The sequence below is a fragment of the Haliotis rufescens genome, unplaced genomic scaffold (genome assembly GCF_023055435.1).
Source record: "Haliotis rufescens isolate VD_foot unplaced genomic scaffold, xgHalRufe1.0.p SCAF_17, whole genome shotgun sequence".
Classification (NCBI taxonomy): Eukaryota; Metazoa; Mollusca; class Gastropoda; order Lepetellida; family Haliotidae; genus Haliotis; species Haliotis rufescens.
The window spans coordinates 29,637,279-29,925,636 of NW_025963857.1; the positions used below are offsets into that span (position 1 = coordinate 29,637,279).

At 39.8% G+C, this 288,358-nt stretch overlaps 11 protein-coding genes across 18 annotated transcripts in view; 9 read left to right on the forward strand and 2 right to left on the reverse strand.

Annotated features, from left to right (window-relative positions):
* Positions 1-23,877: 23,877 nt before the first annotated feature.
* Positions 23,878-39,537, reverse strand: LOC124119438 (aurora kinase A-B-like). The gene is made up of 2 exons (XM_046481930.2): positions 38,842-39,537; positions 23,878-28,010 (listed from the first exon to the last, which is right to left on the reverse strand). The coding sequence occupies exons 1-2, from the start codon at positions 38,897-38,899 to the stop codon at positions 25,918-25,920; spliced, it is 2,151 nt and encodes a 716-aa protein (XP_046337886.2). The 5' UTR covers positions 38,900-39,537; the 3' UTR covers positions 23,878-25,917.
* Positions 28,960-106,379, forward strand: LOC124126589. Of its 4 annotated transcripts, XM_048397854.1 has the most exons (14): positions 28,960-29,145; positions 56,754-58,592; positions 73,121-73,202; positions 73,772-73,933; positions 78,667-78,843; positions 84,865-85,035; positions 85,633-85,836; positions 88,076-88,249; positions 93,809-93,955; positions 94,191-94,418; positions 95,728-95,964; positions 98,908-99,135; positions 101,887-102,087; positions 102,684-106,379. In XM_048397854.1, exons 3-14 carry the CDS (start codon positions 73,133-73,135, stop codon positions 103,475-103,477), a joined length of 2,793 nt encoding a protein of 930 aa, XP_048253811.1. In that variant the 5' UTR covers positions 28,960-29,145; positions 56,754-58,592; positions 73,121-73,132; the 3' UTR covers positions 103,478-106,379. The 4 variants fall into 4 exon arrangements, 2 of the variants coding, with proteins under 2 accessions (XP_048253811.1, XP_048253812.1); XM_048397855.1 differs by lacking the exons at positions 28,960-29,145; positions 56,754-58,592 and adding an exon at positions 71,713-71,834; XR_006858647.2 differs by lacking the exons at positions 56,754-58,592; positions 73,121-73,202; positions 73,772-73,933; ... (8 more) ...; positions 101,887-102,087; positions 102,684-106,379 and adding exons at positions 40,327-40,399; positions 40,928-41,015; positions 41,161-41,329 and having other exon boundaries at positions 29,018-29,145.
* Positions 106,380-107,191: 812 nt separating this feature from the next.
* LOC124126598 lies at positions 107,192-113,810 on the forward strand. Its single transcript, XM_048397856.1, has 3 exons — positions 107,192-107,242; positions 107,690-107,981; positions 111,155-113,810. Exons 2-3 carry the CDS (start codon positions 107,690-107,692, stop codon positions 112,801-112,803), a joined length of 1,941 nt encoding a protein of 646 aa, XP_048253813.1. The 5' UTR covers positions 107,192-107,242; the 3' UTR covers positions 112,804-113,810.
* A 4,448-nt stretch (positions 113,811-118,258) lies between these two features.
* Positions 118,259-136,089, forward strand: LOC124119430 (tripartite motif-containing protein 2-like). Its single transcript, XM_048397861.1, has 3 exons — positions 118,259-118,296; positions 119,751-120,042; positions 134,406-136,089. The coding sequence occupies exons 2-3, from the start codon at positions 119,751-119,753 to the stop codon at positions 136,049-136,051; spliced, it is 1,938 nt and encodes a 645-aa protein (XP_048253818.1). The 5' UTR covers positions 118,259-118,296; the 3' UTR covers positions 136,052-136,089.
* On the forward strand, positions 121,398-122,954 carry LOC125381211. Its single transcript, XM_048397862.1, has one exon. The coding sequence runs from the start codon at positions 121,536-121,538 to the stop codon at positions 122,724-122,726; it is 1,191 nt and encodes a 396-aa protein (XP_048253819.1). The 5' UTR covers positions 121,398-121,535; the 3' UTR covers positions 122,727-122,954.
* Positions 126,438-153,406, forward strand: LOC124126590. 2 transcript variants are annotated; one of them, XM_048397858.1, is made up of 5 exons: positions 126,438-126,564; positions 143,142-143,438; positions 143,679-145,262; positions 151,058-151,354; positions 151,579-153,406. In XM_048397858.1, exons 2-5 carry the CDS (start codon positions 143,147-143,149, stop codon positions 153,222-153,224), a joined length of 3,819 nt encoding a protein of 1,272 aa, XP_048253815.1. In that variant the 5' UTR covers positions 126,438-126,564; positions 143,142-143,146; the 3' UTR covers positions 153,225-153,406. The 2 variants fall into 2 exon arrangements, with proteins under 2 accessions (XP_048253815.1, XP_048253814.1); XM_048397857.1 differs by lacking the exon at positions 126,438-126,564 and adding an exon at positions 139,450-139,625.
* A 4,152-nt stretch (positions 153,407-157,558) lies between these two features.
* Positions 157,559-163,202, forward strand: LOC124119431 (protein wech-like). Its single transcript, XM_048397859.1, has 3 exons — positions 157,559-157,673; positions 160,841-161,137; positions 161,378-163,202. The coding sequence occupies exons 1-3, from the start codon at positions 157,574-157,576 to the stop codon at positions 163,021-163,023; spliced, it is 2,043 nt and encodes a 680-aa protein (XP_048253816.1). The 5' UTR covers positions 157,559-157,573; the 3' UTR covers positions 163,024-163,202.
* Positions 163,203-167,405: 4,203 nt separating this feature from the next.
* LOC124119441 (protein wech-like) lies at positions 167,406-173,103 on the forward strand. Its single transcript, XM_048397860.1, has 3 exons — positions 167,406-167,463; positions 170,632-170,928; positions 171,169-173,103. Exons 2-3 carry the CDS (start codon positions 170,637-170,639, stop codon positions 172,815-172,817), a joined length of 1,941 nt encoding a protein of 646 aa, XP_048253817.1. The 5' UTR covers positions 167,406-167,463; positions 170,632-170,636; the 3' UTR covers positions 172,818-173,103.
* A 17,501-nt stretch (positions 173,104-190,604) lies between these two features.
* Positions 190,605-211,598, forward strand: LOC124126594 (probable methyltransferase-like protein 24). Its single transcript, XM_046490081.2, has 6 exons — positions 190,605-190,791; positions 206,697-206,802; positions 208,255-208,371; positions 209,038-209,109; positions 210,009-210,174; positions 210,882-211,598. Exons 1-6 carry the CDS (start codon positions 190,668-190,670, stop codon positions 211,173-211,175), a joined length of 879 nt encoding a protein of 292 aa, XP_046346037.2. The 5' UTR covers positions 190,605-190,667; the 3' UTR covers positions 211,176-211,598.
* A 7,787-nt stretch (positions 211,599-219,385) lies between these two features.
* Positions 219,386-248,221, forward strand: LOC124126596 (probable methyltransferase-like protein 24). Its single transcript, XM_046490082.2, has 5 exons — positions 219,386-219,568; positions 242,550-242,666; positions 243,100-243,171; positions 246,484-246,655; positions 247,768-248,221. The coding sequence occupies exons 1-5, from the start codon at positions 219,477-219,479 to the stop codon at positions 247,858-247,860; spliced, it is 546 nt and encodes a 181-aa protein (XP_046346038.1). The 5' UTR covers positions 219,386-219,476; the 3' UTR covers positions 247,861-248,221.
* A 38,270-nt stretch (positions 248,222-286,491) lies between these two features.
* Positions 286,492-288,358, reverse strand: part of LOC125381212 — a 4,964-nt gene continuing 3,097 nt past the window's right edge. For 3 of the 4 annotated variants that reach the window (XM_048397865.1, XM_048397863.1, XM_048397864.1), the window contains one exon: positions 286,492-287,275. In XM_048397865.1, the coding sequence (XP_048253822.1) occupies positions 286,736-287,275 (540 nt within the window). In that variant the 3' untranslated portion in view covers positions 286,492-286,735. Of the gene's footprint in view, positions 287,281-288,125 lie in introns of all 4 variants that reach the window. The other variant, XR_007221765.1, reaches the window with a different exon arrangement.

The following is a 288,358-nucleotide window of genomic DNA, read 5'->3' on the forward strand; positions in this document are numbered from 1 at the left end:
GTCATCCGACACTGTGTAACATACTCAATCATCGGGTATTGTGTGACATATTCCATCATCGGGTATTGTGTGACATATCCAGTCATCCGACACTGTGTGACATACTCAGTTATCGGGTATTGTGAAACATCCAATCATCCGGTACTGTGTGACATATCCAATCATCCGGTTCTGTGTGACATATCCAATAATCCGGTTCTGTGTGACATATCCAATCATCCGGTTCTGTGTGACATATCCAATCATCCGGTACTGTGTGACATATCCAATCATCCGGTTCTGTCTGACATATCCAATCATCCGGTACTGTGTGAAATATCCAATCATCCGGTACTGCGTGACATATCCAATCATCCGGTTCTGTGTGACATATCCAATCATCCGGTACTGCGTGACATATCCAATCATCCGGTTCTGTGTGACATATCCAATCATCCGGTTCTCTGTGACATATCCATTCATCCGGTTCTATGTGACATATCAAATCATCCGGTCCTGTGTGACATATCCAATCCTCCGGTTAATCTGTGAGATATCCAATCCTCCGGTTCTGTGTGACATATCCAATCATCCGGTACTGTGTGACATATCCAATCATCCGGTGTTGTGTGACATATCCAATCATCCGGTACTGTGTGACATATCCAATCATCCGGTACTGTGTGAAATATCCAATCATCCGGTACTGTGTGATATATCCAATCATCCGGTACTGTGTGAGATATCCAATCATCCGGTATTGTGTAAAATATTCCGTCATCCGGTACTGCGTGACATATCCAATCCTCCGGTTCTGTGTGACATATCCAACCATCCGGTTTTGTGTAAAATGTTCAGTCATCCGGTACTGCGTGACATATCCAATCATCCGGTTCTGTGTGACATATCCAATCATCCGGTGATGTGTGACATATCCAATCATCCGGTACTGAGTGACATATCCAATCATCCGGTACTGTGTGACATATCCAATCATCCGGTTCTGTGTGACATATCCAATCATCCGGTTCTGTGTGAGATATCCAATCATCCGGTACTGTGTGACATATCCATTCATTTTGTATTGTGTGACATATTTAATCATCCGGTTCTGTGTGACATATCCAATCATCCGGTTCTGTGTGAGATATCCAATCATCCGGTACTGTGTGACATATCCATTCATTTTGTATTGTGTGACATATTTAATCATCCAATACTGTGTAACATATTCAATCACCCGGTGTTGTGTGACATATTCAACCATCTGACACTGTGTGACATATTCAATCATCCGACACTGTGTAGCATATTCAATCATGGGGTGATATGTAACATATTCATTCATCGGTTAATGTGTGACATCTTCGATCATCGGGTGCTGTGTCACATATTCAATGATCCGGTATTGTGTGACACATCCAGTCATCCGACACTGTGTGACATATTCAATCATCCAATAGTATGTGACATTCAATAATCAAGTACTGTGTGACATATTAAATCATCCGGTATTGTGTGACATATCCAGTCATCCGACAATGTGTGACATAGTCAATCATCCGGTACTGTGTGATATTCAATCATTATGTTACATATTCAATCATCGGGTACTGTATGATATATTCAACCATCGGGTACTGTGTAATATATTCAATCATCGGGTTCTGTGTAATATATTCAATCATCGGGTACTGTGTAATATATTCAATCATCGAGTACTGTGTAATATATTCAATCAGCGGGTACTGTGTAATATATTCAATCATCGGGTATTGTGTAATATATTCAATCATCGGGTATTGTGTAATATATTCAATCATCGGGTACTGTGTAATATATTCAATCATCGGGTACTGTGTAATATATTCAATCATCGGGTACTGTGTAATATATTCAATCATCGGGTACTGTGTAATATATTCAATCATCGAGTACTGTGTACTATATTCAATCAGCGGGTACTGTGTAATATATTCAATCATCGGGTATTGTGTAATATATTCAATCATCGGGTACTGTGTAATATATTCAATCATCGGGTACTGTGTAATATATTCAATCATCGGGTGATGTGTAATACATTCAATCATCGGGTACTGTGTAATATATTCAATCATCGGGTGATGTGTAATATATTCAATCATCGGGTACTGTGTAATATATTCAATCATCGGGTACTGTGTAATATATTCAATCATCGGGTATTGTGTAATATATTCAATCATCGGGTATTGTGTAATATATTCAATCATCGGGTACTGTGTAATATATTCAATCATCGGGTACTGTGTAATATATTCAATCATCGGGTGATGTGTAATACATTCAATCATCGGGTACTGTGTAATATATTCAATCATCGGGTGATGTGTAATATATTCAATCATCGGGTACTGTGTAATATATTCAATCATCGGGTACTGTGTAATATATTTAATCATCGGGTACTGTGTAACATATTCCCCTTCACCATCAGCTTTCGGTTGTTGGCACACGGCAAGGCGGCGCCGTGGAACCTGTGTTGGCAGAGTACAACACACGCTTGTCCAAGCCGTCTAATTTAACCACAGGCATTCCATACCAGGGATCGCCTTTACAAATGAAACTTACTATAACAGACTACACCACGCTACATCCTCCATAAAACGTCATTATCCTGGCAGGATAACTGCATGGGGTGGGTCTTGTGGAACCACTTAGTGCTATGAATCTGAAAAATGGAATATGTTCACAACAGGACGCTTGATCTATAGTCAGTCGTCTGTGATTCTCTGTCTCTGATGAGTGCGTGGAATGCTTGATTTGTCTTAAATATTTTTACTTTTATGTGTCTCAAACTTGTCATCTCACTGTTAGCGTGAGCCATGTCCAGTAAATATAATACGCTTTCCTGCATCTTCATCTCAGATTCATCATCCGTTGTTATTCCGTGTCAGAAGTATTTCCTCTTTCCAATACGTCAGTGGGTTTTATGCCGCTTTTAGCATTATTCCAGCAATATCAAGACAGAGGACACCAGAAACGGGCTTCACACAATGTCCCAACATGGAAAAACGAACCCGGTCTTCGGCGTGACGAGCGAACGCTTTAACCACTAGACTATCCCCGCCTTTCCAGTAAGAGCCGACTAACGAGGATCGGGTGGCAACAATGCCGGTGCCAAGAACGTTGCTCCTGCTGTCAATCATCGGCTCTGATGATCAGCGTGATAAAGCTGGAATATTGCTGTCTGCGGATACAAATCCACACTCTCATTCGTCTGTATATAGTGAAGGAAATATCTGTGAAAGGTGAGTTATTCCATGACGACATGGCATTAGATAACGGTGCTCCCTACTTGTATGACAAGTGATGACAAGATGAGTGCCAGGCGACTTGTTTCAGCTGATATGCATCGCAGGCCGCTCTGTCACGGATACAGTTACAATCCGTTACTATGGCAACATAAAGTGATACACATTATCAAATCTGTGACAAGTCGTGTGTAATGTGTGAAGAGGAGGTAGCCTAGTGGTTGTAGGGTACGCTTGCCATTCCCCAAACCACGTTCGATTCTTAACCCAATCAGGACCATGGGTCTGTAAGGAACTTCTTATCCTGCTGACGATGTGCATCACGACCCGTGTATCCGTAGCCCGATGTCATGAATTCAGCGTGTCAGCTTAATGTGTGACCTGTTTGATGTAATGTGTGACCTGGGTGATGTAATGTGTGACCTGGGTGATGAAATGTTTGACCGGGGTGATGTAATGTGTGACCAGGGTGATGTGATGTGTGACCTGGGTGATGCAATGTGTGACCTGGGTGATGCAATGTGTGACCTTGGTGATGCAATGTGTGACCTGGATGATGCAATGTGTGACCTGGGTGATGCAATGTGTGACCTTGGTGATGCAATGTGTGACCTGGGTGATGCAATGTGTGACCTTGGTGATGCAATGTGTGACCTGGGTGATGTGATGTGTGACCTTGGTGATGCAATGTGTGCCCTTGGTGATGCAATGTGTGACCTTGGTGATGCAATGTGTGACCTGGATGATGCAATGTGTGACCTGGGTGATGCAATGTGTGACCTTGGTGATGCAATGTGTGACCTGGGTGATGCAATGTGTGACCTTGGTGATGCAATGTGTGACCTGGGTGATGCAATGTGTGACCTTGGTGATGCAATGTGTGCCCTTGGTGATGCAATGTGTGACCTTGGTGATGCAATGTGTGACCTGGGTGATGCAATGTGTGACCTAGGTGATGCAATGTGTGACCTGGGTGATGTACTGTGTGACCTGGGTGATGTAATGTGTGACCTGGATGATGTACTGTGTGACCTGGGTGATGTACTGTGTGACCTGGGTGATGTACTGTGTGACCTGGATGATGTACTGTGTGACCTGGGTGATGCAATGTGTGACCTTGGTGATGTACTGTGTGACCTGGGTGATGTAATGTGTGACCTGGGTGATGTACTGTGTGACCTGGGTGATGTAATGTGTGACCTGGGTGATGTACTGTGTGACCTGGGTGATGTACTGTGTGACCTGGGTGATGTACTGTGTGACCTGGGTGATGCAATGTGTGACCTGGGTGATGTAATGTGTGACCTTGGTGATGTACTGTGTGACCTGGGTGATGTACTGTGTGACCCGGGTGATGTACTGTGTGACCTGTGTGATGTACTGTGTGACCTGGGTGATGTAATGTGTGACATGGGTGATGTTCAGTGTGACCTGGTTGATATAAAGTATCTTCCCCCTCCTCTGCTGGATCGATACTACTACAGTCGGTCACCAGGCTTCCAGGTTCCCGTCCGCAGGGCACTGTGCTTTTGTCTGGCCAGGGCGTTAAGCAAATCTAATTATAATCTTACATTAGATATTTACTTTGCATGAATGAATTAGCAGCGTAACAAGTTCACGAATGCATCCATTGATCTAAACAATATCTGACATCACATACATGATATTGCATAGTTTGAAATGTTGCATCACCAGTTTCAAAAATAACGGTAAATGTAATTAGGTAACGGTAAATAATACATACATGGTTATCAATTCAATTTCTTTTTTTAACTCAAACCACCGGCCGGTGGTTTATGAGCAACATAATAACATACATATATACAAAAATACAAATTATGTGATCAAATGGCAACAGTGGTTTACTTTAGTGCAGAAAGTAATATTTTTACAAATTTCGACAGTTTTTTAAGATTGTAAGTTCTCATATTTGACATCAAATGCTTAAAGGAAATAATGTTTGACCAGTTTAGATATCGATATATTATCAATTAATGTTTTTTCTTTGCTGGTCAAAATATTCACATCTAAAGAGGATCATTCTCAGGCCGTTAACGTATTTCCCGCTTGCAAAAACACAGATTTGAGGGCACAGACGTTAGGATCAACTCGTTGAAGCTGAGGAGTCAGGGTGATTTCAGGGAAGCCTTGATCACCAGGTGATAACATCGGTCTGTGGCCAGGGTGACTTCCTGAACACCGGGAGATCAACAAAACGATCTAAGTGCTCGTAACAATCTATGTTAAAGTATGTGAAATACGATCGTCTCAGCGGCAGCATATCTCCATGGAACTGGGGCCAGGTGAACTAGACGCGAAAGGCTCCTTAATCCGAACTATGTTGTTTTTCGAATAGATTATTATCAAACGGGAGAAGCCATTACGTCTGACATTACATCCTGAGACTTTATTGTACGAATTATACACATGTAATCATCGGACACTTCTTACACTCAGAAAAATAAAACACTTCAACCCGAGGTGACCCGAATCAAGTGAGGTAGATGATGATTCTTCGCCCACAGTTAGATCTCCTCCACGAAGTTCAAACCATACAATCGCGGTGCAGATTTGCGTCCCTTGGGCACGCCAGAAACCTATGATTGTGAGTTCGAATCCCGGTTCGCCCCGATTATGTTTCTAGGTTTGTCAGCTCCACACCCGTGCTCGTGGGTTTCACCGAAGTGGTAAACGTCTGAGACCTGCATCACTTCGGGATTTCTTCCCACATTAAGCTGACACGCCGCAATAACTGTAATACTGTTAAAAGCGGCGTTAAACCCAACTCACTCACTCAAACTATACAATTTAATTCGCCCAGAAGCCAATAGAGTAACGCTTTGTCTCTGAAAATATATAATTTTGATAGAATCAAATTACTCTAAATTGACAAGGAGCCTCAGTGAGATGGGAGATTAAGTACCTGAGGAAAATCTAGACTTGCTTCATTTAGGGCTTCTGCATTACGGAAAGAGATTGGCGGACTGTGAGACAGGGACTGTGAAACAGACTAATAAACTAATTGTTAACAAACTTCGAGTCGAGTAAACCATGCGTCCACTCTGCAGTTAAGGTTATCCCAGCTGTCGTGGTCATTGTTACTTTCCGGAACATTTACATAGCTCACTACTGCCGACATCAAAAACATACGATCGAAGGATTCTGGTACACCTAAGGGAGGCAACTCTGTACAGAAGTGCAGCGCCTTAGATACTGGGCCACCTGTGCTTCCCAAAAGGTATTGAGAGGTGCTGATATGTCACAGGTGTATTCAACTGACTGCCAGCGACCAATTTACTTCTCAACATTATCAATACAGATTTTTTAAGCATAATCTAGTAATTTGTAACGGACACGTGACCGGCGATACATATCTTAAAACAGGTTTCATGTTGATAAGGTGCAGCCAAAATCAATTACTATAATTTGGGTACAGATGAGTCAGTGATGCTAGAGATGAACATGAGATAATACAGATGGAGCTGTCCATATAGAAATATTAATCACTTTCATAATAGTTTCTTTGACATTAATTTGCAGGTCATATCTTCCAATCTGTTTTCTTATTAATTTACTGCCGAAATATCTGCCTATGACATTAAACCGTCTGACTTGTTCTACAGCAGGTGCGCTCATCGCGGTATAGCAAGATGTACTTGAAGGTGTCGGTTAAATCACGTGTGCTGCATTAAATTATTACCCCGGTTGATTTTAGCAATAGACATGTTCTGTAAACATGCCAGGTTAACTCCAACTGGTTGCCGCGCATCGTGTAGCTCGTACACACGATGCATACAGGTAAAACTACAATCAGTTTATCTTATCACACAAAAAATCCAGAACAAGAATTTCCGGTTAATTTAGTGCAATACGGAAAGGGTGTAAACAAGCTGATTAACTGACAGCTCATGGAGGGAACGGCGCGCGCAGAAACCGGAAGTAAAAACAGCCTTTGAACAGAGGTAACAATCTTTACGCGTACGCATACGGCCGTGGTTCTACTGAGGCGTAGAAGAGACGAATCCGACGATTAAGATGTTGTAAGTTGAGGTCTGTCTGATGGCAGCAACAAATGGCGGGTCTTGGTTATGTACTTGAGTGCACTTGAAGGGAATGTCCCGAGTACAAAGTGTGCAATTACTTGGGCTTACGTTTTGAAATGAATTGGATTCGACTCTAACTGGGAGAATGCGCGTGTATTTTCAGACTCGTCTGTTAAGCATATTGAAATAATTAGCCGTGGTTACCTCTGTACGAGAACCGCTAGCCACAAGCGGCTTCCTGCTGGGAACGTAAATAGTCGGGCCCAGGCGTGGGGAGGGGGAAGCACACAGACGCCGGAACACTGGGGGTGAGGGATGGAGGAAGGAGGGTGGGAAACTAGGACATCGGGTGCACCCGTTTAAGAGGAACTTTATTCAAGATTCAGCGTTGATAAACCCATTCAGTAGGTGTTCGCTGGTACGTTGTTTTGGCACTCGTTTGAAAGGCAACAAAGGAGACTTTGGCATGGTCTTGGCATGACGTTGTTCTGGGTCGTCTCCTACTCCACACGTTGCACGAGGTGTGTATTTGATCACATCCTGTTAATATTGTCTCGAGTTACTTTATGTCAGACTGGGGAGAATACCAAGGGACACCGTGCTATGACACTCCGTTGAGGTGATCTGGCTTGGATGTTAACGTGATCCAATTGTTGGAATGAATAACATAACAAATAAATACGTACAGGAAATAGAATTAAAGGAGGCACAAGATATTTGTAAGCGGAGTCAGGATGTATTCAGGGCGAATTGATCTTGTGGTTGAAGCTTTTTGTCGTCATGTCAACCTACCAACTTGATTCTCTACACTGATACAATGTATGAAGTCAGTTTGTAACGCGCACAGCTAATAGATCCACAACCAAAACTTCAATCGCCTCGCGCTATCCAAAGTTCTCTATCATGAGCATCACAGAAATCGTAAATATCACCAACCTATTCTACAGTCGGTTATCAGCTCTTTTCATTTGTGTCATAAAGGTGATTAAATACTTTGTTCCGCATATATATCTTTTCCTCTCTAACCCCTTACAGTTTATAATTATATACATTTGTAGGAGTATTGGAATGAAAAGTCTAGGTTTAAATGTTTTCGAAGCTTTGTACCTAATGCAATACTTGTCACGTGGTTTTCGGACCCGCGGACTCAAATTTCACAAATATGGAAAGAATCCAAACTTGAGAACAGCCTTTTCGCTTTCAGTCGAGTTTGTTTATTAATATAAGTTTGTTTCCTGTTTAACTCTGCATGCAGCAATATTCCAGCTATTTGACGGCGGTCTGTAAATAATCGAGTCCGGACCAGACAATCCAGTGGTTGACATCATAAACATCGATCCACGCAATTGGGATACGATGACATGCATCAACCAAGTCAGCGAGCCTGACCTTCCGATCCCGTTAGTCGCCTCTTACGGCAAGTCTTCTACCACGGATCTTCACGGGTCAACTAATAAACTTTAAATAACTGATAGTCATAAACATCTTCAAAGTATACAGGTATAGGAAGCAAAAGCTTCTTTGTTTTGCAAAACATTTTCTTATCTTTGTATCGCCCGATCGACAAATTAATTTGATAAATCACTCAAAATTTGTTTTTTTAAAATATCATATTTTTATTTCAACCGACGAATATTCGGGTTATGGCAAGAACAGGAAACCAAGTCATTAGAATCTTTCTGTAACGAGTGATCGAACTATCGATATGTATGTCGATTTGCTATAGTTGAAATAAAGACATTGATACCATGCGGACGGGTTAGGCTTACCATTATGTTAAGTGGTTATTGCAATACAAGTGTTAAGCGTGGTGGGGGCGGTCGGGTAGCATAGTGGTTAAAGCGTTTGCTCGTCACACCGAAGACCCGGGTTCGATTCCCGACATGGGTATAATGTGTGAAGCCCATTTCTGGTGCCCCCCGCCGTGATATTGCTGGAATATTGCTAAAAGCGGCGTAAAACCATACTCACTCACTCACTCACTCACATAGCGTGGTGAAACTACTACCGTGGTAGTAAGAGGGTCTTTTGCGAACACCTGGTGCCATTACTCGTTTTCACTGATCCTTTCAAAAACATTTCACCAGTAAATTGTCCGATGGAATCTGTTTCGGCGGATAAGGTTTAATATTTACACATCGCATTATCATTGCATTATTAACTGCACTCGCCAGGAGTAGCTGTATAATTTCTGATGCGGAGTTACACAATATCGCTTGCTTCCTTGATTTATTGAGTGATTGATTAATTTTAGATAGGTCACTGCACCCACTACTTTTTCATCTTCATGAAACCAAATTTACACTTTCCGGGTTATTCCGACAGGAATAGCAGACTCTTCTCAGCGCCCATAGATCACTCTAGAACAAGGCAACTTGACGTATTGTTTTTTTGGCAGGCTTCCCGCGAGTCTTGGTCCGCCGGGAATACTGACAGGAAACCCAAAGCTCTTTGGCGTATATTCATTGTCACGCCTCAAAGACTGCCAATTGAGGATTGAGGTCCTTCGTAATGCTATACTTGGGTGGTGGCGATTTAGTTGTTTTGTCTAGATGACATGGAGAGGAATATATTCATCTGAAAGATGTAGACAGTAATGCCTCCTTGAATGGTTGGATGGATGCTGGGCGAATTTTTTTCGCGTTTGTGGCGAGTAATTTGCGCGTGTTAACTGCTGGATAGTTTGATGGTATTGTGGTAATATTAACAATATGGGGTCAGCTATATCGTAATACAGAATACGTGTACGTTTCCTAGTTTCGCGCTTCTTATGATAATAGTATCATTATTTTAATCTATCGCGCAGTTGCAGATTTCAAATTTCTTATGAATTGGGTTAAAATTGGTCATCAGCAATCCATACTGGCCGTAAGACCCGCGAAGATCTGGTTTAAAATTGGTTATCAGCAACCCATGCTTGTCGTAAGACCCGTGAAGATCCGGGTTAAAATTAGTTATCAGCAACCCATGCTTGTCGTAAGACCCGTGAAGATCCGGGTTAAAATTGGTCATCAGCAACCCATGCTTGTCGTAAGACCCGTGAAGATCCGGGTTAAAATTGGTTATCAGCAACTAATGCGTGTAACGGGATCGGGTGATGAGGCTCGCTGACTTTGTTGATGCATGTCAAAGTATACCTACAAACAAACAGACAAACATGAATTCATTTGGGAATAATAAATCACTCGTTAACCAATGTCCCGGGCATTCCCAAAGACAAACACACACATTATGAATGTCATTGCCTTGAGGGACATTTCAAAAATTTTGTGATGGCCGCTTGCACACTGGTTGCAACGATAATACCCGGAGAGTAACGAAGGTGTCACGCCCTGGGATGGAGCTTGGCAAGGTGGTTGATGAGCTTGTGCCTCTCACATACATGTACCACTGATGTATTCAGCAACGGTTAACGGCCAATTACAGTAAACAAGAAGTTTAATCGGATCTACTTTTTTTAATGACATGTTGAAATGCCTCGTACTGATGATTGTACCAGCCACAAAGTCACTATGCACACCCCACTTCACGTCCTGGGTGCCATGCCATGCGGATAAACATGCGGGATTCAGCATTGCCGCACTTACATGGAACCCACAAGAACCGCTACCGTACCATACTGTCCGACGCAATCCTATTTTCAAAATCGTACGTCGTATTAAACTATATGCGGAAGGATCTTGCGGTGCACCTCTACCGTGAAATCAAGGAATATCACTACTCTGCTCGAGGAATGTAGGTAGCGGAATACGCCGAGACGACCGGAGTGTATATCGTACAACACATAAATTGAACGGAAAAAACATTGAAGCTGACATGCCCGCCAGGGGGTCGAGTCTGGCCTGTAGAACCACACAGAGGCATATTCACACGACATTTAAAGCCCATTTGACACAGAGAAGGAAAAACGCGACTGATAGCATTCAAGCTGTTATAACGCCATAACCTTTGCGTCAGATTTCGGTAGCTGTAATTGCGTAGGTTCATCATAACGCTTTCGTCTGTGTTAACGCATTCCGATATAAGGTACAGATACTTGAATTCTTCAAACGCTTGCTATGGGTTTTATGGTAATGGCAGACATGAACATGCATGAGAGAGTCATTTTAATATTCATAATTATAGGAAAACATGTATATTACTTTCTCTGCTTTCATTGAAGTATTTTTTAAAAAAACTAAAATGATTTGAACATCAGCATCAGTGTCATTTTCGGAATTTTTCTCAAATATCCAGGTCCCGTTTGCGTAACATTCTGGCAAGACTAGTTCCAAGTAACCCGTGAATTCTCTCCCAGTGGAATGTCTGGGCAGAATAGGTCCCCAATACAACCCCGCTTGTGTCCCAGTAGGGTTTCCGGGATGGTACTCAATACCTCAGGTTTGTCCCCTTGTGGGATTTCGGAACAATAGGTACCCAATATCCCACGTGTGTCTCCCAGTGTTTTTTTGGGGGGAAGAATAGGTACCGAAAACCTCAGGTTTGTCCCCTTGTGGGATTTCGGAAGAATAGGTACCCAATATCCCACGTGTGTCTCCCAGTGGGGTTTTCGGGAAGAATATGTACCCAATACCACAGGTTTGTCTCCCAGTTGGGTTTTCGGGAAGAATAAGTACCCATGGACAATACCTCAGGTTTGTCTCATAGTGAGTTTCCGGGAATAATAGGTACCCAGTATCCCACGCTTGTCTCCTCATTGAGATCCCGGACACACCAGGTCCCCAGTGCACCGCGCTTGTTTCCCCCAAGGACTTCTGGGATAGAGTAGGGCCAATGAACCCCAAGTAAGTATAAACCCTCAATACCCAATGCTTATCTCCATCTGGGAACTCTGGGAAGAATAGGTCCCTAGTGCATCGTGCTTGTCTCACGTGTCAGTAGGAATCCCAGCTAAGTTGGCCCCTAGTACTCCTTGCTTGCCTACCCTAAGGGATTCGGGACTAGATCAGGACCACAGTACCCATGTCTATCTAAGAAATGACAGAACTGTTCATTGGGTAACAGACAACTAGCATGGCGACACTGTCACCGAGGAGGCGTTGAGCAGTTGTAAGTTCAAAGCGCTTCTTGTCAACTATTGTCAACACATTTGGAAAAGTTAAGAGTGGGAAACAGAATAAATTGGATACTGGTAGATCGTCCCACGTGTATGATAAATAGGGCTGTCTCGCGTATCCCCCAGTTTACTCGCCATGGATGAGCTGTTACTCTAACGATGTCTTAACAAGCAGTAGCTAGCTACATGGTTGAAATGTTGCAGATGCGACGTTACATATTAACTCACTGACACACTGCAACAAGCTGAGATTTCCAGCGTTTCTAACAACCTGAGTATTGTTACACGCTGACTGGTACACTGCCTCAACAACAGAACATTTGTCTTTTACGTCCTTTTTAATGGGACTTTGTTCTCCGTTTTTCTTTGAACATTTATGAGTTTGGGGCATGGGCGTATAGCAATCATACGGCCCTGTTTTGTGAGAGGTTTTTGTCAGGCAGCTCGCCCTTCCCTACAGGCGGAGGAGTGCGAAGGACATTTTCCGTGAGAATAATGGATTGCACTGATACATAGCGGCGAGTGCATTGGTGAGTGAGTGAGTGTGTCAGTGAGTGAGTGAGTGAGTGAATTGGTGAGTGAATTGGTGTGTTTATGTGAGAGAGTGAGTGAAGATGAGTGAGTGAATTAATGTGTTTGTGTGAGACAGTGATTGAAAATGAGTGAATGTGTTGATGTGAGTGAATGAGATGGATTTGGTGAGTTTCATGTGTGTGAGTTGTTAGTTGTGAGTGGAACGTTGTTTAGAGTGGTTGAGTGGGTGAGTGTATGAGCTGGTGAATGTGTGTGTAGATGTGGGTGAGTGATTGAGTGAGTGAGCGTGTGGGTAAGTTGTCTAGATTTGGCAAGTGGATGAGTTTGTGAGTGGGTGAATTAACTGTGAGTGGATGAGTTTGTGAGCAGATGAACGGTTGAGTGGGAGAGTGAATGAGCGGGTGAATGTTGAGTTTTTAAGTTAGTAAGTAGACGAGAGGGTGAGTGGGAGATTTGGCGAGTGGGTAGTGGATAAGTGGGATATTGGGTGGTGGATAAGTGGAAGAATGGGCGAGTGGATAAGTGGGTTATTGGGCGAGTAGGTAGTGGATAAGTGGGAGATTGGGCGAGTGGATAAGTGGGTGAGTGGGTGAGTTGGTTAATGAACGAGGATTCAAAGATCCCCACCTTCTCATGTTATGGTCCTTTCTCCCAAAACGCTGCACAGACTGACATGAAACCAATAAAACGTAAAAAAAACCCACAACGATTCGCCATTAAAGTCATTTTGTTTTTTCGTCTTGTATCCCTAACGCTAAACAGCCCGACGTGAATTCGCCAAAGACGAATAAACCGCAACTCAGCAACACACGCCTTCTGTTGTGTTAAGTTTTTACACCAAACGCTAAACAACCCAATATGGAATCAATTATACCAATAAAGCAGAATCCAGTGATAAACCCACTCCAGCCAAAAAGGTAGAGCTGGAAGAGTACACCCTCCGAACACAGTAATCAAATTGTTAGCGTCAGCACGGAATGTATTTCTGTAGAAACGGATCGAGCCTTTTAAATAATGTACAGTGCAAGCGACAGACAATGCTGTAATGCTGACATATATTTTCACACCACGGGATAACTCCATTACAAACAAAAATAACCCAATAGATGATGAAAAATCAGTTTTTTCCCTGCTTTGTCTTCAGCGCACCGACTCCTAAATGCTATGTCGGTGTGTCCTGTACGTGTAGAATGCACCTCTCGCTGAGATGTGTCTCGGGTATACGGCATTTCAGCATAAATCATACATTGACCGCAGACTATGTCGCGATGATCTCGCACTCGAGATGTTTAGAAAGACCTACAAAGCTCACATGTTGGTGTAAAACGCGTCTATGTTTTCTTTACAAGAGAACTTTCTGGCAAGAAGATATTTTGTTTGATGTCCTAACATTTTGCTTGGAACCGTATTCACTGTAGACGCCCATGGTTTCACGTCTTCCGCTTCTACCGTAATCAAGTACAGATTTTCAAACATTACAGTAATAGGTTCAACCTCGACGTGTGCACTTCATACACAAACCATTGCCTTCAGAAAGTTCTCTGTTGGGCAACGTTGGGAAGAGCTGAAACTGCCTTAATGGGTGTTTTGTAATCGTGTACGGAGCTTAATCACCTATAGTTTGTTGTTTAACGCCGCATTCCGTACGATTCCACCGATATGGATATGGTCTTCAAATAATCGCGTCTGGACCAGACAATCCAGTGTTTGATATCATGAGTATCGGTCGTATGGGACACGAGGACATGCATCAACCAAGTCAGCAAGCCTGACCACCCAATCCACTTATTCGCCTCTTACGACAAGCATGGGTTGCTGGGGACAAATTCTTACCCGGAATCCCCATACGTTTATCATTACAATGTGTTCTTTATGATGCTGATTTATCTTACAATCGGTGTTCGATTCCCAGATTATGTTTCATCGCCCGTTACTAATATCTTTTTGAATATGACAAAATCCTTCTCAGTTAGCTCAAAATTGTCTCTGGCAATGTCAGTTCTTGTTTCCTTAGGATAAGAATTTAGAAACTTTGGCACCCAACGAGCAGATATGTTATTCATCTGTAAATTTCACGAATAATAGTTTCAGTGGATCCATGGCTTAGACCTGTGTCTTCCTCAACTCAAGTTGAGCAATGGTAATACGTCTATCTGACAGAATAATCTCCTTGACTGAATCTTGAAAGTTGAGGGACGTCCAGACCTAAAACATAGCTGCCCAACGTTTAACAGTGTAATAGCTAGGACACTTATCCCCATACATGCAGACATGCGGTCATGATTTTGTTGTGGAGTTCAAAGCTCAATTACGGCTCGGTACTCGTTGCTTTCCATTTCTCTGTCCATTTGGACCCCTATCACGTTCAACTGACTGTAACTATTATACAAACGGCCTCAACAGATCAAACACACTTGCAATGAACTACTCAAACAATGTACTACATTGACTAGCTCACTTCGTTATGGCCCATAGGTGAACGTTAGTCAGGCTTTGAACTTTTTGACCAACCCTCGTACATTCTCTTGGTGGATTTGTATCGTGCTTTCTGCGCAAACTATGTTGCCAGACATACTTTGAATATTGAATATCAGAAACGCGGAATTTCCAGATTCATAAGGCAAACGCTAACCGTTCCCTTATCTATGTCATTCAGTATATTCATAAAACATTAGAATGCGTAAAAACAAAGTCAACCCTTACAAAAATGATTGTTAAGTGCCAAAGAATAGCCGAACTACACAATCTGATATATAGCCAATGCTTGTCAGGATAAGAAGAGCGTGATGTTATCTTGACAAGCGCGATCTACTGCACACAGCGTCACTAGAGATGCACTTCTGAGAAATGTAATGAACGTACTGTTATAACATTTATAACTGTTATAAAGTAGAACCACAGTTATAACTAGGTATTCCAGAGACCAGGTGAGATATCAGCCCAAACACGTTATGTAGGACTCATTAGTTGATATTGAGAAGAAACAGAATGGTTTCAGATGCTGATCTATATCTACATCCCGCTCCGGACCGCATATCTTTAATTCCCACATTTCTTGTATGCGAGTAGCCTTGCTCCAAGGCTCTGCTGAATGAATGAATGCTGAAAGTCCATGGATGTATAACAATTTTATCCTTATGATCGGAAAGACTAGATAAGCGGACAGTATTGTGTTCTAAGGACGTCGGTCTTTTATATGGACAACTTGTTCTTATTATTCATATAACTAGAAATTATGATTTGAACTAATAATTACTGGCCTGGAGACTTGTGCAAGTCTAGTACGCGAGTTATGGCATCAGCTGTCTCGGCAGACAAATCTTTTGATTCCGACTATTTGGTTGTATCATAATCAAGGAGTACATGCGACAGACGGGTGGCGTCACTCGTAGATGTCTTATAGATATACGGACAGTTTGTATCATCAATTGCAGGCTAGCTATCAACATACGTTTGTGAACCAGAGCGAAAAATAGGTTAATCAAGGAAAAGATCATTCCAAAATACAAAGAAAGTCACTATAATATCACCATCTGCTTGGCAGTGTGTCAATGTGAATGAAAGAGTTCGTGAATGAATGCATTGATGGGGGATGAGTAAATGAAGTATAGATTGAAAGAACGGACGAACGAACAAACGAGTGAATGTTGTTTTAACCCCGAAAGTAGCTGCACATAATACCAACATCTTGGTAACATTTACACTTACACAAGTCTCTTTGGCAATTATTATGAGTTTAAATAATAATTTATCGATTATATACATTTAGAACAAGTTGTCGAGATAAAAGACAAACGTCCTTAGATGTACTGTCCGCTCATCTCGAATTAGCATTATAGGATAAAGTTACTATACATCCATGGACTTATCATTCAGTACAGACTTGGAGCAAGGCTAGGTAACATTCTGCATTACGAATACAAGCCTACATTTCGCTAATAAATCACACAAATGTACTCTCAATTAGGAAGAAAATCCGCAGAACAAATACTTTTGAGTAAAGGACAAATTTGGGAATAAAGTGAGTGAGTTAGTCAATGAGTTTTACTCCTCTTGACAACATTCCAGTTATATCATGGCGGGGGACACCAGAAATGGTCTTCACATATTGTACCCATGTGGGGAATCGAAACTGGACTTTGGCGTGACGAGCGATCGAACGCTTTCACCTCAAGGCTACAAACACCGTCCTTTTAACACGAATGACACAGAAAACGAGACTACGGTGTATTTGTATACAATATGGTAATCAACGCTATTAGATACTAATCACTCGCTATCCTGACCATACTCGAAGTACTTGTGGGTGTGAGGGAACTATATCGAAGACATACACCGAGACAAACATCTAGTCTCTGAACTGAACATATTCTACAGAAAAAAAACAGTTGCTAAATCATAGTTATAACATATAATAAAAAGGAGTCCAGAGACTTTCTGCAGTAATCTAAACTTGCCAAACATTATAGACTTGCATGGGCTGTATTGGATATATTTGTTTCAGGGTCTGTATGACAGACTAACATACTCCCAGTGCTATCTAGCTTAGGCAGGACTATATGCACCAGGCAGTCCAGTCTGTGACGGCTCCTAGACGCACCGCTTAGTCCCGGGTCCTGAAACTCTCGCCTTCCACTCGAACAGCAGGTGTAGGAGACATGCACCTCTTCGTCTCCTCTCAAGGCGCACCCCCACCCCCCTCCCCCAGTCCCCGGGCCCCGATACTCAGACGCCCCACGGTCCTGGGTCCTGAAACTCTCGCCTTCCACGGGAACAGCAGGTGAAGGAGACATGCACCGGACAAGACAGTAGTCTGTCTTGGGTCTCGGGCGCACCCATCCGTCCTCAGGCCCCGAAATTCTCGCCTACCACGGGAACAGCAGGTGAAGGAGACATGCACCGGACAAGACAGTAGTCTGTCTTGGGTCTCGGGCGCACCCATCCGCCCTCAGGCCCCGAGACTCTCGCCTACCACGGGAGCAGCAGATCTCGCCGACATGAACCTCAGTTGTCTCTCTGTCTTCAGCGAGGGAAATGACTCTTTCCTGTAGCATTTCTCTACACAATTTCCCTTCCTATTGTTTGCTTAGTGAATGCTTCCCTGTGTTACCAACGGGACCTATTGTACATGATGAGAAATGTAATCTGCTGGAGGCCCTATGTTTCCCTGAAGCAACTGTTGACTTTACACGATCCAGTTCGGTCGACAGGCGTTCCCTCCCTCACAAAAAGCGCAACTATCCGCGTTGAAAGAGTCGGCGTGGCGTGATGACTTTTCCAGCTCCCCTACGCTACAAATTGGTCAGTTTTCAGCACATACAGGATAGGATGCATCTATTTCAAAACCAAAACCCTTTGAGAAGTTTCCACAAGCGCAAAGGGTCTCGCGTGGTGATTAGGGAAGCATGTGTTCCTTAGTGGTTTATGTTGAACTGGTGCTGCATGTGAGAAACGAGCGCGCGTGTCGCGCATGGTCTTGTCATTCCTTGGACTGGTCACCTGTCTGCGTAGACGGACGGCGATGCCAGATGGATGGTCAGAAACAGGCTTGCGGACGGAGGTATGGACAAATGAAGGTTGCGACCGGGCACGTTGAAGTAAACTGGCCAATTTGTAGCGTGGCGGGCCTGGAAAAGTCATGAGGCGATGGCGTCACTGTCAGCGTAGTAATAGCAGCAGCAGCAGCAGCAACAGCAACAGCAACAACAACAGCAGCAGCAGCAGCAGCAGCAGCAGCAGTAGTAGTAGTAGTAGTAGTAGTAGTAGTAGTAGTAGTAGCGACCCGTGAAGATCCGGGGTAGCAACCCATGCTTGTCGTAAAGGCGACTATGCTTGTCGTAAAAGGCGACTAAAGGGATCGGGTGTTCAGGCTTGCTGACTTGGTTGATGCATGTCATCATAGTCCAATTGCATGGATCGATGTTCATGATGTCTATCACTGAATTGTCTGGTCCAGACTCGATTATTTACGGATCACCCTCATATAGCTGGAATACTGCTGAGTGCGGCGTAAAACAACAGGCAAAACAAATAAACAAACAAAAGTAGTAGTAGGAGAAGTGATGACAGTATACGTAGTAGTTGTAGTAACGGCGGTAGTAGGAGTAGAAGTAGCAGCATTAGTAGTAGTAGCCGTATTAGTTATTAATAATACTTATATAATCAACAGCAGAAGCATCACATTTGGCATTATCGGCGGTTTTAGCTCTATTAGTAGGTGTAGCAGTTTTATCTGAGTAGCATTAGTAGCAGTTTTAGCTGTATTAGTAGGTTTAGCAGTTTTATCTGAGTAGCAGTAGTAGCAGTTTTAGCTGTATTAGTAGGTTTAGCAGTTTTATCTGAGTAGCAGTAGTAGCAGTTTTATCTGAGTAGCAGTAGTAGCAGTTTTATCTGAGTAGCAGTAGTAGCGGTTTTACCTGTGTAGCAGTAGTAGCAGTTTATCTGAGTAGCAGTAGTAGCAATTTTTATCTGAGTAGCAGTTTTATCTAAGTAGCAGTGGTAGCAGTTTTATCTGAGTAGCAATAGAAGCAGTTCTATCTGACTAGCAGTAGTAGCAGTTTTATCTGAGTAGCAGTAGTAGCAGTTTTATCTGAGTAGCAGTAGTAGCAGTTTTTTTTGAGTAGCAGTAGTAGCAGTTTTATCTGTGTAGCAGTAGTAGCAGTTTATCTGAGTAGCAGTAGAAGCAGTTTTATCTGAGTAGCAGTAGTAGCAGTTTTATCTGTGTAGTAGTAGAAGCAGTTTTATCTGAGTAGCAGTAGAAGCAGTTTTATCTTAGTAGCAGTAGTAGCAGTTTTATCTGTGTAGCAGTAGTAGCGGTTTTATCGGAGTAGCAGTATTAGCAGTTTTATCTGAGTAGCAGTAGTGGCAGTTTTGTATATCGTAATAGTAGTAACAGTTTTATCTATGGTAGCAATTGTATGGGTTTTAGCTTTTGCAGCATTTATGAGTGTTTTATCAACAATAGTTGCATCGAAGTAGCTTTATCATCAAATGCAGCATACATGCTAGTTGTTGTAGCGTCAATAGTAGCGGTGGAGCGCAGGTGCGCCGGCAGTAACATGTATGGTTGCATATAGGATCCAGTTGTCTACGATGCAATTACACCACGGAAACCACCTGGGACACAAGGCCAGGCTACAGATAATCATTTCTGATGACACCTCCAAGATACGAAGCGCTTGCCCCAGCACTCCAACCAACAGATCATATTCCTCATGAGCATTTAAAAATAACAATATGTCCGACTAACATCAACAAAGTTATTTTCAGCATGCTCCTCTGTCATCAAAATAACGCTCAGTGGCCCTATTTACTCCTCGGGACTAGGCTGTGAGTAGTTTCAACAAGACAAATGCATTACCCTGTGTTTAAGGGTGTACACTGAGGTGTGAGGCCAGAACTCCCTATGGGGTAGGACAATCTCGCGGCCGTCACACCCCCTTGTCCCAGGACAATTATAAGTAATTTAATGGGTTTGATGAAACCAGGTCGTGATAGTCACGTGCGCCTAATACTACAACTGAAACGTTACTTTGATGACTAATTTTTGAAAGCTCATGAATTGTTGAATCTGGTCACTGGCTGGCTGTTCTGGATTGTCATCGCACCCGATGTACTGCTGATAGTGTATTTTGGGATAACTCTCTTAGTTTCGGCTCGAGTTTCACGAAGTCTTAGACGCCTGAGTGAGTGAGTGAGTGAGTGAGTGAGTGAGTGAGTGAGTGAGTGAGTGAGGTTTCACAGTATTCCAGACCCGTGAAGACCCGTGAAGATCAGCACTTGCCGTAAAAGGCGACTATGCTTGTCGTAAGAGTCGACTAACGGGATCGGGTGGTCAGGCTCGCTGATTGGGTTGGGGCATGTCATCGTATCCCATTTGTGTAGATCGATGTTCAGGATGTCAATCACTGGATTGTCTGGTCCAGACTCTATTATTTACAGACCGCCGTCATACAGCGGGAATATTGTTGAATGCAGCGTTAAACAACAAACAAACAAACAAACACTCACGTTAATCACAAGAAGTTTTTTTTCTCTGAAATGTCAGGGCATGATCACAAAACACATGATGCGCCCATAAAATCTACATAATTGGGATACGACGACGTGCATCAACCAAGTCAGCGAGCATGACCACCCGATCCCGTTAGTTCTGCACAGAGAATTGTGGCACCTTAATCATCTCGGCCATCCTTACCCTGATGGCGATGGCGCGAAGAAGATTTCTTTGAGAAGGAATTGCAGCATTTACCAACTTTACCAACTCTGTATATGGAATGCATTAAGAGGTTTCGGTCTTACGTGTGGTACTTTTAGCAATCGCCAACCACACATATAAACAGAGGGGCTAAGGAAACTATACCTCTCAGTTACTTTTATCATATGTTTGATTTTAAGTTGAAAGTTAGAAATTTATTATTAAATACATGAAGTATACTGGCGCCTAGTCAATACTACATGTAAAAGAGTACTTCATCATGGTATATTTTACAACATATGTAATGTAGTTTGATTTAAAAAATTAAAAAATTTAAAAAATAAATCCGAACAACTGCTAATGGGTATCTTAGACATCTTATCTTTGAAAAATCAATAAATTTGTTTTTCGGCACAAATTTCAAACATATGGTTGCAATTTCATTTCTTAACCAAGTCTTCATTGAACCAGTTTTACACAAAATTACCCAGCCACAGATTAATTTTTACCAACTATTGTAGGGATGTGTGATGGTTAAATAGACATATTCAAAGATAACAACAGTTCTTTCAAAATTTATAAAACAAACAGACATCGACATCAACTTCTGCATACTTTCTTTTGCCCCTCTGTTTACTTCACACATTGTGGGAGAGCGGAAGGTCCGTGGTTCGATTCCCGGAAGATGGTACTTGTTGTTACCCTGTCTGGCGCTCGGCATTAAGGGGCTAAAACAAGGACTGGTCGGCTCGGAGTCAGTATACTGTGTCTGAGTGGGGTATTCATGTTAAACTGCGGCATGGTATCTCAGTGAGCTAGCACTATAAATCGGCATCAGTCCGGACTAGTACAAGCAGCCACACACACACGTGCATGCACGTCGCTATATAAGTGCAATAATCTTGGGTGAGACGTTAAACCCAATTTCACCTCACCTCACACATTGTGCCCTTCACGGAGAGTCCAACGCACCAACGTTCCAACAACTATACTGCCTGTCTCGGTCTCACTCGCTCGCTCAATGGCTCCGATCCTAGTGCATTAATGAATCCATTATATAACATAATGCACGACAATAAATGAGTCAATATATAACTGTTCTCTAAATATTTATTCACATTTTCTTACATTTCATTAATTTTATTACACGTATTTTATAACTGAAAACGGAGAGATATATAAGCAACATATATATAAGGTTGCGAGTTACATCAGTAGTATATATGAAAAAGCTAAGACATATATATATAATTTTTTTAGTTACATATATAAAGCAGAATAGTGTATTGGTTACACGTGTATAAATGACTAAATAAAAATATTTTGGTATATTTTTATATATTGTTTATCGTATTTTTCTTTTCTTTTTTTTTAGTAGAGTTTTCACAAAACACCGTACAAACCATATATATGTTTTTACCCTAAAGGGTTGATATTAAAAGAAAATGTTTTTCCCCATTTTGATTGTTTGTTTTTTGCATTAGTTGTGAATTTGACAATGTAAACAATAGAAGCAAAACATACTAAATCTTTTTGGGGGAACATTGTTGCCCAGGTTTTTTTTCTTATTTTTCAGTTTTAATAGTTATTTAACTGTTTTTGTTGTTCATTTTTTACAACATAAACAAAATAACAAATTTGTATTCTTTTTTAACGCCGCATATTCTTTTTTAATATTTTGCTGGCGAGGTTTCCAACAAACACACAGCCATATCAAGCCATGACAAAAGTAAAAAAAATAATGAAGACAAACAACAAAAATCAGACAAAAAACGTCAAATCACAATTACTGACAGTGAGCCCTCATCACATTGAGGTACAGGCAATTCAAGTCAGTTGTGACCCTTCATCACATTGAGGTACAGGCAATTCAAGTCAGTTGTGACCCTTCATCACATTGAGGTACAGGCAATTCAAGACAGTTGTGACCCTTCATCACATTGAGGTACAGGCAATATAAGACAGTTGTGACCCTTCATCACATTGAGGTACAGGCAACACATGCCAGTTGTGATCCTTCATCACATTGAGGTACAGGCAACACAAGGCAGTTGTGATCCTTCATCACATTGAGGTACAGGCAACACAAGGCAGTTGTGACCCTTCATTACATTGAGGTACAGGCAACACAAGGCAGTTGTGATCCTTCATCACATTGAGGTACAGGCAACACAAGGCAGTTGTGATCCTTCATCACATTGAGGTATAGGCAGCACAAGGCAGTTGTGATCCTTCATCACATTGAGGTGCAGGCAATTCAAGACAGCTGTGACCCTTCATCACATTGAGGTACAGGCAACACAAGGCAGTTGTGATCCTTCATCACATTGAGGTATAGGCAGCACATTGGAGCAGTGACACTTTATCACATTGAGGTATTGGCAGCACATAGGAGCAGTGACACTTCATCACATTGAGGTACAGGCAACACAAGGCAGTTGTGATCCTTCATCACATTGAGGTACAGGCAACACAAGGCAGTTGTGACCCTTCATCACATTGAGGTGCAGGCAACACAAGTCAGTTGTGACCCTTCATCACATTGAGGTATAGGCAACACAAGTCAGTTGTGATCCTTCATCACATTGGGGTACAGGCAACACAAGGCAGTTGTGATCCTTCATCACATTGAGGTACAGGCAACACAAGGCAGTTGTGATCCTTCATCACATTGAGGTACAGGCAACACAAGGCAGTTGTGATCCTTCATCACATTGAGGTACAGGCAACACAAGGCAGTTGTGATCCTTCATCACATTAAAGTACAGGCAATATAAGACAGTTGTGACCCTTCATCAAATTGAGGAACAGGCAGCACAAGACAATTGTGATCCTTCATCACATTGAGGTACAGGCAGCACATAGGAGCAGTGACACTTCATCACATTGAGGTACAGGCAGCACAAGACAGTTGTGATCCTTCATCACATTGAGGTACAGGCCACACAAGGCAGTTGTGACCCTTCATCAAATTGAGGTATAGGCAGCACAAGGCAGTTGTGACCCTTCATCACATTGAGGTACAGGCAACACAAGTCAGTTGTGATCCTTCATCACATTGAGGTACAGGCAACACAAGGCAGTTGTGATCCTTCATCACATTGAGGTACAGGCAACACAAGGCAGTTGTGATCCTTCATCACATTGAGGTACAGGCAACACAAGGCAGTTGTGATCCTTCATCACATTGGGGTACAGGCAACACAAGGCAGTTGTGATCCTTCATCACATTGAGGTACAGGCAACACAAGACAGTTGTGATCCTTCATCACATTGAGGTATAGGCAACAGAAGGCAGTTGTGATCCTTCATCACATTGAGGTACAGGCAGCACAAGGCAGTTGTGATCCTTCATCACATTGAGGTGCAGGCAATTCAAGACAGTTGTGACACTTCATCACATTGAGGTACAGGCAATTCAAGACAGCTGTGACCCTTCATCACATTGAGGTACAGGCAACACAAGTCAGTTATGATCCTTCATCACATTGAAGAACAGGCAATCTAAGACAGTTGTGATCCTTCATCACATTGAGGTACAGGCAATTCAAGTCAGTTGTGACCCTTCATCACATTGAGGTACAGGCAACACAGTAATTATCATCACATATAGGGAGATTCAACAGGTGACAATAATGTTCTTTACCAACGTAAATATTGGGGGCAAATACATATTATTATTATCCAACAACACATTCAATAATAGCAGCAGCTGCAATATAGCCGCCTTTCAATGCTCATTGTTACCATTTGGCAATGCAATATACAATCCTGGCCACAATATTTTTTTGTATTTTGTATTTTGTATTTTTTTGTATTATTTCTTGACTCACTAAACCGGAAGCAAAATCTACAATAAAAACTTAAATAACATATGTCTGTAATATTGGCGTCCATTCATCCCAATAAGGATTTCATGTGACAGCACTGTTCTTTGATGACTAGAGATACATAATTCATATGATAGGCTGTTCTTTGATCACATAAATATACATATTTCTTATGAAAGCGCTGTTCCCTGATCACACAGAGGTACAGGCAACACATGGTAGTTACTTCATCACATGCCACAGTGCACATTGGTCACTGATCAGCGACCGTGCTATAACGTTGGTCTTTCACATAATCCTGGTGCTTGGTGTAAGCTAACCTGGCCAGACGAAGACAAATGCTACTCACATTTTATATCATCAGTTCATCATGCCTTTTCTGGTCACACTGTGGGAGCCTTTGACAAGCTGATCCCCAGCGGCCGCTGATGCAGATGTGTGTGTATACTACAGGCGCTTACACATACATTGTAAGGAGGGCCAATAATCACATAACAGACAAAAAATACTGACAATCAGGTGAATGGGACAATCAATGCAAATACAATGACAAAAACAATAAAGCAAGCTGGAATACTGTCGATGGTGCTGAACAACAAGACTAACATATGATTTTCTTTTCGAGATTAGAATGATAGTTTACAAGAATGTTAATCAAGTGAAGAATACAGCTTTACGCCACTGTCAGAACTTTCCCAACTACATGACGGCGGTCTGGGGCGTAATCGAGTCTGGACCAGACAATCCAGGGTCGGTAGTGCGTGCAACGATCCATTTCGTCGAGGTACGATGACACACATCGATTACGTCACAGCTGAGCGGATATTCGTCCTCGGTTGTCACCAAGCCGAGGGCATGTGATCCCTGCTCAGCGGCCATTGTGACACCTGATACCCGTTTTAATCGTCTTACACGACAAGCATGGGCACAGGGGTAGTCCAGCACCCGTGTCGACAGGAAGGAGTTGCTTCTATCATAGTTTTCAAAAGACGCCCCAAAAATACTTTGACTGCAGAGCGCGTCTTGCTGTAATACGCCCTGATGGATTGAGATCTAAGCATCGTTTGACAAGATTCACGACGTTGCTGTCTATGTTTTTCAAAGCTGCGAAATCCGGTCCCTTGTAGAAAAATGACATTCTACTTATAAGATCATGTTTGATAGGGAATGGGAATTTTCCCGTTAGGGCTTCGTAGATGGTCACACCGGTACTCCATACATCAAACGATCTTGCCCAGGTGTCTCGTGTGGCACGCATGTCCTCAGTATGTACTTCCGGTGGGGCGTAGACGGGCGTATAGAAGGTAGGCAGCCTGTATTCTGGTTTCTGCACTTCTGTCAGCTTAAGTGCCCCACCGAAGTCAATTATTTTTACCGTATGCTTTGGGCCTATGAGGATGTTATCCGGCTTGATGTCTCTGTGGACTATATTTTGACGGTGGAGATATCTGAGGGCTGAAAAGACCTGTTTTGCAATGGTTTTGAGATACTTCTGCCTCCATCTGACAGAATGATTTGAAATGAAATAATCCATGTCATATCCTTTGACCAACTCCATGATCATAATCATCCTACCTGCATGTCGGAACAGTTCGTAGGCTTTGATGATATTATGATGGTTCAAAGATGTTAAGATGTTAAATTCATTCTCCCACGTTTCTTTAACGAAGCCATCACGGTGGCACTTCATCATAGAAACCTTTGCTGCGTACAACACCCCGTCCTTCTTCACCCGATATACTACTGCAGCACCACCTGAACTGATGAGTGATTCGAAGTGATACCCGTTGATGAGCTGGCCAGTGAAGTTCGGTTCTGGAATGTCATCAGGAGGGCGGGGCGTCTTGACTGCGAAGGTCTTCCCCGTGTCAGGCTTCCCGTGAGCTGATGGAGTCTTCCCTTGGCCTGGAACAGGCACGTGAACTGATGGTGTCTTCCCTCGGCCTGGATCAGGAACGTGAACTGATGGAATTTTCCGTCGGGCTGGAGCAGGCACGTGAGCTGATGGAGTATTCCCTCGGGCTGGAGCAGGCACGTGAGCTGATGGAGTCTTCCCTCGGGTTGGAGCAGGCACGTGAGCTAATGGAGTCTTCCCTCGGGCTGGAGAAGGCACGTGGACAGATGGAGTCTTCCCTCGGGCTAGATCAGGCATGTGAGCTAATGGAGTCTTCCCTCGGACTGGAGAAGGCATGTGAACAGATGGAGTCTTCCCTCGGGCTGGAGAAGGCATGTGAACAGATGGAGTCTTCCCTCGGGCTGGAGCAGGCACGTGAACAGATGGAGTCTTCCCTCGGGCTAGATCAGGCATGTGAGCTAATGGAGTCTTCCCTCGGGCTGGAGAAGGCACGTGAACAGATGGAGTCTTCCCTCGGGCTGGAGCAGGCACGTGAACAGATGGAGTCTTCCCTCGGGCTCGAGCAAGTTCGTGAACAGGACTCTTCCATCGGGTTGGTGTGGATCCGTGAACGGATGGACGCTTTTCACGTGTTGGAGTAGACTCTTGAATTGATGGACTCTTCACACTTGTGGGAGTGTGTCCATGAACTGATGGACTCTTTTCACGTGATGGACTGGACACGTGAATGGATGGACTTCTCTCTCTTGTGGGAGTGTGTCCATGAACTGATGGACTCTTTTCACGTGATGGAGTTGGTCCGTGAATGGATGGACTCTTCTCTCTTGTTGGAGTGCGTCGGTGAATTGATGGAGTCTTCTCACTTGTTGGAGTGGGCCCGTGAACCGATGAACTCTCATCAGGTGTTGGAGATGGACTCTTCCATGGAGCTAGAGAGTGCTCGTCAGATGATGAGTTTTCCACCGATGGTTCAAGCTGATGGTCAGATGGTGCTTCCCCTTGTGGCTCATCAGGCTTTTGAGCAGGTGATCCCAGCTCTTGAGGAGGGGCCCTCTTCTTAACGTCATCAACAGATTTGTCACCACTCGGGGCTGATGAATGAACAGATGGGCTTAGGATATTATCCACCTGTTCCCCAGAAGAATTGAAATAGGATCCCCAAGTTTCAGCCGCAACATTGTGGGGACCGGGTGTCTTGGACAGGAACCTCGTACGTGAACCTGGAAAGGAAGTATATGCAAGCTACAGGGTAAGCATGATTGCGGTGTTGGGGACATTCTTATAAACATTTAACTGAGGCCGAAACCAAAAATAAAACATGCCTCGTTTGCCTCATGCCCTACTCAATGAAAAGGATGGGTAACTCTGCGAAGTATATTACATTTGGGCTCAAATACATCTATCTTTGGTCCACGTTCACCCACCCTTCCACTACAATTTAATCACATGTCCACATGGATTACTTTTTGACTATCATTTAATATGTTTCTATGAAAAAGTTTCTCAATGTGTTTCTATGACTTATATGATCAGGGGTTGATATTCAAGGGCATCATGATTCGGGGAACAACAAATATGTCGCAGAAATTTGAAATCTGGTTGTACTGAGTGAGTGAATGTTGATTAACGTCGCAGTCGATTCTATATAACTGCGGCCTGTAAACAATCGCGAATGGACAAACCATAGGTTGATACAAGTCACAGAGAAACAGCATTTCTGTATCTCCGGTTTCATGTTTCAATTTGACTCGTGCAAATATTATATAAAAGATGTTGATAATAACATCACTAATTCTTTTCAAACTATTGCATATTTCAATATATTCGTCTGTGAAAAACATTATTAATCTGACAAATATAAAATTGATATTTCACTGGAGTATACTAATGTTTTTTTCAAATAAGATAATTGATATCGTTAAGAAAATACAACATTAATAGAACATTTATATTTCCTCGTCAAATACCATGCTTATCACAACGATTTACCTGAAAACGCTGATATTATTTTCATGTAGAAATACTAAATGTATGTTATTAAAACGGCGTGGAAAATATTATTACAATTTTCCCATGACTTCTTGTTGCAAAACCCCAGTGAAGAAATGGACACAATAGCATCTCTATATTACAAGCTCCTGATAATAAAACAAATGGACCAACTGGGGGTCGAACTGTATGTACATCCCACACAATAAAGGACTGATGAATCTCCACATCAAGTTTATGATGCGAATGGAGTGGTCTCCCCTTGAGAGAGTGAACAAAAATGGCTGCCACTACCGTAACGTTTGAAATCTTCAGTGGAGGATAATTCCTAGATCTACAGTATACAGCTTTAGACATGCCGATTAAGTAAGCGATTGTGACCTGTTGTTGAAAGGCGAGTGAAGCCTAAAGTTCATGTTTGTTTTGTTGAGGTCGAAACTATCTGCTTGACACTTTGCAGAGGCTGTGGGAAGACGTTGACCATGTTGACGTTTCACATAACCGCCTAAACCGTCGTTTACGCTGTTGTTCTCGATCTTGTTTTGTTGTTACCATTGCTTTGTACCCTGGGTACATTTCGACAAGTTTACTTTAACCCAGTTTGTTATCCCGTCTAATGAAATGTAGAGTTACTGCAATTTAACATGTTGCTCGTTGTAGGCTAGAGTTTTCTGTTTGTGCGTAGTACTTTTATAATATATTGTGTAGGCTTATCTCTTTGGTTTGCAGTTACAAAGGTGCACAATAGACCTATATCCTGACGATACGATTTGCACTTGGTGCATGACTTTCAAACATGGAGATAGATCTCTATATCGAAATATAAGTATAACTAATAATGATTGTGTAGTTTGGTATTTCACTGATAACAGGACCAATTGCATACAAACAGAGTTTAATACTCAGTTTGGGGTAATGTTTCATCACGTGAATGTGAAGTCCTGATTGAAATATCTATTGATAGACATTTTGCTAGTGTCTAACATCAAAATATAATTATATTATGTGTATCAGTCTCGCAGGTAATCATGACTACCCTAATTACCCACAGACACTGTCTCATTGTCACACATTAAAAATAAAATATAACTGTGTGATGTGTAGTTTATTAATGCTGATCTTAATATACAGTGTCACAGTGTCTTAAGTGTATGAAGTGTGAATATATCAGTATATACCTTAAAGAGTAGGGACCGACCATTTGATATTCTGGGGTGGTGGTGGTGGAATTTTGTTTGAAGACTTTTCAGACTTTTTTTGAGAATTTTCTTGGGCCATTATTATTTAAATTAAACCACAGTGCCACCACTAAAACCACTAAACCATATACTGGTATATTCCTTGATACAACTCTGTGTAATCTTTCGCACTATATATTATCAATAATATCATTATTGCAGGTCAATGTATGTTTTTATATATGTATTTATGTATGTACATTGTATATTGTACATATTCAATATATCATGATATATACTTATATGTATAATTTAACAGTGAGAGACAATGTTCTCAATCATATTGACAATACAATTTGTTGAAACAAAACCTACAAAACAGACATTGTATTATTTTCAAACAAGTGACAAGCATTTTATAGTGTGTAAAACTAGGGTTTTATGTGGTATTCAAATCCAGCAGTTAGAGATTACCCTAATTGCACACAGACAATATCTCAGCATTACATATGAAACTAACAGTCCAAACAGATACATGATTATTGAGGTGAGGTGACAGATGCCAATTTTATAGTGCCCACTGAGATACCATGCCGCAGTTCAACATGAATACCCCACTCAGACACAGTATACTCACTCCGAGCTGACCAGTCCTTGTTTTAGCCCCGAGGTGGGGTAACAACATGTACCATCCTTTAACGTCTTCTTGTATGATGCGGCCAGGGATTGAACCAGAAGTGACCACAGAGGTGGCCACATGATTATTACCCTAATTACACAAAGATGTGTCTCCACAGAGGACTTAAACTAAAGTTTTATTATTTATAGTTTATCAAACAAGCAGTTAATTAATTAAACAGAGACACTGTCTCTGACTCTCAGCATAGCACATTAAACTATATTTTATGTGGTGTGGTATATCATACAAGCAGTTAATTATCACCCTTATTACACAGACACATTATATCAGCATAGAACATTAAACTATAGTTTTGTATTGCATAGTATATGAAATAAGTAGTTAATCTTTCCTTTAATAACAAAGACAGTGTCTCAGCATAGCACATTAGGCTGTAGTTTTATGATGAATAGCATATCTAACTAGCTGTTTGTCATTATTATCACTGCACAGAAACAATGTCTCAGCATAGCACATTAGGCTGTAGTTTTATGATGAATAGCATATCTAACCAGCAGTTGGTCATTACTATCACTGCACAGAAACAATGTCTCAGCATAACACATTAGACTGTAGTTTTATGATGAATAGCATATCTAACTAGCAGTTTGCCATTACTATCACTGCACAGAAACAATGTCTCAGCATAACACATTAGACTGTAGTTTTATGATGAATAGCATATCTAACTAGCTGTTAGTTATACCTATCACTGCACAGAAACAATGTCTCAGCGTAGCACATAAGACTGTAGTTTTATGATGAATAGCATATCTAACTAGCTGTTAGTCATAACTATTACTGCACAGAAACAATGTCTCAGCATAGCACATTAGGCTGTAGTTTTATGATGAATAGCATATCTAACTAGCTGTTAGTCATAACTATCACTGCACAGAAACAATGTCTCAGCATAGCACATTAGGCTGTAGTTTTATGATGAATAGCATATCTAACTAGCAGTTTGTCATTACTATCACTGCACAGAAACAATGTCTCAGCATAGCACATAAGACTGTAGTTTTATGATGAATAGCATATCTAACTAGCAGTTTGTCATTACTATCACTGCACAGAAACAATGTCTCAGCATAGCACATTAGACTGTAGTTTTATAATGAATAGCATGTCTAACTAGCAGTTTGCCATTTCTATCACTGCACAGAAACAATATGTCAGCAAAGCACATTAGACTGTAGTTTTATGATGAATAGCATAGCATATCTAACTGGCAGTTTGTCATTACTATCACTGCACAGAAACAATGTCTCAGCATAGCACATTAGACGGTAGTTTTATGATGAATAGAATAGCATATCTAACTAGCAGTTTGTCATTAATATCACTGCACAGAAACAATGTCTCAGCATAGCATATTAGACTGTAGTTTTATGATGAATAGCATATCTAACTAGCAGTTTGTCATAGCTATCACTGCACAGAAACAATGTCTCAGCATAGCACATCAGACTGTAGTTTTATGATGAATAGCATATCTAACTAGCAGTTTGTCATTACTATCACTGCACAGAAACAATGTCTCAGCATAGCACATTAGACTGTAGTTTTATGATGAATAGCATATCTAACTAGCAGTTTGTCATTACTATCACTGCACAGAAACAATGTCTCAGCATAGCACATTAGACTGTATTTTTATGATGAATAGCATATCTAACCAGCAGTTTGTCATTACTATCACTGCACAGAAACAATGTCTCAGCATAGCACATTAGACTGTATTTTTTTATGATGAATACCATAGCATATCTAACTAGCAGTTTGTCAGTACTATCACTGCACAGAAACAATGTCTCAGCATAGCACATTAGACTGTAGTTTTATGATGAATAGCATATCTAACTAGCTGTTAGTTATACCTATCACTGCACAGAAACAATGTCTCAGCATAGCACATAAGACTGTTGTTTTATGATGAATAGCATATCTAACTAGCTGTTAGTCATAACTATTACTGCACAGAAACAATGTCTCAGCATAGCACATTAGACTGTAGTTTTATGATGAATAGCATATCTAACTAGCAGTTTGCCATTACTATCACTGCACAGAAACAATGTCTCAGCATAGCACATTAGACTGTAGTTTTATGATGAATAGCATATCTAACTAGCTGTTAGTCATAACTATCACTGCACAGAAACAATGTCTCAGCATAGCACATTAGGCTGTAGTTTTATGATGAATAGCATATCTAACTAGCAGTTTGTCATTACTATCACTGCACAGAAACAATGTCTCAGCATAGCACATAAGACTGTAGTTTTATGATGAATAGCATATCTAACTAGCAGTTTGTCATTACTATCACTGCACAGAAACAATGTCTCAGCATAGCACATTAGACTGTAGTTTTATAATGAATAGCATATCTAACTAGCAGTTTGCCATTTCTATCACTGCACAGAAACAATATGTCAGCAAAGCACATTAGACTGTAGTTTTATGATGAATAGCATAGCATATCTAACTGGCAGTTTGTCATTACTATCACTGCACAGAAACAATGTCACAGCATAGCACATTAGACGGTAGTTTTATGATGAATAGAATAGCATATCTAACTAGCAGTTTGTCATTAATATCACTGCACAGAAACAATGTCTCAGCATAGCATATTAGACTGTAGTTTTATGATGAATAGCATATCTAACTAGCAGTTTGTCATAGCTATCACTGCACAGAAACAATGTCTCAGCATAGCACATTAGACTGTATTTTTTTATGATGAATAGCATATCTAACTAGCAGTTTGCCATTACTATCACTGCACAGAAACAATGTCTCAGCATAGCACATTAGACTGTAGTTTTATGATGAATAGCATAGCATATCTAACTAGCAGTTTGTCAGTACTATCACTGCACAGAAACAATGTCTCAGCATAGCACATTAGACTGTAGTTTTATGATGAATAGCATATCTAACTAGCAGTTTGTCATTACTATCACTGCACAGAAACAATGTCTCAGAATAGCACATAAGACTGTAGTTTTATGATGAATAGCATAGCATATCTAACTAGCAGTTTGTCATTACTACCACTGCACAGAAACAATGTCTCAGCATAGCACATTAGACTGTAGTTTTATTATAAATAGCATATCTAACTGGCAGTTTGCCATTACTTTCACTGCACAGAAACAATGTCTCAGCATAGCACATAAGACTGTAGTTTTATTATAAATAGCATATCTAACCAGCAGTTTGTCATTACTACCACTGCACAGAATCAATGTCTTAGCATAGCACATAAGACTGTAGTTTTATGATGAATAGCATATCTAACCAGCAGTTTGTCATTACTATCACTGCACAGAAACAATGTCTCAGCATAGCATATTAGACTGTAGTTTTATGATGAATAGCATGTCTAACTAGCAGTTTCCCATTACTATCACTGCACAGAAACAATGTCTCAGCGTAGCACATAAGACTGTAGTTTTATTATAAATAGCATAGCATATCTAACTAGCAGTTTGTCATTTCTACCACTGCACAGACACAATGTCTCAGCAAACCACATTAGACTGTAGTTTTATGATGAATAGCATATCTAACTAGCAGTTTATCATTACTATCACTGCACAGAAACAATGTCTTAGCATAGCACATCAGACTGTAGTTTTATTATAAATAGCATATCTAACTAGCAGTTTGCCATTACTATCACTGCACAGAAACAATGTCTCAGCGTAGCACATAAGACTGTAGTTTTATTATAAATAGCATAGCATATCTAACTAGCAGTTTGTCATTTCTACCACTGCACAGACACAATGTCTCAGCAAAGCACATAAAAATGTAGTTTTATGATGAATAGCATATCTAACTAGCAGTTTGTCATTACTATCACTGCACAGAAACAATGTCTTAGCATAGCACATTAGACTGAAGTTTTATGATGAATAGCATATCTAACCAGCAGTTTATCATTACTATCACTGCACAGAAACAATGTCTCAGCGTAGCACATAAGACTGTAGTTTTATTATAAATAGCATAGCATATCTAACTAGCAGTTTGTCATTTCTACCACTGCACAGACACAATGTCTCAGCAAAGCACATAAAAATGTAGTTTTATGATGAATAGCATATCTAACTAGCAGTTTGTCATTACTATTACTGCACAGAAACAATGTCTCAGCAAAGCACATTAGACTGTAGTTTTATGATGAATAGCATATCTAACTAGCAGTTTGCCATTACTATCACTGCACAGAAACAATGTCTCAGCATAGCACATTAGACTGTAGTTTTATGATGAATAGCATATCTAACTAGCAGTTTGCCATTACTATCACTGCACAGAAACAATGTCTCAGCATAGCACATTAGACTGTAGTTTTATGATGAATAGCATATCTAACTAGCTGTTTGTCATTACTATCACTGCACAGAAACAATGTCTCAGCATAACATATTAGACTATAGTTTTGTGATGTAATCATGTATGGGATATCAAACAAATAGTTAATTATTACTATAATTACACAGACACACTATCCCAGCATAGCACACTAAACTATAGTTTTAAAATGCATAGTATATCAAACTAGCAGTTAATCGTTACTATAATTACACAGACACACTATCCCAGCATAGCACACTAAGCTTTAGTTTTATAATGCATAGTATATCAAACTAGCAGTTAATCGTTACTATAATTACACAGACACACTATCCCAGCATAGCACACTAAACTATAGTTTTACAATGCATAGTATATCAAACAAGCAGTTGATAGGTACTATAATTACACAGAAACACTGTCTCTGACTCTCAGCATAGGACATTAAACTATAGATTGATGTTGTATACTATATCATACAGGCAGTTATCTCACCCCAATTACACAGACACATCATCTCACATTAGCACATTAACACAATTGTTTTATGTACAGCATATCAACAAGCAGTTAATTGTTACTTTAATAACAGAGACACTGTCCCAGCATAGCACATTAGACTATAGTTTTTTGATGTAATCATGTATAGCATATCAAACAATTAGTTAATTATTACTATCATTACACAGACACCCTTTTCCAGCATAGCACACTAAGCTTTAGTTTTATAATGCATAGTATATCAAACTAGCAGTTAATCGTTACTATAATTACACAGACACACTATCCCAGCATAGCACACTAAACTATATTTTTTTAATGCATAGTATATCAAACAAGCAGTTAATAGTTACTATAATTACACAGAGACACTGTCCCAGCATAGCACACTAAACTATAGTTTTATAATGCATAGTATATCAAACTAGCAGTTTATCGTTACTATAATTACACAGACACACTGTCCCAGCATAGCACACTAAACTATAGTTTTATAATGCATAGTATATCAAACAAGCAGTTAATAGTTACTATAATTACACAGAGACACTGTCCCAGCATAGCACACTAAACTATAGTTTTATAATGCATAGTATATCAAACTAGCAGTTTATCGTTACTATAATTACACAGAGACACTGTCCCAGCATAGCACACTAAACTATAGTTTTATAATGCATAGTATATCAAACTAGCAGTTAATAGTTGCTATAATTACACAGACACACTGTCCCAGCATAGCACACTAAACTATAGTTTTATAATGCATAGTATATCAAACTAGCAGTTAATCGTTACTATAATTACACAGACACACTATCCCAGCATAGCACACTAAACTACAGTTTTATAATGCATAGTATATCAAACAAGCAGTTAATAGTTACTATAATTACACACAGACACTGTCCCAGCATAGCACACTAAACTATAGTTTTATAATGCATAGTATATCAAACTAGCAGTTAATCGTTACTATAATTACACAGACACACTGTCCCAGCATAGCGCACTAAACTATAGTTTTATAATGCATAGTATATCAAACTAGCAGTTAATCGTTACTATAATTACACAGACACACTGTCCCAGCATAGCACACTAAACTATAGTTTTATAATGCATAGTATATCAAACAAGCAGTTAATAGTTGCTATAATTACACAGACACACTATCCCAGCATAGCACACTAAGCTTTAGTTTTATAATGCATAGTATATCAAACTAGCAGTTAATCGTTACTATTATTACACAGACACACTATCCAAGCATAGCACACTAAACTATAGTTTTATAATGCATAGTATATCAAACAAGCAGTTAATAGTTGCTATAATTACACAGAGACACTGTCTCTGACTCTCAACATAGGACATTAAACTATAGATTTATGTTGTATACTATATCATACAGCCAGTTATCTCACCCCAATTACACAGACAAATCATCTCACATTAGCAATTAAACTACAATTGTTTCATGTACAGCATATCAACAAGCAGTTAATTATTACTGTAATTACAGAGACACTGTCTTTGACTCTCGGCATAGCACATTAAATGTTAAATTATTTTATGTGGTGTGGTATATCATACAAGCAGTTAATATTTACCCTAATTTACAATGGTGCATTGTTCGGTTTATATTTTATAGTAGGAAAAATCACACATCACATGTCAAAATATACCTATCAGATTGGCAGTTAATGTCCTAATCAGACTGAGACAATGTCTCAGTGTTACATATTAAACTACAGTTGTGGTGTAAAGTATATCAAGCAAGTTTTAATCGTAAACCTTCTTTACTCAAAAACAACAGATTTGTGATGTATATAAATGTAACAGTTTATGGGTACCATACACTACATACACAACTGTTTTCTCGGTGTCATTAATAATGCGTTTGTGTTATGATGTATATCAATGAAGCTGTTGATGATTAATGTAATCAATATGTTTCAGTGTCACACATAATACTGTTAATAATAGTTTGGAGGATGTACATCAGTCTAGCAGTAAATGTTACACAAACACATTTTCAGAGTCACATTAAACTACAGCTCTATATTGTTTATGAAGCATGTAGTTAATAATAACCCCATTTTAACAGAAAAGATGTCACTGTCACTAATAAACTATTATTTCATCCTGTGTATTATTGCAATCTTGCCGTGAATGATTAGTCAAAAAAGCTCAGACAAGTCTCAATGTCACACATGCAACTATATTTTTATAATGTGTATCAATTTAGCAGTTAAAGGGGAACTTGGTCTGCTATCCATTGTTAGTCTTGGCCTGTACATTGTAATTAGTGTCATGTGTGAGATTATGACATTGTCCCTTTGTAAATAATACTCGTTTAATGTTAGATTGAAATACATACCAAACAAACTTCGAGTGGTCAGACAAAGCGGTATTTCAGTTACTCGAATCGTACACTTTACATAAGCCTAGCTCCCGTTTAATGATTACCAAGATTGGAGAGAGAATTGTCTCTGGCGACTCTACTCCCTAATAATGATCTAGACTTTTGTAGTAAAGCAGTCAGCTGGTCACGCCAATTGCAACATTGAACATGAACGCAATAAAATATATTAACCCAACAATATATACAGCAATATGTATTAGTATGATATTATGAAGATAAGTAAAAATGACGTATATTTAATCTCAAGAAGTCTAATGTTAGCAATATGAGATTACTAGTTTCCTTCGCCTCAATTAAAGCAATAGTTAACATAACAATGAATGTTGCTGCAGTTTGATGAGTTTCACAACGATGTATGAGATTCCATGTTAGTGGCTTTGCTTTTCTCCGTTCAGAAATATTAATATGCCAACATTAAAATATCATAGTCTCCAGTTACACTTCTGAAATGGAGATCGGTGCATAATATGTAACAACGAGCGGCCTTGTGATTACATACTGAAAAGAACATATTTTTTTCAGTCAAGATTTGATTTACTGTAGTTGGTCCTGTTATAGCCTGCACAACTTGACACAACGTTCACTCACTCACCCCAGGCTATCTGCCTTAACCTATCACTGTAAACCGGAAGACCGCTTAGACGTTTCACTACGCCTCACGCCAAATTTTATAATTTTATGGGCATTAACACCCCTTGGGACGCCTTTAAAACTTCAATAATGCACTGTAAACACCAAACATTACAAAACTAACTGATCATTTACGAAAGAAAATGTTATTACCACAGTATATAAGTATAGGGACTCGTAAAGTATATTTTATGAAATGACGCCCATCTACAATTGATTTATCAGGCTATTTTATCATGAAAATTGAGAAACTTTGTTTGTCAGATACTTACCATAATTCACGACGATTGAAGGATTCGAGATACTCTTCAACTTGAGTATTGTCGCCATTTCTAAGAAGAAAACGTCTGCGAGATAGTGGGCACAGCCGCATGTGGTCCGATGTCTCGGGATACTAACTATCTGTGACGTCACACTTCTATGACGTCACAAATGTAGTGCGGCTTTTCAGCCTTTGAGAACACAATTTTCAAAGAGAATTTCATCATGGTGATGGCACTGAGTAAACTTTTGTGTTTTGTTCCATTTTAAATTACAGTCCATAATAAAATCTACACGTATTATTTTTTTAAAAACAAAATCGACTTAATCCGCGTAGTCGCGCAAATATTTTGAGGATTCTGATTGGCTATTACATAGCAATGACCTGAGGTCAAGTGGTCATTGTTTTCTTGCAAATTTTCATTGCACTTTTTTTGTTACGGTATTAAATCTTACATATCGATGAAAAGATACACTTTAACTTGTTATAACTAAAATTAGACAATATCAAAATTCTTATTTCATGTAATGTTTGTGAAATTTTGGTAGAAAGTAGTTTTAAAGATTGTTCGAAAGGAAACTACTTCAGTGGACAATGTCAGTTGACTACGCCAGCTTACCCTTCACAAAAAAAACACTGTTCTACACGAACAAAAAACGATCAAAATGCCATAAAAGGCGACTATGCTTGTCGTAAGAGGCGACTAATGGGATCGGGTGGTCAGGCTCGCTGACTTGGTTGATGCATGTCATCGATCCCAATTGCGTGGATCGGTGTTCATGATGTCAATCATTGGATTATCTGGTTCAGACTCCATTATTTACAGACCGCCGTCATATAGCTGGAATATTGCTGAGTGCGGCGTTAAACAACAAACAAACAAATGTAAATAGGGCCGAAAATTTGGGGATAGGATAATAAGGCAAGAAGTAGGCATCCCAATGTTTTCCCATCCTACAAACTGCTGATCTGTTTCTTCATGCAAATAATCGCCAGAACACTGGGAGAATTTAGCAGATTTGTGGAGGTGTTCTTAATGTTCCCAAAGTGTCACACAGAATATGCACACGCCATGTGTGAATAATACGCACTCCTTATAGTGTGTACGAAGTGTGTAGATTTTGAACACTGATTGTTCAAATTCTGTGCATTAGTGTTCCAACCTAAACACCGCTTTTCATATTTTGAACATCAATATAATTTGAACATGTAGAATGTTAAGATTTTGGACAGAAATACATGTTATGAGCAAAAGTTTTGGTGTGCAACAGATGCTCTGAGAAAATTAACGCTTGAATTTACAGTGAAGCATTCCCGTTATCGGAAGTGTCAATTCTACATATGACGTATCTGAGATTAGTAACTGTTGCTGACAATCGAACCAATATGCACGCACGGCATCAATGTAATCTGCTGACAGTGATTGACATATGTCCCAGATACCATCACCATAATAATAAGATAACAATCAGCTGACATGTTCACTCTGTATAAGAACAGGAGACGCAGCCTTCTCGCCATCACACAACAGCAGCACAGAGGAAACATCATCTCGCCCCTGTTTGTCCGTAAGTCAAAGTTATAGCTGGTTACAGACCTCTTTCACGTCATGTTAATCGTTAAGCTTGTAAAATAATTATGTTTCTAATGACCCGGCCGCCGCTTAAATTGCCTCCGAAGTAAAAATTGTTTATTTTTAAGCAAAGCTAAAAAGCGCCCTTTTCAATTCAAATTTTATTTTGAAAGTTTGGCACGCGCCATGTCCGATTTGCAAGGGAACGTATAGCCAGAGATTTGCTGGGCCCTTTTCAATTCAAATTTTATTTTGAAAGTTTGGCACGCGCCATGTCCGATTTGCAAGGGAACGTATAGCCAAAGATTTGCTGGGTCCGTGGCCAAAAACGATCACGTGGTACTTCAGAGTCTTGTTTGCTTTTATAGATGTTTACCTACAAAAAATATAAATTTAAATGATAAACATCAGTTTTGAAAAAAGTCAGAAGAATTCTTTTAAAGAAATGGCCTTATATCATCATCTTTGAATATAGATCGACTTTTCGTCACAATCTTAACCTGTGGTACATGCTCATTGTCAGATATCTGCATTCTACGATGACTGGGAAACTTTACGTTGTGATGATGCTGGTTCTACTAGTTGCTGGCGCAAACGCTCAATGGGGCACGGTATGTAACCACTGGTATATTTGTATAGTAGTTATATAACTTGATATATTCCTTACATCAAATATGATTCCCGAAAACAGCAAGGAAAAACTGGATATGAACTATTCTGTTATTTCAAACTCACGTTGCATGCTACTCTCCACAGTGCACCCAGGCCGGAGGGCGATGCAGCAATGTCCCCGGGGGTAACCCACAGATCGGATGCTGTCGGGGCCTCATGTGCAAGATGGTCTCCATCAACTACAGCACGTGTCAGTACGTTACAGGGCGACGTTGATAACACTACATCCACTGTAATAAACTACTAAACACTTTGATATTGTTTGTTTTAAGTCAGCATCGTTACAAATTGACACTTGTCCTATAAGTCCTTGCCAAAGTACCCAACTAGTAGACGATAACAGTTTCTGTCGCTGAGTCTGTGAAAAAGAATGCTTTGTACTTCATGTGGTAAGCCCGTAATTCAATGCATTGTAGGTGCATATCGTATCACGATTCTCTCATGCATTACCGTGCGATGGCTGGCTTAAGAAACTGCGGGTAAAGGTATACGCTTTAAAATTGGATTTGACAAAAAAAAATTGAAAACGTTATCAAAACGTTACGAGGCTGAAAACAATCGCCTAAACACTACAAACTTAAGGTCCAGAACACAACTATGATATCCGTGTCAAATACATTACCATCGAATAATCAGTTCTTGTTTGTGTCATATAAAGCCACCATGCATCAAACATGGGTGTATACTTGCCCGGCAGGTTTTAGATTACCTCAATTCGCTGTGAAAAACACAAACCCCAGAAACATATTATTGTGAGGTTGAATCCCGTTTCGCATCGATTATGTTTTTAGGTTTGTCAGCACCATACCATAGGATGGCCCAGTCGTCTGAGGCGCCACAATTCGCTGTGCAAAGTTGCGTCAATTTGACACCCCAGAATCCTATGATTGTGGGTTCGAATACCGGTTCGCCCCAATTATGTTTCTAGGTTTGTCAGCACCATGTCCGTGCCAGTGTGTTTCACCGAAGTGGTAAACGTCTGAGACCTGCATCACTTCGGGCTTTCCTCCCACATTAAACTGACATGCCGTGATATAACTGGAATACTGTTAAAAGCGGCGTTAAACCCAACTCACTCACTCATGTACGTGTACACAAAGGATGATAGAGTTAGATCATGAAGTCTTTTTTTATTTCTTTGTTTTGTTTACTGAAGTCGGGATCCCATGTCTATATATTATATAAACTGGCGGGCAAAAGAAAATATACACTTGAAAATTGGATTTGACCCAAAAATTACAAACGTTATCAAAACGTTACAAAAACCTCATGGTTTATTCCCCAAGATTTTTTTTTTATTGTACGATAAACAACGACCACTGGGTTTTTTTCTTGAGGCGATGGGGCAGCCTAGTGGTTAAAGTGTTCACTCGTCACGCCGAAGACCCGGGTTCATTTCCCCACATGGGTACAATGTGTGAAACCCATTTCTGGTGTCCCCCGCCGTGAAATTGCTGGAATATTGCTGAAAGCGACGTAAAACCATACTCGCTCGCTCATTTTAGTCAGCAGAACTATTGACTCGTATAAATCCACATACTTATAAAGGGGGCGGTCGGGTAGCCTAGTGGTTAAAGCGTTCGCTCGTCACGCCGAAGACACGGGTTCGATTACCGACATGAGTACAATGTGTGAAGCCCATTTCTGGTGTCCCCCGCCGTGCTATTGCTGGAATGTTGCTAACAGCTGCGTAAAACCATACTCGCTCACTCACATACTTGTATAATGATTGATTGATTAGTAAAATGTTTTATAGGTGTTCGGGCAACTAGGCCCATTTACACCCTGCCCATAATAAAGGTTTGCTAAGTACCTGGATATTTTATAAGTATCAAAACTGCCACACGCTTTAATATAAGCGAGAATGACATTCTGAACATCATGGTGAACAATATTCCTAGAACGGAAAATACCAGACAATGAGAAGTCAATATTGAGAACTGTTAGTGCCTCCACCATTGCCTTACGCTGATTAACATACTTTTGGCAATGCAATAGACTGCACTTTCTAATCTTTGCAAATAGATCGACCCATTCCTCTCCACCCTCAACACAATGACGTCACACAAAGTGTCACTGACGTCATAGATTTATGTGTATTCTGGGGTGCGTTGCAAAGCGCCAATCGCTTGTAAGCGATGTACAGCGATTCGCCTCACAACAGTGCGCTAACTTTCAGCCGCTTGCAAGCGAAACAATCGCTGGCTGAGGTCGCTTCGTTGTCAAACCAAAATGGCTGCTGACTTTGACAGCGGAAGAATTCTTGACTGGATCAACGAGGAAATGAGCAAAGGCAGCTGACACCCCATCATCCTCAGTCTGCTCCACATTTTCAAAGTAGTCATAAATTTCATCAGCTCGTCATCGAGCCTCTTCTATTATGATCTTCAAAAAGGTCAAGGCAATCAAGCGGTAGTTGCGCCGCCATTTTGGAAGAGTGCGCAAGCGCTTCCAACTGTTGCAGACCCCGGGATGAGCGATTGATTTGCTTTCTCTTAGCGATTCGTGGCTTGTTCTCAAAGCTGTCGGTGATCACGTTAACCCTCTTGGTGCCACTGTTTACTGTCTACACCTCCTTGGCAACTAGTCCACCCCGTTGTAGACCTCACACTTACTTATTTTAAAAAATCAGACACAAATCCGTTAGTCTTTCAGCCAGAATATATCCAGTTGAGATCAAAGTACGATTCTCACCGCTCCATTTTCACTGATGGATCCAAGGATGGTGGCAAAGTTGCCAGTGCTACCATCGTTGGATCAAAAACTATTTCTTCCAGATTACCAAACAATTGTTCTATCTTTACTGCTGAGGCCAAGGCTATTCAAACGGCTTTGGAAGATATTCAGACACAAAATATCTGCAAAAACTTCATCATCCTCTCTGATTCTTTGTCATGCCTACAGGCATTACAAAATGTCCGCTCAAATCATTCACTCACTCTTGATATTTTAGAATTACACAATACTCTTGCCACTGGCCAATACGACATCGTCTATTGCTGGTTACCCAGTCATGCTGGAATCACGGGTAACACTATGCGGCTGATGCTGCAGCAAAAGCAGCTCGATCTCAACAAATCTGTGACCCCACTTCTTATACCATACAGCGACTACAAACCTTTAATTAGATGCCATATCAAAGTCCTTATGCAAAAGAAGTGGGACACCCAAGTAGGTACAAATAAAGTACATGCAATAAAACCAAATATCGGTTACACCTACTTAGGTTGTCAGTCCAGATTTGAGGTCATTTTACGACGATGTCGTATTGGCCATAGTAGATATACTAATGAATATTTATTAAAAGGTGAGGATCCTCCGTTTTGTATCCCTTGTGATGAGATAATCACAGTCAAGCATGTCCTGCTTGACTGTATTGATTTTTCCATCACAAGGCATAAATATTTTACTGTCAAAACAGTGAAGGACCTTTTTAGCAATGTTAATTCACATTTAATCATTACCTTTTTAAAAGATATAGATCTCATTCACAAATTTTGATGTAAAAAGTTGTGTATTTTATAAATCGGTAGTGTATAATTAGTAACTAAGACTGTTCGACTGTATACCCTCGACGGGGGTTGAAGTAGCGTAAAATTATTGTCCCCCTGAGAGGGTATGTAGGACCACCTCTTTCAAAGTATATTTATATCTACCTCTAATTTAACTGCAGAATATTTGTTAACTTTTAATATCTGACTAAACTCGCAATAATCACCAGTAACTCGGGGAAGTGTAAATCCTGCTGGGGAACCATGGAGGTAGCAGAGGTACCGTAAGTCCCCTTGGTCCCCAGTATGGTGATCTTACCCTTGTTGCTGGCGATCTATAGCCCCATTTTTATATTGTGTCGTACCTTAATAATCAGAAATTTTTAGTGTTCTACAACTAGTTTTAAGTCAATCTGTGATATATTGCTAGTTATTATACTGTACCTCGTCGACAGTTTTTATACCTATTGTATAACTTGTTCAAGTCACATTATGGCTGAAATATTGACGACGTGACTTTCATTAAACTCACTCACACTCACACACTCACCTCTTGGTGCCACGGGACGATATATGGTCCCTCACTTTTCACACCCGCATAGTGCCAGGGGACCATATATGGTCCCGAGAAAATGCCCTTTTTAAACTGTGAATTTTGATATTTAACACTGAGTGCGCAAAGTCAAAACTATAACCATCATCACCCAAATCATCTTAGCTTTAACATCGTGTAACTCATACTTTATACAATGCTACGGATTGCGAAATATGGCGAGATTAGTAAAGTGGCTACCGCTCTTCTCGGCTTTTTTCTGCCATGTTTGAACACCAAGCGAATGACGGCGAATTTTGATTATGCACCCATGTCACATACACGTAAATAATTTCAGACAAAATCCTTGTTCATAAGAAAAAATATGACCTGAGTGGTCAGAAAGTCATATTTTTCCCAACTGTATACTTATTCACGTAAATACAATTCTGTTCACTCCTTTATGATGTTTATTTACACATTTTGTATATTTTTATCGACTATCGGTAATGGCGGAATGGTCGGTACACATGAGAAAACGACAGTGTATATTTTCCATTACATTTATGACGTTCATTGAATGAATTTATAACCATCATCACCCTAATCATCTCAACGTTAATATCGTGTAACTCATATTTTATGCAGTGCTACGGATTGCGAAATATGGCGAGATTAGTAATGTGGTTACCGCTCTTCTCGGCCTTTTTCTGCCATGTTGAACTTCATGCGAATGAAGGCATTTTTTTTATTAGGCACCCATGTCACATACACGTAACTATTATTATATCAGACAGCCAATTTGAAAAAGAAATCTGATCGAACTGGTCAGAAAGATTTACTAGTCCCCACTGTACAGTTATTGGCGTAAGAGTACTAACGTAGAGTCGGACACAGAAGTTTTTTGTTTAAGTATTGCATATATTTATCGACTGTGTGTCATGGCGATTTAGCACGGCGCTACATACCAACCGACAGTGCAGATTGTATTTTTGTTTATGATGCTGATTTTCAGAAAATATTCAAATCAAAGATATGGAAAGATAGCTATAATCGTTAATATTAAGTTGGTATAGTGTATATTTATGGGCAGAAGGTTAATGATCAAAACCTAAACATTAAAGGGGCACTGATCTAACGCAATTCCCCGGACTGGTTGCTGCCTTTGTTATTGTTTTTTCCTCCGTGAGTACCCGGATGATACGCAACGCAACTGAGCGTGACCAGAGACTGGGCTACCGTCTGCAAGGACAGTTAAATAAGATGGAGGCTGGAGGCAATATTTGTTTTACGCATTTTTGCATAAACACTGATTGGTTAACTGTGATCTATACAGATTTCGACAAAGGGCGCATGTTAATTAATTTCTTCAGCCTAAACAAACAGATAAAATGAACGGCGGAGCTCATCGGATGTCGTCATTTGGAAATACCCCAGATGGTTATAGTTTAAAAAGTATCCATGCAGTGAAAGCATTTTCGGATTTCGGATTGCGTCGATAATACGATTACTACTCCCTTGTTGTCATCCACGTTTTCTCGTATAACCCTACACTTGTGTATTTGTCGTCATTCACTTGGTGCTCAGTTAATGAATTTATTACAGGTACAATTAGTGGTAGCACCACTTAGATTACCTGACAAAGGTTCCCATTTGGCATTTATTGTGTCTGGGGTAATTATTCAATCTAAATCCAAGTTTGAAGTGAGGTGAAATGTGTGTTATGTAATATGCACGTGGCAGCCCAGCAAGAGATGAATGATCAGTTGATTTACTTTTTTTTTGTAAATCAACGGATCGTTCCTAGTCATCAAAGGATTAACAGAAAATACGTTGATTGATTAATCACTGTTATCTTGCACAGTGGATATGTCAAAAGTGAGTGTTTACATGTCTAGGTTTACTAAAACAAAGGGAATACACTCATATTATGGCGTGAAGTGCCGATGTAAAAACAACATACTTTGTTCAAAGGGTTAACTGATAATACGTTGATTGATTAATCACTGTTATCTTGCACAGTTGATATGTCAAAAGTGAGTGTTTACATGTCTAGGTTTACTAAAACAAAGGGAATACACTCATATTATGGCGTGAAGTGCCGATGTAAAAACAACATACTTTGTTCAAAGGGTTAACTGATAATACGTTGATTGATTGATCATTGTTATCTATCACTCAATGGATTTTTTAGGAACCATGGACGTTATAAAAATAGTTGTCACGTGGGCTTTCTCAGCCGACCATTGAGACTTGACACCTATGTGAAACACCTGAAACAATCCAAGTGATCAGTTGAGAAACGAACACGGGTTATAATATCCCGAAACGATATATATCATTTAAAATATTTGATTGTTACAGAGACACGTGACATCGAATAAGTTTCTTTGTACAGCTGCAGACGAGTGGGATATTGTTCCTTTGTGTGGATATTCACGGATACATTGCTCCTACAAGGAAGCTGCCTAAAATTTATACACATAAATTTGGTAGGTTGTAATTATGGTATTTGCATTTTGTTTTCCTTCATTTGAACCGATAGTTCGTTCTTGTTTCTCTACGTCTTGGTTGGGAAATTCTTCAATGCGCGAAAGACGTTGTTGTCACAGGTCTTTTCGTTTGTAAACGTGTATATATTACCGTCAATTTGTAAAATGTGATTCTCTCGGGCAATTTATAAAATGTGTAAATATTTCAGTCATTTTGACTAAAAAATCTGTCCAGATTGATTAAGACTATCAAAAGGGCCTACAAACATCACAACAGATTATTATGTAGGATTAGAAGCCAAACAACATAGACATGTACTTTTCAACGTAACATTTTCAGTCTCTTGGTGATGACATTAAACATCAAAATGTTTGGAATTCGTTATCATAATAATAGAGATGGAACTGATTTTCAGTCAATTTGTAAAATAACTGAATATTTAGACGTTTAATAAATATGTTACACATTATGACAGTAAAATAATATACACACTATAAAAAAGCAATGCTCAGGTGAAATATTTACTTTGTGTTGCAAGTCAAAATAGTGAAAACGAAAATCGCAAAGTTACCAAGCAAGTGACTTATCAAAATTTCGTCACCATTACCGATGCTACCCACAAAGATACCTACATTTCCTTATTATCTCGAAAACTGCATTTCATTTTGTTGATCAATGTGACCATACGCCCTTATTACTACCGGTATCCATAAAAGTGACTAATGCGCTTACGAATGGCGCAGCAGAGGTCGCGAACTAGTCTAGATTTCTGCTATACATCAGGGTACTCACTGGGAAAAAACAATAACAAAGGCAACAACCAGTCCCGGGGAATTGCGTTAGATCAGTGCCCCTTTAAGTGGCCAAGCCCGAAGTGATCGACAGGGCACGTTCGCATCATATCTGTGCCGCGATTTCTTGTTTACCGGTTGTCCTACATACTCGCCCGTTCAGACAAATAACTGCTACTTTTTTCATATGAAATGACTAAGAGTCATATGTGATTGCTCAAACTACCTGACCGTGTGAGTGACTTGCCCTAACTGTTTCACATTTTGTCGCAAATGGAGATTTCAAAAGTGTGGCCACGACATCTAACGTGAGTCGACGCCATATTGTAAACAAATTGTGTCAAGGTCGGTTCCACATGTGGTAGCTCGGCCCCCGTTTCTGTCGATGGTACACGCGATACAAACATAATGCAACTACTGAAAACATCAACATAACTTCTACAATGATGACATCGATACCTTTTTGTATTTGGATTAACCGCTTATGGATACGCTGTGCTGTTAAGTTCGATTTGTTTTTCCTTTCATTGAAACTGTGATAATGGCGCTGTGATTGGTTTGCTGAAATAGTATTTTCCATGAGTCTAATGTACATGGTACATGCTGTGATTGTAGAAGATAATTGATAACCAATTGTGTATGCATATATATCATCAAATACACATTACTAATCTCTTCAGAAAATGGAATATATTATAGCTCGTTTTCAAACATTCTGCCATGGATATTAGATCCAAAATTAATATTAGATTTACAAATTATTGATGTACACTGTACTCTCGATTAACGTATGATAATCTATTGCAAGTCTTCAACTCTTATTTGATATGTCATCTGAAATGTCAGCAATGAAAATTAATTTTATTTCGTTACAATCTGCAATTTTATTCAAATAGGCTAATAGACGGTCGGTGATTTCCCGCCGCTGTGAATTTGTCGTTTGGACAGGTGCGCGTGATTTGACCTCGCGTGTTGTGACGTGGATGACGTCACATGAAACAGCTGATCTAATGTTGTGGTAGTATAATGGATACACGTGGTTTCATTTTCCAAATAACAATATTCTCTTTGACTGAACTAGAAAGCATATCTAGTACATCACGATTGGAAAATGTCTACGGCGACCGACGAGTGAATGAGACCGCTTATCATTGCACTAACAGTGTTAGAATATTTGGCGCAGTTTTCTAATTTTGGTATGTTGACATGTGCTTTTCATATCTGTTTGAAGGCTTGATATTCCAAAAAAATAATGTGAATTTAGTTGAGTACAGTGAGAAAGCTGTCAAAATGGATCCAATATTAAACAACCTAGATTTTTTATATTTTAGCTTCATCTATTGGAATCTCGAATGGTTCAATTTATAACATAAACAGTAAAAGTAATTAGATCTACTCACAGTATATAGATAATCAATTTCTAAAAGACAAAAAGTTTTCAGTGTAAATGTGATTTCGTTTTGATGTTTTATATAGTTATATTTATGTCTTTTTTCACTCTGCATTATCTAGGTTACCAAATACTTCGACCAGTGACATAGTAGTAAGTAGATTCTACTTTGTTTTGTATCCTAAGTATGAAATAGATTTTTTTTAAAAATAAATATTTGTCTAAGAGCAAAATCAATGCATTCTTGTAGGGTTTTTTTCACCGTTTTAAGTTGTATATCTTCCCTCCAAGCTGTAGTTTAGCTAGGCCAAAATTAAGAAAAAAAGGAAAGACATAATAAACCATTTTTATTAAAGACTTTGCTGGTTAAATTTTCGAAGTTCAATACCAAGAAACAAACTATAACGTATGTCCTTAAATGTACATGTACATACCTAGCTGGGTGTAAATACACTTCTAAAGTCGTATTTATAAATCAAATGAATAAATGAAAGAAAAAGTGGTATTTCATGGACTGGCCATACAAGTATATTTTAAGCAAAGGTCTAAGTTAGGCAGCCAAGTGCGAAATACGAGCTAATACAAGGATGTATGTTTTCTGGTGGTCAAAGTGACACAATGACATATGGCGCCCGAGTTGCGAGTCATCGAAAATAGGTTTGTTGAATAGATTTGCTGCCCATGAAAACGTTTCAACAATTTTGATTGAATCTACATGTACCTACTCTTGGGTGGTATAACGTTAGTATAATCTTGTTAATTATTAAGAAATAATGATGATGCCCGATATTGAGCGATGTCAATTTGAGTATTGTTAGGGCTGTTTAGCGATCTTTCACATTTTGTCCTTTGGAAATGTACGATGTCAATTACCCCGAAGTTGTTTTTATCACTAATAAAAGAGCACGGTCATTGAAACATACATTGACGTAACCGGGATTTCTTCACGATATACATTCCAAACTGTCATTCGTTTTGTGACATAATCTTTGAAACAGTCTGCGTATGAATTAATCACGACCACTTCCGTCAATTTTGTTTTGACGTCAAAAACACGCACAATTTCATCGGGATTTTTTATCGGTAAATATAACTCACGGAAAATTCTCAGTGAATTAGTACTTCATCATAAATATCATATGTCTATCACTGTTAGGACATGTACTTGCAAATGATATGAATTATTGGTCATTTAGATTTCAAACAAGGGCGCTTACTTGAGTTTGCTTGCCATATTCGGGTGCGTCCATATTACGATTAATGTGGAAAAGTAGGAAACTTATAAACCAGCACTTTTATCGATGGCTGGACAGTGCAAAGATCTTTTGGATTTGGTGACTTTAGATACTGTTGGAAAGACAATCAACTTGAGTTGCATGTTATACAATTTGGTTACACTGTGTAAAGAAATAAAGACGTTGCAACACTTTTGATACAATGTATACGTTTTTGTAACCGCGACGTCAGCACAGTGCGGCACTGAGCGGTTTGTAGGCTGACTGACGTCCAGGCACCATGAGGGTTAACGACCTATATTGAGGCTTAATTCATTGCGTTTCCAATAACCAAGGTAGGTTAAGCCGGACAAAGACTTCACGTTGTAGTGTCCAAACTGCAATGGTAACGTAAGAACTTAAATTTGTAAGAGCACATCATATCTGTGAAGATAACGTAACCTTCTCCACTCGTGTGAATGTCAGTTTCGACGTTTGGCACAGAACCTGACAGCAAAGTACATTGGCACCACCCTTCTTGTCTATCAGCTTTAAACCATATAAGTATGTGTGTGTGAGGATAATCTACTTGCCGTAAATGCAAGTGCTTTAGGTGGTTCAGTAATTATATGAACCAAATAATGGTAGACTGCCATTCCCTACATTTAGGCCTCTATTTATGCGCAGTGTATTACTATTAGGCCTAGGCCTGTTTCTTTGTCAATAGGCCTAATATAGGTACGCACGAAGGATGGAGTCGAAGCGCTATTTTCCTACACCCTTTTCGTCATGATTTTGGACACCAAGAGCCGTAGTTAACAAAGAGCAGATCCGTCAAAGTACAGATCTGTCAGACTGACTTGGGCTTGGTGCCATTGAAAATTAAAGAACCCAAACACCTTTCGATGGATCTATCAAAATGCACACTGGACAGTAGGCTGTGTGTTTACAAATTAGGCTACGTCCCTGTGTACCGCCGTTTCATCCCCATGTACCAAGAAGTTCACACTTTTTGTCAATCACTGGACCTAATTTGCGTCAACAGGGCCTATTAGATTACTGGTTTTATCATTTCCGACCAATTTCTACCAGTTGGGCTAGTAGGAACTGTGAATTTGGATATCAAGGCTAGTCCTAGCCAAGCGGGATCAGTCGCCATATCTGTGCTTGTAGACCTCTGCGGCTTGGAACCTTTCCACAAAAGTTGGATTTGGCCGAAATATGTTTGAATTGTTACCTTTTTTTCTTTTTACGCTGTGTGAACATATCACTGCACTTTTTAACGTTATGACAAGTCAGACGTTGTTACAGTACAGACTGTCAACAACGTCTGACCGTGGCCGTTCCGTCTCTGGACTGACCGATGACCGATGGATTGCCACGGAATGCAAGTAAAAACAATTCGTGTTGGCAATTGTTGTTTTGCGTATATGTTGTTTCGCCAATGTACAACAAACATGTTTCAGTTGGAACTATATTGGCTACTGTCGCTGTCCGACTGACACATCACTTACCCTGAGACGTAATATATATTAATGTGCACATTCCAGGAAAACTTGCAATGTTTCGGTAATATTTGTGAGAGAAGGAAAGCGATTTTAAAGCACAGAATTGAAGAATGACATTATATAGTAAAGAGGTTATCACGCTTGTGTGTTTGGGGATGGTAAATATCCTGTATTAGGAATAAACATTATGTATTTAGCTCGCCAAGGCTCGCTAAACACAATGTTTATTCCTAATACAGGATATTGACCATCCCCAAACACACACAACCCCTATATATCCATGCAGTCAGGCCACTTACCTGTGCAGAGAGACTAGATATCATAGATATATCCATGCAGTCAAGGTACTTACCTGTGCAGACAGACTAGACACCCTAGATATAACCACTTACCTGTGCAGATAGACTAGATAGACTAGATATATCCAAGCAGTCAAGGTACTTACCTGTGCAGATAGACTAGATATCATAGATATATCCATGCAGTCAGGCCACTTACCTGTGCAGACAGACTAGACACCCTAGATATAACCACTTACCTGTGCAGATAGACTAGATATCATAGATATATCCATGCAGTCAAGGTACTTACCTGTGCAGATAGACTAGATATCTTAGATATATCCATGCAGTGAGGACACTTACCTGTGCAGACAGACTAGACACCCTAGATATAGCCACTTACCTGTACAACGTTAGAAATTGGTACCAGTCCTATAGTCCTTGCCAAACTGCCCAATAGTTTAGGTGTCATAAGGACTAATAGAAACTTGCCAGACTAAATATTCTAGCTATGCACTCAGTCAGGACGCTCATCTGTGAAGATAAACTAGATACTCCAGGTAAATATGGAGATAAACTAGGGCTAGACATCCTAACATTACATTCAGTCAAGACACTCATCAATGCAGACAGACTAAATATTCTAGCTATGCACTCAAACGAGACACTCATCGGTGAAGATGAACTAGATACGCCATGTATTCCTGCAGGTTGAGACACTCACATATGGAGATAAACTAGGCCTTGACATCCTAACTATACATTCAGTCAAGACACCCATCAGTGCAGACAGACTAAATATTCTAGCTGGGCACTCAGTCAAGACACTTTTCTGTGAAGATAAACTAGATACTCCAAGTATACCTGCAGTTGAGACACTCATATATATGGAGATATCCTCAATATCCTACACACATGCAGATGGAAATGGAAACATTCACACGTGCAGCTACTGGGAAGTTTTTGGTGATGAGGACACACAGGCCAAACAAAAATAATAAGGATGATGATGGTGACATTTTTTTTCAGTCTGATAATAAACAGAATAAAAGTTAATTACAGTAACTACAAGCATTGGGAGAAATCTAAGGCCTTTTTATTTCCACTAGCCCTTTAACTAGAGGGCAAGGGGTCTTTAGGTCCTTGGTGTCAACACCTAATACTTTTGCTGTCACATGGACAGTGTCTAAAATAACGAAATGCTTTTTGAAAATGATTAATGCAGCTTGATCTGTACTGCTCTGATTTAACATTAGTGCATTTCTTAAGCAGTAGATATTGGCTCTTGTCCTAAGTGAAATTCTGATGTTGCTGTGATCAGTGTCCTGATGGTGTTGGACATAGCTCGGGGAGAGTACTGAACAGTGGCCTAAACAACGAAAAAGAGTATTTTTCTCTACACATCATCAAATGTGGAGTGAGGTGAAATGGGGTTCAACGTTGCAGTCAAGATTATTGAGTGTGTGTGTGTGTGTGTGTGTGTGTGTGTGTGTGTGTGTGTGTGTGTGTCTGCTTGTACTTATCCTTAATTAATGCTGATTTTATAGTGCTAGCCCACTGCGATACCATGCGGCAGTTAAACATGAACACCCCACTCAGACACAGTATACTGACAGTACTTGTTTTAGGCCTTTAATGTCGAGCTCTAGACAGGGTAACAGGAAGTATCATCGTTGAACGGGTTTTGGTATGACACGGCCGGGGTCGAACCCCCGACCTTCCGCTTTCAGGGCAGACGGAGGCGGTCACATAATCTTCGCGAGGACTAGTGATATGGGTAAGGGGCATAGCTGCAGAAGAAACATGTTGAATGTCCTGATACAGTCCTGGTCCAAATGAAATAACATTACTGAATAAACAAGGGCACATCTTATTAGGACCTGGTGACCTAGGTATATGTACATAAGGCAAGTTAATACCATAGTTCCTTTCCTTTGCCTTTTTTCTCCTTAAGTTCTACTTATTAGGTTAAAATCAATCAGGTAAACCCGTTTCTAATGTACAAAAGGACATATTTTGTCCATGTCTCTTGTGATTCCAAGCATGAAGAAAAGAAAAAAAAGAAAAATCATTATTCTTCACCCTATTAAATATGTTTATAAAACAACAAAATAAAGTATATATATAATTTACCAATTAAAACTATTGCAATCACTGACAACGTGACAGACGCGACAGACCAAACTCAGTTCAGAGCTCAGAGTTTTATTTGATGGAAAATTGAAAGAAAGTAAGTGAGGGTGTGAGGTTTAACGTTACTTTTAGCAATATTCCATCAAAATCACAACAGGGGACGCCAGGTATGGGCCTCAAACCTTGTACCATGACGGGCAGCAAACCCGGGCCTCCAGCGTGACGAGCGATAGCTTTAACCACAAGGCTACTCGAAAATTAAAAGAAATGTTAAATTTGATTGTGTCGATTTTTATTATCACTCATTCCTGCAACAGTTTGTAAAAAGTAATCAGTGGCTGGGTTATTTTCTGTAAAGATATATTGGTTAAATGGAGACTGGGGTAATTATTTGCAACCATACATGAGCGATGCCTCCCACCGTGTTTCAATGTCGTAAATATGTGTCGAAAAAGGAAATTTTCTTATTTTCAAAGATCAGATTCTGAGATAACCATTAACATTGTTTATTATGTGAAAACAATGTTTTAAATTTTGTAAAGTTATAAATCAAATTATATTATAAAAAAAAGAAACGATGTGGGAATATTCTTTGAGTACTGGCTAAGGGAAAGTACATTTCATTGTTTGGGTATAATATTGCTAACTTAATACCTTTTCAACTTAAAATCAAACATATGATAAAATCAAATGAGAGGTAAAGTTTCTTTTTTTAAAAGCTGATATATACACTTTATATCAGAAGGATCAGCTATCAGCAAATCTGCAGGATTATAGCAATTTCTTAACGGGAGTGATCTCCCTTTTATCATGTATGTGGCACAGGGTGCATGTGACTGACTGACTGAGTGAGTATGGTTTTACACCGCTTTTAGCAATATCAAAAGTGATGAAAAGAGACAGTCTTAAATGTGTAGATCTATATTAGGGGAGAATCCAATAGGCCAGTGCCTTGGCAAAATTGTTTCGCAATATATGTCTCCAAAGTTGCCCAGACTTGCAAAATTCCTTAGCTACGACACAGTTAGACACGGATTTTCAGTATATTAGACTGTTCTTTTGATAATGATAGCAATTATCCCAGTAGTTTCTCCAGATTGCCCCCGATGGTTAATTCTGACTCGATCGCCGAATGACAAGGGCGACGCCATGTTTGTTTGTAACAGTGAAAGTAGTCCCTACTTGACCTTTGATACTTGCATCTCTATCCGCATATGACCCTAACGGATGTCGTTTTTATCCGTTGGCTTTATCCTACAGAGAAACCTACCCGTTATATGATAAATCTATGATATCTAGTCTATCTGCAGAGGTAAGTGCCTTGACTGCATGGATATATCCAGGATATCTCGTCTCTCTGCACAGGTAAGTGGCCTGACTGCATGGATGTATTCAGGATATCTCGTCTCTCTGCACAGGTAAGTGCCTTGACTGCATGGATATATTCAGGGTATCTAGTCTATCTGCACAGATAAGTGCCTTGACTGCATGGATATATTCATGATATCTAGTCTATCTGCACAGATAAGTGCCTTGACTGCATGGATATATTCAGGATATCTCGTCTCTCTGCACAGGTAAGTGCCTTGACTGCAGCTCCAATTATATATTCTGTCTGACAGACAAGACATACATTGTCATGATGTGATAGCTCATTTTCATATGATAGCTCAGTTCTTCGGCCTATTTCACTTACACTTCATTAGAAAACTCTTTGGAATGCTATTTTGACTCACTTGGTATCATAATTTAAACTATTGCATTGAGCATTTCAAAAGATTTTTCATTTAGCACTGTCTAAGTTTAGGTTATAACACTTAAACAACTTGTTCTTATCGTTACAGCCTACAAATAAAGTTAAGAGATCAACATCTCTCTCATCAGATCCATTTGGGGAGGATGATGATACAGATACAGTGTATGCTGCTGATTCCGTGAAGAGCGCCACGTCTGAGGCGATTCAAACATAGATGAAAGTTCAGACTCACCTTTTACGGGTAGTTCATCTGACTCTGAAGACAGTGCCCAATCATATGGCAAGGACACATCTGTCTCATCAGATTTAATGGATTATGACGATGATGATGAAGATAATTCACTAGATGCTGCCGATTCTGCTGATTCTGTGAAGAGCGCCACGTCAGAGGTTATCGCATCTGATCCAAACATTGATGAAAGTTCAGACTCACCTTTTACGGGTGGTTCATCTGACTCTGAAGACAGTGCCCAATCATATGGCAAGGACACATCTGTCTCATCAGATTTAATGGATTATGACGATGATGATGAAGATAATTCACTAGATGCTGCCGATTCTGCTGATTCTGTGAAGAGCGCCCCGTCTGAGGTTATCGCATCTGATCCAAACATAGATGAAAGTTCAGACTCACCTTTTACGGGTGGTTTATCTGACTCTGAAGACGGTGCCCAATCATATGGCAAGGACACATCTGTCTCATCAGATTCAATGGATTATGACGATGATGATGAATATAATTCACTAGATGCTGCTGATTCTGATGATTATGTGAAGAGTACCAAGACTGATGTTTATATCATCTGATCCAGTCATAGATGAACGTTTCAGCCCACCGCTTACTGCTGGTTCATTTGACTCAAAGGTTGGAATGGACAAAAAGCCAAAGAAGTCTTTCAAACAAGCCGCCAAAGAAGCTGAAATAACTTCGAAGATTGTCAAAACATTGACAGTTGTTAAACTTCATTGATAAAAAGGCACACCAAAGTGATTAAGATATAATCTACAGTACACAGGTAATGGCACAAGAAGCGGCTGTCTAATCAAAGCAAAAGAAGTACGTGGCTGTGGACTAACATTGTTTGTCAACATGTCTTTTAAAAGTTTACATTGTACCTTTCATATAGCTATATCTTCACATCGTATTTTGCATTCAGGATTTTCACTAAACATGCATTTACTTTTATTTTTTTATGATCTAATTGAAAGGGGTAAAAAGTTAAATCTTGTTTGGTGAACAGCATTATTGATCATAAACAGCCATCGTTTTGTAGCCATAAAATTTGTTTGAACAAACTAGAGTGAGTGAGTGAGTGAGTGAGTATGGTTTTACGCCGCTTTTAGCAATATCCCAGCAATATCACGGCGGGTGAACAAACTAGAAGGAAAACACTATTAACATGGCATAAAAATATATTGATAGAAGCCTTGTTCTTCTGATCTTTGTCTCAGCACAAGCAATGTGCGATAATGTACTGCAGTCCAAGGCCGCCAGGTAAGTCTGACTTTTGTGATGCACTCATGCAGTTACCTGACATCGTGTCGACAGAAACGATTTTATACTAAGAATTTTGTTTGGGCCGAGTCTTATTTGTCTAAACATCTAATTATACAGTTCCTGAAAAGGTTCTTGATTACCTGAACATTTGCTGCGATACTAATTGAAACCAATCTGACATTATTGATAAGATAAATTGAGGTACGGAATTAATGGCCAATTAGACAACGTATGTAACTGCGTCATGTAGTGAGGGAATCAATGAACTTGTAGTAATGAAGGATTTACTCGACCAAGCATTACATATATGAGTGATAGCGACAGAGAAATGCTTAATCGAATCGCTTCATTAAGCTGGCTATAGGTGGTCTACCACACTGGTCTTGAAGTTTCATCTTCTTCCCCACACGACCAGGTTCACCTGAGAAGGTAAGACCACTACATACTGTACTTATTCGAGATCTGTTTCATTTAAAGATAGTTTAAAGGGATGTATACATGTTCTGGAACAATTGTTCTACAAAAATTATCTCTCAACCCTTCCCCCAAACCGTTTGTCCATGATAACAAATTTATTCAATATTCTCTTTAATGATTTGAGGCACTTTCGAAATCAAACTTTGTATGTTAAAAAGTACATTCTTTTAAATGTTTTTTTCGAACATTACCAAAAACCAAGTGAAAAAGATTAGTTAGATTGTTGTATGTTCGGTTCAATGCACTTGTGGGTGGTCGGGTAGCCTAGTGGTTAAAGCGTTCGCTCGTCACGCTGAAGACCCGGGCTCGATTCCCGACATGGGAGCAATGTGTGACCCCATTTCTGGTGTCCCCCGCCATGATATTGCTGGAATGTTGCTAAAAGCGGCGTAAAACCATACTCACTCACTCAAGCACTTATTCACCCTGCAGTGTTTTATTGTACGCTGACATCTCCAACTCATCTTTTATTTCTTTAAAAATAAAAGCTTAAAAAAAAGTATTTTCCAGATTCACAGAACATAGCTTCTCTGCTCCGTTCAATATATTGATTGTCTCTCACACGTTGAAATGCATAATTTATTCCAACGAGTTATGAAATAAGTTATTATCAATAAACATGTTAACTTATTCCGATAAGTCATAGAACCACGTCAAATCATATTATCAACCCACGCATGATTTGAAGTAATTAAACCAGTGATGTTTACCTCTTTGTTTCCATGCATCAATTGTAGGCAATAATGCATAAGTGCTAATAGCCTGTCGTCAATATCGTTCTGTTCATGTGTGATCAATTATATTTTTTCTAAAACTAAAAGTGAGAAATGTGTCTTCTTACGATTTGGTCCATAAAATAAATGTTCTCAATGAAATAGCAACAGTTTTGTAATAAAACGACGGAAAAAATACATTGGAAAAGAAGTACAGGTTAATATGTTCAGATATTTATTCATGATCGTTTGTTGTCTCTGGTATTACAGGGGGCACGGGTGGCCCAGTCGTCTAAGGCGCCGCTATTCGCTGTGCAGAGTTGCGACCTTGGGCACGCCAGAAACCTATGATTGTGGGTTCGAATCCCGGTTCGCCAGCACCATTGGTTTGTCAGCACCATACCCGTGCTCGTGGGTTTCACCAAAGTGGTAAACGTCTGACACCTGAATCACTTCGGGCTTTCCTCCCACATTAAGCTGACACGCCGTGATATAACTGGAATAATGTTAAAAGCGGCGTTAAACCAAACTCACTCACTCACTCACTCACTGGTATTACAGAGGTTCATGTCTTGTTGGCAGTTTTGTACTTATTAAGCATGTTCTAATTCTGTCTGCTGTGTACAGTGAAAGTGTTTGTTAGTTACATGAACTTCGTTAACTTAACGTTATTTCTGATGCTTTCATATGGCAAATGCTAATTTATCATTGTGCTGATGTGTTTTTGGGGGGCTTATCTGACTGAAAGGACTTTGTATGCAGATTAGATATTGTTACAGTTACAGCTTCAAAATTCTTAATCAATACTGTGAGCCTGAAAAAATCACCTTGCGACAATGTAATTTTTGAGGCGGACAATTTCTTTTTTCCAGCAGTCTGAGGCATATTTTTCGAGAAGTTTCAAGGACTATTTCATTATACCCCCGTTTACGAAGTAAATCGGGGATATAGCGTTCCATCCGTCCGTCCTTCCGTCCGAGCTTTTGTACGGCCCATAACTTTTTAACCATGCACCCCAGCTTCACCAAACTTGCTACACACATTTACCACAATGTGTACTTGTGCCTTTTTCTAGTTTGAAGATTCTGAACTTTTTAATTTTTGCCGTTTCCATGGAAACATTAAAAAACTTAAACTTTTAGGGCGGGTGTCTTGTACGGCCCATATCTTTTTAACCATGCATCCTAGCTTCATCAAGCTTTCTACACACATTCATTTCATTTTTGCCGTTTCCATGGAATCATGGTGAAACATAAATTTTGGGTAGAGTTTTTGTACGATCCATGTTTACAATATTATGTATCTTAGCTTCAGCAAACTTGCTACATTAACCACTATGATTGTTTTTTTTATCTTTTATAAGATTCTGAAAGTTTTCTCTTTTGCTGTTTTCATGGAAACATGATGGAATTTAGAAATTTTGATGACTGGTTTTGTATAGCTAATATATTTTCCAAAATTGTTTCCACACATGTAGATCATCATAAGTATTTGTGCTTTGTGTTAGTTTGAATTTATGAATTCTTTACCATATCTGTTAAGGCTAGATGGAAATTATTAATTTATTGATTTTCTTATATGATATTGTTCCATTTGTATGTGTTTGTCACTGGAACTCAATCTTAGTTCTTAAAACACTGAAGTTAAAATCAGTTAGAAATATGTAATATTTCATTAATTAACAAACTATTTACTATTTGTTGTTGACCAGCGGGGATAACGGGGGTACTTCTTTCTTGTTTTCGGTCTCTTATGTCCTGATCTGATTGTCATCGTCTCGTCAGCGTAGACTGTAAGCATCTTCTTCTGAAAACTCTGGATCAATGAATCCCACAAATGATGATATTTTAATTTGAATTGAAGTTTCAATTGAAGAATTGGAAGTTCGAATCCGATTGTCTATAAGGCTTAATACTAAAAGCATTACTTAACCAATTCCGTTCAACATGTATGTAAATTTGATATATGTGTAACTGGTAATGGTGCATATTTTAAGTTTTGACCTTGATATCACCTTGGCACTTCGGCAACACCCTTAAATTCTCCCAAACTGCAGTTTCAGCTCTGTGGTCCTTAACACAAAGCGCCCTTAACGTTGTTGACGACCGTATCTCTCATGATTTTACATAACTTACGACAATCGTAGCGCTAAGATCACTTTGTAGAACGGGCCAAGATGTATAGAATTTAACATTATTTTGTAGTCTTCAGTATATATGAAGAGGACTGTATTAGCATCAGTGCTGACATCGACATTTTGTTTAATTGCAGTCGACGCCATTGTTAACATGTTACTACTGTTGACTACAATACTGTGACACAACCTGTCTTTGCTTTGAGGGAATAACTTAATTTGTAAGTCTTTCTATAACACTTCTACTTTCTTGGTGATTTCCATGTACATGTATATATAGTGGCCCCGTTGACATACAGTACATGTATATATTATCATATGCATTATGTAACAAAATAAATAACCTGTGTGCTGTGCTTGGAAAGTTTTCTCTCTGACATTTTATGAGCCCCTTGTCATATATGTCATCTACTAACTCTTGTTATATCTTGTTATAAAACAAAAGGAAGGTCATCCTTTATCATAGCTAAATGGTAGCCTGCAAGATTGACTGAAAGAAAAAAACACATGGGATTTTTTTTTACCAGCGATAGAAACTGATAATGGTTTGTCTACTGGTCCTTATAATGAAAACATACGTCAAACCCCTTAAAAATGGTTTATTTCTACTTTTCCCTATGACACCTTAACTATTGGGCAGGGTCAACAGGACTAGTCCCATTTTCTATGGCTGGTTACAATAATCACAACCTATTGGTTGTCGTAAGAGGAGACCAAAATGGATCGAGTAGTCAGGTTCCGTGACCTGCGTGTCATCTTACCCATGAGACGATGTGTCTTCTCCATCACCTGCCTGGTCCAGAGTCAAATAGACCCGTGGCGATCCGGATAAGAATTGGTCTTCAGCAATCCATGCTTGTCGGCCACTTACGGAGTCAGAATCGATGGCTTGCATGTCATCGTATCCCAATTGAGAAGATCGATGCTCATGGCAATCACTGGATTGTCCGGTCCAGATTTACAAACCACCGTCACATAGCTGGAATATTGCGGAGTGCGGCGTTAAAAAACAAACAGGGTAATTTAGTCACAGTTCTCCGTGATATTCCTGGAATATTGTTGACTGCGGCGCTAAAGAAACAATTAAAGAGACCCAACAAATTGATATATTTTTTCACGTGAATTTAACGCTGTGAGTGTTGAAGTTTTTGTCCAATTTCTGTTTCCTTCCTTAATACGACGAATGTCTCAACTCCTCCCGGTGACATCGAAATATATCGAGATTTCAGTAGTTCGATACAAGCGCTAAGCCGATAATAAGACCATGATAATATTGATTGTTTCTTTCTTTCTTTGTTGTTTAACGCTGCCCTCAGCAATATTCCAACTATATGTCGGCGGTCTGTAAAGATTCGAGTCTGGACCAGACAATCCAGTGATTGAGACCATGAGCATCGATCCACGCAATTGGGATCGATGACATACATCAACCAAGTCAGCGAGCCTGACCACCCGATCCCGTTAGTCGCCTCTTACGACAAGCATAGTCACCTTTTATGGCAAGCATGGGTTGCTGAAGACCTATTCCCACCCCGGATCTTCACGGGTGATTCTGATAGGAAACGATATATCGGGTTAAAAGAGTTCGAGGTCATGAGGTGTCAGTGCATTTCGTTCGACACAAATTATTCTCTGAGGACTACATTAGTTTACATGTAGTTGAATGCTAATCCATAGCATTAAAATTTATTGTGATGAACTCAACACAACATAAATACATTAAACGCATTTTAAAGAATATTTGTTTTATGTATATTTAGATTGATGTGAACGTTCCTATATTCGGTTCATCTGAGGCGCAACCTCAGGCAAATATTCGCCCTTTTAGATCATCAGAATGGCGATTTTTATCAATTGGTTTACGGATCCGCCGACAGAATACAGAATCTTATTTCATAAACTTCTTTCTATCACCACCGAGTCTGAAAACTCCATTTTGCCTTAACAGGGTTTTTTTATAAATTGTTTTCATGTCTTTGATAAAAGATCAACCCACCACGACCCAGAAAACGTGCACATACGGTGGACATATAGAAAGTATTGAGAATTTTTCATCCCATTTTGGCATTCAACATTCAACATGTGAAAGGTGTACGTGGAAACTTATTCCAACTTTGATTCAAGGGAGACGAGTGCACATGTCATATTTGTAAAGTATGACCAGAGTTGTTTTCCTTGGTAAACAAGCCAGCAAGCTCCCCACAGCGATATCCCGTTCGCGGAGCTCTCTTTACTATCGCTGCCACCGGTCAAAACTCCCCACAGTGATAGATGACCACAACCATGCTTGGACTTGAACTCGCAGCCGATTGACCGTTACGTTTACAAACAAGTAACGTCGACTGTCGTGACGCCGAATACACTTACCCCTGCTGTCTTTGTTTGTCAATTTGAATTTCTATTTCATGTAATTGATAGAGTAAGAATGTAAGGGAGAAGTTGGTTGATTTTCCGTAGTAGTTCAGATTCCCTGAGTCGAGGAATTCACATTACAACAAGTCCTAATAAGTATCTTGTTATTATACAAGGGTGGGTTAGAATAATCTTGTGGAGGGGGGAATGGTGGTTGACCAATGATACATGGAAAAATGAGTAGAACTGTGACGTAGGTACCAGTTTAAAAAGGGGCAAAAGCCCCCAGATGAGAGAGCAGCTGGGGAGACTATATCATCTGGACTGGTGCTCCGCTCTCGGCTGGTTGTCACGATCTTTCGAACGAGAAACCAAACTTAGGCACCAGCATTTCGACTGAGACTGACTCTTTGCGGGCGAAGTCTCGTATTTAAGTGACAGATAGAGTGGGTTGACCGGCAACACAAAGTGGGAATAAAAGCTGTTAAACGAAGATCACTCTTTGTGCTTGTTGGAGTAATAGGACCAAGGCCCTCGGGTACTGACATTGTACCTCTCGCCCATCCCAGACTGTCAGCACCAAGAACGAGGGGATTGCCGTAGTTCAGGTGAAGAGGTACACGAATTGCTTCCTTCCGATTACGCAACGCAACAATTACCGTCGATAACGTCGTTAAAATTACCTTGGACATTTATCCAGTCAGTGCCGAGGAGAAGCAGAGCCGTTATTGCCGCCCGGGGCGGTCACACGAGATACTGAGTTCAGCGCAACCTTGTGGCCTTATGTGTCCTGACAATGAACAGTTTTCAATGCCTTTGCACAACGACAATATGTGACTTTCGAGCTCCAAAATTTCATATTTGTATCTATGATATTAAATTAAATATATCGACTTTATTAGGTACAATGTAATTACTAAAAAATCTACCTGTGCGTTTCGATTTTTTGAAGAGTGTATATACATGACATATATTTATATTTATGGTGCATTTTTTAAAGATATTTAATGTATTTCTAATGCGACAGTAGGTAATAAAATGGTAGACATGGCTGTGACAGTTATATGGAATGCAACTGTTTTACATCAAACATCAAAGTCATAACGAATACCAAAACTGATAGAAAAAAACCTAAGACTTTTTGTACTGAAACAAGCATATATTAAACGTGCAAATCACACGTAAAACAAGATACAATATGGAATTTAAAAGTAGCTAGTGACAGAAAATTCGTGTTACATTAAGATAAATTTAAAATCTCCATTATACATTAATGGACATATTTCAAAAATGAATTTTGTTCTACGGATAGATTTTTGTCACTACTTAGAATTGTTTCTAAATTGGGCTAAGCTCTTATCTTCATAATGTTGATAAACAAGGAATGTCTTATGAAAGTATATTTTATACATTCAAGAAAATAGTGAAAAGCATTTTCGCATGGGGAAACGCAAGAGCAAGAAATAAAGTCCCACAAATTGACCCTAAATAAATCACTATTTAGATTTGTACATCAATCTCTCAGTCTTGAGGGTATAATGTTAATATCACGCTTTCCAAAGCTGAAATAATGTGGAGATTTAATAACATTTGGATACATTTTTGTTTTAAATTCAGCTACAGAAATACTATTTTTAACGTTTTCATTTTGTGAATTCCACTGTATTAATGAGTCTATAATAATTAATTTTTGAAGCGTACTTGTTCTGGCAAAAGGTACAGTCTTATTCTGTTTGTTACGTAGGTTATAATTTGAAGCAGCTGATCTATTGTGGCGTGTGAAATCATGTAGATATGAGGGATATTCGTTCATTATTATTTTGTGCACTGTCGTAATTTTTTAAAGGAATTCGCCTCTCTTTCAGTCGTAACCAGTCCGTTTCTAAATGTAAACTCTTTCTAGAGGCAAATGTGATCAAACCTGTAACGATTCTGACAGCATTAAGCTGTATTTATTCAAGTTTATTTTCGTTATAGGCAGAACCTCTGACCCATACCTCAGATGAGTATTCCAGAATGTCCACTTATTTTTGACAGATTGTATCTATTTAATTAAAATCTATATTTTAGTCTATGCATAGGTGAGACCAGTTTTGTCGTTGACCTAACAATAATTGAAACCTGCGGTCCACTAAATATCTTGAGATAAAGTGACACCCAGGTGTTTGTGAGTTTCTACACGTCCCGTGACACTGCTAGCATAACAAATAGTTGGATAACCCTGTACCTGTTTGTGACTAACAAGCATGTATTTTGTCTTAGTTCGATTAAAATTTACAAACCATGTACCTTCCCACTGATGAAGGGTGAGAAGGTCTTGATTTAGTCTTTCATAATTTCAAACCATATCAGTAGATGAAGTTCTTACCTATTTCTTACACACCTGTGGGTGAGAAACCCATTTGAGATAACTGGTAGCAAACATATGTGTGAGATCGAATTCCAGGCCCGTGATTGGCTACGCCATGGTGATGACCTGAGGTCAGATGATGACGGACTACTTTTCTGATTGTAAGTCATTGATAAGTTGCTCGTGCTTCAGTCGAATGTTCACCTACGCCTGTGTTGAACCACAGGACCGTGTAATAATTGATAATAATAATAACAATAAACAAACTCGTCCTCGTCTGCGAGTTTGTTTGTTATTATTATCAGTTACATTATCTGCTGTTATGTCAACGTTATCATTTTTTAGAGTGTAATGCACCCCCTGGAAGCCACAGCGACACATATGTCCCTCCTCTTCAACCCTCACTTCGAAGTCGAATAAAATTCAAAATATATCACGCAAACTAATACACTTCGCAGTTTTGAATTCACCCTTCTGTTTATCATTTCATCTTAGGCAAAGCAAAATTACTGAAAGTGACTTCTGAAATTTAGGTACATTGTAAATCTAGCCAAATCACAATTTACGGCGTTATTTAGTGTGTGTTTAGAAATCTAATTATTGGATATTTACTCGAAATAATTTAAGTAGAAAAATAGCATATTAATGACCACGGGTATGATAATGCTGAAACGTCGCTGATAAGCCTAGAATCGTTTAGAATGTTTTGGAAAATACGCATACACGAACGCCCAAGTGTACGTTCCGCCATATTGGATTGTGTTTAAAATGCCGGTTATGAGACGCCTATTCGATCAGGTATATTTCAAACTCAGATGCTATACATGCATCCCTGAATTCCTTATATATTTTAGAAACAAATGACAAATTTGTCACCAGTGCAAATTATCTAGATGAAATCATGAGAAATAAATTAGGTGTGGAAACGAACAGTGTGCTCGGAAAACTGTACTGTAAAATATTCAGATTTTACAGTGTGTCGCATGTTTAGAGTTACTTTCGTCTAATTGTTGCACACACTGGCTCGATCACGCGTTATAGAATATTCATGGGAAGAGTATCGTTGCACTAATAATGGAATTCCAAATATAAACATAACAATGATGTGGTAAATTCAATGGAAACCGTACAAGTGTGATGCCATGACTGACGCTAAATCACGCACAACGACGACGGTAGTTATCTGCATTTCTGACTAATTCTCTTTGTTACATTCGAAAAAATGGTAAACAAATAACAGTACGCAGATTGTCAGAATGTTTCTGATTACTAACGTGACACATTTATGTATATACGATCCCTCAATCAACGATAATCCTCCTCGGGAAATCCCGCGTACTGTTGTCAGTATACACGCCATTTTGCAAAAGTCGGTCACCGGTAGTGATGTCATACGGAAGTAAACATTGTTGTACATATTTGGTAATTTCTTTGAGGTGTAAACTTTTAACTCGGCATCCAGAATGTTCTTTGTTTTTTAGTCTATTTGTCTTGTTTGCATTATCATCATCGCCTTGATAATTAATCCACAGACATGGCGGAAACCTTTTTGTGTAGGGTCACATTATTTATGAGTAGTAAGCAGTACATGGAACGACGTCACTTATGACAATGGTGTTATGTATTAATGCGCCACTGCGATCATGAGAATATACAAAATGCATCGATCCGATGCTAAAAAGGTGCGATTTTAGGGTGTGTAAGAAACAGATTACTGCACTCGTGCCTGTCAGATACCATTGATCTTACAACTCGTTGTTACAAAGCGTATCTATAACTCGCTTTCGCTCGGTAGATACGTTTTGAAACAACTCGTTGTAAGATCAATGGTATCTGATAGACACCCGTGTAGTAATCTCTATGTATCATCGGCGAATAACCTAGTAATATTTTGAAGCTGGTCAGTAATATCATTTATGAAAAATAGAAATAGGTACGGCCCCAGTACAGAGCCATGTGGGACCCCTGCTTTTGTGAATGTTTTACGTGATAAACGACCATTGATACATATTCTTTAACAACGAGCTTACGGATCACAACGACCCCAAGCTAATAGTTTACCAGTTATACCATATTGTTGAAGTTTATGCAATATACGTTTTTGCCCTACCCTGTCGAATGCCTTAGGATTATCACGAAATGTCATACAAAAATACTTATGATCGTCAAGCGAATTGCAAATGTGCTGACTGATTTCAATTATTTGATATGTAGTACAGTTGTTTGGCATGAATCCCGATTGATATTTTGAAAGTAGTTTACTCCCCGGACAGTAATTTTACATTCTTTTAAAAGTAAGTCTTTCAAATAATTTACCAAGACATTGGGACAGTGTTATGTTCTCAGTTGAAAGTTCAGTGGGGCTGTATCCAAACTGGGTAAAAATATGGACTAAAGGTAAAGAGAATATGGTTTAACAGCGTCCAAAGTATAGTCCATAATTTCATGTTTGGGTGGGGTGTCTGTGTTGGGTGCCATATAATCGCGGTATGACTATTTTGTGGTGTGATAAGTGTAGATAATGTGGTAAACATCACTTCCTGTTTTGGAATATACATAATCAGTATACATACGACCTAGGTTGGGTCAAGGGACAACGTCAGAAAATATAGGTTCTTTCCAAACCAATTTCTGAATGGAGGTACGGGTAATTCCATTTCAGAATCATTCCAGAAACTATCAAAAGAAAGTTAACGTGTATATACTAACGAGTAGCCCTGACATACCACAATAAGTCCTGTATTCGATCACGCGATCAAATATCGTGCTTATATTGGCATAAGTAAACAGTCGACAGGGTTTTTTATTACGCGATTAACCAATACCGCGATAATATAGAATCATACTATATATCTCGCCCGACTGAAACATGCATTATGAAAATAGCTCTGACGGAATATTGAATGGTTAGTTAAGCAGTGTTTGTTGAACAAACTTATCTCTTGGTCTATGACTTAATAAATTCTCAATAAATTCTGGTCAAACTGTGCCGATGCCAGTTCTATTTAAAGTTGCACTGTCATACAATCTCAACCGCGTGGGTGTTTCCAAGAACGTATAAGCAACGCTGTGAGGAGTGTGCAGGGTAGCCTGTCTCAAAGTCCCCGAACTATTATATTTTCCTTTACTCTACAGCCCTGCGTGAAGATTCCGTGTGAAGTTCGATCCACAATCGATGCTGATACGAGGCAAGTCGGGAGTTCCTCCCTCTGTGATGTCGCTCATTATTATCATTATTCATTATTCACAGGCCCTAGTATTGCTAACTGTGGCGTAAAGCAGTAAACAAGGAAACGCTATCGAACGTAATTTTCAATCAGTAGTGTAACAATGATTGTTAAATAAATTATGTTTTAAAAAAACAACGTAAGACGTTTAATCAGTCAGCGTTTGTGACATCGATCTTTCTACCCGTGTGTCAATATGATGTGTGAGATATACCAGGTTGTTCCTCGTGATTAACCATATAACCATGGTAGCTGTTGCTTTTTCGTACAGTAGTACTCTTAGGAAATCAATGTATACAGTATAAATAAAACATATTGTGACGCATCACAGGTTGTCATTAGTTTGTCATTAGTTTAGTTCACCGACATTGATTCTTGACAGAACAGATGACTATCAATTAATTCTTACTTTCGTGAGCTGTTGCCCCATACATTATAACGTAAGACCAGCTAGTCACGGGGAGATCTTTGTCGGGGAATAATCAAGTATGAAGAAAATAATAATAATGAAAAACAGTTGATTGAAAGGAGAAATTGGATTATCCCCAGTCAGGCTCCAATAGTCACACTCGATGACAGGTCCTATGCAGAAAATAAAATAATTATAATTCTCTATTGTATGGTTCACAAGTAGTTTCGAGGTTGGTCGAAATAAGTAGAAGAATCTCGTGACCTAACAGAATTGTGTTTTTTTATTAATAAAGTCGCGAAAACACGAATAGCAAGTTAAGTACTGAACCAATATTGAGATAAGGTATCAAAATAAGGGGCTGAACATAAGCTACCCGAAGGTGCTATTAAGCATTGAAAGCAAGATATGAACAATTAGTAATTATAATCTGGCAAAAATGACTTTAAATACATGAGAAATATCTATGTAGAACTAGATAATCTCGCTCCTGCGTGAAAATCAAAGTTACTAAAACACCTTCCACATGAATATGCTTGTACACACATTGGAGACAGCATTTATCAAATTGACACATGACAAGAGCATTAGATTAAAATGCTTGAGAATTATACAGATAACAAATTCTCGAGCGATGGCTTGTAGCGATCAATCATTAACACAAAGACCTGAAGCCGAGAGGCCTACCGCTTGACAGAGATGAGTAGGGGGCGCTACGGTCACTGGACCGTTACGAGCTGGGGTTTACGACGCGTTGACACCGAGAAATGGGAGGTATTGTCCAAGAGATCCAACAAGATCCTTAACTCAATAAAGTATAAGCTGGATGCTGGGTTTTGAATTTGATATAAATATGTACACCTTGATGATGTATGCACAATGTCATCCCTGTTTGCACAGTGGTTTCCGAGAAAACATGGCCTCATTGGAGGTTCTGTACACCATGTACAAATGATCAAACAAGACTATAACATACATGTACATGTTCGATGCCGGTTTTCGAACTCGCATCAATATATTGTAGTATTTTTGTGTTCCTTATAATGCTAAATTGTTTATTATTGTAGGGATCAGAAGAGGTCAGCGAAAACGTCTTCATTGAAGTCGGACACCCCTTTCGGGTCAGAGGATAAACATATAACAATAAAGTAGGGATCCAAGTTCGTTTTGGAATAGAGTGTCGTTGGGAATGTAATATATTTATGTAAAATTAATTATTATGACAATATTCTCCTATTCTTTGCATTCAAAGGCTACTTTTGCTTTTATATGATAATTGGTATAATACTGAGATTGTTTGAAAACATGAGTGTATTTCAACAATTTTGGCGACACGTATGGGGTGCTTGAGACCTATACAGATCCGGGATTCCTGAGGGATGTATCAAGGCAATTGCCTGTTCAGAGTTGCGTCCCTGGTCACGCCAGAATCTTATGATCTTGGGTTCGAATCCCGGTTCTGCCCGATATCTTTTATCTAGGTTTGCCACACCATGCCTGTTCTCAAGGGTTTTACCAAAGTAGTAAATGTCTGAGACCTGCATCACTTCGGGCTTCCCTCCCATATTAAGCTGTCACGCCGTGATATAACTGGACTACTGAGGTCTTGGTAGGAGTAGTGAGACATGAAGGAAGATATGTCAACACGAGGGCCTATTCGACCTTTCTCACAAAGACCGAATTCGAGGTCGTGAACCCATTTGTAAACCAACACCTTCTTAGATTGATACTCGCATAATACAAGTATGTTGTATTTATTTGAAACCTATATAGTATGGGCTCGACGAAAGCTCATTAATATGTTAGCACTTGAACAGACGGCGGGCGACGCACGTTGTCACAAAACCAAACGCCATATAGAGTATTACAAAAGCGTTATTGCATAACAAGCAGGTGAACTTTCACGCTACAGGTTGAGTTTCAAGAGGCCGAAATCACTATATGTATTACCTGATGTCGATCGAACCTATGTGTTAGCGTGACTTGAATTTCGAACTGATGTTAATGAGGTCAGTATAATTTGAATATTAATTCCTATGCATTTAATTAATCATAATCGCTTTGTGTAAAATGATGAATGTACGTTGTGATGGTGAGCTGCGAGGGATGATTGAACATTTCAGAACTCAACTATGATGGTCGGTGTTGATGGTGTTTGTTGCATAGTATTTGTCCACATAATCATCTCCGAGGTCCACACACTTCTGCTAACGGTGCTAGGGTGCCTGGATTCGACTGGTTTTGAAGGCTTCCTCCTGGTGATGTAGAGAGTCCTCCACAGAAGAAATTACTTCATTATTTTTTGCATAATGCTTGCCAGACAGTATTTTCTTCAAGTTTGGGAAGAGTTGGAAATCTGCGGGTGCCTAATTTGGGGAATACGGAAGATGTTCAAGGTGTTCCAAGCCACATTTATGCATTGCAGCAATTGGTGCACATGTGCTTTGTCTTGATCGAACATTCCACCTTTAATGTGTTTTCGTGATATTTTCGTGAAATTACTGTCCTTTCGAGGGGTAGTCCGCCAGAAGGAATCCCAGAGAACCGATGCCACCTTGCCAGCTTATGGATCAGACTTTGCCTTCTTCTTCGGAGGAGACTTTCCACTGCTTTGACTATTGTTTGTTCTCTGGCTGGTAGTTATGAACCCAAGACTAATTATAATCCATGGTTACAAATAACACAACAAAATAGCTTGGTCTGCTTCATAAAGGGATATGAATGAACCGGGAGCGTCTCCGATCATAAGCAATGGAATCCAGCATGCTGAAACCTTTGTCATTCCCTATTCATTCCTTAAAATGTTCCCAACTCTCTACTGTGGAGTGCCCACTGTATCGGCTATGTGACGTGTGGTGAGTGGTTAATCACATGTATTCATTTCATGAATGTTATCAATATTCTACTTAGTGGTGGCAGTTGAATGTCTTCCTGATCTCCTTCCTGACCTCTTCACATTTGCAAAGGAAGGGTCACCATCCTCTCAAATTTACACCATGTCCGCATGGATGGCTATCGGAGTTAAAGATACTCGTAGACAGTACTTTTGGCACGTTCGTTCATTTCATCAACAAAGAATACCTAGTCACTCTGATGCCGCAGAAATATGCTGCCTGGTTGTGTATTTGGTTCAAATGCAGCCTCTGGCCATGGGCAGGTTTATACTTATACTTATACGTATACATGCAGACTGTTAAGCGTGTACTTTACCTCCTTCATCGTTAGGCTCAGAACTTTTCAGCCACTCGTCTGTATAGTACCAGCTGTTTATTAAAATAAAGCATTTTTGTTTCAGGTTTATGGAATCATGGAAGTCTGGCTATTGTTTTGCATTAGCTTAAGTATTATCGATTGTGTAATGAGGCCATCGACATTAGGTATGTATGTATGATTGCAAATAAATTAAATACCAGTCATATGTTTTATTTCACTATTATACCCCTTTCATATTATGTCAAGATATAATTGACAGTGCTTATATAATTATTGCTTACTTATCCCGGGGTATTTTCCAGGATAGAATTGTTCCCAGAAACCTGTGCTGGTACCCTGAGACGACTTCATTGCTTGGGTGACTTGGTTGAAGCATGTAACTCGACAGCGAGGGATGTTGCTCATAATATCGACCACTTATTTGTGTGACCCAGTCTCGATTATGTACTAGCCGCTGTCATGTAGCTTGAACATGGCGTTAAACAAAACCACGCTAACAATCGTACATACTTCAACTTAATTTTAATGGCGTTAGTACGGAGTCCAACAGGAACAGGCTAAATAACAGGCTTTCATGTCGTGGGTTCGGATAGTGATCTGTGGTGTTTGCAATGGTTTTGTTGTAAGCGTCCACGACCTACGTCATGTTGGCCCCATTAAATGGAAACACTGCAAGATAGATAAATACTGTTTAAACATGTTAAAACCTATCTATCTTCCTCGAATTGTTTAGCTGCAGCCGAATGTCAAGAACCGGATCCAGTCTCTCACGCCTACAGGAACTTGGAGGCCGAAAAAGTGACCTATGAGTGTATGGACAGATTCCGACAGGTCGGGAGTGGCAAGCGCAAGTGTTCCTCTGATATATGGAAAAATGGAACTGCCAGCTGTACAAGTGAGATTTTATACGCTTCACTTATCTATATTTTTTATACTGCTAACCACAAAATCCCTAATCCCCAGATCTGAGGGTGCCCTGTGTACATCTAGCATACATATATCTCAGTTTACACTGTGTACGTCTAGCATGCATATATCTTAGTTTACACTGTGTACACCTAGCATGCATATATCTCAGTTTACACTGTGTACGTCTAGCATGCATATATCTTAGCTTACACTGTGTACATCTAGTATGCATATATCTTAGATTACAATGTGGACACTTGGCATACATATATCTCTTAGATTACACTGTGTACACCTGGCATACATATATCTCAGTTTACACTTGTACATCTAGTATGCATATATCTCAGTTTACACTTTGTACGTCTAGCATGCATAAATCTTAGTTTACACTGTGTACATCTAGCATGCATATATCTTAGTTTACACTGTGTACGTCTAGCATATATATATCTTAATTTACACTGTGTACATCTAGTATGCATATATCTCTTAGATTACAATGTGGACACCTGGCATACATATATCTCAGATTACAATGTGTACATCTAGTATGCATATATCTTAGTTTACACTGTGTACATCTAGCATGCATATATCTCAGTTTACACTGTGTACGTCTAGCATGCATATATCTTAGTTTACACTGTGTACATCTAGTATGCATATATCTTAGATTACAATGTGGACACCTGGCATACATATATCTTAGATAACACTGTGTACATCTAGTATGCATATATCTCAGTTTACACTTTGTACATCTAGCATGCATATATCTCAGTTTACACTTGAACATCTAGCATGCATATATCTTATTTTACGATGTGTACATCTAGCATGCATATATCTTAGTTTACACTGTGTACATCTAGTATGAATATATCTTAGTTTACACTGTGTACATCCATCATGCATATATCTTAGTTTGCACTGTGTACACCTACCATGCATATATCTCAGTTTGCACTGTGTACATCTAGCATACATATATCTTAGTTTACACTGTGTACACCTAGCATGCATATATATCAGTTTACACTGTGTACACCTTGCATGCATATATCTTAGATTACACTGTGTACATCTAGTATGCATATATCTTAGTTTACACTGTGTACATCTAGTATGCATATATCTTAGATTACACTGTGTACATCTAGTATGCATATATCTTATTTTACACTGTGTACATCTAGTATGCATATATCTCTTAGATTACAATGTGGACACCTGGCATACATATATCTTAGATTACACTGTGTACATCTAGTATGCATATATCTTAGTTTACACTGTGTACATCTAGCATGCATATATCTTAGTTTGCACTGTGTACACCTACCATGCATATATCTCAGTTTCCACTGTGTACATCTAGCATACATATATCTTAGTTTACACTGTGTACACCTAGCATGTATATATCTCAGTTTACACTGTGTTCACCTAGCATGCATATATCTTAGATTACACTGTGTACATCTAGTATGCATATATCTTAGTTTACACTGTGTACATCTAGTATGCATATATCTTAGATTACACTGTGTACATCTTGTATGCATATATCTTAGATTACACTGTGTACATCTAGTATGCATATATCTTAGATTACAATGTGGACACCTGGCATACATACATCTGAGATTACACTGTCTACATCTAGTATGCATATCTCTTAGCTTACACTGTGTACACTTAGCATGTATATATCTTAGATTACACTGTGAACATCTAGCATGCATATATCTTAGATTACAACGTGTACTTCTAGTATGCATATCTCTTAGTTTACACTGTGTACACCTAGCATGTGTATATCTTAGATTACACTGTGAACATCTAGCACCCATATATCTTAGATTACACTGTGTACATCTAGTATGCATACATCTGAGATTACACTGTGTACACCTGGCATACATATATCTTAGATTACAATGTGGACACCTGGCATACATATATCTTAGATTACACTGTGTACATCTAGTATGCATATATCTCGGTTTACTCTTTGTACACCTAGCATGCATATATCTCAGTTTACACTGTGTACACCTAGCATGCATATATCTTAGATTACACTGTGTACATCTAGTATGCATATATCTTTGTTTACACTGTGTACATCTAGTATGCATATCTCTTAGTTTACACTTGAACATCTAGTATGCATATATCTTAGATTACAATGTGGACACCTGGCATACATACATCTTAGATTACAATGTGAACACCTTACATACATATACCTCAGATTACAATGTGGACACCTTGCATACATATATCTCAGATTACAATGTGGACACCTGGCATACATATATCTTAGATTACAATGTGGACACCTTGCATACATATATCTTAGATAACAATGTGGACACCTTGCATACATATATCTCAGATTACAATGTGGACACCTGGCATACATACATCTTAGATTACACTGTGGACACCTGGCATACATATATCTTAGATTACAATGTGAACACCTGGCATACATATATCTTAGATTACAATGTGGACACCTTGCATACATATATCTTAGATAACAATGTGGACACCTTGCATACATATATCTCAGATTACAATGTGGACACCTGGCATACATACATCTTAGATTACAATGTGAACACCTTACATACATATATCTCAGATTACAATGTGGACACCTGGCATACATATATCTCAGATTACAATGTGGACACCTGGCATACATATATCTTAGATTACAATTTGGACACCTTGCATACATATATCTTAGATAACAATGTGGACACCTTGCATACATATATCTTAGTTTACAATGTGGACACCTGGCATACATACATCTTAGATTACAATGTGAACACCTTGCATACATATATCTCAGATTACAATGTGGACACCTGGCATACATATATCTTAGATTACAATGTGGACACCTGGCATACATATATCTCAGATTACAATGTGGACACCTGGCATACATACATCTTAGATTACAATGTGAACACCTTGCATACATATATCTCAGATTACAATGTGGACACCTGGCATACATATATCTTAGATAACAATGTGGACACCTGGCATACATATATCTTAGATAACAATGTGGACACCTGGCATACATATATCTTAGATTACAATGTGGACACCTGGCATACATATATCTTAGATTACAATGTGGACACCTGGCATACATATATCTCAGATTACAATGTGGACACCTGGCATACATACATCTTAGATAACAATGTGGACACCTGGCATACATATATCTTAGATAACAATGTGGACACCTTGCATACATATATCTTAGATTACAATGTGGACACCTGGCATACATATATCTTAGATAACAATGTGGACACCTGGCATACATATATCTTAGATTACAATGTGGACACCTGGCATACATATATCTTAGATTACAATGTGGACACCTTGCATACATATATCTTAGATAACAATGTGGACACCTTGCATACATATATCTCAGATTACAATGTGGACACCTGGCATACATATATCTTTGATTACAATGTGGACACCTGGCATACATATATCTTAGATTACAATGTGGACACCTTGCATACATATATCTTAGATGGTACTGTCGACACCTGGCATACATATATCTTAGATTACAATGTGGACACCTGGCATACATATATCTCAGATTACAATGTGGACACCTGGCATACATATATCTTAGTTTACACTGTGTACATCTAGTATGCATACATCTTAGATTACAATGTGGACACCTGACAATCATATATCTTAGATTACACTGTGGACACCTGACAATCATATATCTTAGATTACACTGTGGACACCTGACAATCATATATCTTAAATTACATTGTGGACACCTGACAATCATATATCTTAGATTACACTGTGGACACCTGACAATCATATATCTTAGATTACACTGTGGACACCTGGCAATCATATATCTTAGATTACATCGTGGACACCTGACAATCATATATCTTAGATAACACTGTGGACACCTGACAATCATATATCTTAGTTTTCTCTATGTACACCTGTCATCCACATATAATCGTTAGCACTTTGTACACTTAGGATTCATGTATTGTTTGCACTGTATACAGATAACACCCATCTATCTTAGTTTTCGATGTGGAAATTTAGCCTTCATATATGTCTTCGTTTTCTCTGTGGACATCAGGGCCCACTTGCACAAAGCGATCTTAGCACTAAGACTATTGTAAGCCTATGCTAAAGTATTGGAGTTACGATCATCTTAGCGCTAAGATCGCTTTGTCCAAGTGGGCCCTGGACTTCATAATATATATATTTTAATTTTCGCTATGGACATCTAGACTTCATATATATCTTACATGTAGTTTCTACTGTCTACGCAGGACATCCATAAAAAACTATACACTATATGCCCACACATATGGCATACATTTTCCATGTACTATTAATGATGTAATGTAACACATGCTTTTGTATCATTACACTATTTTAATAGCATGAGCTTTTATTTTGCATTGCCTCTGTGGGGAGACACAACTGAGATCGAGTGCTCTCGCTCAGTGATTTTGCTGATTGCATGCCATTGTATCCCCATAGCGAACTCACTGGTTTGTCTGGTCCAGACTAATGTACAGCGCGCCGTGATATCGCTGAAATATTGCTGAATGCGGCGTTAAACAACAGTCACTTACTATTGACTCTCATGTAATTGTCGCACAGTCGACTGTGGAGTCCCGAGTGAGGGGGTCGGGGCCACCGTGACGTACAACGACACCCTGGAAGGATCTGACGCCACGTACGCCTGCAAAACAAACTTTACCACCAGAAACTCAGAGAATATCACTCGTACCTGCATGAGGACGGGGCTGTGGTCGGGGACTCCATTGAAGTGCACAGGTATGTAATCAATGTGTTCAGGTACGTATGTTAGTCAAGGTGCATCGGGATGATCAGGGACTTGACAGGTATGTAAGGTGGTGATGGCGTGTACAGGTATGTAAGATGATGATAATGATGTACAGGTATGTAAGATTTGATGATGTACAGATATGTAAGATGATGATGATGTACAGGTATGTAAGATGATGATAATGATGTACAGGTATGTAAGATGATGATGATGTACAGGTATGTAAGATGATGATAATGATGTACAGGTATGTAAGATTTGATGATGTACAGATATGTAAGATGATGATGATGTACAGGTATGTAAGATGAAGATGATGTACAGGTATGTAAGATGATGATGATGTACAGGTATGTAAGATGATGATAATGATGTACAGGTATGTAAGATGATGATGATGTACAGGTATGTAAGATGATGATGATGATGTACAGGTATGTAAGGTGGGAATGACGGTTACAGGTATTTAAGGTGGTGATAACGTATACAGGTATGTAAGATGACACTGATGTACAGGTATGTGAGATGAAGATGATGTACAGGTATGTAAGATGATGATGATGATGTACAGGTATGTAAGGTGGGGATGATGTACAGGTATGTAAGATGATGATAATGATGTACAGGTATGTAAGATGATGATAATGATGTACAGGTATGTAAGATGATGATGATGATGTACAGGTATGTAAGGTGGGAATGATGGTTACAGGTATTTAAGGTGGTGATAACGTATACAGGTATGTAAGATGACACTGATGTACAGGTATGTGAGATGAAGATGATGTACAGGTATGTAAGATGATGATGATGTACAGGAATGTAAGGTGGGGATGGTGATGTACAGGAATGTAAGGTGGGGATGGTGATGTACAGGAATGTAAGATGATGATGATGATGTACAGGTATGTAAGGTGGGAATGATGGTTACAGGTATTTAAGGTGGTGATAATGTATACAGGTATGTAAGATGATACTGATGTACAGGTATGTAAGATGATGATGATGTACAGGTATGTAAGATGATGATGATGTACAGGTATGTAAGATGATGATGATGTACAGGTATGTAAGATGATGATGATGTACAGGTATGTAAGGTGGGGATGATGCACAGGTATGTAAGATGATGATGATGATGATGATGATGATGATGATGATGATGATGATGATGATGATGATGATGTACAGGTATGTAAGATTATGATGATGTACAGGTATGTAAGATGATGATGTGTGCAGGTTTGTAAGATGATGATGATGATGTACAGGTATGTAAGGTGGGAATGATGGTTACAGGTATTTAAGGTGGTGATAACGTATACAGGTATGTAAGATGATACTGATGTACAGGTATGTGAGATGAAGATGATGTACAGGTATGTAAGATTATGATGATGTACAGGTATGTAAGATGATGATGTGTGCAGGTTTGTAAGATGACGATGATGATGATGTACAGGTATGTAAGATGATGATGATGATGTACAGGTATGTAAGATGATGATGATGATGATGTACAGGTATGTAAGATGATGATGATGATGTACAGGTATGTAAGATGATGATGATGATGATGTACAGGTATGTAAGATGATGATGATGATGTACAGGTATGTAAGATGATGATGATGATGTACAGGTATGTAAGATGATGATGATGATGTACAGGTATGTAAGATGATGATGATGATGTACAGGTATGTAAGATGATGATGATGATGTACAGGTATGTAAGGTGGGAATGATGGTTACAGGTATTTAAGGTGGTGATAATGTATACAGGTATGTAAGATGATACTGATGTACAGGTATGTAAGATGATGATGATGTACAGGTATGTAAGATGATGATGATGTACAGGTATGTAAGATGATGATGATGTACAGGTATGTAAGATGATGATGATGTACAGGTATGTAAGGTGGGGATGATGCACAGGTATGTAAGATGATGATGATGATGATGATGATGATGATGATGATGATGATGATGATGATGTACAGGTATGTAAGATTATGATGATGTACAGGTATGTAAGATGATGATGTGTGCAGGTTTGTAAGATGATGATGATGATGTACAGGTATGTAAGGTGGGAATGATGGTTACAGGTATTTAAGGTGGTGATAACGTATACAGGTATGTAAGATGATACTGATGTACAGGTATGTGAGATGAAGATGATGTACAGGTATGTAAGATTATGATGATGTACAGGTATGTAAGATGATGATGTGTGCAGGTTTGTAAGATGACGATGATGATGATGTACAGGTATGTAAGATGATGATGATGATGTACAGGTATGTAAGATGATGATGATGATGATGTACAGGTATGTAAGATGATGATGATGATGTACAGGTATGTAAGATGATGATGATGATGATGTACAGGTATGTAAGATGATGATGATGATGTACAGGTATGTAAGATGATGATGATGATGTACAGGTATGTAAGATGATGATGATGATGTACAGGTATGTAAGATGATGATGATGATGTACAGGTATGTAAGATGATGATGATGATGTACAGGTATGTAAGATGATGATGATGATGCAGACGCTCGATCAACTAGACCACAGATGCGGTTCAGTAAACGTTTGTAGGTAGTCTCGATGTGTACAGGTATGTGAGTGGTCTTGATGTGTAGAGGTATGCGAAGTGGTCTTGAGATGTACAGGTACATGAGGTTGTCATGGTGTGCACAGGTATGTTTGTAGTTGGTCACGGTGTGTATAGGTATGTGAAGTGGTCAAGGTATGTGAAGTGGTCAAGGTGTGCACAGGTATGTGAAGTGGTCAAGGTGTGCACAGGTATGTGAAGTGGTCAAGGTGTGCACAGGTATGTGAAGTGGTCAAGGTGTGCACAGGTAAGTAAAGTGGTCAAGGTATGTGAAGTGGTCAAGGTGTGCACAGGTATGTGAGGTGGTCATGGTGGGTACAGGTTCAGGAGGTTGTCACGTTGTCCACAGGTATGTGAGGTTGTCACAGTGTATTCAGGTATATGAAGTGGTCACGGTGTGTACAGGTTGACGGGGTGACAGTGTGCACAGGTATCTGAGGTGGTGACAGTGTGCACAGGTATATGAGGTGGTAACGTTGTGTACAGGTATGTGAGGTGGTAAGTGTGTGTACAGGTGTATGAGGTGGTCACGGCGTGCACAGGTATGTGAGGTGGTGACAGTGTGCACAGGTGTATGAGGTGGTCAAGATGCGTACCGGTATGTGAGATGGTTAAGGTGTGGGCAGGTACATGTATCTGAGGTTGTCACGATGTGCACAGGTATGTGAGATGGTTACATTGTGGGCAGGTGCATGAGGTGGCCATGATGTGTACAGGTATGTGAGATGGTTACATTGTGGGCAGGTGCATGAGGTGGCCATGATGTGTACAGGTATGTGAGATGGTTACATTGTGGGCAGGTGCATGAGGTGGCCATGATGTGTACAGGTATGTGAGATGGTTACGGTGTCGGCAGGTACATGAGGTGGCCATAATGTGTACAGGTATGTGAGATGGTTACGTTGTGGGCAGGTACATGAGGTGGTCATGATGTGTACAGGTATGTTAGATGGTTACGGTGTCGGCAGGTACATGAGGTGGTCATGATGTGTACAGGTATGTTAGATGGTTACGGTGTCGGCAGGTACATGAGGTGGCCATGGTGTGTACAGGTATGTGAGATGGTTACGTTGTGGGCAGGTACATGAGGTGGTCATGATGTGTACAGGTATGTTAGATGGTTACGGTGTGGGCAGGTACATGAGGTGGCCATGATGTGTACAGGTATGTGAGATGGTTACGGTGTGGGCAGGTACATGAGGTGGTCACGATGTGTACAGGTATATGAGATGGTTAAGGTGTGGGCAGGTACATGAGGTGGTCACGATGTGTACAGGTATGTGAGATGGTTACGGTGTGAGCAGGTGCATGAGGTGGTCACGATGTGGACAGGTATGTGAGATGGTTACGGTGTGGGCAGGTACATGAGGTGGTCACGATGTGTACAGGTATGTGAGGTGGTTACGGTGTGGGCAGGTACATGAGGTGGTCATGATGTGTACAGGTATGTGAGATGGTTACGGTTTTGGGCAGGTACATGAGGTGGTCACGATGTGTACAGGTATGTGAGATGGTTAAGGTGTGGGCAGGTACATGAGGTGGTCATGATGTGTACAGGTATGTTAGATGGTTACGGTGTGAGCAGGTACATGAGGTGGTCATGATGTGTACAGGTATGTTAGATGGTTACGGTGTGGGCAGGTACATGAGGTGGTCACGATGTGTACAGGTATGTGAGATGGTTAAGGTGTGGGCAGGTACATGAGGTGGTCATGATGTGTACAGGTATGTTAGATGGTTACGGTGTGAGCAGGTACATGAGGTGGTCATGATGTGTACAGGTATGTGAGGTGGTTACGGTGTGGGCAGGTACATGAGGTGGTCATGATGTGTACAGGTATGTGAGATGGTTACGGTTTTGGGCAGGTACATGAGGTGGTCATGATGTGTACAGGTATGTTAGATGGTTACGGTGTGGGCAGGTACATGAGGTGGTCATGATGTGTACAGGTATGTGAGGTGGTTACGGTGTGAGCAGGTACATGAGGTGGTCATGATGTGTACAGGCATGTGAGGTGGTTACGGTGTGGGCAGGTACATGAGGTGGTCATGATGTGTACAGGTATGTGAGATGGTTACGATATGGGCAGGTACATGAGGTGATGATGATGTGTACAGGTATATGAGATGGTTACGGTGTGGGCAGGTACATGAGGTGGTCATGATGTGTACAGGTATGTGAGGTGGTTACGGTGTGGGCAGGTACATGAGGTGATGATGATGTGTACAGGTACATGAGGTGGTCACGATGTGTACAGGTATGTGAGATGGTTACGGTGTGGGCAGGTACATGAGGTGGTCATGATGTGTACAGGTATGTGAGGTGGTTACGGTGTGAGCAGGTACATGAGGTGGTCATGATGTGTACAGGTATGTGAGGTGGTTACGGTGTGGGCAGGTACATGAGGTGGTCATGATGTTTACAGGTATGTGAGATGGTTAAGGTGTGGGCAGGTACATGAGGTGGTCACGATGTGTACAGGTTTGTGAGATGGTTAAGGTGTGGGCAGGTACATGAGGTGGCTAGAATGTGTACAGGTATGTGAGGTGGTCACGGTCTGCATATGTACAGTTTTATTTAGTCGTGCGGTAGTGATTGTGAACACAGGTAACTGATGCTATTGATGCGTGTACAGGAATAAAGAACATGTATAGACAGGTCGTATATATGCAATTTAGGTATATGGTATAAACAATATCCCCACATTGATACATTTTGGACAACTATATTCGAGGGATGTTTATCTCACATTAGTAGACGTTCTTTTCTTGTTGTTCAAAAAGTTTTCTACAGCTTTTATGACGTCATCGCTTGAGTTGAAATAGGTTCGTCATATTTGGGAACAGATAGAAGGCTGACGGAGCCAGATCAGGAGAAAAAGGTTTGTGCTGACGGAGTTCAAAGCCACACTCGTGGATTGCATCTATGGCAGTGGCCGATTTATGCAATGGCGCATTGTCCTGGTGGACACCTTTTCACCTCTGCCCAAGTCTCATGGTCTTAATTTCGTCCCGTAATTGTCTCAAACTTGCAGCATGATGTCTTCTGCACATTGTCGGACCTTTCCACCCTCGGTGTCCCAGCCACAACCTCGACCACAACCTTTCTAGCTGATTGGAGAAACTTTGCCTTTTGCCTGCTACTGTTTACTGTTTTGATTGCTGTTTGGACTCAACAAGCCTGGAAGTTGTGAAAATCAGGTTTCATCCTTAGTCACAAATCTTCAAACAGAGCTAGACATGTTGTGCCTTTTTATATACTTCTATCTAATGTTTACGACAACAGAGTTTACTGTTGCGAAATTCCTTCCATTTGAGGCTCTATGTAGATCAGACAGACATTCTAAACTTGACATGTATCTGTTCTCGCTCAGGCGCAGAGGATCTAGCAAGGGGGAAGTCAACGATGTATCCGGCCATCACGGACGGTAATGGGAAGACGTGTGCTTCGTTCCGTACCACCACCTTAACAGTCGCCCTTTCTAGCGACAGCAACATCTACTTCAGCGTGCACGAATTGGAGCTTGACTTGACCATCTACTCTCGTAAGGACATGTCCTATTTTCATAATGGGACGACAATAATATCAAGACAATTTTCAGAACAATAAAACTGATACAGAATGAAAGAAGTTCCTCTCTCAGGTGGTTTTCTTGCCAGTTCATTATATTACTGCCTGTCAGCTTACGGGGGGAACGGCAGACATATAGAACTTTAGATGAACCAGCAATACGGTTGCGAAGTGAATTGCGGTGCCTCAAACCACTTGCCCACCCCTGCTCATGAATAACGAGGATGAGGCCCGTGAAGATCCAGGATAGAAGAGGTCCTCAGCAACCCATGCTTGTCTCTCCCCACGAAGATCCGGGGTAGAATAGGTCTTTAGCGACTATGCTTTATCGTAATAGGCGACTAACGGGTCGGGTGGTCATGCTCGCTGACTTGGTTGATGCATGTCATCGTATCCCAATTGCGTAGATAGATGCTCATGATGTCAATCACTAGATTGTCTGGTCCAAACTCGATTATTTACAAACCGCCATCATACAGCTTGAATATTGCTGAGTGGGGCGTTAAACAACAAACAAACAAACACAGAGGATGAACTGTTGATTTCATTTTTAGTTTCTTCTATGTTCCAGAGACAGAGCTGAGGGTCACTGTGAAAACGCCTTCTTCCTGGCAGTTGTGCAAGCGTTTGGGTATCTACGACTCTGGCGTGTACAAGTTTACATGTACGACTCAACTGACAGGGACAGATATGAAAATAAATGTAACTAGTTCGAACACAAACCTAGCAAGGCCAAAGTTATGTGAAGTCAAGGTGTACGGTAAACAATACACAGGTGAGAACGACGAGCAGTTTTTGGTCTACACAAGTATCAGTATCAATATCAATAAGTATCAGACTTTGACTGTTGACTGATTATGTAGCGGTATTGTTTATGGAGTACCATTACATATGTCCTGATGCATACCTTGAAAAAACATATGCACCCACTATCTGCTTTCGTGTATCCGGAATCTCCAAATAGTTTTTAGATATACACTCTGACTTTGGTATACCGAACCTAGCAGGACCGTGTTGTAACTTTGAGTTAGGGAGGGCATGGACAGACACACAGATCAAGTAAAAGTAGCGTTCTGGGGGTTAGGTATTGTTGGTGTCAAGCTTTTGATCGCGAATGGTAGATCACTCCCAATACCACCAACCACACAGTTTTAATTATTTAAATTACCAGGAATAAATTTCACAACATAAAATCTCACCAAAGTGTCTTTGATATCAAATATATCAACGTGTCCAACATCATTCTTCAATTTGGGACAGAAATAAGCAGTGTCTTAAGTGTAAAAAGTACTGCTCACAGCTTCAGTAGCGGAGCCATTAGTGATGTCATTTGATTGTGACGTCATTGTTACCATGACGTGACAATGGTCTGCACCCTAGCGATATCTCCTGTGGGAGCCAGTTTTGGATGATAGGTGACAGGTGACAGACAAATATATATATATATATATATACAATTAGTAGACACAGTTTTCAAGAGGTCACAGTCAAAGATTTTAGGTAGGCTTCCATCTATTTCGATAATAATTAATTTAACTGAGGACAACGTATTATTCTAACGTGCATGATCAACATCTTTCAACAATGTTATTATTTTTCTGGCTGACAATTCCTTTCGTTTTCAACGGTCCGAAGCATCATCCTTTTTTTTCAAGCACTCTCTGCATGGATGCAGCAGAAAGAAGCCCATAGATTAGGTCGACCGTGTTGTATGTTGTCTTGATGTGTTTTCCAGCTGCAACTGCAAAACAAGACATTTTTAAATGTAAACAATCTTTCTAAATAATTTAAAAAATAATTCATCTTGCAACAACGTATCTTTTGTGGCTGAAAATTTGGTGTTTTTTTAACAGTCCGATGCACAATTATATTTTGCAAGCATTTTCTGGGACAATTCGGTCCCTGATGTACGTCAGTATCAACTGTAGATAAATTGAGAGGTGTCCCCTTAACTTGTCTATCACCATGCCAAGGTAAATCGAGGGCAGGTGTGATGTTCCAAGATGTTGGTCTAGCATGCCTGCTGAATTCTGTATTGGTATAGACAAGCAGTAAGGGCCTTCTCTCAATTTATCCACAGTTCCCTTTAAAATTCAACTTGAATCGTTTTTGACGTCACACTTCATTGTCAATTATTTGCGAACGTGATGTCACATGACCTTACATTGATATTGTCATCCACAAAAAACATTGAACGATGCAGTATCGTTGGAAAGTACTAGGCAATAAAAACTGAACAAAAATGTTCATCTAGAATTTGAGTTATACCATTACAGTTCATTGTTACTTGTACGACAAAGTATGTTGTATTGACCAAGGGGTCGGGACGCTAATCAGGATATCCTTGGGTTTGGAATTCGTGATTTAGACCGGGACGTTTATACAGTCTCTTGCGATTTGAATATAATGTTAGTTGTATTAAATAATTATATATTCTCAACATGAAAAAAAAGAGTAACCATGTTATATTACTGTGAAGAAGTTAATGACCTTCCGATTCTTTCATATTACTATAGATACTCTGACTTTTAATTTGGGGTGTAGAATATACTTCTCAAAAGAACCAAATTAAGAACCACCCGATTCTTCTAATGATATTAACAAAAGTAATGTGAAAGAATCCAGTGACCCTTAGTTCTTTTGAGTAGTTTATCTGGATACCCTAAATTAAAAACCCACGAAGATATCACCGTTAGAATTGGATGCCAGCGCTTTATTACTTGTGGTAAGAGACAACTATATTGGATCCGGTTCTCGAACTTTTGTATCGTCGTACCTAAAAAGCTTGCGACGTTTGTTGTATCATCAAACACTGGTTTGTCTGTCCCAGACTCGATCACTTACCATCCACTCACTAACCTTAAGGTGAAAGGAGCTATGAGTTCTTCAAAGCACCTACAGTTTAAAGATGGCAGGGTGACCAGAAGTTGATATAAATCCCACCGTCTTTCAAGTCCGCGTGTCTCCAGTTAGTAAGGTCACTTCATTAATCTACATTTTGTACCTCCTTGCAGGCGAGTGTGAGAACCCCCCTATTATCGTGGGAGCTCGGGCGAATTTGACAAGCACCTACTGGAATTCCACGGCAGTGTACAGCTGTGTGCCCCCCTACCGCTATGCTGGGGGGAGCAATGTTATAACATGTGGCTTCGATGGATACTGGACTAACCCTGGCATCCAGTGTAAAGGTAGGATGTTTGTGACCTTAGACTTCATAGTGAAGTTACACACCATCCCCTAATGCCCTGTCACACACCAACCCATAGTGTCCTGTCACACTACATCCCAGAGTGTCCTGTCACACACATTCCCATAGTGTCCAGTCACATACCATCCCATAGTGTCCTATCACACACCATCCCATAGTATCCTGTCACACACCTTTCAATAGTGTCCAGTCACACACCATCCCATAGTGTCCTGTCACACACCATCCCCATATTGGTTGTTACACACCATCCCATAGTGTCCAGTCACACACCATCCCATAGTGTCCAGTCACACACCATTCCATAGTGTCCAGTCACACACCATTCCATAGTGTCCAGTCACACACCATTCCATAATGCCCTGTCCCACGCCTTCATACTACGTCCCAGAGTGTTCTGTCACACACATTCCCATAGTGTCCAGTCACACACTATCCCATAGTGTCCTGTCACATACCATCCCATAGTGTCCTATCACACACCATCCCATAGTATCCTGTCACACACCTTCCAATAGTGTCCAGTCACACACCATCCCATAGTTTCCAGTCACACACCATCCCATAGTTTCCAGTCACACACCATCCCATAGTTTCCAGTCACACACCATCCCATAGTTTCCAGTCACACACCATCCCATAGTGTCCTGTCACACACCATCCCATAGTATCCTGTCACACACCTTCCAATAGTGTCCAGTCACACACCATCCCATAGTGTCCTATCACACACCATCCTATAGTATCCTGTCACACACCATCCCATAGTGTCCAGTCACACACCATCCCATAGTGTCCAGTCACACACCATTCCATAGTGTCCAGTCACACACCATTCCATAGTGTCCAGTCACACACCATTCCTTAATGCCCTGTCCCACGCCTTCACACTACATCCCAGAGTGTCCTGTCACACACCATCCCATTGTGTCCAGTCACACACCATTCCATAATGCCCTGTCACACACCTTCCCATAGTGTTCTATCATACCATCCCATAGTGTCCTGTCACACACCATTCCATAGTGTCCTGTCACACACCATTCCATAATGCCCTGGCCCACGCCTTCACACTACATCCCAGAGTGTCCTGTCACACACATTCCCATAGTGTCCTATCACCTACCATCCCATAGTGTCGTCTTACACACCATCCCATTGTGTCCAGTCACACACCATTCCATAATGCCCTGTCACACAACATGACATAGTGTCCTATCACACACCTTCCCATAGTGTCCTATCATACCTTCCTATAGTGTCCTATCATACCATCTCATAGTGTCCTGTCACACACCATCCCAAAGTGTCCTGTCACACACCATCCCATAGTGTCCTATCTCACACCTTCCCATTATGTCCTATCACATACCTTCCATTGGTATTCTGTCTCACACCATCCCACAGTGTCCTGTCACACACCATCCATTGGTATTCTGTCACACACCATCCCACAGTGTCCAGTCACACACATTCCCATTGTGTCCTATCACAAACCATCCCATAGTGTCCAGTCACACACCGTTCCATAATGCCCTGTCACACAACATCCCATAGTGTCCTGTCACACCCCACCCCATAGTGTCCTGTCACACACCATCCCATAGTGTCCAGTCACACACCATTCCATAATGCCCTGTGACAAGCCTTCCTATAGTGTCCTGTCACACTACATCCCATAGTGTCGTATCACACCATCCCATAGTTTCCAGTCACACACCATCCCATAGTTTCCAGTCACACACCATCCCATAGTTTCCAGTCACACACCATCCCATAGTTTCCAGTCACACACCATCCCATAGTTTCCAGTCACACACCATCCCATAGTTTCCAGTCACACACCATCCCATAGTTTCCAGTCACACACCATCCCATAGTTTCCAGTCACACACCATCCCATAGTTTCCAGTCACACACCATCCCATAGTTTCCAGTCACACACCATCCCATAGTTTCCAGTCACACACCTTCCCATAGTTTCCAGTCACACACCATCCCATAGTGTCTTGTCACACACCATTCCTTAATGCCCTGTCACACGCCTTCCTATAGTGTCATGTCACACTACATCCCATAGTGTCGTATCATACCATTCCATAGTGTCCAGTCACACACCTTCCCAAAGTGTCCTGCCACACACCATCCCATAGTGTGCAGTCACACACCTTCCCATAGTTTCCAGTCACACACCATCGCATAGTGTCCTATCACACACCATCCCATTGTGTCCTATCACACACTTTCCCATAGTGTCCTATGACGCACATTCCCATAGTGTGCAGTCACACACTTTACCATAGTGTCCAGTCACATACCTTCCCATAGTGTCCAGTCAAACACCTTCCCACAGTATCCTCTTACACATGTTCCCATAGTATCCTGTCACACACTATCCTGTAATGCCCTGATACACACCAACCCATAGTGTCCGGTACATACCATCCCATAGTGTCCTATCACACACCTTCCCATAGTGTCCTGTCGCACACCTTCCCATAGTGTCCTATCACACACCATACCATAGTGTCCTGCCACACACCATCCCATAGTGTCCTGCCACACACCATCCCATAGTGTCCTATCACACACCTTCCCATAGTTTCCAGTCACACACCATCCCATTGTGTCCTATCACACACTTTCCCATAGTGTCCTATGACGCACATTCCCATAGTGTTTAGTCACACACCTTCCCATAGTGTTCTGTCACACAACATCCCATAGAGTCGTATCATACCATCCCACAGTGTCCTGTCGCACACCATTCCAAAGTGTCCTGTCACACACCATCCCATAGTGTCCTGTCGCACACCTTCCCATAGTGTCCTATCACACACCATCCCATAGTGTCCTGCCACACACCTTCCCACTGTGTCCTATCACAATCATCCATTGGCATCCTGTCACACACCATTCCACAGTGTCCAGTCACACACCTTTCAATAGTGTCCTCTCACGCACCTTCCCATAGTGTGCAGTCACACACTTTACCATAGTGTCCAGTCACATACCTTCCCATAGTGTCCAGTCAAACACCTTCCCACAGTATCCTCTTACACATGTTCCCATAGTATCCTGTCACACACCATCCTGTAATGCCCTGATACACACCAACCCATAGTGTCCGGTACATACCATCCCATAGTGTCCTATCACACACCTTCCAATAGTGACCTGTCACACACCTTCCCAGAGTGTCCTGTCACACACATTCCGATAGTGTCCTATCACACACCTTCCCATAGTGCCCTGTCACACACAATCGCATAGTGTCCTATCACACACCATCCCATAGTGTCCTGTCACAGACCATTCCATAGTGCCCAGTCACACGCCTTCCTTTAGTGTCCTGTCACACTACATCCCATAGTGTCGTATCATACCATTCCATAGTGTCCAGTCACACACCTTCCCATAGTGTCCTATGACGCACATTCCCACAGTGTTAAGTCACACACTTTACCATAGTGTCCAGTCACATACCTTCCCATAGTGTCCTATCACACACCTTCCCATAGTATCCAATATCACACCGTCCCATAGTGTTCTGTCACACAACATCCCATAGTGTCGTATCATACCATCCCATAGTGTCCTGTCACACACCATTCCAAAGTGTCCTGTCACACACCATTCCAAAGTGTCCTGTCACACACCATCCCATAGTGCCCTGTCGCACACCTTCCCATAGTGTCCTGCCACACACCATCCCATAGTGTCCTGCCACACACCATCCCATAGTGTCCTGCCAAACAACTTCCCATAGTGTCCTGTCGCACACCTTCCCATAGTGTCCTATCACACACCTTCCCATAGTGTCCCGCCACACACCATCCCATAGTGTCCTGCCACACACCATCCCATAGTGTCCTGCCACACACCATCCCATAGTGTCCTGTCGCACAACTTCCCATAGTGTCCTGCCACACACCATCCTACATTGTCCTGCCACACACCATCCCATATTGTTCTGCCACACACCTTTTCCACTGTGTCCTATCACACATCATCCATTGGTATCCTGTCACACACCATCCCACAGTGTCCAGTCACACACCTTTCAATAGTGTCCTCTCACGCACCTTCCCATAGTGTGCAGTCACACACTTTACCATAGTGTCATATCACACACCTTCCCATAGTATCCAATCACACACCGTCCCATAGTGTTCTGTCACACAACATCCCATAGTGTCGTATCATACCATCCCATAGTGTCCTGTCACACACCATTCCAAAGTGTCCTGTCACACACCATCCCACAGTGTCCTGTCGCACACCTTCCCACAGTGTCCTGCCACACACCTTTCAATAGTGTCCTCTCACACACCTTCCCATAGTGTGCAGTCACACACTTTACCATAGTGTCCAGTCACACCCGTTCCCATAGTGTCCTGCCACATATCATCCCATAGTGTCCAGTCAAACACCTTCCCACAGTATCCTCTTACACATGTTCCCATAGTGTCCTGTCACACACCATCCTGTAGTGCCCTGTTACACACCAACCCATGGCCATAGTGTCCTGTTACATACCATCCCATAGTATCCTATCACACACCTTCCCATAGTGACCTGTCACACACCATTCCAAAGTGTCCTGTCACACACCATCCCATAGTGTCCTGTCGCACACCTTCCCATAGTGTCCTGTCACACTACATCCCAGAGTGCCCTGTCACACACCTTCCTATAGTGTCCAGTCACACTACATCCCAGAGTTTCCTGTCACACAACATCCCATAGTGTCTTGTTACACACCATCCCATAGATTCCAGTCACACACCATCCGATAGTGTCCTGTTACATACCATCCCATAGTGTCCTATCACACACCTTCCCATAGTGACCTGTCACACACCATCCCATAGTGTCCTATCACACTACATCCCAGATTATCCTGTCACACACCATCCCATAGTGTCCAGTCACACGCTTTCCATAGTGCCATGTCACACACCATCCCATAGTGTCCTGTCACACTACATCCCAGAGTGTCCTGTCACACACCTTCCTATAGTGTTCAGTCACACACCATCCCATAGTGTCCTGAAACACACCAACCCATAGTGTCCTGTCACACTACATCCCAGAGTGTCCTGTCACACACCATCCTATAGTGTCCAGTCACACAGCATCCTATAGTGTCTAGTCACACTCGTTCCTATATTGTCCTATCACACACCATCCCATAGTGTCCTATCACACACCATCCCATAGTGTCCAGTCACACACCATTCCATAATGCCCAGTCACACGCCTTCCCATAGTGTCCTGTCACACACCATCCCCTAAAGGGTTGTCACACCCCAACCCATAGTGTCCTGTCACACTACATCCCAGAGTGTCCTGTCACACACATTCCCATAGTGTCCTGTCAACCACCATCCCATAGTTTACTGTTAAATAAATAAATAAATAAATAAATAAATAAATGTGGGTACAGCTCAGGCTTTGTTTATTTCCCCTTCCAAATATTAAATATATATATACCAGGAAACACAAAACAAAAAAGTCTTCAACAATCTTATTTAAGAAATGGACAATGTTGCCCGAGAAGCTGCTGACGTCAACCAAGATTTGATCGACGACCTCAGCAGCACGTGTGTTGATACTAACGTGGTTGAACTGAAACTGAAGACGCGTTATGAAGTTCATTGGATCGTCGTATCTACGCTGAGAAGTAAGCAGTTGTGGTCAAGTAAACGTTTGCTCAATTTCCATTTAACTAATAACTAATTACTGGGTGGGGTGCGAGGGTGCGGGATGTGTGTGGTGTGTGTGCATGAGATAGATGTAATGTGCAAACGCGGGAGCACATAGACGCCAGATGCTGATAACTTCAGGACGTGTGAATGTTGAAAATTGTCTTGTGTCCAATAGTACAAATGATGTTTCTGTGGATGTATCTTCATTAGACACATCAATAGAATGGGGAGACGCCATGTCTGTGAGTCTGATGGTAGATGACAACGAACCGACCAAGGTCTGCCAGCAGACGTCCCCTGCAGCATCAATGGAGGGATACGATATGACAGCTTTTGTGTGTCGGGGATACCCATTTGCAGACATGGTGACCGTCGAGGCGAAACATTCCTTAACAATCTGTGAGATCGAAGTGTATGGCCGAAATGCATCACAAGGTGGTATGTGTATCACACTCATTCTTCATTTCAATAACATTGCATCTCTGCTGTCTCTTGCTGACTGTTTCTTGATGTCAAATGTGTAAGTAAAAATCAACAGATTTGTCTCTTTCGAATTTTATTTCAAATTCAACAGCAAATCGCTTTCCCCAGAGTGATATTTTATAACTTGTATTGGCAGGATCGAAGCCAAGAAACTGCCAGGGTGAATCTTGCATGCCGAGACCAAACACCCATTCACATTGGTTAAAAGTGATTTTCATTGTCAGGAGTTATGTCGTTATATAGAGAATCTTACCCAAGTGTCTTTTGATATCAAATATATCAACAAGTATACATGTATATCAAGACAAGATTTTATTTATCATCCAACATTATTTTTCTAACCTTTTCAGTTTGTAGACAGTAATAAGCAGTGTCTGAAGTGTAAAAAGTACTGCTAACAGCTTCAGTAGCAGAGCCATAAGGGGGGACATTTGATTGTGACATCATGGTTACAAATGACGTCACAATGATCTGCAAAGCATTGTGATGCCATTTCATTGCAGCGATATCTACAATGTAGATATCGCTTGATCTCACCTAAGCGATTTCCCCTGTGGGACCCCGTTTTGGATGATAAAAATTATTCTGATCTTTCATCAAATTTCAATATTTCCTTTAGTTACTTTTTTATGAACATTTTTGTATTTGAGTAGTTGGGAAAGATAATCAATAGAAGGGTGTGTGGGTGGCAACACTGTTAAATATATAGCGACGCAATAAATAAGATCTTAGCATCTTATATGCCCCAAACAAGGTCCATTCAATTTTCTACCTCATTCTACAGGGTACCCTTTAATTGGTAGGTGAACAAATTTCGATTTTCACTTTCTTATAACCCGTATTTGTATAGCATGTGTATTAGATCATTGCATGACTGAAGCGCTCGCTCGATACGAGGGTTGATTGATAAGTTCATAGCCTTACGTAGCAGACAAATGGAAAGACTTGAGGAACGTGCAGGACTTGATCAATGCAAATTCCTCAAGTTTGACAATTTTAAAATTTCACAGACCCCTGCTTATTTTACTGACTTGGATATACCTCACGACATCATGTAATGTCCACAAGAAACATTTCACAAAAAAGCAGTTCCTTCTATGTGAACTTATCAATCAACCCTCGCTAAAGAAGCCCGATCATACCTCCATGCCAAAATGATGAGAACTGATTGGTTCACGTGATCCTGATAAAATACTATGTACTCTGCAGGGAGGGAAATACATTTCTGTTATATAACGCACTCAGTAATAACAACTATATCTAGTTCTTCAGTGCATGCAAACAAGCCAAGGACATGACTACAAAGGCGACATGAACTACACCGTCACGGGCACCCCTTGCATCGACTGGAATGAAACAAAGTACACCATCGACCAATTTGCAGATTACTCCTTCAAAGACATCGGCAGAAGATGCAGGGCACCAACAACAACCAACGACCAACCCCCGTTCTGTTTCATAACACCTAGTAAAAGGGAATACTGCCCCATTCCACACTGCGGTAATAAACAGATTTTCAGCTACCTACGTTCGGAGTTCATCAGTTCGAATTCCGGTTTGTGCTGATTATATTTTTCTCGGTTTGTCAGCACCATACCCTGTTCGTAGGTTTGACCAAAGTGAAGACGTAAGACCTGCATCACTTTGGTCTCTCCTCCCACATGAAGCTGACACGCCGTGATACAACTGAAATACTTTCAAAGCGGCGTTTATCGGAGTTAATAAGTATTTATCACCGAACTCATTCATTCATGCTTCGTTCTTGATATTGTTTAAGATACGAAATTACAATGGTTTCAATATAATATTTTGCGTCATATTTTACCAACAAATAAGTTATTATTTAAAATGGGAAACATCTACGTGGATTACAACTTACGGAGGACACTGTAATGACACAATTGAAACTGTTGAACATATGCTTTGGTATTGTAATTGTGTCAACTCCCTCTGGACACCGTTCGAACAATGGTTATAACATATATCACGGGCTACAAATCAACTAAATAAAAGGAGTGTATTCATAGGATCCACAGTACACATTCCTGAACATGTTAACCTGTTAATAAATTTGTGCAAAGTGTAATATTCAGACACAAAACGTTTAAAAAGGTAGGTAGCCAAATAAGCTGAGGAATATATATAGTACGTCTCATTTAATTTTATCATATGTTTGGTTTTTAATTGAAAATGTCTCAAATTATATATTCAAAAGGAATGAAGTGTACTGGTTCTATGTAGCACTCAAAGAATACTGCGGCATGGTTTTGTTTTTAAAAAATAATTTGATTTAAACTTTTACCCCTGCCCAAATTAAACATACGCAACTGCCGATTGGTTTCTTAGAGTCTTATATTTGAAAATAAACAAAATGTGCTTTTTTCGGCACAAATGTATAACATTTCCAACAGGATATGGGTCATGTGGTTGCAAATTCATTTCTTACCTCAGTCTTTATTGAAACGGGCGGTGGGGTAGCCTAGTGGTTAAAGCATTCGCTCGTCACGCCGAACCATACTCACTCCCTCACTCTTTATTGAAGCAATTTATTTTTACAAAAAAATACCCAGTCACAGATTACGTTGCTCAAACTTGGTATACTTTCTTTTGTCCCTAAGTTTATGTATTGGTATAAAAATCACTTCGCTGGTCAAGTTGTCATCATCTCTTTGTACAGCAGTGAACAGTGAACAGTGCAAATATACTGAACCAAATTAAAAACTTCACAATCCTAAAATTTAACATTTTGACAAGTTATCATTGTCGGCCCTTATTGTGTATTTAAACAGTAATGGCCACGTATTGTCTTCAGATAACACCCGTTTTTGTGCAGGTGAATCGATCAAAATCATGTGCACAGCACTATAGTGGCAAAAGTGTTTTTTCACGTGCAACTGGTCACGTGGCCATGATACCGCACGTGTTTTCAGCCATACTTGTTAGCAGTCATTAACAAAAAAAGAAAAACACAAGAAAACAAAAGTCTTTACGGCCTTTTGTCATGCCACGCCTTTCAAATGTGCAACGTGAACGTGCCATCGGCATGTTGCAAACGGAAACGTCCGTAGCTGAAGTCGCAAGGACGATAGGTTGCGACGGACTGTTTATGATTTACAGACGCGTCTACAGCAAACGGGTACCACCGCTGATCGCCCTCGGCCAGGTCGACCACGTGTGACGTCACATGCAGAGGATCGTCAGATTGTATTACGTCACCTCCGTAACCGATTTTTAACGGCTACATCAACCAGAAATGAACTGTTTAGGGGTAGACTGAGTGCGCAAACTGTTCGAAACCGTCTGAGAACTGCTCACCTTCAAGTACAACGGCCATACTGCGGGCCGATTCTGACTCAATTACACAGACGTCAGCGTCAGTTATGGGCACAGCGACACTTACGATGGACATAGAGGAATTGGAATCAAGTCGTCTTCAGTGATGAATCCCGATTTAATCTTCGATTTGCTTATGGTAGGGCGAGGGTGTGGAGGCGCCGTCCTGAACGTTACGTCCAGTGTTGTGTACAGGAAGTTGACAGATTTCGAGGCGAAAGTGTCATGGTGTGGGGTGCTTTCTGTGGCAATGTACGTGCCAGGCTTCTTGTCAACCGTGGCAACCTCAACGCTGCTGCTTACCGCGACCAGGTACTGGCACCAGAACTTCTGCCTTTTATGGCAGCACATGGACCCGGTTTGATCTTCCAACACGACAATGCCAGACCCCACACAGCAATTTTGACAAGGATTTCCTTCAGAATGCGGGAGTCAACGTCATGCATTGACTGGCCGTCAAGGTCTCCCGACCTCAATCCCATCGAACAAGTCTGGGATGCTCTTGGCAGAAGTCTGCTCACTCTCCAGAACCAACCACAGAATTTGCAAGATCTTGGCACCATTTTGCAGCAACAATGGCGTCGTCTTCCCAATCATGTGTTCATAAGCATCACAAGGTCCATGCGGAGGCGTTGTGTGGCAGTTGTCAACGCACATGGTGGCCATACACGCTACTGAACTTGTGTGCCATCAGATTCTCGTGCTTGGGACTTATGGTTTAAACTGTTGATGTTATTACCGAATACCGTAGGTGCTTGCAACAAATTATGGTTACCACCGTTAATTTAAATCCTTCTTTGGACATTTATGATTAAAACTTACCTTCCCTGATACATTTGTCCGTTGAATATCATATATGGGATTACTTTTTAAAATGTGAAGTTTTTAATTTGACTCAGTATAGAATAAAATACAACAGAATGTTCTGTTATACAAAGGCCTTATGTTATGATAATATCATAAATTACATTCTGGTAAAAAGAACCTGAAGAATAAAGAATGGGTTTATTGGGGCTTTGTTTTTCGTCTTCAAAATCAATGGTAATGTATGTTTTGAAATAGGAGACTATTACTGACCTTTGGTGCATAACGGTACATGTTCCTCTCACAGACAGGGTATGTCGTCAAGGAGATGGCAGAACTTACTCTGGGTATGTGCGTGAAGCCAATGGTGCGCCTTGTCGTAGTTGGAATTTGGTTGCACCTCTTGAATTCGACCTCAATGGCCTCATCTCTGACAGAGACACGCCTAACTGCAGGAACCCACTTGGTTCTATGTCAAGACCATGGTGCTTCGTCGCAAGAGGAAACGCGTCCTTGTGCTCCATCCCCATTTGTCGTGAGTTTTCAGTTATCAGCAACTTTTGTGAAGCTATTTTGTTGTTTCACGCTGTTGTCAGCAGCACTCCAACTATAGATGAGATGAAATTGGGTTTAACATGGCGTCCAAGATTATTGTACTTATATAGCGACGTGCATGCATGTGTGTGTGTGTGTTCGTGTGTGTGTGTGTGTGTGTGTTCGTGTGTGTGTGTGTGTGTTCGTGTGTGTGTGTTCGTTCGTGTGTGTGTGTTCGTTCGTGTGTGTGTGTGTGTGTGTGTGTGTGTGTGTGTGTGTGTGTGTGTGTGTGTGTGTGTGTGTGTGTGTGTGTGTGACTGATGCCAATTTATGGTGCTTGTTCACTGAGACACCATGCCGCAGTTTACACATGAATACCCCACCCAGTCACAGTATACTGACTCCAAGCCGACCAGTCCTTGTTTTAGCCCCATTACGCCTAGCGCCAGAATCTGATGCAAGATGTGATACAGTGGAATCTGATGTAAGATGCGATACGGTAGAATTGTATTTAAGATGGTGCAGTGGAATCTGATGTAAGATGCGATATGGTTTTAATCTGATGTAAGATGTGATAAGTGGAATCTGATGTAAGATGTGATAAGTGGAATCTGATGTAAGATGTGATACGGTAGAATTTGACGTTAGATGTGATAAGTGGAATCTGATGCAAGATGTGATACAGTGGAATCTGATGTAAGATGCGATACGGTAGAATTGTATTTAAGATGGTGCAGTGGAATCTGATGTAAGATGCGATATGGTTTTAATCTGGTGTAAGATGTGATAAGTGGAATCAGATGTATGATGTGATACGGTAGAATTTGACGTTATATGTGATACAGATGAATCTGATGTAAGATGTGATACAGTGGAATCTGATGTAAGATGTGATACAGTGGAATCTGATGTAAGATGTGATACGGTAGAATTTGACGTTAGATGTGATACAGTGGAATCTGATGTAAGATGTGATACAGATGAATCTGATGTAAGATGTGATAAGTGGAATCTGATATAAGATGTGATAAGTGGAATCTGATGTAAGATGTGATACGGTAGAATTTGACGTTAGATGTGATAAGTGGAATCTGATGCAAGATGTGATACAGTGGAATCTGATGTAAGATGCGATACGGTAGAATTGTATTTAAGATGGTGCAGTGGAATCTGATGTAAGATGCGATATGGTTTTGATCTGGTGTAAGATGTGATAAGTGGAATCAGATGTATGATGTGATACGGTAGAATTTGACGTTATATGTGATACAGATGAATCTGATGTAAGATGTGATACAGTGGAATCTGATGTAAGATGTGATACAGTGGAATTTGATGTAAGATGTGATACGGTAGAATTTGACGTTAGATGTGATACAGTGGAATCTGATGTAAGATGTGATACAGATGAATCTGATGTAAGATGTGATAAGTGGAATCTGATGTAAGATGTGATAAGTGGAATCTGATGTAAGATGTGATACGGTAGAATTTGACGTTAGATGTGATAAGTGGAATCTGATGCAAGATGTGATACAGTGGAATCTGATGTAAGATGCGATACGGTAGAATTGTATTTAAGATGGTGCAGTGGAATCTGATGTAAGATGCGATATGGTTTTAATCTGATGTAAGATGTGATAAGTGGAATCTGATGTAAGATGTGATAAGTGGAATCTGATGTAAGATGTGATACGGTAGAATTTGACGTTAGATGTGATAAGTGGAATCTGATGCAAGATGTGATACAGTGGAATCTGATGTAAGATGCGATACGGTAGAATTGTATTTAAGATGGTGCAGTGGAATCTGATGTAAGATGCGATATGGTTTTAATCTGGTGTAAGATGTGATAAGTGGAATCAGATGTATGATGTAATACGGTAGAATTTGACGTTAGATGTGATACAGTGGAATCTGATGTAAGATGTGATACAGTGGAATCTGATGTAAGATGTGATAAGTGGAATCTGATGTAAGATGTGATACAGTGAAATCTGGTGTAAGATGTGATACGGTAGAATTTGACGTTAGATGTGATACAGTGGAATCTGATGTAAGATGTGATACAGTGGAATCTGATGTAAGATGTGATAAGTGGAATCTGATGTAAGATGTGATACAGTGGAATCTGATGTAAGATGTGATACGGTAGAATTGTATTTAAGATGGTGCAGTGGAATCTGATGTAAGATGCGATATGGTTTTAATCTGGTGTAAGATGTGATAAGTGGAATCAGATGTATGATGTGATACGGTAGAATATGACGTTAGATGTGATACAGTGGAATCTGATGTAAAATTTGTATTTCTGTCAACAGAGACCAACTGTTTTGCTACTTTAATGCATACACAAATATCAATAGCTGATGTTATTAACCTGCAAAACTTACTAATTGAATGTTGGATACATATGCTCACGCCATCTGAGTGTCGACCATACTCAGATGTAAGATGTGATACTGTGGTATCTGATGAAAGATGAGATACTGTGGAATCTGATGTAGATATAATACAAGATAGCAACCAAATATATGTCCTGGGATGTGACTTAATGTGGCTGACCTGATATATGTATGACCTGACGCATGGTTTGATCAGTTATTTGAAATATTACCTGACGAAAGACCTGATATCTATGATCTGAGGTATGACCTGTTGTATTACCCATTGTATCAGTTATTGTAAGTCGATTTTAGATCTCATGTATGACCTGAAGCATTAACTAATATTTGTATACTATTATTTACAGCAACCAATGTAGCTGTGAAAACATCCCTTCCTGATGTATCTTCTACCACAGAGGATGCAAAGGCAACATGTTTTTGCTGGAAGGGAACCTATACATTCTTTGAAGTTGCCTTGAGCCATTCTTATGAACACTGTACTCATGAGGATCAAACGCTAATGATGTGTTACACAGGGGATACGGAATGGACGTATTATTCCATAGGTATATATTATGTAAATTTATTTGAGAAAGGACAAATTGCGATTTTGGTGATAATGCTTCGTCTGTTTCATACCCTTCGAAACGTCGTTTTCCAATTGAGTGAGTGAGTGAGTGAGTAGTTGAGTGTAGCGATGATTTGAACATTAATCCAGTTAGATCACAGCTGTCAGCTTCATGAGGGAGGAAAGCCCGAAGTGATGTTGATCTCAGTCTTTTTCAAGCTTGGTGAAACCAACGAGCAGGGGTATGGTGCTGACACACCTAGAATCATAATCGGGCAGAACCAGGATTTGAACCCATGAATCGAGGTTTCAGACGTGCCTAAGAGACGCAACTCTGCACAGCAAATTGTGGCGGCTCAGATTCCTGGGACCAGCCTTGCCCCATGCCAAATGAGACAGATTAATACGTCTTCTGACTAAAACATAATTGGTGTGGAATATTATCTGTTTGTATTAATGTAGACGTTAAAGCAAGTATTTTTCGAGGATACAGGATTTCTTGGAACTCGTAGGATTTCAGTGTAGATTTCAAAATGATAAAACATAAGTATGCTTATTAATATGCAAACCTAATGAAAGTTATTTTAATGACAGGGCCTCGCGTGAGCAGCAGCAGTCTTTATGAGACGTCTAGTACCCTACAAGTTGCATTGACCTCCAGCAGTACCCCTGAGATGACCTTGACCAGCAGTACCCTTGAGATGACCTTGACCAGCAGTACCCCTGAGGTGACCTTGACCAGCAGTACCCCTGAGGCGAGCTCGACCATCCGTACCCCCTACCAAAGCTTCACAAATGTATCACCTGTCAGCACCAGCTTCGTCCAGTCATCATCTGTGTCAACAGACCATTCTCAAAGCAGTGAAACTTATAACCTATCAGCCTCCTCTTCAATATCCCTTTCAAGCAGTGACCAATCCTCAGTTGCCCCTTCAAATGAATCTTCTTCAAGCAGTATTCTTTCTATTTCACCATCGCTTACCGTTGCTGAACAAAATATATCCTCTTCCTTTGAACCATCAACGGAGTCGTCCCTTGATCTCTCGTCAGTAGTCACCGTGGGTGCCACAGAGGCTCTGACCACCACGGCCACACCAATCACGACGACTGCACCAAAACAAAACTGCCAGTGTCGCTGCAAGCGGAATCTAAGTACTTCGGCGTTATCTGAAGTCATGGATGAAAGGAAGGCAAACTTAACCGTAGATCGTCGAACAACCTCTGCCTTTATCCGGCAAAAGACGAGCGCCACAGACCAACGTCAAACTGCAACTGTGTCTGGGACAGTTTGCATGGCAATCGTTTCCGTCATGTTCTCATGCATCTTCATCCCTGACATCATCAGCGTGGCATCTTTCTTCATCAAATGCATCAAGAAATGGGGGTGATTTCTGATGTGAAGTGTTTGAGATAACTGTCGCTGATGCATTTGTAGATATTAGCATGTGTCTTCGTGTGTCCATGTTCTTGCGGTTGTAACATCTCTTCAGAGGGTAGTTTATCATTAGTCTAAGTGTATAATGTTTACTGTTGTTTAGAATTTAGCTGTAACGCCAACACGGTCATTACTCCTGTGAAGAATAGGCCTCGCTCGTACCAGTATTTTTGTTTTAAAAACCAATCAAATTGTAGTTTGTGAACCGACTGATGTTGTGTTATCGTACCCCCACAACATGAAAAGCCAGGTTTTTCTACTCCGGAACCTACACCTTCCTTCAGTTTTCTTGGTAATTTTCAAATATCTTTTTTGGTGTTTCAACCTTAAATGAAGAAAATGCACAACCTACTATCTATATTTCTAGAGAAAGGTTTTCGGAACATTTCCCGGTCGGAAACATTATGGTCTTAAAATCGGAAGGTATTTGGAAGGATTCTGGAAGGAAAATGTGCCCGTTGCCATTGATATGTTACTCTTGTTCCCACCCCCTCGTCTGGTTTGTTTGGTCTAGACTGGATAATGTACCGTTTTGCGATGGCGGTTTAACGCCGCTCTCAGCAATAGTCCAGCTATATGACGGCGGTCTGTAAATAATCGACGCCAGACAATACAGTGATTGATATCATGAGCATTGATCCTCACAATTGGAATACGATAACATGCATCAGCTTAGTCGGTGAGCCTGACCACCCTATCCCGTTATTCGCCTCTGACGACAAGCATGACACGATATGTAAAGTGTAAAATCACATCTGAGGATTGATCGTCCCTAGTCAGTTATTAGTACTCTGCAGTCAATTTTCCCACCCGATCCTCATAATAGTAGACAGGCCCCATGCAGCTGTCAAGGAACCAGTAAGAATTGTAATGTTAATCTGATGCACGTTGATGTTGTAACATGATTCCACAGTGACATATTTCCGACGATCTGTGGATTGTCTTTTCAAATACATGTACACTTAGTGAATACAGAGTTGATTGCCACCAAGTGACGTTGTTCAGAAAGCTACTTAGGTGTATGTTTCGTTTGTGTTACATGAAAGTTTTTAATTGTATGATATTGAAAACATAATGATGACAACCAAAATAATAGAATATATAATTCCACAGAAGACGTCTAAGGGCACATGTTTTTATCCCAGTGATAAGCGTCCATTCAAAAGCATTCTCAGCTCCCTGGGGATCATACACCAATCAATCATGCGTCCTGGTACATACTGCTTGTCTGATGGCGTGAAAATATTATAGGGACGATATGTGTTGAGCTCATTTTTGTTGTCCAGCGCCCTGACTCAGGTGGAATAGTGTCGAAGGTACCGTAAAAATGTCCTTATAACCCGACCTAAAAGGGCGGGTCCGTCGATCCGTCCGTCCGTCCGTCCGTCAATCTGTCAGTCCTTGCGTAGGTCCGTCCTACGTCTACATCATAGATTCTTTTCAAACTTGGGGAACACTTTTTATACCTATAGGAGAAGAGCAGTGCGAAGTATGATTTCAATATTTTGATTTTCTGAAAGAAATACAGCTTTTTACTTAGAATTTTTTTCACCTAAACATTTGTGTGACCTGTAACTAGAACACTATTTCATGGATTCTTTTCAAATGTAGGGAACAGTTTCCTCACTTGTAGAAGAGGTGCAGTGCAAAGTGTAATTTGATATGTGTATGTTCTGAAAAATATGATGTTTTATGATGTTGTGTACTTAGAATAGTTTCTTACTTCAATATTTATAACTTAAAAACTACTTCATGAATTCTTTTCAAATTTAGGGAACTGTTTCCTCACTAATAGAAGAGGTGCAGTGCAAAGTGTAATTTGATATGTGTATGTTCTGAAAAATATGATGTTTTATGTTGTTGTGTACTTAGAATAGTTTCTTACTTCAATATTTATAACTTAAAAACTACTTCATGAATTCTTTTCAAATTTAGGGAACTGTTTCCTCACTAATAGAAGAGGTGCAGTGCAAAGTGTAATTTGATATGTGTATGTTCTGAAAAATATGATGTTTTATGATGTTGTGTACTTAGAATAGTTTTTTACTTCAATATTTATAACTTAAAAACTACTTCATGGATTCTTTTTCCAATTGGGGATAAAGATTCTATTCTAATAGGAGAGGCGCAGTGCGAAGTATGTTTTCAATATGTGTATTTTCTGCAAAATAAAGTTATTTTTTTAAAAAGGAATTTCTTTTTTGACTGAAACATTTATGAGTTATGAGACCTGTATACTTGAAAAGTACCGCATGGATTTTTTTCAAATTTAGGGAACAGTAGCTTCCATACTAATAAAAGCGGCGCAATGTAAAGTTTGATTTTAAAAGGTGTATTTTCTGAAAGAGTGAGTATGGTTTTACGCCGCTTTTAGCAATATTCCAGCAATATCACGGCGGGGGACACCGGAAATGGGCTTCACACATTGTACCCATATCGGGAATCGAACCCGGGTCTTCTGCGTGACGAGCGAACGCTTTAAACACTAGGCTACTCGACCGCCCCTTTTCTGAAAGAAATATGATGGGGTTTTTTATGTTGTGAACTTAGAATATTGTTTTTACTTCAAATTTGGGTGACCTGTAACCTGAAAACTACTTCATGGGGTCTTTTCCAATTGGGGGTACAGTTTCTGTACCAATAGGAAATGTGAAAATCTAAGTTTGATTTTAATATGTGTATTTTCTGAAAAGAATATTGGTATTTTCATGTTTCAAACTTAGAAATATGTTGGAGTCGAAGTCAATGCGCCATGCTCACTTTTTGTCTTGTTGACTGTTATTTCCTCCGATCACTGTTAGATTTAGAAGTGCATCTTTCCGTGTCGTTTACATGTTACTTTACTTCAATAAAATTTCAAAGCTATATGTGGTGAGTTGTTACTTTGATCTAATATCATTCATTTACTTTCACGCACGACCCCTGCAGATTCGGTGCAGAATAGGTCTTTAGCAAACCATGCTTGCCGTAAAAGAGGCGACTTACTGGATTGGGTGGTCAGGTTGCTGACTTGGTTGATGCATGTCATTGTATCCCAATTGCGTTGATTGTTGCTCATGATGTCAATCACTGGATTGTCTGGTCCAGACTCGATTATTTACAGATCGCCGTCATATAGCTGGAATATTGCTGAGTGCGGCAACAACTTTCACACACTGACATATTTCGTCATTTTGTTATATAGAATATGGCGGCGTGGATCAGATGCTGTGTTTTTTTCTGCCACTGCTTGAAAACACGCAATTATCTTCAGTAAAAGTAGGAAGTATAGGGCAAGTGTAGGACATTTAGGACATGTGTATGACATATGGGACACGTGTATCAGATATAGGACATATGCAGGAAGTATAGGGCATGTGTTGGACATTTAGGACATATGTAGGACATAGTCAAACTGACGGTACCTGAATGTGGCGTAAAATAAAAGCATATGTAACCAGGAGCTTGTTTTAAGCCTTTTATTCTCCAATGACTTCTTTTAAAATCCGCCCGATGTAAAGGAATACTGAAAATATCTAATACAACTTAATCCCCATGCTATGTTAATAGTGAATGAAGGCTGCGTCTCTGACACATCCACGACGTCCAGTAACCTATTTACTGCATATGTTGTATGCAACACTATCAGTGTGAGAAAATCCCCAGTTCACAATCGGTACAGGTCAGATTAGATGTGATTAACTTCACTCGACAGCAGTTCTCAAGTGGGCGGTCTCAGGTAAGTCTCTTCTTCTATTGCTATCATGTGTGCGTGGTTGGAATCACTGTAGGTTTACTTCTTTAAAATAAATTATAGACAAATGATAAGCAATTTGATAAATACATAATGTATACATGTTTTTATGTCAAACATCTTGCTTGTTATGTTCCTGTATTCACACCACGTGAGTCTTAGATTACATATTTGTCAATAGTGTGCTTATGTGAAATTATTGAAATACACCCTTTCCATAAGCATAAGAAATATCTGCTACATGCAGAGTCCATTTTACGAGTATGAGTTCATGAATCACCATCAAATAGTGATGATGAAAGTTTGTACTGTGGGACATTTCCAAGGGTTCAGTTGTCTTTACGTCGAACAATGGCTATTATATTTACATGAATACTGAACACAGAGTGAGATATGCACATATAAAGGTCTCGTAATCTTCTTCCTAACCAGATGGCGACCTCCCAAAAGTTAACAGAGCACTTTCTGAGTTGTACAATATGTACAGAGGTGTTTGACAACCCTTCCACGCTTGTGTGTAATCACACCTTCTGTCGGAAATGTGTTATCAACTACACCAAAACCAGGCCAGAAGCTATCAGCGCAAGATCTCTTCTATGTCCTTTCTGTAAGAAGATGACGAAAGTGTCTGACCCTGAGAGGCCAGTGGAGGAGTGGGCGGATGACGTCAAGCCTAGCTTTGTCATCCAGGGACTTTTGGACTCTTTTGGCCCAGAATCTACAAGTAAGCCCGAAAAAAATATATCGCTACACTCGACATTATTTCCATAAATATAAATACATAATTCTGTATGTAACTGTCAATAGGTCTTTATTGGGAGATATCAATGGCCAGTAGTCGGAGAAATTGGGTCAACGATTCAACGCTAATCTTACAAGGTGATTTAAAATTTAAATTCTACCAACGCTCGTCGGTATTCAATATCGGTTGTAGCTGCCCCTTACAGCAAAAACGTGCACGTATATTAATCACTCAAGGTGTATGTGAAAATATTTAGTAAAAACTAAGGAAGGAACCACGAGTGAAAATATCACCTTTTCGCCCGTCACGAGATGAGGGACTTTTTGTGCAGATGTCTCCCGGAAAATTTAACCAGTTCACCGCCCCTTGTATTTGCGTCTTAAAAAGTAGTTTCGTGTTTGCAAAATCTAAAAAAAATTTAAACAATGATATCCAAAAATATTTCGAAGCATATAACCACGAGTGAAAATATCACCTTTTCGCCCGTCACGAGATGAGGGACTTTTTGTGCAGATGTCTACCGGAAAATTTAACCAGTTCACCACCCCTTGTATTTGCGTCTTAAAAAGTAGTTTCGTGTTTGCAAAATCTAAAAAAAAATTAAACAATGATATCCAAAAATATTTCGAAGCATATAACCACGAGTGAAAATATCACCTTTTCGCCCGTCACGAGATGAGGGACTTTTTGTGCAGTTGTCTACCGGAAAATTAAACCAGTTCACCACCCCTTGTATTTGCGTCTTAAAAAGTAGTTTCGTGTTTGCAAAATCTAAAAAAAATTTAAACAATGGTATCCAAAAATATTTCGAAGCATATAACCACGAGTAAAAATATCACCTTTTGGCCCGTCACGAGATGAGGGACTTTTTGTGCAGTTGTCTACCGGAAAATTAAACCAGTTCACCACCCCTTGTATTTGCGTCTTAAAAAGTAGTTTCGTGTTTGCAAAATCTAAAAAAAATTTAAACAATGGTATCCAAAAATATTTCGAAGCATATAACCACGAGTGAAAATATCACCTTTTCGCCCGTCACGAGATGAGGGACTTTTTGTGCAGTTGTCTACCGTAAATTAAACCAGTTCACCACCCCTTGTATTTGCGTCTTAAAAAGTAGTTTCGTGTTTGCAAAATCTTAAAAAATATATAAACAATGGTATCCAAAAATATTCTTGAGTACTAGGAGACCCCTGAGAGACGCGAAAGACTACACGCTGGTCAAGTAACAAAAATGGCGAAACGAACATTCTCAATTGACGAGTTAAATGAGAGATTGACAGTTTATAATGAAACATTTTCGAGAGAAGAATAAACGGCTAGAAGTGATATTAAATCCATAAATGACAATCCGTCATCATTTTGCCTCGGCAATGTGGAACTAACGTAAAAAGAACGTCAACAATTGTGTGTGGGCTAGTCACATGAGACAATTAAAGGGGAAGTAATTCTTGTATGACAATAGTTCCGTCAAAGTATTATGTTCACTGCAGTGAAATATCAAGTGCTATGTTCACTGCAGTAAAATATCAAGGGTTATGTTCACTGCAGTGAAATATCAAGGGTTATGTTCACTGCAGTGAAATATCAAGGGTTATGTTAACTCCAATGAAAATATCACTTTTCTCAACTTCAGAAAAGTCAGTCTTTCACGCTGAAGTATATAATTAATATAAACTATTCTCAAAGGCGGCCGAGGGAGTTCTGAGGCAAGTTCAGACTGTAAAAAGCGATTGTATCCACCTTGCGCATTGATGCCGGTCTGGCACCTTCTCCTCAATGATGCCACTAAATGCTGAACCCGAACTGTAGCCAATGCTTGCCTCCCCAGTAAAGATCCGGGTTAGAAGTGGTCTTCATGCTTGTCGTAAGAGGCGACTTACGGGACCGGGTGGTCAGGGTAGCTGACTTGGTTCATGCATGTCAACGAATCCCAATTGCTTAGATCGATGTTCATGATGTCAATCAGTGGATTGTCTGGTCCAGATGTTCGATGCTAATGATGTCAATTACTCGATTGTCTGGTCCAGACTCGATTAATTACAGACCGCCGTCATATAGCTGGAATACTGCTGAGTGTGGCGTTAAACAACAAACAAAGAGACAAACAAACACTACACGTTGAAGAAATGTAAGACCTGGGGAAAGGCATTTCATATCTGAAGAAGGCAAACCCAGAGTTCCTGCAACGTTGATACTCCAGCAACACGTGATTCTCCTTAAATATCTGCACAACTGGAGACGGTGTCCTTCTATCGTCAGGGATGTCCGTGTGGATGGCGCCTGGCACGGATGCTGACGAGTCGTACACGTCGTCTCTGACGGTACGGGCTGTGAGACTTCCTCTCTGGAACCTGTGTCAATGATGAGTGGTTCTAACCCATATGTCTTGGCGAGAGTTGTCACGGGTAGGCGGCCTCTACAAGGGACGGCCTCTAACCTGGTTTTTCTGTTGATAACTACGACATAAGCGCCATATGGTGTTTCTGCGACGTCACGGTGAATACCGGATTTAAGCATTCCTTTGGCTCGCCATCTGCCATTTTCCCTTAGACGGACATGGTGAAATCTCATCACAACCATAAAAACTGGTGTTTTTGTGAACGAAACCACATGTAAAGTCAGGTCAAGTACCTGCACTAACACGGGAACATATGGTAGATTTGAATTGAACATACATTTAGTCACCGACACGTCAAATTTGTAAATGTTCTCTGCCTGTCTCCTATAAAGCTTTTCGAAAGATTTACTAAGGAGTTGGATGTTGTAACCCTGCTCAAACAACGTTTGAGTAAGAGTATTAGTATAATACTCTTTGAAATTATTGTGAAAAGAACATGCTCGATGGTACCTGAAATGTTGACACCTAAGGCTATAGCTGCTGTAATATCGCTTGACATAAGGAGAATATTTGATTTTTGAATTTTGAAATCACCACTCTTTTCATGCAGTATTGGGGATACATTTTTGTCATTTTGGATCTTTATGCATAGATCTCAATATGAAACAAATGAGGTTGTCTTTTATTTCTAGTTCAGGTGGGTAAATCAGTGGAAAGGAATTGGCTGTTTGACCATTATTTAAAAGGTATCAGATAATGTACCTGAAGCCTAAGTTAAACTTGGTTAATAAGACTATATGATGTCTATTGGTTGCAGATACAACCTACTGCCGTTATTGCAAGGAGGAAGGGGAGACAACTCCTGCTACCTCTTGGTGCTCTGTTTGTGACGACGCCCTCTGTGAACGATGTGTACGGATGCACAATAGAAACCCATCCTCCCGTCACCATGACGTAGTTGACATGTCTAGAGAGGTCAAGATCAAGAGCATGGAAAAGGTTGTGTGTAAAGAACACAAAGATGAACATATAAAACTCATTTGCAGAGACTGTAAGAAAGCAATTTGTCAAACATGTTGCATTACCTATCACAAAATGTGTGAAAGTGTTGTTGAAATGGAATCAGAAATGCCGGCAATTAAATCAGAGCTGACAAGGAAAAGGGATAATTTGTTGAAGAAATGTGATAAGATACAAATTCTCGTTGACAAACAGAAAACAATAGCCAATGAAGAATCAACGTCTTATTTGCAAATAGAATCAGACATCAAGTCTACCACTAAGAAAGCAATGGACACGATTAAAAGCAAGGAAATGAAGCTTCTCAATGAGCTGAAAGAGAAGTCTGAGAAACACATAGAGCAGCTAAAAGCAAACATAAAGTCAAGAGAGATGTCAGTACAGATGTTCCAAGAAGAAGCGGAGCTGATAGACCAGACTCTACGCTCTGAGTGTGACATGGGTGTGTATGAGATGTATCAGGGATGTGAGGTCGGTGATGTGGAGGCTGTCGGGGACGCAGGGCTGAAGGTGAAGGGGAGAATAGCCAGGATCATGTTCAGACAGGACACGGATCAGCTGAGCATAACACTGGACGATCTACAGCTGGGTGACATAGACGTCCTGTACGAGAGTGTGCTGGACCTGATGGCGACTCCTGTATTACAGGACACTATCAACGTCAGAGTAGGAGACGGGGTAGAAGCAGATCCTATTGATGTCACAGTGCTTGCTGTGAATGGTACAGATACAGTCGTTGTCACAGATTACGAAAACAAAAGTGTGAAGTCCTTCTACACCAAAAATAACCATACATATCACAGCAGGCTCTTTCTGGGTCCGGTGGGCAGACCATGGTGTATGGCAAAGTTAAAACAGAACCAACTGGCTGTAACTGTTTTGGGTATCAGTCAGATTGTAACAGTTGAAGTCAACCCTGACCTGGTGCTGCTGTCAACCATCACAACAAACAAACAGTACTATGGTATAACGTCTCTGACACCATCAACACTAGCAGCAGGTTCCCATTCTCCCCCCTGTATTGATATCCTGGATGTAACGGGACACGTGCTGAGTTCACTCAGTCCACTTGTAAATGGTTACACCATCTTTAAATTTCCCAATTTTCTCTTCACGACAAGGACTGGGAACATCCTTGTGTCCGACAGTGGATCAAGGTACGTCGTGTGTCTGACCAAGAAGGGGGATGTGGTGTTCACCTACAGCCCTTCAGGAAACACATCACTAAAATATCCACGTGGCATAACACGTACCAGCACAGGTGACATTCTGGTTTCAGATTCTTTCCTACACAGAGTCATCCATCTGACTGAGTCGGGGGAGTTTGTTAGAAACATACTGACTTTACAGGATGGTATTCAGTATCCCTGGGGTGTGTGTCTAGATGGGCAAGGGTGTATGTATGTGTGCTTGTCAAGTGACGTTAAGGTTTTCACAATGCACTAAAATGAGTGGGAATTATGTCTGAATCCTTTTTAGGAACTACATGTGTGTTTTTTTTATATTGCACAGGGTTGTATTTGCAATTGAAGGATTGCGACACAAGCTTATCTTAAAGTTCTTTATCTACATTGGGTGTTGGGTCCATCCTTTCTTACATGATAGAACACTAGTTTGTTATTGCTGAGTAAGTTTGTTAGTTGACAAAATAATGGACTATTTGCAGATTTATACAAATGATACTATCCTCAAGACTGTATGACAAGAGCGAAGACTTTCCAATGTTTCCCTTTGGGTCGAGCAATGTTTCAGCAGCTCCAGACTCTGGTGTCACAACTTTTTAGGTACAATCGAACATAATCTTTCTATCAATATTTCAATACGATTCTTGCTCAAATGGGTCTGCATTTAAGTCAAGACTTGAACCATATGTAAAGCTTTCAAAAAGTTATTAGTTCGACATGTGCAGGACATGTCAAAATCAGTGACCAAAATATGTCGAATTCAATTCCTTATTTTGACCATATGTTCCCATGATTGTTCAGTTGAACACTTGACTTGCCTGTGCATGTCTTTATGACAAGTATCACCGGTGGGGCAGGATACCCTACCTTTTTGCGAACACCTGGTATCCATGTTATTTGATATGGGTCCATGAATACACGTGTATGATATAGTCGGAATCGTACAATATGACCTCTGCTTTAGCATATCTATTTGAAAACGGAAACCATGCTGACATCTGTATTCTTTATGTCTTGTTTACTCGCTAAATACAATTCTAAAATAACTTTGCGTCTGCCATCATTTTTATCTAACCTGATGTCGCCTGTTGAACTCAAGAAACAATAAACAACACTCGCAGTAGCAGTGTATCTGGTTGTTTTCCATTCACATTTATGTGAAAATATCGTCAATATTAATATTAGATCAATGCAGTGTGCCTCTTGATCTATCGATGTGTAGTAAAACCCCATCTGTGTTACAGATTCCTGACAGTGCTTTTGAGCAGTTCTCTTAACTGGATACCAGCGCTTAAGAAATGCTTAGTTATTATTATTATTATTATTATTATTATTATTATTATTATTATTATTATTATTTACAGATTAAAATAAAAATGCAGCAAAGAGGGTTTGGGTGATTCTGGCACAGTCAGCTTGGTTAGGCTCATCATCAGGGCCCTTGCCCCCTCTGCACGCAGCCCAAACAGCGAATGGGACTTCTCCCAGGAAGCGCTGCCTAGTCAAACCCACCCAGAAAGACTTCCCAACACTGTAGCCTTCTGCATTACCCAGATTGTCAGAAGGGCTGCATTCCTGGTAGCAGAGGGGGCAATGGGGAATCGGACAACTTGGTACTTGGGATTTAAGCGTGACATTTCGAAAGCATGTTTTTCCTAATCTTTTCAATGACATTGGAGTCAAAAGGGACAGAAAATTCAATAATATAAAGATTTCATTTGATTTATCAAAAAGGACAAGATCAGGTGTGTTGGCCTGGATGCGTCTGAGGCTGTATACGGGCCTCTTCCAAAGATTTTTGTATTTATCATTTTCCATAACGCCCTCTACATATTTTGGGTCTTACCATGGATGGACCTCTGCGTCAAAACCACAAACATTGCGAAGACAGTTTTAAAATGATCGAGCCACTCCTTAAGATAATTGTTTGTGCAAAAACTGGGCATCCACTGACAATGTGGTCATTAAATTCATTACATAATCTACATTTCATATTTACATTTTGATGCGAAATCACATATTGTCGGTTTCGAGTGGGAAGTGACTGGTCCTGAGTAGCAAACAGAAAGCCTTCTGCGTCACTTCTCAGGCCAGCCGACTTCATCCAAGCGAAGGACTCTGCAGGGTTGCTGACTTTCTCAACACACTGCACATGAACTCGATGCAGTGGTCGTTCAGATAGCCTCTCCTTGAAAACTGGGCCGATCTGATATGGCACTTCGCTTGGTTGACACTCATTTCTGTACCGTCCAGCAGTGGAGAACCATCAACAAAATCAACATTGACATTAAGATTATGTCCAACATCCTCGGCTTGTTTTCATCATGACTCTTGACATGCTTCACAAGAGGATCATCAGACAAATAGATGTGTGCAAAAGTGGACAAAACAATTTTATCACGAAGAGCCCCAACGTTATTCACACAACGCCTTCCCATTACGATTGGTAAATATAAGCGATTGAGGGAAGAGCTATAATTATAATTATTATCAGTAGTAGTAGTAGTAGTAGTAGTAGTAGTAGTAGTAGTAGTATATAGTGATGGAAACGAATGATGGAACAAAGAAATATATAGACTGAGATAAAAGCTTTACTGTCAGTACATTCGAAATAGCGCGCATACAAATTCAACACTTCAGAATCAAATGTTTAGATGTGCTTGTGTGCATTGTTGATTGAATAGGTGAGGTGAAATAAGGTGCGTGCGTGCGTGCGTGCGTGCGTTCGTGCGTGCGTTCGTGCGTGCGTGCGTGCGTGCGTGTATGTGACTGCTGGTACTAGTCCGGGCATTATAGTGCCAGACCACTGAAATACCATGCTGCCGTTTTAACATGGATACCCCAATCAGACACAGTACACTGTATCAGAGCCGACCGGCCCTGGTTTTATCCCCTTAATGTCGAGCGCAAGGCAGGGAAACAACAAATACCATCTTTTAACGTTTAGTGTTATGAAGCGACCGCGGGTCGAAACCCGACCTTACGACCTTTCCACGGGACTGGTTAATACAAACACTATGAGCATAATTAGAATGAAATTGCAAGAAAACACATTGAGAAATAATGTGATTTCTACAAATAAATATATTCCATATACCTCACTGTATCTTTTTTTAGTTGTTATTATGATGCCTGCCACGAAGTGGAAGGGGGTTATAGGAATGAATGTTGTCCGTCCGTCCATCATCCGGAGCAGAACTGATACACCATGAAAGATATCGTGGCACATAGATAGGTCTAGTGGTGAACTGGTCCCCTTTGATGAATTTTTTTCGAGTTTCCAAGGCAACGAGTTTGACTTAGACTGAAAATTGCAGTAGTGCTCGTTTCTGGGGGCCTAATGTCTTCCACATAACCGAACATGTCATATTAGGAGGGGTGGGAGTATTTCATGCTTGTTATTAATTGTGATGTTAACACTGTACGTACTGAACAGACTAAAGGAGTTGATGTGATGATACGATACAGACAACGCATGTATCATTGGTCAATGTGTTATAATCCGTATGTCCGATAGTTTGTGCATAAGCAAACATAGAATTACATGTTTGTCTTAGCCATGTTGTTTTGGACAGTGAATACAGTCGGGAAAGGTTTATACCTCCCGAAATGGAATGCTGAATGTTGGACTATGCCAACACGTATCTGGTTTGTTCTGAGCGTGTAAACGACCACTGTTGTCAGTGTTACTGATTAATGGGATTGTCACAAAATATGCTCTTTGACCAAAATAATTTTCCAACCTTTTTTTGCATTCCAAGTCATGTCATATATGTCATAAGTGGATGCCTCGAAAGATGAAAGAGATCCTGCAGTCGGACCTAATTAAGTAGAGCATTGTTCTCAACTTCCTTGATAGGCATTTAGGAATTGGAGTGCTAAGTAAGGATAAGATATATGGATGAACAACCTTTTTTTATTAGAAATAGGCATGATTGATTGATTGTTTGTTGTTTAACGCCGCACTCAACAATATTCCAGCTATATGACGGTGGTCTGTAAATAATCGAGTCTGGACCAGACAATCCAGTGATTGATATCATCAACCAGGTCAGCGAGCCTGACCAACCGATCCTGTTGGTCGCCTCTTACGACAAGCATAGTCGCCTTTTACGGCAAGCATGGGTTGCTGAAGAGCTATTCTACCCTGGATCTTGACGGGTATCAGATACGCATGACGTTTCATTTGCTTGATAACTGTGTTAGAACCTTCACCGAAAGGTCACTTCTGTTTGTAATAAAGAAGGTTTCATCGATGTATCTTATCCTTACTTAGATTGTTCCCCAGACCATCACTGTGAAACTCCATTCCACTGTCTTTGGCGAATTAAACATTGCATTCATAAATTAAAATTTCGGATATTCCAAATTGAATAACCAATCACGTGCTCCATTACGACACGGTACACCTATAAATATAAACATTATTGCTCTTCGTTGAAATAAACCAGGGTTTTTTCACCTCCCGTCAGTTGAAAATTGACTGGTCTTAGAGCGGGAAATAGTTTTTTATTTGTTTGCTTATTTTTTGTTTGTTTGTTTGTTGTTGAACGCCGCACTCAGCAACACTCCAGCTATATGACGGCGGTCTGTAAATAATCGAGTCTGGACCAGACAATCCAGTGATTGACATCATGAGCAACAATCAACGCAATTGGGATACAATGACATGCATCAACCAAGTCAGCAACCTGACCACCCAATCCCTTTTACGGCAAGCATGGTTTGCTGAAGACCTATTCTACACCGAATCTGCACGGTAAATAAATGTTATAAGATCAAAGTAACAACTCACCACATATAGCTTTGAAATTTTATTGAAGTAAAGTAACATGTAAACGACACGGAAAGATGCACTTCTAAATCTAACAGTGATCGGAGGAAATAACAGTCAACAAGACAAAAAGTGAGCATGGCGCATTGACCTCGACTCCAACATATTTCTAAGTTTGAAAATACCAATATTCTTTTCAGAAAATACACATATTAAAATCAAACTGGACCAGACAATCCGGTGATTGACATCATCAGCATCGATCCACGCAATTGGGATACGATGACATGCATCAACTTAGTCAGCGAACCTGACCACCCGATCCCGTTGGTCGCCGTATACGAGAAGCAAAGTCGCCTTTTACGGCAAGCATGGGTTTCTGAAGGCTTATTACGGGTCCGGTGAATAGAAAAACAAATAAACTGTATTAGCTTGAAAGTTTTACATACACCGGTATATTTATTTTATTCACAGAAGAATGTAACAGTGTTCACATAAGAACCTTGTTTGGAGATGGAAATCAGCTATTAATTGCAAGTTGTGTCCCTCGGGGTTCCACTGTGTGTGGGTTCACATAGATTCATAGACTGACATCTAGTCTCCGAAAGGAACATAGAAAAACAGTTGTTAAATTAATGTTATCAAATATAATAAAAGGAGATACTGCAGTATTCTATACTTACTAAATATCATGGGCTGTATTGGATATATTTGTTTCAGGGTCTGTATTACAGACTAATAGATTTATATTTCAATGCATTATAGTTTAACATAATACAACAGCCAATTTTGAAAACAGCTTATAGTAACTGAAATTAAGCGTACGTTTTCATTTTGGAAACAAGGACACCAGACACACTTTCAATATCGACTTAATGGGGATGACATCCGTCAGATTGTGTTGCGTCACAGCTCACACGGATAAATCTGACCCGGTGCTCAACTTCCCTCGACACCGGTTACTCAAGCTGACTCGCCGAGGTGAGTGTGTGTTGTCACAAGGTGGGCGTCAAACTTGAATTATAACGTTACACAATTGTCACGTTATGTGCTGGACTGAAGCATGAGGGTTCATTTAACTGTATCTGAGGCTGTCAAACAACTAACTGAATTGAACAGTTAACTTAATGAATTTATTTTTACCGTTCTACTTTTTATATACGCGGTCACGCGACAGCCATATGTCTGAGTGAAGTACACTTTGTACCTGTATGTGATTTGTCGGTATACATATTAGGGTGGACATGGAGATTTCACTTTAAACTTCACATCAATTATTAAACACATCTACCTACATGAAAACATATATAACCATCGATCAGTCATTGCGAATTCCAGAACGCATGATTATTGATGTGGTGTGACAGTATATTACCAGATCACGTTATCAATACCACTGGAAAACCATGTGCAGTCACTTGTTATCTATTATCAGTGGACACAATGAGTCTGTTATATCGGTTAGTTGAGAAGCATTGAGAAGTTTTGGCATCATTGATGTACTGATTTAAACAATGTGGCAGATTCATATAACTAAATAAGCGTCTTGGAGTTATGGCTCACCTAACAGAAAGTCAAATGAGAATATGTGAGAACCTGGTCAAATTAGAAATAAAATTAGATATCGTGTGATCATTAAATTATATGAGAGAGAGAGACTTATATATATATATATATATATATATAGATATATAGATATATAGATATAGATATAGATATATATATATATATATATATATATATATAGAGAGAGAGAGAGAGAGAGAGAGAGACACACACAGAGACAGAGACACACACAGAGACAGAGAGACAGAGACAGAGAGAGAGAGACAGAGACAGAGACAGGGAGAGAGAGACAGAGACAGAGACAGAGAGAGAGAGAGAGGGAGAGGGAGCGAGGTAAAATGTTAAGCTTATTAAGCTCAAGGTGTATAATATGCATACGTTTTTCAGAATGAAATAAGGTTCATTTCACTTCTTTTATGAATGAGTGAGTTGGGTTTAACACAACTTTGAAAAGTATTCCAGTTATATCATGGCGTGTCAGCTTAATGTGGAAGGAAAGCCCGAATTGATGCATTCGCAGACGTTTACCACTTCGGTGAAACCTACGAGCACGGGTATGATGCTGACAAACCTAGAAACATTTTTGGGGCGAAAGGGGATTCGAACCCACAATCAAAGGTTTCTGGCTGCCCAAGAGGCGCAACTCTGCACAGCGAATCGCGGCGTCTTAGACGACTGGGCTGCCCATGCACCCCTTCTGTGAAGGAAGCACAGAGGGTGATTTAGTTTAGTTTTGTATATTCGTTCGTTTTGGCTAGGACACTGCCAATTACCTCCGGTGTTTTCATTGAAATTTTGTTTTCTACATGAATACTTTTGTGTCATATGTGTGCAAGACATGAAGACGTCGTGTTTCTATTTTAATCTAGATGGCGACCTCCGAGAAATTAACAGAACACTTTCTGACATGTACAATATGTACAGAGGTGTTTGACAAGCCATGCACACTTGTGTGTAATCACACCTTCTGTCGGAAATGTGTCGTCAGCTTCACCAAAACCAGACCAGGAGCCATCAGTGCCAAGTCTCTCCTGTGTCCATTCTGCAGCAAGATGACGACAGTGTCTGACCCTGAGAAGCCAGTGGAGGAGTGGGCGGATGACATCAAGCCTATGTTTGTCATCCAGGGACTCCTGGACTCATTCGGCCCTGGATCTAAAGGTGAGCGTGAATACGGTCAATGGAACATATTCTAAATGTGTAATGTTCCATGGATGTGTAAGGAAGTCTTGGGCAGCACAACATATGATGAGTTGCCTAAAACGACTTTAATCCCAAGGTTATGTTTCTAGATTTGCCAGCATCATACCAGTACTCGTTGGTTCCCCCAAATGGTAAACCTCTTGGACCTGCACAAGCTGGCAAGCAGGCCGTGATATACCGGAAACAAAATTGTTCGAAGCCGCGACAACTCACTCATATGGAATACTAGAAGGGACATTTTCGCGTTGTCGCAAGGTCGCACAGTCGCCCTTTCAAAAACAAGCAAAATGTGTCAAAAATAACCAAAGCGCGACAATGCGACAATGCGACAATGCGACAATACCCCTTCTAGTATTCCATACACTCCGAACCAGAGAATAGAACCATACAATCATGAATATACACAGTACACAATCTGTTTATAAAATTGATAGACACTATAAAAATGTATTTTGACTGTAAACACGTTTATAAAATTGATAAACACTCTAAAAATGTATTTTGACTGTAAACACCATTAAATTGATAAACACTATGAAAATGTATTTGGCTGTGAACACATTTAAGATATGTTTAGGTTTAAACATGTTATCATTATCATCATTTGCATAAAATCCGAGATTCTTTCAGTTATTTGTTTTTTACCTGACACAACACACTAAATCACATTGTCTTCAAGCTTCATGGTTTTATCCATAACTTGATTTTCCGTATCTCTGATAACAACTATAGCTATTTTCTCTTATAAAAAGCATGTACATGTAAATACGTCCACGTAATACCATTGAGAAGAATCTTACACACGAATACATATTGAACTATCAAAGTGTGGAGGTGATGTAACCAATTGAATCTTTGTCACTTTGCATTAACCTTAAATTAATGATGCAGACAACACACTGCTATTGCTTGTAAATATCATGCTATATATATGATTAACCAGATCAACTGTCGTTATTGTTTAAGAGGAAGGGCAGTCAACTCCTCCAACCATTTGGTTGTCAGTTGCTGTATACGCTTTACGATATCGTTTACTCATTAGTAGAATTGTTGCAAAATTCCTTGTCAGGCACATTAATTTTTACCATTTTTCAACATAATGGTATTATAAATGATTTCTTATTGTTTCAGATACGACCTACTGCCGTTATTGTAAGGAGGAAGGGGAGACAACTCCTGCTACCTCTTGGTGCCCTGTTTGTGACGACGCACTCTGTGAACGATGTGTACGGATGCACAATCGACACCCATCTTCACGCCACCATGACGTAGTTGGCATGGCTGAAGAGGTCAAGGTCAGAAGAAGGCGAAGGTTTATGTGTAAGGACCACAAAGATGAAGACATTAAACTGATGTGCAAAGACTGCAAGAAAGCAGTTTGTCAAACATGTTGTATTATTTATCACAGAAATTGTAAGTGAGTTGTTGAAATTGAAAAGGAAATACCTTCAATGAAATCAGAGCTGACCAGGAATAAAAACAACTTGATGAAGAAATATGATGAGATAGAAGCTCTCGTTGACAAACAGAAAACAAGATCCAAAGAAGAATCAACGCGTTATTTGCAAATGGAATCCGACATCAAGTCTACCACTAAGAAAGCAATTGATATGATCAAACGCAAGGAAAGAAAACTTCTTGATGAACTGAAAGAAATGTCAGACGAATACATAAGGCAATTGAAAGCAGACATAAAGTCAGGAGAGTTGTCAATAAAGATGTACCAACTTCAGGCGGAGCTGATAGACCATACTCTACAATCTGAGTGTGACATGGATGTGTATGAGATGTATCAGGGATGCGAGGACGGTGATGTGGATGCTGTCGGGAATGCAGACCTGAAAGAGAAGGGAAGAATAGCCAGCATCATGTTCAGACAGGACATGGACAAGCTGAGTAGAGCAGTGGACGATCTACAGCTGGGTGAGATAGACGTCCTGTATGAGAGTGTACTGAACCTGAAAGCGACTCCTGTGTTACAAGGCACCCTGGACGTCAGAGTAGCAGGAGATGGAAAAGCAGCACACGCCATTGATATCACAGTACTTGTTGTGAATGGTACAGATACAGTTGTAGTCACAGACTTCAACAACACAAATATGAAGTCCTTCTACACCAGGAATAACAAGGTTTCCCACAGTAAGCTCAGTCTGAGCAGCGAACCTTACTGTGTGACAAAAGTGAAACACAACCAGGTAGCTGTCACTGTGCCAGATACCAGACAGATTGTAACAGTTGAAGTCAACCCTGACCTGGTGCTGCTGTCAACCATCTCAACAAACAAACAGTACATCGGTATAACGTCTCTGACGTCATCAACACTAGCAGCAGGGTCCCAGTCTCCTCCCTGTGTTGATATCCTGGATATGTCGGGACACGTGCTGAGGTCAATCAGCCCACTCCACAGTGGTAACAACATATTACAGAGCCCCTCCTACCTCTGTACTACGAGGAAAGGAGACATCCTTGTGTCTGACTGGGGATCCAGGTGTATTGTTTGTCTGACCCCCGGGGGAGATGTGGTGTTCACCTACAGCCCTACAGGAGACACAGCACTGAAGTGGCCACGTGGTATCACAAGTACCAGCACAGGTGACATCCTGGTGACACAAGTACCAGCACAGAGTCATTTATCTGACTGAGTCGGGGGAGTTTGTGAGAAACATACTGACATCACAGGATGGTATTCAGGATCCCTGGGGTGTTTGTCTAGATGGGCGTGGTTGTATGTATGTGTGCTTGTCCCGTGTAGTTAAAGCGTTTTCACTGCACTAATTATAGGCCGACTGGACTGAAAAGTATTGCTTTACATATGTTTGCTACTTTGTACATTTGAATTTAAGATTTGAAATTAAAGTATTGCGCCACAATCATTGTTTGTATGTTTACAGTTAAAGAACATAAATTATATCAGTGAATCCTATGGACAAATCAACAAAGTTTTGTATGTGATTGTTGGACATGATAGATTTAGCGGGGATCTCTCTATAATGTATCCCTTTTTTACATGTCTGTCCTGAAATAAAATGTTGTACATGCCAATGAAATTTGTAACAATTTGTTAAATATATTGTACAGGTCTGTGTATTCCAGTTTCAGTGTCTAGTTTCAATAAATGTATAGGGGATAATGGGATTTTGATATATGATTTACAGTGCCAACAAACCCACTGGGATTCCGGTAAAGTATGTAGGCACCCATCAACCAATGCTTGTTGTAACTAAATGGATCGGGTTGTCAGGCTCGGTGAGTCGTTGATTGCATGTCATCGTATGCCTCTATTGTGTGGGTCGATGCTGATGATAACTGTCTGGTCAAGATTCGATTCGCAGTTTGAAGCTCACGGAAGCCATCGGAACTAAATAAAATAATGAAACTGTAGAATCTTTGTTTTGAAAGCTGTACGACATGTTGATGTAACTGACAATTAACTTTTTTTTTCATCCGCACTTGAAAGATTGAAAATGTCATTACGTTTGTTTGTTTGAAAGCATGCACGCATGTGCAGAAACGGAGCGGTCTAAGGGAGATAAATGTAGCAGTGTATTAAGTGAAGCGCAATGAAATACATGTTATCTTCAATGAAAAATGAATAATAAAACACCAGTGGTTGTAACAGGTGGCTGTGTCGCTTCTTTATTGGGTATTAAGCACATTTACTAAGTATCTCTACTGAACTATAAGAAAGTCTGTTAAATATACAGGTACCTATCTCATCTGTCACACTATAGACTTCTTAGCCTCAAATTCAGTGATGCGCTGACATCAAACTCAAGCATACCATTCCTGACATCAGTCTTCATCGAGTGACGTCAGACCGGTGTTGGAGTCTGGTGTTGTTCTTGTTGAAGTTTTCTTCAACATAAAGTGTATGTCTTTACCCATGTCTGTACATACAGCAGGAGGTAACCGCCTGTATACAGTGTCCACATTAAATCCTCCATGTAAGTCTCCTGCTGATGCACGGTCCAGGCACCTCCCCTCTACACGCCCGGTTATGTATGCATCAGTTGTGTTCTCTCATTGATAGAAAGAAGGACGATGGCAGAACGAGGGTGTGCACTACTACCTAACTCTGTACATCGCAATATAAACACACATTTAACATGCACTAAAGAAGCAGGTGTAAGATCAAGCTGTAGTATGCATTGTATTTTTTGCACGTCATCAAAAACATGTGGTAAAGAGATAACAGAGAGTAGTAAATGAGATGTACCAGGGATGTGAGGTCGGTGATGCAGAGGCTGTCGGAGACGTGAAGGTCATAGTGTAATCCTTTATCATTTAGTTGACGCAATACTTGAAGGGTGATGATACACAAGTAGCCAAAACAAACAATCAACACCTGAAATGACACAATGTTTCTATTTTCTCCACATACTAATGCTGAAATAGTTTCCAGAATTTGAAGATACCTTTGAAATATACCGAACATATAGGAACGTTAACGTAACCACAAGTTTATTACTTTTAATGCACCTGAATAACTTTTGTTTAATATGTACTTTTCCTACTATCGCGGGCAACCAGTCCATGTAATATGTCCCTGAAGCAAATTGCTCTCAGTCTGTCTGAAGCGGTGATAGAATTTGGTATAATTGTAAGGGATGTGCTGCGCCATATTTGTTTCTGTAGCAGAGTCACGTTTTTAATTCACGATTATATTTCGTGACGCAGCTGTAAGAGTAAAGCCCTTCACAAAATTTAGATTTGGCATTTTCACTGTTCAAGATTTATAAATCCAATCCTATATGTGTATTAATGTATCCTTAACATCAAATTGACCTGGTACAGCTTTACATCATATATCGACGACCGCCAAACCATTGCAAAAAATCACTACGGCAGGAAAACAACAATTTTTTCATGCACCCTGTTCACGTAAAGACACATTCCCCTTGTGGACAGACAATTTATTTTGACTTGTGTATTCGCATGTCGCTCAAAATACCCAATATACCATTTCTCGTTGGTCATACTGAGAGAGCAAGCCTTTCACTCATAATGACCTTTGGATAGATCTTAGTAGAAATGTGGCCCAAATTGTAATTCCTAACATCAGTTACCAACTGGTTAAGCTCCTGCACTCCATGTTAAGAACTACCTTTACTGTCAAGGGTGTTTGTTTACTACGAATTCCACAGCTACACTGTAAATAGTGTGTGTTCAATTCCATCACTTTCCTTATCACGTACTTTTGCCATGTTAAGCATTCTGTTTAACAGCTAAACGCGTTGTGAGTTAAAATGTGGGATAGACCCGTACCCCCATTTGAAACCTTGATACGTATACCTTTACTGCAGGTATTTTCTAAAAGGGGTTCTCTTTATCAGTATTTTAGCATTCCTGTATGAGAGAAATACCATGAGTCACACGGCAACAATACATTTATGAACACAGCACATTTTAAATCTCGGCGGGATGCGAACCTGCAACCTCTTGATTTGTTGGCCTTCACGTTACCACCTGTGCTATGGAGACTGTTGTCTTCAGAGATGCTAGCTTTCCTCGTCACCATTCACCCAGCTTGGTTTATTTGAACATTTGTTTTGTTAAGATTGTTCCCCGTTGGTTGTAAGTCCTGGTGGTATATGAGTTATGCAATCTGATTTGCGCATCTAATATCAATTTATAGTATATATATTTTTAAACAATTCTAAACATGTTTAGATTATGCGGATGTTGTGTTTAGGTGGTGTTTAGACTGTGAGACGATAGCTCATTTCTTGTGTTGGGACCCTAATATTGTTTAGATAGAACACAGCAAATGTGTATTCCGGTTTGGATATAAATACATTCCTAACATGATTGGATCTAAACATGTCTTGTATTTGTTTACATTATAAATACATTTTTTACAGTATAGTCTGTTCAAGTGGCGTAACGGTATTGTAAAATGTAGCACATGTATTTTATGATATGAAGATGTTAACTTACTGAATGTTGCTTCAACTTTATTAATTGAAACTAGTTTAGGGTCTGATCATGTATTACTGATGTCCTAAGGCAACTTGGCAACACGTGTCCCCAACCAGGCTTTAATGACATTCTATGAAATAAAATACCCCCTTCCCCTCCCCATTGACCAATACACACACACACGCTCACACCCGCATAAGGTCACACATACACATTCACACACACGCTTACATACACATACACACGGACACACAACTCACACATACAAAAATATACCCTCCACACACTCACAAACACGTACACACGCACACATACTTACACCCACACACACACGTATACATACACTTACACGCATACACATACGCACATGTACACGCACGCGCACGCACACACATACGCACACGTACATACACACACGAACTACTTTGTAAAAGATTATCAAATGGGCGAGTCAAATCCAAATACATGTACAGCGAACACCGTTGGCTCAGCTGGGCTATAACCGCCCTGGTGCACAATTTCCCTCAACACCGGTTTTGAATTCAAAGCTGACTGCATCAGGTAAGTGTGTTGTCTGTCACTAGGGCTGTCGTCAACGTGTATCACAGTGCTACATTGCTGTCCTACTGTGTGTTGTGTTTCAGAGATGTCCATGTGCACGTATACACGCCTAAAGTCTCTCACGACTTACCGTCCTCTCAGTGGTACAATGTATATTGAGTAAGACAGCTATCAAAACACAGGGCACAGTGCTGGTTTGTGTGTTTCTGTTTGTTTGTTTGTTGTTTAATACATGCGCAGTTTTGATGAATTATGTTAGTTGTTTTGCCATGTCAATCATTATAACCCAAGACACATTACATTCTCACTTACTGCTTCACATTCCATCGATACGATATGGCAGGAGGTATAGAGACGTTCTGCTTCGTTATGGCAGAGAGCGAGTGTTACCACATAGCTACATGTTTGTCAAGTGATCAGTAGTGGAAATCATAGTTATTTCTATGTACAGTAAGAATGGTAACTGTAGTTGCCTCTAGCATACCTACGTCATATCATGAGGCACATTTCACACTCTGGTGAACGCTGTACATTAAATTATTGACACGATGTATGGGGACCGATATGGCGTTTGACATGTTCTACTTTCGTTATGGTAATGAGATGACGTCACGCCTGAGCTATGTCACGTTGTCGATAAGGGTGCACACAGTTCGAGTATATAATACGAGGTGTTTATAGATATCAACAAATACCCCGTTGATATGTCTGTCTCGCTCTGTGCTGAATACACAGTAGACCACCAGGCAGTTGTATTTATATTAGGATAGTATAGCAAACACAATCTAGAGTTTTGTTGTAAATTCTGACTATGTTGTATTAAAACTGTTGATGACATGTGAAATACCTGATGACCAACAGGTGAGTGAGTGAGCGAGTGAGCGAGTGAGTGAGTGAGTGAGTGAGTGAGTGAGTGAGTTGGCTTTGAACAGTCTTTCAGTTAACTTACAGCGTGTCAGCCGATTTGATGCAAGTCTTAGACGGGTTTTTTTAAAACCGACCATCACGGGTATGGTGATGGCAAAAACTAGAAACATTATCAGGGCGAACCAGGATTCTAGCTCACAATTATTGGTTTCATGGGCTGCAACACCGCACAGCTATATCATTGCTTGGTCGTTTGTTTTAAGACTTTTATGCATGCAGTTTATCTGCGTGTTGTTCCGTTTTACTATCGGATATCTACTAGTCACTAGTTCATCTTTAAGTTCACCAAATATTTCGATGGGTATGGCTTGTGAAGGCTCGTGGAAGGTCAGCATCTGGCTTAAGTAGAACGTTATGAAGGCAGGGGTGGTAGCTATGTATTGGCGTCCTGTTGAAGTCAGATAGTAAGACCTGAGCAGTACAAAGCTATGATTTCGCAGCTCGCCAGTTTCATGTATGGAGTATACCAGAAGTTTCCCTGCATCACTTATAAGGCCGTTTCTATATTATTTTACACTGATGAATATCGATATTTTACATGGTATAAATATAAAGTAACATTTATTAACTTATTGATGATGTATGTAAGTGCATCACATGAACGAGCTGGTTGTGCAGGCCTTCGTCCTGCCCCTTGTCTTGGAATATATTCAGAGAACTCATCATACTTTCTTTCATCAACTGCATCTATATCCTCTTGTCGTTATAAAAGCGACAAAATCCTTTCTATATTCATAAGAAATCTCCATTGTACGAGTAGAACTATATCACGAACACGTGAATCACTCTCAAGTAGTGACGATGTATACCAAATGTTCGCGAAAGGACGATGAGCATAACCTGCTCCACCCGTGGCACTCGTCACAAACACATGCAAAGGCTAGTCAATTGTTCACCTGGTATAACTGCTGAATATATATATTTGACACGTTATAAACATGAAATAACATTTATTGAAGGTGTATTTAAGTGTTTTTAGTTCACCTGAGTGAAAGTCAAATTTGAAATACTGACCGAATGAATAAAAACATGCAGCATTCATTCCCTTTGGAAGCAACAAATTGCCGTTATTGCTTCTTTCAAACAAGTTTAAATGCAATCTTTGTGAAGCTGATTGCAAAAAGAACTTTGTGAAAGTAAATTTCTGAGATGCTTTACTAAAAGATCAAAGGCGACGACATTACTTTAACACTTTTTATTTACGTCATGCTGTGATGACGTCATGACGTTTGTCACTTGATTGTGTGGTTTGTTTACAGGCCGACGTTGCATGGTAGTGGTACTTATGCCAAACCGTCGATTAACGTCAGTTGCTATTGATTGGTACGCTATCACATCGTGCAACCAGCTCGGTAAATATAAAACGTCAATGCAAGAGAATGACCAGTCTTGATTATCCCATGAAACAGGCCAAATAGGAGTGAAAATTATATGGATGGACCACTGAAAATCAGTGATGACACCAGTTCTTCGCGTAAAATATAAGCATGTCCTGCCCTTCCGGTAGTACCCGCAATTCACACAATGTGCATAAAAAAAAGTAAGTATGTACTCCTCACAGCTATGTAATTCAATCGACAGTCCACTGTCAATCAATCAATCTTTATTCATGGTACTTATGAGGCCAAAGGCCTATAGTACAATGTGTGGGGCGTGTTACAAATTCATACATTTTCTTAGTTTCATGGCATGATAAATGAACATTGATAGATTTCTAATAGTTTCTGTACAATCACAAGTCATTAATTTACAAAATTTGTTACCGTTTGGGTTGCGGTAGAAATAGTTATTTAGATATTTTGCTCTTAAATCTTCATACACTGGACATACACATAAAAAGTGATATTCATCTTCAGTACAATCAGTTTTACAAATCCTACAAAGTCTGTGTTCTCTTGCAATACCTTCATATCTGCCTGTTTCAATAAATAGATCATGTGAGCCACAACGGAATCGAGAAAGAGCTGTTCTAAACTTATGTAAATTTACACTTAATAGATAAGGTTCTAATATAATAGTAGTCTTAAATGTAGTGTAATAGTTTGCTTTTCTAGAACTAAACAAAGAACAATGCCATTTTTGAATGTACATATCTTTTAAAGTCTGTGTCAAACGGGAGAAGAAATGTTGTGGCATATCTACATGCTGCTGTAACCAAATATAACCATATCCACATTCGTATAACATGTTTTTAACTTTTGATGCCCAATTTTGTTTCCCATGGCTGTCGTAGAGAAGCATCATATTATAACATTTTTTCGGGTATCTTGAAGATGGCATATTTAATATCTTAACCCAGTATTTAATAACTTTTAAATAACTATTAATATACATGGGAAACCGTCCGCATTCACCATATACCCTTGCGTTTTCTGTGCTAGATTTTACCCCCAAGAACCGTTTACATGCATATAAATGTATTTTCTCAATAACATCCAAATGTTCTAGGCCCCAAATTTCGGATCCATACAATAGCATCGGGCTTATTTTTGTATCAAATATTTTAAAATAAACATCATATGTAACATTGTCCAGAACTCTAAGACTTTTTAATATGCCTACAAAAATTTTCTTGGCTTGCAATGAAATGTTATGTGCATTCCTTGACCAAGTTAATCTACTTGTAAAACACAAGCCTAAGTATTTATAAAATGGAACAACTTCTACAGGCTTCCTTCTGTAAAACCATTTTTCTTTTCTGGATATGTTACCACCATTTTTAAAAACTACAACTTTGGTTTTATCCATATTTACAGTAAGTTTTGACTCGTCACAATAACTCTCTAATACATGTATTTGCTTTTGCAGGCCAGGTATTGTGCTCGAGAACATGACTATATCGTCAGCGAAAAGAAGCAGAAATAATTTAATAGTTTCGGGGTGCAGTTGTATTCCATCAGTGCAATTATTTTGGATTTGATATGCCAAATCATTTATGAAAAAGGAAAATAAGAAGGGACTTAATATACACCCTTGTCGGACACCCCTGCTACTTACAAAAGTATCCGATATAGCGCCATTGTTCCGTACACATACCTTCACATTTTTATATAGAGAGCATAATAACTTTCCAATTTTGCTACTTAGCCTATGTCTTTGAAAGTGTGACCACAAGTTATCCCTTTTCACAGAGTCAAAAGCTTTTGCAAAATCTACGAATACAGCATATAGCTTCCCTCGTTTCACTGATAGATATCTCTGAATTATAGAATATAGGATAAAAGCATTGTCAGTGGTGGAGTATCCTTTTCTAAAACCTGCTTGTGACTCACTTATCTTATCCAAAGAATCCGCCCAGAAAACAAGTCTCTTGTTAATAATTGAAGTAAATATTTTACTGAATGTACTTAGGAGAGTTATGCCTCTGTAATTATTAACATCGCTGGTTGCGCCCTGTTTGTGAAGAGGGACAATAATGCCAACTGTCCAATTATCTGGAAAATATGATCTCTCTAAAAGGATATTAAAAATTAGTTCCAAATATGGTATTAAAATGTCTGAGGAATGTTTAAAAAACTCTGCTATCACATTATCATTTCCAGATGCCTTATTATCTTTAAGGTTGGATATGCTGTCAAAAATTTCCTCTCTAGATATTGGACATTCAAGAATATCATCTGTTACGCTGTCAACTTTATCTTCCATGAATTCCATGTCAAATAAATTGTTATTGTCATGGCTAAATGGAACTGAAAACAGTTCCTGGAAATGCTCAAACCAGGCTTGAATATCAATATCATTTTTGCAATATCTATTTGGTTTAATGGCTTTTAGCGATGACCAAAATGTTTTAGAATTATCTATGCTTGATTCCAACAGTTTCTGTTTTTGTTCGAAATATTCTGTCTTTTTTTTCCTACAAACATCGTTGTACTGATTTCTTACTCTATTATAGTCGGTTAGTGATCCTCTATCCTTATTCTTTCTAAAATTATTCAAACGTCTACATCGCTCCTTTTTAAGTAGCTGGCATTCGCTATCAAACCATTGTTGATCATATTTACAGTCCTTATTCATTTTCTTCATATCTGATGCAGCAATAATAACAGCTTCAGTGATATACCTAATACTTTCTTCAACATTAACAAATGCTACATCTACAGCCTTCTCCAGTAAATCATTCGCAGTCCCAGAAATAAGGTTTATTCTAAACTGTTCAGCCTTCTCTTCAACCCACACAAATTTGAAGGAAGCATTGTTACGTGTATTGCGTGGCATAGGGTCATTTACTAGAAGCGTACGTAAACTAGTCGTGACAGGAAGGTGTGATGACTCGGCTCGAGACGGAATGTCAAAGCTATGGCACATATCAAACAACTCGGACGAGGCAATAACATAATCCACCACACTCGCACCCTGATTTCCTATAAAAGTAAAATCTCCCACCCCGGCGTCTGACCCGCACCTTCCATTCATAATATGTATATTTAGTATACTGCATAAATCTAGTAAGCTCTTTCCAAAATTATTCAAAGATAAATCCACAGAAAATCTTTTTAAGCTGAAATTGTCTAACAGAAATCCCCATACACTGTTATCATGACCCTCGAGATATTCAAGAATATCATCTTCTACAAAATCAGATTCCGTGCTAGTTCTGGCATTCAAGTCTCCCCCAATCATCAAATAAACATCATCACAATGTGCTAGTGTATCAAGTAAGTCATTTTGTAATATTTGTATACCATTTTTGCATTGCCTCAAAGGGTTGGTGTACCAAGTCGAACATTCAGGGTGAACATAGACACATGAATATAGCAAATCTTTTTTAGATCCAAATACGGTTTTATCTAACAGCATAAAAATGCCACTGTCGTAAACTTTAGACCATTTTACATATTTAACAAGCTGCTGTCTAACTAATATGGCAATACCACCAGAAAGTCTACCAAAGTTGGAAATCTTTTCAGCTTCTTTGATCCATAGCTTGAATCCTGGGAATATCAAACTTATGTCTATATCTTTCATCCATGTTTCTGTTATGCCGATGAAGTCAAATGAGTTTAAATAATCGGTAAAATCCTGATCAGTTAATTTAGAATTAAGTCCTGATACATTCCAGAAAACAAATGTTCGATTTTTAAATGTACAATCATCGACATCATCTGTCGTATCTACATGAGGCGTCCTACAATCACGCTCGGTCTCGTCGCACCCCTAGTAGGTTGCTGTCCTGTCCCAAGCCTCAGCGCGAGAACTCAGAAGTCGTGGTCCTGTGTGTGAACCTCCCCGTCTATGTCCTTGTGAGGGTGATGTTCTGATGTTCTGGCTATCCCTTCTCTCTCGTCTGTGTGCTGTAGTTCTCTCTGGTGTCTCTTGGCTATCTCTCATCTCACTATCCTTCTTCACATCCTCGACAAGTTTGCCACCTTTATAAAAAAACCTCTTATCTGGATTTTCGCGTCGTAACCTGCCTAGCTCTTGTCGCTGGAAATATGTTAAGTCATTAGCCACACCATATCCCATTTCTCTCAGGGTATCCCTAAATCCAAGTGTTTGGATTTTATCATCCCAATGTGCCAGTCCACTGTCATTAGTGGTGGACACGTATGTTTCAACATTTCCACCAGCGATACAGGACATCGGCCATGACCACATACGTAAGCTCGGCCCAGATTGCACTTGTGGAATGTAAAGTGTTACGTGATTAGTGAGTGAGTATGGTTTCACGGCGCTTGAGCAATATTCCATCAATATCAGAGCGTGGGACACCAGAAATGGGCTTCACACATCGTACACATGTAGAGAATCGAACCCGGATCCTTGGCGTGACGAGCGAACGCTTTAACCAGAATGCTACCCCACTGCCCCGCCACGTAATTAAACTGAACCAATTGATAATCATTATAAATACCACATCTAAATCTTACTTATTGCTGTTAGGGATTTTGAACAAAAGCACACTAATACGGATATTATCATTTGACTTATTTAACCCTGATCTACACATTTGTAACGTGAGAGTGCAGGCAATTAATTGGATCCGCCCAGCCTTTTCGAGGATTTAGAATTGATGGCGTCGCTTATAACAGTTTTCTGTTAAATGCATCTCTAATAAAACACAAGGTTAGTCTTAACTTCCACATCTTAGAAAAGTAATAAATACACTACAATGTACATTAGCCTACACTGTATGCGTCTAGCCTTGACTTTGTATTATTATTTATATCATATCACAAATGTTAAGTCTTTGTTCATATTCATATCGTGTGATGTCTATTTGTCTTTACTACATTCAATCGGGAACCATTATGCTGTATATGTTTGTTTAACATGTGTATAAACATAAACGCAGTTTCGTTTCAAAATATACTGGCATGTACATGCATTTATTTGTTTTTTTCATGAGAAATTAAATGATTGATTTATTTTTGTAGCTGGGATGGCGACCTCTCAGAAGTTAACAGAACACTTCCTGACATGTACAATATGTACAGAGGTGTTTGACAAGCCATGCACACTTGTGTGTAATCACACCTTCTGTCGGAAATGAATCGTCAGCTTCACCAAAACCAGACCAGAAGCCATCAGTGCCAAGTCTCTCCTGTGTCCATTCTGCAGCAAGATGACGAAAGTGTCTTTCCCTGAGAAGCCAGTGGAGGAGTGGGCAGATGACATCAAGCCTATGTTTGTCATCCAGGGACTCCTGGACTCATTCGGCCCTGGATCTCAAGGTGAGCGTGAATACGGTCATTTGAAAATATTCTAAATGTGTAATGTTCCATGGATGTGTCAGGAAGTCTTGGACAGGACAACATATGACCAGTTGTCTTAAACGACTTTAATCCTAGTACTACGTACGCTCGTCCACACTAAATATGTGTACTATTTGCTCCTTGAAATACACATACATGAAACCGTATTTTACTATTGTTAAATAAAATAGTATAATAATGGGGTTCTTATTGTTTCAGACACGACCTACTGCCGTTATTGTAAGGAGGAAGGGGAGACAACTCCTGCTACCTCTTGGTGTTCTGTTTGTGACGACGCCATCTGTGAACGCTGCTTGCGGATGCACAGTAGAAACCCATCCTCACGTCACCATGACGTAGTTGACATGTCTGGAGAGGTCAAGGTAAGAAGAAGGCGAAGGGTTATGTGTAAGGACCACAAAGATGAAGACATTAAACTGATATGCAAAGACTGCAAGAAAGCAGTTTGTCAAACATGTTGTATTATTTATCACAGAAATTGTAAATGTGTTGTTGAAATTGAAAAGGAAATACCTTCAATGAAATCAAAGTTGACCAGGAATAAAAACAACTTGATGAAGAAATATGATGAGATAGAAGCTCTCGTTGACAAACAGAAAACAAGATCCAAAGAAGAATTAAAGCGTTATTTGCAAATGGAATCAGACATCAAGTCTATCACTAAGAAAGCAATTGATATGATCAAACGCAAGGAAAGAATACTTCTTGATGAACTGAAAGAAATGTCAGACAAACACATGAGGCAATTGAAAGCAGACATAAAGTCAGGAGAGTTGTCAGTACAGATGTACCAACAACAGGCGGAGCTGATAGACCAGACTCTACATTCTGAGTGTGACATGGATGTGTATGAGATGTATCAGGGATGTGAGGTCGGTGATGTGGATGCTGTCGGAGACGCAGACCTGAAAGAGAAGGGAAGAATAGCCAGCATCATGTTCAGACAGGACACGGTCAAGCTGAGTAGAGCACTGGACGATCTACAGCTGGGTGAGATAGACGTCCTGTATGAGAGTGTACTGAACCTGAGGGCTTCTCCTGTGTTACAAGACACCATTGACTTCAGAGTAGCAGGAGATGGAAAAGCAGCACAGGCCATTGATGTCACAGTACTTGTTGTGAATGGTACAGAGACAGTTGTAGTCACAGACTATAACAACACAAATGTGAAGTCCTTCTACACCAGGAATAACAAGGTTTCCCACAGTAAGCTTAGTCTGAGCAGCGGACCTTACGGTGTGACAAAAGTGAAACACAACCAGGTGGCTGTCACTGTGCCTTATACCAGCCAGATTGTAACAGTTGAAGTCAACCCTGACCTGGTGTTGCTGTCAACCATCACAACCAGGAAACAGTACATCGGTATAACGTCTCTGACGTCATCAACACTAGCAGCAGGTTCCCAGTCTCCTCCCTGTGTTGATATCCTGGATATGTCGGGACACGTGCTGAGGTCAATCAGTCCACTCCACAGTGGTGACAACATGTTACATTACCCAAGCTTCCTCTGTACTACGAGGAAAGGAGACATCCTTGTGTCTGACTGGGGATCCAGGTGTGTTGTTTGTCTGACCCCCGGGGGAGATGTGGTGTTCACCTACAGCCCTACAGGAGACACAGCACTGACGTTACCACGTGGTATCACAAGTACCAGCACAGATGACATCCTGGTGACAGATTTCTACCAGCACAGAGTCATCCATCTGACTGAGTCGGGGGAGTTTGTGAGAAACATACTGACATCAACGGACGGTATTCAGTGTCCCATAGGTATGTGTCTAGATGGGCGTGGTTGTATGTATGTGTGCTCATCACGTGGGGTTAAAGCGTTTTCACTGCACTGATTATGTGCTGACTGGACTGAAAAATATTGCTTTAAATGAACTACATATGTTTGCTATTTTGTACATTTGAATTTAAAATTTGAAATTAAAGTATTGCGCCACAATCATTGTTTGTATGTTTACAGTTAAAGAACATAAATTATATCAGTGAACCTATGGACAAATCAATAATTTTTGTATGTGATTGTTGGACATGGTAGATTTAGCGGGGATCTCTCTTTAAAGTATCTCTTTTTTACACGTCTGTCCTGAAATAAAATGTTGTACAAGCCAATTAAATTTGTAACAATTTGTTAAATATATGGTACAGGTCTGTGTATTCCAGTTTCAGTGTCTAGTTTCAATAAATGTATAGGGGATAATGGGATTTTGATAAATGATTTACAGCGCCAACAAACCCACTGGGATTCCGGTAAAGTATGTAGGCACCCATCAACCAATGCTTGTTGTAACTAAATGGATCGGGTTGTCAGGCTCGATGAGTCGTTGATTGCATGTCATCGTATGCCTCTATTGTGTGGGTCGATGCTGATGATAACTGTCTGGTCAAGATTCGATTCGCAGTTTGAAGCTCACGGAAGTTATCGGAACTAAATAAAATAATGAAACTGTAGAATCTTTGTTTTGAAAGCTATCCGACATGTTGATGTAACTGACAATTAACTTTTTTTTCATCCGCACTTGAAAGATTGAAAATGTCATTACGTTTGTTTGTTTGAAAGCATGCACGCATGTGCAGAAACGGAGCGGTCTAAGGGAGATAACTGTAGCAGTGTATTAAGTGAAGCGCAATAAAATATGTGTTACCTTCAATGCAATTGAATAATAAAACACCAGTGGTTGTAACAGGTGGCTGTGTCGCTTCGTTATTGGGTATTAAGCACATTTACTAAGTATCTCTTCTGAACTATAAGAAAGTCTGTTAAATATACAGGTGCCTATCTCATCTGTCACACTATAGACGTCTTAGCCTCAGATTCACTGATGCGCTGACACCAAACTCAAGCAAACCATTCCTTACATCAGTCTGCATCGAGTGACGTCACACCAGTGTTGGAGTCTGGTGTTGTTCTAGTTGAAGTTTTCTTCAACATAAAGTGTATTTCTTTACCCATGTCTGTACATACAGCAGGAGATAACCGCCTGTATACAGTTTCCACATTAAATCCTCCATGTAAGTCTCCTGCTGATGCACGGTCCAGGCACCTCCCCTCTACACGCCCTCTCTACACGCCCTCTCTACACGCCCTCTCTACACGCCCGGCTATGTATGCATCAGTTGTGTTCTCTCATTGACAGAAAGAAGGACGATGGCAGAACGAGGGTGTGCACTACTACCTAACTCTGTACATCGCAATATAAACACACATTTAACATGCACTAAAGAAGCAGGTGTAAGATCAAGCTATCGTATGCATTGTATTTTTTGCACGTCATCAAAAACATGTGGTAAAGAGATAACAGAGAGTAGTAAATGAGATGTTCCAGAGATGTGAGGTCGGTGATGCAGAGGCTGTCGGAGACGTGAAGGTCATAGTGTAATCCTTTATCATTTAGTTGACACAATACTTGAAGAGTGATTATACACAAGAAGCCAAAACAAACAATCAACACCTGAAATGACACAATGTTTCTATTTTCTCCACATACTAATGCTGAAATAGTTTCCAGCATTTGAAGATACCTTTGAAATATACCGAACATATAGGAACGTTAACGTAACCACAAGTTTATTACTTTTAATGCACCTGTATAACTTTTGTTTAATATGTACTTCAAGTTCCTACTATCGCGGGCAACCAGTTCATGTAATATGTCCCTGAAGCAAATTGCTCTCAGCCTGTCTGAAGCGGTGTTAGAATTTGGTATAATTGTAAGGGATGTGCTGCGCCATATTTGTTTCTGTAGCAGAGTCACGTGTTTAATTCACGATTATATTTCGTGACGCAGCTGTAATAGTAATGCCCTTCACAAAATTTAGATTTGGCATTTTCACTGTTCAAGGTTTATAAATCCAATCCTATATGTGTATTAATGTATCCTTAACATCAAACTGACCTGGTACAGCTTTACATTATATATCGACGACCGCCAAACCATTGCAAAAAATCACTACGGCAGGAAAACAACAATTTGGATAACCTTTGGATAGATCTCAGTAGAAATGTGGCCCAAATTGTAATTCCTAACATCAGTTACCAACTGGCCAAGCTCCTGGACTCCATGTTAAGAACTACCTTTACTGTCAAGGGTGTTTGTTTACTACGAATTCCACAGCTACACTGTAAATAGTGTGTGTTCAATTCCATCACTTTCCTTATCACGTACTTTTGCCATGTTAAGCATTCCGTTTAACAGCTAATCGCGTTGTGAGTTAAAGTGTGGGATAGACCCGTACCCCGACTTGAAACCTTGATACGTATACCTTTACTGCAGGTATTTTCTAAAAGGTGTTCTCTCTATGAGTATTTTAGCATTCCTGTATGAGAGAAATACCACGAGTCACACAGCAACAACACATTTATGAACACAGCACATTTTAAATCTCGGCGGGATGCGAACCTGCAACCTCTTGATTTGTTGGCCTTCACGTTACCACCTGTGCTACGGAGACTGTTGTCTTCAGAGATGCTAGCTTTCCGCGTCACCATTCACCCACTTTGGTTTATTTGAACATTTGTTTTGTTAATATTGTTCCACGTTGGTTGTAAGTCCTGGTGGTATTTGCGTTATGCAATCTGATTTGCGTATCTTATTTCAATATATAGTATATATATTTTTAAAATTCTAAACATGTTTAGATTATGCGGTTGTTGTGTTTAAGTGGTGTTTAGACTGTGAGACGATAGCTCATTTCATGTGTTGGGAACCTAATATTGTTTAGATAGAACACAGCAAATGTGTATTCCGGTTTGGATGTAAATACATTCCTAACATGATTGGATCTAAACATGTCATGTATGTGTTCACATTATAAATAAATTATTTACAGTATAGTCTGTTCAAGTGGCGTATCGGTATTGTAAAATGTAGCACATGTATTTTATGATAATGAAGATGTTTTTTTACTGAATGTCACTTTAACTTTATTAATTGAAACTAGTTTCCGGTCTGATCATGTATTACTGATGTCCTAAGGCAACTCGGCAACACGTGTCCCATCCAGGCTTTAATGACATTGACCCATACACACACACGCTCACACGCGCATCAGCTCACACGTACACATACACACACGCATACATACACATACACACGGACACACACTCACACATACACAAAATTACCCTCCACACACTCACAGACACGTACACACGCACACATACTTACACCCACACACACGTATACATACACTTACACGCGTACACACACGCACACGTACACGTACGCGCACGCACACACATACGCACACGTACATACTCACACGAACTACTTTGTAAAAGATTATCAAATGGGCGAGTCATATCCAAATACATGTACAGCGAACACTCACCGTTGGCCCAGCTGGGCTATGACCGCCCTGGTGCACAATTTCCCTCAACACCGGTTTTGAATTCAAAGCTGACTGCCTCAGGTGAGTGTGTGTTGCCTGTCTCTAGGGCTGTCGTCAACGTGTATCACAGTGCTACATTGCTGTCCTACTGTGTGTTGTGTTTCAGAGATGTCCATGTACACGTATACACGCCTAAAGTCTCTCACCACCTACCGTCCTCTCAGTGATACAATGTATATTGAGTAAGACAGCTGTCAAAACACAGGGCACAGTGCTGGTTTGTTTGTATACAAATTGTTTTATACATGCGCAGTTAAGATGAATTATGTTAGTTGTTTTGCCATGTCAATCATTATACTCCAAGACACATTACATTCTCACTTACTGCTTCACATTCCATCGATACGATATGGCAGGATATATAGAGACGTTCTGCTTTCGTTATGGCAGAGAGCGAGTGTTACCACATAGCTACATGTTTGTCAAGTGATCAGTAGTGGAAATCATAGTTATTTCTATGTACAGTAAGAATGGTAACTGTAGTTGCCTCTAGCATACCTACGTCATGTCATGAGGCACATTTCACATTCAAGTGACGACTGTACATTAAATTATTGACACGATGTATGGGGACCAATATGGCGTTTGACATGTTCTACTTTCGTTATGGTAATGAGATGACGTCACGCCTGAGCTATGTCACGTTGTCGATAAGGGTGCACACAGTTCGAGTATATAATACGAGCTGTATATACATTATAGATATCAACAAATACCCCGTTGATATGTCTGTCTTGCTCTGTGCTGAATACACAGAAGACCACCAGGCAGTTGTATTTATATCAGGATAGCATAGCAAACACAATCTAGAGTTTTGTGGTTAATCCTGACTGTTGATGACATGTGAAATACCTGATGACCAAGAGTTGAGTGAGTGGGTGAGTGAGTGTGTGAGTGAGTTGGCTTTGAACAGTCTTACAGTTATCTTACAGCGTCTCAGCCGATTTGATGCAAGTCTTAGACGGGGTTTTTTAAAATCGACCATCACGGGTATGGTGATGGCAAAAACTAGAATCATTATCAGGGCGAACCAGGATTCTAGCTCACAATTATTGGTTTCATGGGCTGCAACACCGCACAGCTATATCATTGCTTGGTCGTTTGTTAAATCATGTAAATACTTTTCAATAATAATCTCCATTGGATAAAATTTAATGGATCACACTAGAGTTACACTGTTGCATCAAACTTAGAATAAGTTGATCATTTATCATTGCTTGGTCGTTTGTTTTAAGACTTTTATGCATGCCGTTTATCTGCGTGTTGTTCCGTCTTACTATCGGACATCTACTAGTCACTAGTTCATCTTTAAGTTCACCAAATATTTCGATGGGTATGGCTTGTGAAGGCTCGTGGAAGGTCAGCATCTGGCTTAAGTAGAACGTTATGAAGGCAGGGGTGGTAGCTATGTATTGGCGTCCTGTTGAAGTCAGATAGTAAGACCTGAGCAGTACAAAGCTATGATTTCGCAGCTCGCCAGTTTCATGTATGGAGTATACTAGACGTTTCCCTGCATCACATGAACACGCTGGTTGTGCAGGCCTTCCTCCTGCCCCTTGTCTGGGAATATATTGAGAGAACTGCTCATACTTTCTTTCATCAAATGCATCTATATCCTCTTGTCGTTATAAAAGCAACAAAATCCTTTCTATATTCATAAGAAATCTCCATTGTACGAGTAGAACTATATCACGAACACGTAAATCCCTATCAAGTAGTGACGATGTATACCAAATGTTCGCGAAAGGACGATGAGCATAACCTGCTCCACCCGTGGTGCTCGTCAGAAACACATGCAAAGGCTAGTCAAATAATTGTTCGCCTGGTATCACTGCTGAATACAGATATTTAAGTTATAAACATGAAATAACATTTATTAACTTAATGAAGGTGTATGTAAGTGTTTTTAGTTCACCTGACTGAAAGTCAAATATGAAATACTGACCGAATGAATAAAAACATGAAGCATGCATTCTCTTTGGAAGCAACAAAATGCCGTTATTGCTTCAAGTTTGGGAACATTAAATGCAATCTTTCTGAAGCTGATTGCAAAAAATACTTTGTGAAAATAAATTTCTGAGATGCTTTACTAAAAGATCAAAGGCGACGACATTACTTTAACACTTTTTATTTACGTCATGCTGTGATGACGTTATGACGTTTGTCACTTGATTGTGTGGTTTGTTTACAGACCGACGATGCATGGTAGTGGTACGTATACCAAACCGTCGATTAACGTCAGTTGCAATTGATGGGTACGGTATCACATTGTGCAACCAGCTCGGTAAATAAAAAACGTCAACGTCTTGATTATCCCATGAAACAGGCCAAATAGGAGTGAAAATTATATGGATGGACTACTAATCAGTGATGACACCAGTTGTTCGCGTAAAATATAAGCATGTCCTGCCCTACCGGTAGCACCCAATTCACACAATTTGCATAAAAAAGTATGTATTGCCTGACTCCCCACAGCCATGTGACTCCATCAGTAGTAACACTCCAGTCCACTGTCATTAGTGGTGGACACGTATGTTTCAACATTTCCACCAGCGATACAGGACTTCGGCCATGTCTACATACGTTAACTCGGCCCCACAATGCACTTGTGGAATGTGGAGCGGTCGGGTAGCCTAGTGGTTAAAGCGTTCGCTCGTCACGCCGAAGACCCGGGTTCGATTCCCGACATGGGTACAATGTGTGGAGCCCATTTCTGGTGTCCCCCGCCGTGATATTGCTGGAATATTGCTAAAAGCGGCGTAAAACCACACTCACTCACTCACTTGTGGAATGTAAAGTGTTACGTGATTAGTGAGTGAGTATGGTTTTACGGCGCTTGAGCAATATTCCATCAATATCAGAGCGTGGGACAACAGAAATGGGCTTCACACATCGTACACATGTAGAGAATCGAACCCGGATCCTTGGCGTGACGAGCCAACGCTTTAACCAGAATGCTACCCCACTGCCCCGCCACGTAATTAAAATGAACCAGTTGATAATCATTATAAATACCACATCTAAATCTTACTTATTGCTGTTAGGGATTTTGAACAAAAGCACACTAATACGGATATTATCATTTGACTTATTTAACCCTGATCTACACATTTGTAACGTGAGAGCGCAGGCAATTAATTGGATCCGCCCAGCCTTTTCGAGGATTTAGAATTGATGGCGTCGCTTATAACAGTTTTCTGTTAAATGCATCTCTAATAAAACACAAGGTTAGTCTTAACTTCCACATCTTAGAAAAGTAATAAATACACTACAATGTACATTAGACTACACTGTATGCGTCTAGCCTTGACTTTGTATTATCATTTATATCATATCACACATGTTAAGTCTTTGTTCATATTCATATCGTGTGATGTCTGTTTGTCTTTACTACATTCAATCGGGAACCATCATGCTGTATATGTTTGTTTAAAATGGTATAAACAAAAACGTAGTTTCGTTTCAGAATATACTGGCATCTACATGCATTTATTTGTTTTTTTCATGAGAAATTAAATGATTTATTTATTTTTGTAGCTGTGATGGCGACCACTCAGAAGTTAACAGAACACTTCCTGACATGTACAATATGTACAGAGGTGTTTGACAATCCATGCACACTTGTGTGTTATCACACCTTCTGTCGGAAATGTGTCGTCAGCTTCACCAAAACCAGACCAGAAGCCACCAGTGCCAAGTCTCTCCTGTGTCCATTCTGCAGCAAGATGACGAAAGTGTCTTCCCCTGAGAAGCCAGTGGAGGAGTGGGCGGATGACATCAAGCCTATGTTTGTCATCCAGGGACTCCTGGACTCATTCGGCCCTGGATCTAAAGGTGAGCGTGAATACGGTCATTTGAACATATTCTAAATGTGTAATGTTCCATGGATGTGTCCGGAAGTCTTGGACAGGACAACAGATGACCAGTTGTCTTAAACGACTTTAATCCTAGTACTACGTACGCTCGTCCACACTAAATATGTATACTATTTGCTCCTTGAAATACACATACATGAAACCGTATTTTACTATTGTTAAATAAAATAGTATAATAATGGGGTTCTTATTGTTTCAGATACGACCTACTGCCGTTATTGTAAGGAGGAAGGGGAGACAACTCCTGCTATCTCTTGGTGTTCTGTTTGTGACGACGCCCTCTGTGAACGCTGCTTGCGGATGCACAATAGAAACCCATCCTCACGTCATCATGACGTAGTTGACATGTCTGGAGAGGTCAAGGTCAGAAGAAGGCGAAGGGTTATGTGTAAGGACCACAAAGATGAAGACAGTAAACTGATGTGCAAAGACTGCAAGAAAGCAGTTTGTCAAACATGTTGTATTATTTATCACAGAAATTGTAAATGCGTTGTTGAAATTGAAAAGGAAATACCTTCAATGAAATCAGAGTTGACCAGGAATAAAAACAACTTGATGAAGAAATATGATGAGATAAAAGCTCTCGTTGACAAACAGAAAACAAGATCCAAAGAAGAATCAACGCGTTATTTGCAAATGGAATCAGACATCAAGGCTACCACTAAGAAAGCAATTGATATGATCAAACGCAAGGAAAGAATACTTCTTGATGAACTGAAAGAAATGTCAGACAAACACATGAGGCAATTGAAAGCAGACATAAAGTCAGGAGAGTTGTCAGTACAGATGTACCAACAACAGGCGGAGCTGATAGACCAGACTCTACAGTTTGAGTGTGACATGGATGTGTATGAGATGTATCAGGGATGCGAGGCCGGTGATGTGGATGCTGACAGGAATGCAGACCTGAGAGAGAAGGGGAGAATAGCCAGGATCATGTTCAGACAGGACACGGATCAGCTGAGTAGAGCACTGGACGATCTACAGCTGGGCGAGATAGACGTCCTGTATGAGGGTGTGCTGGACCTGAAGGCGACTCCTGTGTTACAGGACATTAACGTGCTGAACCTGAACGTCAGAGTAGCAGGAGACGGAAAAGCAGCAGATGCTACTGATGTCACAGTACTTGTTGTGAATGGTACAGATACAGTTGTAGTCACAGACTATAACAACACAAATGTGAAGTCCTTCTACACCAGGAATAACAAGGTTTCCCACAGTAAGCTTAGTCTGAGCAGCGGACCTTACGGTGTGACAAAAGTGAAACACAACCAGGTGGCTGTCACTGTGCCTTATACCAGCCAGATTGTTACAGTTGAAGTCAACCCTGACCTGGTGCTGCTGTCAACCATCACAACCAGGAAACAGTACATCGGTATAACGTCTCTGACGTCATCAACACTAGCAGCAGGGTCCCAGTCTCCTCCCTGTGTTGATATCCTGGATATGTCGGGACACGTGCTGAGGTCAATCAGTCCACTCCACAGTGGTGACAACATGTTACATTACCCAAGCTTCCTCTGTACTACGAGGAAAGGAGACATCCTTGTGTCTGACTGGGGATCCAGGTGTGTTGTTTGTCTGACCCCCGGGGGAGATGTGGTGTTCACCTACAGCCCTACAGGAGACACAGCACTGACGTTACCACGTGGTATCACAAGTACCAGCACAGATGACATCCTGGTGACAGATTTCTACCAGCACAGAGTCATCCATCTGACTGAGTCGGGGGAGTTTGTGAGAAACATACTGACATCAACGGACGGTATTCAGTGTCCCATAGGTATGTGTCTAGATGGGCGTGGTTGTATGTATGTGTGCTCATCACGTGGGGTTAAAGCGTTTTCACTGCACTGATTATGTGCTGACTGGACTGAAAAATATTGCTTTAAATGAACTACATATGTTTGCTATTTTGTACATTTGAATTTAAAATTTGAAATTAAAGTATTGCGCCACAATCATTGTTTGTATGTTTACAGTTAAAGAACATAAATTATATCAGTGAACCTATGGACAAATCAATAATTTTTGTATGTGATTGTTGGACATGGTAGATTTAGCGGGGATCTCTCTTTAAAGTATCTCTTTTTTACACGTCTGTCCTGAAATAAAATGTTGTACAAGCCAATTAAATTTGTAACAATTTGTTAAATATATAGTACAGGTCTGTGTATTCCAGTTTCAGTGTCTAGTTTCAATAAATGTATAGGGGATAATGGGATTTTGATAAATGATTTACAGCGCCAACAAACCCACTGGGATTCCGGTAAAGTATGTAGGCACCCATCAACCAATGCTTGTTGTAACTAAATGGATCGGGTTGTCAGGCTCGATGAGTCGTTGATTGCATGTCATCGTATGCCTCTATTGTGTGGGTCGATGCTGATGATAACTGTCTGGTCAAGATTCGATTCGCAGTTTGAAGCTCACGGAAGTTATCGGAACTAAATAAAATAATGAAACTGTAGAATCTTTGTTTTGAAAGCTATCCGACATGTTGATGTAACTGACAATTAACTTTTTTTTCATCCGCACTTGAAAGATTGAAAATGTCATTACGTTTGTTTGTTTGAAAGCATGCACGCATGTGCAGAAACGGAGCGGTCTAAGGGAGATAACTGTAGCAGTGTATTAAGTGAAGCGCAATAAAATATGTGTTACCTTCAATGCAATTGAATAATAAAACACCAGTGGTTGTAACAGGTGGCTGTGTCGCTTCGTTATTGGGTATTAAGCACATTTACTAAGTATCTCTACTGAACTATAAGAAAGTCTGTTAAATATACAGGTGCCTATCTCATCTGTCACACTATAGACGTCTTAGCCTCAGATTCACTGATGCGCTGACACCAAACTCAAGCAAACCATTCCTTACATCAGTCTGCATCGAGTGACGTCACACCAGTGTTGGAGTCTGGTGTTGTTCTAGTTGAAGTTTTCTTCAACATAAAGTGTATTTCTTTACCCATGTCTGTACATACAGCAGGAGATAACCGCCTATATACAGTTTCCACATTAAATCCTCCATGTAAGTCTCCTGCTGATGCACGGTCCAGGCACCTCCCCTCTACACGCCCTCTCTACACGCCCTCTCTACACGCCCTCTCTACACGCCCGGCTATGTATGCATCAGTTGTGTTCTCTCATTGACAGAAAGAAGGACGATGGCAGAACGAGGGTGTGCACTACTACCTAACTCTGTACATCGCAATATAAACACACATTTAACATGCACTAAAGAAGCAGGTGTAAGATCAAGCTATCGTATGCATTGTATTTTTTGCACGTCATCAAAAACATGTGGTAAAGAGATAACAGAGAGTAGTAAATGAGATGTTCCAGAGATGTGAGGTCGGTGATGCAGAGGCTGTCGGAGACGTGAAGGTCATAGTGTAATCCTTTATCATTTAGTTGACACAATACTTGAAGGGTGATGATACACAAGAAGCCCAAACAAACAATCAACACCTGAAATGACACAATGTTTCTATTTTCTCCACATACTAATGCTGAAATAGTTTCCAGCATTTGAAGATACCTTTGAAATATACCGAACATATAAGAACGTTAACGTAACCACAAGTTTATTACTTTTAATGCACCTGAATAACTTATGTTTAATATGTACTTTTCTTACTATCGCGGGCAACCAGTCCATATAATATGTCCCTGAAGCAAATTGCTCTCAGCCTGTCTGAAGCGGTGTTAGAATTTGGTATAATTGTAAGGGTTGTGCTGCGCCATATTTGTTTCTGTAGCAGAGTCACGTGTTTAATTCACGATTATATTTCGTGACGCAGCTGTAATAGTAATGCCCTTCACAAAATTTAGATTTGGCATTTTCACTGTTCAAGGTTTATAAATCCAATCCTATATGTGTATTAATGTATCCTTAACATCAAATTGACCTTGTACAGCTTTACATTATATATCGACGACCGCCAAACCATTGCAAAAAATCACTACGGCAGGAAAACAACAATTTGTCATGCACCCTGTTCACGTAAAGTCACATTCCCCTTGTGGACAGACAATTTATTTTGACTTGTGTATTCGCATGTCGCTCAAAAAACCCTATATACCATTTCTCGTTGGTCATACTGACAGAGTAAGCCTTTCACTCATATTGACCTTTGGATAGATCTTTGTAGAAATGTGGCCCAAATTGTAATTCCTAACTTCAGTTCTCAACTGGCCAAGCTCCTGCACTCCATGTAAGAACTACCTTTACTGTCAAGGGTGTTTGTTTACTACGAATTCCACAGCTACACTGTAAACACGTGTGTTCAATTCCATCACTTTCCTTATCACGTACTTTTGCCATGTTAAGCATTCTGTTTAACAGCTAAACGCGTTGTGAGTTAAAATGTGGGATAGACCCGTACCCCCACTTGAAACCTTGATACGTATACCTTTACTGCAGGTATTTTCTAAAAGGGGTTCTCTTTATCAGTATTTTAGCTTTCCTGTATGAGAGAAATACCACGAGTCACACAGCAACAATACATTTATGAACACAGCACATTTTATATCTCGGCGGGATGCGAACCTGCAACCTCTTGATTTGTTGGCCTTCACTTTACCACCTGTGCTACGGAGACTGTTGTCTTCAGAGATGCTAGCTTTCCGCGTCACCATTCACCCACTTTGGTTTATTTGAACATTTGTTTTGTTAATATTGTTCCCCGTTGGTTGTAAGTCCTGGTGATATATGAGTTATGCAATCTGATTTGCGCATCTTATTTCAATATATAGTATATATATTTTTAAAATTCTAAAAATGTTTAGAATATGCGGATGTTGTGTTTAGGTGGTGTTTAGACTGTAAGACGGTAGCTCATTTCATGTGTTGGAAACCTAATATTGTTTAGATAGAACACATCAAATGTGTATTCCGGTTTGGATTTAAATACATTCCTAACATGATTGGATCTAAACATGTCATGTATGTGTTCACATTATAAATAAATTATTTACAGTATAGTCTGTTCAAGTGGCGTAACGGTATTGTAAAATGTAGCACATGTATTTTATGATATGAAGATGTTAATTTACTGAATGATGCTTCAACTTTATTAATTGAAACTTGTTTAGGGTCTGATCATGTATTACTGATGTCCTAAGGCAACTCGGCAACACGTGTCCCAAACCAGGCTTTAATGACATTGACCAATACACACACACGCTCACACGCGCATCAGCTCACACATACACATACACACACGCATACATACACATACACACGGACACACACTCACACATACAAAAAATTACCCTCCACACACTAACAAACACGTACACACGCACACATACTTACACCCACACACACGTATACATACACTTACACGCATACACATACACACACGTACACGCACGCGCACGCACACACATACGCACACGTACATACACACACGAACTACTTTGTAAATGAATATCAAATGGGCGTGTCATATCCAAATACATGTACAGCGAACATTTACCGTTGGCCCAGCTGGGCTATAACCGCCCTGGTGCACAATATCCCTCAACACCGGTTTTGAATTCAAAGCTGACTGCCTCAGGTGAGTGTGTGTTGCCTGTCTCTAGGGCTGTCGTCAACGTGTATCACAGTGCTACATTGCTGTCCTACTGTGTGTTGTGTTTCAGAGATGTCCATGTACACGTATACACGCCTAAAGTCTCTCACCACCTACCGTCCTCTCAGTGATACAATGTATATTGAGTAAGGCAGCTATCAAAACACAGGGCACAGTGCTGGTTTGTGTGTATACAAATTGTTTGATACATGCGCAGTTATGATGAATTATGTTACTTTGTTTTGCCATGTCAATTATTATACCCCAAGACATATTACATTCTCACTGACTGCTTCACATTTCATCGATACGATATAGCAGGAGGTATAGGCAAGTTCTACTTTCGTTATGGTAAAGAGCGATTGTTACCACATAACTACAAGTTTGTCAATTGATCAGTACTAGAAATCATAGTTATGGCTATGTACAGTAAGAATGGTTACTGTTTTTGTCTCTAGCATAGTTACGTCACATTTTTAGGTACAGTTCACACTCTGGTGAACGCTGACCGGTGACACGATGTATGGGGAACACTATGGCGTTTGACATGTTCTGCTTTCGTTATGGTAATGAGATGACGTCACGCCTGAGCTAGGTCACGTTGTCGATAAGGGGGGCACACAGTTCGAGCATATAATACGAGCTGTTTATCGATATCAACAAATACCCCGTTGATATGTCTGTCTCGCTCTGTGCCGAATACACAGTAGACCACCAGGCAGTTGTATTTGTATCAGGATAGTATAGCAAACACAATCTAGAGTTTTGTGGTAAATCCTGACTATGTTGTATTAAAACTGTTGATGACATGTGAAATACCTGAGTGAGTGAGTGAGTGAGTGAGTGAGTGAGTTGGCTTTGAACAGTCTTTCAGTTATCTTACAGCGAGTCAGCCCGATGTGATGCAGGTCTTAGACGTTTTTTGAAACCCACGATCACGGGTATGGTGATGGCAAAACTAGAAACATTATCAGAGCGAACCGGGATTCCAGATCACAATCATTGGTTTCATAGGCTGCAACACCGCACAGCTAATTCCGGCGCCTTTCACGTGTCACCGTGCCCCGAACACATCTATCAGCAAAGAAAACAATTTTAAATCATTTAAATACTTTTTAATAATAATCTCCATTGGATAACATTTAATGGATCACACTAGATCTAGAGTAACACTGTTTGTCATCAAATTTAGAATAAGTTGATCATTTATCATTGCTTGGTCGTTTGTTTTAAGACTTTTATGCGTGTTGTTCCGTTTTACTATCGGATATCTACTAGTCACTAGTTCATCTTTAAGTTCACCAAATATTTCGATGGGTATGGCTTGTGAAGGCTCGTGGAAGGTCAGCATCTGGCTTAAGCAGAACGTTATGAAGGCAGGAGTGGTAGCTATGTATTGGCGTCCTGTTGAAGTCAGATAGTAAGAGTGAGTGAGTGAGTATGGTTTTACGCCGCTTTTAGCAATATTCCAGCAATATCACGGCGGGGGACACCAGATCAGATAGTAAGACCTGAGCAGTACAAAGCTATGATTTCGCAGCTCGCCAGTTTCATGTATGGAGTATACTAGACGTTTCCCTGCATCACATGAACACGCTGGTCGTGCAGGCCTTCCTCCTGCCCCTTGTCTGGGAATATATTTAGAGGTCATACTGTTCTGTTTCTGAATCTCTAATAAAACACAAGGTTAGTCTTAACTTCCACATCTTAGAAAAGTAATGAATACACGACAATGTACATTAGACTACTCTGTATGCGTCTAACCTTGACTTTGTGTTATTATTTATATCATATCACACATGTAAAGTCTTTGTTCTGATTCATATCGAATGATGTCGATTTGTCTTTACTACATTCAATCGGGAACCATCATGCTGTACATGATTGTTTAACATGTGTATAAACATAAACGCAGTTTCGTTTCAAAATATACTGGCATGTACATGCATTTATTTGGGTTTTTTTCATGAGAAATTAAATGATTGATTTATTTTTGTAGCTGGGATGGCGACCTCTCAGAAGTTAACAGAACACTTCCTGACATGTACAATATGTACAGAGGTGTTTGACAAGCCATGCACACTTGTTTGTAATCACACCTTCTGTCGGAAATGTGTCGTCAGCTTCACCAAAACCAGACCAGAAGCCACCAGTGCCAAGTCTCTCCTGTGTCCATTCTGCAGCAAGATGACGACAGTGTCTGACCCTGAGAAGCCAGTGGAGGAGTGGGCAGATGACATCAAGCCTATGTTTGTCATCCAGGGACTCCTGGACTCATTCGGCCCTGGATCTAAAGGTGAGCGTGAATACGGTCAATGGAACATATTCTAAATGTGTAATATTCCATGGATGAAGTCTTGAACAGGACAACATATGACCAGTTGCTTTAATCCTAGTACTACGTACGCTCGTCCACACTAAATATGTTGTACTATTTGCTCCTTGGAATACACATACATGAAACCGTATTTTACTATTGTTATATAAAATGGTATTATAATGGGGTTCTTATTGTTTTAGATACAACCTACTGCTGTTATTGTAAGGAGGAAGGGGAGACAACTCCTGCTACCTATTGGTGTTCTGTTTGTGACGACGCCCTCTGTGAACGATGCTTGCGGATGCACAATCGACACCCATCCTCACGTCACCATGACGTAGTTGACATGTCTGGAGAGGTCAAGGTCAGAAGAAGGCGACGAGTTATGTGTAAGGAACACAAAGATGAAGACATAAAACTGATGTGCAAAGACTGCAAGAAAGCAGTTTGTCAAACATGTTGTATTATTTATCACAGAAATTGTAAATGCGTTGTTGAAATTGAAAAGGAAATACCTTCAATGAAATCAGAACTGACCATGAATAAAAACAACTTGATGAAGAAATATGATGAGATAGAAGCTCTCGTTGACAAACAGAAAACAAGATCCAAAGAAGAAGCAACGCGTTATTTGCAAATGGAATCAGGCGTCAAGTCTACCACAAAGAAAGCAATTGATATGATCAAACGCAAGGAAAGAAAACTTCTTGATGAACTGAAAGAAATGTCAGACAATTACATGGGGCAATTAAAAGCAGACATAAAGTCAGGAGAGTTGTCAGTACAGATGTACCAACAACAGGCGGAGCTGATAGACCAGACTCTACAATCTGAGTGTGACATGGATGTGTATGAGATGTATCAGGGATGTGAGGCCGGTGATGTGGATGCTGTCGGGAATGCAGACCTGAGAGTGAAGGGGAGAATAGCCAGCATCATGTTCAGACAGGACACGGACAAGCTGAGTAGAGCACTGGACGATCTACAGCTGGGTGAGATATACGTCCTGTGTGAAGGTGCACTGAACCTGAGGGCGACTCCTGTGTTACAAGACACAATTAACGTCAGAGTAGCAGGAGACGGAAAAGCAGTAGATGCTACTGATGTTACAGTACTTGTTGTGAATGGTACAGATACAGTTGTAGTCTCAGACTTCAACAACACAAATGTGAAGTCCTTCTACACCAGGAATAACAAGGTTTCCCACAGTAAGCTTAGTCTGAACAGCGGACCTTACGGTGTGACAAAAGTGAAACACTACCAGGTGGCTGTCACTGTGCCAGATAGCTTCCAGATTGTAACAGTTGAAGTCAACCCTGACCTGGTGCTGCTGTCAACCATCTCAACAAACAAACAGTACATCGGTATAACGTCTCTGACGTCATCAACACTAGCAGCAGGTTCCCTCTCTCCTCCTTGTGTTGATATCCTGGATATGTCGGGACACGTGCTGAGTTCAATCAGCCCACTCCACAATGCCAACAACATATTACAGTGCCCCAACTTCCTCTGTCCTACGAGGAAAGGAGAGATCCTTGTGACTGACTGTGAATCCAAGTGTGTTGTTTGTCTGACCCCCGGGGGAGATGTGGTGTTCACCTACAGCCCTCCAGGAGACACAACACTGACGTTTCCATGTGGTATCACAAGTACCAGCACAGGTGACATCCTGGTGACAGACAACTCTCGAGATAGAATCATCCATCTGACTGAGTCGGGGGAGTTTGTGAGAAACATACTGACATCACAGGACGGTATTCAGGATCCCTGGGGTGTTTGTCTAGATGGGCGTGGTTGTATGTATGTGTGCTCGTCACGTGTGGTTAACGCGTTTTCACTGCACTAATTATAGGCTGACTGGACCGAAAAATATTGCTTTAAATTAACTACATGTATTTGTACAGGGTTGAATTTGAAATTTGAGTATTGCGCCACAACAATTGTTTATATGTAACTAATGTTATATTTGGGATAACACTTTCTTAGTAAAGTACAGACACTTTTTTGGGTTGAGTCCCGTGCGGGATTCGAACCTACACCTGCCAGGGTGAGGAACCTAATCGCCAGCACACAAATTCAGTGATCTAACCCACTCAGCCACCGAGGCTTCCACAAAAATGTGTGCTGGCGATTAGGTGCCTCACCCTGGCAGGTGTGGGTTCGAATCCCGGACGGGACTCAACCCAAAAAAGTACTAGAATCTGTACTTTACTAAGAAAGTGTTATCCCAAATATAACATCAGTTACATTTGACCACTTTCTAAATGGCATTGTGTATTCATAATTGTTTATGTGTTTACAGTAAAAGAACATGAATTATATTAGAGAATCATATGGACAAATCAACTAAGTTTTGGTATGTGGTTGTTGGACATGATAGTCTCTTAATAAAGTATCCCTTTTTCACATGTCTGTCCTGAAACAAAATGTTGTATATGCCAATGACATTTGTAATGATTTGTTAAATATATGGTACAGGTCTGTGTATTCCAGTTACAGTGACTAGTTTCAATAAATGTATAGGGGATATTGGGATTTTGATATATGATTTACAGTGCCAACAAACCCACTGGGATTCCAGTTGAGTATGCAGGCACCCATCAACCAATACGTCTTGTAAGATGCAACTAAATGGATCGGGTTGTCAGGCTCGGTGAGTCGTTGCATGTCATCGTTTCCCACTATTGTGTGGGTCGATGCTATTGATAACTTTCTGGTCAAGATTCGATTATTTATACACCGGTGTCATACGGATGGAATATTGCTGATTGCAAAGACTCAAGGTATTGCAGTTTTAAATGACAAAATACAACTACAACATCTGACATTGCATTGATATAGTACATGTAATGATGTTTTGGAATTGAGTTTTGTGAACACATTGATAGTGGCGGAAGACCCAGTTGTAAATATGTGTGTTGGAAGATGGTGTTGATGAACAACAGGAGGCGCTGACAAAGTAATAGATTACTTGCCGCAGAATGAAAAACATTTTCGTATGTTTCTGGCCTCTGCTGGTATATTTGAAAACAGAAACCATGGCGACCTGTGTCCTCTTTATGACGTTGCTGTTCACTAACAAGCTATGAATACAAAGGATCATGCAGGATAAGGGTCATTTAACGGTGCTGGAAATGTCGCAGTTTGAGGCTGAAGGGACTTAAACTAAACAAAAATAATGAAACTGTAGAATCTTTGTTTTGAAAGCTATCCGACTTGTTTATATAACTGACAATTAGCTTTTATTTATCCGCACTTGAACGATTGAAAATGTCATTACGTTTATTTGAAAGTATGCACACATGTGCAGAAACTGAGCGGTCTAAGGGAGATAACTGGAGCTGTGTATTAAATGAATAATAAAACACCAGTAGTTGTGACAGGTGGCTAAAGACATCTAAGCCTCAGATTCACTGATGCGCTGACACCAAACTCAAGCATACCATTCCTTACATCAGTCTGCATCGAGTGACGTCAGATCGGTGTTGGAGTCTGGTGTTGTTCTAGTTGAAGTTTTCTTCAACATAAAGTGTATTTCTTTACCCATGTCTGTACATACAGCAGGAGATAACCGCCTGTATACAGTGTACACATAAGTTCCTCCATGTAAGTCTCCTTCTGATGCACGGTCCAGGCACCTCCCCTCTACACGCCCGGCTATGTATGCATCAGTTGTGTTCTCTCATTGACAGAAAGAAGGACGATGGCAGAACGAGGGTGAGCACTTTTACCTAACTCTGTACCTAGCAATATAAACACACATTTAACATGCACTAAAGAAGCAGGTGTAAGATCAAGTTGTGGTATGCATTGTACTTTTTGCAATGTGCTGCAGAATATCTTACTGTCAAAGACAGCTGGGACTGTCATGACGTGATCGATTCTCAGTTATGAATATACATTCAGGTAGCTCATTGAAACAAAACATGTGGTAATGAGATGACAAAGAGTAGTAAGATCTGACAGGGATGTGAGGTCGGAGGCTGTCGGGGACACGGACATGAAGGAGGGGGGGGGGGGGGGGGGGGGGGGAGAATATTACGTTAACGTTATTACAGAAACGTTAGTTCATTGTTTGAAGGCGTCAAATTCAGAATTACGCATTGTTAAATTGGTCATAGTGTAATCCTTTATCATTAAGTTGACACAATACTTGAAGGGTGATTATACACAAGAAGCCAAAAAAACAATCAACACCTGAAATGACATAATGTTTCTATTTTCTCCACATACTAATGCTGAAACAGTTTCCAGCATTTTAAGATACCTTTGAAATATACCGAACATATAGGTACTTAACTACAAGTTTATTACTTTTAATACCTGAGAATAATTCCTATTTTGTTTAATATGTACTTTTGTTACTATCGCGGGCAACCAGTCCATGTATATGTCCCTGAAGCAAATTGCTCTCAGTCTAAATAAATTTGGTATAATTGTAAGGGATGTGCTGTGCCATATTTGTTTCTGTAACAGTGTGTTCAATGAAACTAGATTCACGTTTTTAACTCACGATTATATTTCGTTACGCAGTTGTAATAGTAAAGCCCTTTACAAAATTTAGATTTGGCATTTTCACTGTTCAGTCTTTATAAATCCAATCCTATATGTGTATTAATGTATGTTATCCTTAACATCCAGTTGTCCTGGTACAGCTTTACATTATATATCGACGACCGCCATACCATTGCAAAAAATCACTACGGCAGAAAAACAACAATTTGTCATGCACCCTGTTCACGTAAAGACACATTCCCCTTGTGGACAGACAATTTATTTTGACTTGTGTATTCGCATGTCGCTCATAAACCAATTCTACAATTTCTCGTTGGTCATACTGAGAGAGTAAGCCTTTCACTCATAATGACCTTTGGATAGATCTTAGTAGAAATGTGGCCCAAATTGTAATTCCTAACATCAGTTCTCAACTGGCTAAGCTCCTGCACTCCATGTTAAGAACTACCTTTACTGTCAAGGGTGTTTGTTTACTACGAATTCCACAGCTACACTGTAAACACGTGTGTTCAATTCCATCACTTTCCTTATCACATACTTTTGCCATGTTTAGCATTCTGTTCAACAGCTAAACGCGTTGTGAGTTAAAGTGTGGGATAGACCCGTACCCCCACTTGAAACCTTGATACGTATACCTTTACTGCAGGTATTTTCTAAAAGGGGTTCTCTTTATCAGTATTTTAGCTTTCCTGTATGAGAGAAATACCATGAGTCACACAGCAACAATACATTTATGAACACAGCACATTTTAAATCTCGGCGGGATGCGAACCTGCAACCTCTGATTTGTTGGCCTTCACGTTACCACCTGTGCTACGGAGACTGTTGTCTTCAGAGATGCTAGCTTTCCTCGTCACCATTCATCCAGCTTGGTTTATTTGAACATTTGTTTTGTTAATATTGTTCCCCGTTGGTTGTAAGTCCTGGTGGTATATGAGTTATGCAATCTGATTTGCGCATGTAATTTCAATATATAGTATATATATTTTTAAACAATTCTAAACATGTTTAGATTATGCGGTTGTTGTGTTTAAGTGGTTTAAGCTCATTTCATGTGTTTGGACCCTAATATTGTTTAGATAGAACACAGCAAATGTTTGTTCCGGTTTGGATGTAAATACATTCCTAACATGATTGGATCTAAACATGTCCTGTATGTGTTTACATTATAAATACATTTTTTTACAGTATAGTCTGTATAAGTGGCGTAACGGTATTGTAAAATGTAGCACATGTATTTTATGATATGAAGATGTTAATTTACTGAATGTTGCTTCAACTTTATTAATTGAAACTTGTTTAGGGTCTGATCATGTATTACTGATGTCCTAAGGCAACTCGGCAACACGTGTCCCCAACCAGGCTTTAATGACATTCTATGAAATAAAATACCTCCTTCCCCTCCCCATTGACCAATACACACACACGCTCACACGCGCATAAGCTCACACATACACATACACATACACACGCATACATACACATACACACGGACATACACTCACACTTACAAAAAATTACCCTCCACACACTCACAAACACGTACACACGCACACACACGTATACATACACTTACACGCGTACACACACGCACACGTACACGCACGCGCACGCACACGTACATACACACACGAACTACTTTGTAAAAGATTATCAAATGGGCGAGTCATATCCAAATACATGTACAGCGAACACTTACCGTTGGCTCAGCTGGGCTGTGACCGCCCTTGTGCACAATTTCCCTCAACACCGGTTTTGAATTCAAAGCTGACTGCCTCAGGTAAGTGTGTAGTCTGTCACTAGGGCTGTCATCAACGAGTATCACAGTGCTACATTGCTGTCCATTGCTGAATTATTTTAGTTGTTTGGCCATGTCCATCATTATACCCCAAGACACATTACATTCTGACTGACTGCTTCACAATCCATCGATACGATATGGCAAGAGGTAAAGACAAGTTCTTCTTTCGTAATGGTGGAGAGATAGTGTAACCACATAGCTATACATGTTTGTCAAGTGATCAGTAGTAGAAATCATAGTTATTTCTATGCACAGTAAGAATGGTAACTGTAGTTGCCTCTAGCATACCTACGTCATATCATGAGGCACATTTCACATTGGTGAACGCTGTACATTAAATTATTGACACGATGTATGGGGACCAATATGGGGTTTAACATGTTCTACTTTCGTTATGGTAATGAGATGATGTCACGCCTGAGCTATGTCACGTTGTCGATAAGTGTGCACACAGTTCGAGTATATAATACGAGCTGTTTATAGATATCAACAAATACCCCGTCGATATGTCTGTCACGCTCTGTGCTGAATACACAGTAGACCACCAGGCAGTTGTATTTATATCAGGATAGTATAGCAAACACAATCTAGAGTTTTGTTGTAAATTCTGACTATGTTGTATTAAAACTGTTGATGACATGTGAAATACCTGATTACCAAGAGTTGAGTGAGTGAGTGAGTGAGTTGGCTTTGAACAGTCTTTCAGTTAACTTACAGCGTGTCAGCCGATTTGATGCAAGTCTTAGACGTTTTTTTAAACCGACCATCACGGGTATGGTGATGGCAAAAACTAGAAACATTATCAAGGCGAACCAGGATTCTAACTCAATTATTGGTTTCATGGGCAGCAACACCGCACAGCTATATCATTGCTTGGTCGTTTGTTTTAAGACTTTTATTCATGCAGTTTATCTGCGTGTTGTTCCGTTTTACTATCGGATATCTACTAGTCACTAGTTCATCTTTAAGTTCACCAAATATTTCGATGGGTATGGCTTGTGAAGGCTCGTGGAAGGTCAGCATCGGGCTTAAGTAGAACGTTATGAAGGCAGGAGTGGTAGCTATGTATTGGCGTCCTGTTGAAGTCAGATAGGAAAACGTGAGCAGTACAAAGGCTATGATTTCGCAGCTCGCCAGTTTCATGTATGGAGTATACTAGAAGTTTCCCTGCACCACTTATAAGGCCGTTTCTATATTCTTTTACACTGCTGAATATCGATATTTTACATGGTATAAATATGAAGTAACATTTATTAACTTATTGATGGTGTATGTAAGTGCATCACATGAACACGCTGGTTGTGCAGGCCTTCGTCCTGCCCATTGTCTGGGAATATATTCAGAGAACTCCTCATACTTTCTTTCATCAACTGCATCTATATCCTCTTGTCGTTATAAAAGCGACAAAATCCTTTCTATATTCATAAGAAATCTCCATTGTACGAGTAGAATTATATCACGAACACGTGAATCACTCTCAAGTAGTGACGATGTATACCAAATGTTTGCGAAAGGACGATGAGCATAACCTGCTCCACCCGTGGCACTCGTCACAAACACATGCAAAGGCTAGTCAATTGTTCACCTGGTATAACTGCTGAATATATATATTTGACATGTTATAAACATGAAATAACATTTATTGAAGGTGTATTTAAGTGTGTTTAGTTCACCTGACTGAAAGTCAAATTTGAAATACTGACCGAATGAATAAAAACATGCAGCATGCATGTTTCCTTTGGAAGCAACAAAATGCCGTTATTGCTTCTTTCAAACAAGTTTGGGAACATTAAATGCAGTCTTTGTGAAGCTGATTGCAAAAAGAACATTTTGAAAGTAAATTTCTGAGATGCTTTACTAAAAGATCAAAGGCGACGACATTACTTTAACACTTTTTATTTACGTCATGCTGTGACGACGTCATGACGTTTGTCACTTGATTATGTGGTTTGTTTCCAGGCCGACTTTGCATGGTAGTGGTACTTATGCCAAACTGTCGATTAACGTCAGTTGCTATTGATTGGTACGCTATCACATCGTGCAACCAACTCGGTAAATAAAAAACGTCAATGCAAGAGAATGACCAGTCTTGATTATCCCATGAAACAGGCAAAATAGGAGTGAAAATTATATGGATGGACCACTGAAAATCAGTGATGACACCAGTTGTTCGCGTAAAATATAAGCATGTCCTGCCCTACCGGTAGCACCTAATTCACACAATGTGCATAAAAAAGTATGTATTGCCTGACTCCTCACAGCCATGGGACTCCATCAGTAGTAACACTCCAGTCCACTGTCATAAGTGGTGGACACGTATGTTTCAACATTTCCACCAGCGATACAGGACATCGGCCATGACCAAATACGTAAGCTCGGCCCACAATGCACTTGTGGAATGTAAAGTGTTACGTGATTAGTGAGTGAGCATGGTTTTACGGCGCTTGAGCAATATTCCATCAATATCAGAGCGTGGGACACCAGAAATGGGCTTCACACATCGTACATATGTAGAGAATCGAACCCGGATCCTTGGCGTGAAGAGCGAACGCTTTAACCAGAATGCTACCCCACTGCCCCGCCACGTAATTAAAATGAACCAATTGATAATCATTATAAATACCACATCTAAATCTTACTTATTGCTGTTAGGGATTTTGAACAATAGCACACTAATACGGATATTATCATTTGACTTATTTAACCCTGATCTACACATTTGTAACGTGAGAGTGCAGGCAATTAATTGGATCAGCCCAGCCTTTTCGAGGATTTAGAATTGATGGCGTCGTTTATAACAGTTTTCTGTTAAATGCATCTCTAATAAAACACAAGGTTAGTCTTAACTTCCACATCTTAGAAAAGTAATAAATACACTACAATGTACATTAGACTACACTGTATGCGTCTAGCCTTGACTTTGTATTATTATTTATATCATATCACACATGTTAAGTCTTTGTTCATATTCATATCGTGTGATGTCTGTTTGTCTTTACTACATTCAATCGGGAACCATTATGCTGTATATGTTTGTTTAACATGTTTATAAACATAAACGCAGTTTCGTTTCAAAATATACTGGCATGTACATGCATTTATTTGTTTTTTTCATGAGAAATTAAATGATTGATTTATTTTTGTAGCTGGGATGGCGACCTCTCAGAAGTTAACAGAACACTTCCTGACATGTACAATATGTACAGAGGTGTTTGACAAGCCATGCACACTTGTGTGTAATCACACCTTCTGTCGGAAATGTGTCGTCAGCTTCACCAAAACCAGACCAGAAGCCATCAGTGCCAAGTCTCTCCTGTGTCCATTCTGCAGCAAGATGACGAAAGTGTCTTTCCCTGAGAAGCCAGTGGAGGAGTGGGCGGATGACATCAAGCCTATGTTTGTCATCCAGGGACTCCTGGACTCATTCGGCCCTGGATCTAAAGGTGAGCGTGAATACGGTCATTTGAACATATTCTAAATGTGTAATGTTCCGTGGATGTGTCAGGAAGTCTTGGACAGGACAACATATGACCAGTTGTCTTAAACGACTTTAATCCTAGTACTACGTACGCTCGTCCACACTAAATATGTGTACTATTTGCTCCTTGAAAAACACATACATGAAACCGTATTTTACTATTGTTAAATGAAATGGTATAATAATGGGTTTCTTATTGTTTCAGACACGACCTACTGCCGTTATTGTAAGGAGGAAGGGGAGACAACTCCTGCTACCTCTTGGTGTTCTGTTTGTGACGACGCCCTCTGTGAACGATGCTTGCGGATGCACAATAGAAACCCATCCTCACGTCACCATGACGTAGTTGACATGTCTGGAGAGGTCAAGGTCAGAAGAAGGCGACGAGTTATGTGTAAGGACCACAAAGATGAAGACATTAAACTGATGTGCAAAGACTGCAAGAAAGCAGTTTGTCAAACATGTTGTATTATTTATCACAGAAATTGTAAATGCGTTGTTGACATTGAAAAGGAAATACCTTCAATGAAATCAGAACTGACCAGGAATAAAAACAACTTGATGAAGAAATATGATGAGATAGAAGCTCTCGTTGACAAACAGAAAACAAGATCCAAAGAAGAATCAACGCGTTATTTGCAAATGGAATCAGACATCAAGTCTACCACTAAGAAAGCAATTGATATGATCAAACGCAAGGAAAGAAAACTTCTTGATGAACTGAAAGAAATCTCAGACAATTACATAAGGCAATTAAAAGCAGACATAAAGTCAGGAGAGTTGTCAGTACAGATGTACCAACAACAGGCGGAGCTGATAGACCAGACTCTACAGTCTGAGTGTGATATGGATGTGTATGAGATGTATCAGGGATGCGAGGCCGGTGATGTGGATGCTGTCAGGAATGCAGACCTGAGAGAGAAGGGGAGAATAGCCAGCATCATGTTCAGACAGGACACGGACCAGCTGAGTAGAGCACTGGACGATCTACAGCTGGGTGAGATATACGTCTTGTGTGAAGGTGCACTGAACCTAAAGGCGACTCCTGTGTTACAAGACACAATTAACGTCAGAGTAGCAGGAGACGGAAAAGCAGTAGATGCCACTGATGTCACAGTACTTGTTGTGAATGGTACAGATACAGTTGTAGTCACAGACTATAACAACACAAATGTGAAGTCCTTCTACACCAGGAATAACAAGGCATGCCACAGTAAGCTCAGTCTGAGCAGCGGACCTTACGGTGTGACAAAAGTGAAACACAACCTGGTAGCTGTCACTGTGCCAAATAGCTTCCAGATTGTAACAGTTGAAGTCAACCCTGACCTGGTGTTGCTGTCAACCATCACAACCAGGAAACAGTACATCGGTTTAACGTCTCTGACGTCATCAACACTAGCAGCAGGTTCCCAGTCTCCTCCCTGTGTTGATATCCTGGATATGTCGGGACACGTGCTGAGGTCAATCAGCCCACTCCACAATGCCAACAACATATTACAGTGCCCCAACTTCCTCTGTACTACGAGGAAAGGAGACATCCTTGTGACTGACTGTGAATCCAAGTGTGTTGTTTGTCTGACCCCCGGGGGAGATGTGGTGTTCACCTACAGCCCTCCAGGAGACACAACACTGACGTTTCCATGTGGTATCACAAGTACCAGCACAGGTGACATCCTGGTGACAGACAACTCTCGAGATAGAATCATCCATCTGACTGAGTCGGGGGAGTTTGTGAGAAACATACTGACATCACAGGACGGTATTCAGGATCCCTGGGGTGTTTGTCTAGATGGGCGTGGTTGTATGTATGTGTGCTCGTCACGTGTGGTTAACGCGTTTTCACTGCACTAATTATAGGCTGACTGGACCGAAAAATATTGCTTTAAATTAACTACATGTATTTGTACAGGGTTGAATTTGAAATTTGAGTATTGCGCCACAACAATTGTTTATATGTAACTAATGTTATATTTGGGATAACACTTTCTTAGTAAAGTACAGACACTTTTTTGGGTTGAGTCCCGTGCGGGATTCGAACCTACACCTGCCAGGGTGAGGAACCTAATCGCCAGCACACAAATTCAGTGATCTAACCCACTCAGCCACCGAGGCTTCCACAAAAATGTGTGCTGGCGATTAGGTTCCTCACCCTGGCAGGTGTGGGTTCGAATCCCGGACGGGACTCAACCCAAAAAAGTACTAGAATCTGTACTTTACTAAGAAAGTGTTATCCCAAATATAACATCAGTTACATTTGACCACTTTCTAAATGGCATTGTGTATTCATAATTGTTTATGTGTTTACAGTAAAAGAACATGAATTATATTAGAGAATCATATGGACAAATCAACTAAGTTTTGGTATGTGGTTGTTGGACATGATAGTCTCTTAATAAAGTATCCCTTTTTCACATGTCTGTCCTGAAACAAAATGTTGTATATGCCAATGACATTTGTAATGATTTGTTAAATATATGGTACAGGTCTGTGTATTCCAGTTACAGTGACTAGTTTCAATAAATGTATAGGGGATATTGGGATTTTGATATATGATTTACAGTGCCAACAAACCCACTGGGATTCCAGTTGAGTATGCAGGCACCCATCAACCAATACGTCTTGTAAGATGCAACTAAATGGATCGGGTTGTCAGGCTCGGTGAGTCGTTGCATGTCATCGTTTCCCACTATTGTGTGGGTCGATGCTATTGATAACTTTCTGGTCAAGATTCGATTATTTATACACCGGTGTCATACGGATGGAATATTGCTGATTGCAAAGACTCAAGGTATTGCAGTTTTAAATGACAAAATACAACTACAACATCTGACATTGCATTGATATAGTACATGTAATGATGTTTTGGAATTGAGTTTTGTGAACACATTGATAGTGGAGGAGACCCAGTTGTAAATATGTGTGTTGGAAGATGGTGTTGATGAACAACAGGAGGCGCTGACAAAGTAATAGATTACTTGCCGCAGAATGAAAAACATTTTCGTATGTTTCTGGCCTCTGCTGGTATATTTGAAAACAGAAACCATGGCGACCTGTGTCCTCTTTATGACGTTGCTGTTCACTAACAAGCTATGAATACAAAGGATCATGCAGGATAAGGGTCATTTAACGGTGCTGGAAATGTCGCAGTTTGAGGCTGAAGGGACTTAAACTAAACAAAAATAATGAAACTGTAGAATCTTTGTTTTGAAAGCTATCCGACTTGTTTATATAACTGACAATTAGCTTTTATTTATCCGCACTTGAACGATTGAAAATGTCATTACGTTTATTTGAAAGTATGCACACATGTGCAGAAACTGAGCGGTCTAAGGGAGATAACTGGAGCTGTGTATTAAATGAATAATAAAACACCAGTAGTTGTGACAGGTGGCTAAAGACATCTAAGCCTCAGATTCACTGATGCGCTGACACCAAACTCAAGCATACCATTCCTTACATCAGTCTGCATCGAGTGACGTCAGATCGGTGTTGGAGTCTGGTGTTGTTCTAGTTGAAGTTTTCTTCAACATAAAGTGTATTTCTTTACCCATGTCTGTACATACAGCAGGAGATAACCGCCTGTATACAGTGTACACATAAGTTCCTCCATGTAAGTCTCCTTCTGATGCACGGTCCAGGCACCTCCCCTCTACACGCCCGGCTATGTATGCATCAGTTGTGTTCTCTCATTGACAGAAAGAAGGACGATGGCAGAACGAGGGTGTGCACTACTACCTAACTCTGTACCTAGCAATATAAACACACATTTAACATGCACTAAAGAAGCAGGTGTAAGATCAAGTTGTGGTATGCATTGTACTTTTTGCAATGTGCTGCAGAATATCTTACTGTCAAAGACAGCTGGGACTGTCATGACGTGATCGATTCTCAGTTATGAATATACATTCAGGTAGCTCATTGAAACAAAACATGTGGTAATGAGATGACAAAGAGTAGTAAGATCTGACAGGGATGTGAGGTCGGAGGCTGTCGGGGACACGGACATGAAGGAGGGGGGGGGGGGGGGGGAGAATATTACGTTAACGTTATTACAGAAACGTTAGTTCATTGTTTGAAGGCGTCAAATTCAGAATTACGCATTGTTAAATTGGTCATAGTGTAATCCTTTATCATTAAGTTGACACAATACTTGAAGGGTGATTATACACAAGAAGCCAAAAAAACAATCAACACCTGAAATGACATAATGTTTCTATTTTCTCCACATACTAATGCTGAAACAGTTTCCAGCATTTTAAGATACCTTTGAAATATACCGAACATATAGGTACTTAACTACAAGTTTATTACTTTTAATACCTGAGAATAATTCCTATTTTGTTTAATATGTACTTTTGTTACTATCGCGGGCAACCAGTCCATGTATATGTCCCTGAAGCAAATTGCTCTCAGTCTAAATAAATTTGGTATAATTGTAAGGGATGTGCTGTGCCATATTTGTTTCTGTAACAGTGTGTTCAATGAAACTAGATTCACGTTTTTAATTCACGATTATATTTCGTTACGCAGTTGTAATAGTAAAGCCCTTTACAAAATTTAGATTTGGCATTTTCACTGTTCAGTCTTTATAAATCCAATCCTATATGTGTATTAATGTATGTTATCCTTAACATCCAGTTGTCCTGGTACAGCTTTACATTATATATCGACGACCGCCATACCATTGCAAAAAATCACTACGGCAGAAAAACAACAATTTGTCATGCACCCTGTTCACGTAAAGACACATTCCCCTTGTGGACAGACAATTTATTTTGACTTGTGTATTCGCATGTCGCTCATAAACCAATTCTACAATTTCTCGTTGGTCATACTGAGAGAGTAAGCCTTTCACTCATAATGACCTTTGGATAGATCTTAGTAGAAATGTGGCCCAAATTGTAATTCCTAACATCAGTTACCAACTGGCTAAGCTCCTGCACTCCATGTAAGAACTACCTTTACTGTCAAGGGTGTTTGTTTACTACGAATTCCACAGCTACACTGTAAACACGTGTGTTCAATTCCATCACTTTCCTTATCACATACTTTTGCCATGTTTAGCATTCTGTTCAACAGCTAAACGCGTTGTGAGTTAAAGTGTGGGATAGACCCGTACCCCCACTTGAAACCTTGATACGTATACCTTTACTGCAGGTATTTTCTAAAAGGGGTTCTCTTTATCAGTATTTTAGCTTTCCTGTATGAGAGAAATACCATGAGTCACACAGCAACAATACATTTATGAACACAGCACATTTTAAATCTCGGCGGGATGCGAACCTGCAACCTCTGATTTGTTGGCCTTCACGTTACCACCTGTGCTACGGAGACTGTTGTCTTCAGAGATGCTAGCTTTCCTCGTCACCATTCATCCAGCTTGGTTTATTTGAACATTTGTTTTGTTAATATTGTTCCCCGTTGGTTGTAAGTCCTGGTGGTATATGAGTTATGCAATCTGATTTGCGCATGTAATTTCAATATATAGTATATATATTTTTAAACAATTCTAAACATGTTTAGATTATGCGGTTGTTGTGTTTAAGTGGTTTAAGCTCATTTCATGTGTTTGGACCCTAATATTGTTTAGATAGAACACAGCAAATGTTTATTCCGGTTTGGATGTAAATACATTCCTAACATGATTGGATCTAAACATGTCCTGTATGTGTTTACATTATAAATACATTTTTTTACAGTATAGTCTGTATAAGTGGCGTAACGGTATTGTAAAATGTAGCACATGTATTTTATGATATGAAGATGTTAATTTACTGAATGTTGCTTCAACTTTATTAATTGAAACTTGTTTAGGGTCTGATCATGTATTACTGATGTCCTAAGGCAACTCGGCAACACGTGTCCCCAACCAGGCTTTAATGACATTCTATGAAATAAAATACCTCCTTCCCCTCCCCATTGACCAATACACACACACGCTCACACGCGCATAAGCTCACACATACACATACACATACACACGCATACATACACATACACACGGACATACACTCACACTTACAAAAAATTACCCTCCACACACTCACAAACACGTACACACGCACACACACGTATACATACACTTACACGCGTACACACACGCACACGTACACGCACGCGCACGCACACGTACACACACACACGAACTACTTTGTAAAAGATTATCAAATGGGCGAGTCATATCCAAATACATGTACAGCGAACACTTACCGTTGGCTCAGCTAGGCTGTGACCGCCCTTGTGCACAATTTCCCTCAACACCGGTTTTGAATTCAAAGCTGACTGCCTCAGGTAAGTGTGTAGTCTGTCACTAGGGCTGTCATCAACGAGTATCACAGTGCTACATTGCTGTCCATTGCTGAATTATTTTAGTTGTTTGGCCATGTCCATCATTATACCCCAAGACACATTACATTCTGACTGACTGCTTCACAATCCATCGATACGATATGGCAAGAGGTAAAGACAAGTTCTTCTTTCGTTATGGTGGAGAGATAGTGTAACCACATAGCTATACATGTTTGTCAAGTGATCAGTAGTAGAAATCATAGTTATTTCTATGTACAGTAAGAATGGTAACTGTAGTTGCCTCTAGCATACCTACGTCATATCATGAGGCACATTTCACATTGGTGAACGCTGTACATTAAATTATTGACACGATGTATGGGGACCAATATGGGGTTTAACATGTTCTACTTTCGTTATGGTAATGAGATGATGTCACGCCTGAGCTATGTCACGTTGTCGATAAGTGTGCACACAGTTCGAGTATATAATACGAGCTGTTTATAGATATCAACAAATACCCCGTCGATATGTCTGTCACGCTCTGTGCTGAATACACAGTAGACCACCAGGCAGTTGTATTTATATCAGGATAGTATAGCAAACACAATCTAGAGTTTTGTTGTAAATTCTGACTATGTTGTATTAAAACTGTTGATGACATGTGAAATACCTGATTACCAAGAGTTGAGTGAGTGAGTGAGTGAGTTGGCTTTGAACAGTCTTTCAGTTAACTTACAGCGTGTCAGCCGATTTGATGCAAGTCTTAGACGTTTTTTTAAAACCGACCATCACGGGTATGGTGATGGCAAAAACTAGAAACATTATCAAGGCGAACCAGGATTCTAACTCAATTATTGGTTTCATGGGCAGCAACACCGCACAGCTATATCATTGCTTGGTCGTTTGTTTTAAGACTTTTATTCATGCAGTTTATCTGCGTGTTGTTCCGTTTTACTATCGGATATCTACTAGTCACTAGTTCATCTTTAAGTTCACCAAATATTTCGATGGGTATGGCTTGTGAAGGCTCGTGGAAGGTCAGCATCGGGCTTAAGTAGAACGTTATGAAGGCAGGAGTGGTAGCTATGTATTGGCGTCCTGTTGAAGTCAGATAGGAAAACGTGAGCAGTACAAAGGCTATGATTTCGCAGCTCGCCAGTTTCATGTATGGAGTATACTAGAAGTTTCCCTGCACCACTTATAAGGCCGTTTCTATATTCTTTTACACTGCTGAATATCGATATTTTACATGGTATAAATATGAAGTAACATTTATTAACTTATTGATGGTGTATGTAAGTGCATCACATGAACACGCTGGTTGTGCAGGCCTTCGTCCTGCCCATTGTCTGGGAATATATTCAGAGAACTCCTCATACTTTCTTTCATCAACTGCATCTATATCCTCTTGTCGTTATAAAAGCGACAAAATCCTTTCTATATTCATAAGAAATCTCCATTGTACGAGTAGAATTATATCACGAACACGTGAATCACTCTCAAGTAGTGACGATGTATACCAAATGTTTGCGAAAGGACGATGAGCATAACCTGCTCCACCCGTGGCACTCGTCACAAACACATGCAAAGGCTAGTCAATTGTTCACCTGGTATAACTGCTGAATATATATATTTGACATGTTATAAACATGAAATAACATTTATTGAAGGTGTATTTAAGTGTGTTTAGTTCACCTGACTGAAAGTCAAATTTGAAATACTGACCGAATGAATAAAAACATGCAGCATGCATGTTTCCTTTGGAAGCAACAAAATGCCGTTATTGCTTCTTTCAAACAAGTTTGGGAACATTAAATGCAGTCTTTGTGAAGCTGATTGCAAAAAGAACATTTTGAAAGTAAATTTCTGAGATGCTTTACTAAAAGATCAAAGGCGACGACATTACTTTAACACTTTTTATTTACGTCATGCTGTGACGACGTCATGACGTTTGTCACTTGATTATGTGGTTTGTTTCCAGGCCGACTTTGCATGGTAGTGGTACTTATGCCAAACTGTCGATTAACGTCAGTTGCTATTGATTGGTACGCTATCACATCGTGCAACCAACTCGGTAAATAAAAAACGTCAATGCAAGAGAATGACCAGTCTTGATTATCCCATGAAACAGGCAAAATAGGAGTGAAAATTATATGGATGGACCACTGAAAATCAGTGATGACACCAGTTGTTCGCGTAAAATATAAGCATGTCCTGCCCTACCGGTAGCACCTAATTCACACAATGTGCATAAAAAAGTATGTATTGCCTGACTCCTCACAGCCATGGGACTCCATCAGTAGTAACACTCCAGTCCACTGTCATAAGTGGTGGACACGTATGTTTCAACATTTCCACCAGCGATACAGGACATCGGCCATGACCAAATACGTAAGCTCGGCCCACAATGCACTTGTGGAATGTAAAGTGTTACGTGATTAGTGAGTGAGTATGGTTTTACGGCGCTTGAGCAATATTCCATCAATATCAGAGCGTGGGACACCAGAAATGGGCTTCACACATCGTACACATGTAGAGAATCGAACCCGGATCCTTGGCGTGAAGAGCGAACGCTTTAACCAGAATGCTACCCCACTGCCCCGCCACGTAATTAAAATGAACCAATTGATAATCATTATAAATACCACATCTAAATCTTACTTATTGCTGTTAGGGATTTTGAACAATAGCACACTAATACGGATATTATCATTTGACTTATTTAACCCTGATCTACACATTTGTAACGTGAGAGTGCAGGCAATTAATTGGATCAGCCCAGCCTTTTCGAGGATTTAGAATTGATGGCGTCGTTTATAACAGTTTTCTGTTAAATGCATCTCTAATAAAACACAAGGTTAGTCTTAACTTCCACATCTTAGAAAAGTAATAAATACACTACAATGTACATTAGACTACACTGTATGCGTCTAGCCTTGACTTTGTATTATTATTTATATCATATCACACATGTTAAGTCTTTGTTCATATTCATATCGTGTGATGTCTGTTTGTCTTTACTACATTCAATCGGGAACCATTATGCTGTATATGTTTGTTTAACATGTTTATAAACATAAACGCAGTTTCGTTTCAAAATATACTGGCATGTACATGCATTTATTTGTTTTTTTCATGAGAAATTAAATGATTGATTTATTTTTGTAGCTGGGATGGCGACCTCTCAGAAGTTAACAGAACACTTCCTGACATGTACAATATGTACAGAGGTGTTTGACAAGCCATGCACACTTGTGTGTAATCACACCTTCTGTCGGAAATGTGTCGTCAGCTTCACCAAAACCAGACCAGAAGCCATCAGTGCCAAGTCTCTCCTGTGTCCATTCTGCAGCAAGATGACGAAAGTGTCTTTCCCTGAGAAGCCAGTGGAGGAGTGGGCGGATGACATCAAGCCTATGTTTGTCATCCAGGGACTCCTGGACTCATTCGGCCCTGGATCTAAAGGTGAGCGTGAATACGGTCATTTGAACATATTCTAAATGTGTAATGTTCCGTGGATGTGTCAGGAAGTCTTGGACAGGACAACATATGACCAGTTGTCTTAAACGACTTTAATCCTAGTACTACGTACGCTCGTCCACACTAAATATGTGTACTATTTGCTCCTTGAAAAACACATACATGAAACCGTATTTTACTATTGTTAAATGAAATGGTATAATAATGGGTTTCTTATTGTTTCAGACACGACCTACTGCCGTTATTGTAAGGAGGAAGGGGAGACAACTCCTGCTACCTCTTGGTGTTCTGTTTGTGACGACGCCCTCTGTGAACGATGCTTGCGGATGCACAATAGAAACCCATCCTCACGTCACCATGACGTAGTTGACATGTCTGGAGAGGTCAAGGTCAGAAGAAGGCGACGAGTTATGTGTAAGGACCACAAAGATGAAGACATTAAACTGATGTGCAAAGACTGCAAGAAAGCAGTTTGTCAAACATGTTGTATTATTTATCACAGAAATTGTAAATGCGTTGTTGACATTGAAAAGGAAATACCTTCAATGAAATCAGAACTGACCAGGAATAAAAACAACTTGATGAAGAAATATGATGAGATAGAAGCTCTCGTTGACAAACAGAAAACAAGATCCAAAGAAGAATCAACGCGTTATTTGCAAATGGAATCAGACATCAAGTCTACCACTAAGAAAGCAATTGATATGATCAAACGCAAGGAAAGAAAACTTCTTGATGAACTGAAAGAAATCTCAGACAATTACATAAGGCAATTAAAAGCAGACATAAAGTCAGGAGAGTTGTCAGTACAGATGTACCAACAACAGGCGGAGCTGATAGACCAGACTCTACAGTCTGAGTGTGATATGGATGTGTATGAGATGTATCAGGGATGCGAGGCCGGTGATGTGGATGCTGTCAGGAATGCAGACCTGAGAGAGAAGGGGAGAATAGCCAGCATCATGTTCAGACAGGACACGGACCAGCTGAGTAGAGCACTGGACGATCTACAGCTGGGTGAGATATACGTCTTGTGTGAAGGTGCACTGAACCTAAAGGCGACTCCTGTGTTACAAGACACAATTAACGTCAGAGTAGCAGGAGACGGAAAAGCAGTAGATGCCACTGATGTCACAGTACTTGTTGTGAATGGTACAGATACAGTTGTAGTCACAGACTATAACAACACAAATGTGAAGTCCTTCTACACCAGGAATAACAAGGCATGCCACAGTAAGCTCAGTCTGAGCAGCGGACCTTACGGTGTGACAAAAGTGAAACACAACCAGGTAGCTGTCACTGTGCCAAATAGCTTCCAGATTGTAACAGTTGAAGTCAACCCTGACCTGGTGTTGCTGTCAACCATCACAACCAACAAACGGTACATCGGTTTAACGTCTCTGACGTCATCAACACTAGCAGCAGGTTCCCAGTCTCCTCCCTGTGTTGATATCCTGGATATGTCGGGACACGTGCTGAGGTCAATCAGCCCACTCCACAATGCCAACAACATATTACAGTGCCCCAACTTCCTCTGTACTACGAGGAAAGGAGACATCCTTGTGACTGACTGTGAATCCAAGTGTGTTGTTTGTCTGACCCCCGGGGGAGATGTGGTGTTCACCTACAGCCCTCCAGGAGACACAACACTGAAATTTCCATGTGGTATCACAAGTACCAGCACAGATGACATCCTGGTGACAGATTTCTACCAGCACAGAGTCATCAATCTGACTGAGTCGGGGGAATTTGTGAGAAACATACTGACATCACAGGATGGTATTCAGGATCCCTGGGGTGTGTGTCTAGATGGGCGTGGGTGTATGTATGTGTGTATGTCAAGTGAGGTTAAGGTTTTTCACTGCACTTATTAAGTGGAGACTGGACTGAAAAACCTTGCCTTTTACGAACTACATGTGTTTGTTATTTTGTAGAATCGTGTATTTGTTTGTGTGTTTACATTTCAAGAACATAAACAATGTCAGAGGACCATATGAACAAATCAACAAAGTTTTTGTATGTGATCGTTGGACATGTTAGATAGATCTATAATGCATCTATGTTTCACATTTTTCCCATATATTATGTAAATCACTGATATATAGTGTAGGTTTCAATGTTCCTGTTACTGTGAATAATATAAATAAATATGGAGGATGAGGTGATTGTGATACATAGGTGATACATTTCAAACACAGCCGCGGTGATTCCGGGTAGGATTATTGGTCCCCTATTCTTGATCAGGTGGTCAGGCTCGGTGACTTGGTTGATTGCATGTTATCCTATCCCAATTACGTGGGTCGGTGCTCATGACATGAATCACAGGATTGTCTGGTACAGACGCAGTTACTTACAGATAGGCTCCACGAAGATGGAATATTGCCGAGTGTTGCGTTAAGCAACAAACAAACAATACAGCACAAGTATAGTTAACTTCACCAACTAGGACTCGGTATATAGGTTACAACAAAGTGACTCTAGATCTTTAATGCTGAACTTCGGCATTGACACTCATAACAGTACAACAACGTTTTCTATTCCATTGATAATGATGATTTTGTGTTCCAGCATGAACGTTTGGCAGTTTGGATTGATTAAAGTTATTTTTAATACAGAATGGTTGTTGAGTTGAGGTGTTGTAAATGTCAAAATATGCAATCGGTGAACAACAGCTTGAGCTGACAATTTAATAGATTACTTGCGGCAAAATACAAAAACTCTGAAACACGTTTCCGACGTCTGTATGTTTGACAATCATGGCGACTGGTGTCCTCTTTATGGCGTTGCTATTTACTGAGAAGATGCAAATGCGAACGACCATTTAGAATAAGGGCCATTTCAGACACTGGAAATGTCCTATTTTATAGTTGTAGACAACATTCTTATGAAAGTTATAAAGGGACTGAAATGTTTTGTTCTGTCTTACCCTTGAAAGATTGAAAATGTTCCCAATTCTGTGTAGGATAGTCATACACATATTTGCAGTTACTGAACCGTCTAAGGGAGATAAATCTAGCTGTCATATTTAGTGAAGCGCAGTAAAATATATTTATCCAAAGACAACTGAAAATATTATATTTAAACATCAGAAGTTGTGATAAGTGCCCATAAAGTTTCTTTATTCAATATTAAGCACATTCACTATACATTTCCACCATACTATGAGAAACTCATGTACAGAATATACTATGGAATATTTAGTGAATGCAATTCATTTGGAGACGCATTATTTTCAAGATTTACAGTGTACAGGCACTTGATTAATCTGACCTACCACATTGTGAACATCTAAACCTCAGATTCACTGATACATGGATGCACTGATATCAAACTCAATAATGCCATTTTATACAGCAGTTTGTATCAACTCTAGTGTTGGACCGTGTTGGATTGTTGGAGTCATTCATTCCATTCCACATGACAGTCTGCATCGAGTAACGCAAGACCGGTGTTGGACTGGTGTCGGTGTGTTGGAATCAATCATTCAATTCCACACGGCAGTCTGCATCGAGTAACGCAAGACCAGTGTTCGGCCGGTGTTGGAGTGTTGGAGTCAATCATTCAATTCCACACGACAGTCTACATCGAGGAACGCCAGACCGGTGTTCGACCAGTGTTGGAGTGTTGGAGTCAATCATTCCATTCCACACGACAGTCTGCATCGAGTAACGCTAGACCGGTGTTCGACCAGTGTTGGAGTGTTGGAGTCAATCATTCCATTCCACACGACAGTCTGCATCGAGTTACGCTAGACCGGTGTTCGACCAGTGTTGGAGTGTTGGAGTCAATCATTCAATTTCACACTACAGTCTGCATCGAGTAACGCCAGACCTGTGTCAGAGTGTTGGAATAACGGGAACCAGTCATGCATATGTCACTGAAGCAAATTGTGCTTAGCCTGTTCAAAGAAGGGTAGCTACTATAATAATTTCAAGGGATGTACTACGCCATATCTGTTTCTATAACAACACGGATTGTCTTCAATGAAACTAGGGTGATTAACTGTTGATTTAATTTAGTTTTGAAACATGAGAACATGTTTTTCTTTTCATTCCTTCAATTCACTGCGCGGGAATGGAGACAAAACAAGAGTATATTGAGGAATATATAATTATCGCTGAAAATATAGGCATCATCGATAAACACATTTTACCATTCACTCAATTTGAGTAAGGATATATTCCGGGCGTGGTCAGAACATGCATTGTGACCTATGTATTCGTATGTCGGACAAAAAAACATAAATCGGTTTTGTTGGCCATTCTCAAAACGAGATATTTGTTTTGGGAGATTATAAAATCATGAAAACGTGTTTTAATACATGAATGCTCACGTGTCATATCATTCGTTTGAACATCGTTGGTCCATGTTAAAAGTCGAATGTGATTTTCCTCCGAATCTATTGGACAGTAGAAATGTGGCCCAACTTGGAATTCCTAACTTTAGCCCATAACTGGCCACACTGACCAAACTAAACGTAGTTTAAGGTAAAGAAAACGCCATCTACATGTATTTGTCAAAAGCGTTTGTTTATGACAAATTCCACTACATGTAGTCTGTTGAAGTGTGGTAATGGTATTATGGAATGTAGAAATGAAAACAATGTCCAAGTAGTGCTTAAAAAACAAATGAGTTAAAACACCATATTGGGGTGTTGACACATTATGACCAACAGGCATCATTCTTTCGTAGGAACCAAGGTAATCAGCCCTAAACCAGAAAAACCAGGCGCAGTTGAGCGAGTTCAGCTCACGCTACCGGCGTACGAAGAACCGTTGTACCCATGTCTATATCTTACTGTCTTACTTAACTGATAAGACCCCAAGTACGTAGATCAATGAAGAAAAGAAGAGAAAAAAATGTATGGTAGTCATTATACTGGTGTTTCTAACAGTATTAGGTATTAAATACGTATTTAATCTAGTTATCGATGGAAATATCATATCTCCGTTGCTCATTAAATAGATTCATCCTATTTCTTTGACGTGACTTATAACACTTGAGAATATGTTTAGTCTCATCACAGCTTTACCACGATGCCAAATTCCAGGACATGACACACTACAAAAACGGCAATGTGAATCGGTGAGCATTGATTCTTTATTGTGTTTCAATACCTGCAAATCCGATAGTTTACAAACAAGAGCAATCGTCATCTTTACATTTTAATTGGAAGTTCTAAACTTACCCGTGTATTCAATGCTGTTTCGTCTGATCAATATTCGGGCTTATCATGCTGACGTTGGACAACTTCGCCGCTTGTGACTCTTCGAAAGTAAGACCGTTATGTCATTGATCCACATGGTATTAATTCCACTTGTCTCAAATGTTTTCTTTGAATAGAAAGACAATCCTTCCTTGGGTGTATTAAGGATTATGAGTTAATGGTACATTTGCCCGATCCAGCAATATATCTCTCTTTGTACGGATCTTTATGGAGCTTTGGAATCAAGGTCAAAAGAGGAATGGACGTGTCTTCAGGTTTTAGAGTCAAAAGTTTATAGTACTGATGCCTGGTTTTGGCAGATGTCTTCCTCAGTTCACATACTGGCCTTACAGGTGGCACTTATTTAGCAAGTTCTTTGATCAAACAATTATGTAGTGATGGTTATGTATTTCGAGGCCTTGCCAGTGGGGAAAACTACATGTACAAACTCTTCATGTAGGGCAGCTATACGTTGAATGACAGCTAGCTGGGATAGAATGGGTTTGTTCCTTTTCTGTTTCTGAAGAAATGGGCCTTGATGTGTAGTAGGCAAAGAATTTCATCTAACCTACAAGCAGTACCTTATTTGTTGACTTATACCCTGTTAACAATTCCTTTTCTGTGTCAAGCTTGTGATTTCAGAACCCTTTTGTACATAGTCCATAAGGTACTCTCCGACTATAGGAGGAAATAACGATAATTTATACCTTTATTGTATAACATATGGTCAACCAAAGCAACCTTAGGGCTTACTCACTGAAATATCCTCGATTATTTCAAGGCCGTCGTGATATTGGCGGAATTAAACTGTCAGTCTTTACAGCAAAAAGTACTGCCAGTCTTTTACAGCTAAAGGTACTGCCAGTCTTTTACAGCAAAAGGTACTGCCAGTCTTTTACAGCAAAAGGTACTGTCAGTCTTTACAGCAAAAGGTAATGTCAGTCTTTACAGTAAAAGGTACTGTCAGTCTTTACAGCAAAAGGTACTGTCAGTCTTTACAGCAAAAAGTACTGCCAGTCTTTTACAGCAAAAGGTACTGTCAGTCTTTACAGCAAAGGGTACTGTCAGTCTTTACAGCAAAAGGTACAGCCAGTCTTTTACAGCAAAAAGTACTGCCAGTCTTTTACAGCAAAAGGTACTGCCAGTCTTTTACAGTAAAAAGTACTGCCAGTCTTTTACAGCAAAAGGTACTGTCAGTCTTTACAGCAAAAGGTACTGTCAGTCTTTACAGCAAAGGGTACTGTCAGTCTTTACAGCAAACGGTACTGTCAGTCTTTACAGCAAAAGGTACTGTCAGTCTTTACAGCAAACGGTACTGCCAGTCTTTTACAGCAAAAGGTACTGCCAGCCTTTTACAGCAAAAAGTACTGCCAGTCTTTTACAGCAAAAGGTACTGCCAGTCTTTTACAGCAAAAGGTACTGTCAGTCTTTACAGCAAAAGGTACTGTCAGTCTTTACAGCAAACGGTACTGTCAGTCTTTACAGCAAAAGGTACTGTCAATCTTTACAGCAAACGGTACTGTCAGTCTTTACAGCAAAAGGTACAGTCAGTCTTTACAGCAAACGGTACTGCCAGTCTTTCACAGCAAAAGGTACTGCCAGTCTTTTACAGCAAAAGGTACTGTCAGTCTTTACAGCAAATGGTACTGTCAGTCTTTACAGTAAAAGGTACTCTCAGTCTTTACAGCAAAAGGTACTGTCAGTCTTTACAGCAAAAGGTACTGTCAGTCTTTACAGCAAAAGGTACTGTCAGTCTTTACAGCAAAAGGTACTGTCAATCTTTACAGCAAACGGTACTGTCAGTCTTTACAGCAAAAGGTACAGTCAGTCTTTACAGCAAACGGTACTGCCAGTCTTTCACAGCAAAAGGTACTGCCAGTCTTTTACAGCAAAAGGTACTGTCAGTCTTTACAGCAAATGGTACTGTCAGTCTTTACAGTAAAAGGTACTCTCAGTCTTTACAGCAAAAGGTACTGTCAGTCTTTACAGCAAAAGGTACTGTCAGTCTTTACAGCAAAAGGTACTGTCAGTCTTTACAGCAAAAGGTACTGTCAGTCTTTACAGCAAAAGGTACTGTCAGTCTTTACAGCAAAAAGTACTCACTAATTATAACTAACCAGGTTCCAGAATGTGCGACTCTTGCTCAGTGACGTTCAGTTTTGTAAAGTTACAGGACTGTCAGTAAAGCAAATTTGTATGCATACAGGTGGCATCCTATGCGTACAGTATACACTGTTGAATTCATACTTTCATTCAACAAGTACACTCACTTCACTATTCACAAGATCTAGTCAGCAGTTGTCTGGAATAAATATTAATTGGTATGACATTACATGGACTAAAATATTAATAACTCATTGGTTCCAGACTTCATAAAATCAAAAGAAAAAACGAGTCAAGTATTAATCGTAGGCAGGCAACTCGGAACCCATGCTTGATGGCAATACCAACGGGAGGGAACACGATAACGCCTTGAGCCAAACCTTTTCACAACTTTATAATATCCTTTAGCAAATCCACGGCACAGATGTCTCCTGACCCAATTCATCTGACTGCAAGTTCCCCGCATCTGTCCATGAAACACTTCGTCGCATCTGTTTCTGCTTATTCCATTTAGATACCCCTGAAACAGTGTAACATCAATACATTATTAGTATATACAGATTAAATAAAAAAATGCAGCAAATAGAGTTTGATGATCCTGGCACAGTCAGGATGGTTAATCTCATCATCAGCCAGAATACACACTTATTAATCACTGTCATTTTCTTGCGTTCTCTTACAACTCTGATTTTTTTCCTTGCTGTTCAATTTTTCCTCAGCCTGTTGTGAATAATGTGATTCGATTTTTGCTCAGTGTGTGAGGTGTCATTATTTGGGCAGTTTATCTGAGCTGTTGAATACTGCATGCATACATGCTGCGTTGTTTATGCATTGGAATCATGTCAGTGACCAAATTCGATTTCGTTCACTCTACGAAAAAGGGTGATCGAAAATAGGACAACTGTATTGACCTTAAGCCTCGCTTAGCAGTAGGGAAAGAATGATGGCCTCTAAGGCCTATCGAGGTGCATTACGAATGTCATGAAAGAAGTTGGAATCTGTTCGAAGTGGCCATGCTGTGTATCAGACAACAGTGTTCATTCAATGCAGCCAAAACACAAACACGGATCTACGAAGCAGCAAGTCAGACAGGATACTGAAATGGCAGAACTAGAAGAAGAAGTTGTGGTAAGCCCGGGAGGCCTGGGACGCGAAGCCAGCCCACAGAAACTAAATAATCATGAAACTGAAAGGCCTGCAGCTAAGAAATAAGGCAGTGGTTGAACCAACAAGACATTAATGAAACCGGCCATGAGCATGGCGATGTTGCTGGCATCCCAAACACAGGGTGAGAGGTCCATGTGTTTGTTTGTTGTTTAACGCCGCACTCAGCAATATCCCAGCTATATGACGGCGGTTTGTAAGTAAACGAGTCTAGTGATTGTCTACATGACAATCGATCAAGGCAATTGGGATACGATGACATGCATCAACCAAGTCAGGGAGCCTGACCACTCTATCCCGTTTGTCGCATCTTACGACGAGCATGGGTTGCTGAAGAGCTATTCTTCCCCGTATATTCACGGGTCGCGCGAGGTCCAAAGAACAAAGCACATTAACAAGGCCCAAACTCAGGATAAACCCTGTGTCTCTGAACCCCTTTGCTGGTAGGAAAGGCAAGCACACTTCAAGCCTCAATTGATAACACAAAAGTGTGTTGGCCCTCTGTTAACTTCAGTGCACAGGTTGACAAAGCCATTGACGCCTGGATCGACAGGTTAGTTCCCAGACAGGAAACTGCTTGAGACAAACAATAGTGTGCCGTTGACAGATCAGTTAGCACAGGTACTCAATAAAGTGGAAAGTGAGAGGGATTAGCAGAAATTGAATTGCCAGTGTTTGGCCACGGTTTATTGAACAGTTCCATTTTCAGATTCACTGCAGACCCAGGATGACAGACACTCGACGAGAAGATTTTCTACAGTCACACCTTAACGGTGAAGCACGATCGTTAGCTCAAGCACAGGGCTACAGTGGCAGGAATTGTGTTAAGTGGCAAGAGCATTCCTGGATAACAAACGGCCTAACTGTTGCGGCCCATGACTTGGTTGCTCCATGCAAGTTTTATGTTGCTGTTAGGGATTGTGTTACACTGCAGAAACTAAAGTACTTGTCTGATTAATGTAGCTGTGAAATACTCCTCAAGGCTGCCTGGCGACTCCCTCAAGACATGACGTCGAAGTGAAATGAGTTTGTCAAGTCAGTTTTGAAATCACGAGATCCACATTGCTTAACCTCCAGAACCAGTTGAAAGAACGTGTTGATGTAGATTATAATCCCTACGCAATCAACCCTGTCAAAACTGTGACTACTAAAAACTGAAAACCCATTCATACACGCTCGCAACCAGACAAGTTTGTAGAAGATAGAGTACGTTTTTTAGGCAACAACCTCGTAGAAATCATTCACAAAGCAGTTGAGCAAAAAACCACCAAAGCCATTGTTCACAAGTGAAAACACAACTCCAAAGAGATAGACACTCAGTCGAAGAAAATGCCCTGCCCTCTGGTGTACAGAGGCCCAATATTTGTACAGTTGTCCTCTCTTCTAAAAAAACTGTCGAATTAATTTCACATACAACTGTGATGAACATTGAAATGCTTTTAACCCAGAAATAATTAGCCAGACATTGAGGAGGTTGTCAATCTTTGATGACTTAGCAAGAGCTCAGAGCGTTTATCAAGGATGTCGGTTATGTACATATTGTTCAAGATTGGATTTTGCTGGAAACGAATGGCTTCAGGACATTATTCAGGTGGTTTTTTAGATTAGCCATAAGGTTAACCATGGCAACGACTGGTGCTGACTTTATCTTTGATCCTCTCAATGTTCCCCAGTTTTGTCACATACCCAAATACTAGCAATTCATTGTCCAAAATTGAGATTTTAAAATTTATTTTTAAGCATTGCATACGAATGTCGAGACTTTTGAAGAGGAAAATTTGACAGACATTGCTGCAGATTTGGGGCGGAATGTGCGACATGCATGTGGTCGACAGCGTTCCACCACACTGCGGGAAGAAAGGTTTCTCCTGACTGCAGCAAGACATCATCAGTTCGTGACTGCCACCACACTCAGAAATGACCTGCGGAACGCCAGTGGCGTTAACTTTTCTACTCTGACAATGCAACAACTCTGACCATAAGCATGGTCTCCATTCACGGAGGGCATGCATTTTCATCCCACTTATCTGACATCACAGGTAGGCACGTTTGGATTGGGCTGAAGATCATGTCAATTGCCCAGACCAGGACTGTGCTCCAGTTCTTTGCACTGATCAATAGATACTGTAAAGACTTCACAGATCGTCATGCCCGAGTGCGGCGTAGACAAGAAGATTCCAACATGGCCGAACACGGTCGCTATGGCACAGGCTCTATCATGATTTGCAGTGGCATCAGCAGAACTACAGTGATGGCATTCTGGATGTGTACATGATACCATGGACGGTAACGCACGACATCATGCTGCCCGGGTCGCTGACGCGTACTCAGAGCAGAAGAACATTGTTCGCATGGAGTAGCCAGCCCCGTCCCCAGATCTTAGGACGCCCTGTCCTTCCGACAACTGTAGAGGAACTCGGCAACCCTCTTACTGAAGAGTTTCCTTGGCATCCAGATATGTACTCTTATTGGGAGGATGAGACGACGGTGCCAGGACGTGGATTACATACCCGCTAATGTGTTCTTATACATTGAATTTGTTTTTGTGAACTTTTGACGTTTCAGTTTTTGGTCAGATACTCTCATTTTGACGGGTGATCTAATTGATTATTGGTCACATGTTGTTTGTTGGCATTGTGTTGTACATGCCAATAGACTTTCGTTCATTAAACATGTCTATACGCAATATTGTCTTTGGCTATTTCAAGAGATGCACACAAATTGACGTAGTGTCTCTTAAATGGCTTTCCGTAGTAACTTTGAGTAGTACTAAGTACCTTTCCTAGTGCGTGTGTATAGGCTGTGTTGATAATATGCGGTAGAAGTGCATGCTCCCTTTAAACAAACACAGGCAAACGTTTGCGAGACAACTTAGTCCCACCTGTCTACTTCGTGTGCAGAAACCGTTCTGAATATCAATTCTCTCTGTTAATGCGTCCTACATGTACATCTGTTCACACATGAGATACTGACAAGGTACTCAAGAGCTCCTGGTTTCGCCGCTTTTTGTATATGTATGTAATGTCTGGTGTGTTTCCGTTTGCACTTCAGCGAGACGCGGATTGATTTTAAAAAGCCCATGAAGCCGTCCTATACATGAAACTATAAAAAACATTGTGTACTGTGTGGCTTTGAATACGATATTGACATAACGAACGGTTTTCATTGCGCGAGACATTTCAATATGCAATATAAGGTATTGGAGATCTTCTTTGACAACAAAATGTGTTTTGTTACATAAGCACATACGATTAGCTACATTAGACGTTTGTTTTATTGTATTGTCTTTTATCTTTTAAGATCCATATCGAAAAGCAGTGAACAGACACTACGAGACATACATTATTTTTACATGTGTATAATGCAGCTCTTCAAAATAAATTCGGCGCCTAGTAGACTGGACCACAAGTGTCCCCGTATTGACTGTTTGCATTGAGGGTTTTGGAAATAAATGTACGGGGCGGATATTCGAGATATTCTGCTGAACGTTTTCAATAGCCAGTATTCACTCACGCATCTGTAGCATATGTCATGTCGATTGCAGGCTGGTGTAAATCTTGTCTTGTAGAAGAACGGAAGTCGGAATGGAATGCTACAGCCATTGACGTCATACCTTGCACACATGTCACTTGACGTCACCGACACTACCCATAATGCACCGATCACGCCGAGGATTAACTGGATATCTGCAAGATTAGCTGAAATTTAAAAATAAACATACTTTTTTCTTAAACAAAACAAGAAGTTAAAATTTCATAAAATAAATTATCTTAATGCAAGATGGTCCCTTCATGGATGAAGGATAGTTGAAGTAGTTAATCTGATCAGAAACACAGGTTTTGAGTATTGGAATACCATACTAATAGCTGTTAATTCTGGCTCTGTGTGCTATAAAATACTGTCTATACGATTGAAGATCACTTTCGCTACACAAACACTCTTTAACACCGATGGCCTCATTAAACTAATAAGTTTTTATACCATATATCACTTACAAATATCAAGGGTTAATTTTCTGTGTAACACATTTAAATATCACTGATGCCAGTTTCAAATGATGTGGTTAATGACACTGCTTTATGAAATGTCAGAGTAGGAATGCAATGGACGTAAACGCAGAGAACGATTATCAACATCCCGAATCTCACAGAGGTGACAGATGTGAATGGCATTCCATTTGCGCATTCAAAAACATTTGAAACGAACACTCGGTAAAGCGAACGTATTTTTGTGCTGTGACTCTGATGACAGTGTTGCATTGAGTTGTACAGCTTTTCCTTATTTACGAAAGAGTTGCAGATCCCGAACATGAATTGAACAGAACACTTGAAAGAGGGGCTGACTGGGTAGACAAATAAAGGCCTGAAAGGGCCCAAATATAAAACGTTTGCTGGATATGGTGGTGTCTTGAATTAATAAAACATTATGGATAACAACTTCTGTTTGTTTTGCATTCAGCGACGTTTCGATGCAGGTTTTTAGGCCGTTGTCCTGTGCTCTGATATATAATGTTTTGACTGTATAGCATTGTAAACCAGTTACATTTCTTGCTGCTTTTAGTTTGTGTTTTTCAAATCGATCACTCTGCTCTTTTGTACAGCCGTCATTAACTTCAAATGCATATTCAAAATGTAGTGTAATCAATACATAAATCTTGTTCAACACACTACGACTGAGCATAAACTTAAGCTTTTACATTGAATGCGTCATTGATGTAGTTTTAATGATTGAATCAATATGACATGACTACTTGCTCATGGCGAAAATATACCACCCAGTGTTTGTGTTTGAAATTATTTTTGGATAATGAAAACATTGAAATTGTTAAAGAGTTTGATGAGGCTCTTTTGTGGAAACACGAATTGGTTTTGTTTTGCTAGGATTATAAACGATTTGCCAGGCTTGAGCCAATTCGTTAATTTTGTTTGAATTTCTATGCATTGTAGTTTCTATATATTCAATGTTAGCAGATGATATGCACAGGGATGTATCGTCGGCATATGATCTCGTTCAGTTTATCACAATGAAAAGGAAAGGGCCTAGTATCGATCCCTGTGGTACACCAGCTTTTAACTCTTTATTATCAGACAATGTGCCATTTAAGAAGACATTGTTTGCGAACTGTTAGTAATCAGCCATCTACTCAGTTTGTCTATGAAAGCTGGACAAAAATAAGGGTGTACCAAAATAAATGAACTATTTGCCAGATATTTTGAACGTCCTGAATAAAATGCTCCACCACCTCCCTCCCAACTTCCACCGAATATTATATGGTCTGTCCCTTAGGAGTCAAGTATAAATTGCATCGAGTATTCTTCATAACCGAAAAGGGAACAAGAGAAGCAATATGATACATTGGACTCTAATTTGACAATTCATTAGCGATAATGACAATACACATTTAATAGTATTGTTTCGCATATCAATGTCAAACATTGACGTTTTAGACATTAGAAACAATGCATGCTTTTTCTACCACGAACATTCAAGGCCTCAGTAAAGCTTTCAGAAGGTAATACGGTAGACATCTTGGGGAAATATCATGACAAATATCCTGTCCAATGCCATTCCCTGTTTTGACTTTTACCCTATTTTCCCGTGCTTTTTTAGGTGAACAATTGACTTGCTTTAGCATGTGTTTGAGATGGGTGCCTGCGGAGGGTCAGGATACGCGTACACCTAGTGTCATCACTAATTGATAGTGATTGGTCATAAACACATAGTACAATCGATTCTGCTTTTAGAAAAGATTTCTTATGTATATGGAAAGGTTTTGCTGCATACATTTAAACCATTTCTTCATTGATTCATAATCAATAATGAAAGTCAGGTGTCAAATACATGAGTGTATAAAAACACAAAGAAGCGTTGTCAACGTTTTACATTATTTACAACAAAACCTGAAAGTTCACACTCAAAAATATTTCCGCCACGGATCCGCCACATAGTAGGAATAGACCGATCAAAATAGGGACGAAAAAACCCTTAACAAGATCAACGAATGATTCATTATATATACACGTTGAAGTAAATTTGACTGGAAAAATCGAAATGACCTTCAAAGCCTATCGCGTTTTCACTGAAACACTAAACCAACTTCATAAGGAGCACTGATGAATGATGAAATATGAAAATGTACTTACCCCTCATTCTAATCATAACTTTTCCCTGTCCTATTGGATGACTGTTAAGGCTGCCACTGTATATATTACGTTCTTTGTCACACGCTGATGTTCTGTCCCATGTCGTTGTCAACACATAAACGAGACAATCATTTCTTATAGAACCATGCAAGCAGTCACTTGCCTCAACTGACAGTGTACATATCGCTGCTATTTATACATGTGTACGTACGGTATGTGAACAGGGAGCGGGAAATCACGTCAAGTTCCATATAAGTGGCTACAGGAGGTGTGGTTGATTGTTCTTTGCGTAGACGTGTCACGTCCGGGGCGGAATGCTTCTGCTGCTGCCGATGATGATGATGAGTTTGAGTGAGTTGGGTTTAACGCCGCTTTTAACAGTATTCCAGTTATATCGAGGCGTGTCAGCTTAATGTGGGAGGAAAGCCCGAAGGGATGTAGGTCTCAGGCGTTTACCACTTCGGTGAAACCCACCAGCACGGGTATGGTGATGACAAACCTAGAAACATAATCGGGTCGAACCGGGATTCGAATCCACAATCATAGGTTTCTGGTGTGGCCAAGGGACACAACTCTGCACAGCGCCTTAGACGACTGGGCCACCCATACCCCCATGATGATGATGATGATGAGTGAGTGAGTGAGTGAGTTGGGTTTAACGCCGCTTTTAACAGTATTCCAGTTATATCACGGCGTTGATGATGATGATGATGATGATGATGATGATGATGATGACGACGTAGAGGTCAGGAGGTGTTTACATTTCCAGTCTGAACCGTCTGAATCAAACAACCCGCAAAATATACGGTACAGGAAATTGTGATGAGAAATACGTGACGACTGAGTAACTCGTTGCTGGGATGAGTGCCCGTAATTGGACTTTCTAACCATCCAATTGACTGCAAGCCATTATGATGTCTGTGTTTTCCCACGACTGAATATAATAACCTCATCGCCAATGCGGGTGACATATTTGAACATCTTGGTCTTCTTCGTTGGCGTTCACCATTTGTTCATGAGCTACATTATCATGATATCAGTTTGATTTTAGAAGAACGCCTGAGTCAGTTACACACAAAGACTTTCTATTAACACTGAGCAAGCAACGTGCGTGGAAAAACGTAAAATGACGAGCCTCTTTTCAAAACCTGATAACCACAGTAAATGTGTTTTCGAGGAATATGGTCCATATTGTACCAAGCAACAGCTGAATAGATGGGCCTCCCGTTTCTTGCAAACTGTTCCCTTTTTGTGAGTGAGTGAGTGAGTGAGTTGAGTTTTACACCGCTTTTAGCAATATCCCAGCAGTATCAGAATTGAACTTCACACGTTGTTCCCATGTGGGGAATCGAACATGGGCATTGCCATAACGGGGAAACGCTTATACCACGTGGCTACCCCACCGCTCCTTCTCTTTATTGAACAGTTCAAGCATTGTTGCATGTGTGAATTGTTTGCACTATAAGCGTATGAGCATTTGTGATTTCATAAACAAATGCTTATGATCTAGTCTTAATATTACAACCTACTTATGGTTATAGAAAGGCTTTTGTCACTTCTATTTACATACACATATAATGTCACTTCTGGGGAATTATGTCATTTGTCAAAAATAGTACTGTACTGTAATATAATGCAATGCATGTGCCCGTGTGCCTGCGTTCAAATCTTTTACTATATGACCGTGTATTGATAATGGCTTCATTTCGCATTACGTCTTGGCATTATCAATCACATTGTTATATCATGTTTTGCGTATTTGCTGAATAATAATAATAATAATAATAATAATAATAATAATAATAATAATAATAATAATTAATAACAAACACGACGTCTAACTGTATCGGCAAAGACGGCCCTGTTTTGTTCATATGCTTCGGCTGTCCGTGTTTTTTTTTCTGTGTTTACCCAAGTCCCGTCCGCCCTGAATTTTCATTCCGAAGTGAAATGATAATAAGTTTTATTATCTCAATTTTCCCCGCCTTTCCAAATTCATGGCCATGGAAAGTCATGACCCGATGAAGAAATAATGTAAGGCAATTTGGCCGAGAAGTTTAACTTAAGCTTCAGGTATATTGATGATCTTATATTCCCTGCCACTGATTTACCCACCTGAACAAGAAATAAAGGAGACCAGTGAGACCACCTCATCTGTTTCGTATTTAGATCTTCACAAAAGGATTCAAAGTGACAAAACACTCTCCACGAGACTGAATGACAAGAGGGATGACTTCAACTATTCAATAGTCAAATTTCGCTTTTTGTCGAGCAATATTCCTACAGCTCCAGCCTTCGGTGTTTACTTTTCACAAGTTTGGAGGTTCACTCGAATATGCTCTTTCTATGAATATTTCAAATGGCGGCATGCGACTCTTGCTCAGCAGAAGTTGCTTGATCAAGGTTACAGCATTCCATGCATCAGTAAAGCTTTCAAAACGTTTTATGGCAGACATGTGGAGACCAAAAAAACTGTCTGGCCTGTCCACCACTCTTGAAAATCACATTCGGGAAACCGGTTGAGTAAATTATACAGCTCATCTTTGGACTTTTGTATTTTATCGATTTATCATCCAAAACTGGCTCCAACAGGAGATGACGCTTGGGTGAGGTCAGGCGATATCTACATTATTCATTGCTTGCTTGTGAAACTGCATATCCCCATAACCCGCAAGGCGACTTTGAGATAAGCATTGATCGGTGTTTTTGTTATGTCATGCGCACATCGAGTCCCGGATATATTTACTGCAGGGTGTGCGTCGGGTGTCAAACGGGGACAGGTACAATGAAACGGGGGATATTAGTCCTAACATTCACTATCATTATTCACAGAGTTATACGATCAGTATCCAATGTGAATGATACTGCGTGAGTAAACACTCACTGGCTTGAACATTTACAATGTATCTGGAACCCTGGTCGATCCTAGCTACTCCCACTCCGTTGCCCGAACTGGCAACCGCATGAAGGGAAGTGATGACACTGATCACCTCATGGGAACGTGTCAGAGAGCATCATAGTCTTTTGCTTGGCTGTGAGCCTTCATGGCAAGTGTATCAGCATGTGTGGAAAGAAAGCAATGGGGACCCAATATTTCACGTAGTGGAAACATCTATGATCCTCGTGTTTTAGTACCGGTAATATGAGCATGTAAAAAACATTCATACGACTATATCATGAGCATCTGGCTTTTGGTCAAGTGCGCAAGTTACAATTATCATGATTTATAAAAGAATATGTTGGTTACATAAAAAAGCAACTCCCATCCATAAGGCTTATGATACACGGTAAAAACATTAATACAAAATGAGCTAGTATAGTTAATATGTACAACTTTGTGATCTTAATGAATAAAATAGTGTTACATTTTATATATATATATATATATATATATATATATATATATATATATATATATATATATATATATAACACCACACAATCAGTGTATTCATAAAAAAAAGATCAATAGTTGCTATCCATAATTATTGGATATTTTATACATGTACCACAATGTTCTTGATAAGATGTTTACCAAACTATCTTTTCGTTTAATATATATTAATCTTTCACTCCAGTTAAAATGCAAGTATATATCATGATAAATAGTAATATATATGTTTTTTACATCATTATGCAGCCAGTATTATGTACAATATGATGGCCAGGAAAAGGGTGTGAAAACCAAAAGTTTTACTCAACGAAGACCCAGGCATTTTCATGTCTTGTTTTCAAATAATGCGTTACATTGAAAATCTCCCAATTACATCACAGTTGATGAAATACGTTATTGATTGCTTGCTGCAGTGCGGTTATATCCCATTAGTTAGACGTCCCAATTGTTTGACACTTTTATTTAGGCAAAGAGGGAATATACCTACAGGTGTAATGGATCAGTCCTAATTAGATTAAAGTACTGAGTAGGGATAGGGGAGTCACAGTTTAGGGAATCTATCTATCTTATCTTATCTATCTTCTGGGCCGGAGGAGCGAAACCTAGCCATAATCAACTCTAAAATCTCTTCGCTTTCGTGAAGCTACAGTAAGACTAGTCACGCTACAGTAAACACGGGATATTGCTATACCAGGACTCTCAAATTACAAGAAAAACACAGAAATGCGTATACCGTAATCACAGTAGTAGGTTATTAGATGCTGAAGTATAGTGTAGTTGCACAAAAGTACTTTACATTTAACAAATTTAATAACTCTAATACTTTAATATTTCATAGATGTACATTATAATTTCTACAAAAACAACAATAACTTATATCTTAACATATAATGGTAAATACCTAAATACATTCTATAATAATTGTTTGTTCAATTAAGAAACTGATCATCTCTTCTCCTGTGTTTAAACATCCAACTTTTTTTTTTTTTACGAAACGACTCTCTAGTAAATCTCCTCTCCATTGTTTTAACAGCACGGGCGCTAATCTAAACTACGGTAATTCGGTGTTTTTATAACAATTACTCATTTCTCGCTTTCGTCAGACAAATACCCCAACTTGGGTTTTCGCTTTACTGATCCTAGGGAAAATTGGATTTTCGCTAACAAGGCACGACACCTTAAAGTATCCATTTAAAGCTGCTTTGCTTTGTTTGTCGGATCTTATCTGGACTATTCCATTTTTAAGTCTGAGGTAACAAGCATAAGGATTAGTGTGCACTCAACCGTTTAAAGCGTTGTTACAGTATATATATATATATATATATAACACCAGTCTCATACAGAACACTCACAGCAATCTCATTCAGAACACTCACAACAATTTCATACAGAACACTCGCAGTAATCTCATACAAAACACTCACGGCAATCTCATACATGTCATACATCTATACACATATGCGTCCATATACACACAACGTAATTCATCAATCGTGTATACCAACCTACATGTATAACCAGCATACATACTAACATACCAACCTACATACAAACCTATATCCATCAAACATAAATCAATCCGTATTATACATACACAGGTCCATCCATACCTACAATAAGCATTGATCGGTGTTTTTGTTATGTCATGCGCACATCGAGTCCCGGATATATTTACTGCAGGGTGTGCGTCGGTCGTCAAACAGGGACAGGTACAATGAAACGGGGGATATTAGTCCTAACATTCACATGTGCGTTCCTACTGTTGTTAATATGTTTCTACGTCAAACAACTACCTGGATATACTGGGAGCCAAGTCGGAGAGATATTTGCAGGGACAGGTACTGTAGTTCATTTCTTTCTATTCTGCACATTGTATGGAAAACAACCCCATTTTGGTATTGCGCACTGCTATAATGTGAACACGAAGTTGACTAAGAACTGATTGTACATCAACCTCATAGTGAGTGTTTGAGTATGGCCTTACGTCGCCCTCGACAATAGTCCAGCATTATCATGGCTTGGGATACCAGAAATGGGTTTCACAACATTAACCCAATACTTCTGACGAGTATTTTACTAAACATATCAATTGGCATGCAAACATCAACACAATTGTGTTTTGTACGTGGACATGCTTGTACAGCTATTTCGCTGTCGTTGGGCTCCTTTTTCTGAATCCATGTTACATAAATAGTTGGTGAATTTTAAACATAGTATCACACTGCCAAGATGAACCATGCATGCTTCATCGGCAACTATGTACTGTGAAACTGCGTTAGGGCGTCAAGTGGGGCCTCGTTCCACAAGGCTATCTGAGCGCAAAGGTTATCGTAACTCCCATCCTTTAACACTGGCTTTTGATGGGCGTAGCGCTAAGATCGCTTTGTCATCTATGTAAAGGGAGATTGGTCTGTTGACGCTTACTTCGAATTATTGCCCACAACTCACACTCGCATAACAAAGAAACGTCAAAGCAGCTTTATAATCACATTAGCTTTACTTAGAGTCCATCTATGAATAAACGACAGGATCAGACCCGCTAGACTCGTCACTGTGTGGGGAACCTAGAACGATCGGGGTTGGACTTGATCGGCTGCAAACCGCGCTTCCTTTCCTAAGGGAGATGGTATCATTTTATAGTGTTCGGGCCTGGCCTTTTCTTCGTTACATGTCATCCTAGATAATTTTAATTCGTTAAGATCAATATCAGACCATGAATTCGTGTTTGTGTCGTGATCGGAAAACTACCGGAACCTACTAACCGCTCAAGGATGTCTATTGATTAATTGGCGACAACAACACCGAAGCTATCTCGAAATATCCTGTCATCGTCATGGCCCTATTACTTTCCTGCTTATTCGGCTCTATCGTTTTAAAGTTAATACCATCATTTTAAAGGTCGACTTTGTTATAATGTTCTCAGGTTTGGGGTGCAATTTTACGTTATACATGTAACAGTACTGTCTTTATTGATGGTATGCCTCATTAATTTCATTTGTTTCTTAAATGCAACATATCAGTCAATATGTAAGTAACAGTGTCCCAATAAATCAAGTTAAATTCTGTATTTTGGTATTTGCTTTATAATGTAATCCTTATATTTCTACATTAAACAGAAAACAAATCATCACTTACCGTTTGTTGACAACATTAATTATATCTTGTTATTTATTAAGGTATATTGTTCGTAATTTGACACTATTCTAGATGTGTTATATTGCAATAATATAAATTTCGTTGTGTTCATTGTAATTCCTGTATTCTGATTAGCTGAATTGGTCACGTGTTAATGCATACGTTTCCCAATGAATGTAAAACATTAAGCCACGCCCACCGAGGCACACTACTTTTATTACTTCGAAATGTCAGGTATTCCCAATATTACAGTCGAGGGAATTCTCTTTCTGCTCACGTGTATCGTCATGCATAGGACATTCAGCGTCTTTCGCGCACATTCATTGTCCAAACTACCCTTTGAAACCGAAGGCCGAGAATGAATGAAACAGCAAACGTGCAGGCTCCCTCGCCTGTTTTTTTCGCTCGCCTCGGTTCAACTTTCATGTCTTCGGGTTTCATTTCTAACTAGCATTTGTCCAACTGTGTTTTACCGTAATCAGTGAAGTAATGTTTGAATCTGGCGGTATATGACCATGTAATTTGAAACAGCCGCCTTTTCCCGGACATATTTCTTCCGATTCATTACAGTCTGACTGTTGCAGTTCTTTTCGCCTCTTGCCTTAATTGACAGGTCCAATAAACATTGTTCTGATCCTGCTCTCCATTGATTGGCTACAGACTGTGTAGGCGTGTCAAGTTATGTGCATAAATTAAACGATCGCCTGATTCATGTCACGCCTAAGTATGTATTCCTACACCTGGAATGTTTATCAATCTCGTCATTTTTGTCTGTTTTGATATATACAACTGTTTTTGGTAAAACTATTGTAGATAAAGCATGTTTTACGTTGCGGATTCTTACAAAAGTTTGCACATCTGTTTTTCGATTCATGCCTCAATGAACCGAAAAAAAATACACTATCAATCCTTAAATGTTACACATCTAGAAATGTTATGTTGCAGTGTTTGCTGGACATCCGAAAGACTTGGATGACTTATTGTCCAGTTTTCAATCATTTTATTATTGTGAGGATGAGGGCTTAACGTCGCGTCCAAGATTATTGCATTTATATAGAGACGAGCCCGTGTGTGTGTATGGCTGCTTGTACTAGTCCGGACTAATGCCGATTTATAGTGCTGGCTCGCTGAGATACCATGCCACAGTTTAACATGAATACCCCACTCAGACACAGTAAACTGTGTCGACCAGTCCTTGTTTTAGCCCCTTTGTGCGGAGCGCCAGACAGGGTAACAACAAGTACAATCTCTTAACGTCTTTTGGTATGACGCGCCCTAGGGGATCGAACCCCGGACCTTCCGCTCTCCGGGCGGACGCTCTACCACTAGACCACGGAGGCGGTCATTTTATTATTGTAGACCTAAACAAACAAAATTGGTCGATACTTCTATTTCATACAACCACACTTTGACTTGATAAAGATATCATGTTAATGTATTTTTATTGTTTATATTGATAAGGAAGACGGTTAACAACGTTTAGAGGAATATATTGATACAATAATCAACACATATGACAAGCATTACATATTACGTACAGTTGACTTTAATGCTAGGATACGTACTTTCTCAGATTATATTTCACGTGATGATTTGCTTTATTTTCCAGATAAAAGTGATGATTATCCAACCGATCATTTTAACATGCCCAGAAAAACTAAGGACGAAACACAGTAAAACAAATAGGGTGTGAAACTAGGGCATTATGTTGTCTATATGGATTACATGCGCTCAATGGGAGATTAGTTTAGGATAAAAGTGGGAAGTTTACTTGCACTACTCATAACTGTGCCAGCGTGGTGGACTACTTCCTGGCAAGCACTGGCTAATTTCAACACTTCAGTGCTTTTGGTGTTCATGAAGAGATTAGTCTAACCATTTTCCTCTCTACTGTACTGTTGAGTTCAAGAACGATATTCCTTGGGCATCTGACCCATACTCAAGTTCATGTATACACAACCAATCGCAAACATGTCAAATGGTTCAAGAATCATGGATTTAACACAACTGGTCTCCAGACTTAAGCAATTTATTGATGGTTAATTTTCAAGAAAACTTCTCATCTTGTTGTGATGCTATTAACAAACCGATTGAGTCAGATGTCGAACAAAGCTTAAATACTTTTATCAAACTCTATCATATTGCAGCTGATCAGTTCAAGAGAGTATACAAAAGCAACCAGTCATGTTTTTCCTCAGCACAACCGTGGTGGGACCAGGACTTAGAAAACATAAGCAACGAGCATATGCATCTCTGAGAGCTAACAGGACAATTGGGAAGGACATTTCCATAATCATAAGAAATATTGACAAAAAGCAAAGTCAATTGTACGATTCCGAGCATGTGTTTATATCACCAAGTATATTTCCAGCCTACCAATTTACAAATGTGTGTCACGTCATTGAAGACATTAACAATGATGAAATGAATACAATGAAACTCCCTTAATCCGGACTAACCAGTCACTTCCCTGTGAAATCGTCCTGATTAACAAATGCCTTGACTAACAAGTCAAGACAATTTATTCTCCAAACCACCCACGGTGTTACATGGGCATATTTTACAGAATATCTACAATTATGGTCATAATTACAAGTGATTCAAGACATATAAATACTGGTATGGTATATTAAATACAATATGAATGGCGGGAGCTACTGGTAGGGCAGGACATGCTCAACCTCTTCGCGAACCTCTTGGTGTCATCACTGATTTTATTATTTCTCCATGATTGTGTAAATCGATTACAGATTCAACTTATTATATTAACCAATTTCGATCGACGTTATTAGGATTCTGGAATATTTCACCAAGTTGTCAACAATTTTCATTTCGTTAGTTAATCAAGAATGTTTGTGTGTATTTATACAGCTGTCAAATGTCAAGATCATACAAGATATTATATTTAATCAACTTTCAGTTTGTATTTGATGGCAGTAACTTATTATGCTTTCGGAAATTTGGATTCTTAATGATTCTCTTCTAAATTCTCCATACAACAGAGAATTTGGAATTGAGTTCCCAAAACCAGTTACTGTCTACAGGAACTTTAATTGGATTTTTTTAAGTTACTTCTAATTTTCATACCCCTAAACTTCACAACCATACATCAGTATTGGCACAACCATTACACCAAGAGCAGTTGAATAGTGCAATCTATTAGGAGATGGATCATTATGTTCTTTTCAGAAGACAAAACCTAACTTTATTTGCTGTTGATAATAGTTCTTTCATAGCTGGAGTAAATCGTTTCTTCCTAGGTAATTGTAAACCTAAATAATCATACAAATATTCAATTTATCTTCTGCAAAGAAGGTCAATCGTCTATATTTTCCTGGTCCTCCACCAAATATAACTACTTTAATTAATCATTTCCATTTTGAGCAGTAACATCTAACGACTTTTGTAAATATTTTGGGTTATCGCGAAATATAACTCTGTCACCTGCATAAATCAGGATGCAGTTTTTTAACATTAATAATAAATTTTCAACTCTAAAGCGTTCAATTTTTACACCTTCACATCCACACAGATAAGTTTCCAAGTCGTTTACGTACAGTGAAAACAATAATGACAGCTTTCACCTTGACCCACGCCCCCCCCCCCCCCCCCCAAAAAAAAAACAACACAACAACAACAAAAAACAAAAACAACAACAGCAAAACCAAACAAAAAACCAAACAAAATACCCATAAATAAACAAACAAAAACAACAACAACAAAACAGGAACATAATCAGAGGGAGTATTAATTTCAAAAATACATGCCTTTATATCACCATAAGGCTTCTTTCAAGTTTAAAAGTGTTACTTTTATTCCAGAATTCATAAGTATATACTATAATCCAACTCACCAAACGTTATCAATACCTCAAATTATTTCTTTTTAGCAACTTTCATAATTTGATTGAAGATAACACAAACACGTATTAAGTTCACATCAAGTCGATTATTTTTTTGTTAATGAGTTAGTCAATGAGGTTTTACACCCTTCTTAGCATTTTCAATGACGTAATTTGTGATACTTTTTTAATGACAAGTGACTTACAATGTGGAACAAACATGTTTTAATAGTCTGATAGCTTTGCATCATATTGAATTTAACAAAATAATGTACTACACTTGAATATAACTTTCTGTCCCAAGGGGTTTTCATTTTCATTTGAAACGTATGGGACAATCACCACCACCAACCCGTCGTTTAAATATGAGAATGAAGGTTGCTATTTGGGCGATTATATTGGCCTAATAACATTTTCAAAGGTTAGGTGAGGTGAAATTGGGTTTAACGTCGCGTCTAAGATTATTGCACTTATATAGAGACGTGCATGCACGTGTGTGTGTGTGTGGCTGTTTGTACTAGTCCGGCCTAATGCCGATTTATAGTGCTAGCTCACTGAGATACCATGCTGCAGTTTAACACGAATACCCCACTCAGACACAGTATACTGACTCCGAGCCGACCAGTCCTTGTTTTAGCCCCTTAATGCCGAGCGCCAGGCAGGGTAACATCAAGTACCATCTGTTGACGTCTTTTGTTATGACGCGGCCGGGGATCGAACGCTTATACGCTCATGTCACCTCTCCTTTTGAGGAACTACAGTGTACTTCATTGCACGATACAGCTGGTTGTTGTATGGCTCTCAGGAAAAACACAGGTATTGAATAAAATCATGTGTATAGATATACGTCCCTCGAGGAAACAAAATAGTGATATATAAAAAAATATTAAAATTAAAATTAAATTTTAAATATTAAAACCCTCATATTCCAATGAACTCATACAAAGTGAAAGTCAGTTCTTAATAAATCTTGAATAGATGAGATTATTGACCTGTTTATAGGATCTATAACAGCCTAGATTTGCATAAGTTCCTTATAACTGAAAACAGGCCTAAAGCTAGACTCTATGCATAAAAAAGACTTTTTCTTAAAACGACCGTGTCCTTGTCCTGTCACGAATGGTGCCATACTTTCATAATACATACACATGTGAACCTGTATAATGTATAAACTAAAATATAGGTATTTCATATGCTGTTCTTTTCTCTAATATGGAATGTTTCTCACAATATTCTTGTTCCAAACTAGAGATATAAAATGAAAACTGTGGACAAAAACAGACTGAGAAATAACTTCATGGTACTACAAGTACGGAATTGGGCCTTTATTTACCACATGCGGCCATCAGACCCGTGAAGATCCGGGGTAGAATAGGTCTTCAGCAACCCATGCTTGCCGTAAAAGGTGACTGTGCTTGTCGTAAGAGGCAATTAACGGGATCGGGTGGTCAGGCTCGCTGACCTGGTTGTTGCATGTCATCGTATCTCAGTTGCGTGGATCGATGCTCGTGATGTCAATGAATTGGTCCATAAAGTGGTCCATACTCGATTATTTACAGACCGCCGTCATATAGCTGGAATATTGCTGAGTGTGGCGTAACAACAAACAAACAAACAAATATAACATATCATATACTTCATCTGTTTTATCTTAAAATTTCCGATATGTTATTAGTTGTTCAGGTTTGATTTCTCTTAACCCTGATATGCATGACATTTGTTAGAAAGTTCACCGCAGAAATAAAAGGGAGGCAGCGCTGAAGTGCTTATTTATCCCAATCTAGCTCAGAGGTCATGTGGCCTGAATAGGCTACTGGTTACATTGACTGTCGGAAGATTGTATTTATCAAATTCATTTGTAAGGGAGGTAATCGTATAGTAGTCCAAATCATGGTTAAAAAAGTTAAACAGGAAATTGAGACCAATATTGTTAACATACCTGTGATGTGTCGAGACATTAAAACGACATTGTTGACCTATAAGCAACTAAATGCTCTGCACTTCTATGCAGCAAATGTATAGAGGATATTTAATGTGTTTTCTCAAATACCATGCGTCACTCGTGAAAATATTAGACTCTCCCCACTTCACGAGATGAGATAAAAGTGGTATTTGAGAAAACACATTGAATTTTCTATTTATTATATACATGTTTTATTTTTATTACTTGCAATTTATATATTTTTTCGAAAACAGTGTCTGATAAAAGTTCTCCCTGTCGCCCCTTTACCACCGCCGTACAAAGGGGGTTTGCGAAAAGAATATAGTTCGTGAATAAAACTAGCCCTGTTAATAAATGTTATGCGAAATATATTATTTCATATCGAGTATTAAGTTCCGTGAACATTTTTGTTTGTCATAATTAAACATTCCTGTTTAAAATGAAAACAGAACTCATTTTCAAACAGCGATTATTTTATTGGCGTAGGAATACATAAACAGTTAGTACTGTGACCATGTCGAACGATCAGCTGAGCGCTCTCCAGGCTTACAAAATCCGCCAAATTTGATCAAATTTTCTCACAGATAAGTATGAAAGTTGACATAAACACATTTATAGAAACCCCGAACATTTTAACTGAAACATTGTTGCTTGCTGTCATGAATTAAATTAGGAAAGTTCAATTCTCGGAAAATTCAAGCGGGCTTCTCGCCTCATGTCTGGCGAAGCATGTCCGGCGCAAGAGTGATATTAACATTGACATAGATGTTATGTCCAGATATCAGACTCGTCAAAAAGTTCCAAGTAGTTCCGGTGTCCCGGTATAAACTCTCCCCCGTACAAATTCTCCCCCCGGAGATTTTATACCGGTACAGATTCTCCCCCGGCGAATCTGTTCTGAAATAAAATCTCCCCCGGGCGGATATATTTCGCGCCCCCCTCAGTATAAAGTCTCCCCCCTGATTATTCGGTTTGTTGCAATGTCTTTAAGTACTATATTCTTTAAATAGTTATCTTTAATGTAAGGAGGGTTACTTTAAAAAATAGATTATGAAATATGGTCATAATGAATTGATATTTCAGAATATTTTATTTGGTAACTGTACCTTCCATCCTAAAATAATTATAAGACATAATCATACCAAACAAAGGATGGGAGACATGAGTCTCTACAGAACTTGTTGTTTCTAATACAGTTGTTGTTGTCTGTATACATTTTTTTAATATACCAGTTTGAGTCTTCATGTGAACACAATCGATGGTTGAAATGTTAGTCTAAGAACAAAACATGAACTAATTCTAAAGAACTCTGATGTATAAAGTTACCTTCATCTTTGATTGACTGATGTATTTTCAATCTTTATTCAGCACTGAAGAGGCCACAGGCCTATAGTACGAAGCATGAAGTTTATGAATAAACTGTTATAAAGTATTCATAAAGTATCAGGGGTCATTTCAACTTGCAAAATGATTGACATAGTCCTTTATAGAGCGAGGATTGGGCTGTTTTCTCACCCGATTGACTGACATACAACATTCACATGGTTTAGAATGGTACAATGAATGGTAAAGCATGCAAATTACTCTATTACGCGATATTTCATAAGAAAATATCATATCTCCGTTAAAACATAAAACCAATATTTATGAGTCTACATATTGATATAAGACTTTATCACTGTATCCAATTCCAACATTTTAGATATAAACTTTCGGACAGTTCAGTTCAAAATTCTTCAACCTTTAATACATCACAGGGATTTGTAGCTAGACGACGGGAATCTACAGTCTTGACTGTGTCTGTGTTTTTTTATGAGAATGTTTCTCACCGACCTTAGCGTGTAGGGGTGTGATGTCCTGGACAGGAAATGACAGTGTTTTGACTACTCGTCTTTCATTAATTAACGTTATGGGCATCCCTAATTAACATACTAATTCATGTTAAACCAACACAGGATGTTTTCTGGAAGTGGACAATCGCGAATGTAATAGGGCTGACACGACATGTGTTTATAACTGTCCTAGAACTTCTTAAGTTACTAAACATTCTTTATATCTAACGACTAATATTATATCCACCTATATACCACTTTATTGTCTCATATTGCGGTAGTAAAGAAAACACAGTGCTCAAAGTGAAGCCCTTTTCACTCCACATTCTCAACATCGTCTCTATCAGAAGTGTTTGGCAACTATTGAACTGCATGGCAAGTATTTATAAAACGACCGGGGGAGGAAATATTCTGGGGGGAGATTTTATTTCGTAGGGTGGGGGAGAATTTATTTCGAGAGGGGCGGAACTGTACCGGTATAAATGACACCGGCCGCATGGAACTCTGGGTTGGAGAGTGTAGTTGTCGCAGCGCGCATTGATCCGGGAACCAGACCGGAAGTGACAGTTTGGACCGTCGCTTATATCATTTCAAAAGGAGAGTTATTTCCCTTTGGAACAAAAAGATTGCCCAATAGTCAGTGTTGATAAGTCAATAATGATCGGTTAATCATCACACGAACAGTGATGATGGCGTTGAAATATGAGCACATACAGTCGTGCTGTGACTCGTTTGATTGAATTTGTTGTTATTTATTGTCAAAAAAGAAAGACGATATTTGCAATTGCAATAAGCTCCCAATTTATGCATCACACAATATGTTATTGCAAATTTCCATTTCATCTACCCTGAGCCTTTTTCCAATATTAAATGTTCAGCTCTTACAAGGAACGTCACAGAAAGTAGTATAGGTAATGGTGATTCTGCCGCAACCCCACTGGAGCCAGATTTATATACCTATACTGCTACTACAGGGGGAATTTTTTATGTGTAAACGCTGATGCGATTCAACGATCGTCATGAGATTAAGTTAAATTGACTCTAGCTCACCACTACCTTGAGTCAATCAATGATACCATAGAGGGAATTTTTAGCACAAAAACGATGATGAGACTAAACTAAATTGTAATGAAAATATTCTCTATTATTTTTACTCATACGCATACCATAATTTTTTAACAAAGTGATATTCAACATTTTTACTAAGTTCTTCGTTCATTTTACTAGGAGACCAGACTATATACTCTTCTTGGTAATTGGAAAGAAACAATTGATGACCGTATTTGGTTGGTCTGACATCATTGATATAATATATACCTTGTGGTAATTCTCTCCATTTGATAATTTTGTGCCTGAGCATAAATGCTTCGATAGCTTTTTCGAGTTCTTCCTTTGTTGGTTTGTAATTCTCCATTATTATATATTTATGTAAGCATTCGTTTAAATGAATGTATGATTTGTTATGCGGTGCGATCCAATGATAGGAAACAATCTATTTTTAATCTCCAACCAGTTCATTGGTTTTGGCACGGAATAATTGACGCGCGTGTGTCCCCTGTTCTATGTACTTTTTTTCTCGTCTTCGCTAATACCACTGATCTTACGATATTAAGATCGAATCTCCTGCTTTATTGTGTTGTATTTGGTGAGTTCTGACAACACTGAACGAAAATTCTCCTCGGATATCTTACAATCAGCCAGTGCTGTTGAAATATGATCCTCAATGCTGTTCAACTTTGCTTCGGCGAGTATCGGGGGCACGGGTGGCCCCGTCGTCTAAGGCAGAGTTGCGTCTCTTGGGCACGCCAGAAACCTATGATTGTGGGTTCGAATCCCGCTTCGCCCCGATTATGTTTCAAGGTTTGTCAGCACCATACCCGTGCTCGTGGGTTTCACCGAAGTGCTAAACGTCTGAGACCTGCATCACTTCGGGCTTTCCTCCCACATTAAGCTGACACGCCGTGATGTAACTGGAATACTGTTAAAAGCGGCGTTAAACCCAACTCACTCACTCATTCGGCGAGTATCCGAATATTATCATGTTTTAATGTTTTCTTTGGCAACTTACGAGAAATAAATTTTATCGCTATTCCTGCCAGTCCAGAGACTCCAGCGGCTATTTCCATGTCAAGTACGATAGGCGTGGCGATTATAGTTGATAGTAAACCAACACCGGCTACACCGAGTCCCATGCCAGCCTTTACAAGCATACGTTATCAATGTACCTCGAGTACAAGCAAGTAATATCCATGTACTGGTACAGCATAGCATTATTATGAATATGAAATCACAATAGCACATTTTCTTTTTAAAACAGACAAATTGTGCGTTGATAATGCTTTAATCTCTACATTAACAATCCCGGAAGAAAACTAACCCCTTTATTTCACCACTGTACCCAAGCTTGTTCTATTATGCCAACAGTTCAAACTCGAGACCTAGCAACATATCCGATTACACTTGGCCCAGGCTGACCCTAGCGGGATTCCGTCAGTTCTCAATGCAATACTCACGCGGTAGTCTCCTAGGCCTGGTCCTGCGCCATGACTGTGGAATTTATATTTTTTAGGTATTCTGTTTTACTAAATTCCTAGGCAAGTCTAGATCATACTAACCAAGTCTAGTTTAGTTGATTCCATAACAGCAGAAGGAGAAAGGTTCTTCCGAATAAAAAAAATATATTTTAAAGAAATGTTTTCATTGACTATGTGTTACTCTATCTGTCCCCAGATCCTAGAGAATACATTTGAAACGGACTCCAAGTAAAGAATGATTTGACAAGTCTAGATTGCCTAAGTTCTGGTCCTGAAATCAAGCATCGTTCTGGGATCCATTTGTATTCTATTGAGTAGATTTATAATTTTAACTACGTGAAATTGTATTTCTGGGATGTTGGTTGATTTTAGATGTGGGTATTTATAGATAACAAAAAAATATGAAATATATATTATTTATGATGTAGCTAAGGTATGTGCACGTGTAAAAACTGTAGTTTGTAGTCAACCAAAGAAGATAATCAACACTTTAGATTGTATATTGTTTTGAAATGTCTCGCCTCATGAACACGTTCCTTATTTCAATATTGTATTCAATTCCACCCATGACTGTACACAACATTTATATATTTACATGTATACGACGGCTACATGGGCAAGTATAACGGTAAACACAAACGTGTGTTTGTTTAACATTTTTGTGTGTTGAAACACTGTTATATTAAAGGGAAATATAACCATTTAGTCTGTTCGGGTAACCAATTCTAGCTATTATTTCCTGAATAAAATATTATCTACTTCAGGCATACACATATTGTTTTGTGTCATGTGACACCAGATGTTGTTATCAACCAATACTCGTAACGTAAACAACCATAGAAAAGTGAAACATCAATGCTAGAGAATAACCAAGTTCGATTTTCCAACGAAAAAATTCCTTTTGGCGTGAACGTTGACAATAGCGGTACAAATATATTAATGGATCACTGAAAATCTGTTGCCTCCGATGAATAGATGAAGTTATGCCGAAACAGTAAGCTCTTAGAAGTCTTGTTTGCCAGCTGGGACCATGTCAGTATATCAGGTATGAAATGCATTTACACGTTGAACGCATTGACAGAGAGTATTAGTTATCTTGAACGGTTGGTGAAACCGCGCAAATCGAAACAGTTCATTTATGGTGTAGTATTTCCATTGGGGGGTATTCTGGGGGCGAATATATTTCGTGACACCGGAACTACTGATGTAACTGATTTCAGAGATCTTATTAATCCTCGCAAACATTCGGTTTTAACACTAACTACGTAAAAACTGTCAACATATCCACGCCGTTATACTCTGATTAAAGATCTAAAATATATTCCTTAATACAGGCTACCATTTGAAAATGGTATCAGTGTAATACCAGGGGCTAGAATATCATGGTGCAACCAGGTTTCTGTTAAACATACAACATCATAACTATCTAATTCAGCACTGATTAAATCTACTTTAAAATCTACGTTTACATGTATAATCTTTATAAGCAAAGTAACCCAAAATATAGATAATGTGTATCATCTTCCCGAAATGATTAGCATGTAGAATAGATTCAAAAACACCTGTATTGAACAACATCAACCGGCATCGTCAAAGCAAAGTGTACATGTAATTGTTACCATGGGGCTGGCGGTGAATATTAATGAAGAACATCTTGTTAAAAAGACACACCGAAACTGATTTGCATAACTGATGACCACAACATATTGCAAAATATCAAAATAGTAAAAATTATACAGTTTAACCTCACACTGAAGAGAAAACAAGAACGACACAGAAAAGTAAAATAGTACGTCATATAGAACTGAGATAAAGTAATCTGAGAAGGGATTCATACGTTATATACAACTTAAAAATATAATATTATGAAAAACGAAAGGAAAGGTGGCACACCCCCCACCCCCCACCACACACCCCACACAAGTAACTAAATGTATAATTCAGAAAAAATAAAGGAGATAAAAAAAATGAATAAAAAAACACATAAACAAATTAACATTAAAACTATTGGCAACTGCATGGCAAGTTTTTATAAAACGACCGGGGGAGGAAATATTCTGGGGGGAGATTTTATTTCGTAGGGTGGGGGAGAGTTTATTTCGAGAGGGGCGGAACTGTACCGGTATAAATTCGCCGGGGGGAGATTTTATTCTGGGGGCGAATATATTTCGTGACACCGGCACCTTGTTTATATCAGTCACTAGTGACCTGAGTGATCCACTCCAAAGTGGTCGCGATATCTTTTATGTGAGGGTGCATTTCATGAACTGTAGTGTCACGCCATTGTTTGGTATCATACCATGTATAATACAAGTATGATAAATCAACTGACTGTTTTACCTTTGTAGCATTATATATGACGTTTGTTCTTGAAGCTCGATCTCTTCTGGATGTTTGGACTGCTGGCCATTCCTAAGTAGTTCCAACCTGCCTTCAACTTCCTCAATTTGTAAACAGTGACTTGAATGTAAAACGTACAGCTCACTAGCGTCAGTGGCAGAGAGAATAGTGAAGTCATTTGACTGTGATGTCATGGTAACAAATGACACCACAACGGTCTAAAAAACATTATGATGCAATTTCGTCGAAGTGATATATCCTTTTCTTACACACCTGTGGATGAGAAACCCATTTGAGATAACTGGTATCAAACATATGTGAGATCGAATTCCAGGCCCGTGATTAGCTAATCCATGGTGATGACCTGAGGTCAGATGATGACGGACTACTTTCCTGAGTATAAGTCATTCATAAGTTGCTCGTGCTTCAGTCGAATGATCACCTACGTCTGTATTGAACCACAGGACCGTGTAATTAATAATAATAATAATAATAATAATAGTAATAATATTGTTATTGTTATTATTATCAGTTACATTATCTGTTATGTCAACGTTATTGTTTTTTAGAGTGCAATACCTTCCTCTTCAACACACTTCGAAGTCGAATAAAATTCAAAACACATCACGCCAACTAATACACATTACAGTTTTGTATTCCCCCTTCTGTTTATTTTACTGTCATTTTAGGCTCAGCAAATTTACTGAAAGTGACTTCTGAAAATTAGGTACATCGTAAAGCTCGCCAAATCACAATTCACGGCGTTATTTACAAGAGAGTATACTGTGTGTTTACAAATCTAAATATCGGATATTTACTCGAAAAATTAATGTAGAAAAATAGCATATTAGTGATGTCGGGTATCAAATCAGTAATGATAATTTTGAAACGTTGCTGATAGCCTAGAATCGATTAGAATGTTTTGGAAAATTCGCAAGTGTACGTTCCGCTATAGTGGATTGTGTTTACAAAATGCCGGTTATGAGACGCCTATTCGATCAGGTATATTTCAAACTCAGCTGCTATACATGCATCCCTGAATTCCTCATACATTTTAGAAACAAATGTCACCAATGCAAATTATCTAGATGAAATCATGCGAAATAAATTAGGTGTGGAAACAAACACTGTGCTCTGAAAACTGTACTTGCTGAAATGTAAACAAGCAAAATTCAGATTTTACACTGTGTAGCATTTTTAGTGGTACTTTCGTCTAATTGTTGCATACATTGGCTAGATCATGCGTTTGAGAATATTAAGGGGAAGAGAATCGTTGCACTAATTATGGAATTTCAAATATATAATTTACATTACAATGATATGTAAATTTTGTCCTGTGTGGCGCTAATTAACGCACAACGACGACGGTAGTTATCAGCATTTCTGACTAATTCTCTTTGTTACATTGGAAAACATGGTCAACCAATAACAGTACATAGATTGTCAGATTGTTTCTGATTACTTTTTTTACACATTTATGTACATACGATCCCTCAATCAACGAAAATCCTCCTCTGGAGATTCCTCGTACTCTTGTCAGTGAACACGCCATTTTGTAAAAGTCGGTCACAGGTAGTGATGTCATACGGGAGTAAACATTGTTGTTCCTATTTGGTAATTTCTTTGAGGTGTGAACTTTTAACTCGACATCCAGCGTGTTCTTTGTTTTGTCATCGCCTTAATAATCCACAAATATGGCGGAAACCTTTATGTGTAGGGTCACATTATTTATGAGTAGTAAGCAATACATAGGATGACGTCACTTATGACAGTGCTGTTCTGTATTAATGCGCTGCTGCGATCATGAGAATTAGACAAAATGCATCGATTCGATGCCAAAAAGGTGCGATTTTAGGGTGTGTAAGAAACAGATTACTGCACTCGTGCCTGTCAGATACCATTGATCTTACAACTCGTTGTTACAAAGCGTATCTAACTCGCTTTCGCTCGTTAGATTCGTTTTGAAACAACTCGTTCTAAGATCAATGGTATCTGATCATGACAGACACTCGTGTAGTAATCTCTATGGAGGCAACGCCCGTGGAAGCCAGTTTTGGGTGATAGAAGAAAATATTATGAACGGGTTTCCGTAAATAATGTTTGTTGAATCTTTTTTCAGTAACTTCGAATTCGAACCTGCAATACAGTTCATCTGGAAAAAGTCAAGATGAGAAGCACTATTTGAGGTTCACGAAATGGTGGCAAGCATCTGCTCTCTTTAAATGGTAGGTAACCTTAAATGTAGAGATTACAGTTGGGGACGTTTACCATTGCAATGACGACCGCCTCCATGGGCTAGAGTATTGGGCGTCTACCCGAAGAGCGGAAGGTCGTGGGCTTGAACCCAGGCAGCTTCATACCAAAATATGTCAAAGATGGTACTTGTTGTTACCCTTCCTCGCGCTCGGCATTAAGCGGATAAAACAAGGACAGATGGATTCGGAGTCAGTATACTATGTCTGAGTGGTGTATTCATATTCAAATGGGGCATGGTATTTCAGTGGGCTGGCACTATAAAATCGGCATTAGTCCGATATACACACGTACACGCTTACGCACACGCACACGCACACGCACACGCACAAGCACACGCACGCATGCATGCATCACGTCGCAAGGTAAGTGGAATAATCTTGAACGCGACATTAAACCCCATTGCACCTCATCATTGCAGTAGCTGCGACAAGACAAAAATGGTGTTGTAACTATTGCAATTTAACACTGGTTATGACCAACAACGCAACGTTGGCACCAGGGTCACAAACACTTAATTGCATATACCTATATGCAAAAGGTTTGGCGTGACCTCAGCCTATAGATTTCGACTTCATTTTAACAAAATCGTGAAACTTACGAAGAATCAGAGTAACCAGGTTTAAGGAAGACTGCATTGTGTTGCTGAAATGGTAACGTTGCGGTAATCTGTAGATGTTTCTTACATGGACATAAAAAGCATTGGCAACCATTCATGTGCAGTTTGGCCAGCATGTAGTTGTCTTAAAGCCTGATTTCTCTTATTCTTTGCCTTGACATGATACTCGTATTGACACAAGAATGTTTCATCCACGTAATGGGGTGCCGTTTATCAAAAGTGGCACAAGTAAATACAAGTGAAATTTCATGGCATGTAGTACCCTGGAAGTTTGTTAAGCTGCGTTTTGGTGACCCATTATATCCATATATTTTGTCCCGTTTTGGCCGTTGAGATTTAGTTTGGATACAGACTAATGTCAAAAACGAGATACCTCCGACAAATGCATTGATATTTCAACAGGAAACTTACATGATTCATTTTCATGAAGTGACGTTATTTGTTCCTCATAAAAGACCGCAAATATCATTCAGTAAGTCCATTGTTCGAATCGCACAATGGGATTCAGAATTATTATGACCGCTACATTGGCGCCAAACGTTGTGCTGAGCACATTAATATTTAATTTGAGAAAAATCAATCTCAGTACCCTACTATACAACCCAGAACGTGCCTTCTGTTGACGGGGGGAGTATGTAACGGGGCTTGGAGTCATCACACACATGAATGACATCATTACCTACACAGCTTGCTGACGTGAAGGAGTCCGACCTAAGATCAGAAGGTCCGTGGTTCGAATCTCATTGGAAAATGTATGGCCGCTACAATTACGATGTGATAACAAGACGCCATTATGATGTTGCAGGGAGTGGGAGAAGCCAATGGAATACAGCTGTAAGACAATAGTGCCAATGGGAAACTGGCATGTGTGTATGGACCATCCGTATACGATCAAGCCACCCTGTATTGTATATTCCTTTGGGTACGTATACACTTTCCTTTAGACCCTTCCTAGTAATACCATTAAAGGCTGATGTTCCTGTGTACCTAGCGGAACGTTCCATGTGGGTGGGATTGATTCTTAGCAAGAGGCTAAGAGGCGACTGACATACATTTTTGTAGATGACGCACCAGGCTCAGGGACTTCACTGACTAGGAATATACTGGTGAAAAGGCAATTTAGTTGGCTGGATATGTTTGATATCCTGAAAAAAATGTGTTGTAAGTGTAAATAAATTGTGTCTTGAGGCCGCAAATGTATTCTGTCTCTTTATAAAAAGACAGCTCCCAGTTTTGCGAAAATATATAATTCTTTTGACGTCATCCTTATGTTCTAAATGTGTATTTGTTCTAGGTAATTCTAATTCTTGAACGACCAAACGACCCTACAATAAACAAGTGTTAGATCATTCCAAAAGTCTGCAAAAAGTCTTGGTCTGCTCGTGATTGACGCGCATGTGCGTGGTTGATCTCATTGCATCAAAGGGCATAGGTTGCGCGCCTGTGCATTCATTCCATCGCTGTTGAATTATTTATGTCAAGGAAAGCACTAGAAACCGTGTGTTCATGAAAACAATACACGATGATTTGATTGTGCCGAATGCAGGTTTCCGAGGTCTTTCTGTCTGACATAAAAAATGTATTACAGAATCTACGTTGACTGGTCATTTGATGACGCAATGGGGAAACATGGCTGTGAGGTCCATTGTTTTGATCCAAGGTATGTGTGTTTAGTATACAAACCTGCAAAGTTATATCACATGATAGACAAGCAATGTGGCTTTACGTAATACTATTATCTTCTTATCAACGAAAACATCATTAAACACGTGAGTTAATTGGAAAGATATTACTTTCGTTTTCTTCGTAGGGACCGGTCATTTATAAAGAGGAGTGGGGGAGGTTTTGATGCACTTCTGTACTGAAACTAATGACTAATGAATCTCCCCTATGCTTGTCAAATTCTGTATGACCCTGCCCGAAACGACTAAATGCAGACGTACTTCTTTTTTTATCATAAAATGTCCATTTTTACAAGGCCCTCCCCAAATATGTCTACTCTTAGTATTTCCCTCCCCTGGAGACTGTCAAACTTTTGGTGACCCTCTTCTGGCTCCCTGTAATAATAAACGACCGGTCCCTTATAGTCAGCTAGTGCGGACAATGGCGTATATATTTATGATTGAAGGAATTGGTTTAACGCCAGTTGGTATTTCAGACTTTTCAGTTATTTCTGATTTCACGGCTGTCTTCCCTCTTACACCCTATGGAATTTGTTTCGGCAGACAATCGAGACTGGTTGTTCTCTTGCGTTATATACGACTTTTAACACGAGCGCTGATAAACCTAGATACATAATCAGAGAGAATCTAGCCCTTTGAACACTCCTTGACCGAACACCACCCTTCTGCCCTCTGAATGGTTTCTGACTGAACACTACTTTTCTGCCCTCTTAATACGACCTGATTGTCCTCTGAAAACTACCTGACAAACCTTTGAACCCTACCTGTCTTAACACTAACACGATATCAGTAATACCCATCTTCACCATCGACAATGTTCGCCTTTCATGAACATCGCCAGTGTGAATATATTATAATGACCAGCATCTTCTCTCAGTATAGGAAAACAGGACTTTAACAGAAGCCAGAACGTCCATTTCCACAACCTCGGCATCGCACAGTATGACAGTGACACATTTGAGGCACGAAAGGATGTCTACGTCCATAACAAACAAATATGGAAAATCAGACGCCTCAAGTCTGTCATGGAAATGCTTGGACATGTAAGTACAAATTACTTTAACAATGAAAAATTAGGTGAGTGATGGGTGCTACCGGCGGAGCAGGACACGCTTACCCTTTCCGAGGACACCTGGTGTCATCACTGATTTCCACCGATCCATTGATATAACTGTCATCACTATTTTGCATGGTGTTTTCGTTTTCAACTTCCTATTATAAAAATACTCATATCCGCATCACGAGGTAATTCCCATGACACTGGCGACATTCCTGATAAGGTCATTTACAAAAAAACTTGTGTTTCATTTTTTTTTCAAATCAGTGGGGAGGTACATTTACATGTAGGTCGAATCTTGATTCCGTTTTCACCAGCACTCTGACCTATGCTAAATTTACAATTGTAATAAAAGAAAACAGTGAAATAGAGAGAACGTTTATGTTACATGCTATCAATAGTAGTCAGGAAGTAGTTACATAAAGGGCAACGTTGCAATGGAAAATATCTCTAAATTGCCAAATAAAGCGACAAAACTCTTTCATTGCCAAAGAAATTCTATGGCCTTAAGCTACCTGGAGAACAACTCTACATCGAAAAATGTTTATTATTTATTGATATAAAAATTTCTTTACATTGTGCCAAAGAAATTATTAAAAGCTTTAAACCAGTGGTGAAACATCCATAATCGCAAAACGTTTATGACTTATTCATGTAAATGCTTTGTTGACTTTGAATTACGTTATTTTTTAGAAAACCATCGATGTTCTCAAGATCGACATTGAAACAAGCGAGTGGCCAACAGCAAAAGATTTAGTGGGATCGGGTGTGCTCTCCAATGTCAGACAATTCCTGATAGAATGGCACCTGTTCTTGGACTATCCCAGCACGGACAAATATATTGAGTTATACAATACTTACATGGCTGTGAAGGACCAAGGATTCTCCACTTTCAAGGTGGATTTTCATCACAACACCATAAAGAAAAATAACCTGCTGTTTCAAGCTGACGTGGATTATGTCAACACGGCGTATAAAGGGAAGTAATTCTTACCGGACCAAGAAATGGTTATCACTCTTTGCAGCTACCTTCACTCAGGTACCACCAAATCGGGACGATTGTGCCTACTCTGAACCGTAGCTGTGTATGTGGGAATGTGTTGGTATAGGAGTGTGGTGAGGGTATATGTCTTTATACTATCTCTGAGGACCGAAATCTCTCTTTGACGAGATTTGGTGGCAATCCATCAGATATTTTGTTTCACTTTTCCGATTGAAATGTTTCTTCAGAGAGATGGTATTATTACCTCATTAACTTAATAATCCAATTAATTAGTCTCCTGCACATATATGCGATTACTTGTGTTGGTTTTGAAATCTATGGCTGCTCTAACGTCTAATGATACAACTCAAACATGTCCATATAATTAATTGATATTTGAGTCAAGAAATAAAAATATTTGAGTGATGTTCTTTATCCTGTTATATAGTGATGCAGTACAGTAAGCAAAGAGTGTTTCGTGCAGTTTGGAAGAAATAGTAAACTAAACGTGGAAAAAAGGTTGTGGTTGATTATAAATTGAGGAGCAAAAGAAACGGTACCTCTCAGTTGATTTTATCATATGTTTGATTTTCCATTGAAAATATCTTAAGTCAGCGATGATATATAAAAACATAATCTGTACTGGCACTTTGTCAGCACTCAGAGAATATTTCTAACTGGTATATTTTTTAAAATATAATTTGATTTAAAACTTTCACAAATTAAAAAAATACCTTTGCATAATACTCACTCCTGATGGTTATCTTAGACAACTTATCTCTGAAAATCAATAAATTTCCTTTTTTTCATCATAAATTCCAAAAATTGTTGGAGTCATGTGATTTCAATTTCTTGCCCCAGTCTTCATTGAACCTAGTATTTATTTTTACACAAAATTACCCAGCCACAGTGGTTATAGCGTGCGCTCGTCACGCCGAAGGCCCGGGTTCGATTCCCCACATGGGAACTGTGCGTGAAGTCCATATCTGGTGTCCCCCGCCGTGATACTGCTGGAATATTGCTAAAGGCGGCGTAAAACCATACTCACTCACTCCAGATTTGACGATTGCTTCCCATTCAAGTACGTTAGAATCTGACTTGTTGGGGTTACAGCACCACATACAACATCATATTACATATTAGATGTTATTATAATTTGTTCTATGCAGTGTTCAGTATGCTATAAAATTAAACAATAGGTTAATGAATGAATGAATGAATGAATGAATGAATGAATGAATGAATGAACGAATTTCCTCCAGAGTTCACTCCGAAGATTTTACATGGGCAAATGCATTATTTACAATACATCAATGAAATTACTTGACTATATACAATGAAATCATGTTATACACTGCTATGAATAAATAATTTACAATGTACATTTTGAGAGCAGTAAGGTATCTAGTAGATATACATAAGGTGTTTCTTTAAATTCAATATGAAGTGGCAGAAAGACATTATGATGCTTTGCCAAGTATAGTAATCAAGTTCGTTAGTCAAGTCGTGGACATCTGCACCGAGAAAGAATGAAAGCATATCATCATTGTCAAGCATATCTATTTTCACGTATACATCTACCTCAAGTTTATCATTCAGGCACGAGAAGAAATTATTTCTGTCAGGCATAAACATTTCACAATGCAAAATAATATGGCAATCATAGTCATAGCAATGTCTATTAAAATGGTTACATTCTTTCGACACCTTTGCTCTTGATCCGGTCTTATTACAAAGTTGCAGGGGTTGTCTTAAATAGAGATGCATTACATTATAAAAAAACGTGCATTTGTAACCGTTTATGAATTTTATGGTATCGTGAAAGATCTGGTCTCTGTGCTAGTCTCTCTCTCCAGATGTACTGATAGACGTCCGATTACAAGAGCTCGCCAAGCCGATTTAGTTCTGAATGAACCGCTATCAGTATATTCCTTTATATAGTTATCTAAATGGTATTTTATAGCAGTATGTAGAAGGATGTTGCATATGCTTACTGGACGGCTAATATTGACAATAGCGTTGGTAACAATGTGAGCACAAAAAAGCTCTTTTGTTATTGAGTTACAATCGTTATTGCAGAGCCTTCCTTTATCAATGTAGCCATTCATTGACCACATTCCCAAGTTAGAAATAGACGAATCGGTTGGATGTCTTTTACCAAATCCTTGTATATGACGAGCAAAGTAACGTTGTGTACATTCAATCATTTCAAGTTCTTTACCGTATAAGGCTGGTAACAATTCACATCCATAAAAGCTTGTAGATAAAATCATTTTTTTCCATATATTGCCACATGCAACTGGGTGGAGGTCGGAATCGTTGAGGCCGAATGATCGTAGTGGATTAACACATTTTCTTGCTTTTGAGCAATATGTCATGATTCTTTCTTTACAGGATAAATTACTGTTTATGATTATTTCGCCATATTTGACGGAGTCGGAGGTGTCAATTATTGCATCGCCAAACTTGTAGGTTCCTTTATTATGACGCTGGCATATTTTGCAGAATACAAGTGCTTTACTCTTGGAGGCATTATAGGTGAGTCTCCATTTGTTGGCATATGAACGAACTGAATCAAGGGAAGACTGTAAGCCCCGTTGTGTCATCGGCCAATAACACACAGGGTATATTGATGCCATAAACAGAGAGGCCATTGTTTGCTTTCCTTAGTTCACATATAAGGTTATTTATGAAAACGAGAAAGAACCATGCTGACATAACTCGACCTTGCCCAACACCTCAATTAATGGGAAACTCATCAAATCTTTTTCCGTTACAGTTGTCTGTATAGCTATGGAAAAATAAGTTCCATAATTTACCCTTCACACCAAGGTCATGTAATTTAACAAATAGACCTTCATGCCAAATACGATCGAAAGCTTTTTCATTATCTAAAAATGCAGCAAACACTTGTGATTCTCTTTCTAGGTAAAAATTAACACATTCTAAAACGGCGAATACAGACATGATTGCTCCATGTTCCTTTCTGAAACCAAATTGTAAATATAAATATCGGTATATCAATATATGTACGTGGTTATTGTTTAACACAGCATCATCAATCGTGTAGCTATTCGCGGTGATTATTTCTCCTTTATTGATTATGGCTCACATTTAACCGAATAAATCTTAGATGGGCGTCTCGTTATTTTGCAAATTGTTCTCGCTGTTTGTGAAATTCTTACACCTAAATCCTTTTTTTAATGTTTGCACTGGAATCTGAAAAACATGTATTTATGATATTTGATAAAAGCTTGATTTCATGGAATGTGTCAAGGCTACCATAGTATTTTACTATAACGCGTGCGATGTGCTTGTGTGATACTAGTACCTAATTTTGTGAGAGAGGCAAGTAATCGATTGGATGAAATGTGAGAGAACTATAATAGAGATTTTTGGAAAAAAGATCGGTAAGATTGGTGTGGGTGGAGAGAGGCGGAAGCATGTTCCTTTTGGTTCGCGGGTCTATTCAGAGGGTATTCGGGACTCGGCAGTGTTTTTGATACGCAGATTCAACATTCTAAAACGAAATAAGGGTGTACGTAAAAGGTTTCTTTTTGTATTTTATGCAACTTCGAATCGCACTCTTTTTGACCTTGGAACGTGCTCTGTAGGCTTTCGGCATACGCCACGACATTCTTTATTCATTCGTGATCAATGAAGGTTAAAGGTTTCCTTGTTTGCATATGGATACCATAAAGTCATTCAGAACCAAACCACAAAGACATCATTTTGAGATATCAGCACTGTAATTTTCTTAACTTTGAAGTAACTTTCAAACGTATCTGGACAAATCCTTGGCAACAAACTGACACAGCTGATTGTGAAATGAGAAAGGAGATTATTTACACCGGTAATCTATATCATAAATGGCTCAGTATTTGTCATTAATGATTTGCTTGGTAAGCTAAATAATACCGGCTGTTACATTGTTGATGATGGTATTCCGATCACAGCTATAGTATATGCCAACGATATTGTATTACTTACAGAGACAGCGGATGCCCTGAACAGATTGCTACAAGTAGTACCTTGTGTGAAGATAATGGTTTTACATTTTTGAAATGCTTGCGTTACAACAGTTGTATTTAGTTTGATAATTCTGTTTGAAGTGTTGCTGATTGTTACAGTTACTTAGGCCCAATGCTCACTAAACATCTTGATTATTATGCAATGGCAAAATCAGCAGCCAAGTCTGCTAACAGGACGCTAGGTCGATCGAATACAAGGCTATCGGAGGTATGCAGTCCACTGCCTATTCTAAATTAATGATACGATTGTGTGGTCGGTAATTAGTTATGGGGCATCTGTTTGGATTGGTGGTTGGTTGGTTCGTTGTTTAACGCCACATTCAGCAATATTCCAGCTATATGACGGCGGTCTGTAAATAATCGAGTCTGGACCAGACAATCCAGTGATTTACAACACGAGCATCGATCCACGTAATTGGGATCGATGGCATGCATCAACCAATTCGGCGAGCCTGTCCACCCGATCCCGTTAGTCGCCTTTTACGACAAGCATAGTCGCCTTTTACGGCAAGCATGGGTTGCTGAAGACCTATTCTATCCCGGATCGTCACGGGTCAAGAATTATTTGGAGTCTTTAATCCCATTGATTATAGTGTTTATAACATATCTCTCAATCGCCCGTTACACTTCTGACAGGATATTTTACACTAAAAAGCCTCAGATCGTTCAAATAGTTTGGCCAAGACGCCCTTTGATTCCACATCAGCGTTTTCTAATCATAATAATCATATCGAGGTTATGTCCAACTTCGACGCATAAGAATAATAAAATGCTTCTATACCAGGGCTGGTCTAAAAGTTCAAAGTCTGACCAACTTTTAACTATGGGCCATAAGAAAGTGAACCTGTCAATATAGTAAATTGTTTGAGTAGTTCATTGCAAGTGTATTTGGTCTGTTGAAGACGTTTGTATATTAGTGACAGCCAGTTGAACGTGATAGGGGTCCAGATGGACACAGAAATAGAAAAGAACGAGTACCGAGCAGTCATCAAGCTTTTGACTTTAGAGAAAAGTAATCCGTAAGAAATTCATGACCGCATGTCACAAGAGTATGGGGATAAGTGTCCTAGTTATTCCACTGTTACACGTTTGGCAGCTATGTTTAAGGCTGGGAGAACAAGCCTTGATGATGACGCTAGGTCTGGACGTCCCTCAACTTCCATCAATGAAGATTCAATAAAGGAGACAGATATTACCATTGCTGAACTTGAAGGAGACAAAGGTCGAAGCCGTGGATCCATTGAAACTATTATTCATGAACATTTACAGATGAATAAGATACCTGCTCGTTGGGCGCCAAAGTTTCTAAATTATGATCTTAAGGAAAGAAGAACTGACATTGCCAGAGACAATTTAGAGTTAATTGAGGAGGTTTTCTTCAAATTCAAAAGGAGATTAGTAATGGGTAATGAAACATGGGTCTACCACTATGATTCCGAGTCAAAACGTCAATCCATTGAATGGCACCATCCCACTTCCCTGGCACCAAAGAAACTAAAGTCTTCAAAATCAGTGAAGAAAGTTATGGAATGCTGACTGCTGGAGTTCTACTCTTTCATGACAATGCCTCTTCTCACACCTCTCACGACAATGTGGGTTTGAAGAGCTTCCTCGTCCTCCATACTCGCCAGACCTGGCACCGAGTGATTTCCACCTGTTTCCTAACCTGAAAGAACACCTTCGTATCAAGCGCTGTGACCACAACGATGACCTCAAAGCTGCCGTGAATGTGTTTTTCAGGGTGGAATTGAAAAGCTTCACTATCGATATGAGATGTGTGTTGAAAAAGCGCTATGACGACAACGATGACCTCAAAGCTGCCATGAATTGGTTTTTCGGAGTGGAATTGAAAAGCTTCACTATCGATATGAGATGTGTGTTGAAATAGCGCTATGACGACAACGATGACCTCAAAGCTGCCGTGAATGGGTTTTTCGGGGTGGAATTGAAAAAGCTTCACTATCGACATGAGAAGTGTGTTGAAAAGCAGGGAGATTATGTTGAAAAATGAAATAAAAAACATTTTCACAATTGTTGGTTGTGTTTGTTGGGCTAAGAACTTTTTGACAAGTCCTCGTACAATAGTGTATACCCATATATAATATATATGTTATATTTCTCCTGGATCTTCTTTTCGAGAATATATTATTTGATTTGGATTTCACAACACCAGAATTCAGAGGATATTATAATTGAACACTGTATGCTCTTTACATAACATACACATGCAAAATCAACACACTTCTGTCGTGTTTACCCATTACCTGGTACAATATGTAGTTTCTGTCTTCTGCCTATCCCCGTGTCACTTATTTTCAACACAGCCTTACAGTTAAGGCAAGTATAACGGTAAACACAAACATGGTTAAACATTTGTGTGTGTTAAAACACGTGTTAATATAAAGGGAAATTTTGGAGGGCTGGTGATCATAGCCTATGCTCAAGTCACTCTAGGGTGATTTAAGCTGGGGATTGAATGAGTTGTGCCTTTAACACCCGTAAGGCATGCAAGCTGATTGGGTATTACCACCAGCCGGGTACAGAATGTACGCGTTTCGATTCTATAATTTTAACATTGTAAAATAAATTATTTTTAAATCTTAGGGGCGCGGGTCTCCTCAATCATCCAATTCTGCAAAGTTGTATATACTAATTAGACTTGCACTTTGCTCTTGGCAAAACGGCATATAAAGTTATGTGGAATGTCTACTTGTTGCTGTAACCAAATATAACCATATCCACATTCACTAGACCGATGCAAATGTCAAAATATTAATTTTTTTACAATATTACTACTTTTCATAGGTCCTTTATTGAGTGGTGACACTTAGAATACCGAAAAGCAGAAGTTGCCATTTTTGTTTACAAATTCACGTGTAAAAATCACGTGATTTTCATACGCGTTTTGATAGGCTGCATTCATACAACTTGTCGCATGTCTTACTCCGTACAACTCACGTCCAACAAGTTGCATACGTCAAAAGTTGGTCCGACTTGCGTGTTCACACGATGCAGTTGGTTGCATGCAACTAATTGTATACAACTAGTTGTACCGTGTGAATGGCCCTTAAGGCGCCGCGATTCGCTGTGCAGAGTTGCGTCCCTTGGGCACGCCAGAAACCTATGATTGTGGCCCCGATTATGTTTCTAGGTTTGTCAGCACCACTTCGGGTTTTCCTCAACATTAAGCTGACACGCCGTGATATAACTGGAATAATGTTAAAAGCGGTGTTTAACCCAATTCACTCACTCAGTTATCTAACTTACCTTCCGCTCTCTTATTATGGGAGAAGGGGGCAAGGGTGACCCAGTCGTCTAAGGCGACGCGATTCGCTATGCAGAGTTGCGTCCTTTGGGCACGCCAGAAACCTATGATTGTGGGTTCGAATTCCGGTTCGCCCCGATTATGTTCCTAGGTTTGTCAGCACCATACCCGTGCTCGTGGGTTTCACCGAAGTGGTAAACGTCTGAGACCTGCATCATTTCGGGCTTTCCTCCCACATTAAGCTGACACGCCGTCATATGAATGGAATACTGTTAAAAGCGGCGTTAAACCCAACTCACTCACTCACTTTTATGATCCTATGTATCCGCTTTCCTTCATTTCACAAATGAAATAATTTTGAGTAATATTGCCATGTCGCCATATCGCAATATCGCTATGTCGCTGATTCGCAATTTCGCCGTATCGCATTTCGCCGTATGTCGTGTCGTGTTCTCGCCATGTCGTGTCGTGCTATCGCAATGTGGTTGTGTGTTAGCGCCATGTCTTTGCGTGTTATCGCTTTTTCGTTTTTGGCAGTATCCAATATCGTTATATCCTGTCGCGATATCTCAATGTGGTTTCGTGCTATCGCGTGGATATGTCAGGGCGATATGGCGATGGCCCTTATCAGCCACCATACAACTGTATCCTTGCACCCATTTTACCCGGTGGTGTCATGTATTGGTCTATGTTAACCCTAAACATGCTCTGTCGTGCAGCTTTGAGTGAAATACAGTCAAATACAGAATGGAATCAGACCAGTCAGAATCAAGGATCCTCCAATGGCATACTAGAAGTAGCAGTACCCGAGCTATAACTGTCTGCGCGAAATACGCACGTTAAATTCATAATTTAAGTAAGTATAATTGTCACTACATTTGTACGCCTGTGAAGGGTGTCGCCGGTTTGCGCACATCTAGTCCCGAGTATCGTCATTAAATAGCTGTGCGGCAGGTGTCAGACTGGGATACCGGTAAAATGAAACGGGGGATATTAGTCCTAACATTCACATGTGCGTTCCTACTGTTGTTAATATGTTTCTACGTCAAACAACTACCTGGATATACTGGGAGCCAAGTCGGAGAGATATTTGCAGGGACAGGTACTGTTCATTTCTTGCTATTCTACACATTGTATGGGAAACCACCCCATTTTGGTATTGCGCACTGCTATAATGTGAACACGAAGTTGACTAAGAACTGATTGTACATTAACCTAATAGTGAGTGAGTGAGTATGGTTCTACTTCGCCCTCGACAATAGTCCAGCATTATCATGGCTGGGGACACCAGAAATGGGCTTCACACCTTAACCTAATACTTCTGATGAGGATTTCTTTCAGCTAAATATATTATATTGGCATGCAAACATCAATACAATTATGTATAATACGTGGACATGGTTGTATAGCTAGTTCTCCGGTGTTTGACCTTTTTTTATCCACGTTACATAAATATTTGGTGATTTTTAACATAGTATCAAATTGCCAGTGTGTAAAATGTATGCTTCATCGACATGCTTCTGAAAACTCATACACCAGTTATTTCAGCAGTTTCTTAATATTGTATTAAATGCAACATATCCATTATTGAGTAAGTAACAGTGTCGTAAATGAAATTAAATGCATTATGATATTATTTGGATCTTTAAGTAATCCTCAATATATTTCAAAATCAGATGACAAGTACTTACTCATTTTACCAGGATGACTTGTTGACAATATTAATTAAGGCATATACACACATGTTCGTTTTTTGGTACCCTGAAACTCACACGCGACGCTAATCTAGGTGTGTTATATAGCAATTTTATTAATAATAATAGTATCGATAATAAAAGCAAAATTTCCATAATCAAAAGAAATGTTTACTGAAATCAAAATACAGTGTACGATTCGGAGCATTCGTTTATATCACCAAATATATTAAACAGCCAACCTTGAAGACATTAACATCGATGAAATTACAGTGAAACTCCATTAATCCGGACTAACCAGTCCCTTCCCAGTGAAATCGTCCTGATTAACAAGTTTATTATCAAAACCATCCACGTTGGTACATGAGCATATTTTACAGAATAATTAAAATTGTGGACATAATTACACGTGATGAAATACAGCTACAAACATTATGGTATGATCCACAAAATTATTTGTTGCTGACAGTAGCGAGAATAATCGAAATACATTTAGAATGTTTCTTGATATATCTAAGTCTTGTAGGACATAACACACGTTTCTATTTAAATACACTTGGGCAAGTACAGTCCTTTTCCTGTAAATAAAACCCTTTCAATATTCATATGAAATTTCTGCCAAAACAGATTTACGATTCTGACTATATCATAAGCATGTGTTTGTGAATCACTATCAATTAGTGATGATACCAGGTGTTCGCGAAAAGGTGAGCGATGCTGCCCGACCGGTTGCACCGTCATAAACACATGCCAAGGCATGTCAATTGTTCATCTGAAAAAAACACAGGGATGTCCTCCTCATTCAACTTCTTGAAAGCTTTACTGAGGCCTTGAATATTGTAATCTTCATCAAACAACTTATCAGTAAGAGTCGTATGACGCTCTGTGAAATTTTGTTTGAAAGAGCATGCTCGATTGTACCTCAAAAGTTGTGAAATGTATACACCAAGGGCTGGAGCTGCAGGAATATTGCTGGACATATAGGGAAAGTTGAAGTTGTTATACAGTCTTGTGTTTTGTCACTCTGAAATACATATATCTGTGAGAGATAAAATAGGGACATTTAAAGTGAAGTTCATCTGCAATCGATGGAGAGTCCCACAGACGGCATGTTTTGTCCTCACGGGGAGACCACGCCATCTAACGGTCTCTATCAGTTGACTATGATTAGAGGTTGTGCATTTAAGTAAAGGCATTGTCATTTTGTGGTGAAGTAATACATATTTTTCGAAAGAAGGGGAATCTCTGAATACAGAATTCCCTCACAACTAAAGGATGCATTATTTCTCAAGGATTGTATAAAGTGCTCCTGTAGTACATATTCCACTTGCGGTAATAATATATAACCAATGTCGATTGAAGTTACTGGGATTGTGAAATACTTCACTAACTCTAAAGTGGTCCAAAACTTTATTTACATCAGATTACCAATATTATTTTGTGTTTATCTATACAATTGTCAAGTTTAAGAAACTTCAGTATCATACAAAAGAAGTTATTAAATGCATTAACTTATCATTCTTTTTGAAAGTTGGATTGTTTAAAGTTTTCTTCCCAGTTCTCCGTATACTAGAAACTTACAGTAGAGTTCCTTAAACTTGTTAGTATCTTCAGAAACTCTAATTTGAATGTTTCTATTACTTCTAGTTGTCCATAACCCCAAACTTCACAATCATACAGCAGTATTGGCAGCACCATTACACCAAAAGCCTTAATAATGCAATCTATTGGTGAAATAAAATTCAACGTTTCAACAATTCAACAATTGTTTAATCTCCACTTTGGATATATCAGCAGCATTAAGTACATCATCATCGCAGTCATTTGATACTTTTATTTTATCTACTATGAATGGTGCCATTTAAGCTTTTTTTTAAAATCATAAACATTTGAGTATTTTCTTCTTTAGACTTCAGATTAAATTTGGGGTTAAGGAAAATCCAAACGTTTTTTGGCGAGTGTTTCATCTTAATCATTTATTTACCATATTTGCATGTTTATTTCTGTTCAAATACTTTTATAAGCCCTTGCCTGTAAGCTTAAATACAGATTATTAACATCATCGTTTCCTCTTTTGAAATTAAGAGCTTTTATATATCGCCGGATTTCTTTGCACTCTTTTCCAAACCGTGGCTTTCTTTTTTACCCATTAACAATTGTAACATACCTGTGTGGTGTGCGTCAGTGCGGTCTGTCCTAATTTCAAACTATCTCTGTGCAGCTATATATAGACGTCCCCAACAATAATCATCATTGCGACTGGGCAACCTGACTGAAGGCGTAACTCTTTTAATAGTTAAAGTGAGATTAATGTATTTCCTTGACACTGTACGCAATGAACGAGCAGAGACCTGGCTTATTAGTTACTTGCAAGCAGACAATGATTAAACAAGATATAATATACTTACCAAGGAACTAAATCATGTATAAGGTCTTATAATTACACCTCGGATTTTCTGTCGTGCAATATTGTTGTTGGACATATTTTTATCACAACGGCCTAGGAGATCCCACTGGCATCTGTCCGTGTTGTGTTAGCAATGGAAGTACTCTCCTCAAACTGATTGTTTTACTGTTTCACGATGACACAATGACAATGGAACTGTGAAAATGAGCTGCGAGAGTCCATACATATTTTCAGTCAAACTTTCCAAAATCGAAACTTAATAATTAATTCTCAAAAGTAAGAGCATCATAGTTTTCTTGAATTACATAAATAAGGTGGACAACTCCATTATTCCGTATGGTCTCAAACTACATATGCCTATGGGTGTAAACTATATATTTACAAACACTAGCTATAGGTCCCCTATCTTTTCGCTTTCCGGTTGCAGGTCTTTGAGGAATGGTTGAGAGCAATGCTTCTGGCGAGTTCTGCAAAACTTGGAATTCTGTACTTTGTGAGTTTGATTAAAAGTTCATACTGACTTGAGTGGGAATTCTCATTCAGGGGAGAAGAAAACATGAGAGCATAAGGAGACACAGCAACAATAACATATTACGTTACAATGAACACATTTATGTTTTATTTAAAATCAATACAATATCAATGTTTGCTTAACCCCTCATAATTACCACGTACTTCTTTATAGTTACTTTACTGTGTGCAAACAACGTGTTTATGCGCTACTGCATGCCGTAAGGTGAGGTGAAATGGGGTTTAACGCCGCGTTCAAGGTTGTTTAACTTATAACTTGACGTGCATACACCTCTCTGTGTGTGTGTGTGTGTGTGTGTGTGTGTGTGTGTCTGTCTGTCTGCTTGTACTAGTGCGGCCTAATGCCGATCTTATAGTGATAGCCCACTGAGATACCATGCCGCAGTTTTCTATGAATGCCCCACTCAGACATAGTTCTGCACGAGCGATCATAAATTATCATTCACAGGCGCATTATAAACTGAAGAAGACTAAGTACTGATTGTGTTTTAACCAAATACTTTTACTCCGCGGATATTTGCGAACCTAATTGTCCATTTTCTGGGTATATTTAATTCATGCCTAGATAAATAATGTAACTTTATCAGCTGAAAAAAATGTAAATGGTAATAAATTCACACCAATCGACGGCACACGACGGCACACTTCATGTTTACTTTCCTGGTGTAAATGTCACGTGACCAGACAAGGGCTGTCCTCGTAAAATCTAAAACTATGGAAACAAGTAAGGACCATTTGTCAAGGAAAACTTATTGATTTTTGAGAACTTCCCTCTCTGTAGTATAGATTTTATGAAAGAAAAAGCTGCATGTTTACAGGTTTTGCCCAATGGTGAACCACCTAGAAATATCATAAAACTACTGTGGTATTTACTCTAAATCGGATTTTGACACAAGAGACTATCCATACATGTAATCCCGGTCACTCGATAAACCAGCCAATCAAATGATCGATGTAGCTTTATGTTCCACTTCAGTGAGAGTGCGGCCATGCCGCGAGTGTCATTTTCAGTGGAAATACCACTATGTGTTTACATAAATAAACAAGTTTTGAGGTAAGATATTTGAAAATTAGATTATATGAATATTACTCTGAATATTCAGCGAATTTTCGTATGTGATCGAACTTTCATGACACGAGGAAATTAAAGAAAAAAAGACGAGGGACAGTTGGTTATCACACAATAAAGAACAGCAAGGATAAAAAAAAAACGAGGGTCGTTTTTTGCTTATATGAGATATCAACATTATTTACAATCTCTTTAAGGATGTTGATGAAATGTACAAGCTTTAAAGATATTTACCCTTATTAAAATAATCCCTGACTACAATCAATGTTGGACAAGTCCATTTTATGAACAGGAGGGTTAAGTTTGGTATTTTATGAATATTTTCACAAACACAAACAATTGACGGTCATTATCTGACAGGTATATTTCCTCTCACTACGGATTGCTATATCTTGCCCACTTTTGGTTCACGATCATTCGGTCATTGCGTTTATCAGCGTTACCCAGCTATATCTAAAAGGAACAACTCACTATCCTCTAAACCATATCGTCGTCTAATTTACGATGTCATAAAGTTGCGAGCGTATGTTCGAATCTCCAGAAACGAAGTCATGATAAAACAATGTTTTATCGTGAAATAAACCGTGAGAGGGTTATCCTGTATTTTGTACTGTTAATACTATTACTTTTCTATATATTTCTAGATAACATTTATTGAACTTTCTGTTTGTGCTGTAACGTTGATAAACTATTTAGGCTTCCATTTTTAGTTTACGACCATAATAGTATGTTCTGTGATGAAGATGATGAAGTGTCTCTTTATTTTGGAATGTTGAAAAGAGATACGGTATAACAATAGAGACAATATTCAGCACAAATGTACATGCCGACTTGCCGAAATGTTTTTTTATCTCTTATCGACAAGTGTTGATACATTTTATATCAAAAGTCACGATCGTGAGATTCTAATTATCACCCAAAATCATTCTTCTATCATTCGGCCCTGTGGATGAGGCCCCAGTCAGTCCTCAGTTCAAATCACTCTAGATCACTCTCTCTTTTCATGCGTGTAAGGGGAATGAAGTTCTAGGCAGTAGTGTATCTTTAATATCTCTATAAATAGTTATATAACTGTGTTTTGAAAACTTGTTTAAAAACGACATTTGTTTTGCAAAGGCATTTATTCATTCATTTCCAAAACACTAAGGGTTGATACTGCACCCTTGATACATTAATGTGGCATTCACAATACATATTCTTTTCAACGTACATTAATAGTGTGTTTTCGCGTATTTGTCAATTGTGTTGGACTCACAAGCAATAATTGTAATTTGTGGTGACATGTGAACATAAAACGCCTTATGTAAAGCATGTAGTAAATAAGATGGTAAATAACAATATTCAAATCGCGTTATAATACAATGATACATCTTATTTGATAGGCATTACTAAGAAGTTGACGGGTGACAACTTGAAGGTAGACACGATTTTATGGATAACAACTTCTTTAATACTGTGAAAAGCGACGTTTCGGTATAGATTCTTATACCAGTCTTGCTTGACAACGGTATAAGGATCTATACCGAAACATCGCTTTTTACAGTATTAAAAAAGTTGTTATCCATAAGATGGTGTCTTCAATGATACGTCTGTAATCCTAAAGCTTATGTTCCCAGAATAGCCAGGAGGAAAACTGATTATATCAGAGAAGAAGTTTGCCATTACATACATGCACAGACATCATCTGAATATAACTACATGTATATATGTAAATGTTACTATATATACTCTACCTATCTACACGAACTATTCGAAAATTGGCCTGTTATAAGATTAAAAATGCATCTCAAAACACTAGAAGATGGTAACAAATAAAACCGTTATAGCTGCAATGAGGAGTTGCATTAGATACAGTTTGTGACAGAGAACTTTTAGTTCGAAAGGATTCAATAGATAAAAGACATTTCACATTTATCACAAGTGTATTCGGGACATTTAATAATTATCATTGGATTGGTTCCTGGCTATCGTCCATTAGTTAATCAAACAAATAGAGAGTTTCAAGGTATATTTCATTTGGAGCTTCCGGATGCGTGTCACAAAATCAATAGAGAGATGAGCAATCTGGCACGTAGGCTTCTATATTTTTCCGATTACGACACACATGAGTTCATGGTCAGATCTAACTTTTAACGAATCAAAATGAGGTATTGTGACATGTGACAAAGACAGGCCAGGCCCGAACACTATAAAATTATACCTTCAACATTAGGAGAGGAGAGCACGGTTTGCAATCGATCGAGTCGAATCCCGATCGTTCTAAGTTTCCCCCAGTTAGTGACGAGTCTGGCCGGTCTGATCCTGTCCTGTATTGATAGATGGGCTGAGAGTAAGTAAAACTATGTGAGTATAAAACTGGTGTTGCGTTTCTTTATTATGCGTGTGTGAATGCTGATAGAGACAACTTGTGTGTCGTTAGACCAATCACTCCTTGACGGAGCCGATCCGCGGCGGACAAGGCGAGTGGTAATGTCATGGCGTAATTGACCACAAGGACCAGGAACGGCAATACAATTTGTAACTGTATCAGGGTCGCACTGGACGCCCGAAAGCAGGTACGACATGGTGGAGATGCGGGGTAGAGAAAGGTGTCATCGGTAGAAGGGAAGTCTGACACGTGGACATTACTCACGGAACGACAATAGGAAAAACAAAGAAGGGATCGTCTTAAACATTTTGTTCAAGAGAAAACCCGCATACTCCACCATGTCGTAACTGCTTTCGGGCGTCCAGTGCGACCCTAATACTGTTTAAAAATATCAACGTATAATTAACTATTATCTGTAACCAAAGAAATAACCGGACCTGCGTTTATATATCTCTGAAACGTTATCATATTTAACATATGTCTAAGTGTATATGCTGATACTAGAACATCGTACTTATTACGGAATGCCACATCATCTAAACGCAATTTACATGTTATTCGCTTAAAAATCGGGTAGTCTAGCTGTCTGTAAGCGTGTCTGAGTTAGGTGACATGTAAAAGAGGGATCTTTAAAGGAAATAGGATGTGAAACGTATCCAATACTTCCAACTATCGTGATACAAATTTCAATCTGTCAGGCATAACACTTACATCTATAGTATGGTACGATATCTAAGTAAATACCACTTTAAAATGTCACTGTTCATCGTATTTAAAGCAGACTAAAGTGAATCTCATTTCCCCACACCATCAACGGAGTCTAGCAAGTGTTCGGTCAGACTTGGCCCGGGCAGACAAAATCAATTTAAACCTCACATGTGTATCATCAAATGTGTTTACATCTATAGGATGGTATTATATCTACCTAAATACCACTTTGTGGTGTGACAGTACATCGCATTTAAAGAAAACTGGTCCGTTAAAGTCAAACCATTTTACCTCATTTTCTTAAGAAAATCTCTGTCACGTGTGTTTGCTCCTCCTTGGCAAACATCAAAAACATCGAAAACCTCACAAATGTATCATTAAATGTGTTTGCATACATATAGAGACTAGTATTATATCTACCTAAATACAGGGCGGTCGGGTAGCCTTGTGGTTAAAGCGTTCGCTCGTCACGCCGAAGACCCGGGTTCAATTCCCGACATGGGTACAATGTGTGAAGCCCATTTCTGGTGTCCCCCGCCGTGATATTGCTGAACTATTGCTAAAAGCGGCGTAAAAACCATACTTACTCACTCACTCTACCTAAATACCATTTTATAGTGTCACAGATCTTGCTATTTTATAAAACAAGCACGTTGCTCAAAGTGAAGCCCTTTTCCCTCACCATTCTCAGCATAGTCTTTATCAGATGTGTTTGGTCTGTGTTCAGTCCGATTTGGCCCGAAAATACTTTATGTAATTTCATCAGACGACGTTTAATAAGTCACACTTTTGTAAAAAAAACGTTTATTCCTTATCCGACCATTAAAGCGTGTTGTGATCACTATAGACATACATGTCTATATCCTAAACATGTTTGGAATTGTTTAAAACTCAAACATGTTCATAATCTAAACGTGCTTACAACCAAATTGTGTTACGAATAATAATACATGTACTGATGATTTAAATGTTTGTCAGACCTTTGCCTGAAATATTACAATAGGACATGCGATGGTTACAATAGGACAGCATCAATTCAAAGGGTTCCCCAGTACATCCACGACTCTTGCATGCTGATGTATTTATCAAAGCAAGATGGAAACCTACACCTTTCAGAGAATCCAGTATTTTCGCAATATGAGGTTGTGTGACTATTTATTGATTTCATTGCCCGAAGAAATGTTCTCTAAAAACCTTTGTAAATTTTATATACCAATTGTTATGACAGTTGACTGTTGCTGTTGAGTCGCGAAAGAGTTGGATATGGAATGCCACTATTCAGTAAATTCCCAATCTCATTAAAATCAAATCTTAGTACCTGCTCCTGCTACACACATATCTGAGGTCATCCTATTACAGGTCACGTCATTGTATAAATGTAATAACCATAAGAAGATCCAATAAGATTTTGCTCTCAACATCGTTGTCCTAAATGATGGTGCAAAACTACTTTTCTTTCTTTTTTACAAAATAATTTGCACCATTTTTTCCGTAACTTACTATTATAAGGGTAACGCTATTTTTCAGGGCATTATCATTTGCAGAAGCCCCAGTTCTTCCATTAACTGCCCAAGGAAGGAGGGCAGTTGAAAAGACAGATGGCTTCTGCAAATGATAATCCCTGACAAAAAGCGTTCCCGTTATTATAGCTAAAATGGATAGAATTTGTCATCAAGTAAAAATATACAACAATATCGCTTTTAAAACTTTTACTGTCATCAACACACAACGAATATCACTGATCCACTTTTACAGATGTGAAAACGTCTAAGAACGTCACTATTTAACATCAATATGACGTCACCTGACGGGCGTGATAATAGGCCCTCGTCAAGCAATATGATGCATTATTATGCCTCAAAGTGAGTTGACCAATCAGAGAGTAGAACTACTAACCCTATATCAGTATATCAGTAAAAGTCCAAGATGGTTGTTACTGACCTAATATGAGTCCGTATACCGTAAGTAACAGCCATTTTGGATTTTCGAACACCCACCTTACATATTTGACATGACAATTCTTGTACAGAAATACGTCATTCGACACTGTTTTATGGTTTAATATCATCAATTGTGATGTGCAAAGACATTAATTTTCAAAGAAACCACGTTCGTGACTTTATTAATAAAAATGAAAGAGAAAAAAAGCTTACAACGGAGGTAACTGATTTGTAAATAGCAACGTCATAGAACATAATATAGGATGACGTCACAAACAAGAAACGTGACGCCAATGACGTTAACAAGCAATAGAATAGATAGCAGACCTTTGGAAGGGGAAGGCGGACTGCTATCAAGTTACAGTTGCCCGCAGATTTCAGAAAACATGCTGGCATATTTATGAAAATACTATCCATTTTACCTATAATACTTGTTTAAACGTTCACATTTAGTGTATTATATATTCCATTGTTAACGTGTATGTTTTCATTAAATCGGAAGTATCGGAAAGATATGTACTAGTGCTGTCGTTTATGCCGGTTGTAAGTGTCAAGTTTTCATGTGTGATAAAGACACCAAATTATGTAAACTTTTCGGCACAATAAATTCGTTATGATGTCTTTAGTTGCCGTATACGCCTCGCACACTATTGTTCTACCAACCTAATTTGACACCGCATACGGCAACTAAAGACACCATAACTTATACTATCAAGTTACAGTGGCCCGCTCATTTCTGATAACACGCGGGCGGTTTAATGATAATTCTATCCATTGCAGCTATAAAGATATTTGTACCAATATAAGGTTGAAGTGTTATCAAATTATTACTTCATAATTCAGGTGAGTTACAGATCCTTGTGGCTCTATTTTCGCAAAAGGTATTCATTTTTTGTACTATTTTAAGTAATAAGCACGATCTCATGAACGAATTTGCAGCTTTCTTACACGCATACCTAGTCCACAGTGGTAACACCTAGTCAACATTAAATCGAGATCTTTCCCTGGTCTACTGTGCAGCAATCGTGATTGTTAGATTATATGTACACGCCTTATAAGACCACAGTATTTAAGGAGGAGGATTATTTTTGACAAAAAATCCAATGGACTATCTGGAAACGTAAAATTTATGGATCTAGGATCAGTATGTCTACAAATTAATATTGATATTTCAGAGGCCTATTTCAAAGTGGAACAGTCAGTCGATGGTATTATATAGAAAGTAGTATAATCATGGCTTTTATTTTTGGAAATTATGGACTGATATTGCTGTATGTTGGAGAATATGGAATGGTATTGTAATATGTTGGAGAATATAGAATGGTATTGTAGTATGTTGTAGAATATGGAATGGTATTGTAGTATGTTGGAGAATAAAGGATGGTATTGCAGTATGTTGGAGAATATGGAAAGGTATTGTAATATGTTGGAGAATATAGAATGGTATTGTAGTATGTTGGAGAATATAGAATGGTATTGTAGTATGTTGTAGAATATAGAATGGTATTGTAGTATGTTGGAGAATATAGAATGGTATTGTAGTATGTTGTAGAATATAGAATGGTATTGTAGTATGTTGGAGAATATAGGATGGTATTCCAGTATGTTGGAGAATATGGAAAGGTATTGTAGTATGTTGGAGAAAATCGAATGGAATTGTAGTATGTTGAAACTCTTCTGATAGAGAGGAAAAGTGGCTCTACTGTAAGGGATCTTTATTGTACGTAAATTGGTACATATATTTTATCAATGTAAACGCATTTCCACATACACCTGTGATGTGTTTGGCTTGGCTGGGTCAATCCTGTACAACCGTATTCCTGATTATAAGGTTTGAGTGTTTTGAAAACATAAAATACTTCACGCCAATGAACGTATTGTCACGAATATAAAATTTATATTGTAACATTATAAACTATAAGGCATAATAGTGATCATGTGTATGTCTTTAGTAGGTTGTCTTTAAATACATGCTTGAATTGAGAGTATGTAGACATTACCTATTTGCTAGTCTATGAAATGAAAACAAAATATACTTGTTCTCAATGCCTTGTCAATGTATCAGGGGTTGGACACCTCCCCAGACAGACATTTTCCCACAATTCACTTCGAATAGAGTTTCAATTTCCAATACCCATCAATATATTTATGAATGAATATTTATTTATTGTATGGATTGCATACACATCTCACAAAGATGAGATACATTTTGCTTTTGAATAGAATGCAAATGGTTTGCTAACTGTTTCTAAAAACTAGTGGAGGATATTGGAAATGACTTAACATGGAGAAAGCATCAAACTAGTGATAGATGTGACAGATCCCACAGGCTCATTAACTTGTGATCATGTTAACGTTAATCTTAACAGTTTCGAAGAGTTGAAAAATGGGAACTGAATTAAAAGTGAGAGAGGAAATTAGTAGTCAATGTTTTTCATAAGAACGTTTCCGTTTAATAAACAACAGTTGTTATTTTAGTACTTGTCTGGTGGAATCCCATTTTCCAAACCTTCTCTTACTCTGTAACAGTACATGATGTAAACATGGGAACAAAACAATAAACGTGCAACAGAGTATACCCATGGACTTATTAATCAGCTTATTGTTCTTATAAATGTGATGAAATTACTTTAAAACGTTGTATGTATATTATATACCATGTGGGCACTTCTTCTTTTGTTACTTGCACAACAATGCGAAAAGCCTCCACAGTCACTACATGGAAGCAACGCTCAGAGTTTGTTTCATTCAATGTAGCGCTCAGCACCATCACAAGGCTATGGGATCGGTTTCAATAGCATGGGTCAACACTTGATCGGCCACGGTCGGGACGACCAAGAGTAACCACCCCCGCCTAAGATCGCTACATCTGACCGCGCCACCTACGTGAAAGGACGACCACATCCGCATCCCCAATACCCGGAGTGCGCAGAATCTCCGACAAGACCGTACGAAACCGTTTAAGAGCAACAGGTCTACGAGCAAGACGTCCTGTTCGACGCGTCATATTGAGTCGACAACATGGCTAACAACGACTGCATTGGTATCGTCAACACAGGGTATGGCCTTAACTGCGATGGAGAGATGTCTGGTTCAGCGACGAAACAAGATTTCTCCTCCGTCGAGGGGATGGAAGAACACGGGTCTACAGACGTCGGGGAGAACGTTACGCCGGAAACTGCGCACAGGACAGGTTTGATGGGGGTACCACTATGATGTGGGCAGAAATCTCTCATCATGGCAGGACAGGTTTGGTCCATATCCAGGGCAGTCTTATGGCTAAACGATACATCAACGAAAGTCTCCTACCACACGTCCTCCCAATTGCAGCCAAAGGCAACGGTGTATTCCAGCAGGACAACGCTCGACTGCATACAGCACGGATCACAAGAGAATGTCTACACAACAACAACGTTGATGTTCTCTCCTGTTCCTCCAGATCCCCGGTTTTGAATCCGATAGAGCACCTGTGGGATGAATTGGATAGACGGCAACGCCGACGTCAACCACAACCCCAGACGTTGCAGCAGTTAGCGTTTGCGTTGCAGGCTGAGTGGGCTACCATTCCCCAGGATGTGATTCGCATACTCGTCTGAGACGCTATCGATTCCAACGGGGTACATACGCGTTATTGATGGTAGCTGACCTTCACTTTGGACTTTTCCTATGTACCGATAACTGAGATGACTACAATCACCAAGTGTTCTCTCCACAACATTTTGGCTCAATACCTTATTCGGTTCCTTGTATAAATGTATTTCCCTACCTCACACAAATCTGGCTTTGCGTTTCTTTTCTTTTTGTAGAGTATATTTCCAATCGCCTGGAATGACTCATATAGGCAAAAATTAAAACGAAAATTTTCTCAATCCACAAAAAGAATCACTTAATTAATTGCGAACATTTACCAACTCGCGACAATCGTGTCAACTCTGGGCTTCCCGAAGCAATTAACGCATATCTAACTTAACTACTGTTCAACTGTCGGCTAGTCACAATGAGTAAACTTGGACCCTAGTGGAATGGTTCAGGCATACTATTTTTTAACCAAAAAAAATCAAAACAGAAATGCACAACTTACATTTAAGTGTGAATGAAAGAATACAAAAGATAACACGATGCTTCTTCAGTGGCAAAAAAACGGGCGCAGCTTTATTACATAACAATACAGGCGGAAGTCGCGACAAGCAGTGTTACACAGTACACAGCAATGCAGTTACATTGCTTGCGTCCGAGGTTTAGATGGGTACACATCGTGACGCAATGGAGTAACTACCAAATCATGACCAAATGGGCCGGAACATACACATCATGACCAAATGGGCCGGAACATACACATCATGACCAAATGGGCCGGAATATACACATGACCAAATGGGCCGGAATAGAGATGACAGTTCAGTTCATCTTCCGTGGCTAAACACAACGTGAGGCATGAGCTGCAGTCCATCCTGTGTCATTACATACACTGTCATCCTCTGTGGTTTGGGTACACTACATGAGGTGCAGTTAGCATGTTGAGGCTGAACTTACTTACAGTTAATGAGAAAATTGAGTTGCCTGCCACGACCTCCGCCAACTATTGCTGCACCAAGTTATATAGTATACCGGTGAGAGGCACTGAAACACGAAGAAAATTAGAGCAAAAAAACACATCCTTATGCATTCATTGAATCATTGACTTATATTGCTAATGAACAGATATGCATACTCATTATGCGGGAAGTATGATGCAAGAAGTATTGATTTACCTTGATGAAAAACATGTTTACATTACAATATTAACATGTAAACCCATGTACAGAGAAAGCAAAATTGGGCTGGGAGGGAAGGGATAAATAATATGTTGCCTATGAAATTCGCGTTTGGCTGCTTGCTGGTGTACGCAGAAAGAGGCTTGATGCAGTCACGTGCGTCACGTGATCAGTTTACGATTACCAACACACTGGTGTAAGGGAGGCAAATCCACTGAACTGTGGTAGGGTGCCTAACCTCCCACTTAAACAAATTTGTTTCATACTGGCTTTCACAAATTAGATTAGGTGTGAATGAAAGAATGCAAAAGATAACACGATGCTTCTTCAGTGGCAAAAAAACGGGCGCAGCTTTATTACATAACAATACAGGCGGAAGTCGCGACAAGCAGTGTTACACAGTACACAGCAATGCAGTTACATTGCTTGCGTCCGAGGTTTAGATGGGTACACATCGTGACGCAATGGAGTAACTACCAAATCATGACCAAATGGGCCGGAACATACACATCATGACCGAATGGGCCGGAATATACACATCATGACCAAATGGGCCGGAATATACACATGACCAAATGGGCCGGAATAGAGATGACAGTTCAGTTCATCCTCCGTGGCTAAACACAACGTGAGGCATGAGCTGCAGTCCATCCTGTGTCATTACATACACTGTCATCCTCTGTGGTTTGGGTACACTACATGAGGTGCAGTTAGCATGTTGAGGCTGAACTTACTTACAGTTAATGAGAAAATTGAGTTGCCTGCCACGACCTCTGCCACTGAGCTTGGTTTATAGCAAGCTCATTCCCCTGAGGAATAAGCATAAGAACTGAATACGCGCGACACTAGTTTTGAAATGAATGCCTGGACGAGGACAAACCAGCAAATAACTCAAGACCCCCCTGCAATGAGTTCACGAAAATGCCATTGCCAATGTCCGACAGGTGGACACCATCCTGTCTGAACAAACCCCTGTCTGCTATGTTAATTTCATTGTGCCCGAGAACGCGACCTCCAAGGTCTAGTACACCTTTCCTACCAAATCTATTAAATCTCTTCCTCTTGCGCTCCATTACTCTGCCGTCTGGTGTACCCCGCCATGTGACCCTCTGCAGGACATCTGACCATATGACTTGTGTGAAGGGCATCATGTGATGAATTTTTGTAAGATCCCGACTCACCGTTTGTAACAGTACTATTGTTGGCACGTCCCCAAGGTCGTTACCTTCCAAATGAAGGAGAAGCCATGCTGGTGGAGGACTGCGCCTTAATTTTTGCTGAAGAAATGGCAACAATGATTTCCACTTCATTCCCCTACTCCCATACCATGTTAAGTCCATACTTCTGCAGACCCAGGTCCAATCCCACTGGCCTTGCAACTGCCCTCCGGTGAGCCCAGTAGATAAGGCTGGAGCCGACAAGCCATATTTCTGTCAAAAATGAGTTGTTACAACATATTGATGCGAATGTACTTAGCGTATGCAGCAGATTTCCACCTACCCCATGTGCAAAGTAGCTCGTGTGGTATTCCCTGTGTTGCTGCATATGTAGCAGCTCCAATCCTGAATGAGTGTGTGTTGTAGTTTTGTGTGTGAAAGTTGAGGAACTGTAAGGCTTTCCGGAGTACTGCAGAGAACTGATATCTGGTGGCGGCTTTACCATTCAAATGGATGAAGAACTGGCCTGGTTGGGTTGAGCGTAAAGACAGATATGCACTTAATGACCTGACTGGGCAAATTGTAGGATCAGACTTAGCTGGGATGTTGATCATTCTTCGAAAAGCAAATCTTAACGTACACTGCCTGTGCAATGATACCGACATCTGCCAATTTAAGTGTTCTGTCCTGATTCATCTTGGTCACAAACGCTATCTCACCAATCCGTAGGAATGCAAAAAATGCCAAGTTAAACATGGCAGCAAATAAACAAGCTTCGTAACCTGACATACAAATAGCCTGGAGGGCACTAGGCAGCCTCCTCAACATGTCAATTGTGATTGGGTGTCTTGCATCAGGTGTCGACACCAGAGCTGCTGTATTTCTGTATCCCTGCATGCATTTGCGAACTAAAAAGTTTTCAGTAGGGTCAGACCAGCTATTAATTTTGTGATGTCTGCCAAGAGCTGAGAGATGTTGAGCTATAGTTGAGCTTGCAAAGGCCTTCCTAGACATACTGGCTATGTAACATAAAATATCATCTACCGGCACAGGCCAAATCATAGGTATTTTATGATTGTGACGAAATTTGTCAAATGACCTTAATGCAGCTGCATAGGTGTGTTGAGTATTGCTCGACACTGATGCTTTAATTAAGGCAAAAGCCTCGGATTTTAGATAAGCCACAGATTCTTAGGTACTGGTGTCGGTTTGGTTCTGGCTTCTGGTTTCAGCTGACGAAACTTCTGAAGATCAAAACGAGATAAGGAATCTGCAATGCTGTTTTTAAAGCCAGGAATATACTGACCTTTGACTAATAAATTTATGTTGAGACAATGAAGTACAAACTGCCTCACAAACTGCATAGTATTCTTACATTTAGTTGACTGCTTGTTCAGTATGGACACTACTGCTTGGTTATCACTATTTATTATTAACTTTTTGCCCCTGAGGGCATCAGCCCAAATGTTAACCGCAACATAGACTGGGAAGAATTCCAGCAGCGTGATGTTTCGTGTTAGGCCTAAAGTCCTCCAATGTCCTGGCCATGAACCGTTGGTCCAGCATCCATGAAAGTACGCTCCAAACCCACATGACTCTCCTGATGCACTGTCTGTGTAGAGGTGTAATGCTTCATTGGTAATCCAGCATTGATCCAGGAATAATGACGTTCCATTATGATTGTCCAGGAATGAAAGCCAAATCTGAAAATCATCTTTCATATACCTTGTAACCCTAACTTTATGATGGGGCTTCTTAATACCACAAATTGAATCAATGTATCTCCGTAGGAAGGCCCTGCCGATGTGAATGGCCCTACCTATGTAATTTAGTGAACCAATGAGACTCTCTACTTGCTGTTTGGTTGCTTTGGATTTTGACATGACAAACCTGAGTTTATCCTTAGCATCCTGTATTTTGTCTGCTGGTATGGTTAACTCCATCCTTACTGCGTCTAGCTGAAATCCAAGGAAGCTGATTAATGTTGTTGGTGTTACTGTTTTGTGACTGGCTATAGGGATTCCGAGTTCGTCGCAAGTTGCTAATAATGTTGACAGGACTAAGTGACATTCAGACTTATCTCTTCCAGATCCTCCGCATAGGTAGTCGTCCAAGTGATGCATCAACTCACCTTGAGAATTTAACTTTGTTTGAACTATCCACTGGATGAAAGTGGAAATTTTTTCAAATATTGAGCAGCTTATACTGCACCCAAATGGTAATGCTTTGTCGACATAATATTTATGTAAGAATTTTATTCCTAGTAAGTGAAAATCATGAGGATGCAACATGCATAACCTGAAAGCACTTTTGATGTCGGCCTTTGCTAAGTATGCCCCTGGACCAAGCTGCTGAATCATCAAAATTGCATCGTCAATGGATGAGTAGGTTACGGAACAAAGGCTGGGGCTGATGAAATCATTTACTGACATACCATCTGGATACGATAAGTGGTGGATGATGCGGTACTCATCTACTTCTTTCTTTGGAACAGTTCCAATAGGAGAGATCCTCAGGTTTGGTAAAGGTGGGTTATGATATGGACCGGCCATTCGGCCTTATTGTACTTCATTGGAAAGTTTCCCAAGTATGATTTGTTCCATATTGGGATCTTGAGCTGATTTTAGGTTATTACAAACTAAACTGGCCTCTCTGGGTCCTGTGTAATGTAAATGAAATCCTTCGGTGAAACCGCAATGAAGAACACCGGCATCACTTAACAATGGGTAGGACTCCAGGTATGCTAATAGCTTATCTACTTTGATAGGTGTGTGGCCCAATGTTTGCACGTTTTGGGAGGTTTCTGTTGCGAAACTGAAATGTATTAACCTCTGGGGTTGGTTGATTTCCTGTAACTGATTGGTTTAATCGGCACTTTGGGAATGGGTGGCTCCCACCACACTGATAGCAAACATGAGGAAAACGGCAATGTTGTCAGCGACAAAATTTTCCAGGGTCATTGAAATCCCAGCAAAAACCAACTTTTAAGGTGTTTGCAGTTGGAGATTGTGAAGGCTGCTTGAAAGTGGTGAAACTGCAGTTCACAGGTTGAGGAGTGACATTCATGTATAACATCCACAATTCCGCGTTGATTGTGCCCCATGCCTTGTCTTTGGATCTACTTATACGCAGCCTAAACTGTTTATCATAATTTTGCCAACCCTGGCCCCTGCTGGCAGCCAATCTAATTGTGTGCAAATACTTAAGCATTTGCTGGTGGCTTTCGGGGAATTTCTCCAGGTATATGCTGACAAATATGATAAAGGCTGTTGTCCACTCTTCCACTGACTGTATGTCCTTCGACTGGCGTGACATTTCCAATTGACCCATTGAGTTTACTCTGATAGTGCTATCCATACTTTGCTCCTTATCCAATCCCTTAATGAGGGTAGCCAGATCTACATATTCCCCATTGTGTATTTTATCCCTTATTGGTTGGGGGGTGAAGGAACCAACATTGTCAGTTGACAAAGCAACCATTTTGTCACCACTGCATGCAATCCTAGCATTTATAGGCATGTTAAGCGTATCGTTGTCAATGGCAACAGATGCGAGAGCGTGTGTGTTGTGATTTACCGACTGTACTAGTAGGATAGTTGGGGTATCTAAGCCTATCACTACATGAGACCGTGCATCATTATTGAAAACATGAGGTAATACATCACCTGATCCATTCCTCGCGTCGACGGGCTGCGATGACCGGGGGACGGTAAATGACGCCATGTTGTCTGCATCGCCGGGCTGAGAACTTCGATTCGTTGGTTTGTTGACTCGAGCCGATTTCCGCGACGATCTCCGGTTGCTGGGTGATTGGATCTTCCGCTTCCTCGATCTCCGACCTGACATCGTTCTTCTCACCAACGTACGGTCAAGAAATTACACTAAGACAATAAATAATTTATTGGCTGCGTTTGGCTGCTTGCTGGTGTACGCAGAAAGAGGCTTGATGCAGTCACGTGCGTCACGTGATCAGTTTACGATTACCAACACACTGGTGTAAGGGAGGCAAATCCACTGAACTGTGGTAGGGTGCCTAACCTCCCACTTAAACAAATTTGTTTCATACTGGCTTTCACAAATTAGAATATATTAGGTCACTATGAACGACTGATGTTTAAGTCTTAACTTGGGGGAGGAGTTATTGACCATCTCGTGGAAGGTGAGGCCTATACATACTTAGGGATGCAGGTTAGGGACAAACTCCAGAATGCCCATATCAAGGAAAAATTTCGGGCCCAGAACAAATGTACTCAAAAGAAAATCTAGTGTTCAGAGCTGAACGCTCGCAATGAAGTCAAAGCCACAAATACTTATGCTGTACCCGTCCTTTCGTATTCTTTTGGTGTTGTTGATTAGACGAAACAAGAAGTTCAGTGTATTGACACTCTCACACGAAGAATCATCAGACAATAGATCAACCCACCCTCTCCCTTCCCTCAATCGCTTTAATTTACCAATTATAATGGGAGGGCGTGGTTTGATTAACGTGGAGGCTCTTCATGAAAGACGGAAAATGATAAATACAAAATTCTTTGGAATAGGCCCGTGTACAGCCTCAGAGGAGAACGCGTGAACGTGACAAAAAATGCTATGTACACAAATCACGAGAATGCAACAGGGACGTTCTCGCGATCTCGCCTTTTCGCACTTTTGGCATACATTCTTCAAAAAAAGAAACGCACAGGTAGATTTTTAGAAAATTTATTGTACCTAATAAAGTCGATATATTTAATTTAATATCATAGATACAAATCGCTCGATAGTCACATGTTGTCGTTGTACAAAGGCATTGAAAACTGTTCATTGACATGTCACATAAGGCAACAAGTTTGCGTTGAACTCAGTATCTCGTGTGACCGCCCCATGCAGCAATCACGGCTCTGCATCTCCTCGGCACTGACTGGATAAGTGTACGAATTCTGTCCTGCGGAATTCTGCGCCAGTCTGCTGTAACGCGTTGGCCAGTTGTGGGATTGTCTGCGGCGTGTTCTGACTTTGATGTACACGTCGATCGAGTTCATTCGAGAGGTGTTCGATGGGTTGAGATCTGGAGATGTCGACGGCCAGGGCAAGACGTTGATGTTGGCATTATTTAGTTAGTCTCCCGTGACACGATCTGTGTTCGGTGGAGCGTTTTCCTGTTGAAACAGCTCCCTCTGGTGGTCAATGATTAGAAGGAGGTGAGGTTGAAGAATTTGATTCGTGTAGCGATTTGCTGTTAAATTTCCCTGAACCACAGCCAAGTCAGATCTCGTGGTGTAGGATATGACCCCCCACACCATGACACTACCGCCACCGAAATTGTCGAAATCACGTACACAACTCTCATTTCGACGACGATAAACACGTTGTCTTCCATCTCGCCGGTGAAGAGGAAATCGTGATTCATCGCTGAACCACACTCCAGTTTCTCAAATTCCAAGGCTGTAAGTTTTGGCACTAACGCAAGCATCGCTGTCGATGGACCTGTTGCAAACCAGGGACGATAACTGGTCTTCTGGGTCGGATTCCAGCCTCGCGAAGATGGTTCCTGACAGTCTGGTCCGATATCCTCCTCAAACCAGGGATGCGTCCTGCAGTCTCCGTAGCTGTGGCATTGCGATAACGTAGGTGGAACAGTCGAATGTAGCGATCCTGTGCAGGGGTGGTAACTCTTGGTCGGCCAGTTTGAAGTTTGTTCTTGTTGCTCGATTCCTCAGTTTCTCCGCCCTTGTTTGACCTTTCGCAGTTTGTAAACAGTAATATAACCAGTGTAAAAAGTACATCTAATCAGCTGCACTCAGAAATATTCCAGCGACTTGACGACTGTCTGTAAATAATCGAGTCTGGACCAGACAATCCAGTGATTGACACCATGAGCATCGATCCACGCAATTGGAATACAATGACATGCATCAACCAAGTCAGCGAGCCTGACCACCGGATCCCGTTAGTCGCCCTTTACAAGCATGGGTTGCTGAAGACCTATTCTACCCCGGATCTTCACGGGTCAACTGCAGAGGTAGAAAGATTTGGGATGTCATGGTTACCAATGACATCACAATGGTCTGCAAAGCATTGTAACGCAATTTCATTGAAGTCATATATCCTTGGAGACTGGATCTCACACAGCGATATCTACTGTGGAAGATAAAGAGTTTTGGATTATTAAAGAGAATTTACTGTAAAACTTTAAAAAAATTATGAACGGGTTTCTGTAAGTAATGTTGAATCTTTTTTTCACTACAATATCCGACACTACAATACAGTTCATCGGGAAATAAGCCATCTCCACAGATGGAGGAGGCCATAATCGTTACTAAATTTCCGCTTATCCCGAACGTCTTTGCACCTGTTTTTGTTAAGTGCATATTGTACAGCAATAATCGACTCTAAATTCCACTATTTATAATATATGAAAACTTAACTCGAAAAATAAACCCAGTTGCAAATCCTGTGTATAAAAAAATATGAGTGAGAGAGAGAGAGATTATGTGTGTGTGTGCGTGCGTGCGTGTTTGTGTGCACGTGTGCTTGCGTGCGTGCGTGTGTCTTGTGTGTGATTATTAATTATTGTGATTATTTTACATGCGCTTCAAGAAATCGGAGATCGGTTATTGTTTTACTTCTCCTTTTTTTCGTCTGATAGAAACATACCATTAGAGATCGTATTCAAATATCATGTTTGTCTTTTAATAAAACATTAATAACTGCGTACTCGTTTGATCTTGGATTCATCATTGTGTACTGTCAGAATGGTAAAATGCTAGTCAGCAATGCATGCCTGAAAGGCGCTGGAAAGTCTGTCATTGGCTTTTCTGGTTTATCGATCACGTGATTGTCTGGTTAGTTTACAGGTGGGCGTCGCATGGCAGGAATACTACTGTGCGGCATCAGACGTTAGATACTTACTTGTTTATGCGAATTGTGAGAGTGGCGGGTGAGACATGCTTACCCTTCTCGCGTACACCTGGTCATAGCTGAGTTTCATTTCCCATAATTTTCAGAGCTATTTTGCCCTTTACGCTAAATGGATTATTTTTTGGTGGATAATCTAGTATGTTTATTTATTCTCTTGCATTGGCAATTAATATTTATATGTGTATGTATGCAGAGTAGTCTCCCTTTGGCCGTAACGCACATTTTGTTACCATGACAGACCTGCAAACATCATTCAAATCTCATCACGGGACTCGAAAATTTTATTGCCGCTACATTGGCGCCCAACATGGGTCTGAGTACGGTATTATCAAATTTGAGCAAAAAATGTCTCAGTACCCTAATGAACGGCCCGGAACGTGCCTTCTGTTGACGGGTATGTATGTAACAGGACGAAGAATCACCCCACAGCGGATATCTTTATTATCTCAGCTTGCTGAGGGGTTAACCTCTTTGGTCCGTGGTTCCAATCCCTTCGGAAAATGTATGGCTGCTACAATTACAATGTGATAACAAGATGCCATTATGATGTTGCAGGGAGTGGGAGAAGCCAATGGAATACAGCTGTAAGACAATAGTGCCAATGGGAAACTGGCATGTGTGTATGGACCATCCGTATACGATCAAGCCACCCTGTATTGTATATTCCTTTGGGTACGTATACACTTTCCTTTAGACCCTTCCTAGTGATACCATTAAAGGCTGATGTTCCCGTGTACATAACGGAACGTTCCAGGCGACTAACATACATTTCTGTAGATCACGCGCCAGGCTCAGGGACTTTAGTTATTCCCGAGAATACTGGTGGGTGGGGAGGTAATTGGGTTCTCTAACAAAATTTACAGCCACCAGTTTTTCGAAAATAAGTGTTTTGACGTCATACTATTGTTCTAAGTGTGTATTTGCCCCAGGTTTTACTAAATCTTGAACGACAAAAACGGCCGGTGCGTATGTGCATTACTGTTGAATTATTTATGTCAAAGAAATACCATGGAAACGTGTATTCATGATAATAATACACGAGGATTCAGTGTTTTTCGATGTCTTTCTGGTTGACATTAAAAAAGAAAACATTTGTGCATTACAGAATTTCCAATGACTGGACATTTGACGACGCAATCGGAAAGCATGGTTGTGAGGTCCATTGTTTTGATCCAAGGTATGTATGTTACACTGAGACAAAAACCTCGTGAACTCTACCTGCTTAATAGGGGTCACGGGTGGCCCAGTCGTCTTAGGCCCCGCGATTCGCTGTGCAGAGTATGATTGTGGGTTCGAATCCCGGTTCGCCCCGATTATGTTTCTAGGTTTGTCAGCACCATACCCGTGCTCGTGGGTTTCACCGAAGTGGTAAACGTCTGAGACCTGCATCACTTCGGACTTTCCTCCCACATTAAGCTGACACGCCGTCATATGACTGGAATACCCTTTTCGCAAACCGCAAAAAGCCGGAATAAAGAGTGTTAACAATTAAAGAGGTATTTCATTTATGGATATTTTTTTAAACTGATTCTGTTCAATTCTTAATGAAAGTCTTCAACTGGTTTCAAGTATATATGAGAAGATCCTGGAAGCTCAAGCAGGATTTAGAAAAGGTTACTATCCAGCTGACTATATTTTCACATTTAAGTGCTTAATTCAGAAATATTTAAGAAAGAGTGTTGGCCGATTTTATTGCGTCATTCATGGACAATTAGATAATGTGATGAAAAATATGTACTGTTAAGGTCCTGTCTGCTGTGAGAGCAACCATCACATCAATCGGGGATTACTTCGAATGTCTAAGTGGAGTCAGGCAAAGGTGTGTACGAAGCGACTAAGTCCCTTTCTCTTCACAATGTTTATGTCTGATTTTTTTATCTGAGCCGGTTTTGTAGAATAACTATTATTATTGTATGCAGATGATCTATGACCTCGGATTGGCAAAGTCAAAACAATATAATTTGGACAAGACGTTTAACTTAAGCTTCAGGTATATCGATGGTGTAATATCGTGCAATAACCATCAAATCGCCATTTCCCTTCCACTGATTTACCCACATGAACTAGCAATAAATGAGACCAGCGAGACAGGCTCATCTGTTTGATATTTAGATCTATGCATAAAGATTCAGAGTGACAAAATACTCTCCACAAGACTGTGTGACAAAAGCGATGCTTTCAACTTTCCCTTCATGTCGAGCAATATTCCTGCAGCTCCAGCCCTCAGTTTGGTGTCATTTCACAACTTTTGAGGTATAATCGAGTAAGCTCTTTCTACCAAGATATCAAAGAGCGCCATACGACTCTTGTTCAGAAGCTGTTTGATTTAGCTTACAACATTCAAGGCCCCAGTAAAGCTTTCAAAAAGTTTTATTGTAACGTTTCCAAATTTGACGCATCAGTGACAAAAATTATGTCCGAAGCAATTCCCTATTTTGACTTTTACCATATGTTCCCGTGGGTTTTTTCAGGTGAATAAATTCCTTGCCTTTGTATGTGTTTGTGACGGGTGCCACCGGTGAGACAGGATACGCTCACCTTTCCGCGAACACCTGGTACCATCACTTTTTGACAGTGATTCATAAACACATGCTCATGATATAGTCGGAATCGTACAAACGACTCTGCCTTTGGCAGATATTTCTTGTTTCTTATTTAAATAGGTTAGACGTTATCGGCGGTCCAAGCCTGGGGGGTAACTGCCCATTTCAACGATTAATCATCGGTACCGAATGGTCTTACCTTAAAATGCCACTGCAAATCATTACATGTTATCTTTCGCCTGTACTGTTATGTAATTTGTCATTTACTTCTCTTTTGTAAACTGTATTCCACATCTGTCAAGGGGGAGCACAGGATGACCCAAAAACGAGCATTTATGAAAGTGTAGAAAACTTAATTCAAGATTAGCAAACATCAATCACATTAAAATCAAATTATAGTTCTCGCTACCGCTAAACAAAGATCTGAGGACATCCCATTACGGGTTACGTCAGATCTAGACCGACCTTCCGCGAATTTTGACCGACCAATGGAATGACTGACAAGAAGTCGTCTTTCTGATTGGTCGGTTGAAAGGTCGTTCTGACGTGACCCGTTATGAGATGTCCTCAGATCTTTGTTTAGCGGCAGCGAGAACTAAGGTCTGATTTTAATGAGATCGAGTAAATATATTATTGCAGTTGGAAAACAAGGAGAAGACGATCCTTTGAAAGATGGATAGTAATCTCTACTAAGTGATCAGTAAATTGCACGAGTATACGATAGGCCACATATACTAGTCTTATCAGTAAATATTCAGTACATTCTCCGAGCATGTTAGTATCTAAGTGGACATATGATTTCACTTAGTAAGTATGTAAACTTAACAACATATTGTCAGTGTATATGTGTAAACCCACAAAGTGTACAAAGTTAGATCACAGAATAGACAAGCAATGTCGATTTACGTATCATTTTCTTCTCAAAGTAAACATCTGTTCTTATTACTGTTCTTTTCCTTCTTTGGGACCAGTCATTTATTGTGTGTGTGCGAGGGGGCGGGAATCAGAGGTTTTTTATGCGCTTTTGTACTGGAACTAATAACTAACTACCCTTCCCTGTGCTTCATTTTGGATTACCCTCCCAGAATGACAAAACGCAGAAGCACTTTATATTTTATAATAAAATGTCCATTTTACAAGACCCTATTTGTATTACCCTCCCCTAGAGACGGTTTTACTTTTGGTTACCGTCCCCTGATTCTCTATAGCAATAAATGACCCGTCCCTCATAGGTCGACTAGTGTAACGTGGGACAATGTCGTATATATTAAGATTGAGGGCGTTGGTTGAACGCCAGTTGGTAGTTCAGTCTTTTCAGTTATTTCAGATTTCACGGCTTGCCTCTTACACCCTATGGAATTTGTTTCGACGGATAATCGAGACTGGTTGTTCTCTGACGTTATATACGCCTTTTAACACGAGTGCTGATAAACCTAGATATATAATCAGGGGGAATCTAGTCATGTGACCACTACCTGACTGAACACTACATTTCTGCTCTTTAAACACTCCTCGGATGCCCTCTGAACACTCCCCGTCCTTTGCAAACTGCCTTTTGAATACCTGACCGTTCTTGAGGCACTCTTCTCTCCCCTGAACACACTTTTCCTGTCAGCTTATCACACAGGTATATCTCCTACGATTGCCATAGCAATATTTTTGGTTCGCTGACATGTGGCCATTCATAAGGGCCGACACAGATATCAGTTATACTCATCTTCATACGTTGGAGGTGGTGTAGTGGCCTAGTGGTTAAAACGTTCGCTCGTCGCGCCAAAGACCCGGGTTCGATTCCCAAAATGGATACAATGTGTGAAACCTATTTCTGGTGATATTACTGGATTAGTTGCGTAAAACCATACTCACTCACCCATACGTAGACAATGTCCGCCTTTCATGAACATCACCAGTGTGAATATATTATAATTGCAAGCATCCTCTCTCAGTATAGGAAAACAGGACTTTAACAGAAGCCAGAACGTCCATTTCCACAACCTCGGCATCGCAGGGTATGACAGTGACACATTTGAGGCACGAAAGGATGTCTACGTCCATCACAAACAAATATGGAAAATCAGACGCCTTAAGTCTGTCATGGAAATGCTTGGACATGCAAATGTAAGTCCCAATACAAATTACTTTATCAATGAAAATTAGGTGATTGATGGGTGCTACGCGCGGAGCAGGGCACGCTTACCCTTTCCGCGGACACCTGGTGTCATCACTGATTTCCACCGATCCATGGATATAATTGTCATCACCATTTTGCCTTGTGCGCTCAGTGGAATCTGGTTCGGAAGATTTTTGAGGCGTTGATGTTTTCAACTTCCTATCATAAAAATATTGTTGTCACGAAATAATACCCTTGACAATGGGGACTCTATTGACAACGTCATGTAAAAAACTTGTTTTACATCTCTTTTTTTCAAGTGAAGGGGTAGGTACATATACATGTTGATAGAGCCTTCGTTTCATTGTTATTCCATTTCACAAGCACTTTAAATTAACTTATACTATTTTCACAACTGTAATTAAAGAAAACAATGAAGAGCGAGTGAGTGAGTGAGTGAGTGAGTATGGTTTTACGCCGCTTTTAGCAATATTCCAGCAATATCACGGCCGGGGACACCAGAAATGGGCTTCACACATTGTACCCATTTCGGGAATCGAACCCGGGTCTTGGGCGTGACGAGCGAACGCTTTAACCACCAGGCTACCCGACCGCCCCTAAAACAATGAAGAGAGAGTGAGTGAGTGAGTATGGTTTTACGCCGCTTTTAGCAATATTCCAGCAATATCACGGCGGGGAACACCAGAAATGGGCTTCACACATTGTACCCATGTGGGGAATCGAACCCGGGTCTTCAGCGTGACGAGCGAACGCTTTAACCACTAGGCTACCCGACCGCCCCAAAACAATGAAGAAGAGAGAACACTTATGTTATACGTTATTAATATTAGTCAGGAAGTAGTTGCATGAAAAAGTTCAACTTCGCAATGGAAAATAACTCTAAGAAACAGAATATGTCTTTCCAAAAAAAACCTTGTATTTCCTTTAGCCAACATCTTAATCGAAAACTCTTCAGGATTTATTGATATAACATTTTTTTCACCTTGTGCAAAAGAAACTTTTAATAGCTTTAAACCAGTGGAGAAAAATGCTAAATCGCAAAACGTTTATGATTAATTAATGTAAAAGTTTTGTCAACCTTGAATTACGTTATTTCTAGAAAACCATCGATGTTCTCAAGATTGACATTGAAACAAGCGAGTGGCCAACGGCGAAGGATTTAGTGGGGTCGGGTGTGCTCTACAAGGTCTGACAATTCCTGATAGAATGGCACCTGTTCTTTGACTATCCCAGCACGGACAAATATCTTGAGTTGTACAATACTTACATGGCTGTGATGGACCAAGGATTCTCCACTTTCAAAGTGGATTTTCATCACAACACCATAAAGAAAAATAACCTGCTGTTTCAAGCTGACGTGGATTACGTCAACACGGCGTATAAAGGGAAGTAATTCTTACCGGGCCAAGAAATGGACATCACTCTTTGCAGCTACCTACACTTTGGTATGAAGTCGGGCAATTGTGCCTACTCTGTATCTTAAAGAAAATATTTTGTACTGACGGAAACGCTCGGAAACTGCTTTTTGCCCATTAAAACAAGATAGAATATTTGACAGACTGTTGTTATTGAAATATCGAGTAACTACCGATCTAATTTGAACGAAAGTTCAGATGTTTTCTAAGTCCAATGATGGAAGCCTGAATCTTAATATAGGAATATGCGCGTGTGAGTCAGTTAGTAAGTGAGTGAGTGACTATGGTTTTACGCCGCTTTTAGCAATTTTCCAGCAATATCACGGCGGGGGACACCAGAAATGGGCTTCACACATTGTACCCATGTCGGTTCTTCGGCGTGACGAGCGAACGCTTTAACCACTAGGCTACCCGACCGCACCATTAGTAGTAGTAGTAGTAGTAGTATAAACAATAATAATAATGTAATATTCATGAAGAATCTTATCCACAAAATATTCGTCTCCTCTCTGAAAGTGCATCTAGAAAATAACAACTTGACGCTGCAATTGACGTTCCCATAATGCATGATGCATTACACGTGCAAAGCCATGGCACACGACATGGAGTCTGCAGTTGGACATGTATAGTTTTTTACACTTCAGATAGATAAAGGGAAATCATTTATTAGTTTAGATAGGGCGTATTTCCGAACTGTCCAAGCTCTGGGGCTTTCATACCAACAGGTCTTCGCCAGGATAAGTAAAACAAAGAAGGTAGGGGTGGTGTCAAAAACAAAACCGGGACGTAAACGGACATTAGACAGCTTTGATACAGGGGTGATTAGGCGTACAGTGTACACGCTTTATGAGCAGAAGGTACACCCATTTTGTAGTAGAATTCGACAAGAAATTAAAGACATAATTAATGTTTCCTGGACTATATTAAGTATTGCTCTCCATGAGATGGGATGTAGATACAGTGCGCGTGGCGATGACCGAGCAGTTTTCAGGGGGAAATATTCCACCCTCTCTGTGAGGTCACATTATCATGACAATCGCAGTCAGGGCTTCCAGATCATTTACCTTGATGAAGAAAAATAATTCCACTGACTACATGTGGATACCGTCAGATGGACCAAAAGCACCCGTGGTTCCATCAGGTAAAAGTAATCGTGCCATTGTGTTGCACGTCGGAATCTGGGGCTTAGTGATGAATGTGAGCTAGTTTTCGAGGCGAATTAGAAAACTGGTGATTACCATAAGGAACTGAATGGTGATGTGTTCATAGACTGGTTGGAACATCGCAACTGGTCAATCAAAACAACGTTAGTTGCTTTGTCATGAAGCACGCCAGTTATCATAACGTCCGTAAACCAGATACTGTCGAGCCAACCATGAGTAGTCTAAAGACGACCATGCATTAATATCTGACATCTTGCAATGTCAACTTCAGACAATCTGAATTGAAAGTTCCCCAACTAAGGTGACACGTGCACCTGTGAAAATGAACGGCCGTTGTGAGGTCATCACCTCGGGACAGGTGTCAGGTAATTGCCTCAGGCAAAACGTCGTTTCATACATACATTATACACACACGAACATTTTCTAAGTTTATTATCATTTCACCTGAAAAGGTACCTTTTAAGGCATATCACAGTGCCAGTTAGGATAGGCCAGGTTAGGTAGATTTGCGTTATTTTGATATATGCTGTTTTCCTACCCATAGGATTCGCATTTATTAAATGAAGCCAGGAAAAGCATTTATCTAGCATTTTGTACAGTACTCTTTTAAGCTATAGTCCAGGTTTGAAGATAGCTACCAATGCACATCGTAAAAGGCGACTATGCTTGTCGTAAGAGGCGACTAACGGGATCGGGTGGTGGGACTCGCTGACTTGGTTTATGCATGTCATCGCATCCCAGTTGCGTGGATCGATGCTTATGATGTCAATCACTGGATTGTCTGGTCCGTACTCGAATATTTACAGACCGCCGTCATATAGCTGGAATAGCTGAGTGCGGCGTTTAATATCAAACAATCAATCAACCAATGCAAATACGTTAGAAGCAACAAGCCAACCTGTTAGAGATTTTTGAGGCGCTTCCAGTTATTGCGAAAAAAAATCGATAAAATCTATGAATTACTTGAGGGAATTGTAATCGAAATGTTCAGTTATTGAAATATGGACATAAATTACGCCGTGCTCTCAAAACAAGCGGAGCCAAACAAACTTAGTTTTACACAACACACCAGTTGTTATTTTTTTGGTCAGACCCGAGAAAAGGTTATATTTATCCAGCATCATCCAAGCTCTGTCAGGATCTTCTGCTGGCGGGTTCGAATTCACTTTGATTAAGATCACTGGTCTGTTGGCACTGTGTCCACTTACTTACTTACTTACTTTGGAGATTTAACGTGCGCTTTCCGACTGATGCGTATTTCGCACACGGGCCCGGCCAGGCCATTTAATGTGTTTCCGAAAGGGGCGAAAGTGGTGTGTGCAACCCAAGAGGGGGCTTTAGGGGTTGCTTATATAGAATTTGGGAATTTTGAGATTTGGAATAGATGCCGATGGGGTAGGGGAGGAGAACTAAGGGAGCTGGGTATGGTGGATGTTTGTGTGTTTCTGTAATTTTGATTTGGTAGATTATAGTGTTTTTAGATTCGTTTTATTAGTTCCGTTTTGATTAAGAGTACGCCTAAGGCCTTGAAGTTTTCTAGCTTATTTTGTGGGTTTAGTATTGCTTCTAGAGTGAGAGCCTTGTTTAGATTGAGGGTGGTTTGTAATGCGGTTCGATGTGTTAGGTAGTGTGTGCAGTGGATGAGTGCGTGTTCTGGGGTTTCTAGTTGTCTGCAGTGTGGGCAGTTACCTGTAGTATTTTGTTTATATTTTTTTAGGTGGTTATTTAGGTTGGTGTGTCCTGTTTGGAGTTTAGTGATTACTTTTTTTGATGGATGGAGATTTTTTGGTTTGGTTAGTGGTTTGCTGAGTACTTTTTTGATTTGGCTATTTGAGTTTAGATATAGGTTATGCCATTTTTTGGTGATTTTTTGCTTATTAACGCATTTAATTTCTGATTTTGAGATGGGTAAATTTAAGCTTATTTCTGGGATTTTGAGGGATAGTTTAGCTGCCTTATCGGCGTTTTCGTTACCGTATGTTCCTACTTAGGGAGTCGGTAAGTATTAGGATTTTATTGTGTTTTTGGGATTCTTGACTATGGAGGGCTGAGGCCATGCCCATTAGTTCTGCCGTGAATATTGATTGGTTGTTTGGGAGTCGGAAGGATTGTGTGGTTTTAGTTGGTTGTGTGGTATGGACTCCGAAACCTGTGTGTTTGGAGGTCGGATCTGAAGATCCGTCCGTGTAAATGTGACACCAATTTGGCCAACTTTGGTGTATGTATGCTAGTGTGGTGGTTTTAGCTATGTTTGGGTCAGTTTGTTTATTTATTTGGCTAGCTAGTGTTGTGTCTATTTTGGATATTTTCAGTTTAGGGGTGAAGATATTTGATTGTTTGCAGTTTTGTTTAAGATTTTTAATTTGGTGTTCATTTAGGTAGTTTGTTATTCTTTGGGATATTGGGGTAAGTAAGGGGTGTTTACGAGCTAGAGCTTGGTTTTTGGGGCTGATATTTTGGTTTATTAAGTTTTGGATGAGAGGGTTTGATTGGGACGCGGACCAGAAATTTAAGCTTAGCTGTTCCCTGCGTAGACTTAGTGGCATTTCTCCTGTTAAGGCCTGAAGTGAAGTGTAGGAGGTGCCATGTTGGGTGCGTGTCGTTAGTTTGAGAGCCTGATATTGTATTGAGTCAATTTTTTTAGATAGAGAGTTGTTTAGGGTGTTGTATATGGCGCAGCCGTAGTCTAGTTTTGATCTAATTAGTGATATGTAGAGAGAGAGGAGGGTATCTTTGGAGGCTCCCCAGTTTGAGCCAATTAGGCATCTTAGGGTGTTTAGGTCTTTACTGCATTTAGTTGTTAGGTTTTGAATGTAAGCATCCCAGGTGAGATGTTCATCGAAAATAAGTCCTAAGAATTTGGTTTGTTTTTGAAATTTGATTGTTCGGTTGTTTAGCTGGAGGATTGGGGAGGCGGGTTTCATATTTTTATGTTTGAATACAATTCCTGTTGTTTTTTCTGAGTTAAGGGAGAAGCCCCATTTGTCAGCCCATTGTTGTATTTTATTAAGAGATTTTTGGAGTCAATTTTGGGCCATTTCAATGCTTTTAGTGTGGATCCAGAGGGCTCCATCATCCGCGAAGTTGGATGTGTTTATTTTAGGGGATAGGCCCTCGAAGAGATCGTTTATCATTATAGTAAAGAGTGTGGGGCTGAGGATACTGCCCTGGGGAGTGCCATTTTCTAGGGGACACTGGTCCGATAGAGTATGGTCTATCCCCACTGTTATTTTACGTTCGTTTAGAAAGTCCTGAATGTAGTTTATTACTTGTCCTTTTAGTCCTATTTTTTTAAGTTTTTGTATTAGCCCGTTGTGCCAAACCATGTCGAATGCTTTGGAGAAATCCAGAAAGATGCCTGTTGTGTATTGTTTGTTGAGTTGTCCTGTCTTGATGTCCTGTTCTAGTCGGGCGAGATTATCTAAGGTTGAGCGACCAGGGGTGAAACCGCTTTGATCTGTGTTTATGATGTTATTTTGAGTTAAGTAGTGTTGTAGTCTATTTTTGGCCATAGATTCCATTACTTTACATAGGTTTGAGGTTAGGGATATTGGTCTATAAGAATTTGCCTGGTTAGTTGGTTTATCGGGTTTAGGGATAGGGATGACTAGTGCCTGTTTCCAGGGAGTTGGTACCTGTCCGTTTTGATAGATTAGGTTATATAGTTTAAGTAGTGCCTGGAATAGGTTGCCGGGGAGTTTTTTGATTATTTGGTAGGATGTTATGTCTAGTCCTGGGGCAGTTCCCTTTTTCCTATTTTGGAGTACGTACTGGAGTTCTTCCATTGAGTAAGGTTGGTTTATTTCGAGGTTATCATTATTTGGTTCTTTAGTAGGTTTGGCTTCTGCTTTAAGTTTTTGTTGGAATTTTTCGCTGAAGTTATTGTTGCTGCTTATGGCCGAGAAGCGGTTTGCTAGGTTATTTGCCTTTTCGGTAGGGTTGGTTGAATTGTTTATGTTGGGTGTTTTTTTTGTGACGTTTTAAGCCTCTAATGGCGTGGATTTTTCGCCAGACTGTTTTGGCATCTGTGCAATTATTTACTCCTTCACAAAAAAAATTCCAATCTCTGGTTTTAGCTATTTTGACTAGTTTTTGGACCTTGTGGTTTAGTTCGTGAGCTACCGTTATATGGTTATGGTCGCGTTTGGCTCTATTGAAGGCTGTTTTACGTTTGCGTCTAGTTTGTTCTATTTCCTCGTTCCACCATGGTACCGAGGGTTTGCCTACTTTATTTGTTTTATAAGGTATTGATGCTTTGGCTGCGTTATTTATGTAGTCTGTTAGGTTTTTGCAGTAGATTTCTGGGTCCTTATTTTCTAGTTTGGTTAGGTTGGCTTGGTTGCAGATATCCTGAAATTTGTCCCAGTTAGCTTGGTTATAGTTGAATTTTGGTTCTAGGTTTTCTGTTTGGGTAGGAACGTTTGTATTGCCTATGGTAATGTTTATAGGGAAGTGGTCACTACCTAGTGGGGCGTCGTGAACTTCCATTGAGTACTTTGGGCCAGATCTGGGGTGCACATGGTTAGGTCGATAGCCGACATTTTATGGTTTTTCTTATCGTATCTAGTTGGTTGGTTATTGTTTAGGAGTACAAGGTGATTTGTTTCTATCCATTCAGAGATTAGTTTGCCATGATTATCTATTTTTTCATCTATGCTCCAGGTGGGGTGGTGAGCGTTAAACACAAGACCAAATAGCGTCCATTCCAATTTGGAATGAACGTTGGAATGCTTTGGAAAGATCGCTCATTCCAAACTTTCCAAAGCTTGGAAAGATCGATCTTTCCAAAAAATCCAAAATTGGAATGGCAACATTTCCAAACATATTTCCAACACTGGAAATGTTTGGAATGACTTGGAATGGTTTGGAATTGTTTGGAAATGTTTGGAAATATGGTTAGAAGGAACAAGTTAAAATATGTTTTATCAGTAATTTGAACAATAAAAAGACTATGAATTAGGGGCTTTAGGGGTTGCTTATACAGTAATTTTGAAATTTTGAGATTTGGAAAGAATGCCAAGAGTGGGTGGGGGACGAACTAAGGGAGCTGTGTGTTGGGTGGTTGTTAGATAAGGTAGTTTTGGTTTTATTATTTAATTTGGGGTTTAAATGCGACTTATTAGTCCTGTTTTAATTAGGTATAAACCTAAGACTTTGAATTTTTCTAATTTATTTTATGGATTTAGGAGTGATTCTAGTGTAAGTTCGGTTTTAAGATTTAGGGTGGTCTGTAGTGTTGTTCGGTGTGTTTGGTAGTGTGTGCAGTGAATGAGTACGTGTTCTGGTGTTTCTTGTTGTTTGCAATGTGGGCAGTTTCCTGTTTTGTGTAGATTAGCTATTTTACGGTGATTATTTAGTTTGGTGCCGCCTGTTTGTAGTTTAGTAATAATTCTGTCGATTGTTTTGGATGGGTGTAGTATTTTTGGTTTATTTAGGGTTTTTTTTGAGTACTTTCCTGATTTGGCTATTTAAGTTTTGGTATATATTTTGCCATTTTTTGTTGATTTTTTGTTTAGTGAGACCTTTGATTTCTGATTTTGAGCTGGGTAAGTTTAAGCTTATTTCTGGGAGTTAAAGGGATAATTTTGCTGCTTTATCTGCCTTTTCATTTCCAAAGATTCCTACGTGGGCGGGGGTCCAAAGGAACTCTATTTGTTTCCCTGCCCTAGTTAAGTTGTTTGAGCTATTGAGTAATTGATTTATTAGTTTGGGGTGGTTTTTTAGTGTTTTTGAGGGCTTGTAGTCCACTGAGGTAGTCGGTTAGGATGAGGATTTTTTGTTGTTTTTTAGATTGCTGATTGTCTAGTGCTGAGACAACTACTGACTGATATAGAAGATTTAACGTGCGCTTTCCGACTGCAGCGTATTTCGCACACGGGCCTGGCCGGACCATTTAGTGTATTCCGAAAAGGGTGAAAGTGGTGTGTACAACCCAAGAGTGGGTTTTAGGGGTTGCTTGTATTGAATTTTTGAGATTTTTAAATTTGGAATAAATGCCAAGGTGGGTGGAGGAGGGAACTAAGGGAGCCGGTTGAGGTGGGTGTTTGTATGTTTATTGGATTTTGGATTGGTAGATTAATTAGTTTTTAGATGCGCTTAATTAGGTCTGTTTTGATTAGGAATACGCCTAGGGCCTTGAAGTTTTCTAGTTTATTTTGAGGGTTTAGTATTTCATCTAGAGTAGGAACCTTATTTAAATTAAGGGTGGTTTGTAGTGTGGGCAGTTGCCTGTGGTGTGTCTTTTAAGTTTTTTTAGGTGGTTATTTAGGTTCGTGTGTCCTGTTTTGAGTTTTGTAATAAATCTGTCCATTTTTTTAGAGGGGTGTAGCATTTTAGGTTTGGCTAGTGGTTTTCTGAGCACTTTTTTGATTTGGCTATTTGAGTTTTGATATTGATTATGCCATTTTTTGGTTATTTTTTGTTTGTTTACACTTTTAATTTCTGATTTTGAGATGGGTAGGTTTAGGCTTATTTCTGATAAGAGATAATTTAGCTGCTTTATCGGCGCTTTCGTTGCCGTAAATTCCTACGTGGGCGGGGATCCACAAGAAGGTTATTTGTTTACCTGCTTTTGTTAGGTCGTTGGAGCTTTTAAGTATTTGGTTTATTAATTTAGGTCGTTTTTTTGTATTTTTGTTTTGGAGGGCTTGTAGTCCACTAAGGGAGTCGGTGAGAATTAGGATTTTATTGTTGTTTTTAGATTGTTGGTTTTGCAGGGCTGAGGCCATGCCCATAAGTTCGGCCGTGAATATAGATTGGTTGTTAGGGAGTCGGGAAGATTGTGTGGATATAACTGGTTGTGTGGTATGGACTCCGAAGCCTGTGTGGTTGGAGATCGGGTCTGAAGATCCGTCAGTGTACATGTGTACCCATTTGGCCAATTTTCGTGTATGTATGCAAGTGTGGTGGTTTTAGCTATGTTTGGGTCGGTTTGTTTATTTATTTGGTTAGCTAGCGTTGGGTCTATTTTGTGTATTTTGAGTTTAGGGGTGAAGATATTTGATTTTTTGCAGTTTTGTTTAAGATTTTGAGTTTGGTGTTCATTGAGATAGTTAGTTATTCTTTGGGATATTGGGGTGAGTAAGGGGTGTTTGCGAGCTAGAGTTTGGTTTCTTGGGCTTATGTTTTGGTTAATTATGAGACAACTAATAGGTCTCAAGATTAAGTATTCGGCTGGATGACAGCTGCCATTTAATTACAAAACAGACAGTCGTCTAGACGGCTCACATGTAAGTGCGCCGACATGTGCCTAAGATCATAAAATGGACAATCTTTGGTAACATCTAATTTATTGTTGTCTCACGCCAGAGCTGTGAATAATTCTGTTCATTGAACAATTGGAATTCAGGAAGTTATCAATAATTGTTTTACTTAAGATAAGATAAGATAAGATAAGTTGTTTATAACATAATATTATGATGTCAGGACGTACTACATTCAAAACCATATATTTTAAAATCAATTTAATGACAGACTATGATTTCCAAGTCCCGATTAGCAAATCAATGAGGTATCAGTTTCACCACATGTGCACAGACCGCCTATACTTATATATATATATATATTTTTCATAACTATTCTCCAGTTAAAGTCCTATCCTCTTATCAAAAAATCTGTGAGAGTGATCATCATTAACGAAACTCATTCTCGTCAAAGAATACAGAACAAATGAAGAATCAGATGCATACATTTATTGCCATGCTTCATTTATCACGAAGTAGATTTACATACATTTGTGAATAGCACTTAAACTGTGATAATGAATTTTACCATTGTCTATATTATATTATAAGTATTAACCATAATATGGATTTCCGAATTTATAAACGACTCCAAACGTTGATATTTCAGACAAAAACAAAGTCAGCCGTCTTTTAACGTTCAAGGGAAAAGGGTTTGCTTTCACAATTGAACATTTGTTTTCACCAAAGGACAATCAAATCAAGCCAAAAACAGTAAAAATACACATATATGGTTAGCGACCGTCATTTATAATAATAATATAGTTTATTACAGTGTCATGTGTTACAAAGCAATACAACATTTAGCACATACTTAAAATACAAACACCAGGCCTCAGTGGGCCGAAATGACACCTTAAGGTATTACAAATATTAAAATACAATTAGATATAAAAAGTAATCATGCACATTCTTAATATCTACATATACACATATTCACTAACACAATCACATAATGCACTCATGCATACACACATATATACATACGCACTCACGCACGCACATTATACAGCGAGGGGGGAAATTCGTCTGCTCTAACTGCCTTCACAAAAACATTCCAGCCCTTAATTACCGAGGCAGCTGTGACGTAGTAGCATTACATTCGCTGCGTTTGCAGCATATAAGATGTGTAATCTGTGGAGTGACTAAAGTAATATTACGGCTGAAATCTTACTTGCATGGTTGTTTTAATAGAAAACTTACGGTTTAAAAACACAATTGTTCTTATATAATGTTTTTAGGTTTGGTTTATAAATACAAGAGAAGATTTTTTATACATATAAAACTGGTCGAAAATACAGCTCAACAATAGAAACATAAAAATAGGAGTTGTGAATAGTGACAAATTTTAATTACATCACCGTGTCAATAATTATTGATTGATTCCGTCAAACTTTCAAACCATTTATTGCCATGGACGTACACTACTGCCTTAAAGTTCATTCCCCTAACACGCGTTGAGAACGCGTGTAACACGCATGTGACACGGGTGCTCAACGGGTAGCAGGTGTGTAACACGGGACCGGGTTCCAGTTGAAGTTGACAAAATTATCAAATGAATAATGAGATAAAACAAAACAGTGAGATGTGAAATTTGAGTTAATGAGCGGCCATTGAGCTGTGTTCACCAGACCGTAAATACAAGGTCGGCCCGTCTTAATTAGTGTTCGGTTGTTAGACTTTTATGGCATGAACCATTCCACTAGGGTCCCGTCTAGCCATTGTGGCTAGCCGACAGTAGAACAGTAGTGAATTTAGATGCGAGTTTATTGCTAGGGGAACCCCCGTGTTGACACGATTGTCGCGGGTTGGTAAATGTTCGCCATTAATAAAATGATTGTTTGTGGATTGCGAACATATTCATTTGCCCACACGAGTCATTCCATTTGATTGCAAATATAACGTTTTTCGTTCGCCAAATTTATGCTTTAGACAGTACAATTATGATATAGCCGTCACCACACTAATGTCTCATTATTTCACGTAGGAATATGTCACATTTCCCCACACCCCACTTTCTGTTTTGTATTTTGAAAGAATAAATAAAAGAAGGTTTTGTGTGGGACACTTTTATACTAATTATAAGAGGATGTTGTAAATGAATATGAACAGCCATGCTGTCTGACTGTTGATAGAATTTGAGATCTTCACAATCACCGGGTGTGACCATGTAGACAGAATCTCGTTAGGGTTTGTGATTTTTACATTTGCCCAATGACCATAGTGAGTATTGCTGGGGATACCAAACGTAACAGTTTATTATTAGAGGTTGTGAGTACCTACACCACGTAGATAGGATATATTTAGGATTTTAATCCTTCTTTGAGAGGCATTTAGAAGTTGGAGTACTACGTTAGGATAAGATTTGTGGGTGACTTTAATCCTTTCTTTCTCTGTGGGTAATCCTTTCACGTTGATTGGAGGAAGTCACTCAACCAGGTCATGACAGGTCGTGAGTTTACTCACTAACTACTGTGAACGTTTTTGGCATAACATCCTTCTTGTATAAACATAGAAACGATGCTCACTCACTGTTAATCTTCTGCAGTTTGCTGGCAAAGTGGGGATAAACCTCAGTGTCAAAGACGATCAAACTTAGTTCGAATCCTTGTTTATATGTGACATCTCCCAAATGGGGACATGTTCATAAACTTGGCAAGTGATGATGAATTTTAATATTAATATTATTATAGTTTATGAAATTGTTAATAAAACTTTAATAAAATTGTGCTTCACTCTCACGAAAAATATATTGTCTGTGAGTAAATTTATATGTCACGTTTCATCGGCATTTTTCAGTGATATTGGGACTACATTAAACTGGCTGGTTTTACATTTCTGATACAGGTGCTTGACTGACTGAGTAGTTCATGATCAATTAGATATGTTTAAATCAGTCAAGTTTGCAACAATAGATGAATAAGTTGATACATTTGGACCGCAGTTACCGATTAACAACTTAAGACATAGAGACAGGGAGGAGATATATAACCAAACCTATGGTCCTTTTGAGACAGTTGACAGTTAGAACGTTGGATTAAATGACAGTAACTAATTTGAACATTCCCCAGTAATATCATAAAATACATCATAACTCATAACAGTCCGAGAAACAGCTTCCAGCCATATACTAGTATTGAAGGGACAATCGCTTTTGACAGTTTAAAAATAAACTCACCTTAAGGTGCTTGGCAAGTCAAAACTGACCTCCCTGAATATGTTTTTTAGGTTTGACAGCAACTATGCTTGTGGATTTCAGCGATAGACATGATTTGTTAGCTAGATGTTATTACAATAAGCGAAAATGTCTTAAAAGTCCACAGTTTGTTTAATAGTACAAAAAGTGTGTTATAGATCTATCAACGTTTTCTTTTATTGAACATAATATTTGCACTATATTGCTGTTAGCTGTAAATAATCTAGCCTCCCCATGTACGTAACTGACATATATTTATGTATGACCAGAACAGCAAATAAAGCTCTGGTAGATAGGTACCTCGGAGATTTAACGTGCGCTTTCCGACTTAAGCCTATCTCGCACACGTGGAAGCACTTATACAATTAGGGTAAAAAAGTGTAATGATTAAATAAAGAAGTACCTTCATCTTTGATTGACTGATGTATTTTCAATCTTTATTCAGCACTGAAGAGGCCACAGGCCTATAGTACGAAGCATTAAGTTTATGAATAAACTGTTATAAAATATTCATAAAGTATCAGGGGTCATTTCAACTTGCAAAATGATTGACATAGTCCTTTATAGAGCGAGGATTGGGCTGTTTTCTCACCCGATTGACTGACATACAACATTCACATGGTTTAGAATGGTACAATGAATGGTAAAGCATGCAAATTACTCTAATACGCGATATTTCATAAGAAAATATCATATCTCCGTTAAAACATAAAACCAATATTTATGAGTCTACATATTGATATAAGACTTTATCACTGTATCCAATTCCAACATTTTAGATATAAACTTTCGGACAGTTCAGTTCAAAATTCTTCAACCTTTAATACATCACAGGGATTTGTAGCAAGACGACGGGAATCTACAGTCTTGACTGTGTGTGTGTTTTTTTATGAGAATGTTTCTCACCGACCTTAGCGTGTAGGGGTGTGATGTCCTGGGCAGGAAATGACAGTGTTTTGACTACTCGTCTTTCATTAATTAACGTTATGGGCATCCCTAATTAACATTTACTAATTCATGTTAAACCAACACAGGATGTTTTCTGGAAGTGGACAATCGCGAATGTAATAGGGCTGACACGACATGTGTTAATAACTGTCCTAGAACTTCTTAAGTTACTAAACATTCTTTATATCTAACGACTAATATTATATCCACCTATATACCACTTTATTGTCTCATATTGCGGTAGTAAAGAAAACACAGTGCTGAAAGTGAAGCCCTTTTCACTCCACATTCCCAACATCGTCTCTATCAGAAGTGTTTGGCAACTATTGAACTGACTGACTGACTGATATAGAAGATTTAACGTGCGCTTTCCGACTGCAGCGTATTTCGCACACGGGCCTGGCCAGGCCATTTAGTGTATTCCGAGAAGGGTGAAAGTGGTGTGTGCAACCCAAGAGGGGGCTTTTAGGGGTTGCTTATATCGATTTTTGAAATTTTAAAATTTGGAATAAATGCCGAGGTGGGTGGAGGAGGGAACTAAGGGAGCCGGTTGAGGTGGGTGTTTGTATGTTTATTGGATTTTGGATTGGTAGATTAATTAGTTTTTAGATGCGCTTAATTAGGCCTGTTTTGATTAGGAATACGCCTAGGGCCTTGAAGTTTTCTAGTTTATTTTGAGGGTTTAGTATTTCATCTAGAGTAGGAACCTTATTTAGATTGAGGTTGGTTTGTAGTGTGGTTCTGTGTGTTTGGTAGTGGGTGCAGTGGATGAGTGCGTGTTCTGTGGTTTCGGGTTGTTTGCAGTGGGGGCAGTTGCCTGTGGTGTGTCTTTTAAGTTGTTTTAGGTGGTTATTTAGGTTCGTGTGTCCTGTTTGGAGTTTTGTAATTAATCTGTCCATTTTTTTAGAGGGGTGTAGGATTTTAGGTTTGGCTAGTGGTTTTCTGAGCACTTTTTTGATTTGGCTATTTGAGTTTTGATATTGATTATGCCATTTTTTGGTTATTTTTTGTTTGTTTACACTTTTAATTTCTGATTTTGAGATGGGTAGGTTTAGGCTTATTTCTGGTATTTTGAGAGATAATTTAGCTGCTTTATCGGCGCTTTCGTTGCCGTAAATTCCTACGTGGGCGGGGATCCACAAGAAGGTTATTTGTTTGCCTGCTTTTGTTAGGTCGTTGGAGCTTTTAAGTATTTGGTTTATTAATTTAGGTCGTTTTTTGGATTTTTGTTTTGGAGGGCTTGTAGCCCACGAAGCGAGTCAGTGAGAATTAGGATTTTTTGTTTGTTTTTTGATTGTTGGTTATGCAGGGCTGAGGCCATGCCCATAAGTTCGGCCGTGAATATAGATTGGTTGTTAGGGAGTCGGTAAGATTGTGTGGATATAACTGGTTGTGTGGTATGGACTCCGAAACCTGTGTGGTTGGAGATCGGGTCTGAAGATCCGTCAGTGTATATGTGACACCAATTTGGCCAATTTTCGTGTATGTAAGAAAATGTGGTGGTTTTAGCTATGTTTGGGTCGGTTTGTTTATTTATTTGGTTAGTTAGCGTTGTGTCTATTTGGGGTATTTTGAGTTTAGGGGTGAAGATATTTGATTTTTTTCAGTTTTGTTTAAGATTTTGAGTTTGGTGTTCATTGAGGTAGTTAGTTATTCTTTGGGATATTGGGGTGAGTAAGGGGTGTTTGCGAGCTAGAGCTTGGTTTCTTGGGCTAATGTTTTGGTTAATTAGGTTTTGGATGAGAGGGTTTGTTTGGGACGCGGCCCAGAAATTAAGGCTTAGATGTTCCCTGCGTAGATTTAGTGGCATTTCTCCTGTAAGGGCCTGAAGTGAGGTGTAGGAGGTGCCATGTTGGGTGCGTGTAATTAGTTTAAGGGCTTGGTATTGTATTGAGTCAAGTTTTTTAGATAGAGAGTTGTTTAGGGTATTGTATATGGCGCAGCCGTAGTCTAGTTTTGATCTAATTAGTGTTGTATATAGTGAGAGGAGGGTATCTTTGGAGGCTCCCCAGTTAGAGCCGGTGAGACATCTTAATGTGTTAAGGTCTTTGCTGCATCTAGTTTTTAGGTTTTGGACGTGAGCCTCCCAGGTGAGGTGTTGATCGAAAATAAGTCCTAAGAATTTGGTTTGTTTTTGGAATTTGATTGTTTGGTTGTTTAGCTGGAGGATTGGGTAGGCAGGTTTCATGTTTTTATGTTTGAATACTATTCCTGTTGTTTTATCTGAGTTAATGGAGAAGCCCCATTTGTCTGCCCATTGTTGTATTTTATTTAGAGATTTTTGGATTAGGTTTTCTGCCATTTTAATGCTTTTAGTGCGGATCCATAGGGCTCCATCATCCGCGAATTTTGAAGTGTTTAGTTTAGGGGATAAGCCCTCGAATAGATCATTTATCATTATATTGAAGAGGGTTGGGCTGAGAATGCTGCCCTGGGGAGTGCCATTTTCTAGGGGACACTGGTCCGATAGCGTATGGTCTATACCCACGGTAATTTTGCGATTGTTTAGGAAATCTTGGATGAAGTTTATTATTTGGCCTTTTAGTCCTATTTTTTTTAGTTTTTGTATTAGCCCGTGGTGCCATACCATATCGAAAGCTTTAGAGAAGTCGAGGAATATGCCTATGGTGTATTGCTTGTTTAGCTGTCCTGTTTTTATATCCTGTTCTAGTCAGGCAAGGTTATCGAGAGTTGATCGGCCAGGAGTGAAGCCGCTTTGGTCGGGGTTTATGATGTTGTTTTGGTCTAGGTAGTGCTGTAGCCTATTTTTAGTCATAAGTTCCATTATTTTGCAGAGATTTGAGGTTAGGGATATGGGCCTATAGGAGTTTGTCTGATCTGCTGGTTTATTTGGTTTAGGTATTGGGATTACTAGAGCTTCCTTCCATGAGGATGGGACCTGTCCGTTTAGGTAAACTAGGTTGTATAGTTTAAGTAAAGTTTGGAGTAGTTTGGTAGGTAAGTGTTTGATTATTTGGTAAGAGGTGAGGTCTAGGCCAGGGGCTGTTCCTTTTTTCTATTGTTTAGTACGTGATTTAGTTCTTCTATGGTGTAACTATTGAACTGCATGGCAAGTATTTATAAAACGACCGGGGGAGGAAATATTCTGGGGGGAGATTTTATTTCGTAGGGAGGGGGAGAATTTATTTCGAGAGGGGCGGAACTGTACCGGTATTATTGACACCGGCCACATGGAACTCTGGGTTGGAGAGTGTAGTTGTCGCAGCGCGCATTGATCCGGGAACCAGACCGGAAGTGACAGTTTGGACCGTCGCTTATGTCATTTCAAAAGGAGAGTTATTTCCCTTTGGAACAAAAAGATTGCCCAATAGTCAGTGTTGATAAGTCAATAATGATCGGTTAATCATCACACGAACAGTGATGATGGCGTTGAAATATGAGCACATACAGTCGTGCTGTGACTCGTTTGATTGAATTTGTTGTTATTTATTGTCAAAAAAGAAAGACGATATTTGCAATTGCAATAAGCTCCCAATTTATGCATCACACAATATGTTATTGCAAATTTCCATTTCATCTACCCTGAGCCTTTTTCCAATATTAAATGTTCAGCTCTTACAAGGAACGTCACAGAAAGTAGTATAGGTAATGGTGATTCTGCCGCAACCCCACTGGAGCCAGATTTATATACCTATACTGCTACTACAGGGGGAATTTTTTATGTGTAAACGCTGATGCGATTCAACGATCGTCATGAGATTAAGTTAAATTGACTCTAGCTCACCACTACCTTGAGTCAATCAATGATACCATAGAGGGAATTTTTAGCACAAAAACGATGATGAGACTAAACTCAATTGTAATGAAAATATTCTCTATTATTTTTACTCATACGCATACCATAATTTTTAAACAAAGTGATATTCAACATTTTTACTAAATTCTTCGTTCATTTTACTAGGAGACCAGACTATATACTCTTCTTGGTAATTGGAAAGAAACAATTGATGACCGTATTTTGTTTAACATTTTTGTGTGTTGAAACACTTATATTAAAGGGAAATATAACCATTTAGTCTGTTCGGGTAACCAATTCTAGCTATTGTTTCCTGAATAAAATATTATCTACTTCAGGCATACACATATTGTTTTGTGTCATGTGACACCAGATGTTGTCATGAACCAATACTCATGTCGAAAACAACCATAGAAATGTGAAACATCAATACTAGAGAATAACCAAGTTCGATTTTCCAACGAGAAAATTCCTTTTGGCGTGAACGTTGACAATAGCGGTACAAATATATTAATGGATCACTGAGCATCTGTTGCCTCCGATGAATAGATGAAGTTATGCCGCAACAGTAAGCTCTTAGAAGTCTTGTTTGCCAGCTGGGACCATGTCAATATATCAGGTATGAAATACATTTACACGTTGAACGCATTTGACAGAGAGTATTAGTTATCTTGAACGGTTGGTGAAACCGCGCAAATCGAAACAGTTCATGTATGGTGTAGTATTGTCCACATGTTGATATAAGACTTTATCACTGTCTTCAATTCAAAAATGTTAGATATAAACTTTCGGACCCAACACAAGCCAAACACAAGTATTTATAAAAATCCCTACGAGAATTTATTTCGTAGGGTGGGGGAGAGTTTATTTCGAGAGGGGCTGAACTGTACCGGTATAAATTCGCCGGGAGGGGTGGGGGTGGGGGGCGGTGGGGGGGTGGGGGGGAGTATTCTGGGGGCGAATATATTTCGTGACACCGGAACTACTGATGCAACTGATTTCAGAGATCTTATTAATCCTCGCAAACATTCGGTTTTAACACTAACTACGTAAAAACTGTCAACATATCCACGCCGTTATACTCTGATTAAAGATCTAAAATATATTCCTTAATACAGGCTACCATTTGAAAATGGTATCAGTGTAATACCAGGGGCTAGAATATCATGGTGCAACCAGGTTTCTGTTAAACATACAACATCATAACTATCTAATTCAGCACTGATTAAATCTACTTTAAAATCTACTAAGACTCCTTTCGTTTACATGTATAATCTTTATAAGCAAAGTAACCCAAAATATAGATAATGTGTATCATCTTCCCGAAATGATTAGCATGTAGAATAGATTCGAAAACACCTGTATTGAACAACATCAACCGGCATCGTCAAAGCAAAGTGTACATGTAATTGTTACAATGGTGCTGGCGGTGAATATTAATGAAGAACATCTTGTTAAAAAGACACACCGAAACTGATTTGCATAACTGATGACCACAACATATTGCAAAATATCAAAATAGTAAAAATGATACAGTTTAACCTAACACTGAAGAGAAAACAAGAACGACACAGAAAAGTAAAATAGTACGTCATATAGAACTGAGATAAAGTAATCTGAGAAGGGATTCATACGTTATATACAACTTAAAAATATAATATTATGAAAAACGAAAGGAAAGGTGGGACACCCCCCACCACACACCCCACACCCCACACAAGTAACTAAATGTATAATTCAGAAAAAATAAAGGAGATAAAAAAAAAGAATAAAAAAACACATAAACAAATGAACATTAAAACTATTGGCAACTGCATGGCAAGTATTTATAAAACGACCGGGGGAGGAAATATTCTGGGGGGAGATTTTATTTCGTAGGGTGGGGGAGAGTTTATTTCGAGAGGGGCGGAACTGTACCGGTATAAATTCGCCGGGGGGGAGATTTTATTCTGGGGGCGAATATATTTCGTGACACCGGCCGCGCCCTGTAGTGGTTGATCGGAATGTCTGACTTTTCCACTAGTAATTAAAGTTCTTTGGTATGACCTCTTTTATCCCTGCTGACGTTATCCTAATGTTCAATTTCAGTCTGCCTCATCAAGCGTAAGAAAGCATTGTACATGTTCTGATAAACTATACTGATGCAATTAAGCAAATGAATATTTGCTGTGGGCAAATATCTATTTTCTATATATATAATTTTTGGATATGAAGCATTCTAGTTAATTGTGGATACACTGGGCAGACAGAATTGTGTTTATTTCCAGGCCATCCTGATCGTCGTTTACTACTATAAGGTGTATGTTTTGAGGCAAGATCAAAGGCGCCGCACAGCATTTCTTAGATAACAGACGGGGTCGTCCGTTTCGCTTTAAACAACCACCCCACCCTGTCTGTAGGAGTTATATAATCGGTGCGCAAATAACTGTGTCAAGTCCACTGCCGGGCTGATGCGGTGTCAGTGTCAGCAATGAACATGAATGCTCAAATTATAGTCCTGTAGCACTCACAAGTTGCTCAGCCAAAATATTTGAAAAGTGTATATTCAATTCTCTGATAACAGCATATATAACCTTAGAAATAGATTCAACATACAAACAATCAAATGTAGAACACAGACCTATGCTTAATAATAATTTCTTCTGGATATGATCAACCTGCGGAACCCTCTATCCGATGAAGTAACTAATGCTCGCTCATTAAAAGAAATCAAATCATTAATTAATCGTTCTGATGCAATTACTAATAATTTTGACTTCAAATATTTTCATAGATCATGCCAAATTGTCCACTGTCGACTTAGGCTCGGATGCAGTGACTTAAACGCTGATAAGTTTAGACGACATGTATCAGACATACCAGACTGCACTTGTGGATATCACCTTGAAGATGCAATTTACTTTTTCTATAACTGTCAAAAAATACGATAATATCAGAAACACTGTGTATTTCTACACACATGGGTATGGTCTAAAAATGATACTACGTGGCAGTAGTTAAGCAGTTCTACGAACATGACTCTTCTTAAATCAGTTCACGACATCATTGTCAAAAGAAAAAGGTTTGAGTAGCTTAATTTTATGCATGTAGTAAAGGAAAACTGCATTACCTTATTTCACAGACACCACTTGCTTCAGTGTATTGGCTTCGTGTTTTTCATTTGTGCATTTTGTATGTTTATGTTCATCACTCTCTTATATATATCCAGCTGTTGTTAAGTTGTTACCTGGAGAGGTATTACATAAGCAAGTTATGCTTGTTTACCGATCCATATTTCTTTTGAAATAAAAATACGTTTAAGCCAACACAGCTAACCCTAAAACACATGATTGTAAACTATTCAAAAAGGGGCATTAATCTCTGGCTTCTTCTCGGATGTCGGACTCAAACTCAAACTCATTTATTCTTAGAATAACATGACATACAATTATCTACAATTTTTATTATGTACAATTTAACAAAAATAATAAAAATAGGATACGTGGATACTAATACAATTTACCAATTGTATTGTACACATTGTTAAGGAATTTAGATAGGCCTTTTAGATTTCTTACACTGTTAGTGGTCATAATTTTCTTAAATGTTTGGAAACTTAAGATATTGCTTATTTAAGAGTTCATATCGCCGTTGGTGAAAAGCTTCACATTGGAATAAATAATGCAATTCATCTCCCACAGCGATAGATTCGCAGAGTGGACACTGGCTGTCTTCCCTGGGAATGTTCAGCCATCGACCTGTTTCAACTGGTAATCCTTGGTTAGAAAGTTCTGACTTTAATTTTGAGAGCAGTAGATATTTCGCAAATTAAGGTTGATTCTTCAGGTAATACGACCTTTGGATTTCCGCTTGGGCTTTCTAGCTGCCGTGAGTCAATTTGCTCGTTAACGCAACCGAGCGTGACAAGAGACTGGGCTACCAGTCTGCAAGGACAGCTAAATAAGCTTACGCATTTTTTAAAACTGATTGGTTACCCGTGATCTATGAAGATTTCAACAAAGGGCGCATGGTAATTAATTTCATCAGCCTAAACAAGCAGACAAATAACGGCGAAAGCTCATCGGATGTCGTTATTTGGAAATACCCCTGATGGTTACAGTTAATTAATAAAAAAGTATCCCTGAGTGAAAGCATTTGCGGATTTCGGATTGCGTGGATGATACAATTACTACTCCCTTGTTGTCATCCACATTTACTGGTATAACCCTGCACTTGTGTATTTGTCGTAATTCACTTGCTGCTCAGTTAATGAATTTATAACATGTATACTTAGTTGTAGCACCACTCAGATTATAAAGGTTCAAATTTGGTCTTTCTTGTACCTGGGGTAATTATTCAATCTAAATCCAGGTTTGAAGTGAGGTGGAATGTGAGTTATATGATACGCACGTGGCAGCCCAGCAAGAGATGTATGGTCAGTTGCTTTACTTTTTTTGTAAATCAACTGATCATTCCCAGACATCAAAGGATCTACAGGAAATACGTTGATTGATTAATTACTGTTATCTTGCACAGTGGATATGTCAAAAGTAAGTGTTTACATGTGAAGGTAGGTTTACTAAACCTAGGCAATACACTCATATCATGGCGTGAAGTACAGATGTAAAAACAACATACTTTGTTCAAAGGGTAACCGATAATACACTGACTGGTTGTTCATTGTTATCTAACTCAATGTATGTTTTTAAGAACCGAGGACATTATAAAAATAGTTGTCACGTGGGCTTTCTCAGCTAACTTGGCACCTATGTGAAACAATTGAAACAAACTAAGTGATCAGTTAAGAAACAAACGCGGGTTATAATATTCGATACATTTAAATAACGTTTAAAAACGATATATTTAAATATTTTAATATATTTCATATATATTCCAAATATTGTTTCCAAATAATTATTATTAAAGTATTTGATTCTCACATAGACATTTGACATCGGATAAGTATTTTTGTACAGCTGCAGACGCAATGGATATTGTTCCTTTATGTTGATATTCCCGGATACATTATAACTTTGGTAGGTTGTAATAATTATATTTGCATTTTGTTTTCATTCATTCGCTGCAGCTTTGAACAGAATCATTCTTGTTCCTTTCCGTTTGGTTGGGAAGTTTTTCGATGCGCGATAGACGTTGTTTTCGCAAGTATTTTCTTTTGTAAGCGTGTATATGTTACAGTCAATGTGTAAAATATGATTCACTCAGGCAATTTTTTAAATATCTAAATATTTCAGTCATTTTACAAATTGACTGAATAATCCATTCATTTATTTAACCGACTGACTAAAAATGATAAAGACGATCAAAAGAGCTTAAACACATCACAATATATTAATTATGCTAAGAAAAGAAGCCCAACAATACAGAACTGTACTTGGTGATGATATTAAACATAAACAAATATTTGGAATTCGTTATCATATTAACAAAGATGGACATATTTTTCAGTTAATTTGTAAAATAAACTGAATATTTAGGCGTTTAATAAATTTACTTAGTGAAATATGTTTACATTTTGAATGTAAACATATACACACGGTAAAATAAGCAATGTTCAGATAAAATATTTACTTAGTGTTGCAAGTCAAAATAGTGTACACAAAGATCGCACAATTACCAAGCAAGTGACTTACAAAAACTGCATCACCATTACCGATGCTCCCCACAAATGTACCTACATTTCCAAAACTGTATTTCATTTTTGTTGATCAATGTGACCATACGTCCTTCTACTATCAATAAAAATGCGCTTACGAATGGCGAGCACAGGTCGCGAACAAGTCTAGATTTCTGCTATATCATCCGGGTACTCACTGGGAAAATACAGTGATGCACAGGTAACAACTACTCCCGCGGAATTGCTTTAGATCAGTGCTCCTTTGTACGTTGAAATACTATATATTGTGAATGCCAAAATGATGTATCAAGGATCAAGTAGAAGATACATTGACCGTAGCGCTGGGAGTTTATTCAACAGACCCGTGAAAATAACACTGCTGTATCTTACTATTTATTTTAGATGACGCAGTCAAAGCTCACTTCTCCTGGCGGCCATTATCGAACGGCCAGCTAAAACACAACCCCGCGCTTACGTCTACAGGTCTCTTCCTGTAGTACGGTAATTAGTATTCTCTCCTCAAGTGTATCCTCAATGATATAACCCACCCTCATTAATTACATGCTGCTCTTTTCCAGCCTCACGGCTATGGAGCTGAGATAAAGAGTCCAAGTCATCATAAAGTAATTAGGGTCCAATAAAAACAATGCGCCGCCAAACCTCATACATATTATCACTGAAAGTCGTACTACAGACGGTTAATATCAAATCACAATAAAAGCATTTTAATTGCAATAACATGTTCCAGGACCATGTATTATCTTAACACCATCGGATTTAGAAGCAATGGTCGTATAAAACAAGACAGATCTATTTAAACACAACAGTATTCATGTTATTCCCACAAAATCACATAAAGAAAGGAGACATTAGCAAATACATGTGTATTATCATTTTTCGTCAGGATAACAAAATGTTCTCTCCTTGTTACCACCTCCAGGTTCAGCTTAAGACGGGTCCTCCTTTGGTCAAAAGTTTGTTCCCCCTCTAATGAGTGTGTCACGCGTTGCACACGAGTGGCGGTTGGGGTGCGTGTAAGGGGAATGGACTTCTAGGCAGTAGTGTACACGTACACAGGAAGTCGGCGCTGTCGGAGGCTCCAGGTAAATAAACATCGTGGTTTTATGACGGGAGATCAGACGAACCGTGAACCAGGGGCATGCGACGTAGTTACACCTAAAGGTGGTAGAACCAGGGTATTGTCTCTTGGACTTGCTAATTGACCGTACGTATAATTGGTAAATATATTCGTTTTGACACCCGTGTTTCATGCGCATCCCGGCTCATAAGCAGAATACAGAATCCGTGATCAGCGGAGCGTGAACAACATGGATGCCGCCTTTCGGCCGTACCGAACAGTCAAGCTGCGATCTCGGAACTGAATCCAATTGCAAGCGGAGACAAGATTACTTCCTTTACCCAAACATGATCGTTGCTCAGAAATGTTCAATTCTATCTTCAGTAAATCATGAAATTAATGCGAGCATGACATTTATGCGAAAAATGCGATCGTCAGTCCCTCTGATTATTTTAATATGTTTCATTTCATCATGATAAAACAGTTAGTCACTTATAAGGTTACCACGTTGAAAATGGAAACGATCATTTACAAAAACAACAAAATGTATTCTCTCATCACTCAGCCTAACAGTGATATAACTGCAAATTAAACAATCAAGTACGCTAAAGTATTACACATGGTGGGTGGAGGACCAGGGGCACTTTGAGTTTGACAGGTGTCATCAACTGGTCAAGTAACATCACGGTTTGTATATTCACGTTGATTGGACAGTCTAGACTGGCGCCAACTAATCATGACGGCGTCTTCAGAACAGAACACAACTTTATTTCTCTCAGGTTTAGGCTTACGTGGATAACGGAACATTTTGTTTAAGTGATAGCACATTTGTAATTCAATCTAATATACTTTCCTTGATTGATTATATGGCTGCGGTCGTAGATCCGGATGTATCTTAATATGCTCAGTATATACACAGGGTTTATTGTTATACTATTAGGATTAATAGAAACAATTGAGTATTTATACCCTTGATCATAAAGTTAGTCACTACTTTCACACTTTGATTTGTATGATTTGGGTTATGATTAAATTGTCAACAACAAATATCAATCCGTGTATATGTGTATTATATAGTGTACCCCAATACGTAATTAAATTGTGTATAAATAAGGACACTAGGTTACTTACTGTAATTGATTATTTGATAAACATATTCACATTTAGTTGTGTGATATGTCACAGAAGTAAAGCTAATTCATAACAACTAATTGTCCCATTTATTTGGTTTCTATCTTTTATATGAAACAAATGCTATAACATGGGGTGATAAACTTCATTGGAAATAGACGTAGCATATAATTGTCCACATGAACAGTCAACTCTGTTCCAGATATGTTTATTCATTTTTTCAGCATTTAAATCGTTGCATTCCTGGCTCAATAATTCATTTGACGAAATATTGTTCCCTTGTTTTGAATTACAGTCAGATAGTTCCAGAACAATTATACAATTTTCAGCCCTATGTGTTGCGCATAATTCCGAGATAATTCGCATTTCATATTCTTGTACGAACACTTATCAAAATTCATTTATACCTAGTACTATTATGTACATATGTATATTAGTTCAAATTATAATAATGAGGCCCTCTATATTCTCGAAACGGTCTTTGTTCTACGACAACCGTAAGTCGGTATGGGAAAACAAAATATTTGTTTAATTGTTCAAAGTTCAAAGTCAATGTCATATGATTATAGGCAAGGAAGATAAGAAATTAGATATAAAGAGTAGCCACTTTAAATGACAGAATTTCTTTTAGTTAAATTTGCTCATGATTTGGTCTTTTTCGTGGAACATAGTGCCAAAATACTCTTAATTATTTACTTTCATGTCATTACTAATCTCACATAAGGTCAAAAGTTGTACAACGTTTAACAGATATGATTATGACATGTTGTATCCAAATATTTCCAAACATTTCCAAACAAATCCAAACAAATCCAAACAAATCCAAGCTTGGAAATATGACCTTTCCAAATATTGGAATGGTCATATTTCCAATTGGAATGGTGGTATTTCCAAGTTTTGGATTTTTTGGAATGGATGATATTTTGTCCAGTGAAAGTCTCCTAGGAATATAGTTGATTTATTGCTTATTTGGAGTAATTTGTTTAGGTCCTCAGCTTGAATTTTTTGTTCTGCCCAGTGGTATATGTTTATGATGTTTATTTTTTGGTTTTTGAGAGTTATTTGGATGCCGTTTGCTTCTAGGTTTGGTGTGTTTATTTTGATTTCTTCATAGTTAATGTCTTCTCTGATTAGTATTATTAATCCCCCTGCGGCTCTAGCGGTTTTAGGTTTGGCTCGGTCTGTTCTAACTGAGTTGTAGTTTGGTAGAGTAAATTTAGATTTTTTTGAGAATTTGGTTTGTTGGATGCAGGCAATGTGCGGACCCTTATCTTGTTTAAATTTTGCTTTTAGTTCGTGGCCGTGGGAATTAAGTCCGTTGGCATTCCACTGAAATATGTTTAGGCCTTCCATTATTTGGGCTTTTAGTGTTTGGAGGTTAGGTTTGATTTAGGCTAGGGGTTTTTACTTGGTTGAGGTAGGGCTAACTAATTCGAGGCCTATGCTGAAGAATTCGTAGGTAAGGGTTGTCAGTTTAATCTTATTTGCTACGGTATAGAAAGCTTTAGTGCTAGCGTTTGGGTTTATTTCCTTTAGCATGTTTGCGAGAAGGATGTTTAAGTTGTTTAGTTTGTTGTTTGACATTTGCTGAGGCCTGCGTTTAAAGATTTTGGTTTTCGGGGGGGGGGGGGGGGGGGGGGGGGGGGGGGGCTGAGAGAGTTATTTCGTTTATGTCTTCCTCGGTTGTGCATTCGTATTCTTCTGTGTTGTTAAGTTTAGTTTCCTCACATTCCATGGGGGTGGTTTGCGTGCGTGCTTGTGTTTGTGGTAGTGGTCTGGATGTGGTTTCCTTACTGTCTGGGTTTTCGGGTTGTGATTGCTTGGGATCGGTTGTTGTTGCCGTAGCGGCTGTGGTTTGTATGGTGCCGGGTTGGGTTGTGGCGGACATATTGTTGCTTGTTTTGCGTGCAGGTGTGGATGTTGTGAATGTGCTATTGGAGGTGGAGGGTTGTGGGATGGACGTGTGGTGGATGTGCGTTTTGGGTGCTGGGTGTACTCTTTGCAGGATGCCATCCCATGCCGAGTTTAAGTGTGGGGTGTTGTTTGGTTGTGGTGTGGGTAGCAGAGGTTGTTTTGTATGCTGTGGCTGTCTTTTTGTTTGGAGTTTGGCCGTGTCGATATTGATGTGTTTGTTGGCCTGTTGTGTGAGTGTGTGTCTATGAGGGCAGTGGTTTGATAGTGAGGAATGTTGTATGCTTTTACAGTGTATGCACCAGGGTGTGCATGTCCCTGGGCAGTCAGTTTGGGCGCATTTCCTGCATTTAGTTTTTTGGAATTTACATTGATTGGCTGTGTGGTTGTATTGGAGACAGTTAGAGCATTGTTTAACTTGTTTTATGTATGGTTTGACTTCTAATTTAGTGGTTGCTCCGAAAGGAGATAAATTTAGGTGCTTCTGGATATTTAGCTGATTTTTGGAAATTGATTATGACTATTGGTGTGTTTGCGATTTTACCGTTTCTATTTGAAGTTATTCTTCGGGTGCTAGTTATTTTAGGTTGGGGGTACCTATCTTGGTTATCGTTAGCGTCTTGTGCGTAAGTCTTCGTTGTTTTCTTTAGGATTTACTCTGATTACGCCCCTTGTGAATAGCTGCCAGTTTGGGGTTTGATGAGTTACTGTGTATTGGAAGATTTGGGTGATTTTTTTGGCTGCGTTTAGGAAGTCCTGGTCTGGGAAAATTATTTGGAAACCTTTGTTAGCCTCTTTAATTTTGTCGAAGTGAATGTTGTGCTGTTTGAACCAGATTCCTACTTTATTGGCTGTGAGACATTTAGAAAGGACGTTTATGGGGCCTGTAAAGGGCGAATGTGGTGATGATGGATGCGGGCGACATGTTTGGTGGTGGTTGTGTGTTGGAACTGTCCAGCTTCCTTTTTTTGGTGTTTGTTGTGGGGATCGGCGATTCGGCTGTTTTGGTGGGTGAAGCTACTGGTGATTTGGAGCCGAAACCGTCAGGTATGAGTGGGATGGATGTCCTCCCGGAAGTGTTGTGGGCTTCCGAAGGTGTGGGTGATTCTGTTTGGTGGATGTCTGCCTGGGTAGTGTTGCGGGAGTCTGACATGTTTTGCGGCTAGTGAGGTGAGGTGAGTGGATGTGGTGAGTGGGTTTGTGTGGAGTGAGTTGGTAGTGAGAGGTGTGTTTTTAGGGAGTAGGTGGTGAGTACTGGTTGAGCAGGTTTGTTGAGATGTGTTTAGGTTTTTGAGATTGTTATTTAGGGGTTGTGGATTATCCTATTGTTTACCTAAGAGGATTTTTAGTGTTTTTGTGGATTTGCGGGCTTGGGTGTGAGTAGATTTAAGAGAGAATGTGGGTGTGTGTTTTGATTTATCTTATCGTACCTCGTGGGTTGGTTGCTATTAAGGAGTACTAGGTCGTTTGTTTCTATCCATTCGGAGATTAATTTGCCATGATTATCTATTTTATCATCTATGCTCCATGTAGGATGGTGAGCGTTAAAGTCTCCTAGGAATATAGTAGATTTATCGCTTATTTGGAGTAGTTTGTTAAGATCCTCAGGTTGGACTTTTTGTTCCGCCCAGTGGTAAATATTTATGATGTTTATGTTTCGGTTATTTAATGTGATTTTAATGCCGTTGGCTTGTAGGTTTGGCGTGTCTATTTTTATTTCTTCGTAATTTATATCTTCCCTGATAAATATGATTAGTCCTCCTGCGCGCTTTTCTTGTTTTCGGTTTAGCTCTGTCAGTTCTAACTGAGTTGTAGTTAGGTAGTGTGAATTTGGATTTTTTTGAGAATTTGGTTTCCTGTATACAAGCAATGTGAGGGCCTTTATTTAGTTTAAATTTATTTTTTAGTTCATGGCCGTGGGAGGTGAGTCCGTTGGCGTTCCACTGAAAAATATTTAGTCCTTCGAATATTGGGTTTGGGTGATTGTTGATTTAGTTTTTAGTTTTTATTTTATTCGGTGAGTTCTTGTAGATGGAGGTTAAAGAGGAAGAAGGGAAGATCGGTTAATTTTAGATTGAAAGCTACTTTGTGGAAGGATTTGGTGAGTTTTGACTATGCATGTATGCTAGGAGTAAGGTGAGGTTATTTAGGTTTTGGGTGTTGGCTGGTTGGGGAGTTTGGTTTGTTTTAGTTGGAGTAGTGTCTATTGTTTCCTCAGTACTGGAGAAATCTTCGTCATCGGTTAGATTAGGTTTAGCTGATGGGGGAGGCATGTGATGTGGAGGATTGTGAAGGTGTTTGTGGGATGGGTGTAGCTGATGATTTCTTAGTGTTTGTGTTTTGTTGTTGTGCTTGCTTGTGGGAGAGTGTTGTTACCATATGGGCTGTAGGGTGCTTGGATGAGGGTCGTGTTGTGGTGGTCATTTTGAGGTTTGTTTTGCATGCGGGGGTTGATGTTTTGGCTATGTGAGATGTGGGAGGGTTCGTGGTTGGTTGAGTGGCTGCTTGTGTGTGTGAGGTCGGTGCCGTTTCTCGGTAGGGGGCCCAGACAGAGCTGTCGGTTATAGGTGTGGTGTTTGTTTGTGGGATGGTGTTTTGGTGTGGTGTAGGGAGGAGTTGTTTAGATGCAGGTGTAGCAAATTGTCGAGTTTGGATTTTAGCCGTGTCTATGTTTATGTGTTTGTTGGCCTGCTGGGTGAGTGTGTGTCTGTATGCGCATTGGTTTGAAAGTGAAGTGTGTTGGGTGGATTTGCAGTGGATGCACCAGGGTGTGCATGTGCCTGGGCAGTCTGTTTGTGCGCATTTTTTACATTTAGTTTTACGGTATGGGAGGCAGTGTGGTTGTATTTGAGGCACTTTGTACATTGCTTAACCTGCTTTATAAGGTACGATAAGATAAACCAAAAAATGTCGGCTATCGACCTAACCATATGTACCGCAGATCTAGCCCAAAGTACTCAATGGGAAGTGCACGACGTCCCGCTAGGTAGTGACCACTTCCCCATAAACATAACCATAGGAAATACAAACGTACCAATCCAAACAGGAAACCAAGAACAAAAATTCCATTACAATCAAGCTAACTGGGACCAATTCCAAGATATCTGCAACGAAGCTAACTTAAACGAAATAGAAAATAATGATCCAGAAACCTATTGTAAAAACCTAACAGACTATATAATAAACGCAGCCAAAACCTCCATCCCCTTCAAAACATCTAAGACAGGCAAACCGACGGTACCATGGTGGAATGAGGAAATAGAACAGACTAGACGAAAACGTAAATCAGCCTTCAATAAAGCAAAACGCGACTACAAATATTTAAACATAGCCCACGAACTAAACCACCAGGTTCAAAAACTAGTCCAAATAGCCAAAAGTAGAGACTGGAAAAAATTCTGCGAAGTTATAAATAACCGTACAGATGCCAGAATGGTCTTGCGCAAAATCCACGCCATCAGAGGCTTAAAACGACATAAACAAAACCCCTAACATTGACAACTCAACCAACCCCGCCCAAAAAGCAAATAATCTCGCTAACCACTGTTCGGCCGTTAGCAGTAACACCAACTTCAGTAAAAAATTCCAAGATAAACTTAAAACAGAAAACAAATTAAACCCACAAAAGAACCAAACAATAACAATCTAGAAATAAACCAACCCTACACAATGGAGGAGCTCCTCTACGTAATCCAAAACAGGAAAAAGGGAACAGCCCCAGGATTAGACCTAACTTCTTACCAAATAATTAAAAAACTCCCCCTAAAACTACACAAGGCACTACTCAAACTATACAATCTCATCTACCTAAACGGACAGGTTCCTACTCCCTAGAAACAGGCCCTAGTCATACCAATCCCTAAACCTAATAAACCAGCTAATCAAGCTAACTCATATAGACCAATGTCCCTAACTTCAAACTTATGTAAAGTAATGGAATCAATGGCTAAAAATAGATTACAACATTACTTAACCCAAAATAACATCATAAACCCAGATCAAAGCGGTTTCACTCCTGGCCGCTCAACCCTAGATAACCTCGCCCGACTAGAACAAGATATTCAGACAGGACAACTAAATAAACAATATACCACAGGCATCTTCTTAGACTTCTCTAAAGCTTTCGACATGGTATGGCACGATGGGCTAATACAAAAACTTTAAAAAATAGGACTCAAAGGTCAGATAATAAACTACATCCAGGACTTCCTAAACAATCGTAAAATAACCGTGGGTATAAACCAAACTCTATCGAACCAATGTCCCCTAGAAAATGGTACTCCACAGGGCAGTATCCTCAGCCCCACCCTCATCAATATAATGATAAACGATCTATTCGAGGGCCTATCCCCTAAAGTAAACACATCAAAATTCGCGGATGATGGAGCCATCTGGATCCGCACTAAAAGCAGGAACATGGTCCAAAATTTACTCCAAAAATCTCTTAATAAAATACAACAATGGGCTGACAAATGGGGCTTCTCCCTTAACTCAGAAAAAACAACAGGAATAGTATTCAAACATAAAAATATGAAACCCGCCTCCCCAATCCTCCAGCTAAACAATCAAACAATCAAATTTCAAAAACAAACCAAATTCTTAGGACTTATTTTCGATGAACATCTCACCTGGGATGCTCACATTCAAAACCTAACAACTAAATGCAGCAAAGACCTAAACACCCTAAGATGCCTAACTGGCTCTAACTGGGGAGCATCCAAAGATACCCTCCTCTCTCTCTACATATCACTAATTAGATCAAAACTAGACTACGTCTGCGCCATATACAACACCCTAAACAACTCTCTATCTTAAAAAACTTGACTCAATACAATATCAGGCTCTCAAACTAACGACACGCACCCAACATGGCACCTCCTACACCTCTAAGTCTACGCAGGGAACAGCTAAGCTTAAATTTCTGGGCCGCGTCCAAATCAAACCCTCTCATCCAAAACTTAATAAACCAAAATATCAGCCCCAAAAACCAAGCTCTAGCTCGTGAACACCCCTTACTTACCCCAATATCCCAAAGAATAACAAACTACCTAAATGAACACCAAATTAAAAATCTTAAACAAAACTGCAAACAATCAAATATCTTCACCCCTAAACTTAAAATACCCAAAATAGACACAACACTAGCTAGCCAAATAAATAAACAAACCGACCCAAACATAGCTAAAACTACCACACTAGCATACATACACGAAAATTGGCCAAATTGGTGTCACATTTACACGGACGGATCCTCAGATCCGACCTCCAAACACACAGGTTTCGGAGTCCATACCACACAACCAACTAAAACCACACAATCCTTCCGACTCCCAAACAACCAATCAATATTCACGGCAGAACTAATGGGCATGGCCTCAGCCCTCCATAATCAAGAATCCAAAAAACACAAAAATATCCTAATACTTACCGACTCCCTAAGTGGACTGCAAGCTCTCCAAAACAAAAATACCAAAAACCGACCTAAACTAATAAATCAAATACTTAAAAGCTCCAACAACCTAACTAAGGCAGGCAAACAAATAACCTTCTTGTGGATACCCGCCCACGTAGGAATATACGGTTATGAAAACGCCGATAAGGCAGCTAAACTATCCTTCAAAATCCCAGACATAAGCTTAAACTTACCCATCTCAAAATCAGAAATTGAAAGTGTAAACAAGCAAAAAATCACAAAAATGGCATAACCTATATCTAAACTCAAATAGCCAAATCAAAAAAGTGCTCAGCAAACCACTAACCAAACCAAAAATTCTCCATCCATCCAAAAAAATCGACAGAGTAATCACTAAACTCCAAACAGGACACACCAACCTAAATAACCACCTAAAAAAATTTAAAAAACACACTACAGGTAACTGCCCACACTGCAGACAACCAGAAACCCCAGAACACGCACTCATCCACTGCACACACTACCTAACACATCGAACCGCATTACAAACTACCCTCAATCTAAACAAGGCTCTAACTCTAGAAGCAATACTAAACCCACAAAATAAACTAGAAACCTTCAAGGCCTTAGGCGTATTCTTAATAAAAACGGAACTAAAATAAAACGCATCTAAAAACACAATAACCTACCAAATCAAAATCACATAAACAAACAAACAAACATCCACCATACCCAGCTCCCTTAGTTCTCCTCCCCAATCCCATCGGCATCTATTCCAAATCTCAAAATTCCCAAATTCTATATAAGCAACCCCTAAAACCCCCCTCTTGGGTTGCACACACCACTTTCGCCCCTTTCGGCCTGGCCGGGCCCGTGTGCGAAATACGCATCAGTCGGAAAGCGCACGTTAAATCTCCAAAGTAAGTAAGTAAGTGTGTTTTGATAATTACCTCCTTTGCTGGCTATCAGTGAAACTGTGCTGGCTTGGGAGGCTTTGCTGGGTGAGGTTGGCTTGGTGGCTGGTTGGCTTTGGTGGCTTGGTAGGCTGGAGAGGTGTTGCTAGCTTGGAGTACAAACTGCGACTGTGTCCAGCTCACGGCTTTCTTAAAGGCGCTGGATTGACCCGGCTCCTATTCCTATCGTTGGTACAATGTGTGAAGCTCTTTATTGGTACCTCGTTCGTGACATCCCAGGAATTAACGACCTAAAACAATACTAAATGCCTCACTCACGCCTTAATGTTAAGAATGTCTGTGACATGCCTCACCTAGGGTCTCATCCTCCTGGCGCATGGGTGACGTAATATTCAAGCATTAGTTCACATATACTGAGACATTTACTGAGAAAAACACCAACAACAGGTATTATTGTAGGCGAAAGCCATATTGGACTGATGAATTACAATTATTATGGGATGGGGTTGGTGTAAAGGAAAAGCGCTGGTTGTCTTTTAAAGGTTGTGTTCATCGTAAAAACGTGTTCTTAAAGGCGTTTTTCAATCTGCAAGAAAACTGTTTGACAAAGCAAACCGCAAGGCGAGAAGATCATACCAGCTACAGAAACAAGAAGAACTAATCAGTTTACAGAACATTAACAGCGGCAGAGACTTCTGGAAAAAGATAGGTCGACTTGGTATAGCCAACGACAGAAAGTCTAGTTCCGTTATCCCTATGGAGGTGTTGATGCACGACGGGTCCGTGACCTGTGAGACTGACACTGTATTTGATCACTGGAAAACCTCCTACAGCACGCTTTATAACGGTAGTGAGAATACAGCGTTTGAACGTGCTCATTATGATACTGTGTGCGAACGTGTGCGTAGCGGAACCGTGGTTTGTGCAGATTATGATGTGTCGGATTTGAACCGCTTTGTCTCAGTCCAGGAAGTTGACCTTGCTGTTATGCAGATGAAGACAGGAAAAGCGGCTGGGGTAGACGGTATACCGGTAGAAGTACTACGAAATCCTCATTGTATTAACTTACTTCACCATATTATTAAGTATTGTTTTGAACATTCAGTGTCGCCGTCTCAGTGGGGACAGGACTAATAACTCCTATTCCTAAGGACAAAAGTACCCCGTCAGATCCTTTGTCTTACAGGGGCATTACTCTCATATCAATACCCTGTAAAGTCTACACGTGTATACTGAACTGTAGGATACAGAAGTGGTTGGAGTCAAATAATATTCTTGTGGAAGAGCAAAATGGTTTTAGACCTAAGAGAAACTGCACTGATCATTTATATGCACTTTATAATATTGTTAATAACCGTAAAGCCTCTAAACGATCTACGTATGTCTGTTTTGTTGATATTAAGAAGGCGTTTGATAGGGTTAATCGCAATTGCCTTTGGTACAAGCTTATGTCTGTTGGTATTCATGGTAAAATGCTACAAGCTGTACAAGCCTTATATATGGACGTAAAGAGTGCAGTTAAGCTCAATGGTTTTATCACTGAATCTTTTAATGTTACCTTGGGCGTTAAACAAGGATGCAAGTTATCGCCAACGTTATTTTCCGTTTATATTAATGATTTGGTGTTAGAAATGAATAAGTTAAACTGTGGCATACCTATTGAAAGTTCTGTGTTATCAGTTTTGTTGTATGCTGATGATATAGCCTTGTTAGCTGAAGACGAAGACTCGTTACAGAAAATGTTAAATGTTTTAAATATATGGTGTCAAAAATGGCGTTTGGATATTAATTCAGACAAAACCAAAATCATGCATTTCAGAAACAAATCTGTGGCTAGATCTGAGCGAGTATTTGTATGCGGCAAATCTATTATTGATTATGAAAGCTCTTACAAATATCTTGGTTTAACTTTTGATGAGCATTTAGATATGCACAAAACAGTCCAAGTACTGTGTAAATCGACTAGCAGAGCTCTTTCTGCGTTGTATTCAAAGTTTAAACACGCGGATGGCATGTCTTACGAAGTATTTAACAAGCTTTATAAAGCTCTTGTAGAACCTGTTCTATTTTATGGTGCTGGCATTTGGGGTTTGAATAAGTATAAGGAAGTAGAAATAATTCAAAATAAGGCTTGTCGTTTGTTTCTAGGCGTAAGAAAAAATGCCCCAGTTACTGCTATTAGGGGGGACATGGGCTGGTGTTCTGTGAAAGTGTCAAAGCACGTTGAATGCTTTAGATTATATTTTAGAATTCAGAATATGCAGGCCTATCATCTCCCTCTTATCATTCATAATTGGTCCAAAATACGATCACAATCCTGGGATAAAAAAAATCGAAAACATTTTAGCTCACTATAATTTGTCATATTTACCTTATTGTGGATACGGGGGCACGGGTGGCCCAGTCGTCTAAGGCGCCGCGATTCGCTGTGCAGAGTTGCGTCCCTTGGGCACGCCAGAAACCTATGATTGTGGGTTCGAATCCCGGTTCGCCCCGATTATGTTTCTAGGTTTGTCAGCACCATACCCGTGCTCGTGGGTTTCACCGAAGTGGTAAACGTCTGAGACCTGCATCACTTCGGGCTTTCCTCCCACATTAAGCTGACACGCCGCGATATAACTGGAATATTGTTAAAAGCGGCGTTAAACCCAACTCACTCACTCACTCACTATTGTGGATACAGCATTAAACAGTGTGTTGACCGTGTAAAGTGTATCTTAACTGCTGAAGATTGTGATATGTGGTATACTGCGCTTTGGAATGACAAGAATAATCCAAATGGCAATAAATTACGCACATACAGAATGTACAAATCATCACCTACTGCTGAGCCTTATTTATGTCATGTACGTTTTAGAGATCATCGAAGACTTTTAGCATCCTTTCGATGTGGTATTTTACCTTTACATGTTGAGACCGGCCGCTACGCCAAGCCACCTACCCCACTGTTGGATAGGACTTGTAAATATTGTCACGCCAATCCTATTAATGATCATGTAAATTATGTTGAAGATGAATGTCACTTTTTAATAGAATGTCCATTTTATGATGATTTCAGATACAACTTAGCTAAAGAAGCAACATCAGTAGATAAAGCATTTCATTATATGAGTAGTTTAGAAAAGTTTATTTTTATTATGAACGAAGAATCGCTCCAATGTATTTTAGCCAAATCAATTTACAACATGGTTAAAAGAAGGCAATTTCATTTTAAGCCAAGTATGTATGTATGTGTGTGTGTGTGTGTGTGTGTGTGTGTGTGTGTGTGTGTGTGTGTGTGTGTGTGTGTGTGTGTGTGTGTGTGTGTGTGTGTGTGTGTGTGTGTGTGTGTGTGTGTGTGTGTGTGTGTGTGTGTGTGTGTGTGTGTGTGTGTGTGTGTGTGTATGACGTGGTGTGTGTGTCTCCAACAGTTTTGTCCATGTTGAGATCCACTGAAATGGTTAGTTCATTTGTTACATTTATATAGAACAGAACGATATTTGTGATTGAATATGATTGTGGATACATTTACCTTGGCTATTTTTTAAAATTCAACAATAGCTTGCGTGTGGTTTGTTTGGAAGCATAAAATCAACTATTGTTTGTAAAAAACATTTGTGTGTGTTAATATAAAACATGTTTTTTAAAGGAAGAGGTGTTTGAATAAATAATTATTTGTGTGTTCACAAACCCCTATCATGTAATTATATTTTCCTCATGAATAACATGTTGTTTGCATGTAAAATAAATTTCCCTGTTCACCTATGTAGAAAGTCAATAAGCGAAATAAAACTGAGTAACAGACTGTGTATTATAGATCCATAGAAATACGATTGCATAGACGATCAATTTAATTGCTGATCTCATGTAATGCAAAATCTGAACATTAATGGAAATAAAATACTGTTTAAATCAATTCAGAATACAACAGGTGTAGGGTGTGGCTAATTGAAATGTATCTCGATGATTAATTGAAATGTTCTTCGCAGGTAATAATCAATAAACATTGTGACAGAAAAACAAGTGAAGGATTGAGTTGAATTTTAGTTTTGCGAAAAAGGTCCGTGGTTTCTGTGGATGAAACTAAGTTTGACAATGTTGCAAATGATCACTTTCTTTGACTTCATTACGGATTCCTCAACCTGTATCGAGGAGAATTGTTTACAGTTAAGTAAAATTCTAATTAAGATTTCTTAAAGCTGTCACGGTGGCAAATTCAAACTTCGATATCATGGAACACAGTTATATTGTAAAGTCAGATTGGGAGTTCGTGATGGCGCTATGTATTTTTATCTCGAATTTGAAATAAGCAGTTAAATTTATATGTTTTGTTTGTTTGTTTTTTCATTTAACGCCACACTCCGCATTATCCCGCGATATGCCAAGGAGAGGCACGGGCCACCGAGCCGTGGGTGCCCGTGCCTATAATAAAAACAGAAGATGAGGTTGGGTTAAATGGCCGAGGGTGTGCAGGTACTAGTGGGCTACTTAGCTGCTAATTGTGTATACCAAAATGCTACCGTTGCCACGTTGCGCGTGGCCGACGGCGATTGCAGCTAGCGCTGCTGGCCTGGGACTGCTACCGCTGTCCGGCCCCCACGGTAGCATATTTAAACGCTACCATTGCTTGGCAACTCCCACGCTGCCAAAAGCAGCTCCACGCTGCTGGCCTAAGTCAGACTGCCGCTGCCCGGCCCCAGGTAGCCGGCCAAAGCAGATCACACTGCCCGGCCCCATTAGCAAAACCATTGTGCGGCCCCCGCCGCGGACCCAACTGTCAGCTACCGCTTGACAAGACGACTTCCGCCGCCGGGCCCATATACGTGGCAATTGTTTGCCCCAACGTATGTTATTTTACGATTCCCCGGCTGAAAAGTCGGGAAAGACAAGGTTCCCACTGAGAAGCAGGTAACCCCGGAAAGGTTCCCGCTGAAAAGCAGGTAGCCTTAAGCACGAGTATTAATTTGGAAGCAAGTTAATTTGTTACTAGCAGTGTAGCCCACAAGAACCCCGCACACCTCGACATAGTTTATTGTTGAGACAGGTATTGCATATATACATATATACAGCTATTAAGAAGTCATGTTTATTTACATATATCAGAATCATTTAAAAGTATGTACATATATACAAGCGCTCTGAAAACCTATTTTACATATGTACAGGTTTATTTACATATATACAATCCGCTCTGCTGGTACCTGTAATAGAATAAACGCTGAAAAAGAAGTGATTAGCATTCCAGGTGAAGAGGACACGTCAGGCTGAAAAGGAAAGAAAAGGGAGTGGCAAGCTGAGTGGGTGGGTGGGTGGGAAAGCGATTAGATACAGTGACACACGTGTGTACTTGGGGAAGGGTTGCTCGCGAATGACCGACTAACAAAGGACGGGATGATGCTTGCGCGGGATTATTCCCCGGGCACGGTGCCGAGTGGTGGCCCGGGGTGATTGGGTTACGAGGGGTGGTTGGGTTACAGACGTAATAAGCCCATGGTTTGGATACGCGCGATAAAGTCATTTAGTCGTTAGTACTAAATGTAATTATCCCGCGATATGCCAAGGAGAGGCACGGGCCACCGAGCCGTGGGTGCCCGTGCCTGTAATAAAAACAGAAGATGAGGTTGGGTTAAATGGCCGAGGGTGTGCAGGTACTAGTGGGCTACTTAGCTGCTAATTGTGTATACCAAAATGCTACCGTTGCCATGGCCACGCGCGTGGCCGACGGCGATTGCAGCTAGCGCTGCTGGCCTGGGACTGCTACCGCTGTCCGGCCCCCACGGTAGCATATTTAAACGCTACCATTGCTTGGCAACTCCCACGCTGCCAAAAGCAGCTCCACGCTGCTGGCCTAAGTCAGACTGCCGCTGCCCGGCCCCAGGTAGCCGGCCAAAGCAGATCACACTGCCCGGCCCCATCAGCAAAACCATTGTGCGGCCCCCGCCGCGGACCCAACTGTCAGCTACCGCTTGACAAGACGACTTCCGCCGCCGGGCCCATATACGTGGCAATTGTTTGCCCCAACGTATGTTATTTTACGATTCCCCGGCTGAAAAGTCGGGAAAGACAAGGTTCCCACTGAGAAGCAGGTAACCCCGGAAAGGTTCCCGCTGAAAAGCAGGTAGCCTTAAGCACGAGTATTAATTTGGAAGCAAGTTAATTTGTTACTAGCAGTGTAGCCCACAAGAACCCCGCCACAAAGCACCCGAGTGCTACCCCACACCCACGGCCACGCGATACGCGGAGATAGCATTGTTGCCCGGCTTGCCTATGTACTGAACGGAAACACTAACCTGTGGAGATAATATCCTTACTGGCGCAAAACGAGCGCTAGGGCATGCAATAAATTGTCCGTAAACACACACAGTCCTTTGTCGCTGAGGTGGACGCCCTCCCAGGCGTACCATGTCTTGTCTGATGCCAGGATCTGGGGATGTGGCACCATTGTACCGCCGAGCTCTTTGACTCGGTTGGCCAGTCGGCGGTTGATATTCTTCCGCATCCCCTCGATCTTTAGTGGGTCCCTGGCATCGTGCCAGTAGCGCCTGGGCAGCATTGAGGATACGATGATCCTGGTGTCAGGAAGCTGGAGTTGTATCCGAAGGATTGATGCCACCATGTCAAGGTAGAGTTGGCTGCCCTTGACCGAGCACAGGTCGTTGGAGCCCAGGTGAATGATGAGGGCTCTGGGGCTGCGCCGTGTCGCCTTGACCTGTGCATCCAGAATGGTGTCCAGCTCCTTCCACCTCATCCCCCCTCGTGCCAGCCATAGCATCCTCGGTTGGTTCGGACTGGTGCCCTTCAGGAGCAAGTACTGCCGTGCCCTGGCCATGTAGCTGGATCCCACCATCCAAACTGTAAACAATAAGAAGTGTAGTAAGTACCATGAAAGACTATTTGAATTAGTTGTGCAACATTGAATTTGTTGGTAGGCGTATGTAAGCATTGTAGCAATCTGATTTCCACCTGCCGTATTGTTGTATGAGGTGTTCCGGCACCCCGTTCATGGCTGCTGATGTGGCTGCCCCAATGCGGAAGGAGTGCGAAGAATAGCAGGCCGTGTTTATGTTGCTGTGTGCTAAGGCCTTTTTTAGGAGTGCCTGGAATTGGTACCTTGTAACGGGGGAATGGTCAAAGTGGACGAATGCATGTTGTGGGCCGGAGGGGCGCGCCTCCAGGTAGTGCTTGATGGCGACTACCGGACATAGCGGGTTACCTGGTATAGGTGACATTGTAACTGTTGTCCCCATCCTGTACTGATCGGACTTTGAGTGTGGTAAATGGATTGCAAGCTGCTGGGGGTTGCCCGAGAAGCTTAGATTCTGGATGGCGCAACCTGTTTTTGAGGGTCCAGTTTGGACCAGTTCGCTAACCCTAAAGAAACCGAAGAAGGCTGTGCAGTAGACTGCCTTGAACAGCCTGGCTTCATATGCTGATGAGCATACGTGAGGCAGATTGTTGGTTACTACCTGCAGCAGATCTGCAGTGATCGGTTTTCTGGTGTCTGGACGGCCCGCTGATTTGTGTAAGCCAGTTACAATCTTGCCTACCAGGAAATGGTTTGTACAGTCGGTGAGCCCGTGAAATTTGTGGTGTGAAGACAGCGCTGCAATGTAAGTCTTGACTGTGTTGGGGGAGTGGTGAGTGACTGACAGATAAGCAATAAAGTTTACGACCTGATCCAGCGGGACTGGCCACACCTCTTGTAGCTGGTGTGCGGACCGGAACTGGTGCAAGGCATTGATGCCTGTTTGGTAAGTGGCCCATGTATTAGTAGACAGAGATTGTTGTAGGAGTCTGCCGGCTTCCTGCCTCAGATCAGCCATATGTTGCACGGGATAGGTGTGGGGTTCTGGTCCGCGGCTGGTGCTGCCTCTCGGAAGCGTTTGAGCTGAAACCTCGAGAGAGCATCGGCAATAGTGTTAGCAGTGGA

Excerpts from the sequence above, each read along its gene's own strand:
- LOC124126596 (XM_046490082.2), top strand. The coding sequence starts at position 219,477 with ATGTGCGTTCCTACTGTTGTTAATATGTTTCTACGTCAAACAACTACC. Across the intron at positions 242,667-243,099 it reads TGTATTGTATATTCCTTTGG|AATTTCCAATGACTGGACAT; the intron begins GTACGTATACAC and ends TGTGCATTACAG. Across the intron at positions 243,172-246,483 it reads GTCCATTGTTTTGATCCAAG|TATAGGAAAACAGGACTTTA; the intron begins GTATGTATGTTA and ends ATCCTCTCTCAG.
- LOC124119438 (XM_046481930.2), bottom strand. The coding sequence starts at position 38,899 with ATGGCGACAATACTCAAGTTGAAGAGTATCTCGAATCCTTCAATCGTC. Across the intron at positions 28,011-38,841 it reads TTCAATCGTCGTGAATTATG|GTTCACGTACGAGGTTCCTG; the intron begins GTAAGTATCTGA and ends CTTCCTTTCCAG.
- LOC124126590 (XM_048397857.1), top strand. The coding sequence starts at position 139,526 with ATGTACAGCGAACACTCACCGTTGGCCCAGCTGGGCTATGACCGCCCT. Across the intron at positions 143,439-143,678 it reads ATTCGGCCCTGGATCTAAAG|ATACGACCTACTGCCGTTAT; the intron begins GTGAGCGTGAAT and ends TTATTGTTTCAG. Across the intron at positions 145,263-151,057 it reads CGGTATTCAGTGTCCCATAG|CTGGGATGGCGACCTCTCAG; the intron begins GTATGTGTCTAG and ends TTATTTTTGTAG.
- LOC124119441 (XM_048397860.1), top strand. The coding sequence starts at position 170,637 with ATGGCGACCTCTCAGAAGTTAACAGAACACTTCCTGACATGTACAATA. Across the intron at positions 170,929-171,168 it reads ATTCGGCCCTGGATCTAAAG|ACACGACCTACTGCCGTTAT; the intron begins GTGAGCGTGAAT and ends TTATTGTTTCAG.
- LOC124126589 (XM_048397854.1), top strand. The coding sequence starts at position 73,133 with ATGGAAGTCTGGCTATTGTTTTGCATTAGCTTAAGTATTATCGATTGT. Across the intron at positions 73,934-78,666 it reads TGGAACTGCCAGCTGTACAA|TCGACTGTGGAGTCCCGAGT; the intron begins GTGAGATTTTAT and ends ATTGTCGCACAG. Across the intron at positions 102,088-102,683 it reads ATGGACGTATTATTCCATAG|GGCCTCGCGTGAGCAGCAGC; the intron begins GTATATATTATG and ends TTTTAATGACAG.
- LOC124119431 (XM_048397859.1), top strand. The coding sequence starts at position 157,574 with ATGTACAGCGAACACTTACCGTTGGCTCAGCTGGGCTGTGACCGCCCT. Across the intron at positions 157,674-160,840 it reads TTCAAAGCTGACTGCCTCAG|CTGGGATGGCGACCTCTCAG; the intron begins GTAAGTGTGTAG and ends TTATTTTTGTAG. Across the intron at positions 161,138-161,377 it reads ATTCGGCCCTGGATCTAAAG|ACACGACCTACTGCCGTTAT; the intron begins GTGAGCGTGAAT and ends TTATTGTTTCAG.
- LOC124126598 (XM_048397856.1), top strand. The coding sequence starts at position 107,690 with ATGGCGACCTCCCAAAAGTTAACAGAGCACTTTCTGAGTTGTACAATA. Across the intron at positions 107,982-111,154 it reads TTTTGGCCCAGAATCTACAA|ATACAACCTACTGCCGTTAT; the intron begins GTAAGCCCGAAA and ends TATTGGTTGCAG.
- LOC124119430 (XM_048397861.1), top strand. The coding sequence starts at position 119,751 with ATGGCGACCTCCGAGAAATTAACAGAACACTTTCTGACATGTACAATA. Across the intron at positions 120,043-134,405 it reads ATTCGGCCCTGGATCTAAAG|ACACGACCTACTGCCGTTAT; the intron begins GTGAGCGTGAAT and ends TTATTGTTTCAG.
- LOC125381211 (XM_048397862.1), top strand. The coding sequence starts at position 121,536 with ATGAAATCAGAGCTGACCAGGAATAAAAACAACTTGATGAAGAAATAT.
- LOC124126594 (XM_046490081.2), top strand. The coding sequence starts at position 190,668 with ATGAAACGGGGGATATTAGTCCTAACATTCACATGTGCGTTCCTACTG. Across the intron at positions 206,803-208,254 it reads GCATCTGCTCTCTTTAAATG|GGAGTGGGAGAAGCCAATGG; the intron begins GTAGGTAACCTT and ends ATGATGTTGCAG. Across the intron at positions 210,175-210,881 it reads TCATGGAAATGCTTGGACAT|AAAACCATCGATGTTCTCAA; the intron begins GTAAGTACAAAT and ends GTTATTTTTTAG.